We start from the raw sequence: 213,104 nt of genomic DNA, 5'->3' as shown, positions 1-213,104 counted from the left end.
CGATTTAACAGAAACAGTCTTTTAATGTCCAAACAGGGAAAACATAAATCCTCAATCTTTACAGGAGATGTCCAAACAGGGAAAACATAAATCCTCTATCTTTACAGGAGAGTCCCCCTTCTAGTAGTAGAGGAGAATTGCAGGGCTAGCGGCAACAGACTGCAGGTCCCTTCGGGTAGGCGCGGGCCGTAGAGGATAGAGACACCTGCTCACACGCAGTATCTGATGAAGAGGCAGATTACGACAGGACGGAACAAGGGCAAAGCAAACAAGAATCCGACAAGGACAGAAGCAGAAACAGAGAGAGAAATAGAGACCTAATCAGAGGGCAAAAGAGGAGACAGGTGTGAGAGAGTAAACGAGGTCGTTAGGAGAATGAGGAACAGCTGGGAGCAGGAACGGAACGATAGAGAGAGAGAAAGAAACCTAATACGACCAGCAGGGGGAAACGAAGAGAAGAGAAAGCACAGGGACAAGACATGACAATACATGACAGTACCCCCCCACTCACCGAGCGCCTCCTGGCGCACTCGAGGAGGAAACCTGGCGGCAACGGAGGAAATCATCGATCAGCGAACGGTCCAGCACGTCCCGAGATGGAACCCAACTCCTTTCCTCAGGACCGTACCCCTCCCAATCCACTAGGTACTGATGACCACGGCCCCGAGGACGCATGTCCATAATCTTCCGGACCCTGTAGATAGGTGCGCCCTCGACAAGGACGGGGGGGGGGACGAACGGGGGCGCGAAGAAAAGGCTTGACACAGGAGACATGGAAGACCAGGTGGACGCGACGAAGATGTCGCGGAAGAAGAAGTCGCACTGCGACAGGATTAACGACCTGAGAAATACGGAACGGACCAATGAACCGTGGGGTCAATTTGCGAGAAGCTGTCATAAGGGGGAGGTTACGAGTGGAGAGCCATACTCTCTGACCGCGACAATACCTAGGACTCTTAGTCCTACGCTTATTAGCGGCTCTCACAGTCTGCGCCCTATGACGGCAAAGTGCAGACCTGACCCTCTTCCAGGTGCGCTCACAACGTTGGACAAAAGCCTGAGCGGAGGGGACGCTGGACTCGGCGAGCTGGGACGAGAACAGAGGAGGCTGGTACCCGAGGCTACTCTGAAAAGGAGATAGCCCGGTCGTAGACGAAGGAAGCGAGTTGTGAGCGTATTCTGCCCAGGGGAGCTGTTCTGCCCAAGACGCAGGGTTTCGAAAGGAAAGACTGCGTAAGATGCGACCAATAGTCTGATTGGCCCGTTCTGCTTGACCGTTAGACTGGGGGTGAAAACCGGAAGAGAGACTGACGGAAGCCCCAATCAAACGACAAAACTCCCTCCAAAATTGAGACGTGAATTGCGGACCCCTGTCCGAAACGGCGTCTGACGGAAGGCCATGAATTCTGAAAACATTCTCAATGATGATTTGTGCCGTCTCTTTAGCAGAAGGAAGCTTAGCGAGGGGAATAAAATGAGCCACCTTAGAGAACCTATCGACAACCGTTAGAATAACAGTCTTCCCCGCTGACGAAGGCAGACCAGTAATAAAGTCTAAGGCGATGTGAGACCACGGTCGAGAGGGAATGGAAAGCGGTCTGAGACGGCCGGCAGGAGGAGAGTTACCGGACTCAGTCTGCGCGCAGTCCGAACAAGCAGCCACGAAACGACGCGTCTCACGCTCCTGAGTGGGCCACCAAAACCGCTGGCGAATAGAAGCAAGCGTACCCCGAACGCCGGGGTGGCCGGCTAACTTGGCAGAGTGAGCCCACTGAAGAACGGCCAGACGAGTAGAAACGGGAACGAAAAGAAGGTTCCTAGGACAAGCGCGCGGCGACGGAGTGTGAGTGAGTGCTTGCTTTACCTGCCTCTCAATTCCCCAGACAGTCAACCCGACAACACGCCCCTCAGGGAGAATCCCCTCGGGGTCGGTGGAGGCTACTGAAGAACTGAAGAGACGGGATAAAGCATCAGGCTTGGTGTTCTTAGAGCCCGGACGATAAGAAATAACGAACTCGAAACGAGCGAAAAACAGCGCCCAACGAGCCTGACGCGCATTGAGTCGTTTGGCAGAACGGATGTACTCAAGGTTCTTATGGTCAGTCCAAACGACAAAAGGAACGGTCGCCCCCTCCAACCACTGTCGCCATTCGCCTAGGGCTAAGCGGATGGCGAGCAGTTCACGGTTTCCCACATCATAGTTACGTTCCGACGTTGACAGGCGATGAGAAAAATACGCGCAAGGGTGGACCTTATCGTCAGAATGGGAGCGCTGGGACAGAATGGCTCCCACGCCCACCTCTGACGCGTCAACCTCGACAATGAACTGTCTAGAGACGTCAGGTGTAACAAGGATAGGAGCGGATGTAAAACACTTCTTGAGGAGATCAAAAGCTCCCTGGGCGGAAACGGACCACTTAAAGCACGTCTTGACAGAAGTAAGGGCTGTGAGAGGAGCTGCCACCTGACCGAAATTACGAATGAAACGACGATAGAAATTCACGAAACCGAGAAAACGCTGCATCTCGACACGTGACTTAGGGACGGGCCAATCGCTGACAGCTTGGACCTTAGCGGGATCCATCTGAATGCCTTCAGCGGAAATAACAGAACCGAGAAATGTGACGGAGGAGACATGAAAAGCGCACTTCTCAGCCTTCACATAAAGAAAATTCTCTAAAAGGCGCTGGAGAACACGTCGAACGTGCTGAACATGAATCTGGAGTGACGGTGAAAAAAATCAGGATATCGTCAAGGTAAACGAAAACAAAGATGTTCAGCATGTCTCTCAGTATATCATTCACTAATGCCTGAAAGACAGCTGGAGCGTTAGCGAGACCGAACGGCAGAACCCGGTATTCAAAGTGCCCTAACGGAGTGTTAAACGCCGTTTTCCACTCGTCCCCCTCCCTGATGCGCACGAGATGGTAAGCGTTACGAAGGTCCAACTTAGTGAAAAACCTGGCTCCCTGCAGGATCTCGAAGGCTGATGACATAAGAGGAAGCGGATAACGATTCTTAACCGTTATGTCATTCAGCCCTCGATAATCCACGCAGGGGCGCAGGGTCCCGTCTTTTTTCTTAACAAAAAAAAACCCCGCTCCGGCGGGAGAGGAGGAAGGGACTACGGTACCGGCGTCGAGAGCAACAGACAAATAATCTTCGAGAGCCTTACGTTCGGGAGCCGACAGAGAGTATAGTCTACCCCGGGGAGGAGTGGTACCCGGAAGGAGATCAATACTACAATCATACGACCGGTGAGGAGGAAGGGAGGTGGCCCTGGACCGACTGTAGACCGTGCGCAGATCATGATATTCCTCCGGCACCCCTGTCAAATCACCAGGCTCCTCCTGTGAAGAGGGGGCAGAAGAAACAGGAGGGATAGCAGACATTAAACATTTCACATGACAAGAAACGTTCCAGGAGAGGATAGAATTACTAGACCAATTAATAGAAGGATTATGACACACTAGCCAGGGATGACCCAAAACAACAGGTGTAAAAGGTGAATGAAAAATCAAAAAAGAAATGGTTTCGCTATGATTACCAGAGACAGTGAGGGTTAAAGGTAGCGTTTCAAACTGAATCCTGGGGAGAGGACTACCATCCAAGGCGAACATGGCCGTGGGCTCCCCTAACTGTCTGAGAGGAATGTCATGTTCCTGAGCCCAGGCTTCGTCCATAAAACACCCCTCCGCCCCAGAGTCTATCAAGGCACTGCAGGAAGCTGCCGAACCGGTCCAGCGTAGATGGACCGACAAGGTAGTACAGGATCTTGATGGAGAGACCTGAGTAGTAGCGCTCACCAGTAGCCCTCCGCTTACTGATGAGCTCTGGCTTTTACTGGACATGAAATGACAAAATGACCAGCGGAACCGCAATAGAGACAGAGGCGGTTGGTGATTCTCCGTTCCCTCTCCTTAGTCGAGATGCGAATAGCCCCCAGCTGCATGGGCTCAACACCTGAGCCAGTGGAGGAAGATGGTAGTGATGCGGAGAGGGGGGAAACGGATAACGCGAGCTCTCTTCCACGAGCTCGGTGACGAAGATCTACCCGTCGTTCTATGCGAATAGCGAGTTCAATCAAAGAATCCACGCTGGAAGGAACCTCCCGGGAGAGAATCTCATCCTTTACCTCCCCGTGGAGACCCTCCAGAAAACGAGCGAGCAACGCCGGCTCGTTCCAGTCACTGGAGGCAGCAAGAGTGCGAAACTCTATAGAGTAATCCGTTATGGATCGATTACCTGGACATAGGGAAGTCAGGGCCCTGGAAGCTTCTTTCCCAAAAACTGAATGATCAAAAACCCGTATCATCTCCTCCTTAAAGTTCTGATACTGGTTAGTACACTCAGCCCTTGCCTCCCAGATTGCCGTGCCCCACTCACGAGCCCGTCCAGTAAGGAGAGATATGACGTAGGCGATACGAGCTGTACCCCTGGAGTACGTGTTGGGCTGGAGAGAGAACACAATATCACACTGGGTGAGGAAAGAGTGGCATTCAGTGGGCTGCCCAGAGTAACACGGTGGGTTATTAATTCTGGGCTCCGGAGCCTCGGAAGCCCTGGAAGTAGCTGGTGGATCGAGGCGGAGATTGTGAATATGTTTTGAGAGGTCGGAGACTTGGGCGGCCAGGGTCTCAACGGCATGTCGAGCAGTAGACAATTCCTGCTCGTGTCTGCCTAGCATCGCTCCCTGGATCTCGACGGCTGAGTAGCGAGGATCCAAAGTCGCTGGGTCCATTCTTGGTCGGATTCTTCTGTTATGCAGGTGAGTGAGGACCCAAAAGCGATTTAACAGAAACAGAGTCTTTTCATGTCCAAACAGGGAAAACATAAATCCTCAATCTTTACAGGAGATGTCCAAACAGGGAAAACATAAATCCTCTATCTTTACAGGAGAGTCCCCCTTCTAGTAGTAGAGGAGAATTGCAGGGCTAGCGGCAACAGACTGCAGGTCCCTTCGGGTAGGCGCGGGCCGTAGAGGATAGAGACACCTGCTCACACGCAGTATCTGATGAAGAGGCAGATTACGACAGGACGGAACAAGGGCAAAGCAAACAAGAATCCGATAAGGACAGAAGCAGAAACAAAGACAGAAATAGAGACCTAATCAGAGGGCAAAAGAGGAGACAGGTGTGAGAGAGTAAACGAGGTCGTTGGGAGAATGAGGAACAGCTGGGAGCAGGAACGGAACGATAGAGAGAGAGAGAGATAGAGAGAGAGAAAGAAACCTAATACGACCAGCAGGGGGAAACGAAGAGAAGAGAAAGCACAGGGACAAGACATGACAATACATGACAGTGTTTCCTTTCAAATGGTATCAAGAATATGCATATCCTTGCTTCAGGTCCTGAGCAACAGGCAGTTAGATTTGGGTATGTCATTTTAGGAGGAAATTGAAAACAAGGGCCCGATCCTAATCATGTAGCTAATGTAGATTTCCTTGACTGGAGTAGAGTATTTAACATCACAAACAGATGTGTGATGATGGTTGGGATAACCTGGGTAAAATGTGGGTTATATTGCAGTCAGTCTCTCGGAGCAGCCTTAAAATGGCCTTGCAATGTATAACCCCGAGACAGTTTGGGTGAATTCCATCTTCTTTGTAGAATCTTTTCTCTTTCCAAAAAGTGTAAAAGTTATCAATAAACACAACATTGACAGCGTTACAAGAACTCTTTAGCCAGACCCTGAAGTGATAGCAACCTACTGAATCTACCCTATCCACGTCTTATCGTGGGTATGAGACCGTTTATAATGGGACGCTTGTTTAGGTATCTCCATTTTTGCAATTAGTTCCATGGAGTCACTTTTGAGCAGTTCAGAGCTGGCCAACTTAGTGTCATTAAATCCTACATGTACTATAACAGTATCCGTCTGTGTATTTTGGCTTATGGCTTCAGGAAGTAGCGTAGTGAAATACTTCACTTTTGCACCCGGATAGCATAGGGTTCGAAACCCTGGCAAGGAGATGTTCCTTACCACTGAGCTTCCAATGATGAGCGCCGGTCAGAACCCCCTGCTACCGTATCAGAAATTGGCTGGGGAGAAGGCCGCGTAGATCCCAATTGCCTGGTGGAGACGCTAGCCGCCCTACACCCTGAACACGACAGTGCATAGTGCAGCGGTGGTCGTCAGTGTAGAAGCTACAGCGTCTGCGTACCCGGTGTCCGTACACCCTGAGGAACACAGCGGGGACAGTAGCTCCAAACGAGGTGAGAGTTTAATATCGTGATGCTTAAGAGAGAAAAAACTGAATGCTGGGGTGCAGGTCTCTTATTTGACACAGGTGAAGTTTCCAGAAAAGTCCTTCACTGGGATGACTGTGAACGTGTCACATTAAAAACATTTCATGGCCTTCTGCTTACTTGCAGGTTCCTTCTCATCAATACAACAACTATAAGAAATAATCAAATATAAGAATATGAACATAAAGTAAATGGCTCAGTAGAATAGAATCACATTTTAGCATAAGTACAGTATATTACAGGAAGGCACAATTTATTTACACGTGTTTTGGGGAAGGGGATTGAGGGACAAGTGCTTAAATTGTGCAGTATTTAGCCATCATAAATAGTCTGGTAGCAGCAGTTGTGGTGTGTGCGTGTGCATGTGCGTGCGTGTGTGCATGTGCGTGCGTGCGTGCGTGCGTGCGTGTGTGTGTGTGTGTGAGAGAGAGAGTGCATGTGTTCTAAGATACGGAGAGTCAGTGTAGGTGGTCAGTCCATTTCAAGTGTTCAGTAGTCTGTTAAGCTTGAAGATAGAAACTGTCTCTGAGACCTCATGCCCTGATACTGTCTGCCTGATGGTAAGAGAGTGAACAGCTCGTGTGTGGGGTCCTTGATGATGCTGCGGTCCTTCTTTAGGCACCGTTTTGAGTAGATGTCCTGGATGGATGGATGGGAGCATGGTCCCAGTGATGGACTGGGTCGTTTTCACTACTTGTTGGAGAGCCTTGCGGTCGTGGACAGAGTAATACTGGTACCAGGCTGTGATGCAAATGGTCAGGACGCTCTCAATGGTGCAGCGGTAGTATTTGGAGAGGACCCGGGTGGCATGCCAAATTTCTTCAGTTGCCTTAGGAAGTAGAGACACTGTTGCGCCCTCTTTACAAGAGTGATGACGTTGTTAGACCATGTCAATCCCTCTGTGATGTGGATGCTGATGAACTTAAAACTGCTGACTATCTCTATTGTAGTTCCATTGATCAAATCCAATTTTATTTGTCACATGCGCCGAATACAACAGGTGTAGACCTTACAGTGAAATTCTTATTCACAAGCCCTTAACCAACAGTGCAGTTTCAAGAAAATACCTAAAAAAGTAAGAGATAAGAATAACAAGTAATTAAAGAGCGGCAGTAAATAACAATAGCGGGACTATATACAGGGGTACAGAGTAAAATTGTACATGTAGGTAGAGTTATTAAAGTGACTATGCATAGATAATAACAGAGATTAGCAGCAGTGTAGAGAGGGGGGGGGCAATGCAAATAATCTGGGTAGCGATTTGATTAGATGTTCAGGAGTCTGATGACTTGGGGGTAGAACCTGTTTAGAAGCCTCTTGGACCGAGACTTGGCGCTCCGGGTACCACTGGGCGTGCGGTAGCAGAGAGAACAGTCTACGACTAGGGTGGCTGGAGTCTTTGACAATTTCTAGGACCTTCCTCTGACACTGCCTGGTATAGAGGTCTTAGATGAAAGGAAGCTTGGCCCCGGTGATGTACTGGGCCGTATGCATTACCCTCTGTAGTAGCTTACGGTTGGAGACTGAACAGTTGCCATACCAGGCAGTGATGCAACCGGTCAGGATGCTCTCGATGGTGCAGCTGTGAAACCTTTTAAGGATCTGAGGCCCCATGCCAAATCTTTTCAGTTTCCTGAGGGGGAATAGGTTATGTCGGGCCCTCTTCACAACTGTCTTGGTGTGCTTGGACCATGTTAGTATGTTGGTGATGTGGATTCCAAGGAACTTGAAGCTCGTAACCTGCTCCACTACAGCCTTGTCAATGAGAATAGGGGAGTGCTCGGTCATCCTATTCCTGTAGTCCACAATCATCTCCTTTGTCTTCATCTCGTTGAGGGAGAAGTTGTTGTCCTTGCACCACACGATCAGGTCTCTGACCTCCTCCCTATAGGCTGTCTCATCATTGTTGGTGATCAGGCCTACTACTGTTGTGTCATCAGCAAATTTAATGATGGTGTTGGAGTCGTGCCTGGCCGTGCAGTCATGAATGAACAGGGGGAGTACAGGAGGGGACTGAGCACGCACCCCTGAGGGGCCCCCCTGTTGAGGATCAGCATGGCGGATGTGTGGTTACCTACCCTTACCACCTGGAGGTGGCCCGTTAGGAAGTCCAGGATCCATTTGCAGAGGGAGGTGCTTAGTCCCAGAGTCCTTAGCTTAGTGATGAGCTTTGAGGGCACTATGGTGTTGAACACTGAGCTGTAGTCAATGAATAGCATTCTCACATAGGTGTTCTTTTTGTCCGGGTATGAAAAGGCAGTGTGGAGTACAATAGAGATTGCATCATCTGTGGATCTGTTTGGGCCGGTATTCAAATTGAGTGTGTCTAGGGTTTCTGGGATAATGGTGTTGATGTGAGCCATGGCCAGCCTTTCAAGGCATTTCATGGCTACAGACGTGAGTGCCACGGGTCAGTAGTCATTTAGGCAGGTTACTTTAGTGTTCTTGGGCACAGGACTATGGTGGTCTGCTTGAGACATGTTGGTATTACAGACTCAGACAGGGAGAGGATGAAAATGTCAATGAAAACACTTGCCAGTTGGTCAGTGCATCCTCGGAGTACACGTCCTGAGAATCTATCTGGCCTTGCGGCCTTGTGAATGTTGACCTGTTTAAAGTTCTTACTCACATTGGCTATGGAGAGCATGATCATGCAGTCATCCAGAACAGCTGATGCTGTTTCAGTGTTATTTGCCTCGAAGAAAGCATAGAAGTTATTTAGCTTGTCTGGTAGTTTCGTATCACTTGGCAGCTCACAGTTGTGCTTCCCTTTCTACACTGTAATCGTTTTCAAGCCCTGCCACATCCGACGAGCATCGGAGCCGGTGTGGTACGATTAGATCTTAGTCCTGTACCGACGCTTTGCCTGTTTGATGGTTCATCGGAGGGAATAGCGGGACTTCTTATAGGCTTCCGGGTTAGAGTCTCGCTCCTTGAAAGCGGCAGCTCTACCTTTTAGCTCAGTGCCATAATTCATGGCTTTATGTTCCCTCCTCTGCTTCCTGAAGTCAATAATCAACATTACCAAGGGAAATCTATCTAAATTCAGATTAAGTTTTCACTTTGAATATGTTTTAGTGTACACATTTAACATTCTGTTTTCCACATAAATATTACGTTAAAACTTAAATACATTGACAGGTTGTTAAATCAAATTAATTTCAACATAATAATCAGAACCATGAAAATGTGACAGAAATAGAAATGTAATAGAAATTATGTTGAATTTTAAATTTGATTCGACATACTGTATGTTATTTGACATTGTTTCAATGTAGATATAATAAAATGGTATGTTTGAACCAACGTCATTGTTTCAACGTCATAAAGAGATTGAAGTAAAATGTGAAGCCACAGCCCAATGATTTCTGCTCTAAGAGTGACTCCTACTGGTATATGAGGGGTAATGCACTTCATTGAGAATAAGTCTACCATCCAGAGTCGTATCGCTACAGTATGTACTCTGTTCAGTTCAGCTGAGCTATTATGTCAACCCATTTAGAGATTGATCAGCTTCCATACCTATTTGAGTAGACTACCTAAATAACATTGAATAGTAGAAAGTAACTCCTCTAACTTTTCTTAAATCAAATAACATTTTATTGAATGCAACGGGTGTAGACTTTACAGTGAAATGCTTACAAGCCCATCCCCCATTCTAAGAGTAAGAATTGTGACAAACATTTACTAAATAAAAAAGGAAATAGTAACACAATAAAAACAATAACGTGGCTTGATACAAGGTGTACCTGTACCAAGTCAATGTGCAGGGGTACAGGGTTGTTGGGGTAATTGAGGTCATGCAGTATGTACATGTGAGTAGGGTTAAAAGGGACTAGGCGATCAGGAAATGCAGTATAATATACAGAGTAGCAGCAGTGAAAGTGTGTGTTGGAGTGTCAGTGTAGTATATGTGAGTAGAGTCTAGATAACAATTATGTAATTTGATCTTTATTTAACTAGGCAAACCAGATAAGAACAAATTCTTATTTACAATGACGGCCTAGGAAGAGTGGGTTAACTGCCATGTTCATGGGCAGAACAACATATTTTTACCTTGTCAGGTCAGTGATTCAATCTAGCAACCTTTCGGTTACTGGCACAAAGCTCTTGTAAAGCGGTGCGTAACTGGTGGCAGGGAAGCCAGACGTAGGAGAGCAGAACTAGGTAGTAGCCGGAGCAGTTTAATCCAAAACCCAACGGCATAAAAATACAACAGAATATGGGTGCAAAAAACCCAACGTGCACCAGTAAACATGTGCATGCACTTACAACAAACTATTCCACAGAAAGACATTGGGGGAACAGAGGGTTAAATACACAACAAATAATGAGGGAAATGGAAACCAGGTGTGTGGGAAAACAAGACAAAACAAATGGAAAATGAAAAGTGGATCGACGATTGCTAGAAGACCGGCGACGCCGACCGCCGAACGCCGAACGAACAAGGAGAGGAAACGACTTTGGTGGAAGTCGTGACAGCTCTAACCACTAGGCTACCTACCACTCCAATTAAGGTCAATAAATAAATAATAAACGCGGTCAATGTAAATTGTCAGGGTAGCCATTTGATTAAATTTTCATCAGTCTTATGGTTTGGGGGTAGAAGCTGTTCAGGTGCTTTTTGGTTCCAGACTTGGTGCTCCGGTACCACGTGACGTGCCGTAGCAGAGAGAACAGTCTATGGCTTGGGTGGCTGGAGTCTTTGACAATTGTTTGGGCCTTCCTCTGACAACTCCTGGTATAGAGGTCATGGATGGCAGGTGGCTCGGCCCCACTGATGTACTGGGCCGTACGCACGACTCTCTGTAGTGCATTGCGGTCAGGATGCCGAGCAAATGGCATACCAAGCAGTGATGCAGCCAGTCAAGATGCTCTCAATGGTGCAGCAGTAGGAGCTGAGAATCTGAGGGCCCAACACTGAGGGCCCAACGCTGGTTGAAATGAAATGAAAACACTACTTGTTGATTACTTTTTTTCAAATCCAATGTGTTTTTCACATGGATTCCATGTCACAATATGTAGAAAAATTACATTGAAGCAACGTTGATTCAACCAATGGGTTGTACATCTTCTGACATAGTTATGGTGTTTGGATTGCTTGCTGCATCAACAGGGCAATTCAGGAAAAGCAGTGGGCGTCCACTAATGATGAATGTTTGGTCAGTGTGTTCAGATGCAAAGGTCTTCTCAATTACCTGACCACATATTTTTGTATCCATGGAAATGTGTCTTTGTTATGGTGGGTACACCGTGCAACAACACACTTCACTGTTGAACAGAAGTCCAAATATAACAGCCTTACTGCTAACCAATCAATGTGTTCAGCTACAAACAAGCTCTGTTCACAGTCCCCTTGTCAAAACGCTTGATGACAACATGGAAAGGACATGAGAAGGACCGTATGTTACTAGTTAAATGAGGATGATTTGGCCCACAAAGGGGACACATTATGTAACTAGAGATGGGGTTAAACTTGCTTCCCTTTAGCTGTCAAAAGAGGACATCGACTCCTATCTGTCCTATCATGCTCCCATTGATTGCATTTCACAGATAAAGTAGCAAACCATTACAACAAAGACAGTACAGTATGAAGATACGCTAAAACTGCTTCTTCAATAGAAATCGGAATAGGAATTATATCATATTCTTAGTCTATATACAATGTTGCTTTCAGTCCTGTAAATAACTGACAATAAATGTATATTATAAAACAGATACATTAAATCCTTCCCGAACGAAAAGGCAACAAAAAGAAAAGAAACTCTAGGCCTAGTCTACAACGCCCACCGTCGTTCACAGAGGATATGAGAGCAGAGCTAACAACACTCACTGACATCTCTGGCCATTTGGGTAGTAGTCTGACACAGGGTGTAGTCTGACGAGACCCTGTGGCTTCCCCAACTAGGCTACTTACTTCTCTTCTTCCTTCACGTCCTCCCTTGCTTTACGAATCTCTATTCAAATAATTGGATGGATTTACTTCTTTTTTTTTACCCCTTTTGTTTCTCTAGTCCTCAAAATAATGTCATGGCTATTCACAGGTGACTATTATTTCCGCTCTTGCCTCAGGAGACATGTTTAAAAAAGCAGAACACTCTCAGAGTGTAACAGAGACCCAGTCACATCAAATGCCATCTGAGTGGACATCACATTATCCACACTCATTCAGCCATTCATCATCAAACAGGAAGTGATTAACTGAAAGGAAACAATGGATGTGAGCCCTCAGCTCCTGTACCCAGGGGTCCTGGCACACGCTACTCACACTAATCTCTGTACAGCTGAATAGGTGCTTCCCATAATGTCCTTGGATATGACTATGCAATAAGAAGAATGACTGGCAGTGAGGATATGATAAGGATAAGCTGCTTACTGAATCAAAAATGGATTTTAAAGTACCAAGCATAAAGCATGAGGCTTAGAAGATTGATTGTGCTATCTGGTTCTGAGTGTCACAATAACGAGTGTCGTAATGATAACTGCCTCCTTTTCTCTGATTGTCATGTGCGTCTTCTTTTCAGCTTGATACAAGTGTCTCTTGCAATGCAGCCACGACAGATCATTCTACTCTACGCTCGCTGGTTTGGGGCTTGTTGACTGGGGTAACTGTAGTTACAACATAATCAAAAATGTACCACAACAGGAGTACATGACAATTACAACGCACAATATACTAATAATATTACAGATGTACCTGACATTAAAAAAACATATGTTTCCCTTTGTTCATTTCAGAGACAAATAATCCTGTTTAAAAAAAATGCTATACAGTATCCGCCTCACTCTCAAAGAAATAAGTAGTACTACTAGGTTTTACAAATTTTGAATATTGAAATGTTGTACGAATGATCCATTTTGTGATGTCAATATAATTATTTTGTATTTGTATTGTAATATGAGATCTGTATGTAAAACATGTACATTTGACATTTCAGTCATTTAGAAGATAATCTTATCCATTGCAATTTACAGTGAGTGCATTCATCTTAAGATACACTACATGGCCATAAGTATGTGGACACCTGCTTGTTGAACGTCTCATTCCAAAATCGTGGGCATTAATATGATGTTGATCACCCCTTTGCTGCAATAACAGCCTCCACTCTAGTAGAAGGCTTTCCACTAATGCTGGAACATTGCTGCGGGGTCTTGCTTCCATTCAGCCACAAGAGCATTATTAATCAATCAATCAAATTTATTTATATAGCCATTTTTACATCAGCCGATGTCACAAAGTGCTGTTCAGAAACACAGCCTAAAACCAATAACAGCAAGCAATGCAGATGTAGAAGCACAGTGGCTAGGAAAAACTCCGGCGCTCCAATTCATCCCAAAGGGGTTGAGGTCAGGGCTCTGTGCAGAACAGTCAAGTTCTTCCACACTCATCTCGACAAACCATTTCTGTATGGACCTCGCTTTGTGCATGATGGGGCCATTGTCATGCTAAAACAGGTAAAGGGCCTTCCCCAAACTGCTGCCACAAAGTTGGATGTACAGAATCGTATAGAAAGTCATTGTATGCTGTTGCGTTAAGATTTCTCTTCACTGGAACAAAGGGGCCTAGCCGGAACCATGAAAAACAGCCACAGAACATTATTTGTCCTCCAGAAAACACATTATCCCTCCTCCACCAAACTTTACAGTTGCCACTATGCATTGGGGCAGGTAGCATTATTCTGGCATTCGCCAAACCCAATTTGAGGAACTGACTTGTTGGAAAGGTGGCAAAATGTAATTAAATAACTCAGTCATGGACACTCTTACTGACAGTTGTGGATGTTTTGTGTGATGTATTGTTGTCTTTACCTTCCTACCCTTTGTGCTGTTGTCTCTGCCCAATAATGTGTGTACCATGTGTGCTGCTAACATGTTGTGTTGCTACCATGTTGTTGCCATGTTGTGTTGCTGCCATGCTATGTTGTAGTCTTAGGTCTCTCTTTATGTAGTGTTGTGGTGTCTCTCTTGACGTGATATGTGTTTTGTCCTATTTAGTTTTTTATTTTGAATCTCAGACCCTCGTCCCCGCATGAGGCCTTTTGGTAGGCTGTCATTGTAAATAAGAATTTGTTCTTAACTGACTTGCCTAATTAAATAAAGGTTCAATAAAAAAATACATGCCATTGCGTGCCATGTTGAAAGTCATTGTGCTCTTCAGTAAGGCCATTCTACTGCCAATGTTATATGGAGATTGCATGGCTGTGTGCTCGGTTTTCTACATCTGTCAGCAACGGGTGTGACTAAAATAGACGAATCCTCTCATTTGAAGGGGTGTCCAAAAACTTTTGTATACAGTGCACTCGGAAAGTATTCAGACCCCTTAACTTTTTCCACATTTTACAGACTTCCTCTTCTTTTTTTTCTCATCAATTTACACTCAATACCCCATCCTTTTTTGCCAATTTATCAAACAAAAAAAAACTGAAATATCACATTTACATAAGTATTCAGTCCCTTTACTCAGTACTTTGTTAAAGCACCTTTGGCAGCGATTACAGCCTTGAGTCTCTGGATATGACGCTACAGGCTTGGCACATCTGTATTAGGGGAGTTTCTTCCATCCTTCTCTGAAGATCCTCTCAAGCTCTATCAAGTTGGATGGGGAGCGTTGCTGCACAGCTATTTTCAGGTCTCTCCAGAGACGTTTGATCGGGTTCAAGTCCAGGCTCTGGCTGGGCCACTCAATGACATTCAGAGACTTGCCCCGAAGCCACTCCTGCATTGTCTTGGCTGTGTGCTTAGGGTCGTTGTCCCGTTGGAAGGTGAACCTGCGCCCAGTCTGAGGTCCTGAGCACTCTGGAGCAGGTTGTTATCAAGGATCTCTCTGTATTTAGCTCCATTCATCTTTCCCTTGATCCTGACTAGTTTCCCAGTCCCTGCCGCTGAAAAACATCCCCACAGCATGATCCTGCCACCACCGCGCTTAACTGTAGGGATGGTGCCAGGTTTCCTCTAGAAGTGACGCTTGGCATTCAGGCCAAAGAGTTTAATCTTGGCATCATCAGACCAAAGAATCTTGTTTCTCATGGTCTGAGAGTCCTTTAGGTGCCTTTTGGCAAACTCCACGCGGGCTGTCATGTGCCTTTTTGCTGTCTGGCCACTCTACCATAAAGGCCTGATTGGTTGTCTTTCTGGAAGGTTCTCTCATCTCTGCAGAGGCACTCAAGAGCTATGTCAGAGTGACCATCGGGTTCTTGGTCACCTCCCTGACCAAGGCCCTTCTCCCCCAATTGCTCAGTTTGGCCGGGTGGCCAACTCTAGGAAGAGCCTTGCTGATTACAAACATTGTCTATTTGGGAAGGATGGAGGCCACTGTGTTCTTGGGGACCTTCAATGCTGCAGAATTTTTTTGGTACCCTTCCCCCGATCTGTGCCTAGACACAATCCTTTCTCGGAGCTCTACGGACATTTCCTTTTACCTCATGGCTTGAAGTTTTTGCTCTGAGATCCGATCCTGTTTGCTGGGTCAAACAACACCGCTGGTTCTTCAAACTGCCCAATCCCTGTGCTCTGACCTCTTTCTCCCTCAAGTTCTCCAGATGAAATCGCGTCTCAAGGATGATCAATGGAAACAACCTGCCCTGAGCTCGACCCTATCCCCTCTTCTCCAGACCATTTCTGAGATATATTTACCTCAAATGCTCAAACATTTGAAAAAATGCTTTTTCATTTTGTCATTTTGGTATTGAGAGTTGCATTCTGAGAAAAAAAAACCTATATTTAATCCTTTTGTCAACAACTACAGACCAGTAACCTAACAAAATCTGGAAAACTCTTGAACGTGCTGAATCAGCTCTCCCGAAGGCATCTCTCTCAGAATGACCTTCTTGATCCAAATCAGTCAGGTTTCAAGACAAGTCATTCAACTGAGACATTCTCATTCTCTGCTAAACAGTGGAGGCGCTCCGCCCGAAAGCTAACTCTCTCATCTTTCATCCTTCTAAATCTATTAATAAAAAAATACTGTGAACCATCAGATCCTCCTTCCACCCTCTCCGAAGTTGGGCAATCAGTGCGGGGCCCAAATGTGATTGCGTCCTACCTGACAGGTCGCTCCTAAACCAGGTGGCGTGGCGAACATCTGTCAACCTCACCAGATCTCACCACTGGTGTCCCCAGGGCTCTGTTCTAAGAGCCCTCACATAAATCAACACTTCCAGTCATTGGCTCTGTCATCCTCACATGGTCTCTCCTATCATTGCTATGCAGACGACACACAATTAATGTTCTTGGGAGGATCCTTGAGGGGTCTGTAGTGACCAGGTGGTTTATCTTCTGCATGTCTGGCAGACATATCAGTGTGGAACAGATCACCAATCAAGCTGAGTGGCAAGACTGGAGCTGCTCTTCCTCCCGGGGAAGGACTGTATTTCCATTTATCTGCATCACGGTTGACAAATTGTGTCCTCCTCCCAGAAATGCGCTAAGAACCTTGGCGTGATCCTATTCCACATTTTGTCGTTCTCAATTCAAAATGGATGACATTTGTTTTTTTCATGCTCTACAACATCAGCAGATAATACCCCATAATGACAAAGTGAAAACGTGTTATCCAGGAAATGTCATCTTCTGATTACTGATGATACACAGAATATCTCACTGGCATCCCTGCCTGTGCCATTAAATCTGTGAGTCTTTCAGAACTCTGCACACCTGGATTGTACAACCTTTGCACATTTCTCTTTTAAAGATTCTCAGAGCTCATTCCACTGGCTTCCAGTTGATTATTGCTATTTCAAGTCTTGCATTAGATTTTATGTCAAAACTGCACCTCAGGCCACCAGGAACATTCAAGGCCCTCATCCAAATAAGGGCAACCAGTGTATCCATTTGGCCTTGCCTCCCTGTTTTAGGTTATTGTCATGGTGGCTGAGGAAGTCAATCACCACCTTCCGGAGACACCTGAAACCCCACCTCTTTAAGGAATACCTAGGATAGGATCTCACCCCCCTTAAAATATTTAGATGCACTATTGTAAAGTGGTTGTTCCACTGGATGGAAATGCAGACTGAACCAGATTTTAAATGTAAATGTTTTTGCTCTGAGATGACTGTTTTGACCTTATGTAGACAGGTGTGTGCTTTTCCAAATCATGTTCCAATCAATTGAATTTAAATAACTCAAATCAAGTTGTAGAAACATCTCAAGGATGATCAATGGAAACAGGATGCACCTGAGCTCAATTTCCAGTCTCATAGCAAAGGGTCTGAATATATTTAATAAATGTGCAAACATTTAGAAAAAAATGTTTTTTCATTTTGTCATTTTGGTATTGTCTGTAGATTGCTGAGATAAAAAACATATATTTAATCCATTTTAGAACAAGGCTTTAACATAACAAAATGTGGAAAAGGCGAAGGGGTCTGAATACTTCCCGAAGGCACTGTATATAGTGTTCCTAGGTGACAAAACCACATTTCACAGTCAAATATATAGGATACGAACATTCCATTCCAGCTAAACAGTGGATATATAGCTTTTGCCAGAAAATAACACATTTTCATACACATCATAAATCTATTAATAAAAAAATCTGAGAACAGTAATATTTTACACACACATGAAGGTACTCTTAAGCAATCAGTGCTGATGAAATAACAAATGTGAAAGCGTTTTAGAAAGCGTTTTAAACTAGTCAAGTATCGAACAACTGATCAACAGCGCCAAAGATCCTCACGCGTCTCCTTAAACGCTAAGAGACCTCACATAAATCAACACTTCCATTGATTGTGTTGATCATCAACTCTGTTCAAGCTGGAATGGGAGGATGTAGCCTGAGGGGTCTGTAGTTAATGTTTATCTTGAGATGTTGGTTAAAGGTGGAACAGATCAATTGAGTGACAGACTGTTTTTAATCTTCATCTCTCTGCCCCCCCCCATTTTATTGTATTTTATTTATCTGCTAAATTACTAAAATGTAGACCGCCTTCAGAAATGATTCAGACCCCTTGATATATTCCACATTTTGTTGTGCTACAGCCTCAATTCAAAATGGATGACATTTGTTTTTTTTTCTTTCTCACCCATCAGCAGATAATACCCCATAATGACAAAGTGAAAACGTGTTATTAGAAATGTAGCAAATTTGATTATGATGATACACAGAATATCTCACTGACATACTGTAAATACGTGATCTGTGAGTCTTTCAGAACTCTGCACACCTGGATTGTACAATATTTGCACATTATTCTTTTAAAGATTCTCAGAGCTCATTCTAGTTGGTTGTTGATTATTGCTATTTCAAGTCTTGCATTAGATTTTATGTCAAAACTGTAACTAGGCCACTCAGGAACATTCAATGTCATCTAGGTAAGCAACCAGTGTATATTTGGCCTTGTGTTTTAGGTTATTGTCATGCTGAAAGGTGAATTTGTCTCCCAGTGTCTCTAGGAAAGCAGACTGAACCAGATTTTCCTCTAGGATTTTGCCTGTGCTTACCTCTGTTCCTTTTCTTTTTTATTCTAAATAACTCCCTAATCCTTGCCGATGACAAGCATACCCCTAACATGATGCAGCCACAACTATGCTTGAAAATATGAAGAGTGGGGTGTGAATATTTTCTGAAGGCACTGTATATCCTCTGTAAATATCAGTGTCTAATCATGTAATCCATTAACTGATTGGGCTTTCTGGACTTGTCTGTGAAGTATTGTGAGTTATCCTTTGAGGGCAGGGTGCCAGGCTGTGGAGTTTTTACAACTTTTGTCCGTTGTTTTACATCTACTTCCACAATGATTACTTGGTTTTCTTCAATGGGTTTCAGCTGACATACAAACATCTTGAGAAATGTTTGTTTTAAGCCCAGTGTTTGACACATTTCTATGATGAAAAATTCTGCAATCCAGGTTTTTCTTTCAATAAATGGCAGACATGCAGGAGACTTTCTTGATCACCAATGTTTGCATCAGGACACCAACACAAGAGGGCGCCATATAACAAGTTCAGAATCCATTCCATGTATTGGTCTACTTTCTGTGGTAATGGAGAGTTTTCCTCAGTCAGTAATGAGTTATTGTTTAAATTGGGCAGAGGCATTGTCTCTGCAGCTGAAGGAATGCTAACCACACCCACAGCATGAGCAGACAACATTATGATTTATTATTTTCAAATTAATGTTTTCATGCCTGATGGATATGGCCCTCAATTACAGTGCACGTTCACTCTTTCATTGCTTAGACTGTAATAAGCAATGCAAGGGAAGACCCTTGGGAACATATTTCTGGTGTCCGCTGTTCATTCTGAATGTTGCACCTCTGAGGAGAGTAAAATGTAGGTCACTTCAAGGAATTTGACATTATCCTGTCAGTTGTGTCAATTTTGGAGTGTCACCCACATTCCAACGTTTACACGGAATCTCCAAGTGAATTCAACAGTCTATTGTCTTTAGTTGCTATGGCAAATAATCAGGTGAACCTGGCTCAGAGAAGGTTGGAAAACTTTGAGCCAACATTCCAGGATTTTCCTGGAATTGTTGTAGATTATTCTAAATATTCTGATTTTCCAACCTCTGGCTGCTCTTTTGTAATTATGTTGCAATAACATCTGCCTCATCAGTATTTTCTCACATACATACTCACATACTCACATACTGCTCTTTGTAAGGGACATATCTATATTTATGGGAAGGGGGTTGTGTGTGTTTTTTTTATGGGGCACAAAGGAGGGTAGTACATTTTTCCCCTGGTTTACATTCACCATTTTGCAGGTTTTACAATGTAATGTCTCCCATCGTAGCCAAATATCCGCATCTGCTTGCATGCAGAAGGGGGTCAAGGTGTTTTGGTACTCCCCATATGCACTAAGCCTTTCCACATGTTTACTATACTGTCTATCCTACCCTCCATACACCTATCATAGTGACAATAGTGGTAGGTGAATAGTTTCTCCAGATCTGCAATAGGCTAACTAGCAATCAAACCAAAGGTAAAAAATCATTCAAAGCTGCACCAATTTTCAATATAAATCCACAAGAACACAGAGGAATAGCTGATAGGCAGCGGAGAGGCTAGCTGCGTCGTTTGCGCATGAAAGAACAGTGAAGACATGAGACACGCAGATCATAAAGCTCCCCTACTGATCTTGTTCCGGAACAAATACATAGACTAGCCTACAACACCACAATGTAATGAATAATTGTATTTTTGTTTTCAAGTGAGTACAAAACTCTACTCTAGGCTGTAAACTGCAGTGAAAATGTCATTTGAATAATGGCACAAAAGCCCTGTTTCACTCCATTTGGATCAGTTATGTGGGTCTACTCTTAAACGTCTTTTGGACGCCATTTTTGGTGCTGCCCGGACCGGACATCTTTTTTTTTGGTGCAGTCCGGACCGGCCTTGATTTCCACACCAAAAGACATAGATTTTTTGTCTGTCCGTCCGGACAAATTCTGAACCAATCATAGACGTCTATGTTTGGTTCAGATTTGGTCTGGTCAGACAGGTCTTGATTTCAGCATCCACAGATATCAAGTCCGGACAGGCCTATATTTGGCCCAAACATAGACGTCTAAAGTTGTCAACGATTTGGTCCGTTCTGGACCAAATCTAAACCAATCACAGACAAGTTTGGTCAGCACAGCACAGTACAGTACAGAAGAGCACAGAAAAGTTAAGTATAGTGTACCCTACTTTACTCTAATCTACTCTACTGAACTAAACTGTACTGTACTTCTACTTTATGGAATTAAACTCTACAGCACTGTACTCTACTAAATTAAACTATATTGTACTGTACTTTACTGAATAAACTCTAATGTACTGTACCACACTATACTGAAAAAGCTGTACTCTACCGTACCATACCGTACTGTAGTCAGGAGTGGGTAGGTTACTTTCTAAATGTAATCCAATACAATTACTAGTTACTTGTCCAAAATTGTCATCAGTAATGTAACTCTCTGATTACATTCAGTTACTTTTAGATTACTTTCCTCTTAAGAGGAATTAGAAGAAGACAAAAATATATGTTTTCAACTGAACGACATCTATTGCAGGATAAATCAATGTTAAAGTTTACATAGCTGGCCATATATGGATGTTACATTTTCCTTTATGGGTTGGTTATGTAGTCTTCTTCTAATGCATCGCTTTCTACTACATATAATAATACAATTAAATTATATTGTTACATTAAAAGCCCAAGTATATCAGAATTCCACTCATTCCAATAAATGTTATACCCCTTGATCTTCAAGAATAGGACTTGGAAATATGGAAGTATAGATTATCCAAATTGTTTTACCTGAGCATGACCCCAAAACGAAATACTTATTAGCCAGCCCTACTCCGTTGTTTATGATTTTGTTGTCATGGAGAACTGATTAGGATCATTGATTCAAGTTTTAAAATAAATGCTGTGCTCATGGAATGGCATGTTTTGAGCACTATAGAAAATAGCTATTTACATGTGAAAAATGAATGCCATATGCTGCATTTGCTATTGGCCCATTGTTGAACTTTTTGTTGGTGACACTTTTATATCTTGACAATATGCGGCTGTTTAAAGGACAAATCCACAGGTGCAACAATAACAAAATGGTCTCTGTTTTGGTAAAATGCTGAGGGATGGGCATGGAGAAATGTAACCACTCTCAGATTAATAGGCAGAGCTATGGATGCAATGACTGACCATCCACGATATCAAAATTGTTGTTTTAACCATGTTATGAGTCTATACAGTGTTTGTTTACATTTACAATGTTTACAAACATTGGAGAAATACATGCTTATATTTTGGGTTCTCATGGAGAGTGACAGTTGAACTAAGTTATATTCTTCAAGAATCAATGGATATATATATATATATAGTATATATAATTTATAAGTCCAAAAATGGATGTAGCAACTACATATTGTGTCTTTAAGTGTATCAAAAATGTGCGAGTTTGGGCATGTGTCCATTTGACCTATGGATTTTTTTGTGTTAATCTGCATGAATTAGATTAAAAGCCCCATTTATATCCCATAGGCTGGGATCCCCGCTATGCAGCTGATGAAAGAGTGCATTTTACAGTGGCTGTCCACTGGTTTAAAAAACAATGATTGACAGGCAGCTTAAACTTCTAGAATTCAACCATTATTGGGTTCAAATACACATTTAGATGTGTGAACAGCCTACAAAAGCCCATTCCTGCTGTTTTCCATCAAACCCATTTGGTGTGTCATCATAGTGGTCTCTGATATGTGGTCAGACTTGCTCAGGTGGATCAAATTTACATGTGTCTTGTTTCAATGCTGATTTGAATGTCAATGAGAAAACAGAGAAGTGTCAAAGATTTTTTTCCAGCAAACATCCTTTCTGAATTTTAAAGTAATCCTTGAAATAATTATCTGGTTCTTCAAAAGTATCTGTAATCTGATTACAATATTTTTGCTGGTGACGTAAAGGATTACAGTTACCGTTTTTTTGTAACCCATTACATGTAATCCGTTACTCCCCAACCCTGACTGTACTCTATACTGTGCTCTACCTTACTAAACTAAAATATGTATCTTTGCTTATTGGGCGGGAGTAGGACAGTCTGGTTGTATTTTTAATTCTGATGAGATGCGCTGTCAATTGTGTACCATCATTCTCTCAAATCGTTTTATAATAATGTGCCCCCATAGGCCCATGTTACCAGCAGGCCCAGTTATTCAGGTTGCGCAATCTGCGTTCTCTCAGACCGGAGCAGCTATTTCTCGCGCACAGAGCCATAACGCCTCAATATAGTCCAACTATTTTTCCTTTAACCTTTAAAATGTACAATTCTACCATCCAAACTGTGCACCTGTCATTTGAGGAAAGAAAAGAGACATTAAGATCAAGATCACTTTATTGGTCGATTGCATGCAAGGTCCAACGGAAATGTGTACTTTCTGTTTGTTGAGATTGATACACTCTAGGCCTATTTGATTGTGGTGTTGAAAACTCAAACCAGGATGTTGAAGTGCTCGAAGTCGGTAATCGGTATGGAGTTATGTATTGCTTATTGGTTGTGTGTGGTGCATTGGCACAGAAACCTGTTAAAATAATAATTAGAAATATAGCATCAAAATGTTGAAAATCTGATTCACCCCTAGCTGATAATTATTTTCAGTCATCTCTGATTGTATTGTAATGAGACAGACAGGGAGAGTCTTGTTGATGGTGTTCCGCGAACCTTCACCCTTCTGGCCCATAGTCTTGCGTAGCATCGACAGTGCCACAAAAGCAAGTTTACGTGGAAAATTCGATATCCACATTTAAACACAGTGTCGCTACAGTCAGGGGCGTCATGTACTCATTATTTTAGAGGGGGCACAATGTACATGAGGATGCATTTTTAAACACCTGAAAACTGCTTTTTCTTGCAATATGGTGCCATAATCATTATGGCTAAACTGAAATTGAGAAAACAGTGTAGAATTTTAGAAACCAGGAAATTATAGAATGATTTCCACTAGATAACACAGCCACAAAGTAAGAACAGCTTTCAGATTTTGACAACAGATGCTGCTCTGGCAGGAGAAATCAATAGGCGATTATCACAACCAATCACAACAGTAATACTGTTTAACACTATCATAATGCCAAATATATTATGGACATTTTCTGAAATTTCAATGCAAAAATGTAAATAAGCACCTTTAATTCAATGGGCTCCCATGTGGTGCAGGGATCTAAGGCACTGCATCTCAGTGCAAGAGGCATCACTACAGTCCCTGGCTGAATCACATCTGGCAGTGATTGGGAGTCCCATAGGACGGTACACAATTGTTTGGCTGGGGTAGGCTGTCATTGTAAATAAGAATGTGTTCTTCATTGACTTGCCTAGTTAAATTTAAAAAAAGGGGGAGGGTGTGCAATTCTTATTATTTTTTACAGTAGAAGGGGAGTTTCATGTGAAAATATGTTTTAAGGTGGGGAGGTGTTTTTTTTTAATGACACCTGAAGTTGGACCTTATAGATAGAACCTGTTCCCATCTCAGTTACACTATGCTGAGTGGTTTCCCAGAGTCTTCTCCCTTTGTCCTCCCCTCTCACCCGCCCATTCCTTACCTATAATTTCTCCCTTTCTCAGTCCCCCTCTTTTCTTCATGAGAAGCAGTCACCTTGTGATGTGTGCTCACTCCGCCTCTTCCCAGCGGATGCTCGCTCCCTGTCAATTTATTTTCTGAGATGAAGAGTTGAGGAAGGGGGAAAAGGAAACAAGAGGGTCTGCGGGGGTAGCGCAGTTAAAACATCCATGGGTGGTTGTGTGGGCAGTCACCATGATTCTTCAGGCAGTCTAAACGAAAACTCTGACGGAACTGGAGGTAGGAAATAAGTTACATAACGTCGGGGTGGTATTTGGTCTGTAGTCGGTGCTTTTTGGTACATGCCAATTTCATGCGTCTTGCCTCCGGGTGTCTTCCTTTATTACAGCCGCCTGGAACATCGTGGCGGCCACGACTTTTCAGCTCGATAGCCCATCTGGCCCCGTGCTAATAGCTTCATAGCTAGGCAACATTTTATGATCTTGAAGATGCCTACTGTTCGGTGTTAAATGACTGCCTTTGTCTGCTTTGAATGAAGACGTTTGATGTTGTAGTTAGCCAGCCGGTTAGCATGCTAGCTAGCTATCTTGCTACATAATACGTCAAATGTGGGTCACCGTTTGGCTCAAGAATGTATAAAATCATAATGGTCAACACAAACAACAATAGTGCTTTGTTGTGTTCTCAGATGCATTTTTTTGCAATCCTGTAGCCTAATTCTGTTTCAATTTCATGCGTCTTTTCTTGGGGGTCGACATTCTAAAGTGGGGGAGCGTACAATTTTTATTCTCAACTAACTGCAGGACTCAAGGGGATGGGGGAGTTGCACCAAAAACACCGGTGGTGGTGGGTCTAGATTTCGAGAGAACGACACCGCTTGGCCCGTTCACGTCTCCATTAACTGTACTTTATTTCTGTATTCAACATTAACCAATATCTGCATATCTAAGTGACGCATAGTTAATGTTTTTTTTGTTGCCACGGTGTTCATTCGTGTAGCACACTGTATCCAAGGCTTTGTGAATGAGAGGCTGGTATTAATCTGCTGGTTGGTCTCCTATGACCCTCGGGTCCCCACTTCACGTTGTTGTTTCCTCACCTAGTCGGGATTTCCGGTGTCTAATGTTGCATATGTTGTTATTGTTATGATTGTAACGTGGTTTGATTGAGCTTGTGGTTGCGGGGATGAGGCTTGTACCGGCACACAAAGAAGAAGTGTAAAGGTTGTCTCCTTGCATAGATAACTGGTATCTTCTTCATGTTTGCATGGCACACCGAGGCAATGCACTTGTCCCTGAGGTGGGCCTCCCAATGCCATAGTGTCTTGGGATCACTGTGTTACCACATGTTATTAGGCCCACACTGTTATATTGCTATAACTTGGAAGCAAAGTTTTAGCCTGGGTACCTGTTAGTTTAGCTAACATTTCACTCCTTGCCATGAGGAGTTGGCAAGAGCACAGAAACAGACTGGCATGCACCCAGGCTAGTGATGTTTGTGTTGTAACCAAATGTACACTGCTGAACATTTGTGGAGCTAATGTAACTTGCAACTGGCAAGATTCTACATAATAATGTAGAGCGAGATGAGGAGAGCAAGATGGGGATTCATCCAGGAAAAGGCTTAACCCATGGAGGTTGTTCTATATGAATTCAATCACATTCTGACTGCACCCCTTTTGATTTGACAGAACCTTCCATACATGTTTGTCCATGGTAGAAGTGGTCAGAAAGTGACTTTTTGTACCTGAATGACAAAACATTCAGGAGATAGAGGTGCTCAAAGTTGACCTATTTTCCATATCCCACCCTACCATGAGACATCTGTCTTACTCACTGAAAAATATAAACAGTTGAGTTTTATATAAATTAAAAGTTTACAGACAGGGTTGTCAAAATATTCTATGATTTCTTTTTTGAACCAAGTTTTTAAATAAATGTTGTGGGTTTTTATTTATTTAAAGGGCCAATCCAGAGTTCGAACAACAACAAAGCCATCACTCCACCACTAGTTTTGGTAAATAGCTGAGGGAGGGACTTGAGAAATAAAACCACTCTCAAATTCATAGACAGAGTAATGGATGTAAGGACTGACCATCCATGAGATCAAAATGATAGTTTTAACCATGTAGCAGAATGAGCTCTATTTTAGTGGTACATTCTAATGCCTTGATTCCATCCGAAATACACAGCTAAATTATTGAATACTACTTTAACGACTTTATCTCCCAGATTGGTAAAAAAATTATTGAGTAGGAAGATGTGACTTTTATCATTTAAAATGACTGAATTCAGTGTGGTGTTTTGGATATCGTCTAGGCCTATTTGATAATATCATTTTTTAAAACATTAAACCTGTCTTCTCTTGAGATTAAAGCCATATTTACAGTTTAACTGCAAGATATGAATTGTCACAATGATGTTTGTTCTTCAAATGATGTATTTTATTGACTCTGTGGCTGTGGACACTTAGGGTAAGGCAACCAATTTGTAATTTGGGTGAACTATCCCTTTTAACACTTTGGCCTGTCAATCAATCACTGTGGGTGGGATTGTCAGTGAGGAGGCAGGATGTTTGAGTCAAAGTGGCAGGTCTGAAACCCTACCAAATCAATCACTTTATCTAGCCAGAAAAACTAGTCCAATCTATTCTTTGAATTTAATTTATTGTGGCAAAAACCTAAGAAAAAAGATTGTGTTCTGTCAAGTACACATGGATTCCCTGTTGAGAACAATATAGAATTGCAGGAAAAGGGTTTTAAAATTGCTAGAACAAGTCACTTTAGCAATCACTAGCAAGTCTCGACGTGGGCTCAGAATCCTAGGACAATACAAACAAGATATTTGGTTTACTTGTCCCTATGCGATACAGTAACGGAGAAGGGCGACATCAACTTTGCTATATAGTTAATTTTGTGTTTATCGTTACTTTTTTTGTACAGTTCATACTATTATCACATATGACCGCCAAGCACTTCTCGACATCAGATCGACAGTTACTAACCTCAATTTCTACTTCCACTACAACTCGGCCTCAGCTGTTCCACTGTTCGTACCGGACCCTATTCCTTTGTTCCATGGGATACCAAAACGCTACAGGGGTGGAGTCCTGGTGAAATTGAGGCGAAGAGAGAATCAAATGGCATTCCCCTCAGTTATATTGGCGAATGTCCAGCCACTCGAGAATAAGATGGGAGACTCTCGACCGACGCTTGTCCATCAGCGAGACTTGAAAAGTTGCAATATTATGTCTTACTGAGACGTGGCTGGTTGATAACGCTATGCACATAGTACTCAGTAGATTCTTCATGCAGCGACGGAATCGAACGGCCCAGCTTCAGGGAAGTTAAAAGGAGGTAGTGTTTTTTTGTTTTTTTCCTCATAAAAAAACAAATGGTGTTCTGCTTCAATTGTGAAGGAAATCTTGAGCTTTTGCTCACCTGATATAGAATACCTCATGGTAAGCTGCAGACCTTTTTTTTATCTACCAAGAGAGTTCTCATCTGTAATTATCACTGTTGTCTACATCCCTCCACAAGCCAACACCACACTGGCACTCAACAAACTGTATGGAGCCATAAACAAACTTAAAACCGCCCTACTTCACTTCTATCAACAAGTCTCCTGCGCCACTAGGGGCGCTAAATACCACTTTTATTCTACCGACAGAAGCGCATACAAGGTCTCACTCCTCATTCTCTCTTTTGAACATTTGACCATGACTCCATTTTCCTGCTTCCTGTTTACAAACAAAAGCTCAAACAGGAAGTACCAGTGATATGCTCAATACGGAAGTGGTCGGATGAAGCAGACGCGTGGCTTCAAGAATGTTTTACTCGTACAGACTGAGATATGTTCCGGGATTCATCCGATTGCATTGAGGAGTTTACCACAATAGTCACAGGCTTCATCAAAAAGTGCATAGACAATGTCATCCCCGCAGTGACTATAAGAACGTATCCAATCCAAAAACCATGGATTACAGGCAATATCCACACGGGCTAAAGGCTAGAGCTACTGCTTACAAGGACGTATTCAAGACCTCTGACCTCCGAGACATCAAACGTGCAAAAGGACAATATAGGAGGAAGGTCAAATCCTATTACACCGGTTCCGACGTTCGTCGTATGTGGCTGGGCTTGCATTCGATAACTGATTACAAAGGGAAACCCAGCCACGAGTTCTGCGTCACTGGGCAACTCCTAAATTCCTTTTATGCTCGCTTCGAGGAATATAATAGTCTGCCTTGCGTGGAATGCCCCTGTTTTTCCCGGATGACTATGAGCTCTCTCTGTGGCCGATTTGTGAGCTAACCGTTTACACAGGTTAACACACAAGGCTGAGACTGAATACCACAAGGCTGAGACTGAATACCACAAGGCTGAGACTGAATACCACAAGGCTGAGACTGAATACCACAAGGCTGAGACTGAATACCACAAGGCTGAGACTGAATACCACAAGGCTGAGACTGAATACCACAAGGCTGAGACTGAATACCACAGGGCTGAGACTGAATACCACAGGGCTGAGACTGAATACCACAGGGCTGAGACTGAATACCACAGGGCTGAGACTGAATACCACAGGGCTGAGACTGAATACCAGGGCCCTTTCTCAAAGCATGCGCAGACCAGCTGGCAGGTGTCTTCATAGACATTTTCAATCTCTCCTTGTCTCAGTCTGGAATCCCAACGTTTCAAGCTGACCACCCTGTTCCCAAGAGGTCTAACTTAACCTGCTTAAAGGACTATCGCCCTGTTGCACTCACATATGTAATGATGAAGTGCTTTGAAAGGCTGGTCATGACACACATCAACACCATCATCCCAGACACCCTGGACCCACTCCAATTAGCATACCGTCCCAACAGATCCACAGATGACGCAATCTCAATTGCACTTCACACCACCCTCTCCCACCTGGACAAGAGAGGAAATAACTATGTGAGAATACTGTTCATAGACTACAGCTCAGCGTTCAACACCATACTCCCCACAAGCTCATCACCAAGCTAGGGACCCTGGGACTGAACTAACAGGCTCTGAGACAGCCTCTACCCTCAACCCATAAGTCTACTAAATAGCCAGACTACTAAATAGTCTATTAATGGTACCCAAACTATATTGCACTGACCCTACACACAGTCTCACTAGACTATATACATATACTGTACACACACTACATTGACACTGCCACACAACCCACACACATTCACTACATACGCAAGCACACACACACACATACCAACACAAACACACATGCATACACCATTTTTTAAATTTAACAAGGCAAGTCAGTCAAGAACAAATTCTCATTTACAATGACGGCCTACCAAAAGGCAAAAGAACTCCTACGGGGGCTGGGATTTAAAAAATTATAAAAAGACAAAACACGCATCACGACAAGAGACAACACAACACTACATAAAGAGAGACCTAAGACAACAACTCACCAAGGCTGCAACACATGTCAATGCGGTAGTAGCACAAAACATCGTACAAACATTATTGCGCACAGACAACAGCACAAAGGTCAAGAAGGTATAGACAACAATGCATCACACAAAGCAACCACAACTGTCAGTGAGTATCCATGATTGTGTCTTTTGAATGAAGAGATTGAGATAAAACTGTCCAGTTTGAGTGTTTGTTGCAGCTCGTTCCAGTCGCTAGCTGCAGCGAAATGAAAAGACGAGCGACCCAGGGATGTGTGTGCTTTGGGGACCTTTAACAGAATGTGACTGGCAGAACGGGTGTCTCTGTAATCTAGCATGGGTAGGATGATCATTTGAATCAGGGTTAGTTTGGCAGCTGGGGTGAAAGAGGAGCTACTACGATAGAGGAAACCAAGTCTAGATTTAACTTTAGCCTGCAGCTTTGATATGTGCTGAGAGGACAGTGTACTGTCTAGCCATACTCCCAAGTACTTATCTGAGGTGACTACCTCAAGCTCTAAACCCTCAGAGGTAATAATCACACCTGTGGGGAGAGGGGCATTCTTCTTACCGTTCTTACCAAAATGTGTATATATCTTTTTTAAACAATAGCACATTTTACATAAGTATTCAGACCCCCTTTTTTCTTCTATCTTGTCACATCACTGCAACACACCAACGGGCTTGGGAGCAGCGAAGGTGGAGTCATGCAACCTTCGCCGCTTGACCAGCTAACTGCGCTCCTTAAAACCTGCCAGCTTAACCCGGAAGCTAGCCGCACCAATGTGTCGGAGGAAACACCGTTCAACTGGCGCCCTGGTCAGCCTGCAGGCACCTGGCCCACCACAAGGAGTCGCTAGGGCACGACGAGCCAAGTAAGGCCCAAACCCTCCCTTAACCCCGACGGCGCTGGGCGAATTGTGCTCTGTCCGATGGGAGTCATGGAACAGTCCGGGAATGAACCCAGGTCTGTAGTAATGCCTCTAGCACTGCTATGCTGTGCCTTAGACCGCTGCGCCACTCGGGAGGCCCTGATGCTGCAAGCTTGGCACACCTGTATATGGAGAGTTTCTCCCATTCTCTGCAGATCTTCTCAACCTCTGTTAAGGTGGATGGGGAGCACCGCTATTTTCAGGTCTCTCCAGAGATGTTTGATTGGGCTCAAGTCCAGACTCTGGCTGGGCCACTCAATGACATTCAGAGACTTGTCCCGAAGCCACTCTTGGCTGTGTGCTTAGGGCCGTTGTCCTGTTGGAAGGTGAACCTTCACCCCAGTCTGAGGTCCTGAGCACTCTGTAGCAGGTTTTCATCAAGGATCTCTCTGTACTTTGCTCCGTTCATTTTTCTCTCTCCCAGTCGATGCCTCTGAAAAACATCCCCACTGGCTCATTATCCACCCTCCATCCCAGAAGCCCGGAAGGGATGACAGAGCCAAGCCAATGGGTTCATAGCTGCTGAACTCCACAGCACACACACTGCTGAATGTATATATATTTTTCTCTTGCTTTGTTTTCTCTTTTCCATATTATGTCTATCTCTGATAAGCTACCCAGGAAATAGCCCATATGTAGCCTTAGAAATAAGGTTCATGAAATCAATAACTTTCTAACATCAGATACATTAATATATTAGCAATTTCTGAGACTTGGTTAGATAATTCATTTGATGCTACAGAAGTAGCAATATAACATCTATATAAGAGACATAAATGCTTATAGGGGGGGGTGTTGCTGTATATATTCAGAGCCACATCCCTGTAATGCTTAGAGAAGATAATGTGTTATTGAAGTGTCGTGGTTGCAGGTTCACTTGGCACATCTAAAGCCTTTTCTTTTGGAGTGTTGCTATAGGCCACCAAGTGCTAACAGTCAGTATTGAAGTAATGTGTGAAATGCATGATAGTATGTGATGTAAACCAAGGGATCTACTTTCTTGGGGGCCTGAATATTGACTGGTTTTCATCAAGCTGTCTGCTCAAGAGGAAGCTTCTCACTGTAACCAGTGCTTGTAATCTGGTTCAGGTTATTAATAATATATAATAATATAATAATAAAACTACCAGAGTGTTTACAAACACTACAGGAACAAGATCATCCATATGTATCGATCACATTTGTAGAACTTTGTTCTAAAGCTGTACCCGTACCCATTGGATGCAGTTATCACAATGTAGTGACTATATCCAGGAAAGCCAAAGATGATACAAAATATTTTTGCCGTGACTTTTATGTGGATGATGTTAAAAATATTTGTTGCTCTGATGTGATTAATCAGGAGAATCCAGATGCTGCACTTGAGGAATTTATGAAATTCTTCTTCCAATTATTGAGAAACATGCACCTGTTAGGAAACTGATTGTTACAACTGGGTTGATGAGAAATTGAAAAACTGTTTGGTTGAAAGAGATGGGGCAAAAGGAGTGGCTGAGTCTGGCTGGCACTCTGACTGGCTGACTTACTGCAAATTGAGAAATGATGTGACTAAACTGTATTATGACTCTAAGATGAGTGATACATAAACAACTTTGGAGTACTTTAAATGAAATTATTTGAAAATTAAAATTGAACTCCATCGTTCATCGAATCAGATGGCTTATTCATCACCAAACCATTTGTTGTTGCCAATTATTTGAATGATTGCGTCATTGGCAAAGTGGGCAAACATTGAGCTTTCGTATTCATGCATAAAAAAGAAAAGCATTGCAAGTTTTAAAGTTAGTGTGGGGGAAGTGGAAAAAGTGTTATCAATCAATAATAACAAACCTCCTGGCATTGACAACTTAGATGGAAAGCTACTGGGGATGGTAGGAATGGCTATATAGTCTTATTCCTCGGGCATGGAGGGAAGCCAAAGTAATTCCGCTACCCAAGAGTGGTAAAGCGGCCTTTATTGGTTCTAACAGCAGACCTATAAGCTTGATGCCAGCTCTTGAAAAAGTTGTTTGTCCAAATACAATGCTATTTCTCTGTAAACAAATTAACAGACTTTCAGCACTCAACATGTACTGCACTGGCACAAATGACTGATGATTGGTTGAAATATATTTTTTTAAATAAGATTGTGGGAGCTGTATTGTTAGATTTCAGTGCAGCCTTTGATATTATTGACTGTAACCTGTTGTTGAAAAAACATGTGTTATGGCTTTTCAACTTCTGCCATATCTTAGATTCAGAGTTATCCATCTAATAGAACGAAGGGTTTTCTTTAATGGATGCTTCTCTAATATCAAACATGTAAAGTGTGGTGTACTGCAGGGCAGCTCTCTAGGCCTTCCACTCTCTTTTTTTCTACTTTTACCAATGACCTGCCGCTGGCATTAAACAAAGCATGTGTTTCTATGTATGCTGATGATTCAAGCATATACCCATCAGCAACCACAGCTTATGAAGTCACTGAAACCCTTAACAAAGAGTTGCACTCTGTTTTGTAATGGGTGGCCAGTAATATACTGCGCCTGACCATCTCTAAAACTAAGAGCATTGTATTTGGTACAATCATCATTTCTTAAGTTCTAGGCCTCCGCTGAATCTGGTAATGAATGTTGTGGCTGTTGAACAAGTTGAGGAGACTAAATTACTTGGCGTTACCTTTAGATTGTAAACTGTCATGGTCAAAACGTATAGATTCAACGGTTGTAAAGATGTGGAGCGGTCTGTCCGTAATAAAGAGATACTCTGCTTTTTTGACACTACACTCCAAAAAGCAAGTCCAGCAGGCTCTAGTTTTGTCTTATCTTGATTATTGTCCAGTCATGTGGTCGAGTGCTGCAAGGAAAGACCTAGTTAAGCTGCAGCTGGCCCAGAACAGAGCGGAATGTTTTGCTCTTCATTGTAATCAGAGGGCTGAATATAAATACTATGCATGCCAATCTCTCTTCTTTAAGAGTTGAGGAGAGACTGAATGCATCACTTCTTTTCATAAGAAACATTGTTGAAAATCCCAAATTGTTTGCATAGTCAACTTACACACAGCTCTGACACACACTTACCCCACCAGACATACCACCAGAGGTCTTTTCACAGTCCCCAAATCTAGATCAAATTCAAGGAAGCATATAGTATTAGAAATTAATGCATGGAACTCCATTCCATCTCATATTGGTCAAGTAAACAGCAAACTTGGTTTAGAAAAACAGATAAAGCAACACCTCGTGGCACAATGCCTCACGGTAGACTGTGTGCCTTTTTGGAATAAAAAAAATGTAGTTCTGTCCTTGAGCTGTTGTCTAGTAATGTTTTGTGTGGACGCCAGGAAGAGTAGCTGTTGGAAAAGCAGCAGCTAATGGGGATCCTAATAAAATACCAAAATACAGCATGATGTTGCCACCACGGTTCTTCACTGTAGGGATGGTGCCAGGTGTCCTCCAGACGTGACGCTTGGCATTCAGGCCAAAGAGCTCATTCTGGTTTCATCAGACCAGAGAATCTTGTTTCTCATGGTCTGCGAGTCCTTTAGGTGCCTTTTGGCAAACTCCAAGCGGGCTGTCATGTGGCTTTTACTGAGGTGAGTGTTGTGTCTGTGACGATCATTAAATGTGTAGACTGTTATTTATATCATATCAGTTCTTTAGGTCTAATTATTACGTGATTAATCATGTAAACTTGAAGTCGACCTATTTTAATTAGGGCCGATTTCAACTTTTCATAACAATCGGAAATCTGTATTTTTGGACACCGTTTTGGCCAGTTTATAATTTTTTACACCTTTTATTTTATCTTTATTCAACTAGGCAAGTCAGTTAAGAGACTGCCTGTTATGCGAATGCAGTACGCCAAGGTAAGTTGCCAGCTCGCTTTAAACTTACCTTATATAAACAATCAATCATAATCACTAGTTAACTACACATGGTTGATGATATTACTAGATATTATCTAGCCGCTAGATAAGGGTTAGCGTGTCCTGCGTTGCATATAATCGATGCGGTGCGTATCGTTGCTCCAATGTGTACCTAACTATAAGTATCAATGCCTTTCTTAAAATCAATACACAGAAGTATATATTTTTATACCTGCATATTTAACTAAAAGAAATCCAGGTTAGCTTGCGTTCATTGCACACAGTGACAGTGTATATGCAACAGTTTTTAGCCGCCTAATTTGCACGAATTTTACGAAATGATGACATAACATTGAAGGTTATGCAATGTAACAGGAATATTTAGACTTATGGATGCCACCCGTTAGATAAAATACGGAACGGTTCCGTATTTCACTGAAATAATAAACGTCTTGTTTTCGAGATGATAGTTTCCGGATTCGACCATATTAATGACCTAAGGCTCGTATTTCTGTGTGTTATCATGTTATAACTAAATCTATGGTTTGATAGAGCAGTCCGACTGAGCGATGGTAGGCAGCAGCATTCATTCAAACAGCACTTTAGTGCGTTTGCCAGCAGCTGTTTATGACTTCAAGCCTATCATCTCCCGAGATTAGGCTGGTGTAACCGATGTGAAATGGCTAGCTAGTTAGCGGGGTGCGCGCTAATAGCGTTTCAAAAGTCACCCGCTCTGAGACTTTGAGTAAGTTGTTCCACTTGCTCTGCATGGGTAACGCTGCTTTGAGGGTGGCTGTTGTCGATGTGTTCCTGGTTTGAGCCCGGGTAGGAGCGAGGAGAGGGATGGAAGCTATACTGTTACACTGGCAATACTAAAGTGCCTATAAGAACATCCAATAGTCAAAGGTAAATGGTATAGAGAGAAATGGGAATTATGGGACTATCATAACTACAACCTAAAACTTCTTACCTGGGAATATTGAAGACTCCTGTTAAAAGGAACCACCAGCTTTCATATGTTCTCATGTTCTGAGCAAGGAACTTAAACGTTAGCTTTCTTACATGGCACATATTGCACTTTTACTTTCTTCTCCAACACTTTGTTTTTGCATTAATTAAACCAAATTGAACATGTTTTATTTATTTGAGGCTAAATTTGATTTTATTGATGTATAATATTAAGTTAAAATAAGTGTTCATTCAGTATTGTTGTAATTGCCATTATTACAAGTAAATAAATAAAAAAATCGTCCGATTAATCGGCATCGGCCTTTTTGGGTCCTCCAATAATCGGTATCGGTATCGTTAAAAAATCATAGTCGGTCGACCTCTAATGTAAATATTCGTTAACTAGGCACTCAGGGCACCACGGAAAATGTTAAGATTAACGTTATAATTTTCCGAATATAACTCTTCAGATACTTTAATATCTGATCAATGAGTCTTCTATTAATGAATTATTAATTGTTACCTCATTAGTCTCATTCCAAACGTCATAAAATAATTGGTTATCTGAACAAACCCTAGTTTCCATAATGAATCAGCAATAGACAAATTGGCTTATTTACTAACTAAAAAATCACAGAAATCATCACAAACAAACTGTAGATATTGGTTACTAACAATGATAAAAGTTCCTAGTGGGCTAAGCCGATATGATGGCTTGGTAGACAAAGGAAAGGGGTGGGGACTGCGAGACAGTGGGAAAGACAAAACGGAAGCCCTACACACAGTCTATAATTATATTAATTGAAATGCTAATCCTTTGCACATGAATGGCCACTCAATCTGAAAGAAATTGCAATGTACATATTTATGCCTGGATGTCGTTGGTGTCTCTCCGCTAAACACTTGATCGTACTGTAGATTTCATCAGAGTCTCTGGTTAACTTTCCAAGAAGTCACAATGTCTTTCGTGGTTGTAGGTGGTTAGAATGGATACTTCAGAGTACCATTCGGAAATATTCTCATAGAATAGATGCTTCGGTGGATGTTGGTATTCTCTTTCTGCAGACTAGTAATTATACGTCTAAGATTTGCTCTTATTCTGTAGTGATCGAGTCTCAGAGTTTAACCATTTCCAGCTGTGTAGCCACACTACAGCTGTATGGTCTCCGTGGCCTATAGAATTGTAGCCATTCCAACGTGGGGACTCTGGTGAGTAAGGTGGTGAGGGTAGGTAACAACATCTCCACTCCGCTGATCCTCAACACTGGGGCCCCACAAAGATGCGTTCTGAGCCCTCTCCTGTACTCCCTGTTCACTTACGACCGCATGGCCATGCACGCCTCCAACTCAATCATCAAGTTTGCGGACGACACTACAGTGGTAGGCTTGATTACCAACAATGACGAGACGGCCTACAGGGAGGAGGTGAGGGTCCCCGGAGTGTGGTGTCAGGAAAATAACCTCACACTCAACGTCAACAAAACAAAGGAGATGATTGTGTGCTTCAGGAAACAGCAGAGGGAGCACCCTCCTATCCACATCGATGGGACAGTAGTGGAGAGGGTAGTACGTTTTAAGTTCCTTGGTGTACACATCACGGACAAACTGAATTGGTCCACCCACACAGACAGCGTCGTGAAGAAGGCGCAGCAGCACCTCTTCAACCTCAGGAGGCTGAAGAAATTCGGCTTGTGACCAAAAGCACTCACAAACTTCTACAGATGCACAATCAAGAGCATCCTGTCGGGCTGTATCACCGCCTGGTACGGCAACTGCTCCGCCCACAACCGTAAGGCTCTCCAGAGGGTAGTGAGGTCTGCACAACGCATCACCGGGGGCAAACTACCTGCCCACCAGGACACCTACACCACCGATGTCACAGGAAGGCCATAAAGATCATCAAGGACAACAACCACCCGAGCCACTGCCTGTTCACCCTGTTACCATACAGAAGGCGAGCTCAGTACAGGTGCATCAAAGCAGGGACCAAGAGACTTAAAAACAGCTTCTATCTCAAGGCCAGCAGACTGTTAAACAGCCACCACTAACATTGAGTGGCTGCTGCCAACACACTGACTCAACTCCAGCCACTTTAGTAATGGGAATTTATGGAATTTGATGTAAAATATATCACTAGCCACTTTAAACAATGCTACTTATACCCTACATTACTCATCTCATATGTATATGTATATACTGCAATCTATCATCTACTGCATCTTTATGTAATACATGTATCACTAGCCACTTTAACTATGCCACTTTGTTTACATACCCTACATTACTCAACTCATATGTACAGTGGGGCAAAAAAGTATTTAGTCAGCCACCAATTGTGCAAGTTCTCCCACTTAAAAAGATGAGAGAGGCCTGTAATTTTCATCATAGGTACACTTCAACTATGACAGACAAAATTAGAAAAAAAATCCAGAAAATCACATTGTAGGATTTGTGACTGTTGACTGAAGTTGTGGACAGGTGTCTTTTATAATGATAACAAGTTCAAACAGGTGCCATTAATACAGGTAACGACTGGAGGACAGAGGAGCCTCTTAAAGAAGTTACAGGTCTGTGAGTGCCAGAAATCTTGCTTGTTTGTAGGTGACCAAATACTTATTTTCCACCATAATTTGCATAGAAATTCTTTAAAAATCCTACAATGTGATTTTCTGGATTTTTTTCTTCTTCTCATTTTTTGTCTGTACCTATGATGAAAATTACAGGCCTCTCATCTTTTTAAGTGGGAGAACTTGCACAATTGGTGGCTGACTAAATACTTTTTTGCCCCACTGTATATACTGTACTCGATACCATCTAATGCATCTTGCCTATGCTGTTCTGTGCCATCACTCATTCATATATCTTTATGTACATATTCTTTATCCCTTTTTTAGGTAGTAGTTTTGGAATTGTTAGGTTAGATTACTCGTTGGTTATTACTGCATTGTCGGAACTAGAAGCACAAGCATTTTGCTACACTCTCATTAACATCTGCTAACCACGTGTATGTGACAAATAAATTCGATTTGATTTGTCCCATTCAAAACGTCCGGCTTACCGTGGGTCTCTTTGGCATGAAATGTATATTTCATCACGGGTGGTTACTTCAGAGTAGAGAAGGGCGGTTCCATGACCCTGACTTTATGTCTATGCTCACGTGCGCTTGGCCATTGATTTGGTTAACTTTATATGAAAACCTTCTAAATGAGAGTATGGGTTAACATCACATGACATCTTTTCACAAATGGGTTCATGTTTAATCACATACGTTTCACAATATTTAGATGTAAACCTGACAGCTGGGAAATACAGAGATACAGTTGTGTGTTTCCTGTCCTTCATGAGATCACCAAATGAAACACACTTGTCGTAACTGTCCCTTAAGTCCTTAAGTGTCCACAGACCATTCTCACATTCACAGACCATTCTCACATTCTCAAAAGTAGGAGTATTGTTCAATACTCACAAAAAGCTTATTTCTTTCAAATTTTATGCATACATTTTTTTATATCCCTGTTAGTGAGTATTTCTCCTTTGCCAAGATAATCCATCCACCTGACAGGTGTGGCATATCATGATCATTACACAGGTCCACCTTGTGCTGGGGACAATAAAAGGCCACTAAAATGTGCAGTTTTGTCACACAGCACAATGCCACAGATTTCTCAAGTTTTGAGGGAGCATGGCATTGCTGCTGACTGCAGGAATGCATGCTGACTGCAAGAATGTCCACCAGAGATGTTGTCAGATAAAATTGTTAATGTCTCTACCATAAGCGGCCTCCAACGTTTTTAGGGAATTTGGTAGTACGTCCAACCGGCCTCACAACCGCAGACCACGTGTAACTACGCCAGTCCAGGACCTCCACATCCGGCTTCTTCACCTGCAGGATCGTCTGAGACCAGGCACCCGGACAGCTGATGAAACTGAGAAGTATTTCTGTCTGTAAGAACTCCCCTTTGTGGGGAAAAAAATATTATGATTGGCTGGGTCTGGCTCCCCAGTGGGTGGATCTATGGCTTTCCATGCCCACCAATGCCTACACCCCTGCCCAGTCATGTGAAATCCATAGATTACGGCCTAATTTCCTTATATGAACCATAACTCAGTAAAATCAATTAAATTGTTGCATGTTTTATTTTGTTTAGTATAGATTGTGATTATCCTCACACACACAGGAGCTGGGATTTAATTAGAGCTTATTCCAGATGCTTCTCAATTGGAATTTTGGTCAAAATTCAATTTGCATGTTCTAATCCTACAAAAACATGTCTAATTCAGTGGGTCATGGCACAGTAACTATACAGCATATTCTTTAGTACTTTGTGTGTTTCAGTAATGATACATCCATTGCATATGTTCAGAAGCTGTTCTGTTGTTCAGGGTTTAGATGTCTGTGGTAGTGTCGGCATTTCTACTATTGAGCTGGCCATCTTGCATCCTCTAGGAGACTGTTCATTCCGTCCATGCTAGGGGGCACAGATGTTGGCCGGGTCCATTTTAAGTGGAACACAATGTATTTGGTATAAACCACATGCTTTTATCTCCATGACACACTGGTGTCTAACAGTAATTGCTCTTTACTCCTGCCAGGCCCAATGTGAATGGTGGTTTACCCCATCTCTCTGATCTCTACAGCTCCCTTAGCCCTAGTACCTCCTTCACTACACCACCGCCAGTCAGTCAGTCTTACATCCCGTGGCCTCAGATACTCTTTACAGGGATGTTACGTCAGGGCCCTCTTAAGGTCACAGACTGTTCCCATATGGGCCCCTGCTGTGTATTAGAGGTGTTGTTAACCTGTGTTTTATTGAGTCCAGCCCATGCCCAATGCAGCTGTATCTCTGTCCATACTGTTGAGATGGTTCTGTTGTGATCGGTACTCTATGTTCCAGCCTGGTGATCCGGGGAGGAGGGCTATGCCTGCTTTGCCCAGGGTGACTAACAGCTTGTGTTGCACATTTTGGGCAATATTCAGAGGTGGAAACTTTCTGTGGGAATTAACGGGAACACATGGGATTAATGTAAATATATGCAAATGAATAATAATACCTTTTAAATGTAGATGTTTTTTTGCATTGGATATATTTACCATATCATATGGAGACCATCATAAACCTTTTACCTTATCATAAGTAGACATAATTGCAAATGATTAAATCCTTCCAATAGAAATTTTAAAAACTAATTAAATGAGTTGACTCTTCACATGGGATGATTTCACTGAACAACAAAAGAAAGAGAATATTGAATGATCCCCAATGATCCATCGCATCTCCCCCCAAAAATGTTTTCAACATACATCTGTGAAATGATAGTCTAGAAACTAACATGCTGACCAGACAGGACACGTCGCGTGCGCGAGTGTCGCTAATTAAATGTAGAAGTCTATGTTATTCAATTATTGCACCCACACTGCTCGCGTGCGCCAAAGAGCGTCTGCGACACCAAGAGCTAAAATAGAACTCATTCCTATTTCTGACGCAGATCGCGCTGAAAGTCCTGCCTCTCCCATCTCCTCATTGGTTTATAGAAGCAGGTACCCACGTGCCATCTTCTCATTGGAAGCAGGTACCCGCGTGGGTGACTGAAAGACAAACTGTTTTGCCAGTAGTTGTGGTAATACAATGAAAGTTTAGATGTGATCACCATATAAGTTAAACCAATTTTTCAACCCTTGTATTGGTCAGCCTGTTTCTGTGTTTGTTTGTTTGTTTGTTTCTTTCTTTCTTTCCAAACAAGGACCAGTTGTGCTCTGAGTTGGCTAATGTTAGTGGGATTTGGAGGATGATGGAGGCAACAGGGGAAAGAGCCTCAGATCCACAAAGTCCCTTCCACCAGGTGGCTGATGAGATATGTTGGCACGACTGACATATTGCATCTCCATCCCAAAGCCCTTGTTTGGAAGTGTACTTCGCCAGACTTCCAAGAACCTTGCCCTCATCCAGGCCAAGGTGGCGAGACACAGTAGTGATGACACCATAGGCCTTGTTGATCTCTGAACCAGACAGGATGCTCTTGCCAGCATATTTGGGGTCCAAAATGTACGCTGTGGCGTGTATGGGCTTCAGGCAGAAATCTGCGCGATTTTGATGTATTTCAGAACGGCAGTTTCCTCTGCATGGAGCAACAGTGAAGTGGGCAGGGCAGTATGGATTTATTCTCTTACATTTGCAAGCAGAGTCTGAACATCAGACAGGATGGCATTGTCTCCCTCAATCCGTGCAATGGCTACTGCTATAGGTTTCAGGCTGCTTACCACTCTCTCCCAAAATACATCATCCAGGAGGATCCTCCTGATAGGGCTGTTGGCAGACTGTGCTCGGCACACTGATATGGCCATTTCTTGGAGAGACTCCTTCCCCTCCAGGAGACTGTCAAACATGATAATAACAACACTCCAACGGGTGTTGCTGGGCAACTTCAATGTGGCTTCTCACTTTGCTTGGTGAGGTAGATTGCTGCTGTAACTTGATGACCCTTCACATACCTAACCATTTCCTTGGCTCTCTTGTAGTGTGTATCCATTGTTTTCAGTGCCATGATGTCCTTGAGGAGCAAATTCAATGCATGAGCAGCACAGCCGATGGTTGTGATGTGAGGGTAGGACTCCTCAACTTAAGACCAAGCAGCCTTCATGTTCGCAGCATTGTCTGTCACCAGTGCAAATACCTTCTGTGATCCAAGGTCACTGACTGCCTTCAGCTCATCTGCAATGTAGAGACTGGTGTGTCTGTTGTCCCTCGTGTCTGTGCTCTTGTAGAATACTGGTTGAGGGGTGGAGATGATGTAGTTAATTATTCCTTGCCCACGAACGTTTGACCACCCATCTGGGATGATTTCAATTAGTCTGCTTTCTCATCATTTGCTTGACCTTCACTTGAACTCTGTTGAACTCTGCATTCAGCAAATGAGTAGATAAAGCATGTCTGGTTGGAGGGGTGTATGCTGGGCGAAGAACATTCAGAAATCTCTTCCAATACACATTGCCTATGAGCATCAGAGGTGAACCAGTTGCATACACAGCTCGAGTAAGACATTCATTATAATTTCTCTGGCTACATTGCTTCATTGAGCAAAACTTCTGATTCCAGGAGGACCATGAGCTGTTGATATCGATAAGGTGTCTGATTCATAATTTTCACCTCGAATAGAAGTAGAGGGACTTTTGTCAGATGTTGCTTGTTGTGAGTGCTGAGGGAACTTTATGCACTTGGCCAGATGATTCTGCATCTTTGTTGCATTCTTCACACAGAATTTGGAACATGATTTGCAAATGTACACAGCTTTTAGATGCAGTGAAATGTCTCCACACATCAGATGGTGCCCGTGGCATTTTCCTGTGAAGATTAGGAACATTTAGAAAAAAACAACTACAATTACATGTACAGATTATTAGTTAAGCAGTTATATTAAACAATTCCTTTGTAAGATAAATGTTTTCAGATGAAACGCGTATGGAAACGGGGGAATAAACAGTTTTAGCTTGCTTGAGCCTGCTAACTAGCAGAAATTGTTAAGTTAGAAATGATTTAAACACACTTTGCTGTAGGATACTATTTACTAGTTAACAAAAAAATCATGTATGTCATGTAAAATGTATATTCACCCCACCCAATATTGTAATCAAAACCAGAAATCATGTATAGTTTGAAGTCGCAAGTTTCCATGCTTAGGTTGGAGTCATTAATTCATTTTTCAACCACTCCACACATTTCTTGTTAACAAACTATAGTTTTGGCAAGTCGGATAGGACATCTACTTTGCATGACACAAGTCATTTTTCCAACAATTGTTTACAGACAGATTATTTCACTTATAATTCACTGCATCACAATTCCATTGGGTCAGAAGTTTACATACACTATGTTGACTGTGCCTTTAAACAGCTTGGAAAATTCCAGAAAATATTATGGCTTTAGAAGCTTTTGATAGGCTAATTGACATCATTTGAGTCAATTGGAAGTGTACCAATGGAAGTATTTGAAGGCCTACCTTCAAACTCAATGCCTCTTTGCTTGACAGCATCATGTTGCCACCCCAAATTATGTGGAAATATTGAAGCAACATCTCAAGACATCAAGACATCAGTCAGGAAGATAAAGCTTGGTCGCAAATGAGTCTCCCAAATGGACAATGACCCCAAGCATACTTCCAAGGTTGTGGCAAAATGGCTTAAGGACAACAAAGTCAAGGTATTGGAGTGACCATCACAACGCCGTGACCTCAATCCTATAGAAAATGTGTGGGCAGAACGGAAAAAGTGTGTGCGAGCAAGGAGGCCTACAAACCTGACTTCGTTACACCAGCTCTGTCAGGAGGAATGGGCAAAAATTGTGAAACCGAGTTTAAATGTATTTGGCTAATGTGTATGTAAACTTCTTACTTCAACTGTAGTCCTTGGCTCAGACAGTGTAGTAGTGTGGGCTCAATAGCATCTCATTAGTGTGCAAGATCTTGAGAATCAGCTGTACATGTGATGGAAGAATGCACATAGGCTTGCAGAGGGTAGCAATTCCATTGACTTGGGGATAGTTTAACAAAAATATGCTACAAGACCTGAAATTGCCTTGTGTATCCCACAAAAAAAGGTTCACTGTTATAAGCTAACTTTTTTTTGATGAATTCATGCAAATTCCACAAATTCCCGGATTAACTACCCATGGAGTTTACCAGAAAGTTTCACTACCCTTTGCAACCCTACTAACAGCACTTGTAAATGCAACGGTGGCTCTGATAAATTAGATTAATGTGCCCGCCCATCTTATTTCAGTTCCAGTACATTAGTCACTGAACAGGAAATACGCCTGTGATGCTAATCAGAGCATGGATTTTGTGTCTGCAGCTGGAGTGTAAACCTGGCCTCTCTTTCGAATGAGGAATCACTTATCTACAGTTTTCATCTTAAAGCCCGGTAGGCAGGGAACACAGTAGGCAGGCTCTCTCACACAACAAAGGAACTAATATTGAATGAGGAACTGGAGCAAAAGGTAGTGGTAGTAGGAGTCATGGTGGTAGTAGTTATTGTAGTGGTGGTGGTATTAGTTGTTATGATCGTGGTGGTACTAGTATCAATAGTAGTAGTAGCTGTGGTGGTGGTAGTAGGGTCATTCCATGAAATGAGTCCCCTTTTCACCCATTTAATATATATAGTTTTGTTTTTTCTCCCCAATTTCAATCTTGTCTCATCTCCCCAACGGGCTCAGGAGAGGCGAAGGTGGAGTCGTGTCCTCTGAAACATGACCCGCCTAGTCGCGCTTCTTATTAACACCAGCCAACTTAACCCGGAAGCCAGCCGCACCAATGTGTCGGAGGAAACAATGTGTCAGCCGCAGCCACCCAGCCCGCCACAAGGAGTCGCTAGAGCGCGATGAGCCAAGTAAAGTCCCACCGGCCAAACCTTCACCTAACCTGTACTATGCTGGGCTAATGAGTGTGCCGGCCTAAGGGACTCCTGGCCACGGCCAGTTGTGGCACAGCCCAGGAATTAACCAGGGTTTGTAGTAGTGCCTCTAGCATTGTGATGCAGTGCCTTAGACCACTGCGCCACTCAGGAGGCCCTCATTTTTTATATTTCAAGTAGAAATTGTGCACCAATATTTTAAAAGCCTGTTATATTAAAGTGAACTAATAATATAGTTTTATATATAAGAAATGTGACCTTTTCATTGTAAACGGTTTAGACACTGTTCCCATGCTTGTTCAATGAACCATAAACAATTAATGAACATGTACCTGTGGAACGGTTATTAAGACACTAACAGCTTACAAACGGTAGGCAATTAAGGTCACAGTTATGAAAATTTAGGACACTAAAGAGGCCTTTCTACTGACTGAAAAACACCAACAGAAATATGCCCAGGGTCCCTGCTTATCTGTGTGAACATGCCTTGGGCATGCTGCAAGGAGGCATGAGGACTGCAGATGTGGCCAGAGCAATAATTTGCAATGTCCGTACTGTGAGATGCCTAAGACAGCGCTACAGGGAGACATGACGGACAGCTGATCGTACCCTTCCTGCAGGCTCATCCTGACATGACCCTCCAGCATGACAATGCCACCAGCCATACTGCTCATTCTGTGCGTGATTTCCTGCAAGACATGAATGTCAGTGTTATACCATGGCCAGCGAAGAGCCTGGATCTCAATCTCATTGAGCACGTCTGGGACCTGTTGGTTCAGAGGGTGAGTGCTAGGGCCATTCCCTCCCCAAGCATGTCCGGGAACTTACAGGTGCCTTGGTGGAAGAGTGGGGAAACATCTCGCAGCAAGAACTGGCAAATCTGGTGCAGTCCATGAGGTGGAGATGCACTGCAGTACTTAATGCAGCTGGTGGCCACACCAGATACGGACTGTTGATTTTGACCTTTGACCTTTGGCAGCATTTACAGACTCTACAAGCTTGCCACATCTGTATTTGGGGAGTTTCTTCCATTCTTCTCTGCAGATCCTCTCAAGCTCTGTTCGGTTGGATGGGGAGCGTCGCTGTACAGCTATTTTCAGGTCAGGGCTCTGGTTGGGCCACTCAAGAACGTTCAGAGACTTGTCCCAAAGCCACTCCTGCATTTTCTTGGCTGTGTGCTTTGTCCTGTTGGAAGGTGAACCTTCTCCCCAGTCTGAGGTCCTGAGTGCTCTGGAGCAAGTTTTCATCAAGGATCTCTCTGTACTCAGTTCAAAGGACAAAATTTGGAGATGGTGAAAGGTTCTGAATACTTCCCCGAATGCCTACATGCATTAACTTTCACAATGAATGATTTTGTTTATGTTTTGTGGGAATTAATTGAACATCGCCAAAGGTATCACAAAAAAATATTTAATGCAACCCTTGCTGTTAGTAGATCACAAAGCAGTTTACAACTGAGGAAATTACATACACTTCCTCATCTATAGTCTGAAAACCCATATAAAGTGCAAGTGAGCGGGTCGAGCATAACTGAGCGGGTCGAGCATAACTGAGCGGGTCGAGCATAACACGTCAACCCTGTTACCCATAGATAGACAAAACGGGCTCAAAGTACTTTAACCACGGCAATTTTTCAATGTCAATAACCAGGTTTCCATCCAACCTTGAAGTACATGTCGGTTAAAAAATGTCATGACAGGCCTGATGGAAACAGACAATTTTTCCAAATGTCAACAAAACTAAATACGCGAGATGTCGGTGGAAATGCTTTTATGTGCAAATATTGACATAATAACCATCATATCGAAGTATACTTGGAGTCACGCTGTGTGTGTGTGGTCCTCCAACTACAACTTGTCGGGAAAGCATGCAGTTTAGGACTATTAGGCTACACATGAAATAAGTGATGATGAACTTCACAGGGTGGTGAATGTGCAAGGTGATGAGCTTGATTTCCAATAAATATTGAGTGTCTTATTCTGGTGACATGATAATTGATTCTTTGCTGCCATTTGACAAATAAAAATAATCTCGCTCTTTTGTCCATAATAATAATCTTATCATGTAATAGTGCTGTTAGCTACAGCGCACGTGCCAATACCAGAGTGGGAGAACTCGCTATATAACCCAACAGTTATTGTGAATGTAGAGTTGAAAATGCAATGGAAGTATAACTTTTATTTTGTTAGGTACATAGAATTTATCCTCAAGGTATTTTTATGTGCACTACGTCATCACGCAGTACACCATATACAGCTCCTTCGGGAAAGTATTCAGACCCCTTAACCTTTTACATATTTTGTTAGGTTACAGACTTCTAAAATTAATAAAATAGTTTTTTCCCGTCATCCATCTATTTTTGCAAATGTATTTAAAAACAAACTGAAATCGCATATTATCCAGACCCTTTACTTAGTACTTGGCAGATCTGTATTTGGAGAGTTTCTCCCATTCTTCTCTGCAGATCTACTCAAGCTCTCTCAGGTTGGAAGGGGAGCGTCGCTGCACAGCTATTTTCAGGTCTCTCCAGAAATGTTTGTCCGGGGTCTGTCTGGATCATTCAAGGACATTTTGTCACAAAGCCACTTCTGCATTGTCTGTGTTGAGGATTATTGTCCTGTTGGAGGGTGAATCTTCTCCCCGGTCTGAGGTCCTGAGTGCTCTGGAGCAGGTTTTTCCCTCAATCCTGACTATTCTCCCAGTCCCTGCCATTGACAAACGTCCCCACAGCAAGATGCTGCCACCACCATGCTTCACATTAGGGATTCTTCACACCAGGCTTCTTCCAGATGTGATGGTTGGCAAAATCAAAAAAGGCCAAAGAGTTCAATCTTGTTTCTCATGGTCTGAGAGTGTTTAGGTGCCTTTTTGGCAAACTCCCAAGTGGGATTTCACTTTTTATTGATCAGTGGCTTCCGACTGGCCAATCTACCATAAAGGCCTGGTTTGGTGGAGTAGAGATGGTTGTCCTTCTGGAAGTTTCTTCTCTCCGCCTGCAACAGAGCCTGGACTCGAACCAGGATCTCTCGTGGTGCCTTAGACCACTGCTCCAATCAGGAGGTCTCTAGGGGACCTTCAATGCTGCAGACATTTTGGTAACCTTCCCCAGAACTGTGCCTTGACACAATCCTGTCTCGGCGCTCTACCCACAATTCCTTCGCCCCCATGGCTTGGTTTTTGCTCTGACATGCTCTGTCAACTGTGGGACTGTTGTGTGCCTTTCCAAAATCATGTCCAATTTAATTTACCACAGGTGGACTCCAAATCAAGTTGTAGAAACATCTCAAGGATGATCAATCGAAACAGGATGCAGCTGAGCTCAATTGAGTCTCATAGCAAAGGGTCTGAATAATTAAGTAAATAAGCTATTTCTGTTTTTCATACATTTTCAAAAATGTAAACCTATTTTCGCTTTGATATTATGGAGTAATTGTGTGTCGATTGAGGATTTTTAAGGCTGTAACGTAACAAAATGTGAAAAAAGATCAGGGATATGAAAACTTTACGAAGTCTCTGTGTACTGGGGTATTTGGAATTAGCCACTGGATGGTTTTTCAATACCGTTTTAAACTACATCTTTGAGGTTTAAATATTTTTTTTAAAATTTGTAGCTACATTTTAAGTAAACGCCTGCAGTCAACTTGTGCAATACGTTAGGAGATACAGTAGATCACGTTCTTCATTTCACTTTTCACATTATGAAGCTTACCATAGTTTGTAAGCAGCACACTGGGTGAAAGCGGGAGCAGGTCCACCCGTGTATTGACAGGGGTTGCATTTTATATTGAAAGCCAAGTGTTTATTTTTGGCTTCAATAGGGTGAACAGGCACATAAAGAAAATGCATTAGCGCAACTCATCCAGCAGAAAATAGCTTAATTTTCATCCGATGAAAACCGAAGTTCTACGCTATTTGGCCAGCAGCCACACAAGTAAATGAGTTTACAATGAAAAAGCAGTCATTTTTTTGCAAAAACGATGCATGACCATCGTATTTTGAATGTTTATCATATAAATAATGTCGTCGGCTACGTTTCCTAATCTTTTGCTTAAAGTGAATCTTGAATTTTACAGAGGAAAAGTAGGTTGGCGACGCTGAGGAAAAGTCCGAGCACTGTCTGCTGATAAATGTCCATTTGTGAATTCTCATCTGAGTGGAGAAGTTCAACTGAAGCACAAAATGAGTCTGATGCAGAGCAGAAATTACAATGAGAAGCATTTTAGATCTGCATTTACCAAACGCAGCAAGAGATTTCTTAGTATGTGTTTTTATATTTCTTTTCTGCACAACCCCTAATTTTAACTTGCTAGTAAATGTTGCCAGAGGAGATGGGTGACGTTTTTACGGGCTCCTAACCAATTGTGCTATTGTGTGTTTTTTCCCCACGTTATTTGTAACTTATATTGTACATAATGTTTCTGCCACTTTCTCTTACAACCGAAAAGAGCGCCTGGATATCAGGAAAGCGTTGACTCACCTCGGTAAGACATGGGCTCTCGGTCTATTTGTAAATAACAGCTGTTGCAGAATTTAAAAAATATATATATATTTTTTTATCTAGGCAAGTCAGTTAAGAACAAATTCGTATTTTACAATGACTGCCGAACTCTCCCCTAACCCTGACGACGCTGAGCCAATTGTGCGCCACCCTATGGAAGTCTCAAGGTTTTGCTCGTGGTAGAGTATCTAATGATAAGCTGTAGACAACACTATTTGCCAAGAGTTTATCTATATTTTTCGTAGCTGTCTTTTTACCGCCACAAACTGATGCTGGCACTAAGACCATACTCAACGAGCTGTAAAACGCCATAAGCAAACAAGACAATACTAATCCAGAGGTGGCGCTCCTAGTGGCCGGAGACTTAAATCCATTTTACCTCATTTCTACCAGCATGTTAAATGTGCAACCACTGTGTACTCTCTGTTTAGGGCCAAATAGCATTATAGATTACTCTGTTTTTTTTGTTAATTATTTCTAATATGTCAAGTAATTATATTTTAGTTTTCTCATGATTTGGTTGGGTGTAATTGTGTTGCTGTCCTCTCTCTCTGTCAATGTATAGACTAGTTGTTTCTGTGTCAACTAGGAGTAAGGGCAGAAAGGTGCATCGCCCATGGCTGAATTATTGATGCACAGCATGTGGAGTGGCCTGACAATGTATGACCCGGGGTCTCTGTCACTCACTCACTCTCTCACTGGGAATGCTGCAAACTGTATTCAGACTTAGGGATACCCACCAACTCTCCTATTAGCACAGCAAAATATGTGTGTGTGTGTGCACACACTGTGCGTGCAGACGACTGTCTCCCAGCTCTAACCTCAGAGGCTGTGTGTTTTTGAGACCCTAAACCTATGGAGGCTGCTCTCTGATAATACCATAAGCTAAGTCCCCGTTAAACAACTCACATCAGCCTGCCTCTGTCTGTGGCTAGGTGCCCATGGCAACGGTTATGGAACACATGTCTGCTGTGCTGTGAGGGAGACTATGTGAGACGATGTGCTGTTGGTACATGTGGCTGGAAGCAGCAGCAGCACCCAAGGAGAGCAGGTCTCTCTCTCTGTCTCTGTGTCAGGGCAGGGCTCTAGCTATTGTTTGTCAGTCCCAGAGCCGAGATGTTGAATAATAGCAGACAGATGGTTTCCCCAGTATACCTTCCTCTCCCGACCTTCCCTCTATTTTCCACATGCTCTGGGGCGGGTCAGGCGCAGCTGCCTAAGATCTTGGCTTGGATGGCAACCCTGTCTGTCTGTGGAACAGGCCTAAAACCAGCCGTTTTTAAGATGAAGTTCAATTTATTCGTCAGTTGTACACAAGGTCCAACCAAAATGTTACTTCTGCTTTATCCCAACCCCTCTAAAAGACACACATACAGTACACATACAGGTAGGAGAGGTTGGAGCCGGGGGCTGCCACAACCCTCCGGTTGCCAGCTCACTTCCCGTCATATTTTTCCGGTCAGACCCAAGATTGAACTGGCAACCCTCCTGTTTCTGGTTGGTCTCTCTAACCGGTAGGCTACCTGCCACCTTATTCACCCCCAGGGATCTCACGGGTTCCATGTTTGACGAGGGCTCAGGCTCAGGCTCAGCCAGTGTGTGGGTCTGCTGATCGCACAGTGCTTAAGGGTGATCATGACTATTGGGATGGAGCTCTGTGTTTACAGTGTGCCTCCATGCATGAACATGTTGCAGGGGCTGAGCTGTGGGCTCTGACTGTTGACACACTGGCAGGTGAGCGCGCGTGTGTGACCACGTGTGTGTGCGTCTCCCAGCTCTAACTTCAGACAAACAGGCAGAGCAGCGTGAGGGGGAGGGGAGGGATGGAATTATTTAAGTTCAGTCAGTCTCCAAAACTGGAGGGAGGGAGGGAGTGTCTCTGTCTGTCTCTACCCTCTTTGTTCTCTCTCACACAGCTTTACATGAATGCAAACAGCCAGGCAGGAGTTGTGCAACACAGTAGCCCACTCACTTTATGTGCACCAGATGCCTACTTCAGCAACATGATTGTAAAGTTATTATGGATATAAATAGTCATTTTTATAAACCATTAAATCGTTCTTTAGCTGAACTCAGTGGAATTTAAACAAAATTGTAAAACAGGCGAAGTTGTAAATAGGCTGCAATAGCAATACTGAATGTTTCCAGAATGTTATGATGTCCAATTGTTACTACAATTTTCTTGTTACTACCATTTGTCTTTCTCAATTTCTCTCGCTCTCTTTTTCTCTTTTTTTTCTTTCTCTCCCTTTCTCAAATTCAAGTGTTAAAATTCATATTGCTTTATTGCCAAAGCAGTATAGTGGTACAGTATTTCAGTGAATACAGTACAATGCAATGAAGTTAATGAAATACAGTTCCTTTCAGTAGTAGTAATAATAGTACATATATAATCATGTATACAGGTACAAAACTACTGCTGTTGTACTGTGTAGTCTTCTATTGACACATTCAATGAAGTAAAAAAAAAGAATGGCTAACAAATAAATAAACTGTACATGGATGATGGTTACACTATGTATTACTTGTAAGTTATATAAAATGTAAATACTTCAGTGAATTAATGGTCAAGGGATGTCCCTCAGGCTATGGCAATCATATACAGTCGGGCAAAAAAGTGTTTCAGCCACCAATTGTGCATGTTCTCCCACTTAAAAAGATGAGAGAGGCCTGTAATGTCCATCATATGTACACTTCAACTATGACAGACAAAATGAGGGAGAAAAAAATCCAGAAAATCACATTAGGATTTTTAATGAATCTTTAATGAATCTATGAATCTATTAATGAATCTATTTGCAAATTAAGTATTTGGTCACCTACAAACAAGCAAGATTTCTGGCTCTCACAGACCTGTAACTTCTTCTTTAAGAGGCTCCTCTGTCCTCCAGTCGTTACCTGTATTAATGGCACCTGTTTGAACTTGTTATCAGTATAAAAGACACCTGTCCACAACCTCAAACAGTCACACTCCAAACTCCACTATGGCCAAGACCAAAGAGCTGTCAAAGGACACCAGAAAATTGTAGACCTGCACCAGGCTGGGAAGACTGAATCTGCAATAGGTAAGCAGCTAGGTTTGAAGAAATCAACTGTGGGAACAATTATTAGGAAATGGAAGACATACAAGACCACTGATAATCTCCCTCGATCTGGGGCTCCACGCAAGATTTCACCCCGTGGGGTCAAAATGATCACAAGAACGGTGAGCAAAAATCCCAGAACCACACGGGGGGACCTAGTGAATGACCTGCAGAGTAACAAAGCCTACCATCAGTAACACACTACGCCGCCAGGGACTCAAATCCTGCGTTGCCAGACGTGTCCCCCTGCTTAAGCTAGTACATGTCCAGGCCCCTCTGAAGTTTGCTAGAGAGCATTTGGATGATCCAGAAGAAGATTGGGATAATGTCATATGGTCAGATGAAACCAAAATATAACTTTTTGGTAAAAACTCAACTCGTTGTGTTTGGAGGACAAAGAATGCTGAGTTGCATCCAAAGAACACCATACCTACTGTGAAGCATGGGGGTGGAAACATCATGCTTTGGGGCTGTTTTTCTGCAAAGGGACGACTGACCCGTGTAAAGGAAAGAATGAATGGGGCCATGTATCGTGAGATTTTGAGTGAAAACCTCCTTCCATCAGCAAGGGCATTGAAGATGAAATGTGGCATTGAAGATGAAACGTGGCTGGGTCTTTCAGCATGACAATGATCCCAAACACACCGCCCGGGCAACGAAGGAGTGGCTTCGTAAGAAGCATTTCAAGGTGCTGGAGTGGCCTAGCCAGTCTCCAGATCTCAACCCCTGTCTGTGTTGCCCAGCAAATACTTATTTTCCACCATAATTTGCAAATAAATTCATTAAAATTCCTACAATGTGATTTTGTCTGTAATAGTTGAAGTGTACCTATGATGAAAATAAAAAAAACAGGCCTTTCTCATATTTTTAAGTGGGAGAACTTGCACAATTGGTGGCTGACTAAATACTTTTTGCCCCACCGTATTTCAGTGAAATATGGAACCGTTCGGTAATTTATCTAACGGGTGGCATCCCTAAGTCTAAATATTCTTGTTACATTGCACATCCTTCAATGTTATGTCATAATCACGTAAAATTCTGGCGAATTACTTCGCATTGAGCCAGCCAGCCCAAATTGTTGCATATACCTTGACTCTGCATGCAATGAGCGCAAGAGAAATGACACAATTTCACCTGGTTAATATTGCCTGCTAAACTGGATTAGTAGTTATAACTATTGATTATGATTGATTGTTTTATATATGATAAGTTTAATGCTAGCTAGCAATTTAGCTTGGCTTCTACTGCATTCGCGTAACAGGTAGGCTACTCGTGGAGTGCAATGGTTAGAGCGTTGGACTAGTTAACTGTACGGTTGCAAGATTGGAACCCCTGAGCTGACAAGGTGAAAATCTGTCGTTCTGCCCCTGAACAAGGCAGTTAACCCACCGTTCCTAAGCCGTCATTGAAAATAAGAATGTGTTCTTAACTGACTTGCCTAGTTAAATAAATGTATAAAAATAAATAATAATAATAATCGGATATCGGCGCCCAAAAAATACAGATTTCCGATTATTATGAAAACTTGAAATCTGTCCTAATTAATCGGCCATTCCGATTAATAGGTCGACCTCTAGTATGTTTAGCAGCATGAGTGAAGGAGGCTTTGTTGCGAAATAGGAAGCCGATTCTAGATTTAATTTTGGATTGGAGATGCTTAATGTGAGTCTGGAAGGAGAGTTTACAGTCTAACCAGACACCTAGGTATTTGTAGTTGTCCACATATTCTGTGGGCAGCGATCGGTCGAAGAGCATCTATTTAGTTTTACTAGCATTTAAGAGCAGTTGGAGGCCAGGGAAGGAGTGTTGTATGATATTGAAGCTCGTCTGGAGGTTTGATAACACGGTGTCCAAAGAAGGGCCATAAGTATACAGAATGGTGTTGTCTGCGTAGAGGTGGATCAGATTATCACCAGCAGCAAGAGCAACATCATTGATGTATACAGAGAAGAGAGTTGGCCCGAGATTTGAACCATGTGGCTCCCCCCCATAGAGACTGCCAGAGGTCCTGACAACAGGCCCTCCGATTTGACACACTGAACTCTATCTGAGAAGTAGTTGGTGAACCAGGCGAGGCAGTCATTTGAGAAACCAAGGCCGCTGAGTCTGCCGATTTAAGAATGTGGTGATTGATAGAGTCGAAATCCTTGGCCAGGTCGATGAAGACTGCTGCACAGTACTGTCTTTTATCGATGGTGGTTATGATATCATTTAGGACCTTGAGCGTGGCTGATGTGCTCCCATGACCAGCTCGGAAACCAGATTGCAAAGCGGAGAAGGTATGGTGGGATTCGAGTTGCTGCGGAGGGTGCAGAGCTGTTGGCCAGGGTAGGGTTTTTTGAAGGCCAAATAGCAATTGAGTTTATTCTGTGTTTTTGTGTAATTTTCCCAATTTGTCAAATAGGTTTTTGTTTCTGTAACAATGTGATTTGTTTTCCCTGTGTATGAAAAATAGGTTTGTTTAGTGTTTTTAACAGCTGACATAAGGGACTCTTTTCAGGGTTCAGGTCTTGGGTTTCTAGTGCTTTGAATTGGAAGGATGTTTTGGGGCTTCATTTCAAATGGTGCCAAAATGTTAGTCCTTTTCTTTATATTTACAATTATAAAGGGAATCTTCCGAATTCCGCTCTGCATGCATTATCTGGTATTTTCTTTTTGATATTTAAGATTATTCTCCGGATGTCTGTATGTAGATTTTCTTTTGGGTTTTTCTCCCAATGCTTATAATCGTAATTAGCAGTTGAATCCCCAAATCTCGCTTCCATTATAGTGCAAAAGTTAAAATTACACTTGAATATTTTGCACCAAAATTGGATAGGATTATTGAGAATTGTTTTTTTTATGGTGTACAATGCTTTGCGGGCTGTTTCTTTTAGTGCATTCACTGCCAGACCAAATCCACCAGAGGCACAGATTTTTAGTCCAAGGTAGTTGGGCATGTTCAACCATGGTATTTCCTCATTTGAAGGAGTGTCTGCTGCTCTGAATCCTGGCCTTTTACTGGAAAATCAAGACTTTGGTTTCCTGAATGTTGATATGTTGATTGCCCAGTTGATGCTGTATTCCCAAAGAGTGTTCAGTTGTTCCTGTAGACATTGCTCTATTGGTGACAGTAGGACGAGGTCATCTGCGTAGAGGGTGAGTCCAGGGGCTACAGAACATTCCAACAACACTGCTAGTTCATTGATGTAGACGTTGAACAACGCCGGACTTAAACTGCACCCTTGTTTCGCCTTTGTGCAACAAAAACTATGTTATTTTATTGTTCAATACTACATGTGTTTGTTTAATACTATATGTGTTTGAGTAAATTGATTTTGATGTTGTATACTTTGCCATTTTTGGAGAGTTTTGTAGTATAATCCAGAATGCCATATGGAATCAAAAGCATACTTAAAATCAACAAAACATGCAAATGATTTTTTTCTTATTTTCTGATGAACATGCTTTGTGTGTGTGTGTGGTCTGTTCTGTGTTTGGGTAGAAAGCCTATAATTTTTTTGCTGAGAGCATTGTTGTGTAAGGAAGATATTTATGTATTTGGTTATTGAGAATACAGAAGAACAGTTTCCCCATGTTACTAGTGACACATAGCATCCTATAGCTATTAGGGTCTAGTTTGTCACCTTTTTTTATATACATGTGGGATACGAGCCCCTGGTTCCAAATATCAGGGAAGCAGCCACTCTCCAAAACCAGGTTGAATAGTTTTAATAAGGCATCCTGCAGCTCAGTAGTACTGTGTTGAAGCATTCCATTCCTGATGTTGTCAGGACCACATGCCTTTCCAGGCTTTGTATTTTCTTTGACAGTTCAGCCTGTGTAATTTGTTGTTCAATTTGGGTTCTTGATTTTTTTTAAATTGTGTGTTCAAAGGAGCTGAGATTTTCTCGCATATTTTTGGGGTCGTCTGATTGTAATTATTCCATAGAGACTTTCAAAAATAAATCTTCCAAATGTTGCAATTTTGATTGGCTAGGTCATTCCTCTGTTTTCCATTTAAACCATTTCATTCAGAACTGGTTTCCATCAATGCGGTCTTCAATCTCTTTCAGAGTTCTCAAAATACTCCGACCGTCTCTATCCTGTGGTTGGTGACGTATTCTATTTGATCAAGGTCTGTTTTTTTCCCTTTATGAGATTACATTCAGCATCAAATCATTTTTCTTTTTTGAGGTTTCCAATTAGAACAGTTTAAAAAAAATAAAAAATGTTGCTTAAATGTGGTTTTGTGGCTGCTTTATGATAATCGAATTACATTTATTTACAGCCAAAGTTATGTTGGAGGTTTGGGCTGAATATAGTTGAATGGAAATCATTGATACAGGTTGTAATTTCTAGGCAGCGCAATGCTGTGTTTTAAGTGTGTTGAACTGTCAGAGGCCCATATGTATGTTTTATTTGCATGAATCAGTGTACGGGGCTCTGTTAGTGTGGTCTTTGGGTGGAGAAGTCTTTTCAAAAAGACTGGCAGTGGTCAGACAATAGTGTCGGTGGTCCGACAGTGGATGCCCTAACGGAGGAGGGATCCAAGTCTGATATTGCTTAGTCAACAACACTGAAGAGCTGAGCAGTAGCTGAACCTTCCCAAACAATCCCCTCTAATCATGCCATTAATAAAATACAGGACTAATGCTCGACATACTGTAGATGCACCAACTCCTTTCCATTTTTGTTCACTACCTGGTCAGGGCTATTTCTATTACTAGGGATGGGTATGTGGAGGGATGTCCAAATATATGTCTATAACCCTCAGGGTCTACACATTCAAGTTCAGAACCGGTTTTAGTATTGAAATATCTACACAAGCACATTTCGCTCAGCTTGAAAGGGGTTGTTCGCTCTTTGGACATGATCAGAGAAGCATACACTGCACCTATATAGAAATCATTGTCACTAAGGAATGTGCATTTGAGTTTTAACCAAAATTTTCCCTTTTTGATTTGGCTCAGCGAAAGGACCTGTTAATACCATGTGATCATTCCTCCCGAGACCCTGTTCGGTTTTATATTTGACTGGTGGAAGTAGAATTTCCCTATAGCCTGAAGGACATTGAGTATCTATACTGAACAAAAATATAAACTCAACATGCAACAATTTCAAAGATTTCACGGTGTTACAGTTTATATTCGGTCAATTGAGAAATTCATTAGACCCTAATCTATGGATTTCACAGATACCAAACAAAAGTAGGGGAGTGGATCAGAAAACGAGTGAGTATCTGGTGAGCCCACCATTTGCCTCATGCAGTGCGACACATCTCATTCGCTTAGAGTTCATCGGGCTGTTGATTGTGGCCAGTGGAATGTTGTCCCACTCCTCGTCAATGCCTGTGCGAAGATGCTGGATATTGGCTAAAACTAGAACACACTGTCGCACACTTCGATCCAGAATATCGCAAACATGCTCAATGGGTGAGCACCACCATGGGGCACTCTGACATGACGCCATACACGTGGTCTGCGATTGTGAGGCCGGTTTGACGTTGGAGGCGGCTTATGGTAGAGAGATTAACATTAAATTCACTGGCAACAGCGCTGGTAGACTTTATTGCAGTCAGCATGCCAATTGCACGCTCCCGCAACTTGAGATCTGTGGCATTGTGTTGTGACAAAACTGCACATTTTAGTGGCCTTTAATTGTCCCCGGCACAAGGTGCACCTGTGTAATGATCATGCTGTTAAATCAACTTCTTGATATACCACAACTGTCAGGTGGATGGAGAAATACTAACAGGGATGTAAACAAATTTGTGCAAAAACATTTGAGAGAAAAAAAGCTTTTTGTGCATATGGAACGTTTCTGGGATCTTTTATTTTATCTCATGAAACATGGGACCAGCACTTTACATGTTGCGTTTAAATTTTTGTTCAGTGTATGACACCATGTTTCTAGAAGTGTTATTATGTCTTAACCTTTGGTGTTAAGAAACTGGAATTGTGGTTAAGGTGGAGAAGTACAAGCCCAGGATATTCCAATAGTTAATGATCTCATTTCATATCAGTGTATATATAGTCATATATCACATGGTTAGAGTTAAAGTACAGATGAAGTTGGAAGTTTACATACACTTAGGTTGGAGTCATTAAAACTTGTTTTGCAACCACTCCACAAATGTTTTGTTTAACAAACTATAGTTTTGGCAAGTCGGTTAGGACATCTACTTTGTGCATGACACAATACATTTTCCCAACAATTGTTTACAGACATTTTCCTTTTATAATTCATTGTATCACAACTCCATTGGGTCAGAAGTTTACATACACCAAGTTGACTGAGCCTTTTAAACGGCTTGGAAAATTCCAGAAAATGATGTCATTGCTTTAGAAGCTTCTGATAGGCTAATTGACATCATTGGAGTCAATTGGAGATGTACCTGTGGAGGTATTTTGCCTCTTTGCTTGACATCATGGGAAAATTGATGCGAAAAGTGCAAATCAATCCCAGAACAGCAGCAAAGGACCTTGTGAAGATGCTGGAGGAAACTGGTACAAGTATCTATATCCACAGTAAAGAGTCCTATATTGACATAACCTGAAAGGCTGCTCAGCAAGAAAGAAGCCACTGCTCCAAAACTGCCATAAAAAAGCCAGACTACGGTTTGCAACTGCACATGGGGACAAAGATCATACTTTTTGGAGAAATGTCCTCTGGTCTGATGAAGCAAAAATAGAACAGTTTGGCCATAATGACCATTGTTATGTTTGGAGGAAAAAGGGGCTTGCAAGCTGAAGAACACCATTCTAACCGTGAAGCACCGGGGTGGCAGCATCATGTTGTGGGGGTGCTTTGCTACCAGAGGGACTGGTGCACTTCACAAAGATGGCATCATGAGAAGGAAAATGATGTGGATATATTGAAGCAACATCTCAATACATCAGTCAAAGTTCAAGCTTGGTCACAAATGGGTCTTCCAAATGGACAATGACCCCAAGCATACTTCCAAGGTTGTGGCAAAATAGCTTAAGGACAACAAAGTCAAGGTATTGGAGTGACCATCACAGAGCCCTGACCTCAATCCTATAGAAACATTTCTGGGCAGAAGTGAAAAAGTGTGTGCAAGCAAAGAGGCCTACAAACCTGACTCAGTTACACCAGCTCTGTCAGGAGGAATGGGCCAAAATGTACCTAACTTATTGTGGGATGCTTGTGGAAGGCTACCCGAAACGTTTGACCCAAGTTAAACTATTTAAAGGCAATACACTCTATTAGTATTTGATAGCATGTAAACTTCTGACCCACTAGGAATGTGATGAAAGAAGGGTTGAAATAAATAATTTCACTTTCTTCAAATAAAGTGGTGATCCTAACTGACCTAAGACGGGTATTTTTACTAGGATTAAATGTCAGAAATGGTGAAATACTGAGTTTAAATGTATTTGGCTAAGGTGTATGTAAACTTCCGACTTCAACTGTACATAAGAAATGAATACACAAACAAATTTAGAACTCTCTTTCTTTCTCAGTGGCTCTTGGGCGTAACCAGGCCTTGAAGAGAGAGAAGCCCAAATGGAAGAGTGACTATCCAATGACGGACGGCCAGCTGCGCAGTAAGCGGGATGAGTTCTGGGACACTGCGCCTGCCTTCGAGGGCCGCAAGGAGATCTGGGACGCGCTCAGGGCCGCCGCCCAGGCCTTCGAGAGCAACGACCATGAACTGGCCCAGGCCATCATCGACGGGGCCAGCATAACATTGCCACACGGTACGACACACACCAAACATATCTACTCCTTTATCAGCTCTGTCTATCTGCCCCCTCTCTTTGTTAGCCTGTAACATAACACTGCCACACGATACGTCACACATTCCATAGACCCCTGCCCTCTTTCAACTGTCCCCTCACTGTTATAGCATAACACTGCCTCACATTATGAAACACACACACACCATCTCTCTACAGCAGACATGACACATCTATCAGCTCTCGCCCTCTCTGTTCTACATCTGTCATGACGATTCAACACACACACACACACACACACACACACACACACACACACACACACACACACACACACACACACACACACACACACACACAGCCCTCTTTTTCTGCACACCATCCATGTCATACTTTTCTGACTATTTTGAGGTAGTGTATACTGGCTACAGCTTCTCAAAATGGACAAACGGTACTATTGCTCCTTTTTTCTCTCGTTTTTCAAGTGAAGGCCCTTTCAGGGAATATGTAAGCACACTTGTTCGGCTAGCTGAAGCATGCTGACGGCTTAACACACCTGGCTGATTCGTGGTGTCCATTTTGGAGAGAGAAATGCCGTGGGATCTTTTGTGACCGCAGGACCTCGGTTTAACATCTCATCCTAAGGACTCTGCAGGGCAGGGTCCCTGTCACTCCCCTGGGGCATTGGACTTTCCTTAGAGCAGAGGAAAGAGTGTCCCCTACTGGTTCTCCAACCTTACTGTGTCTTCACGGGTGGTCTCTCGACCAGACCCAATCCTGTTTAACTTCAGAGGAAAGCTGGCTGGGTGGTATGCCGGTTGGCTTTCCTGAGTCTTTTTGAGGCCTTCCTTTCTCTTATCTCGTCACACCATTACGTTGTCTCCGTCTCTGTTTTGCTTGAGTCAGTTCTGTCATGCAATTTCTCTGCATGCGAGGCAGCAGACCCCCGCTTCCATATACTTCTCTACCAGCTGAAGCTGTCAGTCTGTGGTCTGTGGAGAGGAATATTACATCATCTCTTTAATCCCTCCTCCCAGACACACACACACACAGACAGACAGACCAACACATCCATCCGTCCTCCTGCAGCCTTGCGGATTGTGAGGCCGGCTGTTGAACAGAACCAATTAGCTCTATGAAGATAGTCCAACTGTCCTGCTCTGAAGTTACACTGCCGCAAAGAGTCAGAGGCCGGCCGGCAGGCTGAGATACTGTAGAATAGATAGAATGAGCCATCAAGGTTAAGGTCAGCCTTGTGTTTGTCCATATTAGCCTGCCCTCTGCTCTCCTTCTCTTTTGACTTCTGCTTTGAAGTCAGGTTCCCCACCCTCTACTCATCTTTTTTGAACTCTCACCAAAAACACTGCTAAAAGGTTTGTGTGGTGCCTGCCTTGGCGCTGCTCTGGGAGTGGTTTGAATCTGAGCCATAGAGACAGCAGGGGAGAGTGGTTTGATCTGTACAGTGGCAGACAGGGTGAGCTCACCTTTAAAAGTCCATGCACCAACACAGAGCCCAGAGAGAAAGAGAAGGAGAGCGAGAAAGAGTGCCTGTATCTCAAGAATAAAGTTTTTTATTTTTATTGTCCGTTTGTGGGAACAGCATATGTGGGAACTCCTTCAAGACTATTGGAAAAGCATTCCAGTTGAAGTTGATTGAGCAAATGCCAAGAGTGTGCAAAGCTGTCAAGGCCAAGGGTGGCTTCTTTGAAGAATCCCAAATATAAAATATGGTTTGATTTGTTTAACACATTTGGTTACTACTGTACATGATCCCATATGTGTTATTTCATAGTTTTGATGTATTTCACTATTATTTTACAATGTAGAAAATAGTAAAAAATAAAGAAAAACCCTAGAATGAGTAGGTGTGTCAACTTTTGACTGGCACTGTAAGTATTCAGACCCTTTGCTATGTGAATTGAAAATGAGCTCAGGTCCATCCTGTTTCCATTGATCATCCTTGTGATGTTTCTACAACTTGATTGGAGTCCACCTGTGGTAAATCAAATTGATTGGACATGATTTGGAAAGGCACACACCTGTCTATATAAGGTCCCACAGTTGACAGTGCATGTTAGAGCAAAAACAAAGACAGGATTGTCTTGAGGCACAGATCTGGGGAAGGGTACAACAAAAATTCTGCAGTAGTGAAGGTCCCCAAGAACACAGTGGCCATCATTCTTAAATGGAAGAAGTTTGGAACCACAAAGACTCTTCTTAGAGCTGGTTACCTGTCCAAATTGAGCAATCAGGGGAGAAGGGCTTTGGTCAGGGAGATGACCAAGAACCTGAAGGTCACACTGACATCTGTGGAGGTGGGAGAACCTTCCAGAAGGACAACCATCTATGCAGCACTCCACCAATCAGGCCTTTATGGTAGAGTGGCCAGACATGCCAAGCGTCACGTCTGGAGGAAACCTGGCACCATCCCTACAGTGAAACAGGGTGGTGGCAGTGGTATGTTTTTCAGCGTCAGGCACTGGGTGACTAGTCAGGATCGAGGCAAAGAACAGAGAGATCCTTGATTTAAAAAACCTGCTCAAGACTTCAGACTGGGGCGAAGGTTCACCTTCCAACAGGACAACAACCCTAATCGCACAGTCAAGACAGTGCAGGAGTGGCTTCAGGACAAGTCTCTGAATGTCCTTGAGTGGCCCAGCCAGAGCCTGAACTTGAACCCAGTTGAACATCTCTGGAGAGACCTGAAAATAGCTGTGCAGCGATGCTCCCCATCCATCCTGACAGAGCTTGAGAGGATCTGCAGAGAAGAATGGGGGAACTCCCAAAATACAGGTGTGCCAAGCATACTCAAGAAGATTCGAGGCTGTAATCTTTGCCAAAGGTCATTCAACAAAGTACTGAGTATAGGGTCTGAATATTTATGTAAATGTGATATTCCTCTTCTTTATGTTTTAATACATTTGCAAACATTTGTTTTGTCATAATGGGGTATTGTGTGTAGATTAGGGATTTTTTGGTGTGGGGAATAAGTCTAAAGTAACAAAATGTGTAAAAAGTTAAGAGGTCTGAACACTTTCCGAATGCACAGTATTGTGAATTGCTCATAAATGAGAGAACTTAGATTTTTAGGCCTTATCGCCCAGCCCTAATAAACACATACGCCCCTTCATGAGGTGGAAAAACACTGCCCCCGCTTTGCCTGTTCTATATGACCGGTTATATGACCAGTGACATGACATGGTTGAAGCTGTTAGATGGTGTCTGGGAAGCTCTCAGCAAGGTTACCAACAGAACAAAGTACCAGAGTGCTGCCTCATCAGAACATGGATTTGGCCTGAGTTATTGTAAGACCTCTCCTGAGCCCATTCTCTCTCACGGCCCCCGGTCGCTCCATAATACACTGAGACATCCTTATCTCCCCCGCCAATCGTCTGCCATTTTGTCTCAGACCGGGTGTCACTGGGTTGGTGTAAATTAGCCTTGTGTATCCCCCCCGCCCCTGTCCAGATTAGAGGTAGATTAGCTGGGCTGGCTGGCTGCTTTAATGCGGTGCTGTGGAGCTGCAGCTGTGGATTCCTGAGGCCTGCGGTCAATGTCTCCTGAGAGAGCAGGGGAAAACACACCCCTCTAGTACATTGCAATCACTGGCAGACAGGCAGGGAGGGAGGAATCTCACAAACAGGCCTCTCTCCCTCTCGCTCTCCTCTCTCTCGGTCTCTCACACAAAGGAAAATCAATCACCAGGGTTCAGTCAATATAGAATCTCTCCCTATCAGCACTCCACTGGCATTGCTGTCCGACTGCCAGGTTCATAGATTCAGGCCTCCTTTGTCTTGTCAACATACTTCTTCTTATTATTATTATTAACATACTTCTATTACTACAGTAGCTATCAACATTTCTGACTGCTAGTTCATGAACATAATACGGGCGATGTGATCAGTTTGAGATATGGGTTACATGTTTGGTTATGAGAGGGTCAGTTGGCAGTGTTCCAGTGTCAGTTTTCCGCTACTGTGCATTCCTTTTAGACATGCCAGTCTTGGGCCTGTATCCACAAAGCGTCTCAGAGTAGGAGTGCAGGTTTTTAAAGTATAGATCATAATGAATTAGACCTATTGACAGGTGGGGACCTGATCCTAGATCAGCACTCCTACTCTGAGAGGCTTTATTGGTACGGACTCTGATCTACAATGAGTGGATGGATCTCAGCTGGAACTACAAAGTCTTGTGATATTATATGCCGGCCATGATTCTGAGTTACACCTGAGCAACATCCCCTCCATCCCTGCTGTCTGACACTGGTGCCAAAAGGAGGCCTAGCTATTTAGGGCATGCTCATGACTCCCAGAGAGGGAGACATGGTTATTTTGAAAGAGACTTCTCATGTGTCCTAGCAGGGAGACAGACGGCCAGACCGCTAGCTGTGTGTCATGTACAGTTGAAGTTGGAAGTTCACATACACTTAGGTTGAAGTCATTAGAACTTGTTTTAGTAAGTCGGTTAGGACTATTTCACTTATTCGCTGTATCACAATTCCAGTGGGTCAGAAGTTTTATATACACTAAGTTGACTGTGCCGTTAAACAGCTTGGAAAATTCCAGAAAATGATATCATGGCTTTAGAAGCTTCTGATAATTTTAGTCTGTCAATTAGCCTATTGGAGGTGTACCTCTGGATGTATTTCAAGACCTACCCTCAAACTCAGTGCATCTTTGCTTGACATCATGGGAAAATCTAAAGAAATCAGCCAAGCCCTCATAAAAAAAATTGTAGACCTCCACAAGTCTGGTTCTTCCTTGGGAGCAATTTCCAAAAGCCTGAAGGTTCCACGTTCATCTGTACAAACAATAGTACGCAAGTATAAACACCATGGGATCACTCAGACTTCACACTGCTCAGGAAGGAGATGCGTTCTGTCTCCTAGAGATATCCCAGAACAACAGCAAAGGACCTTGTGAAGGTGGTGGAGCAAACCGGTACGGAAGTGTCTATATCCACAGTAAAACAAGTCCTATATTGACATAACCTGAAACGCTGCTCAGCATGAAGGAAGCCACTGCTCCAAAACCGTCATAAAAAAGCCAGACTACGGTTTGTAACTTCACATGGGGACAAAGATCGTTATTTTTTTGAGAAATGTCCTCTGGTCTGATGAAGCAGAAATAGAACTGTTTGGCCATAATGACCATTGTTATGTTTGGAGGATAAGGGGGAGGCTTGTATGGCGAAGAACACCATCCCAACCGTGAAGCACGGGGGTGGCAGCATCATGTTGTGGGGGTGCTTTGCAGCAGGAGGGACTGGTGCACTTCACAAAATAGATGGCATCATGAGAAGGAAAATTATGTGGATATATTGAAGCAACATCTCAAGACATCAGTCAGGAAGTTAAAGCTTGGTCGCAAATGTGTCTTCCAAATGGACAATGACCCCAAGCATACTTCCAAAGTTGTGGCAAAATGGCTTAAGGACAACAAAGTCAAGATATTGGAGTGTCCATCACAAAGCCCTAACCTCAATCCTATAGAAAATTTGTGGGCAGAACTGAAAAGGTGTGTGCAAGCAAGGAGGCCTATAAACCAGTTGCACCAGTTCTGTCAGGAGGAATGGGCCAAAATTCACCCAACTTATTGTGGGAAGCTTGTGGAGTGCTACACCAAATTTTTGACCCAAGTTAAAAAATTGAAAGGCAATGCTACAAAATAGTAATTGACTGTATGTAATGATGATGAAAGAAATAAAAGCTTAAATAAATAATTATCTGTACTATTATTCTGACATTTCTGTACAGCACTTTGAGAAATCAGCTGATGTACGAAGGGCTATATAAATCAAATTTGATTGATTGATTTGATTTCACATTCTTAAAATAAAGTGGTGATCCTAACTGACCTAAAACAGGGAATTTTTACCAGGATTAAATGTCAGGAATTGTGAAAAACTGAGTTTAAATGTATTTGGCTAAGGTGTATGTAAACAACACCGGGAACGTTTCCCACACTGCAACAGTCCTCCCTTTCTGTGGAGTCTTATCACATTGTGATATAATAAACATACCAGCACTGCAGTGCAGGGAGCATATCACACTTCATCACAAGACATATTCTACCTCCAGGATAAGACAAATAACAAGCTGGCACTTAATGGACTGTACAAGGCTATAAACAAGCAAGGAAACCTACATCCAGAGGCTGCTGTTCTGGTTGCCTGGCGATTTTAATTCTGCGTCACTAAGACACATGATGCCCAACTTACTATACCTGTACTCAGCCAATCTGTAAATAGCACACTCAACTACCTCATTCCCATATTGTTATTTATCTTCTTGCTGTTTTGCACTCCAGTATTTCTACTTGCACATCATCATCTGCACATCGATCACTCCAGTGTTAATGCTAAATTGTCATTATTTCGCCTCTGGCCTATTTATTGCCTTAACTCTCTGATCTTCTACATTTGCACACACTGTACATAGATTTTTCTATTGTGTTATTGTTTATGTGTAACTTTGTTTTTGTCGCACTGCTTTGCTTTTTAACTTGGCAGGTCGCAGTTGTAAATGAGAACTTGTTCTCAACTGGCCTACCTGGTTAAATAAATGTTAAAATGTCTTAAGGACAGCAAAGTCAAGGTACTGGAGTGGCCATCACAAAGCCCTGACCTCAAACCTATAGAAAATTTGTGGGCAGAATTGAATAAGCGTGTGCAAGCAAGGAGGCCTATAACCTGACTCAGTTACACCAGCTCTGTCAGGAGGAATGTATCAAAATTCACCCAACTTATTGTGGAAAGCTTGTGGAAGGCTACCCAAAATGTTTGACCCAAGTTAAACAATTTAAAGGCAATGCTACCAAATACTAATTGAGTGTATGTAAACTTCTGATCCACTGGGAATATGATGAAAGAAGTTAAAGCTGAAATAAATAATTCTCTCTACTATAATTCTGACATTTCACATTCTTAAAATAAAGTGCTGATCCTAACTGACCTAAGACAGGGAATTTTTTACTAGGATTAAATGTCAGGAATTGTGAAAAACTGAGTTTAAATGTATTTGGCTAAATGTATTTGGCTAAGGTGTATGTAAACTCCGACTTCAGCTCTACATAAATACAAATGAGTCTTAAGAAGACCGTGATAGTAATTGCAATGAGGCCAGATATTGACATAAATACAGTCGTGTATAGGAGTCTATAGTGTTTCTCCTGTTGGAACACTTTTACAACCAAGTCGACGTCTGCAGGATTTTAAATGAACAAAATATGTTGGGTGGGTGACTAAACTCCATAACTTGTTATCATGTGCAATGGGTGAATAGAGTCTGCAGACTAGAGGTCGACCAATAATGATTTTTCAACGCCCATACCGATACCGATTATTGGAGGACTTAAAAAAGCCCATACCGATTTTAAAAAATAAATACAAAATACAAAAAATATTTGTAAATAATGACAATTACAACAATACTGAATGAACAATAATGAATGAAATATACATCAATAAAATCAATTTAGCATCAAGTAAATAATGAAACGTGTTCAATTTGGTCAAAATAATGCAAAAAGAAAGTGTTGGAAAAGAAAGTAAAAGTGCAATATGTGCCATGTACGAAAGCTAAACGTTTAAATTCCTTGCTCAGAACATGAGAACATGTGAAAGCTGGTGGTTCTTCAATATTCCCAGGTAAGAAGTTTTAGGTTGTAGTTATTATAGGAATTATAGGACTATTTCTCTCTATACCATTTGTATTTCATACACCTTTGACTATTGGATGTTCTTATAGCCACTTTAGTATTGCCAGTATAACAGTATAGCTTCCGTCCCTCTCCTCGCCACTACCTGGGCTCGAACCAGGAACACAACAACAACAGCCACCCTCGAAGCAGTGTTACCCATGCAGAGCAAGGCTAGCCATTTCACATCGGTTACACCAGCCCAATCTCGGGAGTTGATAGGCTTGAAGTCATAAATAGAGCAATGCTTGAAGCATGGCGAAGAGCTGCTGTTTGAATGAATGCTTACGAGCCTGCTGGTGCCTACCACCGTGAAGACAGGCTGCTCTATCAAATCATAGACTTAATTATAACATAACACACAGAAATACGAGCCTTAGGTCATTATTATGGTCGAATCAAGAAAACTAATTATGAAAAATAAACATGGTTAGGTACAGTCGTACAACGATTGTTTTTTTTTTCTCGCAAATGCGCTTTGGTTAAATCATCTACCGTTTGGCGAAGTTGGCTGTCTTTTGTTAGGAAGAAATAGTCTTCACACAGTTTGCAATGAGCTAGGCAGCCCAAACTGCTGCATATACCCTGACTCTGTTGCAAGAGAAGTGACACCATTTTTCCTAGTTAAAAGAAATTCATGTTAGCAGGCAATATTAACTAAATATGCAGGTTTAAAAATATATACTTGTGTATTGATTTTAAGAAAGGCATTGATGTTTATGGTTAGGTACACGTTGGAGCAATGGCGGCCCTTTTTCCGCGAATGCGCACCGCATCGATTATATGCAACGCAGGACACGCTAGATAACTACACATGGTTGATGATATTACTAGTTTATCTTGTGATTATGATTGATTTTTTTAAAAATGATAAGATAAGTTTAATGCTGGCTGGCAACTTACCTTGGCTTCTTACTGCATTTGCGTAACAGGCAGGCTCCTCGTGGAGTGCAATGTAATCAGGTGGTTAGAGCGTTGGACTAGTTAACCGTAAGGTTGCAAGATTCAATCCTGAGCTGAAAAATCTTTTGTTCTGCCCCTGAACAAGGTAGTTAACCCACTGTTCCTAGGCTGTCATTGAAAATAAGAATGTGTCTTTAACTGACTTGCCTAGTTAAATAAAGGTGTAAAAAAAAGAAGTTAAATCGGCCAAATCAGTGTCCAAAAATACAGATTTCCGATTGTTATGAAAACAACTTGATTTCGGCCCTAATTAATCGGCCATTCCGATTAATCGGTCGTCCTCTACTGCAGACACACAATGCATACAGCAGCAGAACGTGTAGTGTTTTTACAAGAGTAGGGAACACTGAAAGGTTCAGGTTACATATTTGACAAGCTATTAGCAAATTAGACAGACAAACCATGACATTTTCCCCCATTCTGAAGTCCCCACATCATGTATTGTGCTAAAAGTTAACTTACCTTACATTCGCTATAAAGTAGTGGGTGGTGGTCACGAAGATGACTCGAGATTTGAAGTGTTGCCCCCTTTCGCAGTGACCTTTTTTTGGGGGAGCATGTTCTGCAGACAGTGGGACCATCTTCAGTTATGTTTCCCTCAGCACTCTTGAAAAAAAAAAAAATACGACCACACTTCAGATTTGGGCCTTTTGGAAGGCTGAAAAATCTCCCGATCGCTGTCACTGCCTTCCGCCATGTTTTCACACAAAACAAAACCCAGGTTGCATGCTGCGTCTGCGTCAGACTGTTGCTAACTTTGGTTGATGCTAGACAGTATTTACCGTGAGTTTTTCAAACCGTGATAATCAAACATGGTTTTAATGATAATTAAAATTTGAAACAGTAATATTAACCGTTGGGAATTTTACTGTTGTTTATCGTGAATCTGGTAACCGTGTCTTCCCTACGCACTACCCTCTAGTAAACTTGCAGTCGGAGGCTGAGCAGTTGCCATACCAGGCAGTGATGCAACCCGTCAGGATGCTCTCTGGTGCAGCTGTAAAACCTTTTGAGGATCTGAGGACACATGCTAAATCTTTTCAGTCTCCTGAGGGGGAATATGTTTTGTCGTACCCTCTTCACGGCTGTCTTGGTGTGCTTGGACCATGTTAGTTTGCTGGTGATATGGACGCCTAGGAACTTAAAGCTCTCAACCTGCTCCACTACAGCCCCATCGATGAGAATGGGGCGTGCTCGGTCCTCTTCCTGTAGTCCACAATCATCTCCTTTGTCTTGATCACGTTGAGGGATAGGTTGTTGTCCTGGCACCACACGGTCAGGTCTCTGACCACCTCCCTATAGGCTGCTTCATTGTTGTGATCAGGCCTACCACTGTTGTGTCATCAGCAAACTTAATGATGGTGTTGGAGCCGTGCAGTCATGAGTGAACAGGGAGTACAGGAGGGGACTGAACACGCAACCCTGAGGGTTGAGGATCAGGGTGGCAGATGTGTGGTTACCTACCCTTACCACCCAGCAGTGGCCCATCAGGAAGTCCAGGATCCAGTTGCAGAGGGTGGTGTTTAGTCCCAGGGTCCTTAGCTAAATGATGAGCTTTGAGGGCACTATGGTGTTGAAAGCTGAGCTGTAATCAATGAACAGCATTCTCACATAGGTGTTCCTTTTGTCCAGGTGTGAAAGAGCAGTGTGGAGTGCAATAGAGAGTTGCATCATCTGTGGATCTGTTGGTGCGGTATGCAAATTGGAGTGGGTCTAGGGATTCTGGAATAATGGTGTTGATGTGAGCCATGACCAGCCTTTTAAAATTATTTCATGGCTACAGACGTGAGTACTACAGGTCGGTAGTCATTTAGGCAAGTTACCTTAGTGTTATTGGGCACAGGGACTATTGTGGTCTGCTTGAAACATGTTTGTATTACAGACTCAGACAGGGAGAGGTTGAAAATGTCAGTGAAGACATTTTCCAGGTGGTCAGTGCATGCTCGGAGTACATCTCCTGGTATTCCGTATGATCCTGCAGCCTTGTGAATGTTGATCTGTTTAAATGTCTTACTCACATCGACTGCGGAGAGCGTGATCACACGTATGTTTCAGTGTTAATTGCCTCGAAGCGAGCATAGATGTTATTTAGCTTGTCTGATAGGCTTGTGTAACTGTGCAGCTCTCGGTTTTGCTTCCCTTTGTAGTCTGTAATAGTTTGCATGCCCTGCCACCTCCAACGTATCTGGGCCTGGTCGGGCATCTGTAGTATCTCCCTCCCGTCTGACTCATTGAAGAAAAACTCTTTGTCTAATCTGAGGTGAGTAAACGCAGTTCTGATGTCCAGATGCTCTTTTTGGTCACAAGAGACGGTAGCAGCAACATTATGTACAAAACAAGTTACGAACAATGTGGAAAAACAAACAAAATAGCATGGTTGGTTAAGAGCCGATAAGACGGCAGCCATTCTCTCCGTCGCCATCTTCATGTCCAAGGGCGCGTTCTGAGAGCAGGCGCAGAATAGCTGGCTGGCATATTCACAGTAATTTTCAACCTCTCCTGGTCCCAGTCTGTAATCCCCACATGTTTTAATATGACCACAATCATTCTTGTCCCCATGAACTCTTAAGGCTTCGTGACACAATGACTGCCGTCCTGTAGCTCTCACTTCTGTAATCATGAAGTGCTTTGAGAGGCTGGTTATGGCACACATTAACTCCACAATCCCAGACACCCTAGACCCACTCCAATTTGCATACCACACCATCATATCCATAGACGATGCAATCTCAATTGCTCTCCACACTGTCCTCGCCCACCTAGATAAGAGTGAATAAAACAATAAATAAATAAATAAATACCGCACAAGTGATGCGTGCCGGTAGTCAGTCACGTAACCCCTCTCTCCCACTCTGAGCCATTCGGTGTTGTTGTTTATGTATGTAGCTAGTGAGCTAAGCTGTAGCATTAGCAATGTCTTTCAAAGGGAGACGACTCACAAAGGTGGAAATTCTGGAGATTTTTATAAGAGTATAAAAGTCAGGAATCAGATTCTGACAGTGAGGAGCTGCCCCACCAACCTTGTAGCCATTGAGAACCCTGAATCTGAGGACCCCTTGTCCACTGACGAAGTCCCAGGTCCCTTCTGAAGATGGTGGTGGAGGCAGACCGACAGTGGATGAAGTACAGGAGGTCTGTGGTAGCTGGAAGGCCGCCAGCTATTTCAACCCTCCTGGCCCTGCAGTTTGCTTTGAGTCCCAGTCTGGAGTGCAAAGCCCCTTCTCATTTCCCTCTGAGGCAGAGGGCTTCAAGCTATTTCGGACAGAGGAGCTGGTGGGAGACATGGTAGAGGAGACCAATCGCTATGCCTTGCAGCTACATGAGAAGAGTGATCCAGGAGTGAGGGGGAAACTCGCTAAATGGGTGACAACCACAATTAGTGAAATGTATATCTTCCTGGTGACAGAAAGAAGTACTTACCAGCCTGACATCAGAATTTTGTTGGGTCTTTGTGCCATACAAGGACCTATGGGTTAATGAGTCCCTGATGTTATGGAAGGGTAGGCTGATGTTCCGTCAATATATTCCTTCCAAAAGGCACAGGTTTGGGGTCAAGTTCTTTGTCATGTGTGACGTGAAGACAGGATTAGTCCAGGACATTCTAGTTTACACAGGGTCCACCACTGACATCCAACATTATGAGGGGCTTGGGGTGTCCAGGTCTGATGACCACGCCAGCTCCTCATCTCGACAAGGGACACACTTTGTATGTGAACAATTGGTACAGCAGTCCCACACTCTTCCAGAATCTGCTCTCCAACAGCACGGGGGCCTGTCAACAGGAAGGGGATGCCGGCATTCGGATGCAGAAAGGGGAGGTGGAGTTCAAGAAGAACGGTTGGCAGTAAAGTGGCATGACAAATGAGACGTCCATGTCCTCTCCACTGTCCATACAGCAACCATGTCGGCCACAGGGAAGGTGGACCACCTGACAGGAGAGAGAGATTAAACCAGACTGTGTGCTTGATTATAACCTCAACTCGGGGGCCGTGGATAAGGCAGACATGATAAACAGCTTTGTGGAATGCACTAGGAAAACGAACAAGTGGTATAAGAAGATATTTTTCCATCTGATCGACACGGCTGACCTCAATGGCCACACAGTTCACCGCCAATTAACAGGTGAGATGATTACTGAACAAGGTATTTTTTGTAATTGGACATACAGTTCACATTCAAATCACATACAGTTCCATTATGCAATTATAGTGACAATATCTCACCCACCTACCCACTGCCTCATCATCCTCTCCCTTCCCTCATCCTCCCCACTCCCTCATAGGTAAAGTAATTACCTACCAAAAGCCTCATGAGAGAGCTGCTGGAGGAGCACCACACCCCTTGGTGTCCATCCACTGGGGACCGTCCTGCTGCAGACAATCCCCTACGCCTCACTGCGTGGAATTTTCCCTGCAAGTCCCTCCAAACTGCTACTCAAGGTAGTCGCACACGGACGCACAGCATAGTCTGCCGGTCTGGCACCGGAAGAAGGAAGCAGAGGAGGTTGACAAAGCACCCGCGTTTAGCTTATGGCACACATCTGTGTTTCACCATGCTTTGGGGGAGTACCATATGCTCAAGTCCTATTGAGCTTATCTGTAGCGATTACTGACTGACTGACCTGACAGGTGACTTGACCGGTGATCTGCCATGATACTATGATACTGTGCCTTTTGAGGTGGGGGGGGGGGGGGGGGGGGGTGGAGATGCAGTTGTTGTTCAGTCACTGCATGAATATGAAATATGGGTTATGCATATTCATAAGTTGCCAGTCTCTTCTTGCTGTTTTTTCCCTCTAGTAAAACAAGTTTTTGTTGTTCAACCACCACCCAATACTTCAATAAAATGGATGACAATTCCATATGTGTGTTGAGAAACAGTAACTGTTAAGCTCCACAAGGGGGCAGGGCAGAGCTATGCTAAACAGGCAAAATGAAACATAAGGCCAATGTAGCTTCAAAAGACAACACAAGCTAATACCTCTCTAATGCAATTAGCATTGTTTTACAGCGCTAATAGAAGAATGTAGCTAGCTACATAAGCACGATTGAGTATAACATAAAGGCTATGAAATTAGTGATGTTACCTTGCGCGTCTGCGGTTATCAATCAAATTCAAATGTATATATATAGCCCTTCTTACATCAGCTGATGTCACAAAGTGCTGTACAGAAACCCAGCCTAAAACCCCAAACCGCAAAGCAATACAGGTGTAGAAGCACAGTGGCTAGGAAAAACTCCCTAGAAAGGCCACAACCTAGGAAGAAACCTAGAGAGGAACCAGGCTATGAGGGGTGGCCAGTCCTCTTCTGGCTGTGCCGGGTGGAGATTATAACAGAACATGGCCAAGATGTTCAAATGTTCAAAGATAACGAGCAGGAGTAAATGTCAGTTGGCTTTTCATAGCCAATCACCTCTACCGTTCCTGCTGTCTCTAGAGAGTTGAAAACAGCAGGTCTGGGACAGGTAGCACGTCCGGTGAACAGGTTAGGGTTCCATAGCCGCAAGCAGAACAGTTGAAACTGGAGCAGTAGCACGGCCAGGTGGACTGGGGACAGCAAGGAGTCATCAGGCCAGGTAGTCCTGAGGCATGGTCCTAGGGTTCAGGTTCTCCAAAAGAAAGAAAGAGAGAGCGAATTAGAGAGAGCATACTTAAATTCACACAGGACACTGGATAAGACAGGAGAAATACTCCAGATATAACATACTGACCCTAGCCCCCCTGACACATAAACTACTGCAGCACAAATATTGGAGACTGAGACAGGAGGGGTCGGGAGACACTGTGGCCCCGTCCGACAATACCCCCGGACAGGGCCAACCAGGCAGGATATAACCCCACCCACTTTGGGAATACACACACATATTATGCTCAATACATACAGTGGGCACTTACTTTGATAGAAACTCACCCATGTCCAAAGTTATTATCATGTAGTAATGAAAACAACAATGAAGGCAACGCGAGCACCAGCCAGAAAATGTGAAAACGTTTATGCAGGTCCTTTTCTAACTGTTTGGGGTCTTGCTGTCAAGTTGCAGTCTATAATTACTTGTAATTATCTTCCGGCACCCCGCCCATCCACTCAAGATAAAACTGTCCTGTGGCTGAATCTAGTTGATGATCCCTGCTCTGATGGGCCCTAGTGCACTAAATGGGGAATAGGTTGTCATTTGAGACATGGAGCTGGGTGGGAATGAGAAGGGTCAGTGATGCTATAGCTATAGCATAATCAGTCCATGGAGACTTCATTGCTTTACAGTACTGTAGCAACATGCAGCCATTAGGCCTGTACAAGCTGAACACTCCATTCAATAGCTCTGAAATATCACACATTACACTTGGCAAGGGCCAGTTTTCCTGCGTCATTTCATAAGCAGCACCAATGTGTCTCTAAAGGGGGTTAATGTAACTCTCGTGTTCTGTCAGAGCTGATCTTGTTAAGTCACTGGGCCTGTGCGAGAGAGAGAACACACTTTACCGTGGGCATCGTGTGCCCCTGAACGCTGCTCCTTTACACTGAGGTGAACATTAAAGGGGCATCTCAAAGACATGCCAGCACTGCCTCTATGTCTGATGCATGGTGGTAATTGAGTGGGCCTGTCGTCTGGCCTTGGCTGGCGTTTTGTTGGTCCAATTGTTCCCAGCCATCTGGTGTCATTGAGGAGCTGTTGTAGCGCTGAGTGTAATGGCTCTGGTGGGAGGCCAGACCCATCGCTCTTTAGGACGCTTTCGGGGGGGGTGTATTAAAGAGAGAAGTGCGCGTTTGTTTACCAACTCGCAGAAGAAGAAAAAATGACATGGAGATGGACTCAATGGCGTTGGCCATGCTCTCACAGATGCCATAATGGGACAGATACAATGTTGCATCCTCTAACTAGATATTGACTACTATTCTTTCTCTGCCTTTTCCATCTTCATCTATCTATTCTCCATCTTTCTATACTGAACTAAAAATACAAAACACAACATGTAAATTGTCAGTCCCCGGTTACATGAGCTGAAATAATAAATCACAGAAGTGTTCCATACACACTTTCTCTCAATTTGTGTACATTTGTTTTTTTGCCAAGATAATCCATCCACCTGACAAGTGTGGCATAACAAGAAGCTGATTAAACAACATGCTCATTACACAAGTGCACCTTGTAATGGGGCCCTTAAAAGGCCCCTCTAAAATGTGCAGTTTTGTCACATAACACAATGCCACAGAAGTCTCCACTTTTGAGGGAGTGTGGAATTAGCATGCTGACTACAGGAATGTCCACCAGAGCTGTTGCCAGATAATTTAATGTTAATTTCTCTACCATAAGCCACCTCCAATGTCATTTTAGAGAATTTGGCAGTACGTTCAACCGACCTCATAACCGTAGACCACGTGTAACCATGCTAGCCCAGGACCTCCACATCCGGCTTCTTCACTTGCGGGATTGTCTGAGACCAGCCACCCGGACCGCTGATGAAATTGAGTATTTCTTTCTATAATAAAGCCCTTTTGTGGGGAAAAACGAATTCTGATTGACTGGGCCTGGCTCCCCAGTGGGTGTGCCTATGCCCACCCATGGCTGCGTCCCTGCCTTGTCGTGTGAAATCAATAGATTAGGCCTAATTTATTTATTTCAATTGACTGATTTCATGCTTACTGTCCTCCCATTACTACTGCCTTCCTTTAGAAGGATAAAATTTTTCTCTTCACTGGCCACTGTGCAGTACCACCTTCTTCTCCTCCCATCATCACTAATTTTCTCTCAATGGGAAAGAGAGCGAGAGAGAGAGAAAGAGAGAGCTACCAAACATTGGAAAGAGACCACTTTAGCTGAATAGTTAACCAGTGTAAAATACCCACAAACAAATAAAAACCTTAATCAAATACAGAATTAGTGATCATAGCCTGGCAATTGAAACCGGACACCATCAAAATACATGGTTGGCCAGAGAGGACAGACTCATCACTGTGGGTCAGGAGAGATACAAAGTGGAGAACATCACCTGGCTCAAATATTTATGAATTAAAGTTTCCTTCTTCGCAAATTCAAAATGAAAAGTTCTACATTCACAAAACAATCAAACAATGATAAACGTTGTATACTTTTGGGGGAAATTCCACAAGGAAGGAAACAAAGTGTCCTATTTTCTCCATATATTGTAAGTAAGGCAATAGAAGTACCAGCAGTCATTTTACATTTTATTTGTTGAATTACATTCTAAATGTTGACCATTGTTATATTTCTGTATTGGATACTTATTTGCGATATATATACACAGTACCAGTCAAAAGTTGACACACCTACTCATTCCAGGGTATTTCTTTATTTTGACTATTTTCTACATTGTAGAATAATAGTGAAGACAAAACTATGAAATAACACATATGGAGTCATGTACTAATCAAAAAAAGAGATTCTTCAATGTAGCCACCCATTGCCTTGATGACAATCTATATGCGACTGCTCTCAGCTGAACAACAGCCTATCAACTAAATAATCCACCAATCAAATAAAATGGGGTCAACCCTAATATAATACACACATATATAGTATACACTCAAGGACATTCTGAGACTTGTCCCGAAGCCACTCCTGCGTTGTCTTGCCTGTGTGCTTAGGGTTGTTGTCCTGTAGGAAGGTGAACCTTCGCCCCCAGTCTGAGGTACTTAGCGCTCTGGAGCAGATTTTCATCAAGGATCTTTTCTCCAATCATCTTTCCCTCGATCCTGACTAGTCTCCCAGTCCCTGCCGCTGAAAAACATCTCCACAGCATGATGCTGCCACCACTATGCCTCACTGTAGCGATGGTTCCCAGTTTCCTCCAGACATGACGCTTGGCATTCAGGCCAAAGAGTTCAATCTTGGTTTCATCAGACCAGAGGTCAGAGTCTTTAGGTGCCTTTTGGCAAATTCCAAGCAGGCTGTCATGTACCTTTTACTGAGGAGTGGCTTCTGTCTGGCCACTCTACTATAAAGGCCCCTGATTGGTGGAGTGCTGTAGAAATGGTTGTCCTTCTGGAAGGCTCTCCCATCTCCACAGAGGAACTCTGGAGCTCTGACTGAGTGCCCACAGGGTTCCTGGTCGCCTCCCTGACCAAGGCCCCTCTCCCCTGATTGCTCAGTTTGGCTGGGTGGACAGCTCTTGGTGGTCCCAAACTTCTTCCATCTAAGAATGATGGAGGTTAATGTGCTCTTGGAGACCTTCAATGCTGAAGACATTTTTTGGTTCCCGCCGGATCTGTGCCTCAACACAATCCTGTCTCGGAGCTCTGACATGCACTGTCAACTGTGGGACCTTGTATAGACAGGTGTGTGCCTTTCCATATCATGTCCAATCAATTTAATTTACCGCAGGTGGACTCCCAAGTTGTAGAAATATCAAGGATGATGGAAACAGGATGCACCTGAGCGCAGTTTTGAGTCTCATAGCAAAGGGTCTGAATACTTATGTAAAAACAACATTTAAAAAATATATTTTTTTCTCTTTGTCATTATGGGGTATTGTGTGTAGGTTGAATAATAATTTAATCAATTTTAGAATAAGGCTGTAACGTAACGAAATGTGGAAAAAGTCAAGGGGTCCGAATACTTTCCTAATACACTGTATATTCCCCCCCAAAAAACGCAACATGCAACAATTAACAATTTTACCGAGTTACAGTTCATAGGAGGAGATGAATGGAGAGAATTAGTCTCCAGTCCCGCCTAGTCTCAGCACGCACCGCACCGCCATGTCCTTCACAATCACTTACCTCATTCTCCCTGAGAACGCATTACATTTATATATAGGAAAGAAAAATGGTCTATTACCACATCCTGTTATGTTGCGCACATAGAACATGTCCAGGAGTAAAACAGAGAAAGATGTTTGGCTGGCTCTACACTACCGTTCAAAAGTTTGGGGTCACTTAGAAATGCCCTTGTTTTTGAAAGAAAGCAACTTTTTTGTCCATTTAAAATAACATCAAATTCATGAGAAATACAGTGTGGACATTGTTAATGTTGTAAATGACTATTGTAGCTGGAAATGGCAGATTTTTAGTGGAATATCTACATTTACATTTAAGTCATTTAGCAGACGCTCTTATCCAGAGCGACTTACAAATTGGTGCATTCACCTTATGACATCTACATAGGCGTACAGAGGCCCATTATCATTATCAGCAACCATCTCCTGTGTTCCAATGGCACGTTGGGTTAGCTAATCCAAGTTTATAATTTTAAAAGGCTATTTGATCACTAGAAAACCCTTTTGCAATTATGTTAGCACAGCTGAAAACTGTTGTTCTGATTGAAGAAGCAATAAAACTGTTCGCCTTTAGACTTGTTTAGTATCTGGAGTATCAGCATTTGTGGGTTCGATTACAGGCTCAAAATGGCCAGAAACTAAGATCTTTCTTCTGAAACTCGTCAGTCTATTCTTGTTCTGAGAAATGAAGGTTATTCCATGCAAGAAATTGGCAAGAAACTAAAGATCTCGTACAACGCTGTGTAATACTCCCTTCACAGAACAGCGCAAACTGGCTCTAATAGAAAGAGGAGTGGGAGGCACATTTGAGCAAGAGGACAAGTACATTAGTGTCTAGTTTGAGAAACAAACGCCTCAAAGTCCTCAACTGGCAGCTCCATTAAATATTACCCACAAAACACCAGTCTCAACATCAACAGTGAAGAGGTGACCCCGGGATGCTGGCCTTCTAGGCAGAGTTGCAAAGAAAAAGCCATATCTCTGTCCAGTGTTTTGTGTTCTTTTGCACATCTTAATCTTTTGTTTTTATTGGCCAGTCTGAGATATGGCTTTTTGGCGTTTCTGTGACATCAGGTTCTGTAGCGGCAGGTAGCCTAGTGGTTAAAGCGTTGGACTCTAACCACTTGGACTTGCAAGTTCGAATCCCTGAGCTTGACAGGGTAAATATCTGTTGTTCTGCTCCTGAACAAGGCCCACTTTTCCTAGACCGTCATTGAAAATAAGAATTTGTTCTTAACTTGCCTAGTCAAATAAATGTTTTTTTAAAATGTAAAAAATAATAATAATATTGTCATGGAGGGCAGGTAGTTTGCATCCGCTGATGTGTTGTGCAGACCGCACCACCCTGTTGTGTCATCTGCAAACTTGATGATTGAGTTGGAGGCGTGCATGGCCATGCAGTCATGGATGAACAGGGAGTACAGGAGGGGGCTGAGCATGCACCCTTGTGGGGCCCCAGTGTTAAGGATCAGCGATGTGGAGGTGTTGTTTCCTACCTTCACCACCTGGGGGTGGCCTGTTAGGAAGTCCAGGACCCAATTGCACAGGGTGGGGTTCAGTCCCAGGGCCTCGGGCTTAATGATAGCTCGGAGGGTACTATGGTATTAACTGCTGAGCAATAGTCAACGAACAGCATTCTTACATAGGTATTCATCTTGTCCCGATGGTTGTGGCCTTCAAGCTAAACTGATGTGATTTGATTGATGCCTGACAGTGAAGAGGCTGTAGTTAATCTCCATAACTGAACAGTAGCATACTACACACTCTGCATAGTGAAAAGGATTGCCTTTTTTTACCCAATAAATTATTTGAAAAAAAATATATGTAGGTCTCTCCCCACTACCTGCTTGGCTGTGTGGGACTGACTGACTGACTGCACTGCAGTGACTGGTCTGGTCTAGAGAGGCTGACTGGGGCCAGATGTACTGTTTGCTGAGCCTCAGTAAAGACAGGGAGACTGAGTAATAATGATGGTAGTGTCTCCAGAGGCCAGACATCGCTCACTCTCTTTTTATACCATTACTACCATGTTGACATAGATCAAATAAGTCTTATATGTATGAGGTGGATGGGCTTTATAGTTTTCAACAGAGAGAAACGCTTAGCTGTTTTTAAATGATACTCAAGGTAAAATCAAGCCTTTTTTGTAATTGGCTGAGGAGAAATAGACTGGGGGGGGTGTTGTACGAAAAAAAGTAATGAGCGGTTGAATCGTCTTTAACCAGTCAGAGTATCAAAGCCAATGACACATTTTCATTTTCACATTTTACCCACGTGCGTTCTGGCTCGGGTCTAATCCATCGGTTTCTGGACTAAGGGTCGGAAAAAATACTCCGATCCAGACTCACTGCTGAGAAGGAACTAATGTCCGTAGCCGTGGGTTAGCGTTTGGCCGGAGCATGGAGTCTGGGTAGCATGTAGGTAAACGGATAGTATTTTTCTAACCTGTCTGTATCTCCATTTCAACCCCCTGAAGACTGTACAGTATATCAGTGACACCATTTGACTACCGTATGTTTTCTCTTCACACAGTGATGCTGCAGCCCTACAACATAGGCTACAGTCCAGTCATCATCTGTTCCACAGCCCAGGCTTTCTATAATGTAAGACCTTTGGTCGTGTCTTGAAGGTCGTGTCTACAATTGACACTTACGTACGACTTCTGCTATCAGAAAAACAAGATCGCATTGAAAAGACGGGTTTGGGGCCTCCCAGGTGGCGCAGTGGTTAAGGGCGCTGTACTGCAGCGCCAGCTGTGCCACCAGAGACTCTGGGTTCGCGCCCAGGCTCTGTCGTAACCGGCCGTGACCGGGAGATCCGTGGGGTGACGCACAATTTGACCTAGCGTCGTCTGGGTTAGGGAGGGTTTGGCCGGTAGAACGCACGTGGGTAAAATGTGAAAATGAAAACTTGTCTCATCGCGCACTAGCGACTGCTGTGGCGGGCCAGGCGCAGTGCGCGCTAACCAAGTTTGCCAGGTGCACAGTGTTTCCTCCGACACATTGGTGTGGCTGGCTTCCGAGTTGGATGCGCGCTGTGTTAAGAAGCAGTGCGGTTTGGTTGGGTTGTGTATCGGAGGACGCATGACTTTCAACCTTCGTCTCTCCCCGTACGGGAGTTGTAGCGATGAGACAAGATAGTAGCTACTAAAAACAATTGGATACCACGAAATTGGAGAGAAAAGGGGGTAAAATTCTTCTTCAAAAAAAGACAGGCCAAAAAAAGTCAATTGATTTTTCAACGGCGATACCGATTATTGGAGGACCAAAAAAGCCGCTTAATCGGCCGATTAAAAAAAAATTGTAATAATGAAAACTACAACAATACTGAATTAACACTTATTTTAACTTAATATAAAACATCAATAAAATCAAATTTAGCCTCAAATAAATAATGAAACATGTTCAATTTGGTTTAAATAATGCAAAAACAAAGTGTTGAAGAAAGTAATTTGTGCCATGTAAAATATGTGCCATGTAAAAAAGCTAACGTTTAAGTTCTTTGCTCAGAACATGAGAACATATGAAAGTTGGTGGTTCATTTTAACATGAGACTTCAATATTCCAAGGTAAGAGGTTTTAGGTTGTAGTTAATACAGTATTTATAGGACTATTTATCTCCATACCATTTGTATTTCATATACCTTTGACTATTGGATGTTCTAGTTAAATAAAAGGTATTAAAAAATAATAATAATAATAAATAAATAAATAAAGAGAATAATCAGAAATCGGCGCCCAAAAATACCGATTTCCGATTGTTATGAAAACTTGAAATCGGCCCTAATTAATCGGCCATTCTGATTAATCGCTCGACCTCTAGTCTGGACGCACAAAAGTCGCCTTGTGGTCTGATTGTGTTCAGGTCTGGCTGACCACTTCAGGAGGTGGTCAGGAATGCATTGTGTTTGGATTTCTGCTCAGTCTGGATGCAATCAGGAAACCGACAGCGCATACAGTTGGCGACGTCATCAGCACTCCTCCCACAAGTTTCCAGAGAACTTCTGATTTGGGAACAAGAGGCACCTTTTCATTATAATGTTGGAGGAATGCAGTTGCTGGCCTCATAAATGCTAGCCAGCTAGCTAATATTTAGAAAAACAATGTTTTGTTTGGCTAGAGTTATGCTAACCTGTTTGCAATCCCTTTTGCGTTGCTTTCTAGCTTGCAGGCTAGATACAGTCTGCTAGTTAGCTACAGTAGTTAGATACTGCCATCAGTTGTTGTGTTATTATATTCTGCCTATTCCACCGTTCCAACTCAAAATTTGGGGGCGCATACCAGCAAAGCCACCACACAACACTAAACAATACATTAATTGCACTTTAACTGTGACAAGCGGTGTCCACAAACTGTTAGGGCCTCTACATAAAGCTGTCCCAACACCTTACCACCGCTACACCTGGCTATCAGCGGAGCCTTGTCTGGCAGCGAAACAGTTAATTCAGCCTCATTTACTGCCTTTTTGAAAAACATAGCTGATATGGCTGACTTGCTTAAACAAATGTGGTTTCTACTGACAATTGAGATGCACAAACTATGCTCCCGTGTAGCTCAGTTGGTAGAGCATGGTGCTTGCAATGCTGGGGTTGTGGGTTTGATTTCAGTAATCGTCTGCTAAATTACTCAAATGTAAAAAAATGCATAAGAGAACAATGAGGGGAAAAAAGGCAAACTGTAATTTCGATTAAGACATTAATGAGCGAGCAAAGACGGACATAGTCAATATAACTATTTATTTAGCACTTTTGAAATGTACAGGGACAGAATTCAGAACATGGGCCATTCTTACATTATTCTCCCCGTAGGATAAATAAATGCGGCATATAAGCATACAATGAAAGCTCTTACAATATTTGATGATGACATTTCTCTAAAACAGGCTATAGGCTACACAGTAGGCTAAGTTATGGGGGAGAAAGTGACCAAATTATTACAGTGAGGCACATGGGTTGCTAACAGCTAACTCCACAACATACATTTAGTATTACTTTCTTAGCTACAGTATGCATATCTTCCTGGCATATTTCATCATTTATGCAGTAGCATACAATACATTTTTGGACTAAGATTTTGAAAGTATAATGTTGACATGATCAGTCCAATCAAAGCCACGGTAGATAACGTGATTTGACGTCATTTTATCTGTGGCCAATGACCTTGAGCCTTCAAATGTAAATCTGTGGCAGCACCCAAGGGGGCTTGAACTTTCTAGCTTTCCCTGTAGATTTTGCGGCGACGTCGTGTCCCCATGAGTGACAGAACACTGAGCCAATCACGGCGCAACTAGAGAAAATTGCCAACCCCATACTCTCTGTATTTTCCACTGTCTGCTCCTCCACCACAGAAAGCACTGAGCTCGGCTGAAACACCTGCATTTTGAGCTGCCTTACACAAGAAAGCAAAAAAGAGACCATGTTTATATGCCGCTTTATTAACTCTGTTTATTTATTTTTACATTGTTTGCAAACTGATATGTGACAAAATGTCAAAATAACATGCAAAGCAGGCAACAACACTTTTTTTTTTAAAAAGCTAAACAGGTGGGGTTCAAAACAGGTGGGGCTCTGCCACTGCACAGCACAGAGACAGAGGCAGGCTGTTTGAATGTGATTTGCATCTAGAGTGAAAAGTGTTGTCAAAAAATCAGACGGCGTGATAAAGAAACTGCTGAAAGCTGTATTGTTGTGCTTCTGCCTGTCATTGACTGCTCGCTGAGGAGAAAGCCATGCGTCACTCAATGCCCCCTCACTCAGCCACTCGCACGATCTTGAGTGACAGAACTGGGGTGCTAACTGTAACACACCCTCTCCAATCACTGCGAACACAACTCCTTACAGACACTCTTCACCCTCCTCAAGATTGCTCTTTCCTTATCAATCCTCTTTCCTTTCATTCGTTCTCTCTTTCTCTTTCTACCTCTCTCCCCTCTCTCTCTCCCTCCCTCTCCGTCTCTCCCTCTCTCTCATCCATATGAAGTACTCCTGTGATAAGAGCCGTTGAGAGTAGAAAGCCAGTACTTAATGATCCTCGTCAAATCAACATGCTTGCAGAGTCTCATGTTGCTTCTGAAGTGCTGTTACCGTTGTTTATTCTGGTGACATTATTGAGTGTGTCATATTGTCAAAGTAGCCTCTGTATGATGAGTGGTGACTGGAGTATTGACATGGTCTGTCCCAACATAAAACAATGATCAACTGAGACCCTGCTTGACACCGTTGAGTCTTAGTTATTCATTGGTATTTCCTTTTATAGTCCTGTGTGCTGATGTGACAGAAAAGTGTGTGACATAAAAAGAGAGCTCCAGATAATCCCAGCTTTGATCGAGGGGATTGGGAAATAAAGGTGAATCATATAATATTATGCCATTTAGTAGACACCTTTATCCAAACAGGACTGGCTTTTATCTCTAAATGTACACGGTCTGCGAGACATCTGTGAATCACCTCACCTTCACCACACATTTGATCATTTTATCACGAGGGTGCTGTTTCTCAGCCTTTGCACTAAACCAGATTCTATGTGTGCCTGTGTGTGCTATTCAAAGGGGTGTGTGGAGGGTTGGGCTGTTTGTAGGGCTGGGCAATATGGCCCAAATATCATAGTTTCTTTCCCATTTTGACGGTATTTTATGTTTTTTTTAAATAATACAAGTTCTAAATTTGCTTTGAGTAGCTTTTGGAATCGTTAGCTAGCGCATGCAACTTTTTCTGACATCACATTAATATTCGATTTACCTGATATCGTCGGATGGCTAACATTCGATGTCTGCGGATGCGTTGTCTTCTAGCCAAGATATGAAATGCGATCATAATTAACTGTAGTGCATATAAAGCACACAATAGCTACCGGTGGTTCCATGATGACTGAAAACACAACCGTGGGACGAACGAGTGACACATTTCTGGGCAAGGGCTATCCATTTAAAATGAATTAATTCATTCTTCCCTTGCCTTGCAAGTGTCAACTCATCATACGTCATCAGAAGTGTCCACCATATTTGAGGGCTGAGGGGAGAGGATGTCTTTTTATATGTTTGGAATGCAGCCAGTGTTGTTTGACATGAAAAATAATGAAAATGCCAGGGAGGAGTTATTGTGACAGGGGTAGGAACCAAAAGTGTTGGTCAGTGTTTCCTACGGGAACCTACAATCTTGAGCTACATTTTTTATTTTTTATTTAATGTATTAAAACATTAAATGTTTTCTTTTTTAGAACGAACGTCTAAAAATGTATGCTAGGCTGTTTTCTGGCAATTGTGCCCGATGTTAAGACTAAAAACCGTTATAAATGGCCCATTTGCGAGATTGACTTGTCATTTCAATAGGCACAGGCTACAGATCTGGGTTTATGATTGCAACTATGCCATGGTTTGCTTATATAAACCCAGGTAGCCTATAGCCCCTGATAGGCCTAAATCTCATTTCAGATAGTCTACAGTAGCCTAGGCAATACTGCAGACTAAGTTATTCAACATGAATAGTGAGTCAATTTCGAGATAAGAAGTGCTTGTGTTTCCCAATAGCCTGCTGGATTAGGCTACTGAGGAGTGGGTGATAATTTCAATCACTGAATTAAATATTAAGCATATTCAATTCATATAAATATTATTGTCAACAACAGCCAGTGTTTAATAAAAAACATTTGTTTTACCTGTAGCCTCTAATCTGAATAGTTACCGTCAATCTAATACGTTCTAATCGACAATTGCGATAGAGCTTTGATAACTTCCAATTGAATGAACTAAACATGCCCATTTAATAACTGCATAATAACACAAGGCTACAACAATAAACTGAAGTTATGGGCTATTTATTTCATCCGTTTTCCATCTCCCGGTAGGCTACACAAGTGGCACCAATTGATTTGCGATGACTCCAGAGATATCTTCATTTCAACATATTTATTGTATCATATAAATGAATAGGCTACATTATGCCCAATAGAAACAAATGTATCATTCTTCACATTTAATGTCCGTTTCATTGAAGACTTTATCCCCACCCACCTATAAAAAGAACCACGCGGGGGAATTCCTGAACTTCCCTTTCAAATTTCCCAAGAACTGAGCATGCGTTTTTCTTCTTTCCGCTAAGTCTACATTGGAATGCAGTTTAAACCAAAATCGTTTTCCATTGCATTGTCTCCGTTATTTCTTGATGTGCATCAGTTATAGCATGTTAATGTTTTATGGAAAGAGGGTTGGAAATAGGTTCCATAATGACAATCTACAGCGCAGTTGGAAAGTATTCAGACCCCTTGACTTTTTCAACATTTTGTTACCTTACAGCCTTATTCTAAAATGGATTAAATAAAAATAATGTACTCACCAATCTACACATAATACCCCATAATGACAACGCGAAAATTGTAGAAATGTTTTCATATGTCTTACAAATAAAAAACATATCTTATTTACACAAGTATTCAGACCCTTTGCTATGAGACTCGAAATTGAGCTCAGGTGCATCCTGTTTCCATTGACCATCCTTGAGATGTCTCTACAAATTCAATTGATTGGACATGATTTGGAAAGACACACCTGTCTATATAAGGTCCCAGAGTTGACAGTGCATGTCAGAGCAAAAACCAAGCCATGCGGTCAAATGAACTGTCCATAGAGCTCCAAGACAGGATTAAAGAGATCTGGGAAGGGTACCAAAACATGTATGCAGCACTGAAGGTCCCCAAGAACACAGTGTGGCCTTCATCATTCTTAAAAGGAAGAAGTTTGGAACAACCAAGACTCTTCCTAGATGTGGCCGCCCGGCCAAACTGAGCAATCAGGGAATAAGAGCCTTGGTCAAGGAGGTGACCAAGTTTCTCTGTGGAGATGGGAGAACCTTCCAGAAGGACAACCATCTCTGCAGCACTCCACCAATCAGGCCTTTTAAGGTAGAGTGGCCAGACGGAAGCCACTCCTCAGTAAAAGACAGCCCACCTGGAGTTTGCCAAAAGGCACCTACAAACACTATGAGAAACACAATTCTCTGGTCTGATGAAACCAAGATTGAACTCTTTGGCCTGAATGCCAAGCATCACATCTGGAGGAAACCTGGTACCATCCCTATGATGAAGCATGGTGGTGGCAGCATCATGCTGTGGGGATGTTTTTCAGCGGCAGGCACTGGGAGACTAGTCAGGCTGGAGGGAAAGATGAACGGAGCAAAGTACAGAGAGATCCTTGATGAAAACATGCTCCAGAGCACTCAAGACCTCAGACTGGGGCGAAGGTTCACCTTCCATCAGGACAACACCCCTAAGCACACAGACAACACAATGCAGGACTGACTTTGGGACAAGTGGCCCAGGCGGAGCCCGGACTTGTACCCGATCGAACATCTCTGGAAAGACCTGAAAATAACTGAGCGACACTCCCCATCCAACCTGACAGAGCTTGAGAGGATAAGCAGAGAAGAATGGGAGAAACTCTCCAAATACAGGTGTGCCAAGCTTGTAGCATCATACCCAAGAAGACTCGGGCTGTAATCGCTGCCAAAGGTGTTCAACAAAGTACTTAGTAAAGGGTCTGAATACTTATGTAAATGTGATATTTCTGTTTTTTTTATATATACATTAGCAAAAATCTCATCTGTTTTTGCTTTGTCATTATAGGGTTGTGTGTGTGTGTGTGTGTGTGTGTGTGTGTGTGTGTGTGCGTGTGTGTGTGTGTGTGTGTGTGTGTGTGTGTGTGTGTGTGTGTGTGTGTGTGTGTGTGTGTGTGTGTGTGTGTGTGTGTGTGTGGATTGAGAGGAGAGAAAAAAACGATTTATTCTGCACTGTAATATAAGAATATGAATATGTACTGTATTTATGAATAGTGTGTAAATAGTATTTTTGTTGTCTTTCCATTATGTAACTCTATAGAATTTATTTAGAATGTTATGTATGTCATGTTTTTCTTGTCTATCTATAACTGTTCTGTACTTTGTTGGGTATTTGTACGTTTTGTGTGGTCCCAAGGAAGAGTAGCTAATGCATCTGCATTAACTAATGGGGATCCTAAACTAAACTCTAATTTCTCTCCATTCTCCCTCTCTCCAACTCTCACTCGCCACTCTCACTTCCCATGACAGGCCATTCACAAGGAGGAGCAGCCACAGTGTCACTACTACAGTTGACTGAGGGATACTTGTCTGTCTGTTTAGGCTGTATAGTCTTCCACTGGGTCACTCTGTCACATTCATCTATTTTGTCAAACTCAACATTCCATCATGATCATCATGACATTAAAAAAAAACACCCATACGGCATAATTGATCAAAACGAGCAGAGGGCGAGAGATTGAGAGTACGGGAAACATCATTTCACTAGAAATGCAATAGCTAGAATGTTATCGAGCAAAACGGATGAAAAGACAATATTCACAGTCCTCTGAATATGAGGGAAGGATTTTGAACTGACTAAGTCAGACTGAGTGAATAATCAGAAGTCAATGGTCTGTCCTGTTCCTTGGGTGACTTTGTTCCTCTGTCCTTCTGTGTCCCCCTGCAGGCGCACTGACTGAGTGCTATGATGAGCTGGGGAACCGCTACCAGCTGCCAGTCTACTGCCTGTCTCCACCTGTCAACATGATCGAGGAGAAGAGTGACCTGGAGAGTCTGGAGGTCAGCGAGCCGCCACCCAGCGAGGGCCAGGAGTGCCAGCTGCGCCTGCGCTTGTCTACAGGCCGGGACCTGCGCCTGGCGGTGAGGACCACGGACACGGTGCAGCACATGAAGCGCCGGCTGCAGACGGTGGAGGGCGTGGCGGCGGCCACCCAGCGCTGGTTCTTCTCGGGCCGGCCACTCACGGACAAGATGAAGCTGGAGGAGTTGAAGATCTCCAGGGACTACGTGGTGCAGGTGATCGTCAGCCAGCCGCCCGTCCCCCTGCCCACCCAGGCACCGCCCACCCCCATACCAGCCACACCCGCCACACTACCCCAGGACCCCACACCCGTGGAAAACTAGTGCCTGGCACCCGGAGAAGGCATGCAGGAGGAGAGAGGACCACAATGGGAGGACCAGCTTGTGTCTAAGAAAGCGAGCGAGAGCGGTGTGTGTGTGTGTGTGTGTGTGTGTGTGTGTGTGTGTGTGTGTGTGTGTGTGTGTGTGTGTGTGTGTGTGTGTGTGTGTGTGTGTGTGTGTGTGTGTGTGTGTGTGAAGGAGCTAAGCAGGTAGAAGATTAAACACGTGTCTGCAAATGGGCTGAAACAGGACTAGAGAGCCATTGAAAGGGTTTATTTCCAGTTGAGTGTTTGTTAAGCTGTGTTACCTCTTCTCCCTCCTCGACGGGACGGCGAGGTTATTCTGCAAGGCATGCTAGGATAGCAGCAGGGGTGTGTCTGTGTCTCAGCCGGAACAGGAAGACTCCGCCTCCTCGATTGAAGACAACCAACCAGGAGCAGGAAGAGACTCAACCACAAGACAGGACCACCTGCCAACCTGACTTTTAACAAATCAACCTTTTATAAAAACTATTTTTAAAAACTTGTCTTGCTTTTAGTGGAAACTGAACAACCAAAAAAATAAAGATCTGGGGAAACTATAAGGAACGGGGAAGAATATACAGTAACAACTTTTTCATTTTGCATTGTTTTTACTCTTGTTTTGATTTCACTGCTGTTGCATTTTAGTCCTTGTCTTTGTCAAGGATGATTCTGTATTGATTTGGAGGACTGGGTCAAAGTTCCAGAACCTCTTACCTGCCTGCCTGCTCTCCATCTCCTCTATAGCTTCTAGTCAGTCAGCTGTCTGTCCTTCTATTGCTCTCTTTGTTATGCATCCTACCTGTAACAGTCTTGACCTGTAGCTTCTTTCTGCAGACATTACATGTAGCTCTGCCAGTCAACTCTTAAGCAGACGAATCACATGCTCTGAACTATACCTTTTAAATTCCTGTCTTGGTTTGTGAAGTTAGTAGGCCGTCCTTCTCATTCTCCAGTGTACATCCCATCGTGTAAACTTGACACTCACTCTACAGTTGTCTGTGTGCACCTGATATTTGCTTGAGATGGAAATACAGTAGGTTTCCAGTTATTACAGGTGCAGAACTAAAAAATAAAAGAAAGGAAAACATGCAAACTGAATGTGCTGGGATGAGGTGTCAGTCATCGCAAAGTGTTACTAGCACTGTGTATAGAAATTCTGCTTCACTATACTTTAAAATACTTATCAGCGCAGTGTATATTCAATTTTGTGTGTGTGTGTGTGTGATAGAGAGTGAGCGAGAGTAAATGCATGTTTGAGAGGTTGTCGAGGGAAAGTGTTGGATGTGCAGCTATGTTCATGTGCACAATATCTTCTGGTGACAAGAGCCAGACCTCAGAACATACCAAGAAGAGGTTACGACCTTAGCAGGTCTCGAGGGGTTGTACTGTGGAGTGTTGACATGTCACACCAGAGGTCTTGTCCTGTACTCCTGTAGCTGTTAAGACTTTGAGTAACATTTTTCTGCTTCTCTCTTTGTGTGTATGAGTGTGCTAAGGCACATCAAGACTTATTCATGAAAAATGCATTTCAGAAACCTTAGTTGCATATTTTGAAATAGAATGTTTTTAATTAAATTGACCAACATTTGTACTCCACAATCTCTCTCATTTCATTGGACCATTTGTTGGAAGTAGAAGAGCCTCTGGGGGTTTCAGTTAGAAAGCAGAACTAAATGGAATTAGAGTCATGTTTGAAGAACAGAACCAGCCTATTTGGAATATGACCTTTCCTGTATAGAATACTAGCTGTGGGTTCTACTTCACACAGGTGTGAAGAATAGGGTTGCAAAGGGAGGGTATATTACTGGAAACCGTCTTAGGTTTATCAGTAAACTACCAGAATCATGGTATCTTTCAAGGATTTGATGTAATCTATCACAAGACATCTAGTGGCTCTTTAGGGTACTTCAGATTATCACGTGTCCGTAATAATCCTGGCCCTCAGTGGGGCCTTATCACCAAAAAATATATGAAATATTAACATGATTTTAAAATAGAAAATAGAATGAGCTGTAAAATGTAGGTTTCTCCCATTTCGTGCCTAATGACCCCGATAGAGGTTCAGAGTTTGAGTACACTGACGTTTTGTTGTGGGTTTAGAGGATATTGACCTACGTCTGCAGCTGTGGAGGAAGAAATGTCCTCCACTTCCTCTGTGGGATTCCACCTATTGGAAAGACAATGAAAAACAGGGAAGCAGCTTTGTGATCGTGGTTCCATATTTCCTTTAATCTGCTGACAGAGAGTAAATCACTTGGTTTTATCACAGTGGAGAGAGAGAGATGAGACCTTATGGCCATGTTAGGAAGACTAGATATTCTGTGCATATACTCATTTGCCTGGCCACCCATGGCACGCAAACCAACATCCACTCCTGTCCATGAGGCAGCCCGTGGCCCTAATCCTGTTTTATCCTGCTTGAGGAAAGTCTGCTGTCAGCCATAAATTATGAGTTGTTTAGCTTGTGGACTTTTGCCCTTGTAATATTTTCATACTTTACTACAAATTATGGGGAATTTCCCCTACCCATGTGAAAGCCTGGTATGATGTATTTAGGAGAGGGAAACCCAGAGCTGATGTAGGAACATCAAAGTTTTGTCTTTGCTTTTCACGTTATACAGCTAGCTACTTACATTCAGGGGTGTGGGGCTCACAATAATGCATTTGTCTACTTCTCAGTAGACCCAAAACAGCACGTGCCATGACACATCCACCCGACGATATGATACAATCCTCTGCGACAATAACGTCCCTGAATCCAACTACAGGAAGCCAAACAATGTAGCCCGTTATTATGAATTCATCAAATGAGTGACATTAATTGTAGTGTATGACATTGAGAGAGGCCCTCTGACAGCTACAGCGCCACCCAAGAGGAAGTCATTGGGAAAGACTCTAATGCTCTCAGCTCCTTTGCAATTAGTCTGATGGTATAATCCATTCCTCTGTAAACGGATGCCGTATCTAATCAACATTCCAACGCTAGGCGAATTAGTAGGCCATCTTATCTGGGGGAGGATGCTGCTGCTGCTAATGAACTCTACCATGCATCCCAATGGTACGAACATATGAAGCCAACATGGCCGAGTCAAAGGAGCACACAGATTGAGATTCTGTCCCCCGCGTTTCATAAGGCAATCACAGTTTCATTTACCATAAAAACATACATTCTGATTAGGTTCATTTGCCTCTGAATTGGTTTGCACAGTGTCGGGGGATAAGCTATTCAAAAACAAATTACACAATGATATGAAGTATATAAATGAAGAAAACCTTTCATTAGATTATTTGAGATAAACTCAGCAAAAACAGAAACGTCCCTTTTTCAGGACCCTGTCTTTCAAAGATAATTCATAAAAATCCCAATAACTTCACAGAGCGGGACAAGTACAAAATGGCAACAACAACTGCCCAAGTTACACCAGGAAAGCACAATCCCTCCAAAAAGTGCTCTTCACTGACAAGTCGCTGTTTTGTCTCACCAGGGGTGATGGTCAGATTCACGTTTATCGTCGAAGGAATGAGCGTTACACTGAGGCCTGTACTCTGGAGCGGGATCAATTTGGAGGTGGAGGGTCCGTCATGGTCTGGGGCGGTGTGTCACAGCATCATCGGACTGAGCTTTGCAGTCAATCTCAATGCTGTGCATTACGGGGAAGACATCCTCCCTCATGTGATACCCTTCCTGCAGGCTCATCCTGACATGACCATCCAGCATGACAATGCCACCAGCCATACTGCTCGTTCTGTGCATGATTTCCTGCAAGACAGGAATGTCAGTGTTGTGCCACGGCCAGCGAAGAGTGCGGATCTCAATCCCATTGAGCATGTCTGGGACCTGTTGGATCAGAGGGTGAGGGCTAGGGTCATTCCCCCCAGAAATGTCTGGGAACTTGCAGGTGCCTTGGTGGAAGAGTGGGGTAACATCTCACAGCAAGAACTGTCAAATCTGGTGCTGTCCATGAGGAGGAGATGCACTGCAGTACATAATGCAGCTGGTGGCCACACCAGCTACTGACTGTTACTTTTCATTTGGACCCCCCCCCCCTTTGTTCAGGGACACATTATTCCATTTCTGTTGTTCAGTTCACACATGTTAAGTTTGCTGAAAATAAATGCAGTTGACAGTGAGAGGATGTTTCTTTTTTTATTCAGTACATAGCTATTAGGTACACATTCAGGAACCCTCAGAAACTTTCATATGTTTTACATCACAATGAACTTGAGGCGCTATGCTTGAACCTCAGACACATTTCCCTGTTCCAGTTCCTTGATGACACGTCTCGAGCGTGGTTAGATACTAGGTAGCCAGTGTTACGTGATTCCCACCTCAGCCCAACTATTTCCAGTTCCCCTTCATCGCTGTGTCATCTTTAGTCTCAGCCTCCTACTGCACGTCCAGGATTCATTGGGTCCCTCTGGTGTTGGTGACTTGTCATATGATAGCACAGCCAGGATGGAGCCCACACAAAGTTAGAACAAAGTCATGCCCCTGCAAAAAAGAGAAACCAGTATGGGATCTTGAGATGCCTGGTCATTCGCTCTCATGGCAGATGAATGGATTGCATCACTGCTACGTCCCTCTCAGGTAGTGACATCAGTCACCATACCACAGAAGTTGCAAAAATAGAGCCCCCATCCATTCAGTAGTCGAGTTCTTAATTAAAGGCCCAGTGCAGTCAAAAACATGATTTACTGTGTTTTATATATATTTCCACAATATGAGTTTGTAAAATGTGAAAATTCGAGTGGATAGCTTGTCTAACTTTCTTAGCTGGCATGCCTGCTGGCAAGATTGGTAGACTTTAGAAAAGCAAGAGATTACTAAATAGGACACATAGAAGCATATTTAGTTTCATTAAAAAATAACCACGAGTCAGGAGGACAGAGGTATGCTTAGATATGCAGGAAAATAAACTTTTTTTTTACATAGAATTAATCATAATGATCATGGCTCTAGATTGCAGGAAAAAGTTGTTTCAGGTGTTTGAGAAATGCAAAATTCTCCAACTTCCGGACGGAGGGGCCTACCCCCTACGGACCACCCTCCAGCCATCCTCATGCATTTTGTGCCCCCTCAGATTTTGCGGGTGCATGACGCCCCTGCTCCCAGACAGCCCTTTCAAAATGATTGCTTGAGAAAAAGCTCTTTGCCGGGAAGCTATTTTTGTTTCTTTTTGACCATTTAATTGAAAACGATCACAGTAAGGTACTTAATTATTGCCCAGAAGTGATTTGATATAGAGATACAAACAGCTCCATTGGACCTTTCAACTGACCACACATTCTCAAATCCCATTTAAATAAATACCAATAGGTCAGTTCCTCTAACCTGACAGGCTGGACTTTTTTTGATTTTGAGCGTGTCGGTCTTTACTCCTTGTTCCACTGATATATAAATACTGGCTGGGTCCACATGACAGCACGACACTCCAGCCAGGCTCACACTCTGCTTATATCACATTATCAAGGTAAGATATGCACATACTACTACAGTATAGCTTATTGATTGGAGTATACTGACTTTTGTCTGGTTCAGGAGAATGTCCTTAGCATTTCGATCCAATAGATATCAATAGACTTGAAAGTGCCCTTGATTTTCTTTCTGCCAGATGAACGTGTTACTACTCAACGTCCTGTATCTCATCCTACATATGGCATCGAGCAGCCAACATGAGACCATTGTGACTCTCATGCCAAATGGTGACTGTTTTATCTGTTTATCTCTACCTATGTCTACTTCTCTTTACAGATACACTATCTACTTCTGATTATAGAACTTCTGCTGTCATAATATTCATATTTCGGAGACACCAAAGCAATGCAAACGTTTGTATAAAAGGTGTTTTAAACGTGGAGGCTATACTAAAAACATTGGTGGTCATGTGGTTCCCAGTACTTGTCGTCAAGGTGGATGGAAAGGTCTTCACTGAGACGCAGGTCCCTCTGCGATGTGGGGACTACCAGGACACAGAGGTGATCTGGAGGAATGGCAAGGAGCGTCTAGAAAACAAAGGGAACCAGATAAATGTGGACGTGGTGGAGCTGATGGGAGGGAACTACAGCTGCCACAACGCTGCTGGAGACTACCTCAACCACACTCTGGTGTTGGTGCAGGACATACCATCACCCAACAGAATGAGACGCGTCCTCGAGAAGTCACATGACACAGATGGTGTGTGTGTGTGTGTGTGTGTGTGTGTGTGTGTGTGTGTGTGTGTGTGTGTGTGTGTGTGTGTGTGTGTGTGTGTGTGTGTGTGTGTGTGTGTGTGTGTGTGTGTGTGTGTGAGAGAGAAAGATAGAATCAGATCATTTTTTTCATTGGGTTAACCTTTTTACACAGGGTACATCAGATGTTTGGCGAAAAATTATAGTGGAATATTTCATTGCTCTTGGAAGAAGACCGAATATCGGAAGTCAGCAGCTGTTGTTTTTGTCCAAGTAGGAAGGTAAAAGTCTTCAAACACGCGCAGTGGATAGTAAATAGAAACAATAGTCTGCTTTCATGTACTTGTGTTTACATCGTTCGATCTTGTCGCATGAAGTTGAAACGCAGCACAGATGCTCTCTTCGTTGACTCCCTGTGGAAGAGCTTATGATTTGTTGTTATGTTTGGACCTGAGGCTTCTCTCAGAGAGAGGGCTCCAAGGCTAACCAGGAGATTTGTGTTCCTCATCTAGCACCATCTCTTGCTCCGAAGACAGTGATGGTGATGGCATGACCTGTCAGGACCAGGATAGCTGCCCCTTTGCTGAGGAGTTGTCCCGCATCAAACTCACTGTATACTTCAGGACTAACTACCTCCTAGAGGACTACACCATCACACCCTTCTACATCCGAGATTTAGGTACAGTAAGGCCAGGATTCACGTGCTCCACACTCATTCACTGGAAACAGCAACATCACATCATAACAGGAATGAGTTAATATACAGTACATCTCATTTCATCCTTGCTGTATGTTGCTCAGTACATCATAGGATTCACAAGGCCCCCACTTCATCCAATTTAACCCTTTAGAAATATTGATTGTGTCTGGTCTCCTCCTCAGTGAAACCAGACAAGATCGACATCACCAAGGTGGAGGGGAACACATTTCAGTGGGGGTACCCAGCGACATGGAGCCGCCCCTGCCCTTACTTCCCCCTCACATTCCGAGTCAAAGTGGTCCAACACGAGGCAAGCTGTGACTCTAAGGAAAAGGTATACGCACCTTCTTTTTTTATGTACAATGATTTTATCCTTGGAATCCCCAATGTCTTGATTTACACTCTAGTCTGTGATACATGGGCGGCAGGTAGCCTAGCAGTTAAGAGCGTTGAGCCAGTAACTGAAAGGTCGCTGACTAGGTGAAATGTGCGATGTTCCCTTGAGAAAGGCACTTAACTTGAATTGCTCCTCTAAGTCGCTCTGGATAAGAGCATCTGCTAAATGATGTAAATATAAGGTGATGGTACCATCTCTCCTCTTTGATAGGTGTTTATAAGTGAAACCAACATAAATGCAACAGAATTCACTGTTCGTTCCAGCTACAAAAAATATTGTTTCTGCCTCGGGGCAAAGGATGACCTGGTTGACTCCCAATGGAGCCAGTGGACACGTTATGAGTGAGTCTAGACTTGTTCACTGTGTCCTGCCCTCTAATACACAACTTCATGTGTAAAAAATTCAACAGCACTAAACTGTGCAAAGATGAAAGATTTGTGACTGGCGTGTCTTTGTACAACAGGGTGAAGAATAAACCTAACAAACACTGACAGGTTTGATGGCTTCTTATCACCCATATATCAAAACATTCCAATACTTTAATCAATTGTCATTTGTAGAAAAATGTCTAATTTCTGTCTCTTTATTGTAAAAAGGTAAGGAAACCCAGATTAAGACCGACAACATACCATCACTCAGCTTCAACCAAAACATCCAAATATGGAATAGGCTGGTCATTGTACAGAAAATAATATTTGACATTATACTGAAGACAAGTTATGAAATGTAGCTAGTATACCATGTTTTTGGGGGGGATTTTTATTTATTTATTTGTAAAAATTCTGAAATGTAATTACACCATTTATTTATGTTCCTCATCTCTTTTCCAAGACGGTTTTCATTGCTGTAGCACGAAGATGTTTGCTTAAATGATTAAATAGACACAAAAATAAAAAGCTACTGCACACAGATTCACGCTCATGTTCATTTGTTTGCATCGGAATCAACAAAGCAAATCATATTTAGATGACTAAGAAACTTGGAATAGGTGAGTATGTACAACGGGTACACTAATTAAAAACTGACGAGACGGTGTGAAAAATTTGACTAGAAAAGTTCATTTTCTAAAAAGTGTCATCTTTTATTTACAGTCAGGATATGTTTACAACAGGAATCCGGTATCCGCTTGTTAAAAACATGTTCACGCTGTCCGACAACCCCCCCGTACCTGGACAGTGAAACTTAAAACTTCTAATTTGGCACTATACTGAAGCATTTTGTATTTCCGATCAAATGTTTTACATGAGGTGACAGTACAGAATGTCACCTTTTATTTGAAGGTGTTTTCTGCTTTACTATTTAGGAATGAATGCACTTTATGCATCTAGTCCCCCAATTTGAAGTATTTGGACAAATTCAATTAGTGTATTAAATTGTCAAACGTGTAGTATTTGGTGTACATTCCTAGCGTGCCATGACTACATCAAGCTAGACTATACAGACGTTTTGGATGAATTTGATTCATTTCTATTGTGCACAACATAATGGAAACATAACCAAAACAACCAAAAGCATCCAACAGGTTTGTAGAGTCACAAGCTTGATGTAGTCATCGCGTGCTAGGAATATGGGACCAAATACTACACGAGTGAATTTGTCCTTACTTATGACACCGTCAAATGGGTGGGTGGGTGGGGGGGTAGAGGGCTAGATACATAAAGTGCTTTCATTTCTAAAAAGTAAAACTGATGTATAAAAATACCACAAAATAAAAAAAGGTGACATTACGGACTGTTGCGTCATATAAAACATGATCTTAAATCCAAAATTCTGGAGTATAGAGCCAAATGAAACATTTTAGTTTCACTGTCCAAATATATACATAGGGGAGTGTACAACAGTCTGCAAATGACATCTCACAGGACAACAAATGTGATGGTTTCCTCATCTTTTACAAACCATGTGATTGTGAAGCAAACTTAACTGGAGGTAACAAATATGACAAGCTGAGAACTAAACAAATAATAGTTTGACAAGTGCTGCTTCAGCCACAGACATGAGTTACCATACATACTGAATGTCGGTTATCCAAGTGCTGCTTCAGCAACAGACATGAGTTACCATACATACTGAATGTCGGTTATCCAAGTGCTGCTTCAGCAACAGACATGAGTTACCATACATACTGAATGTCGGTTATCCAAGTGCTGCTTCAGCGACAGACATGAGTTACCATACATACTGAATGTCGGTTATCCAAGTGCTGCTTCAGCTGCTTCAGCAACAGACATGAGTTACCATACATACTGAATGTCGGTTATCCAAGTGCTGCTTCAGCAACAGACATGAGTTACCATACATACTGAATGTCGGTTATCCAAGTGCTGCTTCAGCGACAGACATGAGTTACCATACATACTGAATGTCGGTTATCCAAGTGCTGCTTCAGCGACAGACATGAGTTACCATACATACTGAATGTCGGTTATCCAAGTGTGTATTCAGTGCCTAAGATGCATGTAGACAGAGTACACACAGCTTGGTAAATGATAGTACCAAAGACAGTACAGTATGAAGACCGGCTAAAACAGCTTCTCCAACAGAAATCCCCAATCACACCCGTAGATGATGTCACGGCGACGTTGGCTAGCTTAAGCTAGGGTCTAAAGGCCATCAAATCAAAGGCACTCCTTTGATATAAAGTTTTGGATGAAAATTGAAAATGTGTCAGTTTGTCACAAGGTTGGAGTAATAGCATGTTCAACTACCTAAGACATTGTCTCGAATCTAGGTTGTGCCTTTAGATTGAGAAAACATTATTCTAATAATTATTTAACTTCTCCCATTGACGTCTCAAACACCTAGTCTGTTTGGTCTGTTTCGCAAGCGTTTTCCGGAAGCTCGCGATGTTACACCTCTGGGTTTAGAAACTCTGTGAGAGTACCTTCATTTAACAACTGAAATGCTTATTTAAATTGACCTTTGCCACCTGACATGAAGGCGGCAAAACATGTCCTTTACAAGAAAACAAGAAGTTAGTCTGTAAAATAAATATTTGACAATCCAAAACAGAAAATAACAGAGTAAACCCTGACTTGTTCATATCCTCTGATAGCAGTTGATCTTTAGATTATTGCATAACTTTGCGGGATGACGTGAGAGCATTGATGCTCTAGTGTTAGAGCCAATAAAGCAAAATGTTGGCAAATATTGAATTAACCTAAATACTGTCAAAGACTGTTCAATTGCCTCTTAAAGAGAATACTAGTAACAGATACAAATGGGTTTGATTCCATGTTCAGAACCATATCCATTCTTCAAACTATCCAACTGAAAACAATACAATTCTATTTCCAAATAAACCTCATACAAAATCTGAGAAGTTTAGTCTGAGAAGTTTAGTGTCTAGTGCTTGTGCTGAGTCTAACACAATGCCTTTCAAACTTTCCCACCCGCCTTCAAAAACATCATAGGTGCCTTTTTCCAACTTATTTTCAGTCATTCTACAGCAAGTATAGTTTGGTTCATTAACTTCAGTGGCCTTAACATTTGCCTGAGAATATGACAAAAGTGTTCAGCTCAAATCAAAATTCGGTCAAATGAATAATAATAATTTAAAAAATACTGTTTAGCCACACGCAAAGATACAGTGCCTTCAGAAAGTATTCACACCCTTAGACTTCCACATTTTGTTGTTACAAAATGGGATGAAAACTGTATTTCATTGTAATTTATTTTGTCAATGATCGACACAAGATACTCTGTAATGTCAAGTGGGAGACAAATTGTAACATTTGAAGAAAAATAAATATATATTTTATTTTTTATTCTACATCAATTTTATATATATATTATATATATATATATATATATAGTGATTACATAAGTATTCAACCCGTTGAGTCAATACATCCACACCTGGATCGTTCTTTTTAAAATTCTTCAATCTCTGCCAAGTTGGTTGTTGACAGTCATTTTCAAGTCTTGCCATAGATTTTGAAGCAGATTTAAAGTCAAAACTGTAACTAGGCCACTCGGGAACATGCAATGTCATCTTGGTAAGCAACTCCAGTGTATATTTGGCCTTGTGTTTGATGTAATTGTCCTAATTTGTCTCCATATGTCAGTTGAAAAGCAGACAGTCAGGGTTTCCTCTAGGATTTTGCCTGTGCTTAGCTCTATTCAGTTTATTTTATCTTTAAAAAAACTCCATAATCATTGCTGATGACAAGCATACCCATAACATGATGAAGCCACCACCATGCTTGGATTTGCCCCAAATATAACACTTTATATGCAGGACAGAGTTAATTTCTTTGCCACATTTTGTGCAGTTTTATTTTTGCAATGCCTTACTGCAAAACAGGATGCATGTTTTTGAATATTTTTATTCTGTACAGGCTTCTTTCTTTTGACTCTGTCATTCAGGTTAGTATTGTAGATAACTACAATGTTGATCCATCCTCAGTTCTATCACAGCCATTAAACTCAAACTGTTTTAAAGTCATCTTTGGCCTCATGGTGAAATCCCTGAGTGGTTTCCTTCCTCTCTGGCAACTAAGTTATAAAAGACACCTGTATCTTCGTGCCTGGGTGTATTGATACACCATCCAAAGTGAAATTAATAACTTCGCCATGCTCAAAGGGAAATTCAATGTCTGCTTTTTTTTTTACCCATCTACCAATCTTTGTGAGGCATTGGAAAACCTCCCTGGTCTTTGTGGTTGAATCTGTGTTTGAAATTCACTGCTCGACTGAGGGACCTTACAGATAATTGTATGTGTGGGCTACAGCGATGAGGTAGTCATTCAAAAATAATGTTAAACACAGTCCATGCAACTTGTTAAGAACATTTTTACTCCTGAACTTTAGGCTTGCCATAAAAGGGGTTGAATACTTACTAATTCAAGACATTTCAGATTTTCATTTTTATTTTTTTTAAATATAAATTTAAATAAGATTTAGATTCAGACATCAGGTAATGTGTGTCGGCCAGTGACAAAATCTTTACGTAAATCCATTTTAAACTCAAGACTGTAACAACAAAATGTGGAGGAGGGTGTGAAGACTTTCTGAAGGCACTGTAGATGTTATTTCCAGGCAGGCATAGCTGATGTCAGTACACAATGACATAAACTAAACTGCCTGTTGGACAACATCTTCCCTCTCCTTCTGAAATGACCTCTGTGACAAGCAGCAGCATATGGACATCATCCAAATAGAGGCCTAATCCACCTCACTGGTTAGTTAAGTCTGATCAACTCTACCTCAGTGTCAGGTGCACTCAGTAAAAGTCAGTTCCTGTGCTAGCTTCACCATCTCTACTTGGTATGGTGCCATAAGGGAGAGAGCCGGGGGTAGAGAAAGAGAATATGCAACGGTATCAGTATAGAACATGTTCATATAGCTACAGATGATAGGAGTCACTACTCTGAAAGAGCGATTGGATGAAACCTAACAAAAACCATTGAATGTAAACTGTGTACCGGTATGTGTACAGTACTTACCGTGTGTCTCCCGGGTTTATGGATAGGTGACAGAACTGTTATACTGAAGGTAAACAAAGGATTTCAGAGATGATGGGGAAGAACAGAAATCAAAGAACAAGCCATACAATGGGAAACCGCTCCCAGTTCAGAAACAGGCAGTAGTAGTTTGGTGAGGGCTTCAGTGTCCAGCACTGTTCCTGGTTGAGGAATGACCATCCCTTCACATATCCACAACAATGCGCTCACTGGCTCTGTTTCTTTGACAGATACCTGCAGACATACACCACGACAATGGTCACAAAGCTATCTTCATCTACCAACGACTCACTCAGATAACATTTTAAAGAGTCAGTATTGCGGCAGCAAAAAAACAAAAAACAAAACAGGAAACTGAATTAGTTACAGAACAATATTTCAGTGACATTACCTCTCCCAATGCTTGTGGTTGAGAAAAGAGAAGTCCTCCAGTTTGGCAATCTCTTTAAGATACTGAGACAGTTTGAAGAGCTCTTTGTCTTTCTCACGGTTTAAGTGCGCTTTCATGAATGGACGAATCTAAAGGGGGGGAAGAAAAAAAACATTGAAAATGGCTTCTATAAGAATTAACGCCATAATAACTGTCAACTCAAAAGCCTCAAGTAGGCTTCGGTTGGGTAACTTACCGTAATACTGAGTCTCAAACAAACGCTGGTCTCTTAGAAATGGGCCGGCCATCACATTTTAGCAAATAAAACGCCAGTCTCTAATAAGCGTTGGGTCCAATGAAAGTGTAATTACGCTTGCAATGCCATTTTGTTTGAAATTCTACCGGAACAGTCCAAGCATCAAATCCAATTTCATTGGTCGCATGCACGTTTAGCAGATGTTATTTCGGGTGTAGGGAAATGCTTGCATCTCTACCATGTGCCGAATGATTGAGCTCTGCATGTCAAAACGCAATTCTGTTTATGTAAACAGCGAGGAGAACTGATTAGTTCACTCCTTTCGTAACATTTACAATGCACTCTAAAGCCAAAACAGTGTTATTCAGTTGTGATGTAATAGATTTTTTTTATTTTACAAAATCGATGAGAAATATCGGGATATATCGTTTTGACAATATTGCAAAATTATTTTTGCACTAGTTGACTGTTCCTGCACCAGAAATGTTTGCTAATTTATAAATTGAAATATTACATTTACATAAGTATTCAGACACTTTACTCAATACTTTGTTGAAGCACCTTTAGCAGCGATTACAGCATCGATTCTGGCACACGTGTATTTGGGGAGTTTCTCCAATTCTTCTCTGCAGATCCTCTTAAGCTGTCAGGTTGGATGGGGAGCATTGCTGCACAGCTATTTTCAGGTCTCTCCAGAGATGTCCGTTCGGTTCAAGTCTGCGTTCTGGCTGGGGTAGTCAAGGACATTCAGAGACTGCATCGTCTTGGCTGTGTGTTTGGGGTCGTTGTCCTGTTGGAAGGTGAACCTTTGCTCCAGTCTGAGGTACTGAACGCTCTGGAGGTTTTCATCAAGGGTCTCTGTACTTTTCTCCATTCAGCATTCCATTTAGCTTCGATTCGTCTCCCAATCTCTGCCGCTGAAAAACATCCCCACAGCATGATGCCACCACCACCATGCTTCACTGTAGGGATGGTGCTTGGCATTCAGGCCAAAGAGTTCAATCTTGGTTTCATCAGACAAGAGAATCTTGTTTTTCGCTGCCTTTTGGCAAACTCCAAGCGAGCTGCCATGTGCCTTTTACTGAGGAGTGGCTTCCGTCTGGCAATTCTACCATAAAGGCCTGATTTGTGGAGTGCTGCAGAGATGGTTGTCTTTCTGGAAGGTTCTCCCATCTCTACAGAGGAACTCTAGAGCTCTGTCAGAGTGACCATCGGGTTCTTGGTTATGTCACTGACCAAGGCCCTTCTCTCCCTAACTGATCCGTTTGGCTGGGCAGCCAACTTTAGGAAGAGTCTTGATAGTTCCAAACTTTTTCCATTTAAGAATGATGGAGACCACTGTGTACTTGGGGACCTTCAAAGCTGCAGACATGTTTTGGTACCCTTCCCCAGATCTGTGCCTCGACACAATGCTGTCTGTCTCTGAGCTCTATGGACAATTTCTTCGACCTCATGGCTTGGTTTTTACTCTGACATGCACTGTCAACTTGTGTGACCGTAGACAAGTGTGTGCCTTTCCAAATCCTGTCCAATCAATTGAATTGACCACAGGTGGACTCCAATCAAGTTGTAGAAACATCAAGGATGATCAATGGAAACAGGATGCACTCAATTTCGAATCTCATAATAAAGGGGCTGAATACTTATGTAAATATGGTATATAACTGTATTATTATTAATACATTTGCACAAATTTCTAAAAGCCGTTTATTGGTTTCTCATTATGGGGTATTGTGTATAGATTTTTTTTGTTTTATTCAATCCATTTTATAAGGCTGTAACATAACAAAAAGTGGAAAAAGTCAAGGGGTCTGAATTCTTTACGAAGGCACTGTAGAATCATAAGAATCCCAACACATGTTCTATCTAGCGGTCGACCGATTATTTTTTTCCAATGCCGATACCGATAATAGGAGGACCAAAAAAGCCGATACCGATTAATCGGACGATTTTCTTAAAAATGTATTTGTAATAATGACAATTACAACAATACTGAATGAACACTTAATATAATACATCAATAAAATCAATTTAACCTCAAATAAATAATGAAACATGTTCAATATGGTTTAAATAATGCAAAAACAAAGTGTCGGAGAAGAAAGTAAAAGTGCAATATGTGCCATGTAAGAAAGCTAACGTTTAAGTTCCTTGCTCAGAACATGAGAACATATGAAAGCTGGTGGTTCCTTTTAACAGGAGTCTTCAATATTCCCATGTAAGAAGTTTTAGGTTGTAGTTATTATAGGAATTATAGGACTATTTCTCTCTATACCATTTGTATTTCATTAACCTTTGACTATTGGATGTTCTTATAGGCACTTTAGTATTGCCAGTGTAACAGTATAGCTTCCATCCCTCTCCTCGCCCCTTTCTGGGCTCGAACCAGGAACACATCAACAACAGCCACACTCGAAGCAGCGTTACTCATGCAGAGCAAGGGGAACAACTACTCCAAGTCTCAGAACGAGTGATGTTTGAAATGCTATTAGCGTGCACCCCGCTAACTAGCTTGCCATTTCACATCGGTTACACCAGCCCAATCTCGGGAGTTGATAGGCTTGAAGTCATAAACAGAGCAATGCTTGAAGCATGGCGAAGAGCTGCTGTCAAACGCAAGAAAGTGCTGTTTGAATGAATGCTTACGAGCCTGCTGGTGCCTACCACCACGAAGTCAGAATGCTCTATCAAATCATAGACTTAATTATAACATAATAGCACACAGAAATACGAGCCTTTGGTCATTAATATGGTCGAATCTGGAAACTATCATCTCGAAAACAAGACGTTTATTCTTTCAGTGAAATACGGAACAGTTCCGTATTTTATCTAACAGGTGGCTACCATAAGTCTAAATATTCCTGTTACATTGCATAACCTTCAATGTTATGTCATAATTACGTACAATTCTGGCAAATTGTTGCGTTAATTCTGGCCCAAACTGTTGCGTATACACTGACTCAGCCTGCAATGAACGCAAGAGAAGTGACACAATTATACCTGGTTAATATTGCCTGCTAACCTGGATTTCTTTTCGCTAAATATGCAGGTTTAAAAATATATATTTCTGTGTATTGATTTTAAGAAAGACATTGGTGTTTATGGTTAGGGACAGTTGTGCAACGATTGTGATTTTTGCAAATGAGCTTTTGTTAAATCATCCCCCGTTTGGTGAAGTTGGCTGTCTTTGTTAGGAAGAAATGGTCTTCACAGTTCGCAATGAGGTTTAAAAATATCTACTTGTGTATTGATTTTAAGACATTTGCGTAACAGGCAGTCTCCTCATGGAGTGCAATGTAATCAAGTGGTTAGAGCGTTGGACTAGTTAACTGTAAGGTTGCAAGATTGAATCCCTGAGCCGACAAGGTAAAAATCTGTCATTCTGCCCCTGAACAAGGCAGTTAACCCACCGTTCCTAGGCCATCATTGAAAATAAGAATGTGTTCTTAACTGACTTGCCTAGTTAAATAAAATGTTGTTTTTTTTAATTGTCAAATCAGTGTCCAAAAATACAGATTTCCGATTGTTATGAAAACTTGAAATCGGCCCTAATTAATCGGCCATTCCGATTAATCGGTCGACCTCTAATTCTATCGGCACCTAAGTATTGTGATAATATTGTATCATGAGGTCCCAGCCCTATTATTCAGTATTTTTTACATTTTTGTAACAGAGGGGTGCAGAACCCCCTTTCACCCTCCCGCTCGGGGGATCCAGGGGTAATTTTATTGTAGAACGACTGAAACGGTCAGCTCTGGTGACTTTCAGATAGCATATTAAACACATGAGCCATGCCAAAATGTTAAATGTTTAGAATTATTGTAGATTTGCTTTAAAACTGCAACGTTTTCTCTCAGCCTCATGGGGGGAAAAAATATAGAATACCATGAGCTTAGCTATAAAACTTCCCTCTATGCCCCATGGCAAAATATGTAGAAATACTAGAAGTTAACAGATTTGTCTGACCTTTCGGAGGGGGGGGACTTGACTAGTGCAGTACTGAGACTTGACTAGGTGAGGTCTGAGGAGGAATGATGAAGTTCCTAACATGTATTCCGTACCAGTGACTGGCGTTGTCTTGAGAACAGGTGCGCCCTGTGTTTTGTGCGCAGGCATGTTTGGCTGCTACAGTGGCACATTTATTTATTTGTTATTTTACCAGGTAAGTTGACAGAGCACGTTCTCATTTACTGTAGCTCAGTTGGTAGAGCATGGCGCTTGTAACGCCAGGGTAGTGGGTTCGATCCCCGGGACCACCCATACGTAGAATGTATGCACACATGACTGTAAGTCGCTTTGGATAAAAGCGTCTGCTAAATGGCATATTATTATCATTATTACAGCAACGACCTGGGGAATAGTTACAGGGGAGAGGAGGAGGATGAATGAGCCAATTGGAAACTGGGGATTATTAGGTGATCGTGATTGGTTTGAGGGCCAGATTGGGAATTTAGCCAGGACACCGGGATTAACACCCCTACTCTTACAATAAGTGCCATGGAATCTTTAATGACCTCAGAGAATCAGGACACCCGTTTAACGTCCCATCCGAAAGACGGCACCCTACACAGGGCAGTGTTCCCAATCACTGCCCTGGGGCATTGCGATATGTTTTAGACCAGAAAGAGTGCCTCCTACCAACACCACTTCCAGCAGCATCTGGTTTCCCATCCAGGGACTGACCAGGACCAACCCTGCTTAGCTTCAGAAGCAAGCCAGCAGTAGTATTGCAGGGTGGTATGCTGCTGGCATACAGCTAAATAACCTTTAGAACGGTGTTCAAAGTAGTGAGCAATGATTTTCCCATGGCGCACCGCCACAGCTAAATGAAGGCAGCGGATACACTCATTTTAAACTGGCTATAGAACTGATTGATGACAATAGCTGGTTCTTAGAAACATGTAGAGCTAAGAAAAGGAAATCATAATGCAGTGGGCTGGACCTTCCATACTTCGAATGGTAATAAATGCCAGTCTCCAATACGTGTCCGTCTCCAACAACCGCGGTTGAAGAAAATAAACACCCGGTCTATTAAATTAATGGACGTTTTACCACAACTTACCTTCAGTCCGTTCTGTGGGTTCATGAGGAAATTTCTGCCAATGTCGTCGAACATGATGGTGTTCCTCTTGCTGTAGAACTCACTGTACTTTCCCCATATCACCCCGAGAGGCTTCACCTGAAACACACCCAACATGACAGACTAACTGGAGACACAGTTACATCAGGCGAATGGGACATGAATCAGTGGGATTTATGAGGTTGCAACTCACCTCCACTACACCCCTCTTAGGTGTGTGCACGGTGATCATGGCTGCACTGTCCAGCATGAAGGTGATCTTGTAGTTAGGGTTGTCTGTCACTCCTAGCTCCTGAGAAACCAGAGGGTACAGTGAGACAGTCACATACACAACAGGAAGGCACCATCTGATCTGATGCTCTACACTACAGGTCAACACAGGCTATTAAATCACTGATCCTCAATTTGTATAGTCTTGCTGTGAAAACATGCTGTGAAAACTATTTGAGAAACATTGCCCTCTTCTGGCCAAGAAAAGTGTCAACAAGCTAAAGGGAATTTTCAAAAATGTTCTGCTTCATTTTCATCATCTTCAGCACCATGTGAAAATTACACGTTTCTATGTTTTGTAGTAAAAAATATGTTAACATTTATCTTCCTCATAGAAACGTGCCATTTTCACATATGGTGATGTTGGGGTGATGCTGGAGCTGAACATGAAGTTGAACATTTTGGAAAATTCCCTTTCACTGAGAAAGATACAAAAATCTACATTTAACATTTACATTTAAGTCATTTAGCAGACGCTCTTATCCAGAGCGACTTACAAATCTAAATTTCAGAAGGGAATACATACTTTCATTTTAGCATCAATCCACTTCATACTCGTGGCAGCTAGAACAAGAAAACTAATTAGGGCGAGTTAACTTGAACTTTCCATTGACTTTTCCAAAATCAAAAAACAAGGAGTTTGGTACTTACACCAAATTACAATGTCATAGTCTTCGAACGCAGAGGTCAAGAACTCATGGAGAAAAGGCCTCATGAGTTCTTGACCTGTCTCTGCACATGACTTGTGATCTGGAATGAAACAAATCAGAGGAAAACAGTCAAAAGTTTGAAGAACAGCAGGAAAAGAGCAACATCTTTCAATAATAATCAGAATTGTTAAACAAAATAAACAACATTTTGAAATTGTGTAATTATGCATTTAACCAGGAAAAAAAAGGAATTTCCCAGGACAGTTTTGATAGTCTTCCTACACACCAAACAAGGTGTAGTCCACATCTAGTACTAGCAGCCTCTTTCCTTCCCTGGGTGGGTTCATCTCCTCCACTTTGTAGTCTTTGACACGGCGGGCTATCTTGGCCAAGTTCTCCTCTCTAAAGGAGCAAAGTGCATGGCATACAGTTAAAACAAGACATTGAACCGACTATGAGACGTCTTAGAAAACTTACCATAGTGTCAAGCAACGTTTGAGCCAAATCAATTACTTGTATTACTGGAGCTACAGTATAAATGAGTTGTCTCTGCCATGTCCTACTATACCTGTTCTCTACTTCAATCACCTCTTCTTCAATGTCAAAGTCATTGACAACGTCATCATTCTCTGGGGGAGGTGCTAAAACGTCTTCCTTCGCAAAACAAAACACAAAGTGATTGAGTGTTACGAGGTCTTTGACATGCTAAATATATGACGACATTGCTTCTGGTATACTTCTGTCTGGAGTGGATGGAAGAGGAACCCACCAGACTCTCCTCTCTGCTGCCCATCATCATGATCTTGGTCTTGGGTTTGAGCTTCAGTGAGCCCAGCTTCATGTCATCCTCTGCTGGTTTACCTGGGATAGAGAGAAATATTAACACACAATGACTCAGCTGTCAAGACAACGCAGACAGGCGCAGAGGTCCACAATGGTGACATTTTCCCAAAAAGAAATCACACGTTCCACTTGCAACTAGCGATGGGAGTTTAGGCGAAACGGGTGTCTTCCAAGTCGAGAATGAATAAGGTATTGCCGTGCTTACGGCGAAATAGCAGCCCGTTATCGACGGCTATCACAGCGAATGACGAGACGTTTGAGTCCATCAGCTTGGTCTTACCTTTGACTTTTAATCCTAGGAGTTTCTGTCTCTCTGGAAGAACCCCAGTCAGGGACTTGATAGACTGCTTGAGGTCCAGCACAGTGTCCTCTTCAGAGAGTGTACTGATGGAGTACTCCTGTCCACCCCATTTAATGATCACAGACACAGACATGCTGGCGCAAACCTCAGACACCTACACCAGAGCAGAATGAAATCCATCAGCTAGCTAGCTTACCTACCTACATCTAGACACCATGACAGGATAGCAATCTAATGGAAATCGAATGCTTCCTTTACTTTGCAATGAAAATACGTGATACATGAAGTTTAATAAAGCTCCCATGTGTTAGCTAGCTATATTTGGCCATCCCTAACCTAAATAGCGAACTAGATTATCATGCAGAAATTAATCAGTGCAGTACCTTTGTAGTTGCAACATTCAGCCCATTCCATGCAGTAAGTAGGCTAGACGTTAGCTAGGTAGCTTGCAATTATCCGCAACTAATCAATCACTCAAGACAAAATCGGATTAAATGATTATTGAATAAACGCACATACTGTCTGGCATGACTAACAAGCAGGCAGTAGTAACACAACACAGCATTCGTGTCCCTCATTCATCCAACTCCAGCTAGCTAGCAAGCTAATTCAAGGGCCTGCCATGCATGGACTGTTGTTAGCTAGGCTATTTGTAGAATAGCAAAGACAATCCGATGCGTATTCATACCTAAACAATTGCGCTGTGTCACAAAACCCTTCGTTTATGTGGTGTACAGGAACACGTACTAGCTACGATGGGGAATAAATTAATAAAGTAGGTGATTTCTGAAAACTCATTCAGCGTTGATTAATCAGCAATTCTTCCTTTCTCCCAATGATGCCCGGCCCGGTTTGTGACCAAGCACGCTTGGTTTGCGCCTTCCTGTGAGTGTTGTACTACTAAAATACCGACAGATGGAGACAACTAGCAAGGAATATTCTTCTGCTTCGGTGGGGTTTAACAGCGGGTGGAATCCAGTATCATGTTGCATTACCGCCACCAAATGGACTGGAGTATAAATCACTGTACTTTGAAATAAAAATTAAAGAAAAAAATGATGCTGCCAACTAACCCTACACTCAAAACCCAAAACACATTATACTATTTTAACCCTACCTGATCCTACATAAGGCCAACGGCCTGGGAGGACAGGACACTAATATCATTCAACACCCCCTCTTCTGCAGTATAATCTCGTAATCCCATGTATTTGCAGCTACCACCACAACACCTATTTTCTGTGATATATGTTCCATTCCTGTAGTACAGTTGATGACCTTTATGAAGCACATTTCATTTGTAGGCCTATCACTCTGTACTGGAAAAAGTCTACTACTCACATAAGCATTTTAGGATCCCTCACCCTTCATCCATATTCCTCTACTTTCTTCACTGCCTCAGCACATGACACCTTCTGTACAACTCTGACCCTGTCAACCTCAACCTGCCTCTCTGGCACCGGACACTTCCGATCCCCATCAAGATGGGCACCCCTACAGCTGACACAAATACCACTTCTTTCACTGATTCTACACATCCCTTTGTCCCATGCCCTCCTGCACACTACTCACAGTTTGGAATCTCCCTCCTACACACTGCTGCATTGTGATCAGGAACTTGGCATCTGAAACATCGTAGTGGATTCGGCACAAAATATTGTACGGGATAACTGATATATCCTATCATTACTTTGTCGGGTAACGACTGCATCAAAACTCAAAAGAACAGACGATGACTCTTCTGTTTCACCACTCTCGCCACCGGGTACGCTGTGCACCAAACAGCGGGCGTCACAGACACCGGGAGGTAAAACAGGAGTTTCACCCCATTGTCATGATCAGTGGTTCCAAGTTTGTATCATAAACTCTTTGACAAGCTGATCATAGCGAAAAAGGAAATACATTGCAAATAGGCTTGCGATAACTCCTGATAAAGTTGGGTAGCTACAAGCTGATATTCAGAGCTTAAATAGCCAAATTAATAAGTCACAGGAATCAAGTCTAATAAAGCCAATGCATTGGCCGTTTTTTTTACAAACGGTGGGCCTACCACATGGATGAGCATTCATAAATTAACATTTCAGGCACCACTGTTGGCTACACCTCAGTAAGCACGGATCGACGCTTTTGTCTGCTAAATGACTTAAATGTAAATGTATGTCTTTTTTTGATCCAGTTCCGTACCGGTCTTGATTTCCACATCCAATGATATTGTTTTTTTGGTCCGGTCCCGACCAAATCTGAACCAATCATAGACGTCTATGTTTAGTTCAGATTTTGTCCAGTCTGGACCGGCCTTGATTTTGCACAAACATAGATGACATAAGTGACTTATTTTCAACTTTCATTCTGAACCAAAAACAAACCTGATTTCAACATCTGGGAAATGTCTTATTTTAAACATATGGTAAATAGATTTTCACCTTTCATTCAGAATCTGTCATGCCGACTCCCACTCCCCCGCTCTACTAACCACCGGTCCTTGGAACCATCATCACGCACACCTGGACATCATTATTTCCGTATTACTCTCCCTTTATTTAGCCCTCAGTAGCCATCAGTCACTCGGTAGTATTGTTTTCATTCACATCCTGTACACTTCTCATGTTTTGTTTATCTGTATTTCTCATGATTAAACTCATCTTCTGCACCTGCTTTCCGACTCCCGGCGTATACATAACTGAACCTAAACAGAACCTAACTTCAACGTCTGGAAAAAATATATATTTTCGACATCTTTTCTACGTAAGTTTTGCGCGGGGTGCGTCATTTTCTGGTCTCGCCAATAGCGGCAGAACGGCAAGGACCTGTATTAACTAGATCACTAACTCTAAATATAATACCCACTGCTTGTAGCCATGTATTCATCAAACAGTAAATATAATGTGAAAACAACTGTTGCAGTTGTAGCCTAATACCTATGAGACCTATGGGCCTATTCCCTCACTCAACTCCATATCTCAAAGCCATACCAAATATCTTGGTTGTATAGTTGCTATTGAGCTGAATATTGAGAGTTGTGAAATTTAAATTATACCTACTGAGACCTTCGCCTCTTTGACAGGGATGAGGGGACTAAAGCTTCCAATGCTGTGTTCTTCCCACAATTGCATTTTGAAATGTTATACGATCAGAATGCATTTTTCACTCAAGTGACGCACCAGTGACTCAGACCCTGTAATAGGGTAAGAGGCAGAAAATCCCAGTGGAGAGAGGGGAACCGGCCAGGCAGAGACAGCAATGGTGGTTCGTCCTCCAGTGCCTTTCCGTTCACCTTGACATCCCTGGGCCAGACTACACTCAATCATAGGACCTGAGAGATGAGTCTTCAATAAAGACTTAAAGGTCAAGACCGAGTCTGCGTCTCTCACGTGGATAGGCAGACCATTCCATAAAAACTGATCTCTATAGGAGAAAGTCCTGCATCCAGCTGTTTGCTTAGAAATTCTAGGGCCAATAAGGAGGCCTCCATCTTGTGACCATAGCGTAATTGTAAGCATGTACGGCAGGACCAAATTGGATGTAATGCTAATGCTGTTTGTAATGCTAATGCCATGTAATGCTTTGTAGGTTAGCAGTAAAACCTTGAAATCAGCCCTAGCCTTAGCAGGAAACCAGCGTAGAGAGACTAGCACTGGAGTAATATGATCAAATGTTATGGTTGTAGTCAAGATTCTAGCAGCCGTGTTTAGCACTAACTGAATTTTATTTAGTGCTTTATCTGGGAAGCCGGAAAGTAGAGCATTGCAATAGTCTAATCTAGAAGTGACAAAAGACTAAATTGATACATTTTTCCACATCATTTTTGGACATAAAGTTTCAGATTTTTGTAACATTATGTAGATGGAAAAAAATCTGTCCTTGAAACAGTCTTGATATGTTCGTCAAAAGAGAGATCAGGGTCCAGAGTAACGCCGAGGTCGTTCACAGTTTTATTTGAGATGACTGTACAATCATCAAGATGAATTGTCAGATCCAACAGAAGATCTCTTTGTTTCTTCGGACCGAGCACAAACATCTCTGTTTTGTCCGAGTTTAAAAGTAAACAATTTGCCGCCATCCAATTCCTTATGTCTGAAACAGAGGCTTCCAGCGAAGGCAATTTTGGGGCTTCACCATTTTTCATCAAAATGTACAGCATAGCAGTGAAAGTTAACATTATGTTTCCGAATGACATCACCAAGACGTAAAATATATAGTGAAAACAATAGTAGTCCTAAAACGGAACCTTGAGGAACTTCGAAATGTTTTCCTCTGTGGACAAACCATCCACAGAGACAAACTGATATCTTTCCGACAGATAAGATCTAAACCAGAACTTGTCCGTGTAGACCAATTTGGGTTTCCAATCTCTCCAAAAGACTGTGGTGATCGATGGTATCAAAAGCAGCACTAAGGTTTAAAAGCATGAGGACAGATGCAGAGCCTTGGTCTGACGCCATTAAAAGGTCATTTACCACCTTCACAAGTGCAGTCTCAGTTTTATGACGGGGTCTAAAACCAGACTGAAGCGCTTCGTATACATGGTTTGTCTTCAGGAAGGTAGTGAGTTGCTGGGCAACAGCTTTTTCAAAAATTTTGAGAGGAATGGGAGATTCGATATAGGCCAATAGTTTTTAATATTTTCTGGGTCAAGGTTTGGCTTGTTCAAGAGAGGCTTTATTACTGCCACTTTTAGTGAGTTCGGTACACATCCGGTGGATAGGGAGCCTTTTATTATGTTCAATACAGGAGGGCCAAGCACAGGAAGCAGCTCTTTCAGTATATTAGTTGGAATAGGGTCCAGTATGCAGCTTGAAGGTTTTGAGGCCATGACTATTTTCATCATTGTGTCAAGAGATATACTGTAGTATTAAAAAATGTGAGTGTCTCCCTTTATCCTGGGTCCTGGCAGGGTTGTGCAGACTCAGGACAACTGAGCTTTGGAGAAATACACAGATTCAAAGAGGAGTCCATAATTAGCTTTCTAATGATCATGATCTTTCGTTAAAGAAGTTCATGAATTTATCACCGCTTAAGTTAAAGCCATCCTCTCTTGGGGCATGCAGCTTTTTAGTTAGCTTGCAACAGTATCAAAAATACGTTTTCGATTGTTCTTATTCTCCCCAATTAAGTTGGAAAAATAGGATGATCGATACTGCACGGAAGACTTCCAGTTTGGTGTAGCACCATTTCGGTTCCAATTTTCTGGAAGCTTGCTTCAGGGCTCGGGTATTTTCTGTGTACCAGAGAGCTAGTTTCTTATGACAAATGTTTTTTGTTTTTAGCGGTGCGACTGCATCTAGGGTATTACGCAAGGTTCAATTTAGTTCCGCAGTTAGGTGGTTAACCGATTGTTGTACTCTGGTAGTCCTATGGTAGGTGGAGGAAGTCTGGAAGGGCATCTAGGAATCTTTGGGTTGTCTGAGAATTTATAGCACGGCTTTTGATGATCGTTGGTTAGGGTCTGAGCAGATCATTTTTTGCGATTGCAAACGTAATAAAATGGTGGTCTGATAGTCCAGGATTATGAGGAAAAACAGTAAGATCCACAACATTTATTCCATTGTACAAAACTAGGTCCAGAGTATGACTGTGGCAGTGAGTAGGTCCGGAGACATGTTGGACAAAACCCACTGAGTCGATGATGGCTCCGAAAGCCTTTTGGAGTGGGTCTGTGGACTTTTCCATGTGAATTTTAAAGTCACCAAAAATGAATATTATCTGGCATGACTACAAGGTCCGATAGGGATTCAGGGAACTCAGTGAGGAACTCAGTGAGGAACACTGTATATGGCCTAGGAGGCCTGTAAACAGTAGCTATAAAAAAGTGATTGAGTCGGCTGCATAGATTTCATGAAGAAAACTCAGTCTTTTTTTGGGGGAGGGTGGGGGGGGGCAAATTAAATTGAAATTTGGTATGGTAAATGTTAGCAACACCTCCGCCTTTATGTGATGCTCACGGTATATGGTCACTAGTGTAACCAGGAGGAGAGGCCTCATTTAACACAGTAAATTCATCTGGTTTAAGCCATGTTTCAGTCAGGCCAATCACATCAAGATTATGATCAGTGATTAGTTCAGTAACTATAACTGCCTGGAAGTGAGGGATCTAACATTAAGTAGCCCTATTTTGAGATGTGAGATATCACAATTTCTTTCAATAATGACAGGAATGGAGAAGGTCTTTATTCCAGTGAGATTGCTAAAGCAAACACTGCCATGTTTAGTTTTGCCCAACCTAGATCGAGGCACAAACACGGTCTCAATGGAGACAGCTGAGCTGACTACACTGACTGTGCTAGTGGCAGACCCCACTAAGCTGGCAGGCTGGCTAACAGCCTGCTGCCTGGCCTGCACCCTATTCTCATTGTGGAGCTAAAGGAGTTAGAGCCCTGTCGATGTTCAAAGATAAAATGAGAGCACCCCTCCAGCTAGGATGGAGTCCGTCACTCCTCAGCTGGCCAGGCTTGGTCCTGTTTGTGGGTGAGTCCCAGAAGGATGGCCAATTATCTACAAATTCTATATTTTGGGAGGGGCAGAAAACAGTTTTCAACCAGCGATTGAGTTGCGAGACTGCTGTAGAGCTCATCACTCCCCCTAACTGGGAAGGGGGCCAGAGACAATTACTCGATGCCGACACATCTTTCTAGCTGATTTACAGTAGAAGCTGTGTTTCGTTTGGTGACCTCTGACTGTTTCATCTAACATAATTGGTGCCCACGTGGATAACAATATCCCTATACTCGCTACAGTCGACAGTTTTAGCCATAGCCTTTAGCTAAAACTGGTAAACAGTGTATGATCGCTAGATGATTCTTTTTAAGTCTAATACTGCGGGTAATGGAATCGCCAGTGACTAGAGTTTTCAATTTGTCATAGCTAATGGTGGGAGGCTTCGGGCGTCTCAGACCCCGTAACGGGTGGAGAAACCTGAGAAGGCTCGGCCTCAGACTCATTACTTAATGGGGACAACCGGTTGAAAGTTTATGTCGGCTGAATGAGCGACACCGGTTGAGCATTCCTACAGCATTTCCTTCCAGAAGCCATGAGAAAATGGTCCAGCTGAGGGTACTGTGCGATGGGATTTATAATACGCTCTGTACTTATTGGTGACACAGATGCAGTTTCATAATTTCCAACACTTAAATGACCCTTGCCTAACGATTGCGTCTGAAGCTGGGCTTGCAGCACGGTTATCCTCACCATAAGGCGATCGTTTTCCTGTATATTATGAGTACAGCTACTACAATTAGAAGGCATAATGTTTGGGCACGAAGGCACTTACAGGGTATTTCACAAATCCCAAATACATTTGAGAAGGGAGAGACTTCTTTAAAAACGATATAATGGAAGGAGGGGGATTATTTTCTCCGTCGACCATGGGGGTCAGTCGGTGTGCACAAAACCACTTGATCCATTTCATCACCAGTAAAAAGTTTGGACACACCTACTCACTCAAGGGTTTTGCAGCCAGTCAACGGCGTGTTAAAAGGTGGATTTGGGTTTTTTCTATAAATGGTATGGTTCAAGTGTAAAATAAACTACATTATTGTGCTTGCGGCAGAAATGCTTTTTGGACTCCAGGAGTTTACATCGGAAGACTTGCAAAGGGTACGGCACCATAAGAATGCTCGCCCTCCCAGACTCTCCAGATCTGTTTAACTTTTTTTTAAACAGAAAAGTAGTTTGATTTAGCTTATTTATTTACACACACACAGGCTCCGTTTTCATCCTGTTTTCATCCCTCACAGTAGGTGGCGGCATGCACACTAAATTGTGCGAACGCCAATATACCATAGAATAAGGAAAAGAAGCGGCGGCAGCAGAAGACTCGATTCATGGTGGACATCCCATCGTTTCAACCGTTAACTCGGGAGAAGCCGAGTTAAAATGGTTGATATTCGACCGGAGAAGCATCCTCAAACTCACTTTAACGTCGTCAACGTCGCTCTTGCAATGTAGGTTCTTTGTTTTTCCGTGGGGCAATGTTGATAACGCGAACTTGGCTACTCAGCTAGCTTGCTAGCTAACCTGGATTGTTTTGACTCTCGAGGGGCTAGCTAGCTAGCACCTAGCATTACCTATTTAGCTGGCTGGTTAGCGAAACAATACATGCAGTTCTGCGATAAGGCGTAGTTGGCTAGCAATGTTTCTAGCCAGCTGTTGCTAGATTCATTTAAATCGTGAGCAGCTGTTGATCTCGTGCTTTATTTTTTAGTTAGCTAAACTATGCATGGTGGTCGTTTCCATTATTAAAAACATCAGGTAACGTTATTGCTAACGTTACATTGATATAGGCGGGTCATCAATGCAGTTTTTCGCCCGTCCGGACTCTGCTCATCTGCGTTTGCTAACATACGTGATGCATAGCTAGTTAGCTTAACCACTGACTTTTAGCATATTGTCTCGTTTTACGACCCTGTAAATGTACTTAGTTGTAGTTTGGTACATTTTGGAATATGAGATTGAGAGTATGTGACAATTCATCACCCTTCTTGCAGGGCACAACTAATTACGGTTAGCTAGCCGCTGCCAACGTTGGTTTGGCGAGGTTATTAAAGTTCATGTCATGAACGCCTGGAGCCCAACAAACCGTTAATATAGTGTAACTAGCTTGATGTCGGGCTAGACTTGAATAGCTGTGCTAACTTAACCCTCAACATAACGTAATTCGGTGCCTGTATAACCATAGTTCACACCATTTCGGTTATGTAATCATAATGCGAATTGGTCTTGTTAGCTAACGTTACGTTTCCAGTCATCATGGGCATTGCAAGATGGATGTGAATTACTAAATGATGTAGCTAGAAAATTGTACTCTTGGTACAGTGGACCTGTATGTTTCATAATTGCATGTTCAAAAGGCCATCTGAAAATGAGGGCCAGGGGGATGGGATCTCAGAGCTCGTATGAATCAGTTCTATATGTAATTCAATGGATGGGATATCCACTCCGTCAGTGTCTGCCTGCAAATGGAGGACCGCACAGCCTCTCTCAGACCCATAGCAGGAAATGACTAAATCAAAAGTATCCTCGCTGTCAAGAGGGGAGAGAACACATTTTTAACTTTGGGCTCGCAAAAGATTAAGACTGGCTCTTACTTCATAAACCACTGTGGCCTGCTTGAGCTCAAATTTCGTGTCCCCCCCCACCCTCATCAAAGTTTCCCATCCCTCTTATAGGGTGTCCACCTATTCTGCCACCTATTCACCTATCCACCTATTCACCCAGAGTGGGTGAAAACACACATTGGTGATAATATTTCACCTTATGTTATAAAATACATTTTTACCAAGACATGATTATTCGTGTTCTAAATCACTCAGTGGGGTCTCTAACATTTCGTTAACATTCTATCCAAGAAGTTGGATTTCATAACCAAATCCATCCGACAAACTCCGACGTAGCAGTGCAGGTTTCTCGTAACAACTTTGGAGTATTTTACATTTTGTGGTCATCGTCTTCAAAGCAAAATTACCATGACGAGCTGTATTAAATGTAAAAGGTTTGGGAAAATAAAAAGCTTGGTATATGCCAGTGGAGGCTGCTGAGGGGAGGACGGCTGGAACATATCGAATACCGTTCCATTTATTCCTTTTCATCCATTACCAAGTGCCCGTCCTCTCAAATTAAGGTGCTTACTAACCTGTTTTATGTGCTCTGTTGACATTTCAGAGATATGCTTGTTTTTGTGAGAAATCTTTAAAAATGACATTTAAAAATATATATATATAAAAAGGATATATGAAAAGACGGCATGTCTCAAAATCGATATCAATCTTACCGCTATATTGTTTAATGTCCTGCGATTCGAGAAGAAATATGAGTTCAACGGGAAAGTGAATATGTTAGGTAGCCAGTAACCTTAATTCTTGCGCAGAATCCAGCCTAGCTGGTGTGATTTATTTAATATTTTCCACTTTTGTCTGGCCTCTTGATTTTAGTCAACCTAATTCTGTCTATCCTACAAGGGTAAAATCGCCAATAATTTTTGAACGGATTATGATAGAGACATGAGGTTTGAACCTTTGGTTTTCTTTATAGGATTATCTACACAATTAACATTTCACCCATTGGTCAAAAGCTGCATTTTTGATTGGGCGCTATTTATTAGCATGTTTTTCACATGGTAGGTTAAATATAACCAATCTGTCTTACAGATCATGTGAAAGGGCAAAGGCAAGCATCATGATCATACACCACTTAACTAACTCATCAATATGACATGAATGCTTACAGTATTTCAGGTCGATGCATGTACAAGTTGGGATGCTTGGCTGTGCGGCAAATAGATACATTGCTAGTTTTAAGAGTTGAATTATATTTTTCTTTTTAATGTCAGCTAATTACTTTTACTACGTCTACGATCGGAATAAGTTTTTGCCCCAGAAATACTGATCCAGAGATCATTTTATTGCTATTTTGCATGTCTGTAACTCTTTTACCATGTAACTGTTACTGGATGTCTGTTTCCATTATCTCTATTTCCATTATGAAATATTGCATCAAATGATATAGGGATGTTAATGGGTATCCATTAATCGGTTAGCTGCCGAAAATACATTTGACCGGTCATGCTGTCGTTCTATAGGTTAATTTGCATAATGTAGTGGAATTAAGTGAAACGGAATAGCCTGTCAGACAGCGCGAGAGAACCTCGGAAAGCTGCTACTGGAGTGAAACGTGCTTTTATAAGCCCAGTCGTTGCGCATGGACGCAAAACAGAGGTCAGTGGTGCGCAAACAGTAGGGAATAGATGGATGTGGTATTTTTATTTTATTTAACTAGGCAAGTCAGTTAAAAACAAATTCTTATTTACAATGACGGATTAGCTCACATTCAACATTTGATCTAACAAAGTGAATATTTGGCAAATCCGTCATGATTCATGTATTGTAATAGGCCCACAATGTGGTCAATAAAGTTCGATTTCAAAATATATTTTGCTGTTTTCAATGCGTAACATTTAGAAGCTGTCCGGTTTCAGTGACTGCTAAATGCCGTTCGTATAAGCTGGTTAGTTAGCATATAGAAATCGGTGGTGTGGTAGTCAGTCATTTTTAACTGTAATGCAGTTGATTGATGACAAAAACATCAATATTTATTGTGGTTGACATCCAGACAAGCATTATACTTAAGGCACGAGTGGGTGTGGTATATTGGCCATAAACCACAAACCCATGACGTGCCTTATAGCTATTATAAACCGGTTACGTTTATTAAAACAGTAAAAGCAATTGTTTCATCATACCTGTGGTATACAGTCTGGCTGAAAGCTGTGCTATATCAATCAGAATTCAGGGCTCGAACCACCCAGTTTATAATCCTATTTTTTTACCTCAACATATACTGAACAAAAATATAAACGCAACAATTTCAACAATTTTACTGAGTTACAGTTAATATAAAGAAGTCAGTCAATTGAAATGAATTTGTTAGGCCCTAATCTATGGATTTCACATGACTGTGCAGGGGTGCAGTGTGGGCCTGGGAGGGAATAGGTCCACCCACTGGAGAGCAAAGCCCAGCCAATCGGAATGTTTTTCCCCACAAAATGGCTTTATTACAAACAGAAATACTCATCAGCACCCCCCTCAGACGATGCCGCAGGTGAAGAAGCCAGATGTGAAGATCTTGGGATGGCGTGGTTACACGTGATCTGCGGTTGTGAGGCCAGTTGGCTGTACTGCCAAATTCTCTAAAATGACGGTGGTTTATGGTAGAGAAATTAACATGACATTTTCTGGCAACAGCTCTGGTGGACATTCCTACAGTCAGCATGCCAATTGCACACTCCCTCAACTTGAGACATCTGTCGGTGTTGTCAAAACTGCACATTTTAGTGGCCTTTTGTCCCCATCACAAGGTGCACCTGGGTAATCATGCTGTTTAATCTGCTTCTTGATATGCCACACCTGTCATGTGTATGGATTATCTTGGCAAAGGAGAAATGCTCACTAACAGGGATATAACCAAAATTGTGCTCCAAATTTGAGAGACAAGCTTTTTGTGCATATGGAACATTTCTGGGATCTTTTATTTCAGCTCATGAAACACATGGGAGCAACACTTTACATGTTGCATTTTATATTTTTGTTCAGTGTAGTTTGAAATACACAAACAATAGCCAAAATTTGGCAAATTATATGTCGGGGGGGCAACAAGGACCCTCGTGATCTTTCCCCCACGGAATCTTCTTCCCATGCGTTTCCATGGTATTTCCATTGTTTTGGTTGAGTTCCATTGACCTCTTTGCCTAATCTATTGCGCAACAAATAACAATTCTAAATGCAAAGTTGTGTTAACTGTTTTTATGGCCACAATTCAAAAAAGTTATCAGTCTTGCCATAGGTTTTCCAGTAGATTTAAGTCAAAACTGTAACTCGGGAACATTCACTGTCTTCTTGGTAAGCAACTCCAGTGTAGATTTGGCCTTGTGTTTTAGGTTATTGTCCTGCTGAAAGGGGAATTAATTTCCCAGTGTCTGGTGGAAAGCAGACTGAACCAGGTTCTCCTCTAGGCTTTTGGCAGTGGTTACCTCTATTCTGTATTATTATTTTTTTATCCTGAAAAAATCCATGTGGAGATGTAGTCATTCAAAAATGATGTTAAACACTTACTGCACACAGTGAGTCCATGCAGATATTGATTTTATTTAACTAGTTAAGCCAGTTACAAACATATTCTTATTTACAATGACTGCCTACCCCGGACAATGCTGGGCCAATTATAAGCCGTTCTATGGGACTCCCAATCAAAGCCGGTTGTGATACAGCCTGAAATCGAACCAGGGTCTGTAGTGACACCTCTGTGCCTTAGACCGCTGTGCCACTTGGGAGCCCATGTGACTTGGCAAAGTTTTACTCCTGAACTTATTTTATGCTTGCCATAACAAAGGGGTTGAATACTTATTGACTCAAGACATTTCAGCTTTTCATTTTTTAAAATTAATTTGTAAAAACAAATCAAAGCATCATTCCACTTTGACATTATGCCGGGGTGGCAGGTAGCCTAGTGGTTAGAGCGTTGGACTAGTAACCGAAAGGTTGCAAGATCAAACCCCTCTGCTGGCAAGGTAAAAATCTGTCGTTCCACCCCTGAACAAGACAGTTCCTAGGCCGTCATTGAAAATAAGTATTTGTTCTTAACTGACTTGCCTAGTTAAATTGTGTGTTGGCCAGTGACTCTACATTTAATCCATTTCAAGTTCAGGCTGTAACACAACACAATGTGGGTGAAGTCAAGAGTGAGTACTTTCTGAAGACACAGTAAATTAGTAGGCTATATGTAAAGGCCACATTTAAATTGAGAATAGTCTGATGGGTGAGAATATTATCAAGTGCTGGTCAAATTACAGATCAGAGATTGATGAAGTGTGTGCAGCCTGCGCAAAGAAACAGCAGAGTGCATGGGTTTCATGCAACTTGTGCATTTTACATTTACTGTACTTTTCACTGCATTTGATACATTCAACAACATGATGAGAATATTCCTTAAAATGTGAGACAAATAAATGGGTTGAGTGAGAGGACAAACTGGTGTCTCAAAGTGTGCACAGTTCCTACGTAATTTCAATGCACATTTGACTTAAAGATGAGTCTTCAACTATACAGTGCTTTTTTTTAGCTCTCCTTAGCTGTGCCATTAAGGAACTAGAGTCGTCACACTTTTAGTTGCTTTGTTTGGAACACAGCCCTGCATCCCCGCCATCAAGCAATTACTGTTGTTTACACAATCAAAAAATGTGGCCATTTTTAAATCGCTTTCTGAGTCACTTGGGCATCATTTGAAAGCTTGTTCTATTCCCAACATGACTAGCTAAGTTATAAAATGCGATAGACTTTCACAAGTCTATTCAGAGAAACGGGATTGTAATTTGTGCATTCAGGTGTGTGTTCTGTTGTGAATTTTCATCACACTAGACAAACCGGGCTCATTTGGTTGAAAAACAACCCCGGGTATGACGCCATGTCATCTTGTAAATGTACATCAAAAACGTTGACACTGTATATGACATGCGTTTTATGATGTGAAAATGTGAAGTACACATTTGGCCTCTCGGGTGTTTGGCTGCTTGTATGACATCAAAGCGGTATTTATTATAATCCTCAACTTCTTATCCTTCAAAATACGTAGTCTTCTTAATTTACAGCATTTCCCTAACTCGGGACAACAAAAAGTGACAAAGTTGCCCAATTAGCAGGAACGATGGGGCAACTTCTTGTCGCGTGCGGTGCTCATGTTCAGCACGGCTATCCGTTTTAGCATGTTACTGTACAGCCACCGCGTTCCAATTACACAACTGTAACCAGTATCACTTTCATTGATTGGTATGGATATTGACCTTTATATTAGGGCTGGGAATTGCCAGGGACCTCATGCGCCGATACGATATGTATTCCGATTCTCACTATTCTTTACATATTGTAATTTGATATTACAATTATATTTTCCAAGCATTTTGCTCACTATGTCTGCTGCAGAGAGATGAGAGAGCATGAGAAAATGAGTTTTGATCAGTCATGGAAATTAAAAGCACTGAACATGTTGGCTCACTATTTAAAAAGGAGAACAAGCTATAGGATGAAAAAGACCAGCGTTTTGTCGCAGGTACAGCCCATTTGGCACTAGCTAACGCTATGTAGCAACAACAAAAAATGTCAAAGTATCTATATAGTATAGTCCAAAAATAATATCACTTAGTGTATCGATTCCCCCTTCCCATCACTATTGTATATAATCGAGTGTATATTCATGTGTATTTATTTTATTCTCATGTACTTTTTTAATTTTCATGTATTTATTTTATGACTGATTTGATTTAACCTATGAAGCTCTGAAAAAACAGCTAGGTGCATTAAAAAAATGTATATTTTGCCAGTTTTCTTTGTCTGCGTGCTATCATTTTATAGCACCTCAGGCTCACTTTTTGCTCCCTCTCTTCTCCCTATCTTTCTGTGCCCCTGTCCAGTCATATTAGTGTGTATCTTGCCGCGTCGGAGCCATGTTGGTGAAAGACAAGCTGGAGGCGGTGCTGAACGTGGGGCTGCGTGTCCCCAGCATCATGCTGCTGGAGGTACTTTACCGCTGGGATGTCAGCTCCTTCTTCCAGAAGATCCAGAGAAGCAGTCTCAACAACAACCCCCTCTTTCAGTACAAGTACCTGGCTCTCTACCTGCACTATGTTGGTCAGTACCACCCTGCTCCAGTGCTGCTCTTTGAGTGGTCATTTATAGCATTTGTACTTTTCAACAGCATATTTTGACAAAAGCACCCATCCACTTCTAAAAAATGTGAAAATTCATTTTTAAAAGCTGGCGTTTCTTTCTATATTAGCCCATATAACATTTAAAGTCGCCTCTTCATTGTTGACGTTGAGACTGGTGTATTGCGGGTACTATTTAATGAAGCTGCCAGTTGAGGACTTGTTTCTCAAACTACACACACTAATGTACTTGTCCTCTTGCTCAGTTGTGCACCGGGGCCTCCCACTCCTCTTTCTGTTCTGGTTAGAGCCAGATTGCGCTGTTCTGTGAAGGGAGTAGTTCACAGCGCTGTACGTGATCTTCAGTTTCTTGAAGGCCAGTTTTATTGCTTCTTTAATCAGAACAACTGTTTTCAGCTGTGCTAACATAATTTCAAAAGGGTTTTGTAATGATCACTTTGCCTTTTAAAATGATTAGCTAACACAATTTGCCATTGGAACACAGGAGTGATGGTGGATTGTAATGGGCCTCTGTACGTCTGTAGATATTCCATAAAAAAATGGTTTCCACATACAATAGTCATTGACAACATTAACAATGTCTGCACTGTATTTCTGATCAATTTGATGTTATTTTAAAGGACAAAAACAAGGACATGGGCTAACACGCCCACTCCTCTAAAGCTCTCTCCACCATCCTGCGCACAGACTGTGTGTGTGTTTGTGGGGAGAGATTATTTTGTTTTACCCTTCCATCTTTCCCCTAATCGGAGTAAACTAATTTACAACATCTCTTAGGCTTCTGCTTCCAGTTTATCCGTACTATATACATTTTACAGACACAGTGTAGTTTACAATAGTTATCTTTTGTTTGTTTTTAGTCCCATCCATCAGCTCCACTCAACCACTCTCATCTATCTCTGAACACCATCTATTTGCCATACATTTTTCAACTGTGCTGTGATGTTTCACAAAAGTTCCAAACTTTTGTACATATTGTAACTTAGAGAAATATTTTTGCTAAGAGTATTATTATATTATTAATCGATTGACCTTGACTTTTAAAATCACTCAGCCTTGCTATTTGCAGTAAATAGCCCATTTTTAATGATGTTGTAATCGTCAGATTAGTTCTGTTTGCACTTTCCGTTTTGGAGTGGCCAATAAAAGCTAGAAATGTTGTCAGCCTATAGGTTGTTTGGGCTGTAGTGCTGCAGTATCACTCGTGTGCCCTGACCTGGAAAAACACTGCAGTCAGTTTTTCATGGTTGGGTCTCATGCATATGAATGTAATTTATGGACTATTTAAGTGATAATGGAGGGGGGCTATGCGTTCTATGGAAAATAATATAACACGATGTGGAAGGTGTGTAGCATGTCGTGACACTGAACCTTCACGATGTTGCATTGTTTTCTAGAGAGCGCGTTGAGCCCCCGAGTTCATTATCCCGCTTTTACCATAGCTATAATTTGAAATGTGTTCATTTTTGCCAGTAAAAATGTGTTTGGCATCCACTGAAATAGTTACAGCTGGTAACCAGGCAGACTTGCTAGTTTAGCTAACCTAGCTAACCAAACCATCAGTCCTCGCTTACTATGAAAATCAAATGAAACAATTAAACCTTTAATTTCAAGAGCAGCTCGAACATAGAACACGTGAGAATGAACTACAGCCATTGAATTTTACAGTGCTTTATAGGGAAATAATTCACGCGTTTGAATGCCCATTCAAGCCAATTAAAAACTAGTATTCAACAATGCCATGGTATAAATGCATATCGTTTTAAGTTCAGCTAAGCATTTTTAAACCTACGACTGTCTTGAATGGCGTTGCATTTGAAATGCGTTTAGGTTTGTCGTAGATTTAGCTCAGACAGGATAAAAGCAGTGACACGAGGATAAAGTCTGACATTTTGTAGTCAGCGTTGACTGTAAGGGTGAACATGCTTCTGCTACGTTTTGTATTTCTAATGGCATGTCAACATGGGCACAGACAGTATTTCTGATTCAGTATGTCTATGCTCTGCTTGAGAGTGGGCCTGGCCCACTAAGAGCTCAGTGAAGGCAGGGTGTTGGCTGAATGCTTGTTTCCTAATTAAAGCATGGCATGGCCTGACCTTAGACATCTGCTGCTGCAACTGTCTGCCTGCAGTCGGACACTTTAAAAAAAAAAACGTTCTCATCATGGTGAAACTTTGGCTCAGACACATTTTCCTCTCCTTTGTAATTTACCTCTGCTTTTTTCCACCATCCGAGACCCAAATATTTTAATGGGACTTTCCGTGATGCTCAAGGTGGTATAATTAACCTTGAAATGTGCACAGAAGAGTTAAAGGAAAGATTCACCCATTTTGAATGCATTCACCCATCGCTCCGAGATGCACAAATACGATACAACATTCAAAATGGGTGAATCTTTCCTTTAACCAATACCATGCACGAATTGTATACTGTTTTGCACGGGGGGCTGGCCCGTGCAGGGAGTAGGAGAACAAAGTCATCCCCTCCCCCCTCAAAGAAGCCGTTCTCTTTCCAGGGGAAAGGAGTGGACAAGGCAAAGGCCATGATGACCAGCTCACAGGCCTAGACTATAATGCAGTCACTAGATATGCTAATTATCAATGGGAAGGAATTACATATTTTTTAAATATATATTTTTACTGTAATTTTTTTATAATGTTGTGTGTGTACAAACTTTCCTTGACCTCACCAGTGGTCTTTTTAGTGGCTTTGCATACTTGGCTGAAGTTTGTGGGTGTGACAATGAGGCTGGTATTTGCTGACGAACACACTGGGCAGCAGAGAACCGTGGACTGGACTGAACCTCAGTGTGTGTGTGTGTGTGTGTGTGTGTGTGTGTGTGTGTGTGTGTGTGTGTGTGTGTGTGTGTGTGTGTGTGTGTGCTGCTGATGTCTCTCTTGGAAAGAGGGAGAGCAGGATATTCTCAAATCTTTTAACTGTATTTCTAGGTTTCAGCAAATATCTCATTTTATTAGCATTTTTCATCATTTTGGCTCTTGCTGTAGACTATTGCTGTAGACTATTGCTGTAGACTATTGCTGTAGACTATTGCTGTAGACTATTGCTGTAGACTATTGCTGTAGACTATTGCTGTAGGCTATTGCTGTAGGCTATTGCTGTAGTCTTTCTCTAACTGTGTTGCTTATGGACGATTAGGGGCAGTGTATTTATACTGCCAGCACTGATGATTCTTCCACATCGGTCCACTCTTTGTCCTGTCTGCATGACTTTGCATAGCAAATGGCTCTGGATCCATATGGCTGTGGATCAACAGCTATGTTTTATTGCTGTCTCTGCTGTTAAACAAGTCCTTCTCATCTGTGTTGTGTTGGCTTACCCAATGCAGGCCAAGGAACAGGATGTGCTCTTGCTAATACACATTGCTGCACCTGACCATGGCTGGAAGGCTTTTCTATGAGCACTATACAGATACTGTCAGGCCCATCCCTCCCCTATGGACCCATGAATCAGTAAGCCTAGCTAGGCCAATATCACCAGGACGGCTATATTCATTTTGTGAAATAGTTTGCCCCAGGCACAGGATAAATGTTTTTATTTGAATGCACCTTTTTATAGTCAGACTTCATTATTTTCACTATCTGCACACAGGGCTTAATGTTCCCTCAGCAGTGAGCGTGGCTGGGGAGCACGTGACTTGAGTTTGTCAGGTGGGCATAGGAACCTGTAAGTTGGGTCTGTTGGGAAACTGGGCCTCTACTTTTTCTATTCAGGCCCTGTTAAGATTTTTGGCCTCCACCAACGCAGCACACGTAAGGTGACAATGACTGAGTGGTCTAAGACTGTGTTCCTGACTGGCCGTAGCCTCCCTCCCTCGGGGGCGTGGGTTCTGAGAGTGCAACTGCGAGCAGGAGCCTCTCCAACCAAAGCACCCACACATTGTTAAACACACTGACTCATATTCACCACTGCAGGAAGGTGCTAGGCTACTAACCAAACACCAGGCTCTGTAAAGTAAGAGCTTGCACTCTTAAGATTACAGTATGGACTTCTTCTTTCAGTCAAGGTTTTATCTGGTTCTGATTGTGTTCGAGGCATGTCGTCAGCAGAGCTTCCTCTCCCGTTGTACCGCCACACTTCTCTGTTTTCTGCTTTGTGATGGTTGTGACTGAGCATCCAGACCAGAACAGAGGCTCATAGATAAGCCTATTGACAGCAGTGACGTGACGGCCTGGCCGGCTTGTAGAATATAGCTCCATCCCCTCCTCTCAGGATTACATAAGCAGCATCCGGTGGTGGCCACAGGCCGAGGAGAGAGAGGGAGGGTAAAACTGCCCACACAAAGCTCTAATCTCCCGTCCCCGTCACCCTGGCTGCCTGTCACAGTGAGGCTGGCTCACCCTGACTTGGCCACACACACCACTGGCTCGGAACACTGACTCCAGTCAGGGCCCATGGCACTTAGACTGAGAGGTTCATAATCGTTTTGGTTTTCATGGGAGGTAGAATCATATCAGTATCTGTCTGTGTAGTTGTTGTCATGCCGGAATGATTCAGTCCACTGACCACACTTTCAAGCCTCAATGGCTAACTAGCCTCCTATCCCCCACTGTTGTTGTCATGCTCCCTGCCCTTTATTGATTGTTTGACCAGGTTAAGTTGCATGTTTGACACACACACACACACACACACACACACACACACACACACACACACACACACACACACACACACACACACACACACACACACACACACACACACACACACACACACACACACACACTGTCTGTGCGCAGGATGGTGGAGAGAGCTTTAGAGGAGTGGGCATGTTAGCTGTCTGCTAATGGAATCCCCAGGATGGATTGGCTGGGTGGATCTGTTGCACGCTGGGTCCAGGTCGGCCAATCGAGTCCCTGGCGTTTTGGTGCCTGTTGATTTGTCTGGAGGAGAATCTTAATGACATACTCCTTGTATCCTCTCCCATCGCTGCCGCCTCAAAAGGAGGGACCTCTGACTTTTTCCCCCATCTAATGGATTTTGAGAAGTAGGTGAAGAGAGCGAGGACACAAGGAGTATGCAATTGAGATTTTCCCGAGGACCGTTTTCCGCTGACTCCACTAAACCAGGCAAGCCACGCTCAACCAAGATGGCGGAGGGCAGGCAGGGTTATTGGTTTCACTGTCCTCGTGATAATAGAACTCATCTGAGATGGTTGAAATAACAGTTAAGGATTATTCAAGAGGTGAATGCCAGTTAGACAGTAGTGGACGTCCGTGTTAATAAACTATTCCTTAATATGTGTGAGACCAACAGCAGCTGAAGCAAGCACATATATTTTTGTCCCTTTAAAAAAAGCTGTGTTTGTGCATTGTTCCACTTCATGGCTGTACTGTACAGACCCCTCCTGCCTTCTGTGATTCACTGTCCTGACTGTCTCTGCTCTGCTGTGTGTCAGGTTACATCCTCAGCCTGGTGCTCCTGACTCTGCCTCGTCAGCACCTGGTGAAGCTCTACCTGTACGTGCTCACTGCCCTGCTGCTCTTCGCCGGACACCAAGTCTCCAGGTGAGAGAGAGACACATACTACAGGAACTATAGCTAAAATAATCCTTGACACGTCAACTTGTTAGCTAGGAGCTACGTGTATTCAGAAAGATCATTTAAAAGCCGTTAAGTGTTGCGATTTGAAGTTCTGTTTTGTAGTTGTTCCATAAAACTAGAGGTCGACCGATTTAATCGGAATGGCCAATCGGAAATCTGTATTTTTGGGCGCCGATTTAAAAAAATATTATGTTTTTTAGACCTTTTATTTAACTAGGCAAGTCAGTTAAGAACACATTCTTATTTTCAATGACTGCCTAGGAACGGTAGGTTAACTGCCTCGGGGCAGAACGACAGATTTTCACCTTGTCGGCCCGGGGGATCCAGTCTTGCAACCTTATAGTTAACGTTCCAACACAATAACGACCTGCCTCTCTCTCGTTGCACTCCACAAGGAGACTGCCTGTTACGCGAATGCAGTAAGCCAAGTTAAGTTGCTAGCTAGCATTAAACTTATCTTATAAAAAACAATCAATCACAAATCATTAGATAACTACACATGGTTGATATTACTAGATATTATCTAGCTTGTCCTGCGTTGCATATAATCTGACTGAGCATACAAGTATCTAAGTATCTGACTGAGCGGTGGTAGGCAGAAGCAGGCGCGTAAACATTCATTCAAACAGCACTTTCGTGTGTTTCGCCAGCAGCTCTTCGTTATGCGTCAAGCATTGTGCTGTTTATGACTTCAAGCCTATCAACTCCCGAGATGAGGCTGGTGTACCAAAGTGAAATGGCTAGCTAGTTAGCGTGCGCTAATAGCGTTTCAAACGTCACTCACTCTGAGCCTTCTAGTAGTTGTTTCCCTTGCTCTGCATGAGTAACGCTGCTTCGAGTGTAGCTGTTGTCGTTGTGTTGCTGGTTCGAGCCCAGGGAGGAGCGAGGAGAGGGACGGAAGCTATGCTGTTACACTGGCAAAACTAAAGTGCCTATAAGAACATCTAATAGTCAAAGGTAAATGAAATATAAATGGTATAGAGATAAATAGTCCTATAATTCCTATAATAACTACAACCTAAAACTTCTTACCTGTTAAAAGGAACTATCAGCTTTCATATGTTCTCATGTTCTGAGCAAGGAACTGAAACGTTAGCTTTCTTACATAGCACATATTGCACTTTCTTCTCCAACACTTTGTTTTTGCATTATTTAAACCAAATTGAACATGTTTCATTATTTACTTGAGGCTAAATAGATTTTATTGATGTATTATATTAAGTTCAAATAAGTGTTCATTCAGTATTGTAATTGTCATGATTACAAAAAAATAAAAAATAAATCGTCTGATTAATCGGTATCGGGGTTTTTGGTCCTCCAATAATCGGTATCGGCGTTGAAAAATAATAATCGGTCGACTTCTACATAAAACAGTTACCGGTATTACAGTAGTGACTTTCTGACCATATTATGATTCTGGCTCCGGACTATTGGTGGCTTCTACTGGCCTTGATTGTGCTTTAACACTTGTTGAATTCTCTTGAGGCGTGGTTCTATGTTTTAACCAGGGAGGACAGAAGACAGCAGGTGGGACTGCAAGAGCTGAGCTCTGACTGTGTTGTCTTCGTGTTTCAGGGATTATGTCCGCAGTGAGCTGGACTCCGGGTACGAGGGACCGCTCTACCTGGAGGCGCTGTCCATGAACCGTTTCTCCACCGCCCTCATAGGTAACTAACTAAACACAGTCCCACCTTCACCACCACCCTCACAGGCAGCTACAGGGCCTTCAGAAAGTATTCACACCCGTCCACTTTTTCCACATTTTGTTGTGTTACAGCATGGATTTAAAATGGATTAAATTGAGATTGTTTGTTTTTTGTCACTGGCCTAGACGCACTATATCCCATAATGTCAAAGTGGAATTATGTTTTTAGAAATGTTTACAAATGCATATGAAAAGCTGAAATGTCTTGAGTATGAGTATTCAACTCCTTTATGGCAAGGAGTTCAGAAGCCAAGTTCAGAAGTAAATATTTCCTTAACAGGTCACATAGTAAGTTGCATAGACTCACTCGTGTGCAATAATAGTGTTTAACATGATTTTTGAATGACTACCTCATCTCTAACCCACACATACAATTATCTGTAAGGTCCCTTACTACAAAGACACAGGCGTCCTTCCTAACTCAGTTGCCGTAGAAGGAGGAAACCGCTCAGGGAATTCTAAACAACGAATTGACAGTGAAAAGGAAGGGAAGGCTGTATAGAATAGAAATATTCCAAAACATGCATCCTGTTAGCAGCAAGGCATTAAAGTAATACTGCAAAAACATGTGGCAAAGCAATTCACTTTTTGTCCTGAATACAAAGTATTATGTTTGTGGTAAATCCAATACAACACATTACTGAGTACCACTCTCCATATTTTCAAGCATAGTGGTGGCTGCATTATGTTATGGGTATGCTTGTAATCGTTAAGGACTGGGGAGTTTTTCAGGATAAAAAATAAATGGAATAGAGCGATGCACAGGCAAAATGCTAGAGGAGAATCTGGTTCTGCTTTCAACCAGACACTGGGAGATTTAATTCAGATTTCAGCAGGACAACTACTTAAAACACAATGCCAAATCTAAACTGAAGTTGCTTACCAAGAAGACAGTGAATGTACCTGAGGGGCTGAGTTACAGTTTTGACTTGAATCTACTTGAAAATATATGACAAGACCTGAAAATGGATGTCTAGCAATAATCAAACACCAATTTGACAGCGCTTGAAGAATTGTGAAAAATAATGGGCAAATGTTGCACAATCCAGGTGTGGAAAGCTCTTATACAATTACCCAGAAAGAATCAGCTGTAATCACTGCCACAGGTGCTTCTACTTAGTATTAACTCAGGGGTGTGAATACTTCTGTAAATGAGATTTCTGTATTTCATATTCAATAAATTAGCTACAATGACTAAAAACGTGTTTTTCGCTTTGTCATTATGGGGTATTGTGTGTAGATGGGTGAGAAAATAATACATTTAATCCATTTTGAATTCAAGCTGTAAGACAACAAAATGTGGAATACTTCAATGGGTATAAGTACTGTATGAAGGCACTGTAATTAAACAGTCCCACCTTCACTACCAACCTCATAGTTAACTCACTAAACAGTCCCACTGGGCCACAGTCTCACAGGTCCCATACCAGCCTCTTACACCCCCACACTTCTCTTACCCCACTTTCTGAGAATCTATGAGTCACTTTGTAGTCGCCCTAAAGTCTGCTTTTACTCGATAACATGGTGATTGTACACTTCATCACTCACAGTATTTTATGTATATTTTCATCCACATCCTATTTTCTTCTACATCCTTTTATCAATCCAACACCTATCTTTGTCTCAGTCTGCTCTGTTTTTCTTCTCCCTGTCTGGCCATTGTTCAATTCTAACGGTCTTCTGAGTGCTCGAGCTAGTTTTATTCGCCCTAGAACCTTTACAGACAAAGGAAAAGGCCGTGTTCCTTTGCTTCATCCTGTCAGGCAGAAGGTAGGCGGCTGAGGAGCGAGGGGAGGAGAGTTCAGGAGGTTGGCAGTGGGTGCTGTATAATCTGACGATCTGAGGTGCCGTTTGCCGCAGAGCTCCTCGCTCTCTCTCGCTGCCAAAGGTGCTTCTACAGAGTGAGAGAGGGAGTGACCACAGTCTCCCGTACAATGGGAGCGCACACAACTCAGACAGGCCTCTGTCTTTCCCCGCGCTCTTGCTCTCTTTTTCTTGCTCACTCATTGACGTATTTCTTGTTGTGCTGCTTGTCGTAAGCGTGTCAGGTGTTCTGTAGTGCGACTAGTGTCTGTCAGGTTTTATGTTACCGAGGTGTGGGTTCTGCCTTTTCTGAAAATACAGCCGGCCCACAATAGTGTTAGCTTGAGAGCTCAGTGAAAACCCGAAAGCCCAAAAGGGGAAGAAGTGAGTGTCATCATGAATAAGGAAGCCTTCCTGTGAAATGACTGGCAGTTATGCAATGATCTGTTTCTGTTGCTGAGAAGATTCATCCTTCTCTGTTACTAAACACTGCTACTTGGACCATTTGAAAACAGGAGCGCCCTTAGATGTCTTCCAGTGATTGTTTTCAAATGTACTTTTACTGTTGAAAAGTAATATCCCAAGTATAAATACAGTAAAGTACAGTCAAATACAGTAAAATGCTTGTGCGTCTAGTTCTGACAGTGCAGCAATATCTAACAAGTAATCTAACAGTTCCCCAACACCTACCAAATGCACACAAGTCTAAAGGGGTGAATGAAAATATGTACATGTAAGTATATGGCTGAGCGATGCCCGAGCGGCATAGGCAAGGTGCGATAGATGGCATAAAATACAGTATATACACATGATATGAGTAATGTAAGATATGTAAACATTATTAAAGTGGCATTATATCAAGTGTATTGTATAAAGTGACTAGTGATCCATTTATTTATAGGTGGCCAGTGATTGGGTCTCAATGCAGGCAGCAGCCTCTCTGAGTTGGTGATTGCTGTTTAGCAGTCTGTTGACCTTGAGATAAAAGCTGTTTTTCAGTCTCTTGGTCCCAGCTTTGATGCACCTGTACTGTCCTCGCCTTCTGGATGGTAGCGTTGTGAACAGGCAGTGGCTCAGGTGGTTAATGTCCTTGATGATCTTTTTGACCTTCCTGTGACAACGGGTGCTGTAAATGTCATGGAGGGCAGGTAGTTTACCCCCGGTGATGCGTTTGTGCAGACCTCACTACCCCCTGGAGAGCCTTACGGTTGAGGGCGGTGCAGTTGCCGTACAAGGCTGTGATACAGCCCGACAGGATGCTCTCGATTGTGCATCTGTAAAAGTTTGTCAGGGTTTTGGGTGACAAGCCAAATTTCTTCAGCCTCCATAGCGCTGTTATGCCTTCACCACACTATCTGTGTGAGTGGATCATTTCAGTTTGTCTGTGATGTGTACGCCAAGGAACTTAAAACTTTCCACCTTCTCCACTGCTGGCCCTCCAATGTGGATAAGGGGGGCGCTCCCTCTGCTGTTTCCTGAAGTCCCCGATCATCTCCTCTGTTTTGTTGACGTTGAGTGAGAGGTTGTTTTCCTGACGCCACATTCCGAGTGCACTCACCTCTTTGTAGGCTGTCTAGTCGTTGTTGATAATCAAGCCCATTACTGTTGTGTCGTCTGCAAACTTGATGATTGAGTTGGAGGTGTGCGTGGCCACGCAGTTGTGGGTGAACAGGGAGTACAGGAGGGGGCTGAGCACTCACCCCATGTGGGGCCCTAGTATTGAGGGTCAGCGAAGTGGAGATGTTGTTTCCTACCTTCACCACCTGGGGGTGAGATGTGTGTTTTGTTAAGTAAATCAGGTGTTAAATGGGGTGAAAATGACTGATCGATGATTCCCTTTGGCACAGTGTGCTGACTTGGCTTGGGACAGTTGTTGAACTTTGGCCTTTTTAGGTTCAATCACATAAGTACTTTGGGTAAGGCTACTCTCGATGCACATTCAGCCATGAGTCCTGACTGCTGTACTGCACAGTTGCTTTCTAGGGACACTCGAATCTTCACCATGTTCTGCAGGCGGGTCGCAATGAGGGTTCATGTTTTCCCAGTAACACAGGAGAGCAGTAGGCAGGGACCTCTTGGCCTAGGCCCTAGAGCGTTAGGGAACATGCTGCCTCCAGCCTCAGGGACGTCACACTCCAGCTCCTGGAGACAGACTGGATCTGACGTTATGGCTTCACTGTGTTTCATTCCGTTTCTCATTTCTCTCGCGCGTGATGACTAGTCTCTTCGCTTTCTAGTGCCGTCACATGCTTTAGCACTGTGTCATCAGAGTTAACTTGGGGCACGTAGCGGTCAAGATGCACGTGTTCCGGGCCTCATTGAACTCTTTGAGATGCCCTTTTTTTTGCCCTTATTTGTCCTCGAGGGCGTCGCACATTTTGACTCCGCAAGTCAGATCTTGGAACACTCGCCCTTTTAAGATTCAGCTGTTCCATGTTACTACACAGTTCAGATACGGTGTGTGTTCCTATAGACTGGGCGTTCACCTGCAGTGTGTTAACCCCGTCCCTCCTGTCCCCCCACCTCTCTCTCTAGCTCAGCTGGTGGTGTGCACCCTGTGCTCCTGCGTCATGCAGACCAAGAGGATCTGGTTGTTCTCTGCTCACCTGCTCCCCCTGGTGGCGCGCCTCTGCCTGGTCCCCCTGGAGACCATCGTGTTCATCAACCGCTTCGCCATGATCTTCACGGGGCTCGAGGTCATCTACTTCCTGGCCTCCAACCTGCTGGTGCCCTACAACCTGGCCAAGACAGCCTACAGGGAGCTGGTGCAGGTAAAATAGTCTGCGTGGCACTGAATTATTTCCACGCCAGCTAAGTGTCTGCTGGCTCTAGACTGGAGGAGATTCAATGACTACTCGATCACCCGATTGTCACTTTTCTTTCACACACAAGACTGCAAATCTATCAGTTTGCTGCTGTCTCTGTGTTTTTATTTCTCATAGCTAACAATATCTGTGGCATCCTCTATTCCATGTCCTCCTGTGCCCAGGTGGTGGAGGTGTATGGGCTGCTGGCTCTGGGGATGTCCCTGTGGAACCAGCTGGTTCTGCCCGTCCTCTTCATGTGCTTCTGGCTGGTGCTGTTTGCCCTGCAGATCTACACCTACTTCAGTAGCCGCGACAAGCCCACCTCCAGAGAGAGGTTGCTCTTCCTCTTCCTCACCAGGTGGGACAGGGCACTGCTTCCTAGAACAACTAGAAACCCTTTTCCCTTCTCTCGTGGAATCCGAGAAGTTGGAAACCCAAGTCGACCTGTTTTTGACGGAACTTTTGCACGACATTATTTAATCTGAAGTTCTACAATTTCAGTCCTTTTATTATGTCTGTCTGTCGTAATCAAAGAGAATGTGACGTGCCATCTATCACAAATACATACATGATCTCTGAATTGGTTTAGTGTGTTTTCTTACGGTCCCCTTCTCTCCCTGTCCCTTCAGTATTGCAGAGTGCTGCAGCACCCCCTACTCCCTGCTGGGCCTGGTCTTCACCGTGTCCTTTGTGGCGCTGGGCGTCCTCACCCTCTGCAAGTTCTACCTGCAGGGCTACCGGGCCTTCATGAATGACAACACCATGCATCGGTCAGTCAGCCGCATTCTCATTCAGCCCATTTTATGTTGTGTGTTTATGCCTGTTAAGTGTGTTATTTGACCCATAGCTTGAACAATGAGGAATCTTCTTCTTGTTTTTGACTGACTGACTGACTGACTGACTGACTGACTGACTGACTGACTGACTGACTGACTGACTGACTGACTGACTTTGACTGACTGACTTTGACTGACTGACTGACTGACTGACTTTGACTGACTGACTGACTGACTTTGACTGACTTTGACTGACTTTGACTGACTTTGACTGACTTTGACTGACTTTGACTGACTTTGACTGACTGACTGACTGACTGACTGACTTTGACTGACTGACTGACTGACTGACTGACTGACTGACTGACTTTGACTGACTTTGACTGACTTTGACTGACTGACTGACTTTGACTTTGACTGACTGACTGACTGACTTTGACTGACTTTGACTGACTTTGACTGACTTTGACTGACTTTGACTGACTTTGACTGACTGACTGACTGACTGACTGACTGACTGACTGACTGACTGACTGACTGACTGACTGACTGACTGACTGACTGACTGACTGACTTTGACTGACTGACTGACTGACTGACTGACTGACTGACTGACTTTGACTGACTGACTGACTGACTGACTGACTGACTGACTGACTGACTGACTGACTGACTGACTTTGACTGACTTTGACTGACTTTGACTGACTGACTGACTTTGACTTTGACTGACTGACTGACTGACTTTGACTGACTTTGACTGACTTTGACTGACTTTGACTGACTTTGACTGACTTTGACTGACTGACTGACTTTGACTGACTGACTTTGACTGACTGACTGACTGACTGACTGACTGACTGACTGACTGACTGACTGACTGACTGACTTTGACTGACTGACTGACTTTGACTGACTGACTGACTTTGACTGACTGACTGACTGACTTTGACTGACTTTGACTGACTTTGACTGACTGACTGACTTTGACTGACTGACTGACTGACTGACTGACTTTGACTGACTTTGACTGACTGACTTTGACTGACTGACTTTGACTGACTGACTTTGACTGACTGACTTTGACTGACTGACTTTGACTGACTGACTTTGACTGACTGACTTTGACTGACTGACTTTGACTGACTGACTTTGACTGACTGACTTTGACTGACTGACTTTGACTGACTGACTTTGACTGACTGACTTTGACTGACTGACTTTGACTGACTGACTTTGACTGACTGACTTTGACTGACTGACTTTGACTGACTGACTTTGACTGACTGACTTTGACTGACTGACTTTGACTGACTGACTTTGACTGACTGACTTTGACTGACTGACTTTGACTGACTGACTTTGACTGACTGACTTTGACTGACTTTGACTGACTTTGACTGACTTTGACTGACTGACTGTCTTTGACTGACTGACTGACTTTGACTGACTGACTTTGACTGACTGACTTTGACTGACTGACTTTGACTGACTGACTGACTTTGACTGACTGACTTTGACTGACTGACTTTGACTGACTGACTTTGACTGACTGACTTTGACTGACTGACTTTGACTGACTTTGACTGACTTTGACTGACTTTGACTGACTTTGACTGACTTTGACTGACTTTGACTGACTGACTGACTTTGACTGACTGACTGACTTTGACTGACTTTGACTGACTTTGACTGACTTTGACTGACTTTGACTGACTGACTGACTTTGACTGACTGACTGACTGACTGACTTTGACTGACTGACTTTGACTGACTGACTTTGACTGACTGACTTTGACTGACTGACTTTGACTGACTGACTTTGACTGACTGACTTTGACTGACTTTGACTGACTTTGACTGACTTTGACTGACTTTGACTGACTTTGACTGACTTTGACTGACTGACTGACTTTGACTGACTGACTGACTTTGACTGACTTTGACTGACTTTGACTGACTTTGACTGACTTTGACTGACTGACTGACTTTGACTGACTGACTGACTTTGACTGACTGACTGACTGACTGACTGACTTTGACTGACTTTGACTGACTTTGACTGACTTTGACTGACTGACTGACTTTGACTGACTGACTGACTGACTGACTGACTTTGACTGACTGACTTTGACTGACTGACTTTGACTGACTGACTTTGACTGACTGACTTTGACTGACTGACTTTGACTGACTTTGACTGACTTTGACTGACTTTGACTGACTTTGACTGACTGACTGACTTTGACTGACTGACTGACTTTGACTGACTGACTTTGACTGACTGACTTTGACTGACTGACTTTGACTGACTGACTTTGACTGACTGACTTTGACTGACTGACTTTGACTGACTGACTTTGACTGACTGACTTTGACTGACTGACTTTGACTGACTGACTTTGACTGACTGACTTTGACTGACTGACTTTGACTGACTTTGACTGACTTTGACTGACTTTGACTGACTTTGACTGACTTTGACTGACTGACTGTCTTTGACTGACTTTGACTGACTTTGACTGACTGACTGACTGACTGACTGACTGACTGACTGACTGACTGACTGACTGACTGAAAGCACCACATTATTTATGAATCTCTCTTTCTCTCTCTGTCTCTCTTCCCCCCCCCTGCTCTGTCTCTCACCATCTCAGGGGAATGACGGAGGGCATCACGCTACTGATCCTGGCTGTACAGACGGGTCTGATTGAGCTGCAGGTCATCCACCGAGCCTTCCTCCTCAGTATCATCCTCTTCATCGTGGTGGCCTCCATCCTGCAGTCCATGCTGGAGATAGCTGACCCTATCGTACTGGCTCTGGGGGCCTCACGGGACAAGTAAGATACTCGAGGCTGAGTTGGAAATGTCTCACTACTTTGACCAGGGCCTAGGGTTGTGCGATATCCAGATTCATAAGGTCCTTTAGTTTCTCTACCATACCGGGTTATACGGTATTACCAAATATGCACATTTTTTTCAATATATGTATATTTTACAAAAAATAAGCACAAAACCATTTAGGCAACGGGGATCTTGATCCAGGAGGGGATTGAATGTCTCTGCTGTAACCAAGAAGCTTGATCTTGACATCTAGCAAGTTAGTCAACCAAATGCATAGCTGAAGACCTGCGCTGGATATAAATAGATTTGTTATAACTTATAAGCGGTGGCGCAGCATGCAACCCCCGCGAGGCTTTGAAAATCACACGGTATTGAAAATGATATACGGTATATCGCCCAAGCCTACCAGGGCTTGTCATCCACAGCGAGAATGAAAAGATCACTAGCATAATATGAAAAGGCCTCACTTTCACATGGAAGTCCGTCCAAAATGCCACAACTACATGATTCAGTGCAACACAACTTTATTAGGCCACTCAGAGTGGCGTTGTCCTAGTAAAAGCTCTGTCGGTTGTCGCTCTGTTCAGGAGCCTGTGGAAGCACTTCCGGGCCGTGAGCCTGTGCCTCTTCCTGCTGGTCTTCCCAGCCTACATGGCCTACATGATCTGCCAGTTCTTCCACATGGACTTCTGGCTCCTCATCATCATCTCCTCCAGCATCCTCACCTCACTGCAGGTACACACACACACAAACACACCTCAAGCTCTGTCGCCATGGACACACCCATACACACACATACACGCTGTAGTCTGTCCAATTCAAGAGTTCCTTTTAGCCGCCGGTGCACTGGATCCTTTGCCCGTTTGTTTGCAGTAATGACATAAGAACACGTCAACAATGTTTCATAATGTAAGGTAAGATGGCTTTTCCGTTAGCGCTGAGATATATTGCACAGGTCCGTGATGGGGATGAGACGGGCACGGTAAGGACTGTATAGCTCCCGTATCTGTGCCTGCTATTCCCTGGCCACCTGTGAGTATATATTCCCTGTGAAATATGGAAAACCCTGTGGGGCTTCAGCAACCCAACATATCAGATTGTTCTGAAATGGTTTCTGTAGTAGAAACTGATAAGATCAGCATTCCAGCAACTTTGTTTGTTAAAATGGGGTTCTGGTGCGTTGACTATCTGTAATAGAAAAAAAGGAAGGCCGCAGACCTTACTAGTTTTGTTCTATATATTACCTGTGATTCTAACCCTTGACCCCCAACTGCTTGCCCCAACGTGAGAGTGACCTTTTGTGTTGAAACAAGTGAAACGAAGCACCCACACTCAATGTCCTTCTCCCCTAGGTGCTGGGCACCCTGCTAATCTACATCCTGTTCATGGTGGAGGAGGTCCGTAAGGAGCCCGTACAGAACATGGACGACGTCATTTACTACGTGAACGGGACCTACCGGCTGCTGGAGTTCCTGGTGGCGCTCGTGGTGGTGGCCTACGGCGTGTCTGAGACGGTGTTCGGGGAGTGGACGGTGATGGGCTCCACCATCATCTTCATCCATTCCTACTACAACGTGTGGCTGCGCGCCCAACTGGGCTGGCAGAGCTTCCTGATGCGCCGAGATGCCGTCAACAAGATCAAGAGCCTGCCCACCGCTTCCGACCTGCAGCTGGAGCAGTACAATGACATCTGTGCTATCTGCTATCAGGTGACAGAGCGTGTGTGTGTGTGTGTGTGTGTGTGTGTGTGTGTGTGTGTGTGTGTGTGTGTGTGTGTGTGTGTGTGTGTGTGTGTGTGTGTGTGCATGCTGTTTTATAGGTCACCAATATTGTTCTGATAAATGTGTTTTATAGCCCTCTTCTGGTACGAAGGGGTTCAATGCGACCTAAGGGGATGTGAAATTCTGGTAACTTCCTCAAAATTCCCAGGTTTTCCAGACATCCTGGTGGAGGTATTCCAGATGTTTTTCTTATTCCCTGCTGATTCTGGCAATCCTCCAACTGGAATTTTAAGAAAGTTACCTAAACATTAAAAAAATGATAAAATGATAGGTTAGTTTTAATGAGGATGTGTACTGTGATATATTTCCACAAAGCATCATCAGGCATTGGACTCTTCTGTGGTTGTCTGTAGCCCTTCAGTAGTTAACCAGTATTCTGTCTCCCTTTCCAGGACATGAAGTCTGCCGTCATCACCCCCTGCAGTCACTTCTTCCACGCTGGCTGCCTCAAGAAGTGGCTCTACGTACAGGAGACCTGCCCCCTCTGCCACAAACAGCTGAAGAGCCAATCACAGCCCGCCAATGCCACCGCTGCCCCCGCCCAGGACATTCTTCCAGCCAATCCCAACCCAGCAGAGGCTGGGCAAGGAGAGCCAGTGGCCAGTGTGGCCGAAGAGAACAAAACAGTGACTCAGAACGGTGTTCCGGTTGAAGAGAGCCAAGCCAGATCCTCTTCCTCCCATGCTAACCCTGACCCAGAGCCTGAGGGCCAGGCAGAGGAGGCAGGTCCGTCACAGGGCTCAGGAGAGTCATGTCTCAGGCATCGCCAGCCCCAGCAGTCTGCCACCTGCCCTGAAGCAGCATCATCCACAGCATGTGCAGCTGACCTCCAGTTAGAACTACAACGGCCTGCCAGCCCCTGCTGCCTCTGAGCCTCGCTCATGCACGCCTCCTCACACACAGCTAAAGACTATTCATCCTCAAGTGGCTAATACGTACGACTTCGCCATGACAGGTGAACTGTTGGGCTTTCCCTATTGCCACTATCCAACACCTTCCCCTTAACAAACTCTTCTCTATTTGTTGCCTGTTACTTAAAGTATGGTCTTAAATGTCATTCATTAACATTTCATGGTTAATTCATTTAATTCAAGTACATTTCATGGTTATTAATCCTATAGGATTTCATGTATGAAATCTGAAGCAGACTTGAGTGATGCCATACTGAACCTCCATATAATTTCACTGAGAAATCAGCATCGATTTCTCTCACTTAGCATCAAAATAAGTCCGTAGCCGTGCATGAGCCTTGGCTTGTGCTAGCCGGAACGGCTCATAGGAGCAGGACCCTATCTCCTGTTTCTGAAGCGTGAGGTAGGTCGATGTACACCCCCTGGACAGGACGCTAGTCTATCCTCAATCGATCTCTTAAACTCTTGAGTGCCAAGCAGAGACTAATTGGTGTTCCCGTTTTTTAATCTTTATCGTATGACTCGGCCGGGTATCAAACTCACAACCTTCCAATCTCAGGGCGGGCAATAACAACACGGCCACTGAGTTAGATGGACTACAAAATGCAGCTATTTGACAGTACAGTATAATGACTGTCGACATCTATCTAGTGTAAGGCAAACAGTCCAAATATAACATTTGAGATTTCATTAACTCGTTTGACATATTTCACACACCTTTCCCCCTCTTTAGTCCACCTACGTTAGTTAGCTCACTATTTTGCCACTCCCAAGTGTTTTCCCTCCCTCACCTTGGTGATCTGTTGCACAACAACCTTACCAAGTAAGGGCACAGGGTGGGAAAGGCGCTGTGTAGGTCGGAGACACAAACACACACCGGATGTGTGGTTGACATTCCTATACTGAAGAGAACGGACATAGCACTTGACGTAGAAGCTTTATACGCACGCTTAGGCTTGCACGCTGTCACCACCTGGTAGCTGTAGGAACGTTTATTTTCATGATATGTAGCCCACGTGTTATGACATTTGCACTAATGTCATTTATAGCGACGTTCCAAAGTTTTTTTTTTTGTCAGGTACTAAATATTTTTGGTTTGTATGAGGAAAGACCTATAAATGTGTGTGTATATAACCGTTCATATATTATATGAAAAGGACTTTTGATATGCCTCTGCCATAAAGTGTTAAAGCTGCACCGCCCAAATATGAAGTGATCTGAGGCTTGTGTGAACACTTCAGTGTCCTCTATAGGTATAAGTGTGAAGGGTTGAAGGTCACAGATTGAGAGAGGTTGTCAGCGCTGAATTTACCTTCAACAGTATTTTGTTGGGCATTTGTTACAGCTTTGAGAATGAATACATGTTATGTATGATCAAACTTGCAAATGCTCCATTTTTAAATTAAGTTGTAGCGAGTTGGTGGCTTTAGCACATTTTCTTGAAGGTAAATTGTGAGAAGCGGCTAAGAGTGTGAATAGTATTTTACATACATCATGATATTGGCATTTGAAGAGGACTTCTTTTAGCATTTGAAATGCTTTCCTGTTTGGGATTTTGTTTCTTTGTGTTGAAGACCTACAATTTAATTCTGTTTTTTGTTTTGTTTGTTTTTATACAAAAAGAATGACATGCTCTGTGAATGCTGAATTCCAGTCAAGTTTCTGTATTGTTTGGTGAGAAATTTGCCTGGTGTCGCCTTTTATTGTACAAAATTGAATGTCAAATAAATTCCACCATCCAACCAATTTTAACCTGCAGCCTGAACTCGCTCTTAATGTTGTTCATTTGATTATTCAACATGGGGATGAATAAGCCACAACCTTAAGCATCACCAGGCAAGCACTATCGTGGCTGGAACCTAATCTTGCATAGCTAGACCTTAATGATTGCGGAAGTAAGCAGTCTGCCTCGAGACAAGCTGGAACCAATCATTTATATATACACTAGATGACTGATAGGGGGTGCTATGCCGCTGTGCCTTCATCTTAACTCACCCACAAAATATAAATAATATACGTATATATAAATTAAAAAACTCAGCAAAGAAAGAAACGTCCCTTTTTCAGGACCCTGTCTTTCAAAGATGATTCGTAATAATTCAAATAACTTCACAGATCTTCATTGTAAAGGGTTTAAACACGGTTCCCCATGCTTGTTAAATGAACTATAAACAATTAATGAACATGCACCTGTGGAACGGTCGTTAAGACACTAACAGCTTACAGACGGTAGGCAATTAAGGAATCAGTTGTGAAAATTTAGGACACTAAAGAGGCCTTTCTACTGACTGAAAAGCACCAAAAGAAAGATGCCCAGGGTCCCTGCTCATCTGTGTGAACGTGCCTTAGGCATACTGTAAAGGAAGCATGAGGACTGCAGATGTGGCCAGGGCAATAAATTGCAATGTCCGTACTGCGAGGCGCCTAAGACTGCGCTACAGGGAGACAGGACGGACAGCTGATCGTCCTCGCAGTGGCAGACCACGTGTAACAACACCTGCACAGGATCGGTACATCGGAGCATCGCATCTGCGGGACAGGTACAGGATGGCAACAACTGCCCGAGTTACACCAGGAACACACTCCCTCCATCAGTGCTCAGACTGTCCGCAATAGGCTGAGAGAGGCTGGACTGAGGGCTTGTAGGCCTGTTGTAAAGGCAGGTCCTCACCAGACATCACTGGCAACCATGTCGGCTATGGGCACAAACCCACCGTCAGTGGACCCGACAGTACTTGCAAAAAGTGCTGTTCACTGACCAGTCGCAATTTTGTCTCACCACGGGTGATGGTCAGATTCACATATATTGTCGAAGAATTGAGCGTTATACCGAGGCTTGTGCCTGCAGCAGGTTTGAGGTGGAGGGTCCGTCATGGTCTGGGGCGGTGTGTCACAGCATCATTGGACTGAGCTTGTTGTCATTGCAGGCAATCTCAATGCTGTGCATTACAGGGAAGACATCCTCCTCCTTCATGTGGTACCCTTCCTGCAGGCTCATCCTGACATGACCCTCCAGCATGACAATGCCACTAGCCATACTGCTCATTCTGAGCATGATTTCCTGCAAGACTGGAATGTCAGTGTTCTGCCATGGCCAGCGAAGAGCCCGGATCTCTATCCCATTGAGCACGTCTGGGACCTATTTGATTGGAGGGTGAGGGCTAGGGCCATTACCCCCAGAAATGTCTGGGAAATTGCAGGTGCCTTGGTGGAAGAGTGGGGTAACATCTCACAGCAAGAACTGGCAAATCTGGTGCAGTACTTAGTATCTGGTGTGGCCACCAGCTGCATTGACGGTTCCTTTTGATTTTTACTGCCCCTTTGTTCAGGGACACATTATTCAATTTCTGTTAGTCATGTATGTCTGTGGAACATGTTCAGTTGTTGAATCTTGATATGTTCATACAAATATTTACACGTTAAGATTCCTGAAAATAAACGCAGTTGACAGTGAGAGGAACTTATATATATATATATATATATATATATATATATATATATATATATATATATATATATATATATACACAGTGGGGAGAACAAGTATTTGATACACTGCCGATTTTGCAGGTTTTCCTACTTTCCTACAAAACATGGAGAGGTCTGTAATTTTTCTCATAGGTACACTTCAACTTTGAGAGACGGAATCTAAAGAATCCAGAAAATCACATTGCATGATTTTTAAGTAATTAATTTGCATTTTATTGCATGACATAAGTATTTGATACATCGGAAAAGCAGAACTAATATTTGGTACAGAAACCTTTGTTTGCAATTACAGAGATCATACGTTTCCTGTAGTTCTTGACCAGGTTTGCACACACTGCAGCATGGATTTTGGCCCACTCCTCCATACAGACCTTCTCCAGATCCTACAGGTTTCGGGGCTGTCGCTGGGCAATACGGGCTTTCAGCTCCCTCCAAAGATTTTCTATTGGGTTCAGGTCTGGAGACTGGCTAGGCCACTCCAGGACCTTGAGATGCTTCTTACGGAGTCACTCCTTAGTTGCCCTGGCTGTGTGTTTCAGGTCGTTGTCATGCTGGAAGACCCAGCCACGACCCATCTTCAATGCTCTTACTGAGGGAAGGAGTTGTTGGCCAAGATCTCGCGATACATGGCCCCATCTATCCTCCCCTCAATACGGCGCAGTCGTCCTGTCCCTTTTGCAGAAAAGCATCCCCAAAGAATGATGTTTCCACCTCCATGCTTCATGGTTGGGATGGTGTTCTTGGGGTTGTACTCATCCTTCTTCCTCCAAACAGGGCGAGTGGAATTTAGACCAAAAAGCTCTATTTTTGTCTCATCAGACCACATGACCTTCTCCCATTCCTCCTCTGGATCATCCAGATCGTCATTGGCAAACTTCAGACGGGCCTGGACATGCGCTGACTTGAGCAGGGGGACCTTACGTGCACTGCAGGATTTTAACCCATGTTACTCATGGTTTTCATGAGACTGTGGTCCCAGCTCTCTTCAGGTCATTGACCAGGTCCTGCCGTGTAGTTCTGGGCTTATCCCTCACCTTCCTCATGATCATTGATGCCCCACGAGGTGAGATCTTGCATGGAGCCTCAGACCGAGGATGATTGACTGTCATTTTGAACTTCTTCCATTTTCTAATAATTGCGCCAACAGTTGTTGCTTTCTCACCAAGCTGCTTGCCTATTGTCCTGTAGCCCATCCCAGACTTGTGCAGGTCTACAATTTTATCCCTGATGTCCTTACATCAAATCAAATCAAATTTGATTTGTCACATACACATGGTTAGCAGATGTTAATGCGAGTGTAGCGAAATGCTTGTGCTTCTAGTTCCGACAATGCAGTAATAACCAACAAGTAATCTAACTAACAATTCCAAAACTACTGTCTTATACACAGTGTAAGGGGATAAAGAATATGTACATAAGATATAGGAATGAGTGATGGTACAGAGCAGCGTAGGCAAGATACAGTAGATGGTATAGAGTACAGTATATACATATGAGATGAGTATGTAAACAAAGTGTCATAGTTAAAGTGGCTAGTGATACATGTATTACATAAGGATGCAGTAGATGATATAGAGTACAGTATATACGTATGCATATGGGATGAATAATGTAGGGTATGTAACATTATATTAGGTAGCATTGTTTAAAGTGGCTAGTGATATATTTTACATCATTTCCCATCAATTCCCATTATTAAAGTGGCTGGAGTTGTGTCAGTGTGTTGGCAGCAGCCACTCAATGTTAGTGGTGGCTGTTTAACAGTCTGATGGCCTTGAGATAGAAGCTGTTTTTCAGTCTCTTGGTCCCAGCTTTGATGCACCTGTACTGACCTCGCCTTCTGGATGGTAGCGGGGTGAACAGGCAGTGGCTCGGGTGGTTGTTATCCTTGATGATGTTTATGGCCTTCCTGTAACATCGGGTGGTGTAGGTGTCTTGGAGGGCAGGTAGTTTGCCCCCAGTGATGCGTTGTGCAGACCTCACTACCCTCTGGAGAGCCTGACGGTTGTGGGCGGAGCAGTTGCCGTACCAGGCGGTGATGCAGCCCGCCAGGATGCTCTCGATTGTGCATCTGTAGAAGTTTGTGAGTGCTTTTGGTGACAAGCCAAATTTCTTCAGCCTCCTGAGGTTGAAGAGGCGCTGCTGCGCCTTCTTCACGATGCTGTCTGTGTGAGTGGACCAATTCAGTTTGTCTGTGATGTGTATGCCGAGGAACTTAAAACTTGCTACCCTCTCCACTACTGTTCCATCGATGTGGATAGGGGGGTGTTCCCTCTGCTGTTTCCTGAAGTCCACAATCATCTCCTTAGTTTTGTTGACGTTGAGTGTGAGGTTATTTTCCTGACACCACACTCCGAGGGCCCTCATCTCCTCCCTGTAGGCCGTCTTGTCGTTGTTGGTAATCAAGCCTACCACTGTTGTGTCGTCCGCAAACTTGATGATTGAGTTGGAGGAGTGCGTGGCCACGCAGTCGTGGGTGAACAGGGAGTACAGGAGAGGGCTCAGAACGCACCCTTGTGGGGCCCCAGTGTTGAGGATCAGCGGGGTGGAGATGTTGTTGCCTACCCTCACCACCTGGGGGCGGCCCGTCAGGAAGTCCAGTACCCAGTTGCACAGGACGGGGTCGAGACCCAGGGTCTCGAGCTTGATGACGAGCTTGGAGGGTACTATGGTGTTGAATGCCGAGCTGTAGTCAATGAACAGCATTCTCACATAGGTATTCCTCTTCTCCAGATGGGTTAGGGCAGTGTGCAGTGTGGTTGAGATTGCATCGTCTGTGGACCTATTTGGGCGGTAAGCAAATTGGAGTGGGTCTAGGGTGTCAGGTAGGGTGGAGGTGATATGGTCCTTGACTAGTCTCTCAAAGCACTTCATGATGACGGAAGTGAGTGCTAGGGGGCGGTAGTCGTTTAGCTCAGTTACCTTAGCTTTCTTGGGAACAGGAACAATGGTGGCCCTCTTGAAGCATGTGGGAACAGCAGACTGGTATAGGGATTGATTGAATATGTCCGTAAACACACCGGCCAGCTGGTCTGCGCATGCTCTGAGGGCGCAGCTGGGGATGCCGTCTGGGCCTGCAGCCTTGCGAGGGTTAACACGTTTAAATGTCTTACTCACCTCGGCTGCAGTGAAGGAGAGTCTGCATGTTTTCGTTGCAGGCCGTGTCAGTGGCACTGTATTGTCCTCAAAGCGGGCAAAAAAGTGATTTAGTCTGCCTGGGAGCAAGACATCCTGGTCCGTGACTGGGCTGGTTTTCTGCTTGTAGTCTGTGATTGACTGTAGACCCTGCCACATACCTCTTGTGTCTGAGCCATTGAATTGAGATTCTACTTTGTCTCTGTACTGACGCTTAGCTTGTTTGATAGCCTTGCGGAGGGAATAGCTGCACTGTTTGTATTCGGTCATCGCGCTTTCAGTTTCACGCGAATGCTGCCATCAATCCACGGTTTCTGGTTAGGGAATGTTTTAAATGTTGCTATGGGAACGACATCTTCAACGCACGTTCTAATGAACTCGCACACCGAATCAGCGTATTCGTCAATGTTGTTATCTGACGCAATATGAAACATATCCCAGTCCACGTGATGGAAGCAGTCTTGGAGTGTGGAGTCAGCTTGGTCGGACCAGCGTTGGACAGACCTCAGCGTGGGAGCTTCTTTTTTTAGTTTCTGTCTGTAGGCAGGGATCAACAAAATGGAGTCGTGGTCAGCTTTTCCGAAAGGAGGGCGGGGCAGGGCCTTATATGCGTCGCGGAAGTTAGAGTAACAATGATCCAAGGTTTTTCCACCCCTGGTTGCACAATCGATATGCTGATAAAATTTAGGGAGTCTTGTTTTCAGATTAGCCTTGTTAAAATCCCCAGCTACAATGAATGCAGCCTCCGGATAAATGGATTCCAGTTTGCAAAGAGTCAAATAAAGTTCGTTCAGAGCCATCGATGTGTCTGCTTGGGGGGGATATATACGGCTGTGATTATAATCGAAGAGAATTCTCTTGGTAGATAATGTGGTCGACATTTGATTGTGAGGAATTCTAAATCAGGTGAACAGAAGGATTTGAGTTCCTGTATGTTTCTTTCATCACACCATGTCTCGTTAGCCATAAGGCATACGTCCCCGCCCCTCTTCTTACCAGAAAGATGTTTGTTTCTGTTGGCGTGGAGAAACCCGCCGGCTGCACCACCTCCGATAGCGTCTCTCCAGTGAGCCATGTTTCCGTGAAGCAAAGAACGTTACAGTCTCTGATGTCCCTCTGGAATGCTACCCTTGCTCGGATTTCATCAACCTTGTTGTCAAGAGACTGGACATTGGCGAGAAGAATGCTAGGGAGTGGTGCACGATGTGCCCGTCTCCGGAGTCTGACCAGAAGACCGCCTCGTTTCCCTCTTTTACGGAGTCATTTTTTTGGGTCGCCGCATGGGATCCATTCTGTTGTCCTGGTTGAAAGGCAGAACACAGGGTCCGCGTCGCGAAAATCATATTCTTAGTCGTACTGATGGTGAGAACGCTGATCTTATATTCAGTAGTTCTTCTCGACTGTATGTAATGAAACCTAAGATGACCTGGGGTACTAATGTAAGAAATAACACGTAAAAAAACTGCATAGTTTCCTAGGAACACGAAGCGAGGCGGCCATCTCTGTCGGCACCGGAAGGGAAAAGCTAGCTGTCTGGTCTTGGCCATTGTGGAGAGGTTGGAGTCTGTTTGATTGAGTGTGTGGACAGGTGTCTTTTATACAGGTAACGAGTTCAAACAGGTGCAGTTAATTCAGTTAATGAGTGGAGAACAGGAGGGCTTCTTAAAGAAAAACTAACAGGTCTGTGAGAGCCGGAATTCTTACTGGTTGGTAGGTGATCAAATACTTATGTCATGCAATAAAATGCAAATGAATTACTTAAAAATCATACAATGTGATTTTCTGGATTTTAGTTTTAGATTCCGTCTCTCAAAGTTGAAGTGTACCTTTGATAAAAAGTACAGACCTCTACATGCATTGTAAGTTGGAAAACCTGCAAAATCGGGAGTGTATCAAATACTTGTTCTCCCCACTATATATATATATATATATATATATATACATACACACTTCCGTTCAAAAGTTTGGGGTCACTTAGAAATTGTGGGCCATTACAATAACATCAAATTGATTAGTAATACAGTGTAGACATTGTTAATGTTGTAAATGACTATTGTAGCTGGATGGAATATTTATGGAATATTTACATAGGCGTACAGAGGCCCATTAACAGCAACCATCACTCCTGTGTTCCAATGGCACGTTGTGTTAGTTAATCCAAGTTTATAATTTTAAATGGCAAATTGATCATTAGAAAACCGTTTTGCAATTATGTTTGCACAGCTGAACACTGTTGTTCTGATTAAAGAAGCAATAAAACTGGCCTTCTTTAGACTAGTTGAGTATCTGGAGCATCAGCATTTGAGGGTTCGATTACAGGTTCAAAATGGCCAGAAACAAAGAACTTAATTCTGAAATTTGTCATTCTATTCTTGTTCTGAGAAATGAAGGCTATTCCATGTGAGAAATTGCCAAGAAACTGAAGATCTCGTACAACGCTGCAAATCAATTTATAACATTTTTTACTTTTTTACTCAACAACCCGGTCGCATTCACAGGTAGTATCACATTTTCATTTAATTTCATTACAGTACAACGGTTTGATTTGTTTGATCGTAGCTAGCTACTTAGCTAGCTACATAGCCGTCTTTGTATCAAAGATAATTGTGTAGTCTAGAGCGATTTTCTAGGTTAGCAAGCCAGCTATTGTCGTTCTTTTAACGCAACGTAATGTAAACAACACTACTAGCTAGCCAGCTAGCCTCCGAACAGCAGCACTGTAGAAACTATTACACTCAACGGAACGACTTGATTAGTGTAGTGTCAACAACGCACCCACTGCCAGCTAGCCTACTTCAGCAGTACTGTATCATTTTAATCATTTTAGTCAATAAGATTCTTGCTACGTAGCTTAACTTTCTGAACATTCGAGACGTGTAGTCCACTTGTCATTCCAATCTCCTTTGCATTAGCGTAGCCTCTTCTGTAGCCTGTCATCTATGTGTCTGTTTATCCCTGTTCTCTCCTCTCTGCACAGACCATACAAACGCTCCACACCGCGTGGCCGTTGCCACCCTAATCTGGTGGTCCCAGCGCGCACGACCCACGTGGAGTTCCAGGTCTCCGGTACCCTATTGAACTGCCGATCTGCGGTCAACAAGGCAGAGTTCATCTCAGCCTATGCCTCCCTCCAGTCCCTCGACTTCTTGGCACTAACGGAAACATGGATCACCACAGACAACACTGCTACTCCTACTGCTCTCTCTTCGTCCGCCCACGTGTTCTCGCACACCCCGAGAGCTTCTGGTCAGCGGGCTGGTGGCACCGGGATCCTCATCTCTCCCAAGTGGTCATTCTCTCTTTCTCCCCTTACCCATCTGTCTATCGCCTCCTTTGAATTCCATGCTGTCACAGTTACCAGCCCTTTCAAGCTTAACATCCTTATCATTTATCGCCCTCCAGGTTCCCTCGGAGAGTTCATCAATGAGCTTGATGCCTTGATAAGCTCCTTTCCTGAGGACGGCTCACCTCTCACAGTTCTGGGCGACTTTAACCTCCCCACGTCTACCTTTGACTCATTCCTCTCTGCCTCCTTCTTTCCACTCCTCTCCTCTTTTGACCTCACCCTCTCACCTTCCCCCCTACTCACAAGGCAGGCAATACGCTCGACCTCATCTTTACTAGATGCTGTTCTTCCACTAACCTCATTGCAACTCCCCTCCAAGTCTCCGACCACTACCTTGTATCCTTTTCCCTCTCGCTCTCATCCAACACCTCCCACACTGCCCCTACTCGGATGGTATCGCGCCGTCCCAACCTTCGCTCTCTCTCCCCCGCTACTCTCTCCTCTTCCATCCTATCATCTCTTCCCTCCGCTCAAACCTTCTCCAACCTATCTCCTGATTCTGCCTCCTCAACCCTCCTCTCCTCCCTCTCTGCATCCTTTGACTCTCTATGTCCCCTATCCTCCAGGCCGGCTCGGTCCTCCCCTCCCGCTCCGTGGCTCGATGACTCATTGCGAGCTCACAGAACAGGCCTCCGGGCAGCCGAGCGGAAATGGAGGAAAACTCGCCTCCCTGCGGACCTGGCATCCTTTCACTCCCTCCTCTCTACATTTTCCTCCTCTGTCTCTGCTGCTAAAGCCACTTTCTACCACGCTAAATTCCAAGCATCTGCCTCTAACCCTAGGAAGCTCTTTGCCACCTTCTCCTCCCTCCTGAATCCTCCTCCCCCTCCCCCCTCCTCCCTCTCTGCAGACGACTTCGTCAACCATTTTGAAAAGAAGGTCGACGACATCCGATCCTCGTTTGCTAAGTCAAACGACACCGCTGGTTCTGCTCACACTGCCCTACCCTGTGCTCTGACCTCTTTCTCACCTCTCTCTCCAGATGAAATCTCGCGTCTTGTGACGGCCGGCCGCCCAACTACCTGCCCGCTTGACCCTATCCCCTCCCCTCTTCTCCAGACCATTTCCGGAGACCTTCTCCCTTACCTCACCTCGCTCATCAACTCATCACTGACCGCTGGCTACGTCCCTTCCGTCTTCAAGAGAGCGAGAGTTGCACCCCTTCTGAAAAAAACCTACACTCGATCCCTCCGATGTCAACAATTACAGACCAGTATCCCTTCTTTCTTTTCTCTCCAAAACTCTTGAACGTGCCGTCCTTGGCCAGCTCTCCCGCTATCTCTCTCAGAATGACCTTCTTGATCCAAATCAGTCAGGTTTCAAGACTAGTCATTCAACTGAGACTGCTCTCCTCTGTATCACGGAGGCGCTCCGCACTGCTAAAGCTAACTCTCTCTCCTCTGCTCTCATCCTTCTAGATCTATCGGCTGCCTTCGATACTGTGAACCATCAGATCCTCCTCTCCACCCTCTCCGAGTTGGGCATCTCCGGCGCGGCCCACGCTTGGATTGCGTCCTACCTGACAGGTCGCTCCTACCAGGTGGCGTGGCGAGAATCTGTCTCCTCACCACGCGCTCTCACCACTGGTGTCCCCCAGGGCTCTGTGCTAGGCCCTCTCCTATTCTCGCTATACACCAAGTCCCTTGGCTCTGTCATAACCTCACATGGTCTCTCCTATCATTGCTATGCAGACGACACACAACTAATCTTCTCCTTTCCCCCTTCTGATGACCAGGTGGCGAATCGCATCTCTGCATGTCTGGCACACATATCAGTGTGGATGACGGATCACCACCTCAAGCTGAACCTCGGCAAGACGGAGCTGCTCTTCCTCCCGGGGAAGGACTGCCCGTTCCATGATCTCGCCATCACGGTTGACAACTCCATTGTGTCCTCCTCCCAGAGCGCTAAGAACCTTGGTGTGATCCTGGACAACACCCTGTCGTTCTCAACCAACATCAAGGCGGTGGCCCGTTCCTGTAGGTTCATGCTCTACAACATCCGCAGAGTACGACCCTGCCTCACACAGGAAGCGGCGCAGGTCCTAATCCAGGCACTTGTCATCTCCCGTCTGGATTACTGCAACTCGCTGTTGGCTGGGCTCCCTGCCTGTGCCATTAAACCCCTTCAACTCATCCAGAACGCCGCAGCCCGTCTGGTATTCAACCTTCCCAAGTTCTCTCACGTCACCCCGCTCCTCCGTTCTCTCCACTGGCTTCCAGTTGAAGCTCGCATCCGCTACAAGACCATGGTGCTTGCCTACGGAGCTGTGAGGGGAACGGCACCTCAGTACCTCCAGGCTCTGATCAGGCCCTACACCCAAACAAGGGCACTGCGTTCATCCACCTCTGGCCTGCTCGCCTCCCTACCACTGAGGAAATACAGCTCCCGCTCAGCCCAGTCAAAGCTGTTCGCTGCTCTGGCCCCCCAATGGTGGAACAAACTCCCTCACGACGCCAGGACAGCGGAGTCAATCACCACCTTCCGGAGACACCTGAAACCCCACCTCTTTAAGGAATACCTAGGATAGGATAAGTATTCCCCCCCCCCTTTAAGATTTAGATGCACTATTGTAAAGTGACTGTTCCACTGGATGTCATAAGGTGAATGCACCAATTTGTAAGTCGCTCTGGATAAGAGCGTCTGCTAAATGACTTAAATGTAAATGTAATTTTTGACATGCGTTTTTCTGGATTTTTGTTGTTGTTATTCTGCCTCTCACTGTTCAAATAAACCTACCATTAAAATGATATACTGATCATTTCTTTGTCAGTGGGCAAATGTACAAAAACAGCAGGGGATCAAGTACTTTTTTCCCTCACTGTATAATGTCACACAGCTGACAGTTCATGTCAGAGCAAAAAACCAAGCCATGAGGTCTAATGAATTGACCGTAGAGCTTCGAGACAGGATTGTGTCGAGGCACAGATCTGGGGAAAGGTACCAAAAAATATCTGCAACATTGAAGGTCCCCAAGAACACAGTCAAATCAAATGTATCTATGAAGCCCTTTTTATATCAGCAGTTCTCACAAAGTGCAGATGGTTAAAGATGTAAAATAATTATGTTGGTGAAACCAGATTCAGCATTGGAAGTATTTGTCAAATTATTCATGCCAATTGTTGACAGTCATGCACCTGTTAAGAAATGAACTGTGATAACTGTTAGAGCCCTCTGGATTGATGATGGATTGATGCAAATGAGTTGGCAAACAAGTCAGGCTGCTCAGCTCTTTGGTTGACACACAGTACTGTGAACCCAGAAATGTGACCTAACAAAAATGTAAATAAACGACATTAGCAAATCAAGAGAAATGACAAAACACAACGGGAAATTAATTTGGAGTACCCTAAATGATATATTGGGTAGAAAACCCAATTATAGTCTCCATTGTTTATTGAAGTTAATGGGTCATGTATAACAAAAACGTTTGATATTGCAAATAAACTATTTCAATGGTAAAGTGGAAAAACTCAAAAGTGAAATTACATTGAACAGTGAACCATCATATTTTTGTATAAAAGTAATCATGAAAGAGAAGGATTGCTGTTTTGAATTTGGTCATGTGTGTGGGAGAGGTGGAAAAACTGTTATCCATCAAAAATAATAAGCCATCAGGTATATACAACCTAGATGGGAAACTATAGATAATGGTAGCAGACTGTATTGCCACCCCTATCTGCTATATGTTTAACCAAAGCCTAAAGGATTGTGTGTCCACAGGTGTGGAAGGAAGCTAAAGTCATTCCACTGCCTAGACATTGTAAAGCACCCTTTGCTGGCTCTAACAGTCGCCCAATCAGTTTGCTGCCTGTTCTGAGTAAGATGATGGAGAGAATTGTGTTTGACCAAATACAATGCTATTTTTCAGAGAACAACAACTTCCAGCATTGCGTATAGAGAAGGGCACTCAACTTGTACTGCACTGACTCAGATGACACATGATTTGTTAGAAGAAATGGATAATACGATGATAGTTGGAGCCTTCTTGTTAGATTTCAGTGCAGCCTTTGATGTTATTGATCATGAATTGTTATTGAAGAAACTCACTTGTGATGGCTTTACTTCACCTGCCATCACATGGTTGCAGAGTTACTTATCCAATAGAACCCAGAGATTTTTCTTCAATGGAAGCTTCTCTAACAACAAATATGTACAATGATGTGTCCCTCAGAGCCTTGGGTCATTACGCTTCTCTATTTTTACAAATGATTTGCCACTGGTCTTACACAAAGCTAGATTATTCCACACTCTACATGTCAGCGCCCTATTGTGGAAAACTCGATCCAAAGATAAGGCAGAGACTCATTTATAATGACAATATTACATCTTTAAAACATACGAGTAGCTGCAAGGTAGATCCCTCTCTGGTCACAGTCAGGGAAGGAGCTCAAAGAGTAAATGGTTACATATATCTTATAGTAGGAGGGGATAATAGAATCCTATTGTTCACACAACAATTATTTTATACAAGCAATTAGTTCCAGATGACAGATACAATGGCATTGTGTTAGGGTGCAGACAGTAGTCTAACATCACAGTTCAGAGCATGACACCTGAGACGAGTGTTCAGAACAGTTCACCCCAAATCTGCCACAAGAAACACAAAGCCAGTGAATATGAACTCACTGAAATTCCAAATAAGGGGTTACAGTCAGTATCAGAATGGGTGATGAATAATAAACTGGTCTTAAATACTGTACATCTAAAACTAAAAGCATTGTATTTGGTTTAGAAACCTTCTCTAAGAAGGACACCTCAGCTGGAAGTTGGGTATAAAGGGTGAGAACATTGAGGATGTTGAGTAAGTTAAACTCCTAGCTACAGTTGAAGTCGGAAGTTTACATTCACCTTAGCCAAATACATTTCAACACAGTTTTTCACAATTCCTGACATATAATCCTATAAAAAAATCCCTGTTTTAGGTCAGTTGGGATCACCACTTAATATTAAGAATGTGAAATGTCAGAATAATAGTAGAGAGAATGATTTATTTCAGCTTTTATTTCTTTTGATCACATTCCCAGTGGGTCAGAAGTTTACGTACACTGAGTTAGTATTTGGTAGCATTGCCTTTAAATTGTTTAACTTGTGTCAAACATTTCAGGTAGCCTTCCACAAGCTTCTCACAATAAGGTGGGTGAATTTTGGCCCATTCCTCCTGACAGAGCTGGTGTAACTGAGTCAGGTTTGTGAGCCTCCTTGCTTGCACATGCTTTTTCAGTTCTGCCCACAAATGTTCTATGGGATTGAGGTCAGGGCTTTATGATGGCCACTTCAACACCTTCAATTTGTTGTCCTTAAGCCATTTAGCCACAACTTTGGAAGTGTGCTTGGGGTCATTGTCCATTTGGAAGACCCATTTGCGACCAAGCTTTAACATCCTGATTGATGTCTTGAGATGTTGCTTCAATATATCCACATAATTTTCCAACCTCATGATGCCATCTATTTTGTGAAGAGCACCAGTCCCTCATGCAGCAAAGCACCACACAACATGATGCGGCCACCCTCGTGCTTCACTGTTGGGATGGTGTTCTACGGCCTGCAAGCCTCCCCCTTTTTCCTCCAAACATAATGATGGTCATTATGGCCAAACAGTTCTATTTTTGTTTCATCAGACCAAAGGACATTTCTCCAAAAAGTACGATCTTTGTCCCCATGTGCAGTTGCAAACCGCAGTCTGGCTTTTTTATGGCGGTTTTGGAGCAGTGGCTATTTCCTTGCTGATGGGCCTTTCAGGTTATGTCGATATAGGACTCGTTTTACTGTGGATATAGATACTTTTGTACCTGTTTCCTCCAGCATCTCCACAAGGTCCTTTGCTGTTGTTCTGGGATTGATTTGCACTTTTCACCACAAAGTACGTTCATCTCTAGGAGACAGAACGCGTCTCCTTCCTGAGTGGTATGACGGCTGCGTGATCCCATGGTGTTTATACTCGCATACTATTGTTTGTACAAATGAACATGGTACCTTCAGCCATTTGGAAATTGCTCCCAAGGATGAACCAGGCTTGTGGATGTCTGCCATTTTTATCCTGAAGTCTTGGCTGCTTTCTTTTGATTTTCCCATGATGTCAAGCAAAGAGGCACTGAGTTTGAGGGTAGGTCTTGAAATACATCCAGAGGTACACCTCCAATTGACTCAACTGATGTCAATTAGCTTATCAGAAGCCTCTAAAGCCATAAACATACTTTTCTGGAATTTTCCAAGCTGTTTAAAGGCACAGTCAACTTAGTGTATGTAAACTTCCGACCCACTGGAATTGTGATACAGTGAATTATAAGTGAAATAATCTGAATGTAAACAATTGTTGGGAAAAAAATTTTTTTTATTTTTTTATTTATTTCACTTTTATTTAACCAGGTAGGCTAGTTGAGAACAGGTTCTCATTTGCAACTGCGACCTGGCCAAGATAAAGCATAGCAGTGTGAACAGACAACACAGAGTTACACATGGAGTAAACAATTAACAAGTCAATAACACAGAGAAAAAAGGCAAAAAGAGTCTATATACAATGTGTGCAAAAGGCATGAGGAGGTAGGCGAATAATTACAATATTGCAGATTAACACTGGAGTGATAAATGATCATGTACAGGTAGAGATATTGGTGTGCAAAAGAGCAGAAAAGTAAATAAATAAAAACTGTGGGGATGAGGTAGGTGAAAATGGGTGGGCTATTTACCAATAGATTATGTACAGCTGCAGCGATCGGTTAGCTGCTCAGCTAGCTGATGTTTGAAGTTGGTGAGGGAGATAAAAGTCTCCAACTTCAGCGATTTTTGCAATTCGTTCCAGTCACAGGCAGCAGAGTACTGGAACGAAAGGCGGCCGAATGAGGTGTTGGCTTTAGGGATGATCAATGAGATACACCTGCTGGAGCGCGTGCTACGGATCGGAGTTGCCATCGTGACCAGTGAGCTGAGATAAGGCGGAGCTTTGCCTAGCATGGCCTTGTAGATGACCTGAAGCCAGTGGGTCTGGCGACGAATATGTAGCGAGGGCCAGCCGACATGAGCATACAAGTCGCTGTGGTGGGTAGTATAAGGTGCTTTAGTGACAAAACGGATGGCACTGTGATAAACTGCATCCAGTTTGCTGAGTAGAGTGTTGGAAGCAATTTTGTAGATGACGTCGCCGAAGTCGAGGATCGGTAGGATAGTTAGTTTTACTAGGGTAAGCTTGGCAGCGTGAGTGAAGGAGGCTTTGTTGCGGAATAGAAATGACTTGTGTCATGCACAAAGTAGATGTCCTAACCGACTTGCCAAAACTATAGTTTGTTAACAAGAAATTTGTGGAGTAGTTGAAAAACTAGTTTTAATGACTCCAACCTAAGTGAATGTAAACTCCCGACTGTGTTACATTGAACGGTCAATTATCATGGTCAAGTCATATTGACAAAGCTCCTGTGAGATGGGGAGGGGTATGTTATAAAAAACAAATCTGCTTTTTTTAAACGAAAACCTTGTCCCATCTTGATTACTGTCCGGTAATATGGTCAGGTGGAGCAAAGAAAGACCTAACAAATCTGCAGCTGGAACCAAAACAGAGCAGCACGCCTGGCCCTTAACGTCACATACAGAGCTAACATCAACAACATGGATGCTGGTCTCTCCTGGAACCAAAACAGAGCAGCACGCCTGGCCCTTAACGTCACATACAGAGCTAACATCAACAACATGGATGCTAGTCTCTCCTGGAACCAAAACAGAGCAGCACGCCTGGCCCTTAACGTCACATACAGAGCTAACATCAACAACATGGATGCTAGTCTCTCCTGGAACCAAAACAGAGCAGCACGCCTGGCCCTTAACGTCACATACAGAGCTAACATCAACAACATGGATGCTAGTCTCTCCTGGAACCAAAACAGAGCAGCACGCCTGGCCCTTAACGTCACATACAGAGCTAACATCAACAACATGGATGCTGGTCTCTCCTGGAACCAAAACAGAGCAGCACGCCTGGCCCTTAACATCACATACAGAGCTAACATCAACAACATGGATGCTAGTCTCTCCTGGAACCAAAACAGAGCAGCACGCCTGGCCCTTAACGTCACATACAGAGCTAACATCAACAACATGGATGCTGGTCTCTCCTGGAACCAAAACAGAGCAGCACGCCTGGCCCTAAACCTCGCATACAGAGCTAACATCAACAATATGGATGCTAGTCTCTCCTGGAACCAAAACAGAGCAGAACGCCTGGCCCTTAACGTCACATACAGAGCTAACATCAACAACATGGATGCTAGTCTCTCCTGGAACCAAAACAGAGCAGCACGCCTGGCCCTTAACGTCACATACAGAGCTAACATCAACAACATGGATGCTAGTCTCTCCTGGAACCAAAACAGAGCAGCACGCCTGGCCCTTAACGTCACATACAGAGCTAACATCAACAACATGGATGCTAGTCTCTCCTGGTTGAGAGTTGACAATAGATGAACTGCTTCTCTTCTCATTTTTATCAGAAGTATTACTGTAATGAAAATTTCAGATTGTCTGCATAATCAAATCACACTCAACTCAGACACACATACATAACCCACAAGACATGCCATCAGGGGTCTCTTCACAGTACCCAAGTCCAGAACAAATCCACGTTATCACACATTATACAGAGCCATGACATCAAACTGAAATTTACCTTTAACAAAAGACATTACCTTTAAAAAAACAACATTTCATGGAACGGTGACTGTGAGAGGACACACAGAAACACAAAACACACATCATTTTGTGTTGTTGTATTGTTGGTACAGTTATTATTGAATTTGTTGTTGTATTGTTTTTTATATATCATTGTATATGAAATGTCCATGTCTATCAGTGTATCGGTGTTTTGTGTTTTTGTGGACCCCAGGTAGAATAGCTGCTGCTTCGGGCAAAAGCTCATGGGGATCCGAATAAGCCAATAAACCAGAAATACTGGAATATATTGACCTCCTTGGTGAAACTTAGCTAATGACGTTAGAATCTGTTATTGCTGGTTGTGTAGGTAGCTATCTTTTGATAAAGTGAGGCAGGCTAGCTAAAGTTTAAAGAAACGTTGGCGTAGCTAGATAGATAGATAGCTAGCTACCTCATTACAACTTAGTTGGGTCAAAATTCAAACACATTTCTTGTGTATTGTCTAGTGTACAAGTCAGATTTGAAAGTTAGTTTAGTGCTCATACGAGTGTATCCTGTATTGTCGAGGGCTAAACTAAGTAATGTCTGCAGCATTGTGGTAACTACTCTGAGTCTGACTAATACAGTGAACTGGGAGCAACAAACCATAATGGCTTCACCGGCCTGAATCTAATCCAACTACAGTCAGTCTAAATCTGGAAAGCACATAATTAGTGTTTCCACTAGTTACCACAGCCACAAAGTCAGGAATGACTATATCATAAAAAATTAATGGAAACAAAAATGTACTTTTTGGGCATTAGGTTAGCAGTGTGGTTGAGGTTAGAGTTCAGTTTAAAATAATATTTTAACCCCCTAGAGTCGATGTCCGCGTGCCAGTGGAAATCTAATTGGCATAATACAAAAATCCCTATAAAAATCCATTCAGTTTAAGCTAAAGATGTCTTTTTTTTGTTGCATTTGATGCAACTCAATCCACCAATGTTCCGCATCTGAGGTTAAAGCTGACATAGCTAGAGTGGTGTTCGTCAGACAATGAGAGTTCCCGAAAATTGGTCTTCTCACCAAATCGCCTGAAGCATCCGTTTTACTCTATGACCCCCACAATGGTCTTGGTGCTCATCTGGAGTCAGTACAGCCGATCTGCCAACTTCTGCGTGTAGCGTCCACAAAGTTCGGTCTACACACTAATATGAGGTCAGAACACATACAGTAGATGTCAGTTGCTTTGCTCTAGGATGCCCACAGGCCTCACAAGACTCGTCTGAAGGTCCCCAGGTACCCGTTGAAAAAATGTACGGAAGTATACAGTGAGTATACAAAACATTTAGAAACACCTGCTCTTTCTATGTCACACTGTAGACTGATCAGGTAACTCCAGGTGAAAGCGATAACCTTATTGATGTCACTTGTTAAATCAATTTCAATCAGTATAGATGAAGGGGAGAAGACAGGTAAAAGAAGGATTTTTAAGCCTTGAGACAATTGAGACATGGATTGTGTATGTGTGCCATTCAGAGGGTGAATGGGCAAGACAAAATATTTAAGGTTTTGGCAGTAGGTGCCAGGTACACCGGTTTGTGTCAAGAACTGCAATGCTGCTAGATTTTTTTAAGTGTATCAAGAATGGTAAACCACCCAAAGGACATCCAGTCAACTTGACACAACTGTGCGAAGCATTGGAGTCACCATGTGCCAGCAAAACTGTGGAACTCTTTGGACACCTTGTTGCGTCCATGCCCCAACCAATTTAGTCTGTTCTGAGGGCAAAAGTGGGGGGGGGACTCAATAGTAGGAAGGTGTTCCTAATGTTTGTTATACTCAGTGTATACGGAGACTGTTTAGTGCCAAAATAAGGGGTTCAATACATGTATTAAAAAAATATATATAGAGAGCTTAGTAACCCCCCAAAACAATAACCCCCCCCCCCAAAAAAAAAACAATACCCGGTTTGATAAACTAGTAGGTTATTTTACCAGCTAAGCAGATACAAGTAGTAGAGTCATTTCAGTTGTGAAGTGCATTATCAAAAGCTTTGTCCTTTCTTTATAACAAAATGCAATTTACCACTTGGCTGTCTATTGTATCACCCTATTCTGGCCCTATTCTGGTTAGAGCCAGTTAGCGCTGTTCTGTGAAGGGAGTAGTACACAGCATTGTACGAGATTTTCAGTTTCTTGCCAATTTCTCGCATGGAATAGCCTTCATTTCTCAAAACAAGAATAGGCTGATGAGTTTCAGAAGAAAGTGCTTTGTTTCTGGTCATTTCGAGCATGTAATCGAACCCACAAATGCTCCAGATACTCAACTAGTCTAAAGAAGGCCAATTGTATTGCTTCTTTAATTAGAACAACAGTTTTCAGCTTTGCTAACATAATTGCAAAAGGGTTGTCTAATGATTAATTAGCCTTTTAAAATTATGAACTTGGATTAGTTAACACAATGTGCCATTGGAACACAGGAGTGATGGTTGCTGATAATGAGCCTCTGTACACCTATGTAGATATTCCATAGAAAACGTTTCCAGCTACGATAGTCATTTACAACATTAACAATTTGCTTTTCTTTCAAAAACAAGGATATTTCTAAGTGACCCCAAACTTTTGAACGGTAGTGTACATTTACATTTACATTTAAGTCATTTAGCAGACGCTCTTATCCTCATCTTATGGGGTGGTGTTGACTAAGAGGAGTGGGAGGCCCCAGTGCACAACTGAGCAAGAGGACAAGTACATTAGTGTCTAGTTTGAGAAACAGATGCCTCACAAGTCCTCAACTGGCAGCTTCATTAAATAGTACCTGCAAAACACCAGTCTCAAAGTCAACAGTGAAGAGGTGACTCCGGGATGCTAGCCTTCTAGGCAGAGTTGCAAAGAAAAGTCATATTTGGCCAAAAAAAATAAAATATGAATATGATTAAAGAACCCAGACACTGGACAGTTGAAGATTGGAAAAACAGTGTTATGGACAGACGAAACTAAGTGTTCGGATCACAAAGAAGAACATTCGTGAGACACAGAAAAAATGAAAAGATGCTGGAGGAGTGCTTGACGCCACCTGTCAAGCATGGTGGAGGCAATGTGATGGTCTGGGTGTCACGCCCTGACTTTAGTTATCTATGTTTTCTGTATTATTTTGGTCAGGTCAGGGTGTGACGAGGGTGGGTATATGTGTTTTTGTTCTGTCTAGGGTTTTTGTATGTTTATGGGGGTTGTCTAGTCTAGGGGTTTATATGTCTATGGTTGCGTAGATTGGTTCTCAATCAGAGGCAGCTGTTTACCATATTTAGGTAGCCATATTCATTGGGTATTTTGTGGGTTATTGACTATGTGTAGTTGCATGTCAGCACTCGGTTTATCATAACGGCACGTTCGTTTTGTTAGTTTGTTTAAGTGTTCTTCGTTAATTAAAGAATAATGTATTCTTATCACGCTGCGCCTTGGTCTCATCATTACGATGAACGTGACAGAATAACCCACCAAAGAAGGACCAAGCAGAGTGCCAAAAAGGAGTGGACATCTTGGACCCGGGAGAAAGAGGGGTGGAGGACATCCTGGACCTGAGAGGAGGTAATGGCAGGGGACAAGACCTTGCCATGGAAGCAGGTGGAGAAAGTACAGGAGGAACGGCGACGATATGAGGGTACATGGCTTGCACGGAAACCCGAGAGGCAGCCCCTCTCGGAGAATGGCTGAGTCAGGTAGGAGGAGATTGGCTGAGTCAGGTAGGAGACCTGAGCCAACTCCTCGTGCTTACCGTGGGGTGTGTTACTGGTCAGGCATCGTGTTATGCGGTGGAGCGCACGGTGTCTCCAGTGTGCTATTCTAGCCCGGTGCACTCTATTCCAGCTCCTCGCATTGGCCGGGCTAGAATGGGCATCCAGCCAGGAAGGAGGGTGCCGGCTCAGCGCTCCTGGTCTCCAGTGTACCTTCTTGGACCAGGATATCCTGCTCCGGCTTTGCGTACTGTGTCTCTGGTGAGTGCACAGCCCAGTGCGTCATGTGCCAGCGCCATGCATTTGCAGGACGGGTTGTCAGCTCTACACTCAAGACCTCCAGTACGCCTCCACAGTCCAGTACGTCCTGAGCCTGCTCCCCGCACTCGCCCTGAGGTGCGTGTCCTCAGCCCGGTACCACCAGTTCCGGCACCACGCACCAGGCCTACAGTGCGCCTCGGCAGTACAGAGTAGCCGGCGACGGTTCCCAGTCCGGAGCGTCCTGCGACAGTTCCCAGTCTGGAGCAACGATGCCCAGCCCAGGGTCTCCAGCTTGTGGAAGGCTACCCAAAACATTTGACCCAAGTTAAACAATTTAAAGGCAATGCTAACAAATACTAATTGAGTGTATGTAAACTTTTGACCCACTGGGAATGTGATGAAAGAAATAAAGTCTGAAATAAATCATTCTTTCTACTATTATTCTGACATTTCACACAAGAAACCGCTACTAAAGGACACCAATAATAAGAAGAGACTTGCTTGGGCCAAGAAACACGAGCGATAGACATCAGATAAAGTGGTAATTGACCTAAGACAGGGAATTTTTACTAGGATTAAATGTCAGGAATTGTGAAACTGAGTTTAAATGAATTTGGTTAAGGTGTATGTAAACTTCCGACTTCAACTGTATATAAACGTTTGGACACACCTACTCAAAGTTTTTTTACTATTTAAAAAAAACTATTTTCTACATTGTAGAATAATAGTGAAGACATCAAAACTATGAAATAACACAAATGGAATCATTGAGTAATCAAAGTTTTTATCAAATCAATAATGTTATATTCTTAAAATTCGCCAAAACCTTTGCCTTGACAGCTTTGCACACCCTTGGCATTCTCTCAACCAGCTTCATCACCTGGAACGCATTTCAATTAACAGGTGTGCCTTCTTAAAATTGTATTTGTGGAATTTGTCACCTTAATACGTTTGAGTAATTCAGTTATGTTGTGACAAGGTTGGGGTGGTATACAGAAAACCCTATTTGGTAAAAGACCAAGTCCATATAATGGCAAGAACAGCTCAAATAAGCAAAGAGAAATGACAGCCCATCATTACTTTAAGACATGAAGGTCAGTCAACCCCAACCTTTTCAAGAACTTCAGTCACAAAAACCATCAAGCGCTATGATGAAACTGGCTCTCATGAGGACCACCACAGGAAAGGAATAACCAGAGTTACATCTGCAACAGAGGATGAGTTCATTAGAGTTACCAGTCTCAGAAATTGTAATCATTAAAAATGCTTCACAGAGTTCAAGTAACAGACCCATCTCAACATCAACTGTTCAGAGGAGACTGCGTGAATGGTCGAATTAATGCAAAGAAAACCACTACTAAAGGACACCAATAATAAAAAGAGACTTGCTTGGGCAAGGAAACACGGGCGATAGACATCAGACCGGTGGAAATCTGTCCTTTGATCTGATTAGTCCAAATTTGAGATTTTTGGTTCCAACTGCCGTGTCTTTGTGAGAAGAAGAGTAGGTGAACGGATGATCTCCGCATGTCTAGTTCCCACTGTGAAGCATGGAGGAGGAGGTGTGGGGGTGCTTTGCTGCTGACACTGTCTGTGATTTATTTAGAATACAAGGCACACAACCAGCGTGGCTACCACAGCATTCTGTAGCGATATGCCATCTCATCTGGTTTGTGCTTAGTGGCACTGTCATTTGTTTTTCAACAGGACAATTACCTAAAACTCCAGGCTGTGTAAGGGTTTTTTGACCAAGTAGGAGAGTAATGGAATGCTGCATCAGATGACCAGGCCTCCATAATCACCTGACCTCAACCCAATTGAGATGGTTTGGGATGAGTTGGACAGCAGACTGAAGGAAATGCAGCCAACAAGTGTTCAGAATATGTGGGAACCCCTTCAAGACTGTTGGAAAACCATTCCAGGTGAAGCTGGTTGAGAGAATCCCAAGAGTGTGCAACGCTGTCATAATGCAAAGGGTGGCTACTTTGAAGAATGTAAAATATAAAAAATATATTTAGTTTTGTTTAACACTTTTTGGGTTACTACATGATTCCATATGTGTTATTTCATAGTTGTGATGTCTTCATTATTATTCTACAATGTAAAGAAAAAGCCTTGAATGAGTAGGTGTGTCCAAACTTTTGATTGGTACTGTATATTTATATTGATGGTGCCTAATAAATTCAGCGCATCAATGTTATTGAGAGCAGTAGCAACATATTTGCAGTTCTCCATTGCTAACGTTATATCTTTAGAAAAAAAAGTTATATCTTTAGAAATGATTATCTATGCATAACGAGCAGCTCATGTTATAGATCCATGATGCTACACCGCAGACCAATCTGAAACTCACCTCTCGGAATGTCCAGTCCACTCATTATCTCAGCCAATCATGGCTAGCGGGAAGGTTCCTGACTTTCTCTGTGGCTAAACCAACTAAGTTTGTTCGTATTTACAGATTGCTTACAAGTTTGTTATAAAGGCATATGAAAGTTATAATGTTCCAGAAGGCATTTCTGTTAAAAAATGCATTTTGATAAAAATGTTAAAAAGACGTTCAAATGGCTCTCCTGTTATGTCATGACTTGCGACATACGCCTAGTTTCCTGAAACGGGTCACAAATTGGTTTAAAATGAGCTTGATCCCCTCTGTTGAACCTTCTTTTCGTATCTTTTCGGTGGTATTGTTAACAAGCACGCCCCATAAAGAAAATGAGAATTAATAACAGGTTCAGTCACTGGTTCGACCGTGATCTGGCAGTTGAGTTACTACTCAAGAAGGCCAAAGTTAGTTACTTTAAGGAACAGTTCTGTCTCTGTGGGTCTAACCCCAAGCTGTTCTGGAAAATGGTGAAAGACCTGGAGAATAAAGACTCCTACTCACAGCTGCCCATGTCCCTTAATGTTGATGTTTCGTTTGTTATAGACAAGGAGAGTATGGCTGAGCTCTTTAATCACCACTTCACTATTTGACTCAAACCCCCAAAATCGAATACAATTTTATTTGTCACACGCACCGAATACAATAGGTGTAGACCTTATTGTGACTGAATTACTTACAAGCCCTTAACCAACAATGCAGTTTCAAGAAAAATAAGAGTTAAGAGCATTTTTACTAAATCAACTGAAGTAAAAAAATAAAAGAGCAACAATAAAATAATTGTAACGAGGCTATATATACAGCGGTAACGAGTCAATGTGCGGGGTTACAAGTTAGTTGTAACATCTGCTTCCAACTCACACCCTCAAACACATCGATCCCCTGAACGCAGCTCACTTTCCAGCCCACTTTCCAGCTCACACTCTCAAACACCTAGATCCCCTGAATGCAGCTCACTCTCCAGATCCCAATCACCTGAATTCTAATCACCGGTTCACACACCTGTATGTCATTATCACACACTATTTAGAACAGTTCTTTGCATCCCATCACTGTGAGTTACTGTCTGTTTTGTAACACACATCTTTTGGAATGCTGGGTTTCCTGTGAGTTACTCCTCCTGTGTATATGATAGTTTTTGCCTGCCTTTTTAATGACTACCTTTTGGCTGTTCCCTGCATGTACTTTAGCCTATCACATTTCCTGTTATCTACCTGTTGCCTGATCTCCTGGACATGGTTACTAGCCTTTTCCCTACCTGTACTGTTGCCCTTTTGGACCCCCTGTGTATGACCTTCTGCCTGGACCCAGCTACATGCCTCCTCCTGTGTATGACCTTCTGCCTGGACCCAGCTACCTGCCTCCTCCTGTGGTCCTTTTCAATAAACACCTGCGCCCTGTGCTTGAAACCAGCTCTCTCCCCTCGTGTTCATTACATTACTAGATGTAATATGTAAATGTAGTTATGGGTAAAGTGACCATGTATAGATAATATACAGAGAATAGCATTTGTGTTGAATTTGATTAGTTGTTCAGCAGTCCTATGGCTTGGGGGTAGAAGCTGTTAAGAAGCCTTTTGGACCTAGACTTGGCCCCCTGGTACCGCTTGCCGTGCAGTAGCAGAGAGAACAGTCTACTACTAGGGTGGCTGGAGTCTTTGGCATTTTTAGGGCCTTCCTCTGACACAGCCTGGTATAGAGGTCCTGGATGGCAGGAAGCTTAGCCCCAATGATGTACTGGGCTGTACTCACTACCTTCTTTAGTGCTTGCCCGAGCAGTTGCCATACCAGGCGGTGATGCAACCAGGATGCTCTTGATGGTGCAACTGTAGAACTTTGAGAATCTGAAGACCCATGCTAAATCTTTTCAGTCTCCTGAGGGGGAATAGGTTTTGACGTGCCCTCTTCGCGACTGTCTTGGTGTGTTTGGACCTTGATAGTTTGTCAGTGATCTGGACGCCAAGGATCTTGAAGCTTTCAACCTGCTCTGCTACAGCCCTGTCAATGAGAATAGGGGCATGCTCAGCCCTTATTTTCCTGTAGTCCACGATCATCTTCTTTGCCTTGATCACTTGAGGGAGAGGTTGTTGTCCTGGCACCACACTGCCAGGTCTCTGACCTCCCTATAGGCTGTCTCATCGTTGTCGGTGATCAGGCCTACCACTTCTGTGTCGTCGGCAAACTGCAGGATGGTGTTGGAGTGGTGCTTGGCCACGCAGTCGTGGATGAACAGGGAGTTCAGGAGGGTACTAAGCATGCACCCCTGTGTTGAATATCAGCATGGCAGATGTGTTGTTACCTACCCTTACCACCTGGAGGGCGGACCATCAGGAAGTACAGGATCCAGTTGCAGAGGGAGGTGTTTAGTCCCAGGGTCCTTAGCTTAGTGATAAGCGTTGAGGGCCCCATGGTGTTGAACGCTGAGCTGTAGTCAATGAACAGTATTCTCCTGTAGGTGTTCCTTTTGTCCAGGTGGGAAAGGGAAGTGTGGAATGCAATAGAGACTGCATCATCTGTGGATCTGTTGGGGCGGTATGCAAATTGGGGTACGTCTAAGGTTTCTTGGATGATGGTGTTGATGTGAGCCATGACCAGCCTTTCAAAGCACTTCGTAGTCATTTAGGGAGGTTACCTTGGTGTTTTTGGGCACAGGGACTATGGTGGTCTGCTTGAAACATGTAGGTTTTACAGACTCGGCCAGGGGCCGGTTGAAAATGTAGTCCCCACCATAGTCCCTGTGCCCAAGGAAGTGAAGGTAACATGCCTAAATGTGAGCAAGACAAAGGAGCTGATCGTGGACTACAGGAAAAGGAAGGCCGAACAGGCCCCCATTAACATCAATGGGGCTGTAGTGGAGTGGGTTGAGAGTTTCAAGTAACTTGGTGTCCACATCACCAACAAATGATCATGGTGCAAACACACCAAGACAGTTGTGAAGAGGGCACAACAAAACCTTTTCCCCTCACGAGACTGAAAAGATTTGGCATGGGTCCCCAGATCCTCAAAAAGTTCTACAGCTGCACCATCGAGAGCATCCTGACCGGTTGCATCACCGCATGTTATGGAAACTGCTCGGGTAGTGTGTACGGCCCAGTCCATCACTGGGGCCAAGCTTCCTGCCACCCAGGACCTATATAATAGGCGGTGTCAGAGGAGAGCCCATAAAATTGTCAGAGACTCCACTCACCCTAGTCATAGACTGTTTTCTCTGCTATCGCACAGCAAGCGCTACAGGAGAGCCAAGTCTAGGACCAAAAGGTTCCTCAACAGCTTCTACCCCCAAGCCATAAGATTGCTGAACAATTAATCAAATGGCCACCGGACTATTTACATTGCCCCCCCCCCACCCCCATTTGTTTTGTACACTGCTGCTACTTGCTGTTTATTTTCTATGCATAGTCACTTCACCCCTACCTACATGTACAAATTACCTCAACTAACCTGTACCCCTGCACACTGACTTGCTACTGTTACCCTCTGTATATAGCCTTGTTATGTTATTGTTATTTTTGACTTTTATTTATTTGGTAAATATTTTCTTAACTCTTCTTGAACTGCACTGTTGTTAAAGGGCTTGTAAGTAAGCATTTCACGGTAAGGTCTACACTGTATTCGGTGCATGTGACAAAGTTTGATTTGATTTGAATGTAGGCCTAAATTGAACACCATACATTGGCTGCTACGATAAATGAACAGCTATTTCCATGTAAACATTTTATGGGATATATTTTCTCCTTTGTTTTTGATGGTTGGCCACTCTGATATGCCTACATTATGATCAAATAGCCACAGTCGCCTACTTGGCCACTGTAATAACTATAACTTATAGCGGGTACAGCCTCAGTGCTCACAATAAACACACGCCAGAAGTTGCACAGAATATTCACAAAGTTTGCGCTCAGCTGACCTGAAATTTGCTCAGTGCTGAGAAAACTTAAGATGGAACATTGGTTATGGTATGTGCAGGCATACGCTACGTACAATGAACACAACTGCATTTTATCGATGCAATTTGAATGCACAGAGATACTGTGACAAGATCCTGAGGCCCATTGTCGTGTCATTCATCTGCCGCCATCACCTCATGTTTCAGCATGATAATGCACAGCCCCATGTCGCACGGATCTGTACACAATTCCTGGAAGCCGGAAATTATTCCGTGGATCTGCATACTCATTAGACATGTCACCCATTGAGCATGTTTGGGATGCTCTGGATCGATGTGTACGACAGCGTGTTCCAGTTCCCGCCAATATCCAGCAACTTCGCACAGGCATTGAAGAGGAGTGGAACAACATTCCACAGGTCACAATCAACAGCATGATCATCTCTATGTGTCACGCTGCATGAGGCAAATGGTGGTCACACCAGATACTGACTGCTTTTCTGATCCACGCCCCTAACTTTTTTTTGAAGGTATCTGTGACTAAAAAAACATGAGCTGGCGCACACCCAGAAAACATATTTTGTGTGGAGGTGCTGACTAACGGTGAATAAACTATAAACAATAAAAATAAAGAGAGTTGTGCACTCCACATATAAACTCCCAGTAATTTAATGGATAAATCACCAATGTTTCGGCATTATTGTGCCTTCTTCAGGGTAATGTCATGAATACTTGAACCAGGGTATGTTGACAAACAGTGCAATTAGTGCATCCAATGACAATAGTGAGAGGTGTGTCATCATGATTAAGTTAATTAGAATGAATTGAGTGAAACTGTTCAAAAACAATAGTTTATGGCATATTAAATACACTAGGCTATTGTTATCACATGCAAACACAATTGAATATTGTACATAAAATTAGCATCAACAGACATTGTTTAATTCAATTTCACATACCTAATTGTTTCCCATTTCATTTATATTTGTTACGTGTAATCTTTTGGTTCAATCTTAATGCATAATAAGCATCAATAAGAGGGGTAATATAGTAGGTGTACGCAAATAGGCTGTAGAAAGGATATCTCAATTTATAAGGCTTGTTCATAAAAGAGATAATTGTTCCAAAGGGGACTGAGAAGTAAGCCAGTAAGCCTCCCTTTGTAGTAGTAGGATCCCGATGTTACCTCCTCTCCGTGGTAGAGCAACATATAATATAATAATAATATATGCCATTTAGCAGACGCTTTTATCCAAAGCGACTTACAGTCATGTGTGCATACATTCTACGTATGGGTACATGCTCAATGCCTTGTGTATTTGAGGGAGGAGATTGGATGGTTAGCTTCAACAAAGTGAGCTGCTACTGGATAGTCAATGTTCTTACACCTGATTGAGCTTCGGTGTTCAACTATGCATGTTTTAATTGTCTTTTTGTTTGTTCTACGTAGGCTTTTCCACATGAGGAGGTGATGAGATAGATACTCCCTTGGTCTTGTATGAGATAAAACCCCTAACAGGGATTTTTCAACCTGTATGTGGGTGCCTGAAGAATGATGTATTTATAGTGCTATTGCACTGTGCGTATTAGCCACATTTGTAGTTCCCATTTGGAATGGGTGTCAAGAGTGTCTGAGTGGGCTCAGGGGGCATGTCAGATCTCACCAAGCTCTCTCCATTATTGCGACCACGCTTATAGACCACCAGTTATTGCAGAATATGCCAGTGCTTTCATTTTCTTCGAACACTTCGTGTACTTGGTGCAAAAAACTGTTGCGCTGTTTTTCTTCTTTGAGTTTTTTAGTAATTCCTCTCTCTTGGTTTTTGAGATATTTTCATCATTGCAGCATCAATTGTTGTGTCCTTGTAGCCTTTCATTTTGAATACATCTTTCTTTCTTTCTTTTTTTAGCATTGCTATCAAAGGATCTCTTTTTTTCCAAGCTTCAAAGGATAAACATTCAACATTGGCCATGCTGTCAATCCAGCATGACTACTGCCACTTTCAAAACAACTGGAAACTCGGAACTGGGAATTCTTAAACTTCAGTGAGTTCAAGTCAACTGGGAACTCGGGGGAAAAAATCGCTCCGACTGGTAGATTATGCTTTTGAACTGTCATCCAACCCAGAATTCCAAGTCGGGAACTCTGGTCTCTTTCTAGAGCTCCGACCTGAGGATCACTAATGTCATGATTCAACCTTGTTTTTTTTCCGAATCTCCAGTTGTCTTGAAAGCACCATGATTCCAGAGAATGCAAGACTTTGATTATAAAGTTTGATGACAAAAATTGCCCACAAAGGTCAGCTGTGCCACCTTCCTGTTCAAGTGAGCACAGCATAACATTGTGAGTAAAAATATTCTGCTACATAAATTATGTAATACGACAGGGAGATATGTATACTGTAGCTAAGAAAGTAATGCTAAGTGTATGTTGTGAAGTTAGCTGTTATAGTAGCCCATTTGCCTCACCCTAATAATTTGGTCCCTTTCCCCCCTCATAATTTAGCCTACTGTTGTGACTTAGTGGTGCACATATTGCCTATAGCCTTTTTTTTTTAGAAATGTCATCATTGAATAATGTAAGAGCTTTCATTCTGCTTATATGCCCCCTTAATTTAACCCTACTGTTCAGACTTGGTGTACAGGGAGGATACTGTAAGAATGGCCCAAGTTCTGAATTCTGTCGCTGTACATTTCGAAAGTGCCGTCCCAGCTCGCTCATTATTGTCTTAATTGAAATGACAGATTGCCTTTTATCAGCTCGTTGTCCCCTTATGCCATAGTTTGTACATCTCAATTGTCAGTAGAAACCACATTTGTTTAAGCAAGTCAGCTATATCAGCTATGTTTTTTTTAAAGGCAGTAAATGAGGCTGAATTAACTGTTTCACTGCCAGACAAGACTCATCTGATAGCCAGGTATAGCCATGGTAAGGTGTTGGGACTGCTGTTGGGACAGCTTTATGTTGGCACTAACAGTTTGTGGGCACCGTTTGTTACCGTTATAGTCCAATTCATGTTTTGTTTAGTGTTGTGTTATGCAGGTGCGTTGCTGTCATGCATAAAATAAAATAAATGTCTTTGCCCCACCAATATTTACATGCTAAAATTGACACTGATCTCAGCCATGCCTGACAACGGTGCCGGTGTCGAAGAGTCAGTTTCCTGCTACTCTACTCCGTACTCTAACATAACGGCATACCAAGGATCAATTTGCTATTGGATTTAGAATTGTAGGACCCCTTTAGGTATCAAAAATATATATATAAAAAATGTATTTGATGAAACATTGAATTTGGCCTTACTGCTATTAGCCCATAGAAACACATTGAATAACAGATAACACATCAAAAAACACATCAAAAGGAAGTTTGTTTTAAAGTGTCCTGTCTGATATCTGAGTGATATATGAAAGATCAGGATTATTATAAAAACTATTTTTTACCCGTATTTGAACAATTGTTTTTCAAATATATATATATTTTTTACTGGTACCGTGCTACCTTCAGACGTGTCTAGTGAGGCTTGTGGGCATCCTAGAGGAAAGCCGACATGTACGTGTTCGTGAGAGTCTCACCTTTCCATAGAGGGGTCATATTAGTGTGTAGCCCAAACTATTTAGACTCTACAGGTAGAAGTTGCCAGATTGGCAGTAGCGACTTCAGACGGTTCTCGTAACGCTTGTGGGGGTCGTAAAGACGTTTTCGTGAGAAGATTGATTTTTCTAGATGTCTCGTGGTCTGACAAACAGTGCTGTGGCTCGGGCAACTTCCACCACAGATGCGGAAGGCTGCCATTGGCGGATGTGATGGATCGGGACTCTGCCCATGCAAAAAGAACAGATATCTCTAGCTTGAATAGACAGATTTTCATTGGGATTTTTGTTATTATACACATTTTTGTTTCCACAGGGGCACAGACATTGACACTAGGTGGTTTTAAAGATATGTGGGATTTTGGTCATGGAATTACAAGGCAGGAGGCAATGTTTCTTAAACTTACAAAAGGCCAATCATTTCTCCAAAACAAAATGTTGATATTAGTTGGCAGGGTTCTTCACCAACATGATTCTGTTTTGATGTATTTCTAATATCTTTTAAGTAAGACTTTTTCTGGTATATGTTTTCTAAGACCACTTTTCCATCTGTTACACCAGAAATCAAAGCAATTACTTATTCCTTCATTTTAGGTTGGAAAATTGATTAATGCCTTCATTTTCCAAACTAATAGACTCTTAGCTTTCAATGGACACCCAATTCGATAAGCTTCAAGAACTTCACGTCGGAGCTCCGCCTTCGCAATTGAAGTCGTCTTGAATTCCCCCGGCTGTGTAAAACACCCACCCCTTTTCTCCACAGAGCCTCCTGGGGATGAGTGAACAGGAAGTCCAGCAGAGAATTCAAGACAGAGAGAAGGAGCTGAAATATCTCCAACAAGCTGCAGCATCTCTCATTGACCTACTCTTGCTATGTCTAGCAGCCTTTTAATAGAACAGAGGATAATGTCTGCCTGCTACAACTAGAGGCATCAGTCGTCCCCTTGTCTTTTTTGGAGCCTTCACCATCATTTCTGTGTCCTAACAGCACTCTGCACAAGAATCAATAAAAGACCGTGAGAGGATCTTTACTGAGATGATCCACTCCCACCGAGAGGTGTTCTGAGGTGAAGGAGCTGATCAGAGAACAGGAAATGGCTGGAGTGAGTCGGGCTGAAGGACTCCTGAAGCAACTGGAGCAGAAGGTTGCTGAGCTAAGGAGGAGAGATGCTGAGCTGGAGCAGCTCTCGCACATGCGTCGATGATCACACCCATTTTCTCCTGGTAACTACACTGTACCTGCATTTGTAATACAAATAAAGAGTATCACCAGTAAACTGCACTAACCAATGCATAAACAAATCAACGAATTACCCCAATCCTTTGTTCACCCTGTCTCTCTGTATTTCTATCCCTCCAGGAATATCCGGTCTTCAGACTTACCTAGCATCGATGTACCATATACCTGGCTGTTTTCTACTTTAGAGATGTGAATAAGGCTGTGTCTAAGCTGACAGAGACATTAGGGGACTTTCTTGGAATGGTCCAAAATCTCCACCACAGGTCAGTAAAATGCTCTACCAGCAGTGATCTCTCTATAAAAGTACCTTTAGACTGATTAAAAATATTTTTGCTTTGACAAAGCAAAAGGGTTTCTCTTTTCAATAAGTAAGAGCACCTGTGCATTGAAAAAATATATTGCTGTTGCGTTTTTTGGGGGGAGATATCAACACATTTAATGTGTTAATTGAAGAATATCTAGTTTTGTTTGTGTCTGTAGTGAATGCAGTGGATGTTTTGCTGCCACCGAAGCCCAAGAGACCTCGGCTCTACTCTTCTTTCAGATTCCTGTCGCCTCACTCTGGACCCAAACACAGCGCAAATGAACCTAGCTTTGTCTGAGGATGATAGAAAGGCTACATCAGAAAAAAGCCATATCCTGAGCATCTAGAGCGATTTCAATATAGCTGGCAGGTGCTGTGTAGATAGGCTCTGTTTGGAGGTTGTGGAGTGGGAAGGGTGTTCTTCCGTTAGTCTCATGTAAAGACATCAACAGATTGGGTGTAGGCTCTGGATTTGGATACAATGATCATCCTGGATTTTAGATTACACTATTCAGGGTTACTGGTTCATGCACAATAATGTGAGGACTGTAGTCCTCCAGAGTAGGGGTGTACCTGGACCACAAGGCTGGAATTCTGTCCTTCTACAGCGTCCCTGACACATTGACCCTAATCCACAGAGTCCAGACCACATTCAATGAGACCCTTTATCCTGGGCTTTGGTTTTACGACAGAACCACTACTAAACGGTCTGATTTGGAGTATAAGTCCAAAGTCCTATAAGGAAAATACTTTGTTATGCGCTATTACACTGTAATCTTCTTTTTTTTTTGTGATCCAGGGTCAGAACCAGTTTTTCAGTCAATTTTAGAATTGCAGGTTCTCCAGCCAGTGTCCTTTTTCTCTCAAAATCGCATAGTTATTCTGGAAGTAGTTAGTGCACTTAGCAATTTGATATTTTGAGATATATGAATCTGTTTTTTGTCGTCCTTTCTCATTTTCAATGACAAAAAAACTTTTGGCTAGGCCTGAGAATACATATTCCAGCACTGCAGGTGGCAGTAGGTCTAAATCACAAACTTTGGCTTTATGTCTGTAGACAGTACCCTCCAGCACTCTTTGTGACAGTGAGTACCTTTTCAGTTTTTCTGCCAATAAACTCGTAAATGTAGAACAAGAAGAAGCATATGTCTACTACTTCTAATTAAATGGAGATTGGCCTAAATAATGCTGTCCATGGCCCTATGCTGTCACAGAAGCAATCAATGGCAAAGGTAGGTCCTCTTTGTACAACACCCCCCCCCCACAAAAAATACAAATACAAATAAAAATAACTAATGATCACTGGTATTTTGGGAACTATGACACCTATATGCTTAGTTTGCTTCTTAAGTGCTCAGGCAAAAAAACTTTTACAGAGGTCACGCATCGACTGTTGATGCAGTAGATTGTACCTCCTGAGTAGACATCTTGGACACACGGTGGCGATGTTTCATCACTTTTGAAGGCATAAGATCCTCGCACTCCAAGACCATTGTCTGCAGACTACAATAGTAAGCCTGTCATAAAGCCAGTCATACGGTAAATGATCCAGAGGCATCCTGTTTTAAAACAAATATCTATATCTATATATATTCTCTCTGTAATACTACTGGTCACTTAGCAAATGTATGAAGTTGGCTTTAGCTAGCTCAGATAGGTTTCAGGCTATCAATCAAGTTAGAGTAGCTAGCTAGTCTAACTATCTTGGCTGGCATGCCTGCTGGCAAGGTTGGTCGACGTCAGAAAAGCAAGCAATAACTCAACACACTGAATAAGACTCTCACTCCTTTCACTCTTTTAACCAGATTTGAGCAGCGATGCAGAGAAGCGTATTTAGCTTCTTTTTAAAAAAAAGAACCACAAGTTGTGGGAACACAGACAGCTCAAAAGTTATGCTTAGGTATGCAAACAAATATACATCTTTTTTGACATAGAAATAAGCATGATGATTATGGCTCTAGTTTGCAGGAAAAAGCTGTTTGAAAAATGAAAAAATGATCAGATTTTACAGGACAAGGGGCCTAGCCCCGCTCCGGACGACCCACCAAGCCATCCTCACATACTTTATGCCACCTCAGAATTTTGGGCCTGAAACGTTCTACAAGTATTCCTCTAAATTCAGGATATTGTCCCTTTTTAATGTTTAGCCAGTAGACTAGGCCAACTCCTCACACAGAAACTCAATGCAGCACTGGATGTTGGTGACACCTTAATTGGGGAGAAGGGACTCGTGTTAATGACTGGAGCAGAATCAGTGGAATGGTATCAAATACATCAAACACATGGTTTCCATTTGCTCCGTTTGGGACATGATTATGAGCCGTTCTCCCCTCAGCAGCGCAATTCTGATATTTTTCCACTAATTGGTATTTTAATAATAATAGACAAATCAGATCAGCCCTTTGGCCAATAATTTGGCAAAAGATCAGAATTGGGCTGCCTGTGTAAACGCAGCCACATAGGCCTCTGGTCTATAGGCCTATTATTTTCCTCCATTGCCAATTTTCCATCCAAGACACTAGGCCTATTGACCACGGGAGGGAGTCGCTGTTGCATCTCAACTTCCTGATGCCACCAATGTATGATGGAATCAGCAGTTTACAGAAGAAACACAGTGCTGAGTATAGCCTACCTCTACACAAGCATTATCGACTCATGTAGGTTGTGTATAGCCTATCTTCAGCACCAACAAAACAACCTTGTTTAAATTGGCAGTATATGCTAATTGAATTGGATTTTGCTGCATTCTAGTATAGTTTTCTAGTATAGTAAAGTAGCCTGATGGTTTTGATGGCTAGCTTATTGTGAAACGTAGGCCTATCCGAACAAGACATCGAAATATATGTGCTCATTGAGTCGACAATCAATTCTGTTTCATTGAATTAAAAAAAAAATCTCCAATGTTTTAAGGCATTTTATTCTGACGAAAGACTAAAATGATTTGTATTCATCTTACCTAATATAATATGATACAGTAAGGCTAAGAAACAGATTATTATTGTATCTGTCGTATGCACTGGGCCATTTACATTTAATTGCGGGTTTGGTGGGAATTAATTAGATTAGGCATATCTTGTTTTTAAAGGATCCATCTCTTATGGGAAAACTTGGTGGGGAAAAAGGGGAATAAAAATATTCGTGGCTCAGGTATGTGTCAGTCACAGAGAAGAGAAACGGTTACATTTACATTTTCTCTCTATAGGCTCAGGTATGTCAGACAGTCACGGAGACGAGAAACTGTTCAATTGACGTGTTCTCTCTATAGACTCTAAAATAGCCCAGCGCTACAATCAGCAACACTCTGTGGGTGCGCGCGCACGCGCTTCAAACCATTCCCTCAAATCTACGTCGATGTGCCGAAATATATACCTTTGCATTGACAACTTTTAATTTACCAACATATCCCACATCTCTTTCGAGAGATAGTCTTCTTATACATACTGATATTTTTCATTGTGCGTTACATTGCCCACTGTGACCAGCCTCACCTCAAACTTGTTTGCTTACAATTTATTTCAGCCCTTTAACAGGAGACTCAAAATCATACCTAGGCGATATAATAGCACAACAAGGTCAAAAAGTGTAATGGAGAGCGACAGGAAAAAATGTGCAGAATTGAACAGGAAAAAAATAATCTTTCAATTGTCCCCTGTATTCATTGTTAAAAAAAATTAAAGACCTAAACCATGATTCACGAAATAATGAATCAATCTCTCTACAAAGGAGTCACATAGTCTATTTTAGCCTATTGACTTATCGCCAGCAAAGCCGAGGAATCGGGTAACAATTATGCTTCATTGTTATTTTGAGCTAATTATTGTTATTGTCACTTTTGTTTGTGCCTCAGCGCTTCTTTTAAAGTGAACATTTAAACTGGAACCGTTAATCTGTTTTGTTTCATAACATATGAGTTTCAAAAATGAGTCTAAACAATTGTCTAAATAAAATGCTGGTAAAGACGCAGGACATTTTCTGCTGAAGTCCTGAGACCAACATTGCAATCAAATGGTCTCATGACAAAAAATATCTTCAACACCGGGTCTTGATATTATTGCTACTAATCGCATTTTTGAATTCATCTCAAGACTGTTAACTTGATAGTGTATGGGCCTACCACATACAGTCTATAACGCGGTTACACAGCGCTTTTGCCTGCATTATAATAAGGACCTTCAGAAAGTCAGCGTTAGTTTGTCTAAAGAAAATATGCATTGTATGAGTTGGACACATGGACATATGTCTACATCATGATAAATGAAGTTTCTAAATTAAATTAAAACAGTCATATGTTGTTCTGCATTCCTATATTGGTGTGGGATATATTCAAGTGTGCAAAATGGTGTAAACTAGTGTATATGCATGCATAAAAATATGGACTCATGTCATGTGTGCAAACTCTTATAATTGTGTTTGTGTTAGGAGGCTAGGTTAAATGTTTTAAGATTGGCGCTGGGGTTGACATCTAAACGTGTAATACTTTTCACTAGACGACATTAATAGTTTAATCGAGACAAAGATGCCGGTGTGCTCACACGGGTCTCCACTCCACTCTCCACTGTGGTCACAGTGAGAGCCTCTATGCGTAAAATAGCGCATGATAGATACACAGGGCACCAAAAGTCCGATAATTCTATATTGAACGAAGTAGAAAAAACTTATTGTAGTATTTTCCCATAATAAGAAACGTATCAAGACCCGCGTAGAAATGTCCCACTGGTGGCTACACAGTCAGACAGGTTCTCAAGACATATCGGAACGAATTTGAATTTTCTCGCTATACGCTTCACTTCATGTGACCAAATTTTCGGCATGGAGTCATCTTTAGCCAACTGTCTCCGAACGCTCCTTTTGGGTACTCTCTTAGCCGTGAGAGTGCGACGGTAAGGTGCGGTGGAGGTAAGGGAAGGGGCGGCCTTTAATGAGGCGATAGGAGCTGTGGTTGGGCGGATCTGACACTGGGCTCGTCTTTGTTTGGGGCGGCCCGCCTCTAACAGTCACTCCCTCTTCCCTCTGGGGTTGGTGTGCTTGTGTTTAGTTCTCAGAGATAGTCAAATAGGATTCCTTTGGGAAGGGACACAAATCACTCCCATTTTAACAAGAGGAACAACACGGGATCGGCAGCCACAAGGGTCCTCCTCTTCTTGATTTCCAATTTCTTATTCATTTCCATTTGACAGGGAATATCTCTGCAAAAGGAAAACAAAGAGAGAGAAAGGGAAGAAAGAAAAAACTTGTCAGGGGTTGATGCCATTTGATCTAGCACAATCTGAAAGCTCGAGTTGATCCCATTCTCTAGTTGATACCAGAGCACACAGAGCAAATCTCTTTAAAACGGAGGGATATCGTCAAAACCTCAAGTGAGATTCTGTTAATTTACACTGTCTTGCGTTTCGCTCGTTTGTCTTCTTATCACTGTTTGAAGTGCTTTTCGTCTCTGACACACCTGGATTTCGATAAGTCGTCTTTGGACTCTTTTCGTCTTTTTCGCTTGGTTTGAAGTCAACAGACATACTGTCACTGGCATCAACGCGGACTCAGTACTAGCTCGCGCCCACGTTGTTACCCTCTTTTACCTGTGATTAGAGAAAACACATTTTGGGACACTCAAACGGAGAGAGGGAGCGCGATTTTTTCATGTTTGGGATTCAGGAGAGCATCCAGAGGAGTGGGAGTAGTTTGAAAGAGGAACCCATCGGATCCGGTATGAACGCAGTTCGGACATGGATGCAGGGAGCCGGGGTGTTGGATGCGAACACCGCCGCTCAAAGGTAAGAAGCCGGAGACAGCATCTTCCTCCCGGTGCGAGGACTCTACCAGCGCACGGATAGTCCATGGTCCACACTGTTTTGGAAAGATATATTTTCAAGGGACCTATTTTTTTGTCTCTACATTTGCAGTTTAGCTTACACGCTTTGTGATCGAAGAAATGTTGAAGATTTCTTCCCCCGCAGAATCGATCCCCTCACCATGGACGTAGAATTGAGAGTTTAGCATAATGGATGACTTCTATACTCTACTGTTAATTGGACATAGTCTACAACAACCCGTAATGGCTTAGTTTAGTTACAGAACAGTTCAAATAAGATACATCATATTTAGAATATAATAGGCTAACGATGATATTATGATAATAAAAACATGCTAATAAATTGGTCATGCATAGAAATATGTGTATTGGTCTCAAGTAGGCTATCAATTAATTGCTAGAAGATCCAAAAGCCTAGAATATGTAACAGGCATATCAACTACACATCACCATAAAATAGGCCACTTCTTTAGGCTACATTAATTTTCCAAATTAGGCTATTTGTTTAAAATGAGCCCGGTAGAACAATATATAATAGAGTATCAAAAGGTTCGCTTCGCATATATGAAAAGGACTTGTGTGTGTAAACGAGCAATACACACGTTTAATTCTAAGGCTAAGAAGTTTGACTCTTAAAGGGCAACTATTATTTCCATACGTTTAAATCGGCTGATTCCCTAACATGACTACCCCTTGCATGTCTATCCACAGTGGAGTGGGTCTTGCCCGGGCTCACTTTGAGAAGCAACCGCCGTCAAATCTTCGGAAATCCAATTTCTTTCACTTCGTTTTGGCTCTATATGACAGACAAGGACAACCAGTGGAAATCGAAAGGACGTCTTTCCTCGGTTTTGTCGAGAAGGAAAAGGTGAGTGATATTTTAAATATTTTAGCAGCTTCTCGGACGCATTGAATTGTCCCACATCCACATTTTGACAATATTATAGGCCTATAATTAATCTACCACGTAGATGTATCAGATTATTCTAATTTAAATTTACAACCCCATTCAACCTAACCATAAACCTGTGTATTTATTTTGCGAAGCTATATAAACCTTTCCAGTGTTAATATAATTGTAGGCTATAATAGGCAAATAGTAGCTGAATAAAAGTATCCAAATAATAATAACATACCTAATAATACTAGCTACGTTAATATTAATACTTAGAATAATAATAATACTAATATATTTTGAGAATAATATTTGTATTTTGAAGTTGATAAGTTATAGCCTATAATTTATGTTTTATCTAGAGGTTTTACTTGTTTAAAATAATATAAAGTAGCCTATTTAATGAAATTAAACTCAATGTGTTTTTCTCCTTACAACATTTCAGTATTAAGTACTACTGCTTAATGTTGGGGGGGGGGGGCATACATGGTGGGTTTTGTATATTTCAGTAAATAATAATAAAGCTCAAATAAATAAAACCGCTTGTTCGACAAATTATCCATGTAATTTCCAATAAACCCACCATGTATTTCTCTAGTAGCACTAGGCCTACATTAAGTAATTACTTCAATATCTTTATTAGATTTTGCTCCCTTTCAAGCCATGAAAACAGAGGCTAATTTCTATACAGTTCTATATACCGTCCAATTAAGTAATTGTTGAATCATTAAAAATGTATGTGTACAATAATTATGCTACATTTTGCCAATGCAACATTTTACCGAGTCATATTCAATGTACCAGCCTATTTCTGATATCGCAGTCTAATTTCAACAGAAGCGCACCAATGTCCGTCTTATCGGATCTGAATCAAATGAGTTCAATCACTTTAAATCTGTTCATTTACAGGAATCCACTGGAGAAAAGACCAACAATGGTATACACTACAGACTGCAACTTCTCTACAGTAATGGTAAGTGTAAAACATTGGTCAACACTCCTCTAGGCAATGTTATGCTTATGTTCTGAATTCTACAGAAACAACAACACCAGGTGCAATTTAGTGACGCCTTTCCACTGAGGTCATATTTGCGTTTATTTGAGATCACGTCATGCATTTTATCAGGCTAATCAAAAGTTAAATTTTGTATCTATATTTTTTAATCGTTACTATTTTGGCTGCTCCTGAAGAAATAGCTATCCTATACTGTCAGTAAAAGAAAGTAAAACATTTGCTATAATAATACTAGCCCGGTGAAGGAGTAGCCTAATTAAACTCTATGCCTTTCTGAATTTCATGTCCTGAATAGTCTTTTCTTAACAGTTATCATAGTTAAATATTTCCGGATATAAGCAGTCTTGCGCTTGTTATTTCTTATACCTGCGAGCATGTATTGTAGCCCATAGTATACATTGTCCATAATGGCCCTGCTTGGTTAGTTTATATTTTGGCCCCCCGTTAGCAGCTATTCGTCTCACTGTAAAAAAAAAAACGGACCGTTTTTAGGTTCCCGTCTAGCTATTGTGTTTCTATGTATGCAATGTGTTATTGGTGTTATGTGCTATGCTGTTTACTTGATCAGTTTGAAATGGTCGCGTTCTCATCGTTGCCTTCACATTGCGAGGTTTCACAGTGTGTCGAGCAAAACCTTGAATCTTTTAGATTTATTGATGAATAGGCTATAACCCATTGCACAATATATAATATATTGTGACATTATTTATGCCTATTCAGTTGTCTCTATTGGCTTGGAAATAGTCTATATGCATATTTGAGTAATTTTTGTATTTTTATTTGCCAAATCTTTTTTTGTTTGGGAACAACTATTGCATAATCCATCAAAACAATTGTGCCAATACAATTTTGCTAATATTGTATAAAGACAATAACTATATTAACTAACATTGATAATTGCCATGGGAAACACATTTGATTTGCTACTATTGAAACTAAATTGTGACTGAAATATATTTGTGAAAAGTTTGAAGACTGAAGTTCAGTCATGTATTTTGTTTTGATCGCACCTTTGGTGACAAATACCTTTATTGACAAAAGTGAATGGCTTAGATTAAGAACACAGCTTGTAAGTACCAAACATTAACACAATAAATGTAGTTAGCATAAAGAGTAACCATAACATTTTCAATAAGGTCGATTTGTTGTTGTTGTTTCTTAATGCATAATTTGCCACTTTTACAATAGTCATTGTCAGCATCTCTGTAGTGTTTGTGTGTGTCTCAGGCCAAGGTACCTAATTCTATTAAAACCATTTCCACTCATGTCTTTTGTCCTCTCCCTCTGTCAGGCATCAGGACAGAGCAGGACTTTTATGTGCGACTCATCGACTCCATGACTAAACAGGTACGGTTCCAATTCCTTATCCCTCTGCCTAAAAATGCAGACGTAATATAGAACAATAAAACAAGCGTTTGGGAAGTGAAAGGAAGGTCAACAGTGTGTTTCTCTACGCGGACCTGGTGCAGGAGGCAGAAGGCATCAGCCCATGGAAGACTGTGTGTACCCGCAGCCCTCGGGCCTGTGTCACATTTGGACAGGTCCCCACTCACTTGGTAACACTGACAGCCCCAGAGTGTCTCCTTGTATTACGCCCCTGACAATGAGGCGGGGACCCATTGAAGTATCTTTTCTGAGCCGCTCTGCTCTCACTGTAATACTCACTCTGATGATTTAGTTGGGGATGGGGGGGGTTACCTGGGTTATTATTCAGATTTGTAGTTTATAACAACGTAGAGTCATTTAATTGACATCCAAGTGCAGGAGTTTATTATTTGGAAAGGGGAACTATTGTTTTGAATGACATTTTTTTGGTACGTTTTTTTTGTATCCAGACACCCCCAAGGAAGTTACAATTTCATACACTGAATCATCATAATGTTCAGAGATATTATCTACAGGTAGGCCTTCAGCCAGAAGTGTTTGTACCGGTTCTGTTTTCTCTCCTGGATTGTACCCTTACGGATAGTGTGACATGTTTGGTGATTGGCTAGTGTGACATGTTTGGTGATTGGCTAGTGTGACATGTTTGGTGATTGGCTAGTGTGCTCGTTAGCAGGCTCAGGGGTAATGGCGGGCCGCTGAGAGGAGAAACAGACCCATGTTACACTCTTTGAATGCTCACTAACGTGCCAGTGCCCAATTGCCACACACTGCTTGAATCAACGTTGTTTCCACGTCATTTCAATGAAATGACATTGAACCAATGTGGAATAGACGTTGAATTGACGTCTGTGCCCAGCGGGTGGGCTCTGATGGTGTCACACTCTGCATGGGCGCCATGGTAATTATCAAATGGCATTAAACCCCAGTAGTACTCTGACAGTGTCAGTCTGACAGTCTTGTTGTTTCTTAATAAACTGTTTGACCTGCTCTCGTGGGAGGGGGGCTGAAGGTTGGTTGGTTGAGAGGACTAACACATTTTGTGGACACACTTTTGTTTACCTTGAGGAGACGAATGGAGAGTTTGAGGAATAGACTCACATCATAAATAGGTTGAGCTGCTGCTGATGGAAGACCAAAACTATTTGATGTAGGAATCTGATTATTTTGTTCTCGTATTATCAGCGTAGCAGCTTCTCTAATTTCTATGTCATATCTCTGTGTTAGTCAGGGATTGTTAGATGTATGACCAGTGTGGTGAGGCCCATTTCATGGCGCACATGTGTCTTTCGATGCCTCGAGATGAGTCAGATGACTTAAGGATCAGGTTTGTTTTAGCTCTGGGGCGTCTCTCGAGTTTTCTGTCAGGAATGTGAGCAGAGCCCGAGCACAGGTCTCCGAGCCGTCGCTAGGGTCTCACAGCTACTGTAGTCGCTACCAGAGGTGGAGCCGATATACTGTAGTACGGAGGCTGGATAATAAGTAGGGTTAGACGCTGGGTTTTTTTTCTGACCAGGAAAAACTCTGTGCTGTAGTTGTAGCCTATATCAGGGCCAGGAGTTTTTCCTGCCTGTGTCATCTGCTCAGGAATAAACGTGTAGCTCAAATAATAAGGTTTAACAGAGAGACTGCTGTAGCCAGTGTGATGATGACATGGGGCGGTGGGAAAGGAACACTAACTAACAGGTGGTCCAGCCAAAACATCGTTGCGGTTGGGTAGGATAAGGGATAAGGTCACCATGATCAGCTCCATAGCCCCATGCTCTTTCTCTTCAGTGAGTGAGTGAGTCTGTCTGTCTGTCTGTCTGTCTGTCTGTCTGTCTGTCTGTCTGTCTGTCTGTCTGTCTGTCTGTCTGTCTGTCTGTCTGTCTGTCTGTCTGTCTGTCTGTCTGTCTGTCTGTCTGTCTGTCTGTCTGTCTGTCTGTCTGTCTGTCTGTCTGTCTGCCTGCCTGCCTGCCTGCCTGCCTGCCTGCCTGCCTGCCTGCCTGCCTGTCTGTCTGTCTGTCTGTCTGTCTGTCTGTCTGTCTGTCTGTCTGTCTGTCTGTCTGTCTGTCTGTCTGTCACAGCTGTGAATCCCAGTGTCTGATCACAGTGCTGCCTGCATGCCGCTGTTCTAGCCCCCATGGAAATAAAGGGTAATCACACTAATCCTATAAACCTAACCACAGTGTTTAAGAGTCGCTGTGCTGTTGTTACTGTGACCACCACTGCTGCACTGCGCTGCGGCTCTGATGTAACAACCGCTAATGTGTCACTGTGGCTTTATGTCCTACTAGAGACAATCTAACAGAGAAAATGGAGAAGTATTTTAAGGTTTGTGAACAACTGTATTGACAACTACCATGCATATTGAAATCACATTTAGTTAGTACATTAATTTTCATCTCAACCCCCCAAATTGCTGTTATTAACATAGCAATTATTGTTTTAAACAACTATAAAAATCAGCACTACTATCACACATAATTAACAGAGAAAATATGTGAGGTAGGGTAAAAGGGTGAGAAGGAGGTAGAGGGAGAGAGAGGGAGATACTGTAGATAGATAGAGGGAGAGGTAGAAGCCCCGGGGTGTCAGTCAGACAGCTGTATCTGTGATCACCGCCTCCACCTCTGACAGATCTGATTAAGACAGCGCCCAGGCAGGAGGGCCTCCCCTTCTCTCCCCCAACTCCATCTCTCTCCATCTCTCTCTCTCTCTCTCTCTCTCTCTCTCTCTCTCTCTCTCTCTCTCTCTCTCTCTCTCTCTCTCTCTCTCTCTCTCTCTCTCTCTCTCTCTCTCTCTCTCTCTCTCTCTCTCTCTCTCTCTCTCTCTCTGTCTCTCTCTCTCTCTGTTTCCCTCTCTCTCTGCCTCTCTCTCTCTCTCTCTCTCTCTCTCTCTCTCTCTCTCTCTCTCTCTCTCTCTCTCTCTCTCTCTCTCTCTCTCTCTCTCTCTCTCTCTCTCTCTCTCTCTCTCTCTCTCTCCTCCCTCCCTCCCCCTCCCTCCCTCCCTCCCCCTCCCTCCCTCCCTCCCTTATCCAGAGTTTTGGCGCCAGAACAGCTGAGCCGGGGGTGGGGTGGAGGAGTTGCTAGTTTGAGATGGGAACAAAGAAGGAGACAGGCAGGCTGATCGTGGCACCTCTTTAAAAGTATCTGTGGCAGCGGCCCGGGAAGAAAGGCTGCCGTGCTCCTGGTGGCACGCTAACAGATGACGCTAACAGAGTGGGAAGTGTGTTTCCACATATTTATAGCAACTTGTTTACACGCCTTCGATTTCAGCCGTCACATCAAAGCCAATGAGGAAAACAGCAAATGAAAAATGAAAAGTGTACGGCGCGAGATGAAATATGTATTAAAAGGCACATGAACGCTACATGCCTTTTAATGCACCCAGTACATCACTTTGTTCTTAGCATAGGGTGCGTCTGAATGTCATGTGTGTTACAGAGATGGTGGTGGTGGAGGGAGCATATTTAGTTTCTACGGACTGTTGACTTCAAAGATAGAAAGACACGGTTGAACCACACCTGCAGTAACATGTCATGGGGTAGGCCTACTTCATTTGTGAAAATCCAATGACACAAATGGCAGTTGTTCTCCTTTTGCAGCCAGATTGAGTCCTTATTACAATTGTGGATGTATATCAGAAGCCGTGTAAAATATTTAGACACCGAACACTTTAATGATACTAACAATAAACCAGACAAAAGGGCTATTCATCTCTTCTATGAGACATTTCCTGCTGTTGGGAGGCTGTCCGATAGCTTTGGATATTCAGCCTCGTTCAGGATTAGATTGTGGTAGTAGTGACAAGTGTGGGGGGGGGGGGGACGTTCCAGAGGCACAGGTCTGGAGGTCTGGATTGTAATGGGGCTGGTCAACCTGGACATCGTCTCTCACTGAGTAACTCCTGTTTTTAAAACCTGACTGAAAGATGAGCCGAAAAATACCACTGTGTTATTTATATTTTCTGCTCATGAGTTTGCATCCTCTCCACCACCGGTGCTGCTCTGTGTAGTTCCTGTTTTTGCAGCCATGTTTTTCAGCACTAATCATTTTGCGTTTAGGGTGGAGGGCACTAATCATTTTGCGTTTAGACATATTTACTGAACACGGTGAAAAACAAACTCGCAGAGGGAGAATGTTTCTTGCAAATGTTCTGGTTTTGACCAGCTCTTGGTTTCACCAGACAAAAGGACTTGGGATCTTCAATCTTCATTGTTTTTATTTGCAGAAGAACATAGACATTATTTCATCACTGTATATTTCAACGACTTCATCCGTCATGATATAGGTAATGTTATTCTACTAGAGGACAGGACATTGCACAAGGCCTAGTTGTGCTCAGTAAAGATAGATATAACCTGGATGTTGGGAGCAGTGGACTCCGAGCCTGGAGACATTGATGCATGCAGTGCTGTTTTAGAAGACCTTGGCCCTTATTCTCTCAAAGTGAAACCAAAGGAACAAGTCACTTTCATAGGCATCCTGACTGCCGAGTAGCTCTGTGGAAGCAGAGTCTCGTTTATCCATTGCGGTTAAGAGGGAAAGGATCATTTTAACACCATATCTAAAATGAGCTCAATATCACAAATAATGGATTTGGTTGACTCCTTAAAACAATCCCAGCGTGTTTTGTGCCTGCACGCAAGGCTGCTGATGGGAGTGTCTTGTGTCTGCCGTGCCGATTCCATGCTGCGACTGTTTTGCCATAAACGAGAGTTTTGCCGGTGCTGGGACATGTTGTTGGGTAATGGGAAGGTGAAAAAAAAGCTGAGCCATTTTGGAAGGGGTGGAGGCTGGGCCAGATGGTGTGCCACTCTCCAGTCTGGCATCCCAACTGCTCGCCCACACCCACACCTCCCCTCCCAACCCCATTCCCTTGCCTTCATCTAACCGCCCCGACGCCACCGTCACCGCCGTGCGCATGGAGCTTTACGCGCTAGAGTAGGTAGAATGAGAACCGTTACACACCTACAAGACAGACAGTCACAGAAATACGTGAGCAGCTACCATCCTCTTCACTGTCAACAACAGAGAGAGGGGGAAGCAAAGCCAGTAGAGAGACACCCAGCCGGCGCTTTCAGTATCTGTTCCGTGCTCTGCGCGATGAGTCATGAATATCTAAGCCCTGAGAGAATGAGAGAAGAGAAGGGTGGGGAGGCAACAATGTTCAGGAAAATAACACAACATTCCCGATTCCCACTGCACTCATAAAGCACCAAGAATCTCCAGCAAACTTTCCATGAAACATTGCCAGTATTCTGTGTAGCATGTTCAAAATGACGTCTTATGCATCCATGTGTCTGTTTGGTTTTAAAGAGTCACAGTGTGAGCACAAAGGTTTTGTGTGTGCGTTCTGTGCTTGGGGTGAGAGGTCGTAGGCCCTTCCCTGGGTATAGTACCTGCAGCAGGCCTCTTGCAGTGACAGTGACTGGGTCAACCTGTGCTTCTCAGCAGGGCTCATAGCCCCCTCAACAGTCAACAGCCACTCTTGTTACCCTCCTATGAAATATGCTCTCCTCTCGGCTCAATTCACGTAATGTCCCGCTCTGTAGTTAGCCAGGGCCCTGGACAGCCTTTTCCCTCCCTCCCTCACAGAAATATTGGACATGTCCCGCAGATTTCCCACGACACACGCTGCTATTCATTAAACATCCCCTGGCCAGAGGCAGTAAATACTACATTAAGCTCTTAGGGCCGCACTGTGTGTTTGTGTGTTTCTCAAGTGGAATCTGCTCTTATAAATTCCATGCCAAACGGGAGGGAGAGGGTGTTGGTAGTGGTGGTGTGGAGCGGGGCTCAGGGTGTGATGGCTTTTGGGTGGTGAAAGGAGATGATGCATTCCAACAAATTGTAGTCCTTTAAGTTTGTGGACTGTATGAAGCATATGGGTAGTACCATATATACCATATATCTATTTTTTACCTTTATTCATCCAGGCAAGTCAGTGAAGAACAAATTCTTATTTACAATGACGGCCTAGGAGCAGTGGGATGACTGGAACGACAGCTTTTTACCTTGTCAGCTCGGGGACTCGATCTTGCAACCTTCCGGTTACTAGTCCAACGTGCTAACCACTAGGCTACCTGATGCCCCATAGTTTGAAGTAACTGTCCGATGTTTCTAGATATCTATGAAAGAGGACCCAAAGTCATTCTCCCCCAAAAATTGTTCTGAGGTATATGTTAGAAAGTAGCTTTTTTTTTGTATTGGACTGGTGTGGGCGTAACCCAACCATAGAATGGTGTGGGCGTAACCCAACAATAGAATGGTGTGGGCGTAACCCAACAATAGAATGGTGTGGGCGTAACCCAACAATAGAATGGTGTTGGCGTAACCCAACAATAGAATGGTGTGGGCGTAACCCAACAATAGAATGGTGTGGGCGTAACCCAACAATAGAATGGTGTGGGCGTAACCCAACAATAGAATGGTGTGGGCGTAACCCAACAATAGAATGGTGTGGGCGTAACCCAACAATAGAATGGTGTGGGCGTAACCCAACAATAGAATGGTGTGGGCGTAACCCAACAATAGGATGGTGTGGGCGTAACCCAACAATAGGATGGTGTGGGCGTAACCCAACAATAGAATGGTGTGGGCGTAACCCAACAATAGAATGGTGTGGGCGTAACCCAACAATAGAATGGTGTGGGCGTAACCCAACAATAGAATGGTGTGGGCGTAACCCAACAATAGAATGGTGTGGGCGTAACCCAACAATAGAATGGTGTGGGCGTAACCCAACAATAGAATGGTGTGGGCGTAACCCAACAATAGAATGGTGTGGGCGTAACCCAACAATAGAATGGTGTGGGCGTAACCCAACAATAGAATGGTGTGGGCGTAACCCAACAATAGAATGGTGTGGGCGTAACCCAACAATAGAATGGTGTGGGCGTAACCCAACAATAGAATGGTGTGGGCGTAACCCAACAATAGAATGGTGTGGGCGTAACCCAACAATAGAATGGTGTGGGCGTAACCCAACAATAGAATGGTGTGGGCGTAACCCAACAATAGAATGGTGTGGGCGTAACCCAACAATAGAATGGTGTGGGCGTAACCCAACAATAGAATGGTGTGGGCGTAACCCAACAATAGAATGGTGTGGGCGTAACCCAACAATAGAATGGTGTGGGCGTAACCCAACAATAGAATGGTGTGGGCGTAACCCAACAATAGAATGGTGTGGGCGTATAACGGTCATTAAAAATATGAATGCGACTAGCCCGCTGATTTAACTAGCTCAGGAAATAGCAAGGGGAGCTTAAAAAATAATAATGTAGTATAGGGTGAGTCAACAACATTATTTGGGTACGAGTTAACAGACTAGTGAGATGTTTACCGGACAGTTACTTTAAGGATAATGCCCTTCAGTGTGCTGTGTTGCATCCAAATCTAAAGGCCACATTTGTGTCCTATGGACCCTGGCCTAAAGCAGTCCCCTATATAGGGAATAGTGCGCATTTTGGGACACAGCCCATATTAAAGAGCGACAGGAAGTAATATTTCCATTAGCAAGCTGTAAAATGCCCGGCCTGGCCTTTCCAGAGAATATATACTTGGTTATTACAAAATGTGGTGATATGTTGTCACACAAGGAAACACCAGAATCAGTCAACATGCTTATTATGTGTCATGTTTGGACCAGAAACAGAAAAGAACAGATAAAAGTTCCATGAGTTAAGTCCCCTATACTGTCTGTTCATCTGGCTGGCTTCCCCTCATTTCCTTTTCTTAGCATGCAGAAAGTGACATTGGAAAAATGCTCCATTCCAATATGTCCGTTAATGTTTCCATAGAGACTGCTGTGCAGTGTGTGGAGAGAGATGTGACCAGATGTGAGCCAGGCCACAGTAGGAACTCTCTCTCTCTCCAGGGCAGATATAGTTGACCTGCTCCACTAACATGCCTCTGTGAGGACCATAACCCAACCTCGCTACAAAAACAAATCCTCAACCTGTTTCTAATATAACATTTTCTGATCATTTTCCCCCTCGCAGGCCATTATTTATGAAGGTCAAGACAAGAACCCAGAGATGTGCCGAGTGTTACTGACACACGAGATCATGTGCAGGTAAGAAGAGGAAGCTCTGGAACTCTGCTTCTCCCCCCAGTCTGATGCTACACTGCGCTACGCTAGGCTACACTACGCCACACTACACTACACTGCACTGCACTGCTCAACCATATACGTACAGTATGTTACAGTGATGACAAGGCCTCACCATGCATTGTCTATGGCAGTTCTCATAGAGGCTCAACCTTCCTGTAGCTATACAGGTCACCCCTATACCTCCCAGCTGAAGAAGGGGAACGAAGAAACAGGGAAAGTAGAGGAAGATGAGTTTTGCGATCAAATGTTGTACCTTTAATTAAAATCAAAAGATGAATTTTGCTTGGAACTGGGTTGTGAGGATAGACTCCTTCCTATTTTTAGAGGCATTTGAACAGTTCTCTCTCCCCCTAAAAATACCTCTCTGATGCCTGGTTAATTAGGACATGCAGAAACTCATTACTCAATTTGAATTCTCCTGTTGTTCAGCTGCTAACAAATGGGCCTTCCCTTGCATTGTGACTATGAAATATATGCAAGGACTTATGTACTTATACGCACACATAGTCACACACACACACACACACACACACACACACACACACACACACACACACACACACACACACACACACACACACACACACACACACACACACACACACACACACACACACACACACACACACACACACACACACACACACACACACACACACACACACACACACACACACACACACACACACACAAAGATGCATACTCCTCTTTCGTACTCATATTTAGAACTTGAATTCAGTTATTTTCGGACCTTTCTTCAGAACCACTTTCAACTGTAACTCACTCTTTGATTTGAGATAAAGTCGTGATTAACAGTAGCATTAGAAATCGACAATTATCACACAATAATCTTTTTAGCACAGGGTTTACAGCCTAAATTTGACTCATCATTCCCATTCAGCCACCACAGTTGTACAGTATAGCCATTTTTTTCCATTTTTTTAAAGATTAAAAAAAAACATTCTTCCCCTCTAATCAGGGACTGATTTAGACCTGAGACACCAGGTGGGTGCAATTAATTATTAGGTAGAACAGAAAACCAGTAGGCTCCAGACCTCGTAGGGGAAGAGTTGAATAGCCCTGCTAAGCAGTGTTTGGTTAAGGCATTGTATAGGGTCTGAGAGAGTGCGAGACATCAGTAGAGAGGCCCAGTGTGAGGAACCTAACCATGGAGCCCGTGATGTATCAGACAGTGACTTTTGGGGTGCCAGTCCAACCCGCCCTGCACCCCTCCCCAGTCCCCAGTCCCCAGTCTCGGGGATGGAGACGTGCTGATTCTGCACTGGGGGTTCAAACACAGTCTCAATTATAAGCAGAAAATGAGTCTGCTCACCATTAATCAGTACTGCTAATTGCCGTGCACCACCATTAGCCATATGGTGCCAAGCCAGCTTGCAACCGTGGGACACAAGTGCTTAGTCCTTTCATTTTACAAACTCAAATAACGGGCTACAATGAGCTTTCCAACGCTTCCACAAAGGAGGAACACATTTAAGGTCATATTACATTTTACATGGACCAACAAAAAAGTAATTTCCAAATGATGAGATCCACTAATTAAACAAATTGGGATTTAATGTTTTGGTTTTAGGCAAGAGCCGGTGAACTGAAATCATTTGTCATGGTTTTGGAGTAAATTAAAAATAAACAAGGGTTAGAGGGTCTGGTATGGTAGCATTGTCCTCACAGGAACAGACATCTCACTACATCCTGTTAATTACACGAGGCGATTTAGATTTCATTTCTTCAAAAGCTGCGGCAGGAAGGAAGCGTTGAGATTAAAGATGTGATTTCCTTTGGATGTCCTGCGGGAACGAATGGAAGTTAACAGGAAAAGAAAATATCCCCTCAACAAAGCTGGTGGAGGCATGTACTAATTAGCATAATTTTGGTTGGAGGAGGGGGGGGGGGGTTGGTGGGTGACAGTGAGTGTGTATATGCGGGGAGGGTAATAGAAAAGAATCCTGTCTCCCATGGGTGCTGCCTGATGATTGGATTGCAGGGAAGCCACGAATCAGTGCTCTAGTCCCCCCCCCCAAGCCTCGCTCTATTCTGATCCAATGTGACCCACTTCAGAGAGTCGCACAGAAATGAGAGCAAGGGGGAGACAGATGAGAGAGGCCAAAGAAAGAAAGAACAAGATGTTTCAAAGACCTGGGACGTCCTCCTGAAATCCTTTAGTTGACTCTCATTTGTTCTCACTACACACCAGCAATGCATTTTCACATATAGCTGTACCCGCAGCTTTTACAGTCACAATGTACTCCTGCTCTCTGCAGAGACGGTTCTGCACACAGTTGGCCTGTCTTTTTGTTGTGTACTGCACTCTCCACATGTGATTCAGTCAGATGCGCTGCTTTTACACTCCTGCATTACAATATCTCTGAGGCATGAGAGCCACAATATGAATCATTAATGGAGCTGATCGATCAGTCCTGCCAAATGGATGAGGCAGAAGGCTGAGAGAGAAGAGGGAGGGAGGAAGGAATAGAGAGGGGGATGAAGTAACTGAGAGAGGAGGGATGGATGGGGGGGGGTGTAGGTTGACTCAGTGCAGAGAGCAGCCCCGTAGGAGGGAGACAATGCCTTGGGTTTTATGTGACAGGCCTGTCCCCAGCCCCATTCTACACCCCACTGCCATCTGTGCACTGGAAACATGAGCTGGGGGTCTCTCCAAGCTGCTCCACTTTCCCCACAGCCTCCCTCCCTCCAGCTCCCTACCACCGCACCCCTACTCCCTCGAACCCAGCCCAGCCCAGCCACCCTCCAGTCCCCCATGATGCTCACCTTTGTCAGAGTGAGGCAGGGGAGGAGGTGTCAGGTTAGCAGTGGACAGAGAGTGTTTGACCCAGGAGGGTGAAGGGAAAGGGGGAGAGACTGGGAGAGAGAGGGAGGGAGGGTGGTGATTACCAGCTACCTGCTTCAGGTGATACAAGGGGTGCTCTCACCCTCCCAGCCCTCACTCCTCTCCCCTAGCACACCTGTCATCCCCTAACCAAGCTGGCCCCTGAATGACTTGTCTTTGTGGGCTGATGTAATCAAGCCACATGTAGAGATAAATAATGTACCCAGACACACAGAGGCAATCTGTTCTACAGGTGACAAAGGGCTGGGTGGGCTGGGCAGGGCTTAGTTCAGGCCTCAGAACAGGACCAGGCTGTTGGGTAATTGGTACCTTCCCCTTTATCCCGTGGAGGTCTGAGCCTGGACCTGGCTGAAGCAGCTCTCTCTGAAACATGGCTCTGTTTTTCTTTCTCTCTTTAACCCCCCCTCCTCTCACTCTGTACCCCTCAGCCGCTGCTGTGACAAGAAGAGCTGTGGCAACCGCAACGAGACCCCGTCTGACCCAGTCATCATCGACAGGTACCGTAACACAGTCCTCCACTGGCTCTGCTACTCCTACTGTGTCCGTGTCCGTGTGTGTGTGTGTGTGTGTGTGTGTGTGTGTGTGTGTGTGTGTGTGTGTGTGTGTGTGTGTGTGTGTGTGTGTGTGTGTGTGTGTGTGTGTGTGTGTGTGTGTGTGTGTGTGTGTGTGTGTGTGTGTGTGTGTGTGTGTGCGTGCATGCATGCGTGCGTGCGCGTGCGTGTGTGTGTGTGTGTCTGTGTGTCTGTGTGCATGTGTCTGTGTATTACTCCCTTTGAGGCTGCTGATGCCATGAGGGAAAGCGGGGCACACAATCAGTGCAATCTATGTATCTGGTATGGTTTGGTCAGAGTGTACCTTATGGTTCTATCTGTAGAGTTTACAGTGAGTACCACAGTGTGCGTGCAAGAGTGTACGTGGAGTGGTCAGTGTGTACAATGAGTGCTCCTCCGCAGTCAGGGAGGGAAGACGAGGGGAGGCAGAATGAGGAGTCTGTCCTCTCCTTTCCTCTCCGCTCCCCTTAATAAAACCCACATGGATAATGGACTGTGAAACAATAGCTGCCAAAGTGCTTGGAGCCCAAGCTCCCTCCCTCCCTCCCTCCCTCCCTCCCTCCCTCCCTCCCTCCCTCCCTCCCTCCCTCCCTCCCTCCCTCCCTCCCCTCCCTCCCTCCCTCCCTCCCTCCTCCCTCCCTCCCTCCCTCCCTCCCTCCCTCCCATCATTCCTCCAGGACACTCAAACACGGGCCTTCTATCTTCCACAGTGCATTTGTCTCTCTCAGCTAGACAGGAGCCATTAGACCTCAGCCTCCCATATAGCTTTACTGTATTCATTTGTTGTAATATTACCAGTGGTGCTCGTAGGGGTGTTAGTCCCAGAGTATTGGAGTTTTACTTGTTAGACGTCTATCTAACACAATAGCCCTGGTGAACTCGGCTCTGTTGGTGGGACCTCCACGGCGCCTGTATCTCAGCGGCTGTATGAGCTGATGCTAATGTCTAATTTATAACCACGGGAGGAAGCTTTTGATTTAAACCACACAGAGCGGCGTTGGTTCACACCAGAGTTATTGTTCAGTGCGACGAGGCATATCTGATTTGCCGCTTTTGTCAAATGGACTTCGGGGCTCATTTGTGAAGACTAAACCCTACTGAAGCAGAGGATGTGTGTGGGGTGAGGTATGTATGTACACTATGTATGTGTGTGTATGGTAGTGCTGAGTGATTAACCAAAATGTTGGTTATTTTTCATTTTTTAAACAACTAATTGACTAACGTCAGTTCAATGATTTGAATTCCATTTCATTTTTTCTTCTTCTGTGAGCTGAATGTGCACAGTTCACAGTTTCTCTTGAGATAAATCAGATCCAGCCTGAACCTTGAGATGTAGTAGGTGGTTGTAGTTTTCCAACAGACCAATATTTGACATAGTTTGGCACATGAATCTTAGTAATGAACTACAATGACCATAATCCGTTGCACATATATTTGTCCGGTCTGTGTTTCTTTTACGCCTGCTGCTAGTGTGGAGAGGCAGGGAAGAATGTGCCATCGCGAGGGGATGTAGAGAGCAGCTGTTGCTTCGCAAGGTTTCTCTACCTGAAAACACATGATCTAAGTGATTTATAGTTGGTATTCAGCAGTCATAAAAGTAGGCCTTATTTACTTTGAAAAACGACAAAAAATAGTGATTTTGTCAGAGAGCAGCTCTATAGAGATGAGATGTTGACTTGGAATGAAATAATAAAGTCATCAAATAACAACAAATGTAATATACACAACTGAAATATGTTATTAAAGTAATGTGAATAAATGATGGTTAATAGGTGATAAACAGTAATGGGCAGTCACTACCATCACGTGACTTTTATTAACTGTTTTATTCTGTGTTACAGCATTCAACCCAAATAATCGAAACCGAAATCGAGAAAACGTGATCATTTTTGAATAATCGGACGAAACCGAACCAACCTCAAAAATAACTGATTGCTCTGCGCTAGAGTATGGGCTATGATGAATATGTACATATATTGGTGGATTTCAGTATTCCAAGATATTCATATTCCAAGTCTATTCAGGTGTGTGCGCGCGCACACACACACAAACACACAAACACACACGCACGCACGCACGCACGCACGCACGCACGCACGCACGCACGCACGCACGCACACACACACACACACACACACACACACACACACACACACACACACACACACACACACACACACACACACACACACACTTCTTGCCCTTGTAAGAGGGGTGGCAGTAGTGTGTGTGCTGTGGTAATGTATTCACTGACCTGCGCTAGAGGAAGGAGACAGATGCACATCAGCTGTGGCACATGCAGCTCTCTCAGTGCCAGGAGAGGAGAGAAGCGGGCCCCATACCTGGGACACGTGTTCTGCCCCCTCCCCTCCTCTTACCCTCACTGCCCAACGTTCCGCTTCGCTGGGCCAGAAAGGGTCAGCACTCTTGGGGGGCAGCTGAACACCCCCCCCCCCCCGGCCCCCCTGCTCCCCTCTCTACCATCACACACCTTCAGACTTCAGTGAACAAACAGGGCTCAGATGAGAATGGCCAGATGAACCCAGAAACTTCTGTTGAGCTCATCCTCTCTCACTGCCAGAACACTGCTGTTGTGTTTGTGACTGCTCAGTGCCCTTACGCTTTCAGGAGATACATCAAAACAAAGAACTGCACTGGCCTCAGCACAATTCATATTGCTCTCCCAGCGCCTGTAAAATACTATTATTTGCTGAGGTTTGTGGGGGAAAGGGAATGTATTGATGTTCATAGACTATTAAGATACCCAAAGAGTACCCAGGTGAATCGACTGAAAAATAACCATGTGTCCTGTGATGCTATGGCTGGTCCCTTGTGGTGTGACTGTCTCCTCTCCCTATGCAGGTATCCAGGCAGGCACAACCCACGGCTTAGTTGTGAGGTTATCATACCATCATACACAATTATTCTCCTCCCTGTCACGCGCTCCTGCAGCACAGGAAAATGGGTCATGTGAAAACAGAAAAAAAGAGGGAAAAAAAATGAAAAAGAACCTCATTTATGTCTGATGTATTCTGGCAGTTTATTTTCTTTTACCCGCGTTTCGTTTTTTTTTGGGGGGGGGGGTTCACAAACAAGCAGCTTGCCTTTGCTGATAGATAGCATCTCAATTAGTACTTATTATCTCCCCCCCCCGAATACATCATAAAAAACTCTAACTTCTATATTTTTCCTTGAAGTTGTTTAATTCAATAAATAAGGCCTCATTAGTGTGCTCTTGTTTCAGAGAACAGATTCGATTGTGGAGCTTTAATTAGCAGGGCTAGCGTTAGCTAATTCTCCTGGCTGAGAGAGACAGAGAGAGAGAGAGAGAGAGAGAGAGAGAGAGAGAGAGAGAGAGAGAGAGAGAGAGAGAGAGAGAGAGAGAGAGAGAGAGAGAGAGAGAGAGAGAGAGAGAGAGAGAGAGAGAGAGAGAGAGAGAGAGAGAGAGAGAGAGAGAGAGAGAGAGAGAGAGAGAGAGAGAGAGAGAGAGAGAGAGAGAGAGAGAGAGAGAGGAGAGAGAGAGAGAGAGAGAGAGAGAGAGAGAGAGAGAGAGAGAGAGAGAGAGAAGAGAGAAAGGAGGGAGAGGAGAGAGAGAGAGAGAGAAGGGAGAGTGATTCACTAATTAGATCACTCTTATAAGACACCAGAATAACTGCAGCAAATCCCCCAGAATGGAAAAACCCCACTAATGATGCCTTATTATGTTGTTAAAAGAACAAATCTCATATTAACTGTGGTTTATTCCCTCTCTACTTTGTAAACACACAATATGAAGCATTGGATTTTCTGTGGGAAAACATCTTTTTTTATTTATTGCTTTTTGCGATCTTCTTTTCCGTGTGTGAAGTCAGGTTACGGTTGTTTTCCTGATTGAGGTTATCTACGAAAACAGTGTGTCGGTGAATGTAATGGCTGCCTTGTGCATACTGTGTTGTTGTTTACCTGTTAGTGTGTGTGTGTGGTCTTCCTGCTCTGCCGTACGCTCCTCTCCCTCTCTGTGCTGAGACCTATCCGAGTCTCAGTCAGATTATTTCAAATACCTTAATCCTCCTCATTGACATGGACACAAAAGCCCACTGACATCTAATAGACGACCTCTTCACTTTCCCCCTATTCCTCTCCTTCAGATGGGCTTCAGATCAGATCTGCTCCCCCCCACCCCCCACAAACACACTCACCCCCCTCCCTCCCTCCCTCCATCCACTCTCCTCCTCCTACTCCACCCCACAGAGAGCCCACTATTGTCTTCTGCCTCGTCTCACTCCACACACCCCTCCTCACTTGTTTTTCTGCTTGGAGAAAGCCTTAAGATGTGGATAAACACTTGTGTCCCAAAGTGAGGCTTTGATGGAACAGTTTCAAAGAACACATTTATTGTGTGTGTGTGTGTGTGTGTGTGTGTGTGTGTGTGTGTGTGTGTGTGTGTGTGTGTGTGTGTGTGTGTGTGTGTGTGTGTGTGTGTGTGTGTGTGTGTGTGTGTGTGTGTGTGTGTGTGTGTGTACTGCATAGGTGATTGTGTTGGCTGGTCTGAAGAACGGCATGGTATCAGTACATCACAAGCCCTGTTCCCGTCGGCTCATTTGAGACGTCTCAGTTTACAGACACTCCATTATTCCCCGGCCTGGAGATCCTCCAGCAGGAGGGTGTGGTGTATGTGTGTCTATTTGTGTGTGTGTGTGTGACTCTCTCGACTGATCCCTGTCAATGTACCTCTACTAATCGCCTTTTCACCTAGGTCTAGTTACAAGCAGAATAGGCGAGAAATGCGTACATCATAAGCTAGATCCGAGCTATGCATTTCCCTTAACAAAGCAGTGTTCTGGGCAGGGCAGGGCCCCTGAGTGTGTCCTTGGCTTTGTTTTGTCTCTGGGAACCCCAGCTCCAGCCCCATGTAGCCCCAGCCCCAAAGGAGGAAGTGCTGCTCTGCTCTGTCCTCCCGGGACCAGTGCTCTACTCCGCTCTGCTCCCCTCCGCTCTGCTCCGGTCTACACCACTCCGCTCTACACCACTCTGCTCTACACCACTCTGCTCTACACCACTCTGCTCTACACCACTCCGCTCTACACCACTCCGCTCTACACCACTCCGCTCTACACCACTCCGCTCTACACCACTCTGCTCTACACCACTCTGCTCTACACCACTCCGCTCTACACCACTCCGCTCTACACCACTCCGCTCTACACCACTCCGCTCTACACCACTCCGCTCTACACCACCCTGCTCTACACCACTCTGCTCTACACCACTCTGCTCTACACCACTCTGCTCTACACCACTCCGCTCTACACCACTCTGCTCTACACCACTCTGCTCTACACCACTCTGCTCTACACCACTCCGCTCTACACCACTCTGCTCTACACCACTCTGCTCTACACCACTCTGCTCCGCTTTACTCCGCTCTGTGTAGCTCAGCTAGCATGCTGGGAGATGTCAAGGATGTCAGGGAGCCCTCGGAAGATGGAATTTGAGAGTCCCCTTGGATACCGTGGGACTTCCTGTCAACCTCCCCCCTCCACCCCGCCCCCCTCCACCCCCTCCAGAGGCGTTCTCAGCCCCTCTGGCTGGCCTGATCTCCACTCACAGACCAACATCTGGATTTGTGCTCTCTAACAAAAACAACAAAGAGAGAGAGAGAGAGAGAGAGGGAGAGAGACAGACAGATAGAGTGGAGAGAGAGAGAATGAGAATGAGAATGAGAAAGAGAGAGAGAGAGACTCCAGAACCAGTCGCTAGGATAATTAAAACTAGGTTGCTTTGCCCTCCAGTTGAATGTTTAATAGAATGCCGAGCGTTACCTACAGCTACAGGCTGCAGTGGTCTGGGGAAGGAAAATCCAAACAGAAAGGAGAAAGTTGTGATTGTCAATCATTAGTTTGGGATTATGATGATTCCTGTAGATAGTATACACTGAGTGTACAAAACATTAAGAACACCTTACTAATATTGAGTCCCCACCCCCACTTTGGCCCTCAGAACAGCCTCAATTTGTCGGGGCATGGACTCTACAAGGTGTCGAAAGAGTTCCACAGGAATGCTGGCCCATGTTGACTCCAATGCTGGCCCATGTTGACTCCTTTGGGTGGTGGACCATTCTTGATAAACACAGGAAACTGTTGAGTATGAAAAACCCATTGGCGTTGCAGTTCTTCTATTACAGCATAATGGATGACTGTCATTCATATTCCATTCACCCAGTTCAATGTAACATTGATAGGTTTAGGCTACTACATGATACTCACATTTTTCCTTTACACATCATAAGGTTGCTACCTAGCCTATGAATTAAAGTTTACAACATATGTGCACAGGTCGAGAGAAACATTTGAGTAATCAAGGTGACAGACAGTGACACATTCATTAACCTCTCTGGGATATGTGGGACGCTAGCCCCACCTGGCCAAAAGCCAGGGAAAATGCAGAACGCCAAATTCAAATAAATGACTGTAAAAATCAAACTTTCATTAAATCACACATGCGAGATAGCAAATTAAAGCTACACTTGTTGTGTTGTGAATCCAGCCAACATGTCAGATTTCAAAAAGTCTTTTCGGCGAAAGCAAACGATGCTATTATCTGAGGATAGCACCATTGTAAACAAAGAGAGAAAGCATATTTCAACCCTGCAGGCGCGACACAAAACGCAGAAATAAAAATATAATTCATGCCTTACCTTTGAGGAGCTTCTTTTGTTGGCACTCCAATATGTCCCATAAACATCACAAATGGTCCTTTTGTTCGATTAATTCCGTCGATATATATCCAAAATGTCCATTTATTTGGCGCGTTTGATCCAGAAAAACACCGGTTCCAACTTGCTCAACGCGACTACAAAATATCTCAAAAGTTACCTGTAAACTTTGCCAAAACATTTCAAACTACTTTTGTAATACAACTTTAGGTATTATTTAACGTAAATAATAAAAAAAAATTGAAGACGGGATGATCCGTGTTCAATACAGGCTTTCTGGTCATGTGCCTCTATCTAACAGTACACTTCAAGTGACCCTCGTTCAAGATGGCCATACTTCTTCATTACACCAAGGGATAACCTCAACCAATTTCTAAAGCCTGTTGACATCCAGTGAAAGTGATATGAACTGCAAGAAGGTCCCTTAGAAATCTGGATTCCCAATGAAAACCCATTGAAAAGAGAGTGACCTCAAAATAAAAATCTGAATGGTTTGTCTCTGGGTTTCACCTGCTAAATAAGTTATGTTATACTCACAGACATGATTCAAACAGTTTTAGAAACTCTAGAGTGTTTTCTATCCAAATCTACTAATAATATGCATATCTTATCTTCTGGGGATGAGTAGCAGGCAGTTGAATTTGGGCATGCATTTCATCCGGACGTGAAAATACTGCCCCCTGTCACCAAGAAGTTAATGTCTTGCACATTCTTGCCTGCCTCTTGCTGATCTAGGGTGTAATCATCAGTCCAACAGTTGCAAACGGAAGTTTCTATAGGACAAATTCAGATATGTTTATCCATTTATCCACGTTTTGTTCTGTTTACTTCATTTAAGAAACATTTTTCAACCGAATCGGCAGAATGAATACACCCCTGATCACCGCAAACACAGTTCACAGTTCACTTCATAGTAGCTACATACAAACAGCATCATCACTTTGCTCATTGTATAATTCCATCTCGCATCTATGTGTTCTCCTCCTCTCACCTTTTCCATTCGCTTGTGGATTTCAGTGCACAATACAACAGCTGTCTGTGACCAGGTGAAAAAAAACTTTCCAAGCCAAACCTTCATGCCATTACCGCTAAACACTACGTTGTCAGCATATTAGCTAACTCCATAGTAAACATAGCTAGCTACTTGAACTAGCTCGTTAATAAACCCTCTACAATCATGCAGTACAGTGTACAGCAAGTAGTTTATTGCCTCAGTGGCAAGAAATTAATCAGCCAAAAACTTACCTTGACTTGGAAGAGTTCCAGTGTTTCAAATTTCATATTAGTTTAAAAAAAAAGTTTTTTAATCGAATATCCAAAACATACAATATACTTGCAGTGAAGCCGCTCAACAACTACACAACACCAGCCATCCAACAGACTCCCATTCGGAGTGACACACAGAAGCATCCAGGGTCATCACCCTGCTCAAGGGCAGGTTGACAGATCTCCCACAAGCCCCCCCCCCCTCCCACACACACAAAAAAAACGGGGATGCGAACCCTCAAAGACCCCCCCCACAGTTCCTCATAGCTGTCCCTCAACCATCCGAGACCCCTCCCACAGTCTCCCCACCAATACTTTTTTTAAAGGATAAAAATAAGAGATCATTAATTCCATTCTCCACCCCCAAGAACCCCCCCCCAATGCTCCAACAACCAATAAAATGAACTCATGAGAAAAAAGAAAAGACAAAAGAAATCAGGAAACAACAATGGGAAAAAAAGGACATCAAGGACAACTCAAATCATAACAGCAAGGCCAACTGTATATGTTTGAGTGCATGTCTGGCACTATTATATATGTGTGTGTATGCGTGTATTTGAATGAGAGTGTGTGCATATGTATGTGTACAAACACCTGCATGGCATCAGCCTCAGGCAAACCGGCATTAGTTGTAAAAACACTGCCCCTCAGTGTCATTCAAACGTACTCTTTATTATGTTTTATTTTGACTATATACTTTACCTTCGACCGTCATTCTCTCTCCTGCCCAGCAACTCCACTCCCACTTGTCTCCAATTCCACATCCCAACCCTCAGCTTCCCTCAGCCCAACCCACCTATCTCTGCTGGCCATAGCAGAGTTAGGTGGGATGTTCCAGTGTTGGATAGCCATAGCCAGATAGCTAACATAGGATCCCTCTCTGTTTGAGCTGGGTGTTTGAGTCGGCTGAACTAGCTAGCTGCATTCGCAAGCTAGGTAAGTAAAAGTGAAAATAAATACAACAAAATATAGACAGCTCTCCCTCTCTCTTGCTTCTCATTCATTTTTTATATATTTTTTTAACTGTTCAACTATTGTCTTTCTTTCTCTTTGAGTCAACTACTCTCTACATTTTATGCACTGCAGTGCTACCTGATCCTTTGATTGGGTCGACACCATGTCAGTTCATACTTCCTCCAGAAGTTGTCTTAAACACTGTGTAAGTCTATGGAAGAGGGTGAGAACCATGAGCCTCCGAGGTTTTGTATTGAAGTCAATGTACCCAGAGAAGGACAGAAACTAGCTGTCCTCCGACTACACCATGGTGCTACCCTACAGAGTGCTGTTGAGGGTACTGTTGACCTTCATTGTGTTTTAATCAGTTATTTGTTAATGTGAATATATTTATTCTAGTTTTATCTTAAAAGGATAACATTTTCTGAGGAGCCTCCACTGGCCCATTATTATTAGTAGAGAAGACCTGCAAACGGAAATGTTTTTTTAGAGTCTTGCTGATTGTTTGTGTGTGTTTATATATATATGTGTGTGTGTGTGTGTGTGTGTGTGTGTGTGTGTGTGTGTGTGTGTGTGTGTGTGTGTGTGTGTGTGTGTGTGTGTGTGTGTGTGTGTGTGTGTGTGTGTGTGTGTGTGTGTGTGTGTGTGTGTGTGTGTGTGTATATGTGTGTGTATGTGTGTGTATATGTGTGTATATGTGTGTATGTGTGTGTATGTGTGTGTATGTGTGTGTATATGTGTGTATGTGTGTGTGTGTGTGTGTGTGTGTGTGTGTGTGTGTGTGTGTGTGTGTGTGTGTGTGTGTGTGTGTGTGTGTGTGTGTGTGTGTGTGTGTGTGTGTGTGTGTGTGTGTGTGTGTGTGTGGCTGGGCCTGGGCCATTCAGCCTGGTATTAGTGTGATGAGATGAATATGTGTATTAGCAGGATCCTTTCACTGCCACATGGCCTCTCTGCATTATCCAGCACCGGGGTGAAGCCGCTATTGTTGCCCCAAAGCCTGTCCAGATTGTGGCCCTATTGTACAGCAATTACATTGGGGGACTGACATATAGATAGGTAGAGAATGAGAAGGAGAGAGAATAAGAGAACGAGAGAAAGAGTGAGTGAGTTTAGTCCCCATCCGCTCCATGGCGCTGTGTGTAAAGCTCTGCTTCAGTCTCAGTCTTTACACACGCTACTTTCCTCTTGGGTGACAAAGAGGTTTGTGTGTGTGTCTGTGTGTGGCCCACTTAATCCCTCACAGAATAGGGCATAATAACAAATCATCAACCTCTACCTCTCCAAGTTAATATAGGGTTAACAATATGCAGCGCGCTGTCCACAATCCTATCATGCGCCTGGTTGACTCTAAAAGAGGTGTACTCATTCGTCCGTGCTGCATGTGTGTGTGTATGTGTAAGCCTCTCCCTCTCCCTCTCCCTCTCCCTCTCCCTCTCCCTCTCCCTCTCCCTCTCCCTCTCCCTCTCCCTCTCCCTCTCCCTCTCCCTCTGCCTCTGCACGCCCTATTTTCTCAGTCTCACTCAAGCTCTCACTCTCCATCACTGTCTCTGTTTCTGATGTGTTCCTTTCTGTTCTTCTCACTTTTGTACTTTCACACTCTCTCTCTCTCTTTCTCTCTCTCTTGCTCTCTCTCTGTCTCTCTCTCTCTCTCTCTCTTTCTCTCTCTCCCTGTCTCTCTCTCTCTCTCTCTCTCGCTCTCTCTGTCTCTCTGTCTCTCTCTCTCTCTCTCTCTCTCTCTCTCTCTCTCTCTCTCTCTCTCTCTCTCTCTCTCTCTCTCTCTCTCTCTCTCTCTCTCTCTTTCTCTCGCTCTCTCTGTCTCACTCTCTCTCTTTCTCGCTCTCTCAATTTCAATTTAATGGCTTTATTGGCATGGGAAACATGTTTACATTGCCAAAGCAAGTGAAATAGAGAATACACAAAACAAAATTAACTGTAAACATTACACTCACAAAAGTTCCAAAAGAAAAAAGACATTTCAAATGTCAAATGATGTCTATATAGAGTGTTGTAATGATGTGCAAATAGTTAAAGTACAAAAGGGAAACTAAATAAACATAAATATAGGTTGTAATTAAAATGGTGTTTGTTCGTCACTGGTTGCCCTTTTCTTGTGGCAACAGGTCATACATCTTGCTACTGTGATTGCACACGGGTATTTACACCAATAGATATGGGAGTTTATCATAATTGGATTTGTTTTCGATTTCTTTGTAGGTCTGTGTAATCTGAGGGAAATATGTGTCTCTAATGTGGTCATACATTTGGCAGGAGGTTAGGAAGTGCAGATCAGTTTACACCTAATTTTGTGGGCAATGTGCACATAGCCTGCCTTCTCTTGAGAGCCAGGTCTGCCTTCGGCAGCCTTTCTCAATCTCAAGGATATGCTCATTGAATCTGTACATAGTCAAAGATTTCCTTAATTTTGGGTCAGTCACAGTGGTCAGATATTCTGCCACTGTGTACTCTCTGTTTAGGGCCAAATAGCATTCTAGTTTGCTCAGTTTTTTTGTAAATTATTTCCAATGTGTCAGGGAATTATCTTTTTGTTTTCTCATGATTTGTTTGGGTATAATTGTGTTGCTGTCCTGAGGTCTGTTTGTGGTTGTGAACAGAGCCCCAGGACCCACTTGTTTAGGGGGCTCTTCTCCAGGTTAATTGCTCTGTAGGTGATGGCTTTATTTGGGAATCGCTTCCTTTTAGGTCGCTGTAGAATTTAACGCCTCTTTTCTGGATGTGGATAATTAGCGGGTATTGTCCTAATTCTACTCTTTTTGCTGAATTCGGCATGCAGAGTCTCAATTTGGTGTTTGTTCCATTTTGTGAATTATTGGTTGGTGAGTGGAACCCAGACCTCACAACCATAAAGGAAAATGGGTTATGTAACTGATTCAAGTATTTTTTTAGCCAGATCTTTATTGGTACGACGGATTTGATGTTTCTTTTGATGGCATAGAAGGCCCTTCTTGCCTTGTCTCTCAGATCTTTCACAGCTTTGTGGAAGTTACCTGTGGCGCTGATGTTTAGGCCGAGGTATGTGTAGTTTTTTGTGTCTTCTGGGGCAACTGTGTCCAGATGGAACCTGTATTCATTGTCCTGGCAACTGGATCTTTTTTGGAACACCATTTTCTTTTTGCCTTACTGAGATTTACTGCCAGGGCCAATATCTGACAGAATCTGTGCAGAAGATCTAGATGCTGCTGTAGGCCCTCCTTGGTTGGGGACAAAAGCACCAGATGATCAGCAAACAGTAGACATTGACGTTTGTTTATCAATTAGGGTGTGCAGGGTGAATACGTGGTCTGTCATATGGTAATTTGTTTAAAAAAACAATTGCTCAGTACATTGTTTTTGCTGAGTACGAGTCTACTGTGAACGACAATACAGAGGGTTTTCCCAAGGTTGATGCTGGGGTCAAATTTGTCTCCACTTTTGTTGATTGGGGTGATCAGTCCTTGGTTCCAAATATTGGGGAATATGCCAGAGCTGAAGATGATGTTAAAGAGTTTAAGTATAGCCAATTGGAATTTGTGGTCTGTAAATTTTATAATTTATTTTAGGGTACCATCAACCCCACAGGCCTTTGTGGGTTGGAGGGTTTGTATTTTGTTATGTAGTTCATTCAATGTAATTGGAAAATCTAGTGGGTTCTGGTAGTCTTTAATAGTTGATTCTAAGATTTGTGTTTGAACATGTACAGTTGAAGTCGGAAGTTTACATACGTCTTAGGCAAATACATTTAAACTACGTTTTTCACAATTCCTGACATTTAATCCTAGTAAAAACTCCCGGTCTTAGGTCAGTTAGGATCACCACTTTATTTTATGTCAGAAATGTCAGAATAATAGTAGAAAGAATGATTTATTTCAGCTTTTATTTCTTTCATCACGTTCCCAGTGGTTCAGAAGTTTACATACACTGAGTTAGTATTTGGTAGCATTGCCTTTCGAATGTTTAACGGGTAGCGGGTTTCGGGTAGCCTTCCACAAGCTTCCCACAATAAGTTGGGTGAATTTTGGCCCATTCCTCCTGACAGAGCTGGTGTAACTGAGTCAGGTTTGTAGGCCTCCTTGCTCGCACACGCTTTTTCAGTTCTGCCCACAAATGTTCTATAGGATTGAGGTCAGGGCTTTATGATGGCCACTCCAATACCTTGACTTTGTTGTCCTTAAACCATTTTGCCACAATGTTGGAAGTCTGCTTGGGGCCATTGTCCATTTGGAAGACCCATTTGCGACCAAGCTTTAACTTCCTGACTGATGTATTGAGATGTTGCTTCAATATATCCACATAATTTTCCTGCCTCATGACACCATCTATTTTGTGAAGTGCACCAGACAATCCTGCAGCAAAGCACCCCCACAACATGATGCTGCCACCCCTGTGCTTCACGGTTGGGATGGTGTTCTTCGGCTTGCAAGCATCCCCCTTTTTCCTCCAAACATAATGGTCATTATGGCCAAACAGTTCTATTTTTGTTTCATCAGACCAGAGGACATTTCTCAAAAAAAAGTAAGATCTTTATCCCCATGTGCCGTAGTCTGGCTTTTTTATGGCGGTTTTGGAGCAGTGGCTTCTTCCTTGCTGAGAGGCCTTTCAGGGTACAGTATGTCGATATAGGACTCGTTTTATTGTGGACATAGACACTTTTGTACCTGTTTCTTCCAGAATCTTTACAAGGCCCTTTGCTGTTGTTCTGGGATTGATTTGCACTTTTCACACCAAAGTACGTTCATCTCTAGGAGACAGAACGCGTCTCCTTCCTGAGCAGTATGACGGCTGCGTGGTTCCATGGTGTTTATACTTGCGTAGTATTGTTTGTACAGATGAACGTGGTACCTTCAGGCATTTGGAAATTGCTCCCAAGAATAAACTAGACTTGTGGATGTCTACCATTTTTTCTTCTGAGGTCTTGGCTGATTTCTTTTGATTTTCTCATTATGTCAACCAAAGAGGCACTGAGTTTGAAGGTAGACCTTGAAATACATCCACAGGTACACCTCAAATTGACTCAAATGATGTCAATTAGCCTATCAGAAGCTTCTAAAGCATGACATATTTTCTGGATTTTTCCAAGCTGTTGAAAGGCACAGTGAACTTAGTGTATGTACATTTCTGACCCACTGGAATTGTGAAACAGTATTTGAAATACTTTGCCTGTAAACAATTGTTGGAAAAATTACTTGTGTCATGCACACAGTAGATGTCCTAACCGACTTGCCAAAACTATAGTTTGTTAACAAGAAATTTGTGGAGTGATTGAAAAACGACTAGAAATTATCTAAGGGTATGTAAGCTTTCCACTTGTATATGATTTTGCTGTTTGTTCTTTGTTTTGGAACCAACATTGGAGAAATGGTTTATTCATACATACAGATCACTTTTCATGTTGTTGTTTTATTAAAGTTTGCCAAATTCTCCCAGAAGTGGTTAGATTCTATGGATTCTTCAATTACATTGAGCTGATTTCTGACGTTCTGTTCCTTATTTTTTCCGTAGTGTATTTCAGTATTGTTTTAGTGATTCACCATAGTGAAGGCGTAGGCTCAGGTTCTCTCTCTCTCTCTCTCTCTCTCTCTCTCTCTCTCTCTCTCTCTCTCTCTCTCTCTCTCTCTCTCTCTCTCTCTCTCTCTCTCTCTCTCTCTCTCTCTCAGCAGTGTTTGATTTCTCTCGCCTCCCCCTTCTTTATTCTCCCATGGCCCTAAGGGCTACCTACCACACAGCTCAGCTCAGGCTCCATGAGTCTGCTAGGCTGCTAGGCTGCTAGGCTGCTAGTCTGCTAGTCTGCTAGTCTGCTAGGCTGAGGGGCTCAGAGGCTCAGTGTGTCTGAGGCTCAGTGCTAGAAGGTTGCTGGGGCCACTCATCTGTGTCCTCCGGGGGTGGGGGTCACCCCTGGACACTCCACGGCAGCCCGCGGGAGACCTTTCAGCATTCGTCCGTGGGCTGTGGGGCTTAGAGGGGTAGTACCGTGGTGGGGCGGTGGTAAGGGCCAGTGACAGGAGAGCAGTGAGTCCCGTCAATCAAAGTCATGCAGTCAGGTGGAGAGAAGGGGGGGAACGCGGGCTGCCAGTCATACATTTACTGGGGGTTTGAGTGTTTTTTCTCTTTAAAAGTCTGGGTTCTAGTGGCCTTTGACGTTTCAGTGTAGATGGGTTGTGAGGTTTGAGCAGGATTTCACCCACTGTTACACCCTCGAACAAGCCCCTCCTCCTCTAGGGATGAATGTTAAAGATGCCCCCCAAGGTACACAC

The 213,104-nt window shown here is 43.1% G+C and overlaps 5 protein-coding genes across 15 annotated transcripts in view; 4 read left to right on the top strand and 1 right to left on the bottom strand.

Annotated features, from left to right (window-relative positions):
• The first annotated feature begins 24,334 nt into the window (after window positions 1-24,334).
• On the top strand, window positions 24,335-91,038 carry LOC123999536 (ubiquitin domain-containing protein 2). The gene is made up of 3 exons (XM_046305417.1): window positions 24,335-24,529; window positions 59,861-60,097; window positions 88,965-91,038. Exons 1-3 carry the CDS (start codon window positions 24,460-24,462, stop codon window positions 89,420-89,422), a joined length of 765 nt encoding a protein of 254 aa, XP_046161373.1. The 5' UTR covers window positions 24,335-24,459; the 3' UTR covers window positions 89,423-91,038.
• A 3,763-nt stretch (window positions 91,039-94,801) lies between these two features.
• On the top strand, window positions 94,802-97,615 carry LOC124000567 (interleukin-12 subunit beta-like). 2 transcript variants are annotated; one of them, XM_046307042.1, is made up of 9 exons: window positions 94,802-94,913; window positions 95,055-95,145; window positions 95,339-95,617; window positions 95,786-95,891; window positions 96,123-96,289; window positions 96,493-96,644; window positions 96,918-97,048; window positions 97,171-97,201; window positions 97,304-97,615. In XM_046307042.1, exons 2-8 carry the CDS (start codon window positions 95,055-95,057, stop codon window positions 97,196-97,198), a joined length of 954 nt encoding a protein of 317 aa, XP_046162998.1. In that variant the 5' UTR covers window positions 94,802-94,913; the 3' UTR covers window positions 97,199-97,201; window positions 97,304-97,615. The 2 variants fall into 2 exon arrangements, with proteins under 2 accessions (XP_046162998.1, XP_046163000.1); XM_046307044.1 differs by lacking the exon at window positions 95,055-95,145 and having other exon boundaries at window positions 94,879-94,913; window positions 95,195-95,617.
• Window positions 97,616-101,477: 3,862 nt separating this feature from the next.
• LOC124000311 (ubiquitin-like domain-containing CTD phosphatase 1) lies at window positions 101,478-112,442 on the bottom strand. Of its 3 annotated transcripts, XR_006832565.1 has the most exons (12): window positions 110,631-110,820; window positions 109,922-110,096; window positions 109,568-109,659; window positions 109,367-109,452; window positions 109,085-109,200; window positions 108,800-108,898; window positions 108,675-108,712; window positions 108,072-108,170; window positions 107,861-107,977; window positions 102,564-102,691; window positions 102,155-102,406; window positions 101,478-101,968 (listed from the first exon to the last, which is right to left on the bottom strand). XR_006832565.1 is itself a non-coding variant. In XM_046306586.1 (11 exons), the coding sequence occupies exons 2-11, from the start codon at window positions 110,073-110,075 to the stop codon at window positions 102,379-102,381; spliced, it is 957 nt and encodes a 318-aa protein (XP_046162542.1). In that variant the 5' UTR covers window positions 110,076-110,096; window positions 112,366-112,442; the 3' UTR covers window positions 101,478-102,378. The 3 variants fall into 3 exon arrangements, 2 of the variants coding, with proteins under 2 accessions (XP_046162542.1, XP_046162540.1); XM_046306586.1 differs by lacking the exon at window positions 110,631-110,820 and adding an exon at window positions 112,366-112,442 and having other exon boundaries at window positions 101,478-102,406; XM_046306584.1 differs by having other exon boundaries at window positions 101,478-102,406.
• Window positions 112,443-117,684: 5,242 nt separating this feature from the next.
• On the top strand, window positions 117,685-145,089 carry LOC123999898 (RING finger protein 145-like). The gene is made up of 11 exons (XM_046305923.1): window positions 117,685-117,882; window positions 124,896-125,112; window positions 130,567-130,675; window positions 132,287-132,378; window positions 136,755-136,990; window positions 137,209-137,384; window positions 137,656-137,796; window positions 140,459-140,641; window positions 141,233-141,380; window positions 141,998-142,354; window positions 142,819-145,089. The coding sequence occupies exons 2-11, from the start codon at window positions 124,929-124,931 to the stop codon at window positions 143,296-143,298; spliced, it is 2,106 nt and encodes a 701-aa protein (XP_046161879.1). The 5' UTR covers window positions 117,685-117,882; window positions 124,896-124,928; the 3' UTR covers window positions 143,299-145,089.
• A 37,267-nt stretch (window positions 145,090-182,356) lies between these two features.
• LOC123998783 (transcription factor COE1-A) overlaps window positions 182,357-213,104 on the top strand; it is a 147,294-nt gene continuing 116,546 nt past the window's right edge. For all 8 annotated transcript variants that reach the window (XM_046303925.1, XM_046303923.1, XM_046303919.1 and 5 more), the window contains exons 1-6: window positions 182,357-183,094; window positions 183,844-184,000; window positions 184,937-185,000; window positions 186,334-186,389; window positions 194,413-194,486; window positions 197,820-197,888. In XM_046303925.1, coding sequence (XP_046159881.1) covers window positions 182,961-183,094; window positions 183,844-184,000; window positions 184,937-185,000; window positions 186,334-186,389; window positions 194,413-194,486; window positions 197,820-197,888 — 554 coding nt within the window. In that variant the 5' untranslated portion in view covers window positions 182,357-182,960. The remainder of the gene's footprint in view (window positions 183,095-183,843; window positions 184,001-184,936; window positions 185,001-186,333; window positions 186,390-194,412; window positions 194,487-197,819; window positions 197,889-213,104) is intronic.

The sequence above is a fragment of the Oncorhynchus gorbuscha genome, linkage group LG16, assembly GCF_021184085.1.
Source record: "Oncorhynchus gorbuscha isolate QuinsamMale2020 ecotype Even-year linkage group LG16, OgorEven_v1.0, whole genome shotgun sequence".
Classification (NCBI taxonomy): domain Eukaryota; kingdom Metazoa; phylum Chordata; class Actinopteri; order Salmoniformes; family Salmonidae; genus Oncorhynchus; species Oncorhynchus gorbuscha.
This window is presented reverse-complemented; position numbering and strand designations above follow the sequence as displayed.

Bases quoted from the DNA above. Each gene is read 5' to 3' on its own strand.
- LOC123999898 (XM_046305923.1), top strand. From the start codon at position 124,929: ATGTTGGTGAAAGACAAGCTGGAGGCGGTGCTGAACGTGGGGCTGCGT. The intron at 125,113-130,566 runs GTCAGTACCACC...GCTGTGTGTCAG, and splicing joins TCTCTACCTGCACTATGTTG to GTTACATCCTCAGCCTGGTG. The intron at 137,797-140,458 runs GTCAGTCAGCCG...TCACCATCTCAG, and splicing joins AATGACAACACCATGCATCG to GGGAATGACGGAGGGCATCA.
- LOC123999536 (XM_046305417.1), top strand. From the start codon at position 24,460: ATGGGTGGTTGTGTGGGCAGTCACCATGATTCTTCAGGCAGTCTAAAC. The intron at 24,530-59,860 runs GTAGGAAATAAG...TTTCTTTCTCAG, and splicing joins AAACTCTGACGGAACTGGAG to TGGCTCTTGGGCGTAACCAG. The intron at 60,098-88,964 runs GTACGACACACA...GTCCCCCTGCAG, and splicing joins CAGCATAACATTGCCACACG to GCGCACTGACTGAGTGCTAT.
- LOC124000311 (XM_046306586.1), bottom strand. From the start codon at position 110,075: ATGTCTGTGTCTGTGATCATTAAATGGGGTGGACAGGAGTACTCCATC. The intron at 109,453-109,567 runs GTGGGTTCCTCT...TGTTTTGCGAAG, and splicing joins GCAGCAGAGAGGAGAGTCTG to GAAGACGTTTTAGCACCTCC. The intron at 109,201-109,366 runs GTATAGTAGGAC...TTGCTCCTTTAG, and splicing joins GTGATTGAAGTAGAGAACAG to AGAGGAGAACTTGGCCAAGA.
- LOC124000567 (XM_046307042.1), top strand. From the start codon at position 95,055: ATGAACGTGTTACTACTCAACGTCCTGTATCTCATCCTACATATGGCA. The intron at 95,146-95,338 runs GTGACTGTTTTA...TGTGGTTCCCAG, and splicing joins TGTGACTCTCATGCCAAATG to TACTTGTCGTCAAGGTGGAT. The intron at 95,892-96,122 runs GTAAAAGTCTTC...TTCCTCATCTAG, and splicing joins GTTTTTGTCCAAGTAGGAAG to CACCATCTCTTGCTCCGAAG.